At 45.8% G+C, this 286550-nt stretch overlaps 6 protein-coding genes, 3 long non-coding RNA genes and 1 other non-coding gene across 30 annotated transcripts; 2 read left to right on the forward strand and 8 right to left on the reverse strand.

Moving 5' to 3' along the window:
* The first annotated feature begins 43306 nt into the window (after positions 1-43306).
* Positions 43307-136162, forward strand: RNF24 (ring finger protein 24). Of its 2 annotated transcripts, XM_028828216.2 has the most exons (7): positions 43307-43461; positions 87344-87412; positions 98675-98824; positions 115168-115210; positions 117944-117985; positions 132476-132555; positions 133355-136162. In XM_028828216.2, the coding sequence occupies exons 2-7, from the start codon at positions 87357-87359 to the stop codon at positions 133491-133493; spliced, it is 510 nt and encodes a 169-aa protein (XP_028684049.1). In that variant the 5' UTR covers positions 43307-43461; positions 87344-87356; the 3' UTR covers positions 133494-136162. The 2 variants fall into 2 exon arrangements, with proteins under 2 accessions (XP_028684049.1, XP_028684051.1); XM_028828218.2 differs by lacking the exon at positions 87344-87412.
* LOC144332045 (uncharacterized) lies at positions 119785-124953 on the forward strand. Its single transcript, XM_077951269.1, has 2 exons — positions 119785-120026; positions 123649-124953. The coding sequence occupies exons 1-2, from the start codon at positions 119925-119927 to the stop codon at positions 123946-123948; spliced, it is 402 nt and encodes a 133-aa protein (XP_077807395.1). The 5' UTR covers positions 119785-119924; the 3' UTR covers positions 123949-124953.
* On the reverse strand, positions 125197-133693 carry LOC144332047 (uncharacterized). The gene is made up of 2 exons (XR_013399752.1): positions 133499-133693; positions 125197-125498 (listed from the first exon to the last, which is right to left on the reverse strand). It is a non-coding gene; the product is annotated as an uncharacterized LOC144332047 (long non-coding RNA).
* A 1519-nt stretch (positions 136163-137681) lies between the features above and the next one.
* On the reverse strand, positions 137682-178108 carry PANK2 (pantothenate kinase 2). Its single transcript, NM_001435890.1, is given in 7 exon segments — positions 137682-144250; positions 149283-149408; positions 151051-151174; positions 155523-155699; positions 157342-157595; positions 159376-159728; positions 177770-178108. Coding segments are annotated over 7 exon segments (1383 nt in total). The 5' UTR covers positions 178068-178108; the 3' UTR covers positions 137682-144199.
* LOC144332048 (uncharacterized) lies at positions 146947-149242 on the reverse strand. Its single transcript, XR_013399753.1, has 2 exons — positions 149115-149242; positions 146947-147020 (listed from the first exon to the last, which is right to left on the reverse strand). It is a non-coding gene; the product is annotated as an uncharacterized LOC144332048 (long non-coding RNA).
* Positions 150525-150602, reverse strand: MIR103-2 (microRNA mir-103-2). Its single transcript, NR_032393.1, has one exon. It is a non-coding gene; the product is annotated as a microRNA mir-103-2 (primary transcript).
* A 27556-nt stretch (positions 178109-205664) lies between the features above and the next one.
* On the reverse strand, positions 205665-226863 carry MAVS (mitochondrial antiviral signaling protein). Of its 4 annotated transcripts, none has more exons than XM_077948945.1 (7): positions 226372-226863; positions 218578-218761; positions 215201-215375; positions 211791-211963; positions 210568-210727; positions 208198-208733; positions 205665-207311 (listed from the first exon to the last, which is right to left on the reverse strand). In XM_077948945.1, the coding sequence occupies exons 2-7, from the start codon at positions 218692-218694 to the stop codon at positions 206847-206849; spliced, it is 1626 nt and encodes a 541-aa protein (XP_077805071.1). In that variant the 5' UTR covers positions 218695-218761; positions 226372-226863; the 3' UTR covers positions 205665-206846.
* A 20753-nt stretch (positions 226864-247616) lies between these two features.
* Positions 247617-253827, reverse strand: AP5S1 (adaptor related protein complex 5 subunit sigma 1). 6 transcript variants are annotated; one of them, XM_077948984.1, is made up of 4 exons: positions 253737-253804; positions 252051-252111; positions 251784-251975; positions 247617-249043 (listed from the first exon to the last, which is right to left on the reverse strand). In XM_077948984.1, exons 3-4 carry the CDS (start codon positions 251957-251959, stop codon positions 248617-248619), a joined length of 603 nt encoding a protein of 200 aa, XP_077805110.1. In that variant the 5' UTR covers positions 251960-251975; positions 252051-252111; positions 253737-253804; the 3' UTR covers positions 247617-248616.
* A 7690-nt stretch (positions 253828-261517) lies between these two features.
* Positions 261518-266916, reverse strand: LOC144332046 (uncharacterized). Its single transcript, XR_013399751.1, has 3 exons — positions 266145-266916; positions 262809-263018; positions 261518-262128 (listed from the first exon to the last, which is right to left on the reverse strand). It is a non-coding gene; the product is annotated as an uncharacterized LOC144332046 (long non-coding RNA).
* A 1710-nt stretch (positions 266917-268626) lies between these two features.
* Positions 268627-279150, reverse strand: CDC25B (cell division cycle 25B). 12 transcript variants are annotated; one of them, XM_028828229.2, is made up of 17 exons: positions 278845-279150; positions 277992-278193; positions 276999-277084; positions 276291-276342; positions 274426-274467; positions 274253-274289; positions 273887-274009; positions 273659-273781; positions 273374-273508; positions 272960-273040; positions 272663-272839; positions 272387-272482; positions 271795-271857; positions 271535-271633; positions 271204-271337; positions 270060-270171; positions 268627-269924 (listed from the first exon to the last, which is right to left on the reverse strand). In XM_028828229.2, the coding sequence occupies exons 1-17, from the start codon at positions 278867-278869 to the stop codon at positions 269784-269786; spliced, it is 1728 nt and encodes a 575-aa protein (XP_028684062.1). In that variant the 5' UTR covers positions 278870-279150; the 3' UTR covers positions 268627-269783. The 12 variants fall into 12 exon arrangements, with proteins under 12 accessions (XP_028684062.1, XP_015004926.2, XP_077807390.1 ...); XM_015149440.3 differs by having other exon boundaries at positions 278602-279150; XM_077951264.1 differs by having other exon boundaries at positions 276999-277126; positions 278602-279150.
* Positions 279151-286550: the final 7400 nt, after the last annotated feature.

The raw sequence follows: 286550 nt of genomic DNA on the forward strand, positions 1-286550 counted from the left end.
TGACGTCGGTCCAGACCACCCAGGACTTTGCAATTGGAAGACTAGGCAGGGAGACTAATTTTCCCACCACCCGACTCCCAACTGTCTGACCCCAAGGATTGGGCAAGCACAGAGCCACTCATGACTGAATGCCCCCCCCCACTGCTGCTGTCCTGAGCTCCCCATACCTCAAGCTGGAGGAACTCTGTACAAGCCAATCCCTCTCTGTTTCTGGATCCTTCTAGTCCCATGGCCTCCTGACAGTTGCAGCCCCTCCCCCAAACAGAACCCCAGGTCCTCCTCTTCTCCCTTCACATTTCCTCCTAGGTCCCTCATCTGTGTGGCTAATGTCTCTTCAATTTAAAACAAAACCGTAAAACCACTAAAAAGTGTACAGTCTAAAATAGTTTACAAAATGCTTCTACACAGTGAGCCATATCTCACTCCCTCCTGGCCCTGCAAGGTTCGCATTCCTGCCACTACTCTACATAGCAGAACACTCAACGAGTGCAGGAAATGCCAATGGGCTTCACAAGACCTCTCGGCCTGTAGGTAGCAGAGGCCTCAGGACTCAGCTGCACACCTGGGCTGCCATCTGCCAAGGCCTCAAGGCCTTCTCAGTGTAGGACTCCACATCAGGCGGGCCTTGATCCCATCAGCTGCCTGCTGACATCTCCAGTTCTACGAATGGTTACGTTCCTTGCCTGGCTCACAGGCCCCAAATTCAGAGACCTATTTCCTCCCCATCCCCTCTATTGCTCCCCACCTCAGGCCTACCCCATCTTAGAGTCTGGGCAAACATCCTATCCCTATCTTCCCAAACACTACTGTCATTGTTTCCCAACCAGCCCCCCTGTCCCTGGGGCTTTTCTCCTAGTATTTTATGTTCCACAGCTGCCCTCAAACCCTCCAGGATAGACTAATTACAAAAGTGGCCCCAGTCCCCGGAGTTCAAGACCAGCCTGGGCAACATGGCAAGACCCCACTCTACAAAAATAAAAATTAAAAAGTTAGCTGGGGCGTGGTGGCGTGCCTATAGTCCCAGCTACTCTGGAGGCTGAAGTGGGAGGATCACTTGAGCCCAGAAGTTTGAGGCTGCAGTGAGCTATGATTACGCCACTGCGCTTCAGCCTGGGTGACAGAGTGAGACCTTGTTTCTTAAAAAAAATGGAGGGGGGCCACAATGATTCCTCTTCTTGTATCCACACCCTTTGCCAGTGTGACTTTGTATCTTCTCCCTTGAAAAGGCACAGTCTATTCTCCTACTTCTTGAATCTAGGCAGGCCTCATGAATTGCTTTGGTAATTCAAATATGGTAGAAGTGAAGTGGTAGAATTGCCCATTCTGAGCCTAGGCTTCAAGATGCCATCTGCATTTCCTCTTCTCTTGGAAATCTGTCTTGCCACCATGTGAGTAAGCCCAGGCTAGCTTTCTGGAGGATGAGAAACCATGTGGCCCAGGCCCCCCCATTGGCCCAGCCAATAGCCAGCCAAACCAATCATAAGATGAGGCTCTCCTGAATCCACCAGCCCCCTCCACCCCCTGCCAATCAGCTGACAGCAGATGCATGAGGAAATTCCATGATCAGCTAAGCCAGCCCAGACCAGAAGGACCACCCAGCAAGCCCATAGATGAGTAAGAAATAATAAACGGTTGTGGTGTTGAATCACTAGATTTTGAGGGGGCTTGTTACACAGTAAAAGCAAACTGGTACACCCTTTGTCCTCTATTCACAGAAGTCCTTTACACAGAAGTCCTCTAAAGGACTTCTGAGGCAAAATTCTTCATATACAAGCCTTCCTAATGAAGTTGTTTTCTCCGTTTCATTTCCCACAACTTCTCCAAAACCTGGTCGCCACAGTGTCCCCTGAAATTTCTTGTTCTTTCCATCCTCAAACCCTTTGCTTATGTAAGTCTTTCCTCCTTGCATTGCCCCTGCCCCTACCCTGAATACCATCACCCTCCTTTCTCCACCTCTCAAAATCGTGTCTTTTTAATCCCTGACTGTGGGTCTGCTTTACTCTGAAGGGTTTCTTGTTCCAACTCCTTTGGCACACTTAGTCTCAAAGTTTGCTCTAATTTGCTATGCTTGCCAAGGAAGCACTTAATCTTATCTTTATCCTGCCTTGTTTTGTCCTGCATTGGTTCATTATAGACCAGGAAGGGCAACTAAGTTTGACCTCATATGTCTCCACAGACAAATTAGTAGAAAATGCCTAAAGAGCATCTGGCATCTGCTAGAAAGGCTGCCATGATTGATTCATAATGTCTGCCATAAGCACAGGCAGGTCAATACTGGCCATTCCTGATCTAGTGCAGGGATTCTTGCACTTTTTGTATTGTTAACCTTATAGACTCCTTCTAAGAATATTTTTAAATGCATAAAATAAAATATATCAGATTACAAAGGAAACCAATTATATTGAAATAATGTTATCAAAATATTTTTAAATGTGTAATATAAGAATATATATGCTTTAGGCCAGGTGCGGTGGCTCACGTCTGTAATCCCAACACTTTGGGAGGCCAAGGCAGGTGGATCACCTGAGGTTAGGAGTTCAAGACCAGCCTGACCAACATGGTGAAACCTCGTCTCTACTAAAAATACAAAAATTAGGCGGGCAAGGTAGCGGGCACCTGTAATCCCAGCTACTCGGGAGACTGAGGCAGGAAAATCCTAGATAGCGCCATTGTGCTCCAGCCTGGATGACAGAGTAAAACTCAGTCTCAAAAAAAAAAAAGATTTTATTTATGTGCTTCTTCCTTAATACACTACATACCAAGATATCTAGCAGAGGGCCTAATAGCTACTGCAATCTTGAAGTATAAATGAGCTTTCAAAATATCTATAACTGTCTTGTGATGTGAAAATATCTGTGGCTTCTACTGGTGACAAAGACTCAGCTGTGTGGTTTGTTGCCTAAATCCATAACTGAAGGTAGTGCTCAATTTAATTTAGAGCAAAATATAGATGCCATTTTTTTCAACTATGTTTTATTGACCCCTTTACACTGTATCTGCAGGACCCTAAATTAAGAACCCCTAGACCGGACGCAGTGGCTCACGCCTGTAATCCCAGCACTTTGGGAGGCCGAGGTGGGCGGATCACGAGGTCAGGAGATCAAGACCATCCTGGTCAGCACAGTAAAACCCCGTCTCTACCAAACATACAAAAAAATTAGCCAGCTGTGGTGGCGGGTACCTGTAGTCCCAGCTACTCGGGAGGCTGAGGCAAGAGAATGGCGTGAACCCGGGAGGCAGAGCTTGCAGTGAGCAGAGATCGTGCCACTGCACTCCAGCCTGGGTAACAGAGCGAGACTCCATCAAAAAAAAAAAAAAAAAAAAAAAAAAGAACTCCTAGTCTACTAGTCTAGCCTGTAGTATACTTGAAAAGCAAGCATTATTTTATAACCTTGAGAGGGATCAAGGCTGGACCACAGTGGATGAGCAGGGGTGATACAAAATAGTCACTGCTGTGACTATGCAGAGCCTGCAGGGCAGGAGGCGGTAGGGATTTTCATTGCACCTTTTCTGCTCCATTCGGTGGCCTCATCAGTTTCCTTCCTCTCACAGGAACAAGGCCACAGGCACCTATTAGGAACCTCATCCCCGCATTCCAAGCCCAGGGAAATCCCTCCAGGCCCTCTTCCTCCCTGTGTCCTGGAACCTGCTGTCCTTCCCACTGTCTTCCTTGGGCCTCTGCCCAGGCCTGGAGAAGCAACATGGCTGAGCCTCTGCCAGCTCAGCTCCCTTTCCAGCTTCCCTCTCCTTTAGCCCCACACTGGAGTAGGGCGGCCAGGTCTCCTCCACCCCCTATCCTTCCCAAAGCCTCAGAACACCAACCCTGGGTGCCTTGTTACCTAGGTATGGAATTCAGCCCAATCCTTGCAGTGTCCCTTTGAAGTGGAGACACCCTCCTCATGTTAAAGATGAATGTGTTAGACACACTTGGGACACCACCTCAAAAACCTCTTGGACAGATCTCTTCCTCCAGCCAGTGCTGAGCTGACCTGGAGCTTCTCCACTATAGCTGGGTGGGACACCCAAGGGAACGTGTGTGGCCCTCATGCACGAGCAGCCCAGCAATGTGGGAAGAACTAAGAAGCTGTGGGATGGCCGGGCGCGGTGGCTCAAACCTGTAATCCCAGCACTTTGGGAGGCCGAGACGGGCGGATCACGAGGTCAGGAGATGGAGACCATCCTGGCTAACACAGTGAAACCCCGTCTCTACTAAAAAATACAAAAAACTAGCCGGGCGAGGTGGCGGGCGCCTGTAGTCCCAGCTACTCGGGAGGCTGAGGCAGGAGAATGGCGTAGACCCGAGAGGCAGAGCTTGCAGTGAGGTGAGATCCGGCCACTGCACTCCAGCCTGGGCGACAGAGCGAGACTCCGTCTCCAAAAAAAAAAAAAAAAAAAAAAAAAAAAAAAGCTGTGGGATGTCCCTTGACCAACAGGGGTGAGAACCAGTGTATAACGCTTCTGCCTTTGTCCCCCAGCAGGGAGTTCTGAGACATTTCAGAAGGCTCCATGAAAGGCTGTGATGGCTCCCGCCTCCAGACACCCATAGATAGCACTGGCTAACTTGGCCTCACATCTTGTATTGGCTCTCCCTCATTTCTTGATTCAATATCCCTGTCCCTCCCTCCTGCTCCCTAAGATCACATTCTTAAATAAACTGCCTGTTCACAGGTTTTTGTCTCAGGTTCTCCTGGCAGGCAGCAGGAGGGGTGGGGCGAGGACCCAAGCTAAGACAACAGGGAGCTAAGGATCAAAGAAGTGAAGTCGCTTGCTCAAGGCCACATGGCTTGTAAGTGTGATCTATTTGATCTGATATATTTGATCAAATAATAAATACTCATTTATTTTTTGACTGGAACCGCCATCTTCCAATAATTCGCCAAGATGACGAACACAAAGGGAAAGAGGAGAGGCACCCGATATATGTTCTCTAGGCCTTTTAGAAACCATGGAGTTGGCCGGGCGCGGTGGCTCACGCCTGTAATCCCAGCCCTTTGGGAGGCCAAGGCGGGCAGATCACCTGAGGTCGGGAGTTCAAGACCTGCCTGACCAACATGGAGAAGCACTGTCTCTACTAAAAATACAAAATTAGCCGGGCGTGGTGGCACAAGCCTGTAATCCCAGCTACTCAGGAGGCTGAGGCAGGAGAATCACTTGAACCTGGGAGGCAGAGGTTGTGGTGAGCTGAGATCGTGCCACTGCACTCCAGCCTGGGCAACAAGAGCAAAACTTCGTCTCAAAAAAAAAAAAAAAGAAAGAAAGAAACCATGGAGTTGGGCCCGGCGCGGTGTCTCACGCCTGTAATCCCAGCACTTTGGGAGGCCAAGGCGGGCGGATCACAAGGTCAGAAGATCAAGACCATCCTGGCTAACATGGTGAAACCCCGTCTCTACTAAAAATACAAAAAATTTGCCGGGCTTGGTGGCGGGCGCCTGTAGTCCCAGCCACTCAGGAGGCTGAAGCAGGAGAATGGCGTGAACCCGGGAGGCGGAGCTTGCAGTGATCAGAGATCGAGCCACTGCACTCCAGCCTGGGCGGCAGAGCGAGACTCTGTCTCAAAAAAAAAAAAAGAAAAGAAAAAGAAAACATGGAACTGTTCCTTTGGCCACATATATGCAAATCTATAAGAAAGGTGATATTGTAAACATCAAGGGAATAGGAACTGTTCAAAATGGAATGCCCCACAGGTGTTACCATGGCAAAACTGGAAGAGTCTACAATGTTCCCCAACACGCTGTTGGCATTGTTGTAAACAAACAAGGGCAAGATTCTTGCCAAGAGAATTAATGTGCATATTGAGCACATTAAGCACTCTAAGAGCCGAGATGGCTTCCTGAAACGCATGAAGGAAAATGATCAGAAAAAGAAAGAAGTCAAAGAGAAAAGTACCTGGGTTCAACTAAAGCGCCAGCCTGCTCCACCCAGAGAAGTACACTTTGTGAGAACCACTGGGAAGGAGCCTGAGCTGCTGGAACCTCTTCCTGTGAATTCATGGCATAATAGGTGTTAAAAAAAATAAAAGACCTCTGGACTGTAAAAATGTTTCTCTTCATTGAGTAGAGGTGTGGTGTCCTCTCCCCCAAAGAAATATTTAAAGCAAATTTTAATTGTTTCCTAATTCATTATGTAATGTCTTTACTATTCAAATTTAATGTATTTATTGCTGAAAGGCATGAAGTAGTTTATTGTACAACAAATTACTCAATTGGTTAGAAAATGGCCAGGTATTATGTATGAAAGATTTGTACTGGTTTGAAGATAGTCCCTCTAAGTCATCAATGAAGAAATAAAATAATTTACAAGTAAATAAATACATACACTATTTTCTTTTTCTTTTTTTTTTTTTTTTTTTTTTTTGAGGCAGAGTCTCGCTGTCGCCCAGGCTCAAGTGCAGCGGCGTGATCTCGGCAAGCTCCGGCTCACTGTAAGCTCCGCCGCGCCGGCTCACTGTAAGCCCCGCCTCTCCGGTTCACGCCATTCTCCTGCCTCAGCCTCCCAAGTAGCTGGGACGGTCTGGATCTCCTGACCCTCCTGATTCGACCGCCTGGGCCTCCCAAAGTGCTGGAATTACAAGCATGAGCCACCGCGCCTGGCCATAAATATACATTTAATATTGCTTGCTTGGTTGACTGACTGATATTTCTACCAACATAGCCCTGAGGACCCAAATGCACAGAGCATGAGTTTGTGTAAAAAAATTACATTTGATTTTTAATTATCTAAGTTATACTGGAATATAGTTTCCATGTAGAAAATGTAAAACATTATGGATAAGTTTACAGTCCCTTTAGCTGTTTCCTCCCCAATCTCCAGTTCCTCCCAGGCAACCACTTCTCAATGCATTTACAGACATGCTTGGGATTGTTTTGCATGTATATGTTTATGTATTCTAAATGCATTCTGCAACATTTTCATTTGCCAGTTTGTCTTGGAAACACTCGACAACAGTAGAATGGATACATAAATTGTGGTATACACACTCAATGGAATAATACACAGCTGCTAGAATGAACAAACTATAACTACACATATAATTTTGATAAACTTCACAAATATGATGCTGAGCCAAAGAAACTAGACACAAAAGAGAACATACTGTTTGAATCCATTTATACAAAATACAAACACAAGAAAAACTGAAAGCAAAAGAACTAAAACCAGAAAGCAAAAACAACTTAGGTCAGGCACAGTGGCTCATGCCTGTAATCCCAGCACTTTGGGAGGCCAAGGCAGGAGGATCGCTTGAAGCCAGGAGTTCGAGACCAGCCTAAGCAACATAGGAAGACCCCTGTCTCTACAAAAAAAAAAAAAAAAAAGTGTTTAATAGCCGGGCATGGTAACATGCACCTGTGGTCCCAGTTACTCAAGAGGCTGAGGTGGGAGGATCACTTGAGTTCAGGAGGTTGAGGCTGCAGTGAGCCCCACTGCACTCCAGCCTGGGCAACAGAGCAAGACCCTGTTTCAAAACAAACAACTAAAACTCAACAAGGATATCGTGGACCATTTTCTTTAAGGAAGAGAAAGTGGATTTTGGTGGGTGTGGACACATGGGGACTTCTGGGGTGCTAGTAATATTCTGTCGATCTGGGTGCTGGTGACATTAGTAGGTTCAGTTTACAGAGTGCTAGGAAGCTGCACACTTGTGATGTGTGTACTTTTTGCATATCCATTCCCTGTAGATGGCATGTCATCACTGTTCATTCAGCCTCCTCAAAAGTTCACAGCCTAGAAGGGAGAAGGGCAGGGAAACAAATTGGGCAGTAAATTGTGACAAAACTATGCCAAAGGCCTGAACAACGTCAGCAGGAGTGCAAAGGAAAATGCTCACTTGTCTTTTAGGGGATATAAAAGAATTTCCAGAATGAGTGACTGGTAAGAGGAGCCCCCAAAAGATGGCTGGGTGTTCACCAGGTGAAAGGGAGGAGAAAAGAGAGAAGGAAGTAGAAACTGCATTACAGTCAGAGAAACTGAGCAAGGCATGGAGTGCAGGCAGCATGACATGCTAAGGGTCCTGACTGTCTGCATCGCTGACATCTAGGGTGTGCAGTGAGATCCCCGAGAGGAATGATGCTGCCAGGGAGGTTGGCACAGCTGGAATGATGGGAATAGGCCAAGGTGAAAGACTTGGAAATGATCCTAAGGTAATGGGAAGCCATGGAAGAGTTAAGATCAGGGAGGACATGATTGGATTCGAGATCAAGAAAGATAAACCTGACTACAGAATAACATGGGCCACACAGCAGATCGGACAACGAAGACTAGGGATGAGAGGTGGGAGGGGTAAGCTAATGCATTCATCCCGACAGGAGAAATAGATGATGAATGAAGGAAGTGACAGTGGGGTTGGAGAACTGGAGCCAATGCTAGCAGATACTCGGGAGGCTTGCTGATAGGTTGGGCAAAAAGAGTGGAGTAGAGGGAAATTAGTGCCTTAAATTCTAGCTTGGGTGACTGATGCCTGGCCCACATCCTGGGCATGGGAGAGGCTGCTGAATTCTATTGAGTAAAATTCAAAATGTGGTTCCCCCTTTGACCCAGCACTTACGCAACATACTAAGCAGCAGTAAAAAAGAAGGCAAGTCCATACGCGCTAACATGGAAAGACCTCCCTGTCACATTGTACAGGAAAAGAGCAAGTTTCAAGAGAGCATGTACAGTATGCTCCTATTTGCATTTGAGAAAAGACTACACACATACCAGCCAAAGATCTGGTATTTTTTTTAATTTAGAAAAAAGTAGGCCAGGCGCGGTGGCTCATGCCTGTAATCCCAGCACTTTAGGAGGCTACAGCGGGCGGATCACAAGGTCAGGAGATCGAGACCATCCTGGTCAGCACAGTAAAACCCCGTCTCTACCAAAAATACAAAAAAATTAGCCAGCCGTGGTGGCGGGTGCCTGTAGTCCCAGCTACTCAGGAGGCTGAGGCAGGAGAATGGCGTGAACCCAGGAGGCAGAGCTTGCAGTGAGCCGAGATAGTGCCACTGCACTCCAGCCTGGGCAACAGAGCGAGACTCCGTCTCAAAAAAAAGAAAAAAAATCTGATTTTTTCCAAGGCAAATATTTTCAAATATTATATTTGTAATTTGAAACTATATATAGCACACAGATTAACAGGGACTACCACTGAAGAGGGAAGAGGGTTTAGGGGATAAATGAGAGCTGTCTTTATCTATATTGCCTGAATTTCTTACAAACACCAATTACTTCTTGTTTAATTTAAAATGAGTATATTGGCTGGGTGACAGAGCAAGACTCTGTCTCAAAAAAATTTAAAAAAAAACATTTTTTTAAGTAAAAATAAAATAAGTATATTTTACAAATAAGAAATCCAAGCCTGGTGCCCCCTCCAGCCCCACCAGGTACTCAATCTAGCCCCAAAAGACAATAAAGGTAAGAGAAGGTCAAAGGCAGAATTCTGGTTTTTTTGTTTTTGTTTTTGTTTTTGTTTTCTGAGACAGAGTCTCACTCTGTTGCCCAGGCTGGAGGGCAGTGGCATGATCTCGGCTCACTGCAGCCTCTGCCTCCCAGGTTAAAGCGATTCTCCTGCCTCAGCCTCCCGAGTAGCTGGGATTACAGGCGTCCATCACCACACCTGGCTAATTTTTGTATTTTTAGTAGAAACGTGGTTTCACCATGTTGGCCAGGCTGGTCTCAAACTCCTGACCTCAAGTGATCTGCCCGCCTCGGCCTCCTAAAGTGCTGGGATTACAGGCATGAGGCACTGCGTCAGGCCCAAAGGCAGAATTCTTATCCTGATGTCAATAAACTTGGGTGAGAAAAAAAAGTGTCCCCGTTATTTTCACTGCCTCTAACTGAAATATGGTATTTCCTTGCATTATGAATGTAGGTAACAGAAGACAGTAGTATTTAGCAGTGTCTGCAACGTTGTCACCAACAAAAATCACAGCTATTTCCCTAACATATTACAGATATTGCAGATATCTTAAAATATCATTTATGATATTATGAAATTATGATAGATATTAGATCCTGTCTTAATCTGTTTGCTGCTGCTATAACAGAATGCCTGAGACTGGGTAATTTGTCATGAACAGAATTTATTTGGCTCACAGTCCTGTAGACCACAAAGTTCAAGAGCATGGCACCAGTGTCTGGCGAGGGCTTCATGCTGTGTCATCTTGTGGCAAAAGGCAGAAAGGCAAGAGGGGGCAAGAAAGCAAGAGGGGCCAAACTCACTTTTTTTTTTTTTTTTTTTGAGACGGGAGTCTTGCTCTATCGCCCAGGCTGAAGTGCAGTGGCGCCATCTTGGCTCACTGCAACCCCTGCCTCCCAGGCTCAAGTGATTCTCCTGCCACAGCCTCCCAAGTAGCTGGGATTACAGATGCCCGCCACCATGCCCAGCTAATGTTTGTATTTTTAGTAAAGACAGAGTTTCACCATGTTGGCCAGGCTGGTCTTGAACTTCTGATCTTAAATCATCTGCCTGCCTCGACTTCCCAAAGTGCCGGGATTACAGGCATGAGCCACTGCACCTGGCCTAAACTCACTTTTGTAACAACCCACTCTATGATATAATGGCATTAATCCATTCATGAGGTTTTTGCCTAAGGTCCCACCTTCATAAAGATCCCACCTTTCAACAATATTGCAATGGAGATGAAATTTCCAACACATGATTATGGGGGGCACATTTAAACCATAGCAGATCCACTGCTAGATTTTCTTCTTTAATGTGTTAAAAAGATCTGCTAGATTTTCTTTTTTAATGTGTTAAAAAATACATTAGTATATATCACTTTTTAAAAAAATATTTTTTTAAGACAGTCTTTCTGTCTCCCAAGCTGGAGTGCATTGAGTGAGCATGGCTCACTGCAGCCTCAATCTCCCAGGCTCAGGCACTTCTCCTGCCTCAGCCTCCCAAGCAGCTGGGAGTACAGGCACATGCCACCTCTCCCACCTAATTTTTTTTTCTTTTTTCTTAGGGGAATGGAGTTTCACTCTTATTGCCCAGGCTGGAGTGCAATGGCACGATCTCGGCTCACCATAACATCTGCCTCCCAGGTTCAAGCAGGTCTCCTGCCTCAGCCTCTGAGTAGCTGGGATTACAGGCATGCACCACCACGCCCAGCTAATTTTGTGTTTTTAGTAGAGGCAGGGTTTCTCCATGTTAGTCAGGCTAGTCTTGAACTCCCAACCTCAGGTGATCCACCCACCTCGGCCTCCCAAAGTCTTATGATTACAGGCGTGAGCCACCACGCTTGGCCACACCCAGCTAATTTTTTTTATTTTTTGTAGAGACAGGGTCTCACTATGTTGCCTAGGTAGGTTAAATTTGTTTTTTTTAATTGACAGATGACTTCATATGTATTTATCACGTGCAACATGATGTTTTGAAGTATATATATTGTGGAATGGTTAAATGTAGCTAATTAACAAATACACCACCTCATGACATCTTGTGATTACTCATATTTATGGGATACAATTTGATGTTTCAATATATGACCCAATCAGGATATTTAGCATATTCATCACCTCAGGTGTTTATCATTTCTCTGTGGTGAGAATACTCAGAAACCTCTCTTCTAGCTATTTAGTAACATACAATACCTTACTGTTAACCATCATCACCCCAAAATGCAATAAAACACCAGAACTTATTCCTCCATTCTAACTGTCACTGTACACCCATTGACCAACCTCTCCCCATCCTCCCGTCTCTCCTCCTTTCTCAGGTCTCTGGTAACCACTGTTCTACTCTCTGCTTTCATGATATCAACTTTTTCAAAAATTCCACATTAGTGAGATCATGTGGTATTTGTCTTTCTGTGTCTGGTTCATTTTGCTTAGCATAATGTCCTCCAGGTTCATGCATGTTGTCACAAATGACAGAATTTCCTTCTTTTTATGACTGAATAATATTGCATTTTGTATATAAACCACATTTCTTTTATCCATTCATTCGTCGATGGACACTTACATTGGTTCCATAGCTTGGATATTGTGAGTAGTACTGCAATAAACATGGAAGTGCAACTATCTCTTCAACACTGATTTCATTTCCTTTGGATATATACCCAGTAGTGGGATTGCTGGATCTTATAAATATTAAAATATGTTAATATCTGCATTTTAGTGTAATTGGTTTCCTTTGTTATCCGGTGTATTTTACCTTATGCATTTAAGAGCATTATTCTGAAGAGTTCCATGGACTTCACCAGCTTGCTAAAGGAGTCCACAACCTGAACAAAGTTATGGGAAGAGACAGGGGTACTCAGCCCAGCCCAACCCCACATATCCTGGGACAACAGTCCTGGTCTGGGAGAAGACTGAGAAGCCAAACCCTGAGACAGCTTGTCGTCCCCAGTGAGGACCTTCCTTTGAGTGACCCAGAGAGGACTTTGGAAGAGGTCAAGGAGGGTTTAGAGGAAGCCCTGTGAGTTGGGACCCAGCTCTTCTCTAAAGAAAGGGCAGAGACCTTGAGGCTCAGGAAAGCCCAGACCCCAGGCAGGGCAGAATATGGGGTGAGTATAGAGGCCTCTGCAGCCAGCTGCCTGCCTATACCTATCATCCTACCTACCAGGTGTTGAGAAGCCTCTGAGCCACCCTGTGTTGCAGCTGTCATCATTCCCATGACCCCTGTGACAGTTTCTCCCAGACTCATCCCAAGCAAGCCACCCAGTCCAATTTGGGCACTGCACAACAGTGGCAGCCTCTCCCTCTCTCCCTCAGTAACAAAATCTTTGGAGCCACAGTTTGGACTTAAGGAAGAACTTCCCTGCCAAAAACACTGAGCGCAGGGTCTTGGGAGTGGAGGCAGCTGTAATGGGGACAGCCAAGGAGGTTAGGAAGCTCCTCTGGCAGATTTCAAAACCCAGCAAGATGTGTCATTGTCTTAGGCTTGAAATGGTCTGGGTGTGGCCAGGTCCGAGACTGAAGACAGGGGTGGACCCACTGAGTCCCAGAGCACCTTAGCAGCTGTCAGATCTCTCTTTGTTCAGGCAGGGCGGCCTCACTCTTGCCTGTCCAGAAAAACTGCAGGCTTGCTTTAGAAGGAATATGTTTCCCTCCACAGGCTTGCTTCACTGCTAAGGAAAAAACAATCTAAAAATAACTGAAATGCAAACTGGAGCTGATGACAGATATTGGGAGAACAAGAAGAGGTGGGTAGTGCTGGGACCTCTCCCCCAGAACCCAGCCCAGTCAGGACAGGAGAGAGGTGATGGTGTCACTGCTGGGTGCAGCCCTTCAGACACTCTGTTCGAGGTGCCTGTGCCTCGTAACTCATCGAAGCAGCACTACCCTAAGCTAGCCCACACTGTTCTTCTGTCCCCTGCCTACCCAAACTCCACCTACGCTCCCGGGCCTAGCTTGATTTTATCATTTCCTGAAGGCTTCTCCAATTCCCAAGCCTGCACTGAACTCACACAGGCTATGAGACTAGGAGCTTTTGGGGGCTTGGCCTAATGTTACAGGCTTAAGTCTGTTTTCTGTTACTTAGAATACTTGGAAGTGGGTCATTTATAAGGGAGATAAATTTATTTTTTACAGTTATGGAGGCTGAGAATCCAAAGTCGAGGGGATTCATATGGTGAGGGCCTTCTTGCTGGTGGGACTCTGCAGAATCTCAAGGTGGCACAAGGCATTACATGGTTGGGGGCGTTGAATGCGCTTTTTCCGGTCTCCCTTCCTCTTCTTGTAAAGCCACCAGTTCCACTCCCATGATTACTCATTAATCCATTAAGCCATTAATCCTTAAATGGATTAATCCATTCATGAGAGCAGATCCCTCATGACCTAATCCTAGAGGTCCCACCTCTTAATACTGCCACTTTGAGGATTAAGTTTCTTTCCTTTTTTTTTTTTTTTTTTTTTTGAGACAGAGTCTTGCTCTGTTGCCAGGTTGGAGTGCAGTGGCGCGATCTCGGCTCACTGCAACCTCCACCTGTGGGGTTCAAGCGATTCTCCTGCCTCAACCTCCCAAGTAGCTGAGACTAAAGGAGCACACCACCATGCCCAGCTAATTTTTGTATTTTTAGTAGAAACGGGGTTTCACCATGTTGGCCAGGATGGCCTCAATCTCTTGACCTCGTGATTCACCCACCTCAGCCTCCCAAAGTGCTGGGATTACAGGCGTGAGCCACCATGCCCAGCAGAGGATTAAGTTTCAACATGAGTTTTGAAGGAGGTATTCAAATCATAGCAGGCACCTAAATCTCTGAGCAGACTGAGATCCCCAGAGGATCTCTTAGCAGCCTCTTAATACACACAGCACCCAACTAGTGAGCTAAAGCTGGAAGCTGCCAGATTTGGTTCTCCCTTTTAGGTGCTCCTAGGCCCCACCGTGTCTCTTATTTGAGTGCCTATGACAAGGCCCCTGCTGTTCTGGGCACTAGGAATATAAGTGCACACTAAGCAAAGTCTCTGAACTGTGTGCTTGACATGCTGATAAGCAAGGCAAACAGACAGACAGATGACAACATGTAAACCAGTAAATAGAATGTGTCAGACGGTGGTAAGTACTATAGAGACAGATAGAGCTGGTGAAGTTGACAAGCCTGAAGGAAAGTAAAGGAGGGAGCCATATGTATATCAAAGGGAAGAACTTTCCATTCAGGGTGATAGCCAGTGCAAAGGCTGAGAGGCAAGGGCAACTTTAGCATATTAAAGGCACATGCACAGAGTGACCAAAGAGGAGAAAGTAGGGGGATGATAGGAGGGAGGTATGATGGGGGAGATCACCTAGGGCCTCACAGACATTGTAAGGACTGTGGCTTATACTTACAGTGGGCTGAGAGCTATTGCAACATTGGAGGGTTTCCAGCAGAGGAGGAACATGGTCTCAGCCTCTAAAGGATTAATCTGGATGTTGTGTTGAGAATTACATCAGGAGCAGAGTGAGTGGGAAGATAAACAAGGATAGAAGCTGGAGAGGATACTGCAGTAATCCAGGTGACAAGCGATAGTGGCCCAGACCAGACTGGTAGCAGAGGAGGGGATAAAAGTTCAGGTGTTTTGAAAGCACTTAGGATCGGATTGCTGATCGTTTGGTGGAAGAATATGAGCAGAGAAGAGTCCAGGTTTCTAGCCTGAGCAACGAGTCCAGAAACACAGTGAAACAGAGACTGTGGAAGGAGTGAGTTTAGGGATTGACATGGTTTGGCTGTGTCCCCACCCAAATCTCAACATGAATTGTATCTCCTAGAATTCCCCCATGTTGTGGGAGGGGCCTGGGGGAGGCAACTGAATCATGGGAGCTGGTCTTTCCCATTCTATTCTCATGATAGTGAATAAGTCTCACGAGATCTGACGGGTTTATCAGGGGTTTCCACTTTTGCTTTTTCCTCATTTCCCTTGCCACCACCATGTAAGAAGTGCCTTTTGCCTCCCACCATGATTCTGAGGCCTCTCCAGCCATGTGGAACTGTAAGTCCAATTAAACCTCTTTTTCTTCCCAGTCTCAGGTATGTCTTTATCAGCAGTGTGAAAACGAGCTAATACAGGGACATAGATGAGAATTTCAGTTTGAGATTTGAATTGTAGCTTCATGGAGAAACTCAACTCATCCGTCTTGCTAGCTGAGGTCTATCACTAACTTGGCAGGGAAGTTTTCCAGTGGAGCAGGACAGCAAATCAAAACCCTGTATAAAAAGCGATCCTTGATTGCAGAAGGACTTGTACATGAATGTTCATAGCTTGGGTATGAACATTTGGGTACTAGCTAAACATGGTGCAAAAATAAAAAATAATTAGCCCAACATGGCGATGTACACCTATAGTCCCAGCTACTCGGGATGCTGAGGTGGGAGGATCACTTGAGCTCAGGAGGTTGAGGCTATAGTGAGCTATGATTGCACCACTACATTCCAGCCCAAGTGACAGAGCCAGACTCTGTCTCTAAATTAGAAAAAAAGAAAAAAGAAAAGAAAGAAAGAGAGAGAGAGACCCCTCCCTCCTTGAGTCTAGACCATGGGAATAAGCCACTGGGAATCCTGGAGGCCAGTCCTCATCTCTGAGTGGGAACCAGAAGGGAAGATGAGACCAAACATGCCCTTTCTAATGACAGGGACTCACCAGGAGAGAATGAAAAATGGGGCACAATTTTAGTACCTCTCATCTCTCCTCCCTTGCCACCTCCTCCTGGACACCAAGCTCTCATCAACCCCCCTGACTCACATTGCCCAGGGCTCCTTCCTGGCAGGACTCCATGCTCCAAATCCACTCTCCTCCCAGATTACTCCAACTTCTTCCGGCTTTTCCCAGCTCTCTCCCTCCACTCCTGCTCTCTAGTAGCTGCCAGAGAGGAATGAATCTGACAAATTCCATCTCTCTTGGGGTCAGGATAGGTTTGGCCAATAGGTTTTATCTCTAAATAGCAACAGCAGTGCTACCAATAGCTTCCATTTATTGGGCACCTACTGTGTGTCAGGTCTCATGCTAAATGCCCATCAGAGATTATTCTGGGATTATTTCTTTTACATTACAGGGGCTGACTAGAGCACTCACTCTCTTGAGAGGCGGTTATGAGTTCTTGTCTGAAAGAGTCTTGTGATCAATGAGCACTGTCCTCATGGTTGTAGGAGAAGGCAGTGATAGCAGCCATGCTGGGTAAGGACTAGGCCTCCCCCTGAGAGAGGCAGAGTAGGGTAAGGTGAGGCTGCCTACATTTTAAGGAGAGCGCTACATTGGGAAAGGTTAAGCCGCTCTGATTTTCAATGGACAAACTCACTTGAGTTGCTCAGGATTTGTGGGACTACATATGTAGCAGATACTGCTTTGGGCTCTTACCACTTCCAACTACTAGTACCTGGGATTATTTTTGTCAAAGAGCTTTCTCTGACCACCTGACCCTGTTCTGTCCATCTGTAACCAGGACTTAACATCCTACCCCAGAAGTCCTCAACTAACAATCAATGGGAATTGGTATATAAATACCCCAGCTCCCTCACTGCTTTCTTTTCCCAGTCTCACTTCCTCACTCACCTACTGGAGATCCTAGGTTCACTTCACAAATAAGCTACTTGCACTCGAATCCTTGTCTCAGGATCTGCTCCTGGTGAGAGGCAGATAAGAGTCCACCTTTAGTGAGGCCAGCCCTGCCAAGTGAGTGGTCATCCGGAAGGCCCACTCCAAGCCTGGCCTCTTCTCAGTAGCTTAAGCTGCCAGAAAATGATAGAGCCTTTGGGCTGCTCAATCAGAAACCATCTCTATTCCCAGGCACTCAAACTAGAAGACCTAAAAAGCAAACTTACTTTCCCTTAAATCTTCCCTCACCCACCTAGGGACTCCTCCAGGGTGGCTGTCAAGGCCTCTTGACAGAGGGCAGAGATGACACATAAGTTCCATTTTAAGTGCCACCTCTGATCAATTAAGAGAAGCTACCTGGCTTCTCTACCCAGGCTTGGGGTGTGCAGATATAATTAGTAATGTCTGCCTTGAACACTGGAATGGGTGAGCAGTGGCCTTATGTCTGCCCCCATCACCATGGCTCTAGAAGCAAATGAGTTCCTTCATGGTGAAGTTGGCTCAATTTTTCATTCACATTCCAGAGATTGCAAAGCTATCTCTGGCTCTCGCTGAGCTACTTCCTTCATCTACTTGCCCCTTCCCAGACAGCAAGCCTATGCAGTGAGCATGGCCATCCATTTTATGGATGAGAAAACTGAGGCTCTGAGATGTTAAGTGGCCTTCACAGCATCACAGAATTTATAAGAATAAAACAGACGTTTCTGAATCAGATCTATGTGACACCAAAGCCCCCAAACTATATCTTTTCATAGAGAAGGCAGTAGTAGAGGTCTGTAACCAAACGGAACAGCTCGACACTCCTCTTTTTTGTTAAGAGAAGCAGCCTTCTGCTGACTGGCGCAACCTCCCCTCCTCCACCATCCTTCATTGTCTTCTCCAGCCAGGTGGGATGGAAGGCTCTTTGGGGGCCAATGAGGAGCCTTGCCCCATCACGCAGCTGCCCCCAGCACTTTCTCTGCCAGGCCCGGGTGCCACCCTCTCTGCTGCAAACTCTCTCATCCCCACAGGGGGCCCCTTGCTCTCATTCATTCACTGTCCTTGAGCAGCTGTGTCTCAGAGAGGGCTGGAGGTCCCCTTGGAAAGCTGGAAGCGAAATTCTAACTAGAACAGCCAAGACCGGGACACTTATAAACCTCCACATTCTGGAAAAACCCAGCAGAGGCCTTCCCAGGGTGGTGACGCAGCACTCACACAGGCAGAGGCTGCAAATGGAGGCCTCGGAGCACAGCCTAGGCCTGGAGCCCACTGACCAGGCGGCCTGCCCACCAGGATTTGGCTCATGCTGTCTCCCAAGGAGCAGCTCAGGCCTTCGAGCACATTCCCATTGCTGCGAATCTGCACCCCTGCCCCAGAAAGCAGCAACTCCCTGCTCTAAGAAGCCTTGGGGATGGGACTCACAGGCTCAGCCTTTCCCATCCACAAGTATAGCACTCAACCTCCGCTTGCCTTCCCTGGGTAGAGGCTCCTAGCCTGCGGCTGGTGCTGTTCTGCGAAATGAGGCAAGAAAGAAGTGGGCAAGCAAGGGAGGAAGGGGACAAACCCAAGAGACCTTCCGAAAGTGGGGGAGTCTTCCCTCTTTGCAACCAGGAACCCTTCCCCAGGGAGATCCTCACCCCTGTCAGCTATAGACAATGTGAAGATCCTGCGGGCCACCTTTGAAGGCAGCTAGACCTGGGCTTACATTCCTCACTCACAGGTGTCTTAGGTCCCATTCTTTACACTCAGAGCCCGGGATGAGGATTTGTGGAATCCCTATGATTTATGGAGGAAATGATCTCAGGAGAAAGGGATGGAGGGAAGCAGGATGTAGCAGAGGAAGATGTTTAGCAAGGGCATGGCCTCAGCCCAGCCTGGCCTCAGTCCGATCCACAGGGAGCTCTGGGGTGTCCACAGAATTGTCCCCTGAGATAAGCAGGACAGGCTTTTGTACCCTAATGTCGTCAGTCATTGTCCACTCCTGGAGGATAGGAGAAGGGAACGTGAGTCCCTAGGTCCTGGACAAGGACAATCCCACTGCCAGGGGAATCCTCCATGAAAGGTCTCGGACATAAGTTGTTAGCCACTGCACCATCACCAGCTGGGGAGGGGGACACTAACTGGGAAAAGGGATCCAGATAGGGTACCAACATCACCTGTCACATCGGTCATGATTCAGTTGACCCATCTGTAAAACGAGCATGACACTTACCATACAGGCGTGTTGGGAAGGTCCACTTGAATCAGGCCATTGCAGTGCAAAGCACAATGCCCCCAACACAAGGCAGGGCCTCAGGAACTGGGAGCTACCATTCGTATTGCTTGGCGAAGTCATTTTAATAAGGAGGTTAGTTTTACGTATCAGCTTGGCTGGGCCACAGAGCTCAGATATTTGATCAAACATTATTCTGGATTTTTCTCTGAGGCTGTTTTGATGAGATTAGCATTTAAATCAGTAGAATTTGAGTAAGGCAAATTGCCCTCCATAATGTGGGTGGGCCTCATCCAATCAGTTGAAGGCCTGAAAAGAGCAAGGCTGACCTACCCCCCCATCCCCACCCTGAGCAAGACAGAGTTCTACCCACAGAGGGTTTTTCAGACTGGATCTGCAACATTGGCTCTTCCCTGGGTCTCCAGCTTGCCAGTCTACTCTGCAGATTTTGGACTTGCTGGCCTCCATAGTTGCATGAACCAATTCCTTAAAATTAATCTCTCTCTCTCATTATGTATTTATTCTATTGGTTCTGCTTCTCTGGGGAAATCTAATACAGAGGGAAATAACACCAGTAGCCCAGGGCTCATGACATTGGCCCAAGGCCATGTTCCTGCGCACCACACAACTATGCTTATAGGAAGTTCGTGATCCCCTCATTCACTACTTGTTCTAAAGCTGAATTCTTGGGAATCAAAACAGATTCCCACTCTCTCAATGTAGCCTGGCATTTACCTGGGGAGTTTGCTCTCCAAGTAGCCCCTTCAGGAATGTACCTTGTACCCGGGCACTGCTCACCAGTCCCCACCAGCCCTACCGCTCTGCAGCCTTCCTGTCCTAGCCTAAGGTGGTAGGGACATGGAAGGGTGAGTCCCGGGGATGAAGGGGGGACCCAAAAGGGCAGCAGTTGCCAGAGCTCACCACTCCTACCTACTCCTGGTAATCTCACCAGGGTGCTAGGGACTCAGGGCCATCTCAGGGGGACAGAGGGGATGTGAGGACCCTCAGATATCTCCCCCTCAATGAGCTCAGGCTCCGTAATATTCTGTCTTTTTTTCCTGCAGTGAGGGCTCCCAACCCTTCCATCCACCACCAGGACTAACAAATGCACCACTATGCCCCACCCCGGCACTCACAAAGTCAGCACACTAGACAGAGGACAATAGTGACCCCACAGGAAGACACACTTAGAGGGGACTCCAGGTAGCTGGCTGGTGGAGGATTTATTCTTAGGCTGTGAGCTTCCCAGTATCTTTTTAAATAGCTCTGCAGATATAAGTTATTATCTGTTATCTGTGTGACCTGAGAAACAAGGAAGTTCTCAGGAGTGTTTTGTCACCTCTTTTGGCTACCAGCAAAAGGCTCTGCACCCAAAAGGATCCAAAGAAAAATGTCTGAGCCAGTAGCTGCATCCCAGCTCTGTGAAAGGAAAGGGAAACCACATTAGCTGAGTACCTACCTCCTATGAATGGGACTTTAAATACGGTGTTTTGTCAAATGCTTCTCACAACCACCCTGGGAGGGAGGGTAGGTATACGCATTTTAGAGATGAGGAAGCTAGATCACAGGTGGCTGAGTCATTTCCACAAAGACACAGGACACTTCACTGGTGAAGTCAGAACCCAGCTCATTATGTGGCATCCAGTCCAAAGAAGGGGCATAATCAACCAGCAACACCTCAGAAGAGGGTGTCCTGAGTATCTCACTGGACAGTTTGTCTCTGCCACTATCCAGGTGACACAGGCACTGGGCCCCTGGCTCATTAGAGTTCTCATTAGAACTTACCTTGTCAACTTTCCAGTTTATACATCAAGCTCCTAGGACTTTGGCAAATGGGAGTCAAGCCCTGGAAGTACGTCATTGACTTCTGGGCATGCCAAGGACTACAGTTTTTTGATTTTTAAACTTCTTAAATTGAGATATAATTTACATAGCTTAAGTGTATAGCTCAATAAATTTTTATTTATGTATTAGTATGCATATGCAATCCAAACTCCTTTAAAGATATGGAACATTCCCAACTGTACCACATGAAGTTTCCCTCCTGCTCCTTCCCACACTAGTCTGACATCTATCAGACTAGTTTTGCTTCTTCTTGAATTTCATGAAACAGAGTCACATAGTAGGACTACAAATAGCCAGGGCCAAGCAAAGGTAGTCTTTCATTCATACTATTGCTTATATCAGCAATTTGTCCTTTCTATTGCCGAGTAGTATTCCATTGTGTGAATGTACTCTAATCTGTTTTTCAATTCTCCTGTGGATGGATCTTAGAGTTGTGTCCAGTTTGGGACTATTAAAAATAAAGTTGCTAGAAACATTCTAGCACATGCCTTTAAGCTTTCAGTGGACAAACCACTAATTTCTTTAAGTTATATTCCTAGGAGAGGAGTTGATGGAATTGTGAGATGGACAGGAGGGGACTGGGCCTTTCAGTCCTATTGTTCATAGGTAAAGTGGGTGAGATGAGTTGAATGATGTCCCCCAGAAAGATATGTTAAAGACTTAATCCCTGATACCTACATACATGACTTTTCTTGGAAACAGGGTCTTCACAGATGTGATCAAATGAAGAGAAGGTCATTAGGGTGGGCTGTAATCCAATATGATTGGGGTCCTTATAAGAAGGAAATTGGACACAGACGCACACAGAGGAGAGAGCCATGTAAGACAGAGACATGCAAGGAGCACACCACGTGACAACAGAGGCAGAGCTTGGAGTGATGCTGCCGCAAGCCAAGGACTGCCACTCCAGAAAGTCAGAGAAAAGCACAGAATAGGCCAGGTGCAGTGGCTCACACCTGTAATCCCAGCACTTTGGGAGGCTGAGGCAGACAGATCACCTGAGTTCAGGAGTTTGAGACCAGCCTGGCCAACGTGATGAAATCCTGTCTCTACTAAAAATACAAAAAAAAAACTAGCTGGGTGTGGTGACGGGTGCCTGTAATCCCAGCTACTCGGGAGCCTGAGGCAAGAGAACAGCTTGAACCTAGGAGGTGGAGGTTGCAGTGAGCCGAGATCGTGCCATTGCACTCCAACCTGGGCTATAGAGCAAGATTCTGTCTCAAAAAAAAAAAAAAAAAAAGAATGGAATAGATTGTCTCTTAGAGCCTTGGAGGGAGCCTGGGTCTACCAACACCTTGATCTCAGACTTACAGCTTCCAGAACTGCGGGAGGATAAATATCTGTTGTTTCTGTCCACCCAGTGTATGGTACTTTGTCATGGCAGACCTAGAAAATTAATGCAGTGAGTTTATTAGATATCGCCCAACGGTTTGCCAGAGCGCCAACCACTACATTTTTGAGGGAAATCTGAGGATTGGATTCAGAAGGTTGGTGGCCACCCCCACATACTACCCTTCTGGAGATCTGCCTAAGCAGCCACCTTCTCTTTCCCAGGCAAATCCTTCTCTAAACCACCACCATCGCCCTAATGTGGAAATAAAGGATTAGGGAGGGTTAGGAACTTGCCCAGGGTCACACAGCTGGCAAGCAGTGAGGCCAATACTTGAACTCAAGCAGACTGATTCTCAAGCCCAGATGTTTATGACACTTGGGCTCTGAAAAAGGATCCCCACCTGACACCACCCAAGCAGACAGCTGGCGGGCACCTCCTCTGAGCCCCATCCCTGCTGGCTTGACTCCCGCTCCACGGTATGAGTCAGAGCAACCAGAGACTTTATGAGCCCAGGAATGGGCCAACTACCTGATAACCTGATTATGCAAAAAGCCACATGTGAAACTCCCGCCCTCATAACCACGTAATTTACAAGGAAATGAGTCCACCTTCTCCCTAGCCTTTGGCTGCCTGCCCTTCACGAAGGCTCAGTGGAACTCTTCAGGCCAAAGTAGAAAAGCAAAGAAGAGAGGCTGTATTCTGGCCCCCCTCCTGGTCTCTGAGAGCCCCCAACACTCCCTCCCAGACTGGAGTGCAGTGGTGCGATCACAGCTTACTGCAGCCTCACCTCTGGGGCTCAAGCCAGCCTCCCAAGTACAGGCACGTGCCACCACACTAGTTAGTTTTTATATTTTTAGTAGAGACAGGGTTTTGCCATGTTGCGCAGGCTGGTCTTGAACTCCTGGGCTCAAATGATCTGCCTGCCTTGGCCTCCCAAAGTGCTGGGATTACAGGTGTGAGCCTCTGTGCCCAGCCTCCTTCCCGTCTTGTCTTCTGCATATTCCTCCATGCAGTGGGGACCTCAGGAGGGGGAGGCTGGAAGCAGACTTGAAAGGAAGAATCACGGATGGCCAACAGGAAAAGAGAGAGAAGAGGATGCTGAAATTAAGAGATCAACAGGAGAGGACTGGGCCCTTCACCTCCTACTACTCAGAAGCTTGGCCTGAGACAAAACTCACCAAATGAAATAGCAAGTCTGTCCCCTGTGTCCTGGAACACCAGACCCAATAGAGAGCCCGGGTCCAGCTTGGGATGAGGGCCACTGCTGACCAGTCCACCAGGCAGCTGTCCAGCCCTATTTAACGATCTCCTCTGGCTTTTAGGGTGAGAGCTTCTCATTTCTCGGATTCTCTCCAACCTCTGCCTCTATCATCGTTTCTTCTTTCCCTGTGCTCCTTAGGAGCATTTACCATGTGTCAGACATGGTGCTGGGGACACAGAAATGAGTGAGGCCACACACTCCTTGCCTCCTGGAGTCTACAATTAAGTCTTCCATTTTCGTCTTCTTCCTGAATGCCAATGCTCCCTGTGGTTCAGTCTGCAGCATTCCTGTCCTCTTTCTTTCACTCTCGCTCTCTCTTCTGAAAACAAATATTTTCCCTCTTTTTCTTTTTATGATCTTTGTTTTTAAAAAAAGAAATTTAATAGATAAGTTCAATTTCCTCTTTCTCCCAGAGTTCATCATTCTTCTGATTAGTAAAAATATAGCACCTACTATGTGCCAGGCACTTCACATGCATTAACTCATTTAATGCTTCAGACAAAGCAGGTGGGCACTATTGCACCATTATTTGCTCCCAGTACCTCCTTCTCCCGCTGCCCTTGCTCTGGATCACTGTGGGTGGTGTATACTTTCCCTACCCCACTGGAATGTGGGTGGAAGCAATATGCCAGTTCTGGGCCAAAGACTCAAGAAGGCATCATGTGCTTCCAGCAGCCACTCATGCATGTGACCTCTGCCCTGAAAAGAACAAGCCCTGGATAGTTGCTGGTGGAGACACGTGGAGCAGACATGAACCTAAGTTGCTTCCTGGAGGCCAGTCCAACAGAGCCACAGCCAGCCCACAGGCTTGTGGATGGAAAATAACTGCTTGTGGTTGAAAGCCAATGAGCTTAGGGGTTGTTTGTTACACAGCATTAGGGCAGCAATAGCTGACTGATACAATTGGCATTTCCCATTTAACACATAAGCAAGCTGAGACCTGCAGAGGTTAAATAACTTTTCCAAGATTATACAACTAGTAAGAGATGGAACTAGGACGCAAATCCAAGCAATCTGGCTGCAAGTCCCACTACTCTATATTGAATATTAGCATTCCCAAGCATGCTCTTACACTTTTACTATGTATGTGTGTGTTTGAGTATGTGTGTATATATGCTTAATATATATGTTATATACATATATGTTTACTATATATACACAGATATATACATATATAAATGCATATATACATACACATATACATGTAAACATATTGTTTTGCGTGTCTTTAAACTTTATATAAATGGCAACATTAGGCCCAGCTTGGTGGCTCATGCTTGTAATCCAGCACCTTAGGAGGCCAAGGCGGGCTGATCACTCGAGGTCAGGAGTTTGAGACCAGCCTGGCCAACATGGTGAAACCCTGTCTCTACTAAAAATACAAAAATTAGCCAGGCATGGTGGTGCATGCCTGTAATCCTAGCTACTTGGGAGGCTGAAGCAGGATAATCGCTTGAACCTGGGAGGCAAAGTTTGCAGTGAGCCAAGATCATGCCACTGCACTACAGCCTGGGCGATAGAGCAAGACTCAGTCTCAAAAATAAATAAATAAATAATACGTAAATAAATGGCAACATTTTATATATATATATATATATATCATTTGGTAGCATGCTTTTTTCACTCAACATCATGCTTTTAGAGTTATGTCTGATGATGCCCATAACTCTTTTTTATTTTACCTGCTGTATTCCATTATGTGAATATATCCAACTTCCTATAAGAGGCACATTTCATTTATTTCCAGCTTTTGTTTTTTCAAATTATGCTGCAATGAACATTCCTTGTCTCTTCATGCACATGCAAAGTTTCTCTAGGGTATATGGCTGGAAGTAGAATTGCTGGGTCACAGGCCATGTGTGTCTTCCACTCTACACAATATTAGAAGATTGCTTTCCAAAGTTTTATTCCAATCTACAGCAGGGTGTGCGATTATCTGCTACTCCACATTGTTGCTATAGTGGAGGATACTGGTGCCCCACACAGATCCCCTTAACAGGCTGGTCTACCCCTGGCCCAGCTGCTGCGTGTGTCAGCTGCTAATGGCTCCCAGAAATCCCCTTGCTGGATAATTGCCCTTGGTCATGGGAGTCCCCCATCTTGTAACCCCTGCATGATTCCAGGCCCACAGTAGACCTCTATTTATCTGTTTCGAATTGGATCCAAAGGGTAGAAAGAAAAGAGGGAAGCAAGAGAAAGAAGCCACATTCCCTCTCTTCTTACCTGGAGCCTCCCAAGCTCCAAGGCAAAGGAAGACAAGGGGAGAGGAAGAGGAAGAAGGAAGAAATGAAGAAATGGCTCCAAGGAGGAGGGAAGTAGGGAATATATGCTTCGAAGCCACTCCCCTGGGCAGGTAGGCTGGAGAGGGGAAATGGGCAAGCCTCCCTGCGCAGGTGATATCAAAAACCCTATGTCATCCCCTGCCAGGGAAAGCCGATTCTGCCTCCGTCATCCTCTTGCCCACTTACTCCTTCATCTCCTTGCCTTTCTATTCCTGTGACACCTAATTCCCTGAGTCCATTCATTCACCTTGTTTGTTCACTGTATGTATCTCCAGAGAATGTTGTCCCATGCAAAGTAGCAGTTCATTGTTTATTGAGTGAATTAAGTGATGAAATTCACTTGGTACACACAGGATTTTTAATAGGAGACAAAAGGCTTTATAGAAGTTCCAAATTAATAACTTTTCCCCAAGTGTTACCAAAGCCTCCATTTATACTCATTGCCCACAGACACTTCTAATTATGAAACCACAGCCCATTTCCCATCACAAACCTAGTTTCTCTTTCTTTTTCCTCTCCCTGCTCACAGAGACCTGCTCCCTCCTGTTGTTCTCCGGGATGATCCTACTGCCCTGGGACAGGCTCCACCACCCCCGCCCCCGCCCCGCCTCTGGGCTGACTGCAGCTCCAGGCCGCACTCCCTCTTGGCTTCATGTGCACATTCTTGGCAGCCATTAAAACTCCTCTCTGTGAAACCACAGATTCCACCCTCACCCTGCCTCTCTGCGGCCCCACCTCAGCCAAGGACTTCCTCAGAAGTAGACCCACCCCCCTGTCTTCTCCAAGCTGCTGTCACTGTCACCATCATCTCACTTCCTCCACCTCCTTCCCCCAGACACACACGCACATGCACACAAACACATACACACATACACACACCACATGCTATGTAACCACTGAAATATGTCTTCCTCGTATTTCTGCATTTTAGTTTATAGCCCCTTATACCACCTTCCCCTTCTCACAGCACTGGCTTCCTCTGGGCAGAAGTTGCCAACTCAGAGTCTCCTTTATTCTGAACCCTGGACCAGGGGCATGTGGTGGACAGAATAATGATGCCTTTCAAGATGCCCACATCCTAATCTCCAGAACCTGTGAGTAGGTTCCTTACATGGCACCTTACATGGCACAAGGGACTTTATGATATGATGTGTTTAAGAATCTTGGCCGGGCGTGGTGGCTCAAGCCTGTAATCCCAGCACTTTGGGAGGCCGAGGCGGGTGGATCACAAGGTCAGGAGATTGAGACCACGGTGACACCCCGTCTCTACTAAAAAAAATACAAAAGATAACCGGGTGCAGTGGCGGGCACCTGTAGTCCCAGCTACTCGGGAGGCTGAGGCAGGAGAATGGCGTGAACCCGGGAGGCGGAGCTTGCAGTGAGCCGAGATCGCGCCACTGCACTCCAGCCTGGGCGACAGAGCGAGACTCCGTCTCAAAACAAAAAAAAAAAAAAAAAAAAAAAGAATCTTGAGAGCCTGTAATACCAGCCAAGGTGGGCAGATCACTTGAGGTCAGTTCGAGACCAACCTGGGCAACATGGTGAAACCCAGTATCCGCCAAAAAATACAAAAATTAGTCGGGCATTGTGGCACACGCCTGTAGTCGCCAGGAGGCTGAGGCAGGAGAATAGCTTGAACCTGGGAGGCGGAGGTTGCAGTGAGCCAAGATCATGCCACTGCACTCCAGCCTGGGTGACAGAGCAAGACGCTGTCTCAAAAACACACAACAAAAAAGGCCGGGCGCAGTGCATGGCTCACGCCTGTAATCCCAGCACTTTGGGAGGCTGAGGCAGGTGGATCATGAGATCAGGAGATTGAGACCAGCCTGACCAACATAGTGAAACCCTGTCTCTACTAAAAATACAAAAATTAGCCAGGTGTGGTGGCACATGCCTGTAGTACCAGTTACTCCGGAGGCTGAGGCGGGAGAATCACTTGAACCCGGGAGGTGGAGGTTATAGTGAACCGAGATCATGCCACAGAACTCCAGCCTGGGCAGCAGAGTGAGACTCCATCTCAAAAAGAAAAAAAATGAGAATCTTGAGAAGGAGAGATTATCCTGAATTCCCCAGGTTGGTTCAATGTAATCACAAGGGTCCTTATAAAGGAAAGAGGGGACAAGAGAGTCAGAGAAGATGTGATGACATATTTGTATGTATGTGGGTGTGGGGGGAGTTGCAGATGTTACACTGTTGGCTTTGAAGGTGGTGGAAGAGGCCACAAGCTAAAGAATGTAAGAATTAAGAAGCTGGAATAGGCAAGGAAAGAGTTTGCCTCCTAGAGCCTCCAGAAGGAACACAGACCTGCCAACTCCTTGGAAGTCTAGCTCAGTGAAATTCATTTTGGATTTCTGAGCTCCAGGGGTGTAAGATAACAGATTTATATTGTTTAAAGCTAATTTGTTACAGCAGCAATAGGAAACTCCAACAGGCACCAATTGATAAAACCCTACTAGTTGCACAGTGCACAGCCTGGGCAGCTATTCATGGCAGCCCTGTTTAATGCTGTCGCCATCATCTGGCTTCCTCCACCTCCTTCCCCCAGACACCCATGCACAGATGCCTAGATGCCTTTGCCAGTTTCAATTTGTCTATGATTTCCTTCAGGGGTTGTCTTGGTTTACGCTCCCCAAGAAATATACTTTGATACAAGGAATTGGATACAAGTAGTTTAATTGAGAGGTAACACCAGGAAACACTGGTAGGAGAGTGGGGAAGTGAGACAGAGAAGGGAAGAGAAGTCAGCCAATAAAGGGTGTGTTATTTACAAGTCACCACTGTGGGCAACTAGAGCTCAGTCCCACAGAGGAACTCTGAGAGCCAGTGTGAAACATGCCTCAGCATTACCCCACCAGAGGGGAAAGGGAACTGGGCTGTTATGCACTTACTTCCCCCAGTCATTGGCTGAGGCTATGTAAGAGTGTAGGAAGGGGCCGGGCGCGGTGGCTCACGCCTGTAATCCCAGCACTTTGGGAGGCTGAGGAGGGCAGATCACTAGGTCAGGAGTTTGAGACCAGTCTGGCCAACAGAGTGAAATCCCGTCTCTACTAAAAATACAAAAATTAGCTGGGTGTGGTGGCACTCGCCTATAATCCCAGCTACTGGGGAGGCTGAGGCAGGAGAATCTTTTAACCTGTGAGGCGGAGGCTGCAGTGAGCCAAGATCGCGCCACTGCACTCCAGCAGTGAGACAGGGCCTAACTCTGTTGCCCAGTCTGGAGTATAGTGGCATGATTACGGCTCACCGTATCCTTGACCTGCTTGGCTTAAGCAATCTTCCCACCTCAGCCTCCTGAGTAGCTGGGACTACAGGTACACACCACCACATCTGGCTAATTTTGTTTATTTTTTATAGAGATGAGGTCCATTGTGTTACACAGGCTGGCCTCAAACCCCTGAGCTCAAGAGATCTTCATGCCTTGACCTCCAAAAGTGCTTGAATTACAGGTATGAGCCCCCTGCCCAGTGCCAGTGGATTTTTGACAAAGGTGCAAAAGCAATCCAGTGAAGGAAAGATAGCCTTTTCAACAAATGGTACTGTAACAATTGGACATCCAAGGGCAAAACAAAACAATGAACTCCAACCAAAATGTGACATCTTAGACAAAACTTAACTCAAAATGAAGCACAAACTTAAATATAAATGCAAACATTTTAGAGAACAACTTAGGGGAAAATCTTCAAGATCTAGGGCTAAGCAAAGAGTTCTTAGGATTAACACCAAAAGTGCAATCCACAAAAGGAAAATTGGATAATTTAAACTTCATCAAAACTTTTACTCTGTGAAAGACCCTTTAAGCTGATGAAAAGACAAGCCACAGACTGAAAGAAAATATTTGCAAACCACGTGTCTAACAAAGGACTATTATCTAGAATACATACAGAGCTCTCAAAACTCAAGGGAAAAAAAAATCCCACAAATAATCCACTTAGAAAATAGGCAGAAGATATGACCAGCCATTTCACCAAATAGAATATACAGATGGCAAATAGAGATAAGAAAAAAAAACATTGAACATCAGTAATTATGTGAGAAATGCAAAGTAAAACTATAATGAGTTATTACTACACACCTATCAGAATAGCTAAAGTAAAAAGTTATGACAATACCAAATGCTGGTGAAAATGCGGAGAAACCAGATCACTCATATATTGCTGGTGGCAATGTAAAATGGCACAGCCACTCTGACAAACAATTTGGCAGTTTCTTACAAAACTAAACATGCAACTTCCATGTGACTTAGCAATTGCTCTCCTGGACATTTATCCCAGAGAAATTATATTCATACAAAAACCCATATACAAACATTCATCACTATCTTATTGTGTTGACTATTTGTAACTTTTAAAACTGGACACGATCCAGATATCCTTCAAAAGATGAATGGCTAAACAAACTGTGGAACATCCATACCCTGTGATACTACTCAGCAATAAAAAGGAACAAACTACTGACTCATGCAACAATTTGGATGACTCTCCAGGGAAGTATGCTGAGTAAACAAAGCTAATTCTCAAAGGTTGCATACAGCATTATTTCATTTGTATAATATTTTGAAAAGACAAAATTGTACAGATGGAGAACCCTCATTCATAGTTGCCAGTTAGTGAAAAGGCAGGTCGGGAGGGAGGATGCAGGTGTGATTATAAAAGGGCAAGGCTGGGCGCGTTGGCTCACGCCTATAATCCCAGCATTTTGGGAGGCTGAGGTGGGCAGATCACGAGGTCAGGGGTTCGAGACCAGCCTGGCCAACATGGCAAAACCCCGTCTCTACTAAACATACAAAAAATTAGCGGGCTGTGGTGGCCTGTGCCTGTAGTCCCAGATACTTGGGGGACCAAGGCAGGAGAATCACTTGAACCCGGGAGGCAGAGGTTGCAGTGAGCCAAGACCATGCCTCTGCACCCCAGCCTGGGCGACAGAGCTAGACTCTGTCTCAGATAAATAAATAAATAAATATAAAAAGACAGCACAAAAGATCCTTGTGGTGATCGAACTATTTTTTTTTTATCTCAACTATGGTGGTGATTACATGAATCTACACATATGATAATTGCCTAGAATAAAATACATGCATACACACAAGTCCTATAAAACTAGTGAAAATGGAATAAGATTGACGTATCAATATCAATCTCCTGGCTATGATACCATGGTATAGTTACGCAAGATGTTACCGTTGGGGGAACTGGGTGAAAGGTATACAGAATTGTTCTGTGTTATTTCTTAAAACTTCATGTGAATCTACCATCATCTCAAAATTAAAAGTAAATTTTAAAGAAAGTTCATTAGAAAGAAACCTAGAGGAATATAGGTGTAGACAATATAACAGATTTGAGAGAATGCATTTGAGAGCAAGCACTCACCCACATATACAGGATAAATCCCCAAACTCAGTAGCAAGGAGAGTTACATGATGGTTGATATCTGAAAGAAAACAGCTCTGGCTGGGTGTGGTGGCTCATGCCTGTAATCCCAGCAGCACTTTGGGAGGCCGAGGTGGGCAGATCACTTGAGGTCAGGAGTTCAAGACCAGCCTGACTAACATGGTGAAATCCCCGTCTCTACGAAAAAATACAAAAAGTAGCCAGGCGTGGTAGTGGGCACCTGTAATCCCAGCTACTCAGGAGGCTGAGGCAGGAGAATTGCTTGAACCTGGGAGGCAGAGGTTGCAATCAGTCAAGATTGTGCTACTGCACTCCAGCCTGGGCAACTCTGTCTTGAAAAGAAGGAAGGGAGGGAGGCAGGGAGGGAAGGAGGAACGAAGGAAGGGAGGGAGGGAGGGGGGGAAGGGAGGGAGGAAGGGAAAGAGAGGAAAGAGAGAGATGAGAGAGAGAGGGAGAAGGAAGGAAGGAAGGAAGGAAGGAAGGAAGGAAAAGAAAGGAGAGAGAAAGAGAGAGAGATGAGAGAGAAAAGGAGAGAGAGGGAGAAGGAAGGAAGGAAGGAAGGAAGGAAGGAAGGAAGGAAGGAAGGAAGGAAGAAAGGAAGGAAGGAAGGAAAGAAGGAAGGAAGGGGGGAAGGAATGGAGGAAGGAAAGAAACCCATTCAGGTTTGGGGGAATGTAAGTACAGAGAGAACCTTGGGTAGAGCTTAGGGTGGCAGTTAGACCCCCAAATAGAGATAGCTGTGTGCACATGAGGCAAGCTGAGACAGCCTTGCCAGGGCTGCCAAGAATCAGCAAAATGTGGAAGTAAAAGAATGAGTTGTGCACACCTAAGAATAACCCAAAAATAAATAAGTGCCTTAGATAATCTACTAAGTTCCCTTGGCCTAGCATAGGACCTTAGAATACACTGGGCATCAAGAGGTACACAGGAGTGGCAGCCAGCCCCCAAGGAATCACACAATCCAGGATGTGGGTGGAGCCAGCGAGGATTTGTGTGAACTGACTGCCAAAGACAAGATACAAAGAATACATCTCAATGGTAAACGAAAAGCTTTACCGCTATGCAATATATCCATGTAACAAAACTGCACTTGAACATTTTAAATGTATAAAAAATAAGTTAATTGCTGGGTGCAGCGGCTCATGCCTGTAATCCCAACACTTTGGGAAGCCGAGGCAGGCGGATCACCTGAGATCAGGAGTTCGAGACCAGCCTGGCCAAGATGGCGCAACCCCGTCTCTACTGAAAATACAAAAATTAGCCAAGCATGGTGGTATATGCCTGTAATCCAGCTACTCAGGAGGCTGAGGCAGGAGAATTGCTTGAACCCGGGAAGCGAAGGTGGCAGTGAGCCAAGATCACACCACTGCACTCCAGCCTGGGTAACAGAGCAAGACTCCGTCTCAAAAAAAAAAAAAAGTTAATTTAAGTATTAAATTTTCTTTAAAAAAGCAAAGAGACCCAACTGATTACACAGATAAATTTAAAACATAACATTCTGGCTGGGTGCAGTGGCTCACGCATGTAATCCCAACACTTTGGTAGGTGGATTGTGTGAACCCAGGAGTTTGAGACCAGCTTGGGCAACGTGACAAAACCCCATCGCTACAAAAAAATATATCAAAATTAGCCAGGCATGGTGGCGTGTGCCTCTGGTCCCAGCTACACAGGGATTTCTTGAGCCTGGAGGTCAAGGCTGCAGTGAGCCGTAATTGTGCCACTGCACTCCAACTTGGGCTATAGGGCAAGACTCTGCCTCAAAAAAAAAAAAAAAAAAAAAAGACATAATGTTCTGAATAACAGAACCTAAACAAATCAATTATTTTCATTATTCACAAGTTGGGTTTAGCTTCTGTTATATCCTTTGTCTTTGCTTGAATTGAGATTTGTGTTAATAATCGAGGGATTGAATATGGAGCTTGTGCTACTTAAACATTAAGTTTTACATGCAAAGCACCCTTGTAAACCATAAATACAGTGAAAATCTAAGATAAATGTTTCTAAAAGTGCTTTGCCCAGCCTATATATGAAAAGTAGCCTTTAAAATTGGTCTGTTGAGAAGAAATCCAAGGCTTTTCTCTCTTTATCCAGCAGAATGAATTTAAGAATTTATAGTATATATTTGTTTCCCTTCACATACAACAATAAAAATATTTGGGTTGGGTTGGAAGCAGCTGATGCTGCCAGTGTCTTACACATCACCCTTGGCATCCACCCCTGCACATGGAAAGCTGCTTAATGTGAACACCTGTTGCTTTCTGCCTGGGGGCTTTTATTTCTAGCCAAAGGAACATGCTTGGTCTGTGTACAGGGCAAGCCAGAAGTGCTGGAGAGTGAAGGCCCTAAGAAGTAGCCCTCAACCACTGATGGACAAGGAGTTGGTAGATAAATATCCCAGCTTTTTCACTCCTTGGGCTGGATAGAGCTGAGATGTATGCTCCACACTAGATCCCAGAGTCTCCAGCGGGGTGAGCTTGTTTCCCACAGTGGTAGCTTGCTTGCTGACATACCCTGTATTGACTTCTTTCCCTTCCCTGTCTCACTCCACTAACTGGTGCTTCCTGAGATCACCTCCCACATAAACTACTTGCACTTGAATTCTTGTCTTAGCATCTGCTTTGGGGGAGAACTGAAAACAAGATCAGTGGTAATTGCTGGTTAGTACATCAAACTAAATGCACTGTGTTAAATGAAAGAAACCAGATCTGAATGGCTTCATACTGTATGACTGCATTTATCTAACATTCTAGAAAAGGTAAGACTATAGGGAGGGAGAAAAGGCCAGTGGTTGACAGGGTTAAGAGGGAGGCAAGAGGCTGACTGCAAAGGGGAGCATGAGAGATTTTTGGGGGGTGATGCAACTGTTCTGTAGCATGACTGTGGAGGTAGTTACATGACTCTGCATTTTTCAAAAACCATATAACTATATACAGTACCATGGAGAATACATGTCACCAAGGTACAATCGCCTTACAAATACATGGAATTCACTTAGCCTATCCTTGACATTTATAGAGGATAATCCTGAGATCCAGGGAGGAAAAATGACATACCCAGAACTTATACCTACTTCGAGACTAAGCCAGGACTAGAATCCATGCCTCAATAGTATTAGGCCAGTCCTCTTTCCAACAATAAGTGGGGTCTCTGTCTTTTACCTAATTTACCTCAAAAGTCTGTGCTTCTAATGAAAAGTGGCTATAAAGATGACAGTAGTCACTTTGGTGATGACAGTCTTTAACATATCTATCTCTTGAGTCTCTCTGCTCCAATCCTCTGAGGTTCATCATCTCAGCCTCATAGGGATTCCTCATCCCTCTCCCCTGTGTTGGATCCCCCATTTCCCACATCTTGTGTCTTTTTCTTTGGGTTACTCCCTTGGTTTGGTGGAGCACATCCTTAAATTACTTCCCAGAAAAGGAAACATGGGATGTGCATATCTGAAATTGTCTTCATTCCACTCATTTCTTGATTATTTCACTGTATATAGAATTCTAGATTGGAAACAATTTTTCTTCAGAATTTTGAAGATATTACTCTAGTATTCTACCTTCCAGTGTTGCTGGAACAATTCCAGTGAAGAGAAGTCTGGAGCCATTCTGATTCTTAAGACTTAGTGTATGACTTATTCTTTTATTTATTCAAGCTTGTGGAATCTTCTCTTTATCCTCAGGGCTGTGAAATTTCACAATTATGTACCTTGGTTGAACTAGGCAAACGGTGAGCCCTTTTGACCTGGCAATTTATGTTTTTCAATTTGGAAAATTTTTCTTGAATTATCTCATTAATGATTTCCTTCCCTCCTTTTCTGAAACGCTTGTTATTCAGATGTTAAACCTTTTGGACTATTCCCCCTACATTCCTCATCTTTTCTTTCCTGTTTTTCATTGTTCTGTCTTTCAGATCTATTTTCTGTGAGATATTCTAGACATTTTTCTCAAACCATCTATTGAGTTTTTCATTTCTGCTATCGTGTGTGTGTGTGTGTGTGTGTGTGTTTATTTTAAAGCTTATTTTTTGTTTCTTGTCTCAAAATAGCATCTTATCCTTGTTTCATGGGTATAGTGTCACTTCTTATTCTTAAAAATAAGTCTTGGTTTCCTCCAACTTGACTTTTTCTGTTTATTTTAATTATTAGTTTGCTTGCTTGTTTTGACTTGTTTTTATTGTTATTTATTCTCTATCTTCCATGTTAGCAGCTTTCCTCAGATATTTGGTATTCTGGTAATCTATAGTAGATGTTATCAGTGTTCTGCCCATACCTTCAGCTGCTATAAGTCTCGTTCATTAATAGACCAGAGCTGCCACTTTCTCTAAAGAATTGTCCTCGGTCAGGAACTACCTTGCCTGGGAATTCATGGCTTCCTCCCTGGCAGCCCATAGCCAGTGATTGATCAATATATGGATACAAAAGCTGGCCCTCTTGCTTCAAGGTGAAATCAACCCTGTGGTGCAATTCATGCTTCAGGGCTCCCTGTGGGTCAGACTGAGGCTAGACTCCAACCAAGACCAATCCTTGCTCAGTCCTTTCCATGCTCTTTCTGGGGGTGGAAAAAGGAGCTTCTTCTGAGAACCTGCCCGCCATAAATCGCATGCATCTGAATCTGCATCACAGCCTCTGTTTCTAGGGAACCTAAGACATAATCTTTTGCTGTCTGCTCTTGATTAAGAGTAAAGGACTGTGAAAAACCCTGAGTGCAGGAACTGGGCTTGTCAACTCTGATTCACTGTAGGGAGACATGGATGGTTGTTTACTGGAAACCTGAATGCCAGTATCCTTCATTCTTTCCCTTTTGGCTGGTCAGAGTTCTCAGAGAAGAGAGGTGGGGAGTAGCTGCCAGTGATTTGGGAAGTGAGCAGAGAAGAAAGCTGAGGTTCTCAGCACGCAGTGAGGAAATAGTTACTTAACGCCCCTGTTCTCCACACGCCACCTTTGTCCTCAGCTGTGCCTGGTGCCCCAGCACAGAGACCCTCCTTTTTACTCTCTCTGGAGATGAAATCTCCAGCCCTCTGCCTGATGAGAGAGAGAAACCTGCTGCTCGGACAGTGGAAGAGGGGAACTAAGACTTTAACTACTTCCCAATCACCTTTCACCCAGTTATTCTGATTCTTTGGCTTGCTCAGTACCAGAGATATCTAGGACTGCCAATTCCTTTTTTTCCTTTTTCTTTTTCTGTCTTTTCTTTTTTTCTCCCCCTTGGATTTTGCCATGAAAATAGGGCTACTCTTAACTTTCCCTGGGTTTCAGCTTTCTTGGGGCTGCTAAGTCAATTACCACTCATCCATCTGTTTTCTATTTTCCAACTTATTTTTCCCCCCACTATTGTCTATTCTGTTCTCTCTGTCCTCACGAGTTTGTGTCTTTAAAAAAAAAAAAAAATCCTTTTATAATAGTTTTAGTGAGTTTTGGGAGGAGCAAAAGTAGATGGGTGGATTCAATGCCCCATCTTAACTTGGAAAAAAAACTCCAGTGGTATTAGGGAGATATCTCCTCCCTGCATTCCCCTCCTTGTGAGCCTCTTTGGATGACAGACAGGCAAATGAGAAACTCTAAGTAACGGAACCAAAGGCCTGGGATGGAAGCCGTATCTCCCCATGGACAATGCTGTTCCCCTACAGAGTCCAAGCTTCTTCCCTCAGTCATGGCCTGAGTCAGCCTTTGAGGGAATGAAGGGCTGAGTCCAGATTATGATGGTGTAGGCTGGAAGGGTACAAAGCCAAGAAAAACCAAGGGAAGCCTGCCTGGAGGAAGTGCTGCAGCAGCAGGAAAAGCAGAAGATACTGAGTCTCTTTATCTGCATGATGTCCTTATCTCCCAAATGAGAGAATTCATCTCTTCCAACTCTGCATCTATGACTCTGTGGTGACAAAAGTCACTCCAGAAAGCCTGCCTGCTTTCTTGCCCTGTTCCTCTTTCCTATCTGTTGCTTTGGGATGAAGTGATATGACTGAGAGCTATTTGGGTAGATTGGATATGTTGAAATTGAGGAAAAAGAAAACCAGCATAGTTCCTTTCTCCTAGAATGAGTTATGGGCAAAGATACATCATTCCACTTTATTCCTTTCTCTTTCAAGCTCAGGCCTAACAGAACCCAGCAGAGAGAAAAGGCAGTGATATAATTGGCTGGGGGAAATTGGAGGGGCAGAAGCTGTGATGATGGTGGTAGCCAAATGGTGGTCACAGCTGTGGGGGTTGTGTAATCAATAACTGGAGTTGCTTAGCAGAATGCCTTGCTTTGTTCCATAGATGTAACTTGAAAGTACCCTCTGGGAGGCTGAGCTGGGCAGGTCACTTGAGGCCAGGATTTCGAGACCAGCCTGGCCAACATGGCAAAACCCTGTATCTACTAAGAATACAAAATTGCCGGGCGCGGTGGCTCACGCCTGTGATCCCAGCACTTTAGGAGGCTGAGGCGGGCGGATTACTGAGGTCAGGAGTTCAAGACCAGCCTGGCCAACATGGTGAAACCCCGTCTCTACTAAAAATACAAAAAAATTAGCCGGGTATGGTGGCAGGCGCCTGTAATCCCAGTTACTCGGGAGGCTGAAGCAAGAGAATCACTTGAATCCAGGAAGTGGAGGTTGCAGTGAGCCGAGATCGCGCCATTGCACTCCAGCCTGGGGGACAAGAGCGAGACTTCCTCTCAAAAAATAAAATAAAATAAAATAAAATAAAATAAAATAAGAGAATACAAAATTTAGCTGGGCATGGTGGCACACGCCTGTAACCCCAGCTACTCAGGAGGCTGAGGCACAAGAATCGTTTGAACAACCAGGAGGCAGAGGTTGCAATGAGTCTAGATCACGCCACTGCACTCCAGTCTGGGCAACAAGAGTGAGACTCTGTCTCAAAAAAATAGAAGAGAAGAGAAGAGAAGAGAAGAGAAGAGAAGAGAAGAGAAGAGAAGAGAAGAGAAGAGAAGAGAAGCAACCGAGACACTGAAGTCAGTGGAGAAATACTCTAGCCTCCTGGTCATCCAGGCGGACAATGCTGAGGGCTGTTCTACAAGATTTCTCAGTGGACACCCAGCCAGACCGAGCCTCAGTTCCCCATGGCAGTAACTGGCCCATCAACATACCTTACTGTTGGCTTCTCTCCCTTTCACAGCTTGCTTTCCCAATTTCTTCACTCCTATTTCCTGGAATCACCTCCCAAGTAAATTACCTACATCCAAGCCCTTGTCTTAAGATCTGCTCTTAGGAGAATCTACACTGGCATGGGTATCCTCCAATCCAAAAGTGAGTCTGAGCAGGTTGTTCTACCCCTGGGAAATCATGCTTCCATTCTCCTGCATGTGTGGCTGGTCTCAGCTAAAAAGCTCCCACACGAGATCCTGAGAACATTTATATTTTCAGGAGTTCTGGGTGATTGAGCCTGCGTGTGCCAGAAAGGCAACGTGGCTTGTTGGTGGCTGGGTAAACAGAATCCCAGGTTCCCACCTCCTTCGCTGGCTTGTGGGTGCACACAGAGCCAGGCCTAAAGGTACCATGCACACAGAAACCTATGCTTTCTCCCTGACGCTTGCTGTTTCACAGTCGTACACACACATTCTTCTTTAAGAAGCAATTCTGGTGGCTCATGCCTGTAATCCCAGCACTTTGGGAGGATGAGGCGGGTGGATCATCAGGTCAGGAGTTCGAGACCAGCCTGGCCGAGATGGCAAAACCCTGTCTCTACCAAAAATACAAAAATTAGCCGGGCACAGTGGCAGGTGCCTGTAATCCCAGCTACTCGGGAGGCTGAGGCAAGAGAATCACTTGAACCCAGCGGAGGTTACAGTGAGCCAAGATCGCACCATTGCACTCTAGCCTGGGCGACAGAAAAAGACTTCGTCTCAAAAAAAAAAAAAAAAAAAGAAGCAATTCCACCCCTCCGTGGGCAGGGTCATGCCCCAGCAAGAGGTCCCCATGGGCTATGAGGAGGAGAGGGCCATGGGGAGGGAACTAGGCAGGAGGAGTCTCTTTGGAATTCTTGGATGAAGAGGCTCAGGGAACACAGAACACCTCCTCCTCTACTGGCACAGTCCAACGGGCCAAGGCATTATATGGTCAACCCTTAAAAGGGCCATTTAGAACTCTGAATAATTAAGCTTTCAAAGGATTGACCAGTGGGAGGGATGTTTTTCTGAAATCATGCCATTTCAACAGATGGGGCGGATGGACAGAGGGATGGGGCTATAGGCAACCTTTGATTTCTGGCTTCTGTTTGAAAGACTGGTTTTGTCTTGACCAGTCAGGCATTCATTCAACAAACTCGTATTGGGCACCTCATCCAAAGATGACTAAAACCAGCCCCTGCTCTCACCGTTCCAAAATTAGTCAGACATTTGATTTAAAAGTAGATGTGATTTCTTTTCCAGGAGAGTCTTGAAGGACTTCTGACCATATGGGTAGGGACAGTTTTCTGAGATGGATTTGGGGTGAGGACATTGCTTAAAAGGAGGTATAAGGGCTGGGTGCAGTGGCTCACGCCTGTAATCCCAGCACTTTGGGAGGCCGAGATGGGCGGATCACCTGAGGTCAGGAGTTTGAGACCAGCCTGACCAACATGGAGAAACCCCATCTCTACCAAAAATGCAAAATTAGCTGGGCGTGGTAGCACATGCCTGTAATCCCAGCTACTCAGGAGGCTGAGGCAGGAAAATCGCTTGAACCTGGGAGGTGGAGGTTGCAGTGAGCCTAGATCACACCACTGCACTCCAGCCTGGGCAACAAGAGCGAAACTCTGCCTAAAAAAAAAAAAAAAAAAAAAAAAAAAAAAAAAAAGGTATAAGGGAAGAGATGGGAGGGGACTGTGGGGAGGAGAGAGAGAGAGAAAGAGGGGCATCCTCTGAAACCCCAAACCGTGAAGACTTCCCTACCCTACCCCTAACCATCATGTGGAACAAGGAATGTGTTAGCTGCGAAGCCACCACTTCAAGTCCTAGCTGCCTGCTGTTTTGAGGTGCCCACCTGAACCCTCCAGAGAAAGAATTGCCCACCCACACTCTCCCATTATTTGCATTTTGCCTAAAGTAGTAGGGGTGGGAGTGGTGGGGGGAATGAGTAGACTCATGTGCATCACTAAGCAAAGAGGATCAGGGACTAACAGGTGAACCTCCAGCCGGAAGCACTAGGAAGACAAAAACTGTGATTTCTTCCGCAAGGGGGACATGGGTCAACCCGCTACAGGGGACAAAAGAGCAGGATCCTGCCATATGTTGTGGAAACTGTGAGGCCAGATTCTACGTGTCCAGTCCCAAAGGAAAACTTTCTCCTTGACCCTAAAAACCAGTTGGGCCAGCTGATGACTCAGCAAAATTTTAATGAGTCTCCCTGAAAACAGCAACTCCTCCTTATGTTCATTCTCGCATTCTCTTTCCCTCTCACCCCTAATTTTTTCAAGAACAAAATACATGAAATGAGGCACTCCATCCTCTACCCTACAGCCTGATTTGGCTAGTGAATTACTAGCCAAGCTTTCTAAACAAACAAACAAAACAGGTTTCCAAACACAGGGCAGAGGAAGGAAGCCAAAATAAGGAAGAAGAAAGAAAAGAGCTCAGCCCTTCCTTCTCCTGTGGAGCCTCCCCAGCCCACCAGGGAACATCACCTCCACCAATAACCACAGCAGACCTACTGTGTGCCAGTCACATATTTGGTCCTGGGAGATACTGATCCTGCTGATGAAGGACTCACATGCTGGTGGGATACAAAAAGTATGCAAACGAGCAGGGACCTTGAAGGGTGCTGAGAGGGAAGTGGGTACAGGGCACAGGTGGGGATTCCCAAGGAAAGTCTGTCAATAAGTGGGGGCAGAAAAAAAAGACTTTATTAAAAAAATAACTTTGTAAATACTTTATCTTTTTTTTAGAGCAGTTTCAGGTTTGCCACAAAAGTGAGAGGAATGTGCAGAGTTCCCATCTAGCTCTTCCCCCTACACGTACCTAGCCTCCCCCATTATAAACATTCTCCCACGGGAACATTTATTACCACTGTTGGACGTACACTGACACATCATTATCACCTAAAATCCATATTTACATTAGAGTTTGCTGCCGGTATTATACATTCTATGCATTTAGACAAATGTGTCATGACATGTATCAATCATTATGGTATCACACCGAGTATTTTCACTGCCCTAAAAAGCATCTGTGGGTTTTTAGAGAAAAGAGCGACTTTTACACACTAGGTAAGTGTTGCTTTCCTAGTAGGGGAACAGCAGGAAACAGGACTCACCTTGGTGACTACCGAGGTGAAACACCATGGTGCTGTTCTGTAAATGGCTGGAAAATAAGGCTCAAGGAGCCAGATGGGGCAGGGAAAAAAAAAAAGACAGAAACACAGGTAGATTTGAATACTGTGAGATTCGATTTGCATGAGAATGGATTGAGACTTCTGCAACAGCCCAGGGGAGAGATGAGGGGGCTGATTTAGACACAGTGAGAGGTTTGAGCAAAGCAAAATTGAAAAGACCCTCCAGGTAACTGCTACGATTGACAGCTAGGAGGGCAGGGTTCCCCCAGCACAGCCCTGGCACAGGCAGCTCTAGAGGAAGCATGGGTCTTCCACTCTCTTCCTTTTGCCACAGTCTCCCTAGCACATGCCTCCATCCTTCTCTCACTTTGGGGGACTGTGACCATTGAGTGGCAGGTGACTTCTTGAGAAATTCACTAATGTTTCCCTCTTTACTTCCTCCCTGCCTTGGTGGTTAATGGTTTGCCAAAGCAGAAGGAACGTGCCTGTAGGCGCTTGCCTGGATGACTTTTGCTTCCAAAAGTTAAGCTACTGAACTCTTTATAGTTTGTATGATGGGGCCTGAGAGATTAGGAGAAGGAAGGAGAACTTCTGGGAGACACATAGAGACTGAGGAAGAGGGGGCAATCATTTCTGCAAGCCCTGAGCTGCAGTGTACACACACACTCTCAGTTGTGGAGCTTCACAGCCATTCCCTCTGCAGGCTCCTAGCCTCTCCAGAAACTTCCGAAACTTCCGTGCCCCAGAGTGGCAGAGACAAGGCGATGGGAACAAGAGAGTATCTGCAGAATACACTGCCTACTAAAGACGAGAGGACTCCCCAGATCCTTGCATTAGACCCTAGGCCTTGGTATTGCAGGAAGAGCTTAGCCTCCCAAAATCGGAGGTCAATTTATTGCCCGCCCTGTAGAATGGGAGCCGGAAGTTGAGGAGTGGATGTTTCCACTGTTTCTTGCACACACCTCTCTCCACTATCTGGGCAGGGTCTAGGTCTCATCCATCACCAAGGTTCTAGCACTCAGCTGAGAGGCTGCAGCAGGAGGGGCAGATGGAGGAGGGTGCGATGCATACCATCTCCCCATCAAACTAATGGGCACCCCCCCCCCCCCGTGACCTTTCTTGTGTCCCCGGGGGCTGTCAAGCTGCATGCTTGACAGGAGGTGGCGTTCCAAGCTTTCACTTGTTTTGTTTTGTTTTGTTTTTGAGACGGAGTCTTGCTCTGTCGCCCAGGCTGGAGTGCAGTGGTGTGATCTCGGCTCACTGCAACCTCCGCCCCCCGGGTTCAAGTGATTCTCCTGCCTCAGCCTCCCGAGTAGCTGGGATTACAGGCATGCGCCACCACGCCCAGCTAATTTTGTATTTTTAGTAGAGACGGGGGTTTCTCCACGTTGGTCAGGCTGGTCTGGAACTCCTGACCTCAGGTGATCCACCCGACTCGGCCTCCCAAAGTGTTGGGATTACAGGCCTGAGCCACTGCGCCCGGCCCCAAGCTTTCACTTTTAAAAATGCTTGTAGGGCACGCAAAAACACTAAACGGTCGATGGACAAGGTCTGTCTGGCGCAGTTCTAACCGGGAACAGCGCCAGCGGGCGGTGCCGCACCAGGCCTGGCCAGGGGGCGCCGCGCCTGCGCACTGCAGACTCTGAAGTCACCGAACCCTCCGCGGGGTGGGCGGGGGCTGCCCGGGCATCCGGGTCCCTCACCCCGCCCCCGCTGCATGAATGAGAGGCGCGGCGCCCGCCCCTCCCCCGCCGGGCCCGCCCCTCACGAGGGGCCGCAGCGCTCAGTCAGCCGCTGCCACCTCAGCCGCGCTGTGTCCGGACAGACACTCGCCGCCTGCAGCCCGCCGCCCGCCGCCTGCAGCCCGCCACCCGCAACCTGCCGCCCGCCGCAGGGCGCTGACGGTCCCGCAAGTCTGCCGCTGCAGCCGGCGCACCCGAGTAAGTGAGCGAGCGAGGGCGGGGGCGCCGCGGGCCGCCGCCCCCGGGCTGGGGTTTGGGGGACTGAGCCGGTCCGGGTTCGGGATGCTGAGGAGACAGCGGGCCCGCGCCCCTCTCCCACACACACACTCTCGGGGCGTCTGGGCGGGCCGGGCGCGGTGCGCAGGGGTGAGGCGGTGGCTCCAGGCTGAGGAGGGACGCGGAGGAGGGTCCGGCGCGGCCCCGGGACCGGAGGGTGAGTCCCGCACAAAGGGCGGAGCGGGGCTGTCACCCGGAGGTCACGGAGGGAAGGTGCGCGGGCCCCCGCACGTCCTGTTCGCCGAAGCCCTGGCATCGGATCCCCGGGCGTGGGAGGCGGCTGGGATGAGCTGGGAGGCGAAGAGGAGGATGGCGAGGACGCTGTCTCCGCGTTGGTGGTGGGTGCGTGCCTTGGGGGGTGCGGCGTGGCAGTGTTTTCCTGGTCCCCGTCCACTCCTCCCCTTTCTTTGTGGCGCTTGTCTCGTGCCCCGTTGTCACAGTGTGCATGGCAGTGGTCGGGGTGGAGACCTCTCCCCTCGGCTTACTCATTAATGAAAGTCACCATCTGTGGACAGGGGGCCTGTGTGCTTCCACAGGCCGGAAAATTAAGGACCCTCCTTTGTTTCTGGAGACCTAATGGTGTGTGTGTGTGTTTGTGTGTGCGCATGCAAGTGAAAGGGACATCTATGAAATGAGAGAATCAGATTGTCAAAAAGGGTATGAGGAAAAGGGGAGGGGATATAACTTCATCACACCTTTACCCAATTCTCTGATGTTGTTTCAGTTTTTTCTCACTGTAAAACCAGCGGGTTTTATTCATTGGAAATGTGCATCTGAATTCTCATATATCTGTGTTTCTAGAATACTTTGCCTTTTTGAGCTTAGTTAATGGTAAGATTCTCATGTCTGTCTACATAAGAATACTCCAACGTATAGGACACTGCTTTCTGGGTTTAGTTCATTGATAATTTGTCAGAATGCTCGTAACCATGTCTATAGGAATACTCCAATATATCTAGGACACCGTTTTCTCCGCTCCTGAATACAGGCAGATTTTGTTTCTTTCTGCCTGTCTGTGTTAATAAGAAGGTGGTCCAGCAGGTTCTCTCTACCTCCTTGCTTTTTTTTTTTCTTAATGCTCTGGCAGAGGGTTTTATTGCATATTACCCTGGCATGCGCCCTTGCTTTGATGTGAATTTTCCTGTGTTCTGTTGTCTGGTTGTACAGCCCAGCTCAATGGCTCCTCTTACAGGACTACTGGAAAACAGAACACCTTTTTTCATTGTCCTCATCCTCAGAGAGAGAAGGAAGCTCTGTAGGTTCCCACAAACGTTGACTCTGTCAGACTCCCTGCCTGACTTTGTTGTGTTGGTTAAGTTATGAAGAGTTGCAGTTGATGTAGACCAGTTAAAAAGAGGCTATTGGGATAGCACCAGCTCTTCCTTGCTATTTTGTTTTTAAAACAAATTATATGAATTTTGCAAGATAGTTGTTAACTCTGGTTGCATGATGATTTTCAGTTTCTTTTTTACCCATATGCTTTTACAGGGTGTTGGAAAATTAGCCAAACTCAGTTACAAGAAATACACCTCCAAGATATTTTTATTATGGGCCGAATGCAGTGGCTCACACCTGTCATCCCAGCACTTTGGGAGGCCGAGGTGGGTGGATCACCAGAGGTCAGAAGTTTAAGACCAGCCTGGCCAACATGGTGAAACCCTATCTCTACTAAAAAAATACAAAAAATTAGCTGGGCGTGGTGGCAGGCCCCTGTAATTCCAGCTACTCCGGAGGCCGAGGAAGGAGAATCGCTTGAACCCCGGGAGGCGGAGGTTGCAGTGAGCCTAGATCGCACCATTGCATTCCAGCCTGGGCGACAAGAGCGAAACTCCGTCTGAAAAAAAAAAAAAGAAAGAAAGAAAGAAAAAGATATTTTTATTATGATCTTTGGATTCAAAATAGCGGTTTTAAAAAATTAAGAGGCGCTTATATTCGATAATATGAATAATTGTATGAGTTCTGTTTTCTTTAAGTCTCTTTAATATTTTTAAAAATCACATGTATTTTAATTCCTAGTAGTTTTCAGTGAAAATGAAATGTAAACTAAGCAGTCTTCCACAGCATCTGTTTATGTATATTCCCTCTGTTTAAAACATTTGCTTTTAATTTGAAGGGGAAATTTTCCATGGTTGGATCAGGATACATTATTCTTAGCAAAATTCTTACCACGTTCAAATTCTTTTTTTGTAAGAGTGAAAAAAAAATTAATGAAAGTTGATTTTTCATTTGGGGAAGTTTTGGTTTTATGATGCATGATTTAAATAAAATCTCAATATAAATTAATTTAATTCAGATAAGTTAATTTAAAACAAGAGCTTTTATGAAGGAAAAATGAAGCAGGAGAAAAAAGCAAGAGCTTTATTAACTAAAGAAGCAACCCAATGCATTTATAAACTGCCTGTCTTGACTGCATAAGACATTTTCTAGGAGTCTCCTTAAAACAAACCATAAGGGGAAGTCTTAGATAAACAGAGTAGTATAACCGGAATTATCACTGAAATAGGCTTGCACAGTACCGCAATTTCATGGAAGCTTAATTTTGCAAGAGTGACTTAGCTATTTTTAATATCAACAAAGGAACCTAAACACAGCCTGGCCTTGTTATTCAGCATTCTGTTAATCAAAATATTTGCCAACCCATAGTTTAGCATTCTGTAGTATGATGATTGAAGAAAAATTCTAAACAAACTTTTAGATGATTAAAATAGATACAATAATGTTAAATGCTGTTTTAGTAGTAAATGTTTTTTCATTAGAATAGTAATATGTTGGTGATGGTAAGAGCATATATGGTAACACTTTGTTAACTAGGATCTATTTTCTTCCCAATAATGTCTCATCATAAAAAGTAATTTCTTTTTCCATTGAGCATTCTCTATCAATAATTGCTTTTTTGTTTTTTGGGAGTTTTTATTTTTATTTTTTGAGATGGAGTCTTGCCCTGTTCCCCAGGCTGCAGTGCAGTGGTGTGACCTCGGCTCACTGCAACCTCTGTCTCCCAGGTTCAAGCGATTCTCCTGCCTCAGCCTCCCCAGTTGCTGGGATTACAGGCACCTGCCACCATACCTGGCTAATTTTTTTTTGTATTTTTGGTGGAGGCGGAGTTTTGTCATGTTGGCCAGACTGGTCTTGAGCTCCTGGCCTCAAACCATCTGCCTGCCTTGGCCTCCCAAAGTGCTATGATTATAGGTGTGAGCCACCGCGCCTGGCCAATAATTGTTTATTGTTTTAAATGGGAGTTTATTCTAAGATCAGTAATAACGTTATTACAATGTGTTAGCTTGAATCATACGAAATTGCCATGTTTTAGACTGAGAAAAATTCAAAATCAGCAGTCTTACATAGTTCAACCACTCTCAACTCTTACCGGTTTCTTTTGGTATTTACCTTTATACTTATTTCATTTTTAATGTTTATACTGCTATTTCTTAGCTTTTCACTTTTGGATATTATCTGTGGACTTCTATTTTGGAAGTTGAAGACTTAACTGTCTCACACAACTGTCCTTCCATTTCCCACTCATACTTGACAGTTAGGTCGGTATTCAGTATTTGTATGACTGACAGTGTACCTATTATTCACAGATGAGCCACGTAGGGTACTATTACTGTGTTTTCTTCATGAACAACTTTTGTTGCTCCTAAATTAAATAATTGCCTCTTTTGCTTGTTTGGTTTTCATTTGCTGAGTTTTCTTTGTATCGGTCACTAATTCATCCAAACTCTATGACAAAACTGTTTATCTTTGAATATTCTCAGGTAACCACTCACTTTCATTTCTTTTCCCCAGGAGATGGTCCTGCTGGAGCCCCCTCTCTCCTATTCCAGTCTGGACTGGTTTGCTCCCTGGACTACTGCATAGCCATCATCCTGGGACTTCCCTTTGTCATCATCTTGGGAATTCCCTTTGCCTTCCTCCTGTTAGGTCTTCTATTTCCTGGACCCTGTGTCTTCCTTGTTCTTGAGTAGCTTCCTGAGAAAGGGTACATACAAAATCTGAAATTCCTTCCTGAATTCAGAAGTTACATGTCTGGAAATGCCTTCATTTTACCTTCATACTTGAATGGTAGTTTAGCTTGGTGTTAAAATCTGGATTGAAAATTAATGTCACTGTTTTGAAGACATTGTTCCATTAGCTTCCAGTGTCATTATTGAGAAGTCCAATGTCATTTTAATCCCCATTCCCTTTTTCTTCCCACTCTGGAAGATTTTAGGATCTTCAGTTTATCCCTGGTGTTCCTGACATTTCATGATGTACTTTGGAATAGTTATTTTTCTTTCCTTTTGCTTGTGGGGTAGATTGTATTTTCCAAAAATGGCTGTACATGTATGTGTATGCACACTCCCCCCCATCTCACCCAATATGCTATTATTTGTGTTGTTGTTCATGCCTCCATCAAACAGTGGGGTCTTTGTTTCCTCCTCTTAAACCTGTGCAAACATGAATTCTCCCCTGAACGTTTTGGGTCTTGAGCTTTGTGTTTTAAGAGCACAGTTGCAAGATCAAGAGCATGCACCTGGCACTGCTAGGTGCCCAGAGCCATCAGGCCAGCATCTCTGCTCCCATTTGCCTTGTGACCACTGTTCAGGCATTGAGGTTAAGCGCTGTAGATGTGTATGTATTCATTGAGAGAGGGGATTAAGTTTTTTTTACTTTTAAATGAAATCATCAGTGAAAATATCAGTTGACATCAGAGAGAGTTTCTTTCAAGCAGTGAAATGAACGAACATTAAGGCTGTCAGGTGCAGTTTTTAAAAATCCACCTTAGGAAATGACAGAGCTATTCAAGACCAAAAAAGAAACTATCTTGAGCTTCATGATTAAATATGTCATTACTAAATGTAACAAATAATATTGTTTGCAAGAATTTCTGTGATGAGAACATGGAAGCAAAAGGAGCTGCATAGATCACAGCTTGATAGAACATTGTCAGTATTTTTGTGTTTATCTCATGGATGCTTATTATTATTATTATTATTATTTTGAGATAGAGACTCATGCTGTTGCCTAGGCTGGAGTACAGTGGCTCAATCTCGGCTCACTACAACCTCCGCCTCCCAGGTTCAAGCGATTCTCCTGCCTCAGCCTCCAGAGTAGCTGGGACTACAGGCGTGTGCCACCATGTCCAGCTAATTTTTGTATTTCTAGTAGAAACAGGGTTTCACTCTGTTGGTCAGGCTGGTCTTGAACTCCTGACCTCGTGATCCACCCACCCCAGCCTCCCAAAGTGCTGGGATTACAGGCGTGAGCCACCATATCTGGCCTTTTTTGTTTGTTTGTTTGAGACAGGGTCTTACTCTGTCACCCAGGCTGGAGTACAGTGGCATGATCTTGGCTCACTCCAACCTCTGCCTCCCAGGTTCAAGCGATTCTCCTGCCTCAGCCTCCCCAGTTGCTGGGATTACAGGTGCCTGCCACCATGCCTGGCTAATTTGGATACATATTTTTAAAACATCCTTTGTTTACACTTTAAAAATTTTAAAATTAAAAATCCTTTTTCTCTATTTGTAGCTGCTTTATCATTCACTTGGCTTTTCAATGACACCACCCAAGTGGCTGGATATTACAAGAGAACTTCAGATTCATGACCAAAAATCTGAAGTAGGCACTCAGCACTGCCCGACAAAGCTACCATTGATTCCTAATAAGATCTTTTTGCCTATCACTATTTCATAACTTCTCTCCACTCCTTAAACTCATCAGCAACCCAACCCTCCTACTCAGATGAGCTGACCTCATAATTCATTGAGGGTTTAGGAGATATCGGACAGAAACCACTCATCTTGCCCCCAACCAAATCTAGAAGTCTGCCTTCCTTAGACCCATGTTTTCTGTCTCCTATGGGAGGCAAGTTCCCCTCTCTGCTGTTTCCCTCCTCACATCTTCTATACCTCATGCTCCCTCATATCTCACAGCTTCTGCATTTGTGCCCTCTCTCTTGCATCATCAGCAACTCTCCAGGGGGCTATCCATGTCAGCATACACACATGCTGTGATGTTACCCATCTTTAAAATCAGAATAGTAAGCTTCAGCAAAAAGCTTTTCCCTGACCCTCCTCTATCCCTTTCTGTTTACCTACATGGTTAAGTCTCTCAAAAGAGAAGGTTACGTTTCTTCCCTACCTCCTCTATAGTATGTACTACCCTCTGAAATTCTGTTGGTTAGTAATTTTTGTGTGACTTACCCTCAATAGAAGGTCAGCTCCAGGAAGGCAAGGACCTCGTCTGTCCTGTTCACCACTCTGTCCCCTAGGACAGCAGGTGGCACAAGTATCTACTCAATATATGGGCAAAAGAGGCACAACTGACCTGGTAAAATAGCTTTTGATTTTTAAAAATTTCTAACAAGAGAATCCATGTTTTTTTAATTACTCACCATTTTTTGCTACACTTAAGAGTTGAAAAAATTATGAAGAGTATATTAATGATCGAATTTTGCCCTGTGTTACATTTCATTCCTTCATAAGTATGACTTAATATTGGCAGTCTTGGACCGGGCGCGGTGGCTCATGCCTGTAATCCGAGCACTTTGGGAGGCAGAGGTGGGTGGATCATGAGGTCAGGAGTTCAAGACCAGCCTGGCCAAGATGGTGAAACCCCATCTTACTAAAAATACAAAAAATTAACTGGGCATGGTGGCGGGTGCCTGTAATCCCAGTTACTCGGGAGGCTGAGACACAGAATTGCTTGAACCCGGGAGGCGGAGGTTGCAGTGAGCCAAGATCGTGCCATTGCACTCCAACCTGGGCAACAGAGCAAGACTCTGTCTCAAAAAAAAAAATATATATATATATATATGTGTATGCAGTCTTGCACCTGGACTCTGGCATCAGACTGCTTGGAGTTGAATTCCAGCTCTTTCACTTTTTGGTATGTGACCTCCAGCAGGTTTCCTAACCTCTCTCTTTCTTCATTTGTAATGTGGATAATAATAGTTCCTACCTCATGTGTTTGTTTTGTGTTCCAAATGAGATAATACGTAAAATGCTAAACTCAGTACTTGTCTTGGGAGTAAACTCAATGAAAAATAATAGTAATTATAGCCTCCTGCAGTTTATAATATTTGACTCTGACTTGGTCTCTAGTATTTTTGTTCAAAATACTGTATCTCCTCGGGTATATGGGCTATCAGTATGATGATTCAGCTGTTCTTGGTTTTGTGTGGGGGGGGTGTGTGTGTGTGTGTGTGTGTGTGTTGGTTTTTAAGAGAGAGAATCTCATTCTGTCATCCAGGCTGGAGTGCAGTGGTATGATCTCCAACTCACTGCAGCCTTAACCTCTGGGGCTCAAGCAGTCCTCCCACCTCAACCTCCCAAGTAGCGGCAACCACAGGCACACACCAGCATGCCAGACTAATTTTTTTGTTTGTTTTTTTGTAGAGACAGGGTCTTACTATGTTGCCCAGGCTGGTCTCAAACTCCTGGGCTCAAGTGACCCTCCCAGCACCTCCCAAAGTGCTGGGATTACAGGCGGGAGCCACCGTGCCCAGCCAATAAATCATTTTGATCAGCTGATAAAATATTTGTATTTCAAGCCAAGTCCTGTTCTTTGTTTATTTGGTTTTCTCAGAGGTGAGGTTCTTTCTTCATGTTATTCCACGTTAAGTTTTCTTATTTCTGGAAATGAAGCTTTAAAAACACCCAATATATCATCAACAGACTTTTTTTTTTTTGAAGTAACTATAAGTGTTCTTTTTGCCTACTAGCTAGCTGGGAAGGTAAATATATGTAGCAGTACAAAGTATGTTCTGAGGACCACATAAAAAGTACAGATAGGCTCTGTAGGAGTTCAGACTGGGGAGAGTCAGGTACTTCTAACCCTAAGGGATTCCTGCAGCTTTTCTGCATGTTAAGTAGTCTGTTTTAGCTTATTCTCTTATTCTTTGTCTTGGTTTTTATTTTGAAAGTTTGCTTAATAATCATGGGAATATTTCAGATTTAAAAATACAAAATATATAAGTTAAAATTGAGAGCAATTTTTAGATGTAGAAACTGTTTCTTGAAGTAATTGACTTAGCATTTGCTCTGCCTCTTTCTTTTCTTATCTAGGTAGGTAGTGGGGACTCCTTCAATTATCTGAGCAATTCAGACCTCAGAATGTAGTGTTGGGTAAATTGAGAGTTCTAAAAGAATGCCAGATGGTTTGAAAGGAACTGTGAGCATTCCAGCTAGTGTAGTCCTTTGAAAGTCAGTTGGCAGAGCCTCCTCTGCTCTGAAGGTAGGAACCAGACACTTTGTTCCATGCCAGCTGGCCCAGGAGTAGCTGGCCAGTGGCCTGGCTTTTGGCTGGCCACTCTTGGGAAAGCTGGCCTGGGCCCTCCATGTGCCCTAAGGACAGTCTGATACCAGAGAGTTGCTCTAGCCCTCCATAGTACCCCAGGGAGTTGGAGGAAGCTTGCAGTAGCAAGAGAAAGGAAACTGCTTTTTAGATAACGTTACAAGTGAACCTCGTGTTACAAATTTACTCTAGAAAAGTTTAATGTAATTTGAATTTTTATGGATTCACTACTGTTAGGTGTATTAAAGTTGCAATGAACTGTAGTGAATGTTTTTATATTGTAAGTAACTTCCAGGTTACCTGCTTTCAAAGTTCCAGTTTTTATTTGTCGACTTTTCTTAAAGTGAGGTTTGTCTGTTCCTTTTCTTGTCATCTTCTAAAGTTTTAGTCATTTGAATTAGGAAAATTTTTCCATCTTGTCGTAAAGCTTGCTCCTGTATAAACCATAGATTTTTTTTTTTTTTTTTTTTTTTTTTTTTTTTTTGAGACGGAGTCTTTGGAGTCTTGCTCTGTTGCCCAGGCTGGAGTGCAGTGGTGCTCTTTCTGCTCACTGCAACCTCTGCCTCCTGGGTTCAAGCGATTCTCCTGCCTCAGCCTCCTGGGTAGCTAGAATTACAGGCATGCGCCACCACACTCAGCTAATTTTTGTATTTTAGTAGAGACAGGGTTTCACCATGTTGGCCAACCTGTCTTGAACTCCTGACCTCAAGTGATCTACCCTCCTCGGCCTCCTAGAGTGCGGGGATTACAAGCGTGAGCCACTACACCTGGCCATAAACCACAGACTTCTATAGAAGGTTAATTATGTATGTAGTCTTAGCTCGTCTCTCATTTTGATGGTACTTACATTTTCCCAATTAGACAGGTGCTTGTATCAGATAGTTTTTCACTTCCTTTAGCAAATTTAATATCATAATTGTTTAACTGACAACAGAAGAAGTGCAGATATCATACGGCAAGAATAATGAGCATTCTGTTCATTTGATGAGTGTTTATTGAATTCTTAAAATTAATAGCTTCACTGTATCAGTATGCTTTATGTTGCCTTAATTTTTTTTTTTTCACATTTGGAGATTGAATGGTGCTGCAGTATCTGTTAAGTTTATTAAGTTCATCTCAGCAAACCAAAAAAAATTATAGCTACCTGTATCTCTTTATTGTTCCTTCCCAAATCTAAGCATGTGAAATTATGCTCAGTGATATAAATTTGAAATAGAACCTAGATATTATATCTAAATAGTCTCTTTATCTTTGACTGAATGAAAAAAGTTGACAGATAATGAAACATCAAATTATGAGCTAATGTAGTTTGTGGGAAATGGGTGGGAAGGGAAATCAAAGGTGTAGGCTTTCATTCATTTTCTTTAGCATGAAACAAAACTTCTTCAGAAATGTGTTGGACATCTCATGCATGGCTATAATTAAATAAAGGCTTTTGCTCAAACTTGTCGATTATCTCTGTAAACAGGACAGATGGAATTTTTGGGGTAGTAAGATTTTTTTTTTCCTTAAATCACAGAACAGAATATCAATAGCCAGGGGCAATATTATACTTAGAAAATCATCTTTCATATTGGTTAACCTATACTAAAAAGCTTCTATGCCAGTAGCTTTAAATATATTGCCTATTTACTGCTTACAGCAATCCTCAAAGAGTTGTTTATGGATGACAAACTACAGATCAAAGAAGTAACCTGTTCAGGTTTACAAGTTCAGGGTCCAGTTTTGAACCTAGGCCTTCATCTTCTAGAGCCTGTCACAGTTGATGTTACCAACTTTTCACAAGAATACAGTCTCTTTACTGTTCAGATGTTATCCTGTACTGGCACCTCTGGAGGGCTATTGATAAAGGAAGTGCAGAGATCTTTGCAGAGAATAGCTGGAGAATAAGAAGAGATTTGGGGGGGAATCTATATTTTTTAAATCTCTTCTGATGCTCCTGAAGAACTACTGCAGTAAATAAAAATGACTTGTCAGAATCAGATGAAGCAAAGGGGGTTTATTAGTTTCCTAACATTGCTGTAACAATTACTATGAACTTAGTGGCTTAAAACAACAGAAAGTTGTTCTTTCACAGTTCTGGAGGTAGAAGTCCAAAATCAAGGTGTCAGCAGGGATGCTGTGCTCCCTCCAAAGACTCTAGAGGGGAATCCTTCTTTGCCTCCTTCAGGTTTTGGTGATTCCACACATTCCAATCTCTGCTTCTGTCTTCACATGGTCTTCTCTTTGTCTCTTACAAAGACACTTGCCATTGGATCTAGAATCCATCCAAATAATCCAAAATGCTCTCATCTCCAGATCCTTAAATTATATCTGCAAAGATCCCCCTTTTTTTTTTCATAAATGAAGTCAGTTCAAATAAAGTCACGTTCACAGATTCCTTGTGTTAAGAAATGGAAATATCTTTTTGAGGGCCACCTCTCAATCCACTAAAGAGAGTAAGATTTTTCCTTGGTAATAATTTTTACTTTGATTACTGTGTCACATAGAATCCAAGATTAGACAAGTATTCAGCAGACCATGATACAAAGTGTGGAAAGATACTGGCAGTATAGAAAGACAGAAGATTGAAGTTCAGGGGAAGGTTTATGGGCTCAAGGCAGCTTTCATGGAGGTTGTATTGCTTGAGGTACATTATGAAGGATGGACAAAATTTTATCAGATAGTTGGGGATAGCCTGGGATGTGCAGATAGTGGAAGTATCAAGAACAAAGATAGGGAGTCATCTTCAGGGAACCATAACTAATGCATTTGACTGAAGTCTGGTATTTAGAGAAATAGTGGGGAATGAGGATGAAAAGTTCGGGCCAATTCATGGGAGGCCTTTAGCGTTGAGCTGGTGAATTTGTACTTGGTTTAGAGTTGCTTATCCGTAAGAATGCTATATTGTAAGAGTTTCTGGCCAGGCTTGGTGGCTCACGCCTGGAATCCCAACACTTTGGAAGGCCGAGGTGGGCAGATCACCTCGATCAGGAGTTTGAGACCAGCCTGTCCAACATGGCGAAACCCTGACTCTACTAAAAATTACAAAAATTAGCCAGGTGTGGTGGCACATCCCTGTAATCCCAGCTATTTGGGAGGCTGAGTCAGGAGAATCTCTTGAACTCAGGAGGCAGAGGTTGCAGTGAGCCGAGATCGCGCCATTGCACTCCAGCCTGGGCAACAGAGCGAGACTCTGTCTCAGAAAAAAAAAGTTTCTAACAGGGGCCCTCAAAACAATGATAAAACCCTTTGAAATAAATATGTAGATTTTGTTTCAAAATAGATTTTTCAGAAGATTCCATAACCCTAAGAAAAGGTTAAGAACTACTGCTCTAATTTAAAATGAAATGTTTTATGCTTTGAAGATGTTTCTGGAAAACTATTGATTTTCTCTTCTGTTTACTTTGGATTGCTTGGAAGATAATTTGAAAATTGACCTCCAAAGAAACTTAGCGCTGTCTGTGGAATATATTGTAAATTTTATTAAAAGTTAAAATACTATTTCAGAAGGGATGTGAAGGAGGCCCTGGATTCTTAGAAAATGATTACACAAAAAGAAAAATTCTGGGCCGGACGTGGTGGCTCATGCCTGTAATCCCAGCACTTTGGGAGGCCGAGGTGGGTAGATCATGAGGTCAGGAGTTCAAGACCAGCCTGTCCAAGATGGTGAAAACCCGTCTCTACAAAAATTAGCCGGGCGCAGCAGCAGGCACCTGTAATCCCAGTTACTCGGGAGGCTGAGGCAGGAGAATCACTTAAACCCGAGCGGCAGAGGTTGCAGTGAGCTGAGATCATGCCACTGCACCCCAGCTTGGGTGACAGAGTAAGACTGTCTCAAAAAGAAAAAAAAAAAAAGTAGCCGGGCGCGGTGGCTCACGCCTGTAATCCCAGCACTTTGGGAGGCCGAGGCGGGCGGATCACAAGGTCAGGAGATCGAGACCACGGTGAAACCCTGTCTCTACTAAAAATACAAAAAATTAGCCGGGCGCGGTTGTGGGCGCCTGTAGTCCCAGCTACTCGGGAGGCTGAGGCAGGAGAATGGCGTGAACCCGGGAGGCGGAGCTTGCAGTGAGCTGAGATCGCGCCACTGCACTCCAGCCTGGGCGACAGAGCGAGACTCCGTCTCAAAAAAAAAAAAAAAAAGTAAAGAAAAAGAAAAATTCACAGCATTCAGTTCAGAATGCAGCTGTGACTTCTGTTTTCTGTGTCTTCATTTTCTGTATTTCAGTTCATTACCACCATCCATTTAGAACTCCAAAATTATATAAAAGCATGACCCAGTTCTAAGGGGAGTAAATGGACAACTACATTCCTAAAGTTTTTTTTTTTAATGTATTATATAAAACCTTTTTTATCTACTGTTGATTTCCAGTGAAATAACCTACTTAAGGAAACAGTATTTATATTATATAGTTGTCATATTTGAGGAAAAAATAATATTTTCCGTATAACTTATTCTGATTCTAAATAATCAACTGCCATGACTTTTTTTCATTGGTCCTTTTGTTTTCTACCTGAGATTAATATTATTTAATAGGCTTACCTATACCTTTTTTTCAGACTTTTCTGCTAATGAGGTTCTTCTTTTAAATTTTTTTATTATGGAAAAATTGTAAACACATCCAAAAGTAGATACTACAACATACTCCCCTATGCCTATCAGTGGTATTCAACAATTAACAAGATTTTGCCACATTTGTTTCATTTATCCTTTCATCTTTTACCTTTCTTTGCTGAGGTTTTGTTTTTTGTTTCGCTTTTTCTTTTTTTTTTGAGACGGGAGTCTTGCTCTGTTGCCCAGGCTGCTGTGATCTCAGCTCACTGTAAGCCCTGCCTCCCGAGGTCACACCATTCACCTGCCTCAGCCTCCCGAGTAGCTGGGCCTACAGGCGCTCGCCACCACACCTGGCTAATTTTTTTGTATTTTTTGTAGAGACAGTTTCACCATGTTAGCCAGGATGGTCTCGATTTCCTGACCTCGTGATCCGCCCGCCTTGGCCTCCCAAAGTGCTGGGATTACAGGCGTGAGCCACTGCGCCCGGCCACCCTGGCGTACTTCTATATGGACCTCTAAAAAATAAGGACATTGTCTTAGAGAACCAGAATGCCATTCTCACACCTAATAAAATCAAGTTGCTTCTTGGTTTCATCTAATAGCTAGACTTTGTTCAGCTTGCCAGATTGTCTCAAGAATATCTTTTATAGAGACGGTTTGTTCATCCTGGGATTCAGAATCCACAGATCATATTTGGTCATTTTGTCTCTTATGTCTGTGGCAATTCCTCCTCCCCATTTTGTTTTGTTTTGTGTAATAGACTCATTGTAGGAACTGGGTCAGTTATTCTGTGGAATTTCTCACATTTGGGATTTGTCTGCTTCATCATGGTGTCAGTTTGTTGCTCTGTTCTGTGTGTTTCCCATAAATGGAAATTAGTTCTAGAGACTTGATTAAAATCAAATTTAAGGTTTTTGGCAAGAATAAGTTACTAGGTGCGTAATATTGCATCACATCCAAAGGTCCATGGTGTCTGGCTACTCCATTTCTAGTGTTGCTAAAAGACTCCACTGATGGTTATGTCAATGTAAGTTATTTCTTCTGTGGTGGCAAAATGTTGATTTTCTTATTCTGTTATCTCTTGCACATATCAACTAGGACTGTTTGGGGTTACTCTGAAATACAGTTTGTATGAGAGACTGATGAGTAATATTATACTATTGTATATTTCATAAGATAATTATTTTAATCAGAGTAAAAGGAATTGAGTTAATTGAATTGAGGATTTATATTTTGTTTTAATGAGGGTTACAATGAAATTCTGAGTACTGTAGCAAAATGGAAAAGATTGCTCTTCTGTTATAACTGAGATATGTACTCCAGTACCTCTGAAAATTAACAGTAGGGATATATGGAAGGCTTTTATAGACTAGAGTCAAGCAGCGGAGAGGAAAGAGTACTAGATTAGCATAAAAAGTCAGGGGATTACCAGGATTGCCTGGGCCTACCCCCCATTCCATAAATGCAACCGAATGTTTAATCCATTAATTCTTCATAAACTAGTGTCTCTGGAAGGATAAATGCTACTAAGTTCCTGGAGATAGGTTCTGCATCTGGAATCAAAGACAAATGATAAAGAGACACTGCAAACATACATTATTTTTAACTTTATTTCGTTAATAAGATGCAAAGGAAAATAGTAATGATCTTTTCTAGACCTGTTTGCTTAAAATAATATTTTTAGAGAGCTAAACCTTTGATCTAGAGCTATTTAGTTTACAAAGAATACTGTTCCCCTCCTTATCCTGTCTCTGCTAACCCCCCTCCACTTGACTGAAATTAGGAGAATTTGTTTTTTTATAATAGTCAAGAACCTTATTTGCCCATTTTTTATAATTTGTCAGAGAATCACTTAGTGATTCCAAATTCGTAATTACCCTAGGACTTATACTATTGAGGGCGGCTAATTTGAATACAATCAGATCCTTTAGTTTCTCTTTGTTTCTTTCACGCATTTTAATTTGGCTTTAAATCTTTTGAGCAGAAGGAGCTTGACCAGTCAGATCTGTGGTGCACATATCATCTGAACAGGCAGAAATGAAAACCGCAGGACATGCTTTGCCTTGTTTATGTTTTCTAATATAATTATTTCTCTCCAGCAATTACTGGGTTTTTCACGTGTGTATATCTCTAAAATATTTTCAATGTTATTGTGAAATTGCATGTAGACTAAATAAATGAAAGTTGTATATTGTATAATTAATGCCTAAGTATTTTTAAAGGCAGAGAGAATTCTTCATTGAATATCAGTCTTTATTTCAGTTGTACTTTATGGGGGATTGTCCCTTGATCACCATTTCTGATAATACCTTTTGTTTAACTTCATGTCTTCACATTCCTATGCCGTTAAATTACTGAGTATGAAATGCTGAGTAAAGCCTTATTATTAAAATCCCGCTGCATTTTTCCTTAAGTCAGTTTGTTTTTATTCATCTCCTGAACTCATATATCCTGGGGAAAGTTATCTTAGTGTCAGATGAAAAGTAAACAAGTTGGTATTCTTGGCCTAGTAACCATCTCTAGACAACCTCTAATCATATTATTTGAGAAGGCCATTAAAAGTATGTGCTACCAGTCGGGCGTGGTGGCTCACACCTGTAATCCCAGCACTTTGAGAGGCCAAGATGGGCAGATCACCTGAGGTCAGGAGTTCAAGACCAGCCTGACCAACATGGAGAAACCCCGTCTCTACTAAAAATACAAAATTAGCCCGGCTTGATGGTGCCCTGTAATCCCGGCTACTCAGGAGGCTGAGACAGGAGAATAGCTTGAACCTGGGAGATGGAGGTTGTGGTGAGCCGAGATCGCGCCATTGCACTCCAGCGTAGGCAACAAGAACAAAACTCTGTCTCAAAAAAAAAAAAAAAAAAAGTATGTGCTACTGTGATTTCTCTATAAGGGAACCCTTGCTATGTTTACTGATTATGTTGTTTACTTAAAAATGATATCACTGCAGGTCTTCTCTGAAAGGTAAATAACGCCATTATAGGCCAGGCCCAGTGGCTCATGTCTGTAATCCCTGCACTTTGGGAGGCTGAGATGGGTAGAGCACCTGAGGTTAGTAGTTCAAGACCAGCCTGGCCAACATGGTGAAACTCTGTCTCTACTAAAATTACAAAAAATTAGCCGGGCGTGTTGGTGGGTGCCTGTAATCCCAGCTACTTGGGAGGCTGAGGCAAGAGAATTGCTTGAACCCGGGAGGCAGAGGTTGCAGTGAGCTGAGATCACACCATTGCACTCTAGCCTGGGCAATAAAAGCAAAACTCCGTCTCCAAAAAAAAAAAAAAAGAATGCCATTATAAAGGGATGCGTAAAAAGACCGTAGACAATACCAGTATAATTTTTAATCAGTTGAGCTAAGCACGAATGTTGATTATTCTTCAAGGCTCTAAAATTGTTTTAGTGCTGAAAATTACATTTTTCTACCTGTTGAATTAAACAGATGCTTGTAGAACACCTACTATGTGCACGTCTTTGTGCTAGGTGCTGAGCAGTAGGATTGATTTCACCATTCTGATGAAAAAGACAAACTTCCTCTCTTCAAAGATCTCTTCTAGGAAATTTTGTTTCAACTCTGTTGCTTCCTGGCCCTCATTTAATACAACCAGAACCTCACTGCACTTGGGCCCCACCATCAGCCTTTGTCCTGTTTTCTTGTTTGTTAAGTATGTGGAGATGTGGGAACTAGAAAGTGGTAGAGCACAGCTTGTCCTTTTTTTTTTTTTTTTTTGAGACGGAGTCTCTCTCTGTCGCCCAGGCTGGAGTGCAGTGGCGCAATCTCGGCTCACTGCTAGCTCCGCCTTCAGGTTCTTGCCATTCTCCTGCCTCAGCCTCCCGAGTAGCTGGGGCTACAGGCGCCCGCCACCACGCCTGGCTAATTTTTGTATTTTTAGTAGAGACGAGGTTTCATTGTGTTAGCCAGGATGGTCTCGATCTCCTGACCTCATGATCTGCCTGCCTCGGCCTCCCAAAGTGGTGGGATTACAGGTGTGAGCCACCGTGCCCGGCCCTCTTCTTTTTTTGTTTTTAAGAGACAGGGTCTCACTGTCACCCAAGCTAGAGTGCAGTGGTGCAATCTTAGCTTACCACAACCTCAACTTCCATGCTCAAGCAATCTCTCCACCTCAGCCTTCTGAGTAGCTGGGACTACAGGCGCATGCCACCATGCCCAGCTGTTTATTTTTTTTTTGAATTCTTATAGAGACGAGGTCTTACTCTCTTGCCCAGGCTGGTCTTGAACTCCTAGGTTCAAGTGATCCTCCCACCTTGGCCTCCCAAACTGCTGGGCTTACGGGCATGATCCACCATGCTGGCCTGAAACTTTGCTCTTTGGTGACTACAAATCTTACACATTCTCCTTTCTTTCCTGTACCAGAAATAAGGGTGATTTTTGTCTTTTAAGTAATATTTCAATCATTTCATCTAATATGCATTTTGGATTTACAATCTTACCTTTATTCATGTCAGTAACTATTTATTGAGTATCTTTTATGTGCCTCGTGTTCAGCGTGAATTTACAGAAATCTACATTTGTGGTGAGAAACACTTGATGAATAACCCCACTACATTTTATTGTTTTAGTTCACTTCTGAGTTTATTAGATCTGACATCATTTTATTATTTTTTCAGACATTTTACATATGATCTGACTTAAAAGTTCCTGTAATTTGAAAAAAACTGGCTCTTCATGAGGTTTTTTTTTTGAGAAGGAGTCTCGCTCTATCACCTGGGCTGGAGAGCAGTGGCGTGATCTCAGCTCACTGCAGCCTCTGCCTCCCGGGTTCAAGCAATTATCCTGCCTCAAGTCTCCCAAATAGCTGGGACTACAGGCGCACGCCACCATGCCTGGCTAATTTTTTGTATTTTAGTGGAGACGGGGTTTCATTGTGTTGCCCAGGCTGGTCTCGAACTCCTGAGCTCAGGTAACCCGCCTGCCTCGGCCCCCCAAAGTGCTGTGATTACAGGCATGAGCCACTGTGCCTGGCCATGTATATTTTTGCACGGTAAGTTCCAAGTAAATTTCCATAAAGGTAAAAAAGAAGCAAGGTGATATACAGAAAAGCTTGTGGGATTTTTGACCCTATTATTTGTTACGTATTTCGCCTTCGTGAATCACTATTTAGCCTCCAATGGGGGTAATTATCATTGAATATTCTAGTTATTGTCAGTGTAGTTTGTCTCCTTTAATGAAATGCTCTCCTAATGATTATTGTTACTAAGCAAGGTATAACAACAAACAATTTTTGCTACATCTCAGTTCTCCTCTTTTTATAAATATGAGATCAGTTATGCTGCCAGCTTAGCCTGGCTGTTGAACTGTGGCTGGTCAGAAGTTCCATTTTGGTGGATGTCAGATGATGTAAAAATTGTAACTACTTAACTGCGCTACATACTTCTTAACTTTTAAGGAGATTGTATATGCATTAATATCCTTTTTTTTTTTTTTTTTTTGAGACAGAGTTTCCCTCTTGTTGCCCAGGCTGGAGTGCAATGGTTCCATCTCAGCTCACTGCAGCTTCTGCCTCCCAGGTTTAAGCAATTCTCCTGCCTCAGCCTCCCAAGTAGCTGGGATTACAGGCTTGTGCCACCACACCCGGCTAATTTTTTGTATTTTTAGTAGAGACGGAGTTTCACCATGTTGGCCAGGCTGGTTTCGAACTCCTGACCTCAGGTGATCCACCCACCTCGGCCTCCCAAAGTGCCAGGATTACAGGCTTTAGCCACCGTGCCTGGCCATTAAAATATCATTTTTGATGATTGTTTTAGGCAATTCTCTTTTGCCTTTTTTAAACAGCTTTATTGAGACATAATTTATATCCCATATAGTTTGCTCAAAGTGTACAATTCAGTGGCTTTTAGAATATTCAGAGTTGTCTATCTATCACCACAATCAATTTTAGAACATTTTCATTATCATTATTCCAAGAAGAATGGCCTTTGCTCCTCAGTCCCCTCATTCTCCCCACTCCTCCCCCTTCCCTCACTCTAAGCAACTACCAATCTACTTTCTATAGATTTGCCTATTCTGGGCCTCTTATATAAATGGAATTTTAAAAATATATCCTTTATGACTGGCTTCTTTCACTTAATATGATGTTTTGTTTCTTTTTTCTTTTTTTTAATATGATGTTTTCAAAGTTCATCCATGTTCTTTTTTATCTTAAGGTTCTTAGAGGTATACTGACTTATCCCAAAGAAAGAAGAGATGAAGTGACTTTTTTTTTTTGAAACAGAGTTTCGCCTCTTGTTGCCCAGGCTGGAGTACAATGGCACGATCTTGGCTCACTGCAACCTCTGCCTCCTGGGTTCAAGTGATTCTCCTGCCTCAGCCTCCCTAGTAGCTGGGATTACAGGCATGCGCCACCACGCCCAGCTAATTTTGTATTTTTAGTAGAGACGGAGTTTCTCCATGTTGGCCAGGCTCGTCTTGAACTCCTGACTTCAGGTGATCCGCCCGTCTCGGCCTCCCAAAGTGCTGGAATTATAGGCATGAGCCACCATGCCCAGCCGTGACTTTTTTTAAACAAAGAAAATTAACTAGTGTTTCATGAGTCTTCAGTCACAAATGACGAGAAAAGCCCTATAAACAGTTACTGTAGCTATAGACCTAAGAATGGTGTTCTAGTGTAGCATGTGGAAAAGGTTCATGTCCCATCATTTTATCTGCATTTGTATACATGAATAATGTCATGGTTGTTAGTGAATCTTTCAGTACAAAGGATAATAACGTGCAACTCTATGGGACTATTGTAACTAAAACTGTTGTAACACTCTCACTTTTATTTATAAAAGTTATTTTTATTTATAAGGGTTATTCTCTTTATTTTATTTTATTTGTTTATTTATTTATTTTTATTCTCTTTATTTATAAGAGTTATTCTCTTGGCCGGGCGCGGTGGCTCAAGCCTGTAATCCCAGCACTTTGGGAGACCGAGATGGGCGGATCACGAGGTCAGGAGATCGAGACCATCCTGGCTAACACGGTGAAACCCCGTCTCTACTAAGAAATACAAAAAATAGCCGGGCGAGGTGGCAGCGCCTGTAGTCCCAGCTACTCGGGAGGCTGAGGCCGGAGAATGGCGTGAACCCAGGAGGCGGAGCTTGCAGTGAGCTGAGATCCGGCCACTGCACTCCAGCCTGGGCTACAGAGCGAGACTCCGTCTCAAAAAAAAAAAAAAAAAAAAAGAGTTATTCTCTTATAATTAATTTTCCAGCTGACTATCCTGCATAACGGAGACATTCTTATATAATATATATGGTTACATGCTACATTTTTGTTTTTTGTTTTGTTTTGGTTTTTGAGACAGAGTCTTGCTCTGTCACCCAGGCCTGAGTGCAGTGGCCTGATCTCGGCTCACTACAACCCCCACCTTGCGGGTTCAAATGATTCTTCTGCCTCAGCCTCCTGAGTAGCTGGGATTACAGGTGCACGCCACCACAACTGGTTAATTTTTGTATTTTTAGTAGAGATGGAGTTTCACCATGATGACCATGCTGGTCTCGACCTCCTGACCTCAGGTGATCCATCCACCCTGACCCCCAAAGTCCTGGGATTATAGGCATGAGCCACCACATCCAGCCACTTGTTACATTTTTTATTTATTTTTGTTTTATTTTATTTTTTGAGATGGAGTCTCACTCTGTCACCCAGGCTAGAGTACAATGGCGTGATCTCGGCTCACTACAACCACTGCCTCCTGGGTTCAAGCAATTCTCCTGCCTCAGCCTCCTGAGTAGCTGGGATTACAGGCACATGCCACCAGGCCTGGCTAATTTTTTTTTTTCTTTTTGAGATGGAGTCTCCCTCAGTCACCCAGGCTGGAGTGCAGTGGCACAATCTCAGCTCACTGCAACCTCTGCCTCTCGGGTTCAAGCGATTCTCCAGCCTCAGGCTCCCGAGTAGTTGGGACTACAGGCATGTCCCATCATGCCTGGCTAATTTTTGTATTTTCAGTAGAGACGGGGTTTCACCATACTGGTTAGGCTGGTCTCGAACTCCTGATCTCAGGTGATCCACCCACCTCGGCTTCCCAAAGTGCTGGGATTACAGGCGTGAGCCACGACACCTGGCCTAATTTTTGTATTTTTAGTGGAGTCGAGGGTTTCACTATGTTGGTCAGTCTGGTCTCGAACTCCTGACCTTGTAATCTGCCCGCCTCGGCCTCCCAAAGTGCTGGGATTACAAGTGTGAGCCACCATGCCTGGCCACATTTTTTATTCTTATGTGAGCCTGATGGGCTGAATGTTAAGTATTTTATTTCGGGATACCCAATTATTGCATATTAGTATAAATGAGATGTTGGAGACAGGATACATAGAAGTGCAACCCTTAGAGCATATTCCCCCTCAGATTTTTGCATGTGGTTTCATAAATAAAAGCCAGCCTTTTAACTTTGAAAACCCAGCCTCTCTGTGCCTCAATTTCTTCCTCTGAGAAGTGGAGCATTTGGACTGCGATACTTAATTAGTGCTGAATATAGTTCTGTGAAAATAATTGGCAAATGTATTGCTGATGGTCCCCATTACTTCTTACATCATATCAAAAAGATTACATTGTAATGTTAGATTTCCTATATTCTAATTAGTTGCCTCATGTGGTGTCATAAGTATCTGTAGCCTTAGCAAAAGCGTATTTTTCTGTCCATGTGCAGTGGCTTACATCTGTAACCCCAACACTTTGGGATGCCAAAGCAGGAAGATCACTTGAGCCCAGAGGTTTGAGAGCAGCCTGGGAAACATAGGGAGACCCCATCTGTGGGAAAAAAAATTAATTGGCTGGGCATGGTGGCACATGTCTGTGGTTCAAGCTACTCTGGAGGCTGAGGAGGGAGGATTGTTTGGGCGTGGGAGTTTGAGGCTACAGTAAGCCATGATCACACCATTACACTCCAACCTGGGCAACAGAATGAGACCCTGCCTCAAAAAAAAAAAAAATCCTGTATTTTTCTGAACTAGAATTAGAATCCATGATCTGTTATTCTAAATGGTCTGTGAATACAAAATAAAACAGTTCTGACCTACCTAGAACATCAGTATATTAGAAGGGTTCAGCTGTGAGTGACAGAAAACCTGAAACAAGTGGCTTAAAATAAGATTAAAATGTATTTCTTATTCATGTAAAAGTTGGTACAGATCTGGAATGGAGCTTCATGGCATCAGGGACATTTTACCACTTACTCCTAGTTCTCTCTTACCACTCTACCCTCTTCTTGGGTGTAAACCTTATTTTTATTGAGCAAGATGGTAGCACCCATTGCAGGTACAGGATGGAGAAAGGGATGAAGCAGAAGATAGAAGGCACCTGTCAGTGTTCTGTTAAGCATGATTCCCAGAAAACTTCATGTGCATCAGTTACATTGGCCAGAACTGAGACATATGGCCATGTACAGCTGCAAGGAAGGCTAGGAAGTGTAGTCACGTGCTCAGCCAAAAATTATAATTAAGTGGAAGAAAGGGAGAACAGATATTGAGGGTGGGGTAGGACAGAAAACCATCAGTCTCTGCTACAAACTCGTTAATGATAAACAAAGGGAAAAACCAAAGAGCAGCTACCATTATGTCTCTTCCTCTAGATAAGGAGGCTTCTGTTTCTCATAGCTGATATGAATTCTCTCAATGGAAATGTCCATTCAGAGAATATACTAATATACAAGACCTGATCTCTACAAAATATATATATATATATATGTATTTTTAAAATGTCTTTCTCTTTTCTGTAGTTGTGTTAGTGCAGAGAATCTTCCAAAAGAAACCTGCTAAATATATTTTCTGGTTTGAATTTTGGAGTTGATATTATGGTTTATAAGCCAACCTCTTGTGAGTTTGGTTAAGTGTAAATTTTTCCAGTGAGTCTGTGAGCCCCTGGGGAAAATGATGAAGCAGAGAATAGACCCAACCCTTGACATACTGTGACCTTACTGGGAGCATATATCTTGTACAGCTTCATATGACCTGAGGCGCTCATCATTCATTCCTGATCTTGAAGGAAGAGAAAAATTACAAACTTAGATAGTCTTTAATATATCCATCTATAAAACCAGAATAATAGCACTTTGTGTGATGAAGATTAGTAGTAGTCTTGTAAAACATTTTTATAAAGGAAAGAGAGCTTTCAGGGCTAATGAAATTGCAAGTCTTGATTCTTTAAGACTCATTTAGAGGATTATTCGCTGTTCTGAAATGACTGTGATTTTCAGCATTTTTGAAAAAAATAAAATCAGCAGAACCAAATTCACCCCCTAAATATTGGAATAGCATTTGATCTGCCCCGTTGTCTCAGTTGTTCCATTGCCTGCCTAAAATCATTTTAAAGATGAAGTCTTCACTATCTTTCTTAAAAGAACGAGGTGATCCTAGTAGACAAAGGGGAGACTTTCAAGCAGTGCTTAGGAGTATAATATCTAGAAATGCAAGGTAATTATCACCAGTGTCAACCTACCAGGCAGCCTGCACACTTTGCTGGATTCATAACCATTTGAAGAATGCTGAATTTGTCATGAACATCTTAGATGCTGTTTTGTGGCTATAGAATTTTCCTTCTACAGAATTTAGATCTAAAAACAGATAGGCTTTTAATTTAAACAGGTTGGCTATCTGGAAATTGTTGTTGAAGAAAGGTAGCTAAACTGATGTCTGTTTCTCAGTATTCTGTACCCTGTCCCTGTCACTTCAGAAAGGAGTCCCCTTGTGGTTCAGGCTCAAAGATGTAGATCTAACCCAGAGTGGCCCAGGGAGATGTGCTCAGGCCCAAATGATTCTTAACCCCAATGCCAGCCTCACACCAGAGAACAAAAAGAGACCTGATGGTAATGATGAGGACTCACTATATGCCAGGCACACCCCAGAGGTGGATGTGGGTAACTCTCCCTATTTTATAGATGGGACATTGAGACTTGCCTACAGTCGTAGTGGTGGGGTGTGGCTAAACTCAACTCTGCAAGGTTAATGCCTCTGCTATGCCATCTTTCACGGAACCCACTTACTGCCATGCAGCTTTCTCTAATTTGCTCTGAGTTCCTGGCTATGAATTGCTAAACTATCAGTGACATTATCTTCTCTCACTTTTAAGGCTCTACAATGAAAGAATCTTCCATTTTTCATTTGTTAGCTTGTTGCTGTTTTCCCACTCTAGAAGTGCTTGTGGTTTACTAAACTTCTTTATTTCACTTTTAGTGCATACAGTTTATGCTTTCTAGTCTTTTGTCTTCAGGGATTCTAAACTCCTGTGGGAATTCTGGTACCTTTTCGGGTAACTAAGAATTCACCATTAAAGTCCTGGAATTAATGTGCTCAATCTAGAATCCTCAAGAATAAGAAGTGAGCTATCAAGGTTTATAGAGAACCCTGTTGACACTTCTCCCAGAGTAGCTTCAATAGGGTCCAAAGACTCTTCACCTTTCACAGGGGTTTGGGTTTGAATTAGGATCACTGACAGCTCAGCAACTTTTATGCTACCAATTAGAAAAGGAGGTCACTATATAGAGAAAATTTAGTGCCTTCTAATCACCTTTGTATACTAGAATTTAGTTATTAATTTACCCTGTCTGTAGACTGAACAAACTCAACTCCTTTAATTTAAAACAAACTAAATAACTCTTTAATGACTGCTCCATTAAACAGAGTTGTATTGATTTATATCTGTTATACTCCAGAGGTAGATGTTGTAACTCTGTGCTTTTCCAGGGAGTTATAACTGACTGTTGATGGACAGGTGTCTCAAATACAACTGATACATTCAGATTGTCACAGCCAATTCCTGCGTTTAAAGAGTGGCTTTCTTTTTTCTATCTTTAGGGCCACTCTGGCTCTTTATTTCAGGATGTTTTCTTGATTTTTCTTGATTATCACATAGACCTAGCAATTCCCAAAGCAGGTTTTTAATATTCAGTGCTGTTTCGAGAAGCGTCATGACATTTTCAGAATGAAATGAACATTGATTAATTTTAATTTAAAAGACACAGTTCCTTGTCACAGATTGGAGGAGACTAAAGAGGTATAACTAAATGCAACAGTTGGGCGCAGTGGCTCATGCCTGTAATCCCAGCACTTTGGGAGGTCGAGGTGGGCAGATCACGAGGTCAGGATGGGACCATCCCGGCTAACATGGTGAAAGCCCGTCTCTAAAAATACAAAAAAATTAGCTGGGCGTGGTGGCAGACGCCTGTAGTCCCAGCTACTTGGGAGGCTGAGGCAGGAGAATGGCATGAACCCAGGAGGCAGAGCTTGCAGTGAGCAGAGATCACGCCACTGCACTCCAACCTGGGGAACAAAGTGAGACTCCGTCTCAAAAAAAAGATAGAACTAAATGCAATGTGGGATCCTAGAACAGAAAAAGAATATTAATGGGAAAACTGGGGAAAATTGCATAAAGTCTGTATTTTAGTTAATAGGATTATATCTGTTGATTTCCTGTCTTTCTACTATCCTTATGTAAGATTTTAACATTTGGGGAAGCTAGGCGAAGGGTATTTGGGAACTCTTGCAACTTTCCTATAAATCGAAAATTATTTCAAAATAAAAAGTTTAAAAATATATACTTTGTTGCTATTTATTTAGGAATTATGGTGTTGGTCTTTCTGGAGGCCCTCTAAGGCAATGAAGATGATCCAAGATGCATCAGCATACTAACTGCCCACAGGAACCAACCAAGGAAATTGTTTTTACTTGTGTATCCATTCTAACCCTACTACTGCAGTCCAGGCTTATCAAGGTCCATGGAAGGCAGCAGGTTCTCATGGGAAGAGTAAGAGATTCGAATTCAGATATGTGGCCAGGCGTGGTGGTTCGCGCCTGTAATTCCAGCACTTTGGGAGACTGAGTTGGGCGGATCACTTGAGGTCAGGAGTTTGAGACCAGCCTGGCCAACATGGTGAAACTCCGTCTCTACTAAAAATACAAAAATTAGCTGGGTGTGGTGACGGGCTCCTGTAATCCAGCTACTTGGGAGGCTGAGGCAGGAGAATCACTTGAATGTGGGAGGTGGAAGTTGCAGTGAGCCGAGATCAGGCTACTGCACTCCAGCCTGGGTAGTAGAGTGAGACTCCGCCTCAAAAAAAAAAAAAAAAGATGTGAGTTTGTTTCTTCTACCACTCACTAGTGGTTTCAGTTTGGGCAGCCAGCTTGACTTTTCTGAGTCTCAGTTTTTCATCTGAATACTAGGGAGCATAGTATGTATCCCATAGTGATTATAAGGATTAAATAATATATATACATCCTAGTCACAAACTCTAAAGCACAATGTAAAATGTTCATTTTGATTAATATCTGAATTAATCACTTGGAAAAAAAAGGTTCTTCAGTTTCAGGGATTATATATATATCAGGCTAGCTCTTTTAATTTTTCCTAGATTAATTGTATTGCTACATTGGATGTAATCAAAATCCATAGATGATATATTTACAGTTGTGCTTATAGCATTTTTATTATTAACAGTCCATTTGAACGTAAACCAGGATGGCAGAGAAACAAAGTAGTAAGCTGAACACTGTAGTCTATTTAATACAAAGATTTACTTGCATTATTATTTTGACTTATTTAAGCCAATGTCTAACCTTTTTGCTTTGGAAATTATGACACTAGGAAGAGAATTTCAAATATTAAAATCCCAAATCTGTCAGTTTCCATGAAATTTAAAGCCAAAGTCATTAATGGAATCCATGGAGCTATTTTCAAGGGAGACCCTAGAGAGATACAATATCCAGTCTAACAATTGTATGAGACTTACAACATTGTAGTTTGTTTGCAAAAGTAAATTATTCTATAACTAATTGAAAACAAGGAGCTTATTCAAAATACTGAAGTGTACAAAAGAACAACAACAACAACAAAAAAAGACAAAATACTGAAGTGCTACCGGGTAGCTGTGATGAAATTTTATGTTTCCTATTTTACATCCGAGGGATCTAAAGTTTATTCTAAGTCCGTAGTTCATGTGGCTTCATGCTCTGATTCTGCCTGGTAAAGTGCTGCAGTGTGGTTTCAACCAGATTCTAATTATTCTTCTTCCTGTATGTTGATTTAGCTGCTTTACTAAAGCAGCCTCACATAACTCAATCAGGATTTTCTCCAAAAATTTCAATCTAATGCCAAAACCAAAAGAGATCAAAGAAATGGAAGATTTCCTAGTGAAGTCAGAGCTGCTCATCATTAGTGCTTACCTTTGAATAAGGAGAAATACTTTAAAAAGCTAACTGTTATTGAGTGGGTAAAGTAATGAGTAAGATCTCTGTTACCCTCAAGGAGTATTGTATTGCTACACTGGATGTAAACAATGTAGTATTACAGGATTACAATCAATGAAATTCTGGGCTCAAGGAGTACATTTTCCAACTCAGTAAAAAGTAGTGTGTTAGCAGGTATAGATGGAAATTCTGTGTGTGTGTGTGTGTGTGTGTGTGTGTGTAGCCACACATATTCTATTCATGAAACAGCAATCTCATTAGATTAAGACAAGAATGTGCATTATTCATGTTACTTTTACTGTCGTTCTAGAGATATTAGACAACTGAGAAGAAACAATTTATATATAATTATAAAGGAATAATTAAAATGATCATTAAGTGATTACCTTATCTAAGGAAATGCTGATTTAAAACAGATAGCTATAGGATATTTGTGAAGTGTCTAATTATCCTTGTGATAATTTTTCCTCATTACATTTATCCAGAAAAAGCCAGGATTTTCAACTAAGTCTTTTAAATAAGAATCAAGATTTTTAAATTTCTATGAATGTTTACAAACAACTGGGACAATTTTCTTTAAAAATAGCTTCTTAAGGCCTGAAGCAGTGGCTCACGCCTGTAATCCCAGTACTTTGGGAGGCTGAGGCGGGCGGATCACAAGGTCAGGAGATCAAGATCATCCTGGCTAACACGGTGAAACCCCATCTCTACTAAAAGTACAAAAAATTAGCCGGGCGTGGTGGCACATGCCTGTAGTCCCAGCTACTCGGGAGACTGAGGCAGGAGAATCACTTGAATCTGGTAGGCGAAGGTTGCAGTGAGCCAAGATGGCACCACTGCATTCCAGCCTGGGCAACAGAGTGAGACTCCATCTCAAAAAAAAAAAAAAAAAAAAGCTGCTTAAAAAGTAAATAAAAATGGGCCGGGCGCGGTGGCTCAAGCCTGTAATCCCAGCACTTTGGGAGGCCGAGATGGGCGGATCACAAGGTCAGGAGATCGAGACCATCCTGGCTAACACGGCGAAACCCCGTCTCTACTAAAAACACAAAAAAATTAGCCGGGCGAGGTGGCGGCGCCTGTGGTCCCAGCAACTCGGGAGGCTGAGGCAGGAGAATGGCAGGAACCCGGGAGGCGGAGCTTGCAGTGAGCTGAGATCTGGCCACTGCACTCCAGCCTGGGCAACAGAGCGAGACTCCGTCTCAAAAAAAAAAAAAAAAAAAAAAAAGTAAATAAAAATAAAAGTAGCTTCTTCCAATTCCATTAACAATTAAATTTTTTATTCTCTTCAATAAGTAACATTAACATATACTAGCAACAAAATACTAAAGATATTATAAACAGGTATTCAGTGAAGTCATTGTCCTTCTAGCCCTGTCAGAGCCTCAATCACTGATACCAGTTTTTATATATTTTTCTAGAGACCTTTTTAGACATATACAAAGCTAGCTTCTCTTTTCTTTTTATATCAGTGGTAGTATGCCACATGCACGGTCTGTATGTTATTTTGTTTTGTTTTTTATTTAGCAATGTTATGGAACTGTGCCAAATCTACATTTTTTTTTTTTTTTTTTAATTTTTAGAGACAGGATCTTGCTCTGTCATCTTGGCTGGAATGCAGTGATTTGATCATAGCTTGCTGTAGTCTCGAACCTTAGGTCACAGATGATCCTCTAACCTCAGCCTTCTGAGTAGCTAGGACTACAAGCATGTGCCACCATGCCCAGCTAATTAAAAATAATAATATATATATTTTTAATTGTGTTGACCCAGGCTGGTCTCTAACTCCTGGCCTCAAGCAGTCCTCCCACCATGGCCTCCCAAAGTGCTGAGATTACAGGCGTGAGCCACCATGGCTGTCCTGGTATCATTCTTTAACAACTGCAAAATATTAGATTATAGTGATATTCCATGATGTAACCAATTACATATTCAGGTTGCCGCCAACCTTTTGCTTTTATAAACAAGGCTGTGTGAAGAGCCTGGTACAAACGTGTCTTTGCGTATGCGTGCAACTACATCTGAAAGATAAATTCCTAAATGTGGAGTTGCTGGGTCAATAGGTAAGTGCATGTATAATTTTGCTGAGTTGCTTTTGTGGAAGCCAATAATTCTACTCACAGTGCCACTAATAATGTGTGAGAGTACTTTTTTCTCCTAAGCAGAAAGTTTCTGTGGATTTTTTTAGGGGGTGCTTCTGGGTTTTACTTAGAAAGGCCTTCTGCATTTTGAGATTATTTTTTAAATTCTTTGATATCTTTTAATATTTTCATAATTTCATTTTTTATATTTAAACCTTTGGTACAGCTCAGATATATTTTAATACAAAGAATAAGGCTATCTTAATTCCTTTTCTCAACTGGCTACCTAATTGTCCCAATATCATTTGTGAATAATCCATCTCTCTCTCTCACTAATGGGAAATGTCAGCTTTATGATTCCTATATTAATTTGGGCTATTCTTTAACTTTCTTGTATCCACTAGCATAAGCTAGGTTATGTTGTGGTAACAAACAACCTCAAAATCTTAATGGCTTACAACAAGAATTTTCCTTCCTTTTGGTACGTGTTCATCAAGAGTTGGCTGAAAGCTGTACTCCATGTCTTCTCACTCAGAAACTAATGGAGTTGCCACCATCTTGAACATTACCAGCTGTCCTGATTAAGGGAAAGAGGGGCCTGGAGAATCTCACACCATCAATAAGATGTTCAGCCTGAAAGAGACATACATCAGTTCCCTTCACAGCTTGCTGACAAGTTTTAGTCACATGACCCTACCCACAACAAGACAGCCAGGAAGTACAGTCATACATGTGTGCAGAAGGAAGATGGAAAGCTGAAAATATTTGGTAAACAGCAACTATCCTATCTCTATTCTGTCCTGTTCATCCGTCAATTCAAGTGTCAGCAGCACAGGTTTTTCTTTTTTAGAATATTTCTGGCTATGCTTTCATTTTCATTTTTACTTTTAAACTAGAATTAGCTTCTCCAACCACTCTTATCCTCTCAGAAAAGACAAACCCTGTCAGTTTTTTAAAATTGTATCTGCATTAAATTGATGGATTTAAGGAAAATTGACATCTTTATAATATTTAGAATCTTTACAACCAAGAAGAGGATATTTTAGTTACTCACATCTTTTTTTGTGTCTTTTATATTTTCTTAATACAGATTGCATGTATTTATTAGTATTCTTTTTGTTCTTTTAGTAAGATTCTTTATTTTACCATCACCTGCAAATAATCATTTTAATTTCTTCTTTGCAATCAGGTTGGTTTTCTTGAAGGATTAGACAAGATACAGCCATTTTCAAATAATATATATCTATTACCCAAAATATTTTTCAAAAAATTTCATATGTGCCTGGTGCAGTGGCTCACGCTTGTAATCCCAGCACTTTCTGAGGTCATGGCAGGAGAATCCCTTAAGCTCAGGAATTCCAGACCAACCTGGGCAAAATAGCAAGACCCCATCTCTATAAAAATAAAAAAATTAGCTGGGCTTCATGGTGCATGCCTATAGTTGCAGCTCCTGGGGAGGCTAAGGCAGAAAGGTTGCTTGAACCCAGGAGGTTGAGGTGGCAGTGATCTGTGATTGCACCTCTGCATTCCAGCCTGGGCCACAGAGCAAGACCATGTCTCAAAAAAACAAACAACAAAAAAGAGTTTCTTTTCATGATCCATCTCTATATTAATTCCAGTGAATAAGTAGGTTAACATTAATGATAACTGCTGTTTATTTCAGCTACTGGACACACCAATTTTTTTTTTTTTTTTTTTTTTGAGACAGGATCATTCTCTGTCACCCAGGCTGGAGTGCAGTGGCATGATCACGGCTCACTGCAGCATCGACCTCCTGGGCTCAAGCAACCTTCTCACCTCAGCCTCCTGAGTAGTTGGGACCACAGGTGCATACCATCACACTTGGCTAATTTTTAAATTTTTCTGTAGAGACGGGATCTTGCCATGTTGTCCAGTCTGGTCTTGAACTCCTGGGCCTAAGCTATCCTCTCACCTCGGCCTCCCAAAGTGCTGGGATTATAGGCATGAGCCACCACGCCCAACCTGAAACACCAAAAAAAAAAAAAATTTTTTTTTAATTTTAAGCTGCTGCTGCTGCTGAAGATAAAGATGCTTACATATGTGATTAGTTACCTATGCATCTGGAAAATTTTTGTTTAATTTCCCTAATTTACATCATCTCTACCTATGCTTGCTTGTATTTTTCTCGTATATCTAGCTAGCCTCTTAAGAGTGAATACTCTCTAGTTTACTATAAATTACTGCCGGCAGTGAAAACTCTTTAAATTATGTCCCCACTCATCCCCTTCCAAGAGTCCAGTACAATCACAGAAGAAGCTGAGCTGTTTAAATAATATGAGAATCTCAGAACCTCAGTTCACATGGCTCATTGAATCCTCTATTGTGGGATTCTTTTCATGGAAACACCAAATTTTTAAGAATCATATTTGTTTTGTGCTCTGCAGATATCTGTTATGCTGACCTATATGAGAACCAGGAGCTAATGAGTCTTTAATGTAGACTAAAAATTGGCTCTGAGTAAAGAGACTCACAGGCCCATTCATCAGACTTGAGAGAGATTTAAAAGTAAACATCTGCAGATAATCAGAGGATAGTTTTGAGTGCCAAAATGAGGCATTGCTCTCCTGTTGCATTTTGATTTTCCTCGCAGCAGAAAAAAAAATGTTGTTTTCTTGGGAACGAAATCAGCTTTTTTCTAAAATTAAGTAGTTATGGTATTACCCCTAGAGTTTATTTCATGTTGAGATGGGAACCGCTCATTGCTTCGTATTTCTTTTCACACTGCCTTTGTGTAATTAAGATGTAAAGTTCAACCTGAGAGTATTTTCTTCCTTTATAACTTGTCTTCCATTTCATCCTCCTTCTGTCTGCATTACTCTGTGTTGTTTCCCCCTAACTCATATTCCTAAGAGTGCTGCCATCAGTTAATCAAAAAACAATTAATCATGTAGAAGTCAATAGTTAAATGTTGATTAGCAGATTCTTTGTAAAAGTGTAGGGCTGGGAGTTGTGGCTTACGCCTGTAATCCCAACGCTGGGGTAAGAGGATCCCTTGACTCTAGGAGTTTGAGGCTGCACTTAGCTATGATCATGCTACTGCACTCCAGCCTGGGTGATGGAGCAAGACTCTGCCTCTTTTAAAAAAAAGAAAAAAAAGGCCAAGGTGGATGGATCACGAAGTCAGGAGATCGAGACCATCCTGGCTAACACAGTGAAACCCCATCTCTACTAAAAATACAAAAAATTAGCTGAGCATGGTGGCACGCGCCTGTAGTCCCAGCTACTCGGGAGGCTAAGGCAGGAAAATTTGCTTGAACCTGGGAGGCTGGGGCTGCAGTGAGCCAAGATTGTGCCACTGCACTCTAGCCTAGGCAACAGAGCGAGACTCTGTCTCAAAAAAAAAAAAAAAAAAAAAATTACACTGCATGCACACTCATGCCTGGGATACAGATGTCAGAAGGGAATTTGAGTTCTACTGAATCTATGGCACAAAAACAAAAGAAGAAAGGGGCTGGCATGGTGGCTCATGCCTATGATCCCAACACTTTGGGAGGCCAAGGCAGGGAGGATCACTTGAGGCCAGGAGTTCAAGACCAACCTGGGCAACATGGTTAAACCCCGCCTCTACAAAAAATAATTTCAAAAAATAGCTGGGTATGGTGACATGTGCCCATAGTCCCAGCCACTCGGGAAGCTGAGGCAGGAGGATCCCTTGAGCTCAGGAGGTCGAAGCTGCAGTGAGGTATGATTGCACTACTGCACCCAATCCAAGCGACAGAGCAAGGAGGGAGGGAGGAAAGAAGGAAGGAAGGAGGCAAGGAGGAAACAGAAGGAAGGAGGAAAGGGAAGGAAGAAAGAAAATAATTAAATCCATACCTGTGAAAAGGTATGGATTTAATTATTTAAAAAAAAATTGTTTAATTTTTTTTAATTGTTTAAAAAAAAAAAAAGGGAGCATGAGACGTTAAAGTCTTCTTTGCCCTCAAAGTGAAGTCTCATAAAGATCTGATAGAATGATTTACATTGAAAATAGATTTCATCATTACATAAAAATGGAGAAAATGGCCGGGCATGGTGGCTCACGCCTGTAATCCCAGCACTTTGGGAGGCCAGGGCCTGAGGTCGGAAGTTCAAGACCAGTCTCAAACTCTCTTCGAGGAGAAACCAGACCTCTACTAGGAGAAACCCCGTCTCTACTAAAAATACAAAATTAGCTGGCTGTGGTGGCACATGCCTGTAATCTCAGCTACTCAGGAGGCTGAGGCAGGAATTCGCTTGAACCCGGGAGGCAGAGGTTGAAGAGAGCCGAGATCGCGCCATTGCACTCCAGCCTGGGCAACAAGACCGAAACTGCGTCTCAAAAAAAAAAAAAAAAATTACTGGGAATATGGCAGAGTAAAAATAGACTCACCAAAATAACAAACATCTGAAATTTTTAAAAATATTCAAGTAGACAAACTTCAATTATGGTAAACAAATTAAAGATAGCACCTCAGGCTTGATTTTAGAACTGTGGAACAGCAGCAAAGAGAAAAGCTGTGCACAAACCCAGAGAAAACAATGGTAGCAGAAGAAACAGAAAAAATCCAAACTGCGAAGAAATTGGAATTTTCAATAACAGGGCTGGAAAGGATAAAAAAACACAAAGGCTATTAAAAGGAACTGATCAGGGAAAAAAAATAAGTAAATTAAAGGAACTGGTCAGGCATGGTGCCACACATCTGTAGGCCCAGCTACTCTGGAGACTGAAGCAGGAGGATTGCTGGAGCCCAGGAGTTCAAGTCCAGCCAAAGCAACATAGTGAGACCATTTCTCAAACAAACAAATATATACATACATACATACATATATACATCTGGTTAGAATTAGGTGAAAAAAAGCTAAAACACTGCAATGAAACATACTTTAAAATCACAACATCCTTTGATAAAAAAGTAATCAAAATAATGAGGTAGTCAGTAAAATTAAGGCTAAATGGAAAGATCCCGATTAAAACATAGATGGAATAGACAAATTGATTATGGCAATTCCAATAGACATAGTTTTTTGTTGTTGTTCCCCCAACTGTCCTTTAAATAATGGGAAGGGGTGTAAATAAGAGGAAGCCCCAGAAAAGGAAACATTAAAGAAGTTACTGTAGAAAAATAGACTTTTGCCTAAAGACTGAGAGGTTTCGGAGTTACTTCTTTCCAGATTTGGTACTTAAAGACAGAATACCCAGATACCTAATTATCAGTGTCTTAAAACTAGAAAGAAGTCTTCTGGTGTATACTGAGATTTGAAAGAAAGAAAAAAAAAACTTGAAAGAAAGAAGAGTTATCCTCTGAAGAATGAAAAAACAAGGATAACCTCAAACTTTAAACAATAGAGAGAAGATACTCTTAGAAAAATATTTATGGAACGCCAGCCAATTTCTTGCCTAGCTGTCTGCCTTTTGAAGATAAAAGATGTTTGAACCCTGATCTCTTTTTCCCTGGTGGAACCCCGATATCTGTTTCAAATAATTAAGTTTACAGATTATAAAAGATCATAAAAGACTGGGAATACAGAGGGAGACCTTTGAAATATGAGTTGTAGAGACTGGAGCACCTTAAGTGAGGCAGTGATATCATTCAGGAGGGCCAGCTTAGGTGCTGAGGCTCAAAATCTCTCAGTGCAGGGTATCCACCGGAGGTGCTGCATTACAGTATCTGGTCCTCAAATATCCAGAAATGCAGCCTTGCCAGGGATGACTAGGTCCCAGGAAAATCTTGCTAACCAAAGCTCACAAGAGGCCATAAAGGTACTCAATGAAGAAGTGCGTTATTTCTAATTTGCTAAAAGCTTTCTTTCTTTTTTTTGAAGAGATAGGGTCTAGCCCTGTTGCCAAGACTGGAGTACAGTGGTATGATCTGGTCATAGCTCACCACAGACTCCAATTCCTGGGCTCAAGCAATCCTCCCACCTTAGCCTCCTGAGTAGCTAGGACTACAGGTGTACCCCACCTTGCCTGGGTCTTGCTATATTGCTCAGACTGGTATCAAACGCCCAGGCTCAAGTTGTCCTGCTACCCTGCTACCCCAGCCTCCCAAAACACTGGGATTACTGGCATGAGCCACTGTGCCCAGGCTTTTTCACTTTTTTTTTTTTTTCCTTGAGACCAAGTCTTCCTCTGTCACCCAGGCTGGAGTACAGTGGCGCAATCTCGGCTCACTGCAACCTCCACCTCCTGGGTTCAAGTGATTCTCCTGCCTCAGCCTCCCAAGTGTCTGGGACTACAGGTGCACATCACCATGCCCAGCTAATTTTTGTATTTTTAGTAGAGATAGGGTTTCACCATGTTGGCCAGGCTGGTCTCAAACACCTGACCTCAGGTGATCTGCCCGCCTTGGCCTCCCAGAGTGCTGGGATTACAGATGTGAGTCACCACGCCTGGCTGATATGTATTTTTATAATTATTTTAGGTGATATATAAATAAAAAGATTACACAGAAAGTCACTCTGTTTAGTTGTCTTGGTGTATATTTCGCAGCTAGTTTTTCTTGGAGAGCTCACTGCTCCAAGCTGGGTATTCTGTGGGTACTTTATTAAGATTTACTTATATGGCAGTTAGTTGCACTTGCACTAAAATTTTTTCTAGGTTAGGCTGCAAAATAAATATACAAAGAAGTAGCTTCTTTAAATGCTAGGAATAACCAGTTTAGAAAATATAAAGGAAAAAAGATTCCATTTATAATACGTATAGGCAAATGTATATATGGTAACTAGGGATAAACTAAAGTCCAAAACCTGTATGAATAAGCTATACAAATCTACTGAAAGTAGTAAAATAAAACTAGAATAAATGAAAAAACAAATCATGTGCCTGGATGTAAAGACCTCCCTTAGTCCATTTGTGCTGCCATAACAGAATACTACAGACTGAGAAATTTATAATGAACAGGAATTTATTTCTTAGAGTTCTAGAAGCCAAGAAGTTCACAATCAACAAGATACTGGCATCTGGCAAGGTACCTGCTGCATCATAGCATGGTGGAAGGCATCACATTGCAGAAGGTCAGAGATGAGAGAAAGGGAAAGACAGGGAGAAACAAACACAAAAGGGGTCCGAACTCTTCCTTTTATAAGGAACCCACTCCCTTGGTAATGGCATTAATTCATTCATGAAGGCAGATCCCTCGTAGCCTAATCACCTATTAAAGGTCTCACTTTGTTTGTAGAGACAGGGTCTCACTCTGTCACGCAGGCTGGATGGAGTACATCGGCACAATCACAGCTCACTGCAGCCTTGACCTCTTGGGCCTAAGCAGTCCTTCCACCTCAACATCCCAAGTAGCTGGGACCACAGGCATGTGCCGCCACACCTGGCTACTGATTTTTTTAATTTTGTAGAGACAGGGTCTCCCTATGTTGCCCAGGCTAGTCAGGGACTCTTGGGCTCAAGGAATCCTTCTGCCTTGGCCTCCCAAAGTGCTGGGATTATAGGTGTGAGTCACTGCAGCAGGCTCCCACCTCTCTTTTTTTTTTTTTTTGAGATGGAGTCTCACCCTGTTGGCCCAGGCTGGTGCGCAAAATGGCACCATCTAGGCTCACTGCAACTTCTGCCTCCCGGGTTCAAGCAATTCTCTTGCCTCAGGCTCCCGAATAGCTGGGATTACAGGCACGCACCAGCACGCGTGGCTAATTTTTTTGTATCTTTAGTAGAGACGGGGTTTCACCACATTGGCCAGGCTGGTCTCGAACTCCTGACCTCATGATCCACCTGCCTCAGCCTCCCAAAGTGCTGGGATTACAGATGTGAGCCACCGCGCCCAGCCCTCTATCTCTTAATACTGTTAAAATGGTTATTAGGTTTCAAGATGAGTTTGGGAGGGAACAGATATTCAGACTATAGCAAGACCCATTCTCCCCAAAATAAGCAATAAATTTAATGTACTTTCAATTAGCTTCACAATAGCATTGATTGATTGATTGATTGATTGAGAGAGAGAGAGAGACTGACAGGGTCTCACCCTGTTGCCCAGGCTGGAGTGCAGTGGTACGATTAGGGCTCACTGCTCCTGGGCTCAGGTCATCCTCCCACCTCAGCCCGCTAAGTAGCTGGGACCATAGACATGCACCACCATGCCAAGCTAATTTTTATATTTTTCGTAGAGACGGGGTTTTACCTGTCGTCCGGGCTGATCTTGAACGCCTGAGCTCAAGTGATCTGCCCACCTCTGCCTCCCCAAGTGCTGGGATTACAGGCATGAGTTACTGTGCCCGGCCCAATAGAATATTTTAAAGACTTGTTTAGGCCGGGCGCGGTGGCTCAAGCCTGTAATCCCAGCACTTTGGGAGGCTGAGACGGGCGGATCACGAGGTCAGGAGATCGAGACCATCCTGGCTAACACAGTGAAACCCCATCTCTACTAAAAATACAAAAACTTAGCCGGGCGAGGTGGCAGGCGCCTGTAGTCCCAGCTACTCGGGAGGCTGAGGCAGGAGAATGGCGTAAACCCGGGAGGCGGAGCTTGCAGTGAGCTGAGATCTGGCCACTGCACTCCAGCCTGGGTGACAGAGCGAGACTCCGTCTCAAAAAAAAAAAAAAAAAGACTTGTTTAGCTGAAAAAAAGATTTTATAAGAATAGCCTTGAAAATATTAAAGAGGAAGAATAATGATGAAAATATTGCCCTAGCATATATGAATTAGTGGTATGCTAATTTATATGTAATGTATGTATGTAAAAATACAAAAAAATTAGTTGGGTGTGGTGGCACATGCCTGTAGTCCCAGCTACTGGGGAAGCTGGGGCAGGAGAATCAGTTGAACCCGGGAGGTGGAGGTTGCAGTGAGCTGAGATGGCGCCACTGCACTCTAGCCTGAAGACAGAGCAGGACTCTGTCTCAAAAAAAAAAAAAAAAGTGACTCTGAAAAAGGTAGAACTTTAAGACAGTGGAGAAAGAATTTTATAAATGCTGTTGGAATAGTTGACTAAATTGGAAAAACCATTTTAGGTTTTTTTTCCATGCCATAAATTCAAGATGGATTAAACATTTAAATTTAAGGTACAAAACTACGCAAATGAAAGAGAATATAAGTGGGTATTTCTGTCATCTGATGTGGGGAAACCAAAGATAGAAATCGTAAAGCAGGGGCACAAACTCAGTGCCAACAGAAGCCAGGCAAGAAATTGAATCAGCCAAATACACTTGGTAGAAAGCAAAATCATGAATCCATCAATTTATTTTATTTTGTTTTTTTGATAGAGGTAGAAATATTTACATTGAGGAAAATAACAGCCTAAGCACAAATGGCAACCTGCATTTGGTCCAGAATTAGGAAGTGATAAGGAGTGGTAGAAATGGTGACAAATGGCGATTCTGTTGACATAGGGCCAGGCACACTTACACTGTAACCCATGAGCATTCAGCACCGCACACACCCCCAACACACACACACACACACACACACACATTGCGCAACATGGCAGCCTGGGAGCAGAGGCCACTCAGCTCCAGGCTGTTTTTGCGGTGCAAGAATGGAGCCCAGGGTTATTAGATCTGACCTTTTTCTGTATAGAGCTGGAAATTGCTAATTTTATGTTAAATCTCCCAAATCTAAATTATCTTAATCTTTAAAACTTTGTATAGGCCAAAGTACTTTTTCAGGCCAGATTCAGTCCAGAGGCCTTGGGTTTATGAACTGTGCTGTAAAGTTGTGGTTTTAGTTTCCAGATTATGCTTACACCTTTAAATGAGTTGGGATGCTTTCCATCATTTTTTTCTATACTCTGGATCAGTTTACAGTAGTTCCCCCTCATTTTCAGTTTCACTTTCTGCAGTTTCAGTTACCCATGGTCAACTGTAGTCTGAAAATATTAAATGGAAAATTCCCAAAACAATTTGTAAGTTTTAGATTGTTCACCATTCTGAATAGTGTAATGAAATCTCAAGCTGTTGTGCTCACTGCATCTCATCTAGGACGTGGATCATCCTGTGCCCAGTGTCTACATGCTGTGTACACTACCTGCCCATTAGGGTCTTGGTTATCAGTTCAAAAAAACATAGGGCTCAGTACTATCCAGGTTTTCAGGCATCCAGTGGGGGTCTCTGAACATATCCACTGTCGATAAGCAGGGACTACTGTACATAGCAGACTGCTTATCTATGCAAGTTTGGCGAGTTCTACCTTCATTGCCATTAGGGTCTGAAGCCTTTTTTGTGAAGATATTTCTATATTTTCAAGTTTTCTTCTTGAGCCAGTTTTGGTTATATTCCTATAAAGTCTATTCTAGATTTTAAAACTAGTACTCAAATTATCTCATGGATGTTTTTAAATCTCTGCATAAGAATATTTTTTATCTGTCTCATTCTTAGTGTTTTGGTTAGTTGATTTCAATTCCTTTCATTGTTTTGTTTTAATTCATACATTTTTGTTTGACCTTTATTAATTCCTTCTTCTGGCTTATTTTGTTTGATTTGTTCTTTTTCTACTTTCCAGAATTGAATTCTTGTGTCCATTTATTTTCATTATTATTTTTTAGATTGATAATACAATCAGTTACACTTCCACACCTACACAGTAGCCTGTAAGAATACTTTTCCCACGTTGAAGGTTATGGATTTTTCTCTTAGTATGAGACTTTTTTCCCACAATGTGATTAACTTTCAAATGGTCTGTGATTTGTTTTAGTTACTTACTAGACAGAAGTTATTTTATTTTATTTTATTTTTTTGAGGTGGAGTTTCACTCTTGTCACCTAGATTGGACTGCAATGGCACAATCTCTGCTCACTGCAACCTCCGCTTCCTGGATTCAAGGGATTCTCCTGTCTCAGCCTCCTGAGTAGCTGGGATTACAGGCACCCACCACCACACCTGGCTAATTTTTGTATTTTTAGTAGAGACGGGGTTTCACCATGTTGGCCATGCTGCTCTCGAACTCCTGACCTCAGGTGATCTGCCCACCTTGGCCTCCCAAAGTGCTGCACTGAGATTACAGCTATGAGCCACCACACCCGGCCTAAAGTCATTTTAAAGATTATTTTTTAAATTTATAAGTAGTTTCCTTTTGTTTATCTTTTTATTGAGTTAATTTTACACATTGTAGTCACATATTGTGGCCTCTAAGAGCTCTGTTCTTTGGACTGTTCCTATGGCATAATAAATAATTTATCTAAATGTAGATGTTCCAGATTCATTTGAAAAGGTGTTTTCTTTGTTAAGACACAAAGTTATTTATACATACACACACACTCTATATAGATAAAATACAAAAATTAGCTGGGTGTGGTGGCGCACACCTGTAATCCCAGCTACTCAGGATGCTGAGGTTGCAGTGAGCCGAGATGGCACCACTGCACTCTAGCCTGGGTGAGAGAGTGAGACTCCATCTCAAAAAAAAAAAAAAAATCTAGTTTTATTCATTTCATAGTGTTTGGAATACAACAAAGTATTAACTACAGTTTCCCTATTGCACTATAAAATACTAGAACTTATTCTTTGTACCTGACTGTATTTTTGTACCCATTAACCGACTTCTCTTCATCCTAGAGTCTTTCTGGGGTTTTTGTGTGTGTGCCAAATGGTGGGAGCTAGAGCCTTTTTAAATAGGAGGATTTAAACCACTTATTTTTCTCATGATTGAGTTTTCATTTTGTTCCTACCGTTTTATTTTATATTTCTATCATTTGCTTTCTTATGACTCCCCTTCTTCCCCTTTTTACCCTATATTTTGCTGAAATTATCCAGATTTCTTTGCTGCTTTTTCCTCTCTGCTAGTTATGAAAATTACATGTACTATTTGTGGCTCCCTACATTTTAAAATACATATTTAGATTTATACTTCTGTAACAACTTTTTAAATTAAGTAGTTATAACTTTTCAAAATAAAACTATTAGCACAACTTAACTTTCTTCTCCCCATTCATCTTCCATGCTTTGCTGACATAATCTGAAGCCTTAATCTAGATTACTGTGGGGGGTTTTAATTAGTGGAATGATTACATACCTATATAGAGAGAAAGAAGTGTACTTATGTGTCTAAAAATGTCTTTTTCCTTCTTTCTTTCTTTTTTTTTCTATACAAATGAAAGATAGTTTGGCTGGATATACAGTTCTAGCATCATAGTTCTTTTCCATCAGACCTGTATAGATGTTGCTCCATTGTATATTTTTTAATTAAAATTTTTATTTTGAGATAACTGTAGACTCACATACAGCTATAATAAACAGTACAGAAAGATCCTATGTACTCTTTTCACAATTTCCTGTAATGATAACATCTTGTAAAACTATAGTATAATATCATAACCAGGATATTAATTTTGATACAGTCAACATACAGAAGGTTTCCATCACATCAGGGATTTCTTATAGTACATCAAGATAAGTGTACTTATACAGTATGTAACCTTTTGGGATTGGCTTTTTTCATTCACCATAATTATCTGGAAAGTGATTCTGATTATTGCATCTATCCGTAGTTTGTTTCTTTTTATTGCTGAGTGGCATTTGATGATGTGCATACCCAAGTTTGTTTAATCATTCACCCATTGAATGATATTTGGGTTGTTTCTAATTTTAGACCATTACAGATAGAGCTGCCATGAACATTTGTGTTGAGGTTTATATGTGAACATAGGTCTTCACTTTCCTGGAATAAATACCCAGGAGTGCAACTGCTGAGTTGTATGGCAGTTGCATGTTTAATTTTACAAGAAACTGATAAACTATTTTCCAGGGTGGCTATACCATATTATATTACCACCACCAAGATAAAATGCTCTAGTTTCTCTGCATTCTTGCCAGCATTTGGTGGTGTTACAACTTTTTACTTTAGCCATTCTGATAGGTATAATTTAGTAATTTCTCATTGTGGCTTTACATTCTATTTCCCGAATAGCTAATGATTTTGAACATACGTTTGTGTACTTATTTACCATCTGTATATTCCTTTTGGTGAAATATCTCTTTTGCCCATTTTCTAATTGAATTGTTTCCTAGGGCTGCCTTAACAAAGTGCCATAAACTGGGTGGGTTAAAACAACAGAAAATCTATTGTCTCACAATTCTGGGGTTTAGAAGTCTGAAATCAAGATGTTGGTGGCCGGGCACAGTGGCTCACACCTGTGATCCCAACACTTTGGGAAGCCAAGGTAGGCAGATCACTTGAGTCTAGAAGTTCAAGACCAGCCTGACCAACATGGTGAAACCCCGTCTCTACTAAAAATACAAAAATTAACAGAGCATAGTGGTGCGCTCCTGTAGTCCCAGCTACTAGGGAGGCTGAGGCAGGAGAATCACTTGCAAAAAATAAATAAATAAATAAATAAATAAATAAATAAATAAATAGCAAGGTTGTTCTGTCTGAGGGCTCTGAGAAAGGATTTGTTCATGCCTTTCTTCAAACTGCTGATGACAGCCAGCAATCCTTCAGTCTCTGCTTCTTACAATATCACACAGCATTCTCTCCTCCTATATCTCTCTGTCTCTTTTCCTCTTCTTATAAAGACACCAATCATATTGGATTATTCTAGTGTAACTTTAACTTCTTAATTACATCTTCAACACCCCTATTTTCAAATAAAGTCACATTCAAAGGTACTGGGAGTTACACCTTCACCATATCTTTTTGAGAACACAATTCAATCCATAATTGGTTGGTTTTTTACTATTGAGTTTTGTGTTTAGATATTAGCCCTTTGTCAGGTGTATGGTTTGCAAATATATTTTTCCTGGTCTTTTGCTTCTTTCTTCATCCTCTTGACAGAGTCTTTCAAGGCCAAAAAAATTTTCATTTCAATGAAGTCCAATGTATCCATTTTTCCTTTTATACTCTTTGCTTTTGGTGTCAAGTCTGGAACTTTTTGCCTAATCCTAGATTCCAAATATCTTCCCTTAGGTTTTTTGTAACTATATCATTGTTTTGCATTTTAAGTTTAAGTACAGGATCTATTTTGAGTTGTTTTTTGTGTGTGAGGTTAAGATCAAGATTCAGTTTTTTTTGCCTGTGGATGTCCCATTGTTCCAGCACTAATTGTTGAAAAGACTATATAGTCTCTCTATTGAGAAAGGATTGCACATTTCTCAAAAATCATTTGGGCTTATTTGTGTAGGTCTATTTCTGGGTTCTTCATTTTGTTCCATTGACCCATGTGTCTGTCCTTTTGCCAAAACCAATCAGTGTCTTTATTAAGCTATGAGTCCTTATATTGAATAGACTGATTCCTCTCCCTTTAGTCTTCTTTTTTCAAAATTGCTTTAGCTATTTTATTTCCTTGTCTTTCTTTCTGTCTACATTTGTTAAACTTGTCTATGTCTACAAGAAAAATTGCTGGGATTTTGATAGGAATTATGTTAAACCTATATATCAATTTGGAGAGAATATCTTTCCTATGCTGAGTCTTCAGATCCATGAACACAGTATGTCTCTGCATTTATTTAGATCTTACTTGACTCCTTTAATCAGCGTTTTGTCATTTTTAGCATATAAGTCCTGTACATATCTAATGTCTTATTAAATTTAATTCCTTGTATTTTTTTTTGAACAATGGTAAATGTCATTGTATTTATAATTTCAGTGTTCATATGTTCATTGCTAATTTATAAAAATACAGTTGATTTTTATATGTGTATCTGGTATCCTGCAACCTTGCTGAACTCATTTATTAGTTTTAGAAATTTTTTTGAAGATTCTTTGGGATTTTGTTGTTGTAGATGTTGATGTTGGCAAATAGGCGCGGTTTAATTTCTTCCTTTCTGATGTGTATGCCTTTTATTCCCTTTTCTACCTTATTGCACTGGCTAGAACTTCCAGCACTATGTTGAATAAGAGTGGTGAGAGCAGATATCCTGCCTTGTTCCCGGTCTTAGGGGGGTAAGTATTCAGTCTTTCACAATTAAGAATAATATTAGCTGTACAGTTTTTGTTGTTATTGTTTGGTTGGTTTTTGCTGGTTTGTTTTTTGTAGATGGTTTTTAACATGTTGAAGAAGTTCTCTTCCATTTCTATTTCTGGGAGTTTTTTCATTTCTGTTTGCTGATGTTTGTGAAATGTGTTTTTTTTAAATCAGTTAATATGACCATGTGATTTTTCTTCTTTAGCCATTTAATATGGGTAGATTACTTTGAGTTTTTTTTTTTTTTTTTTTTTTTTTTTAATATTAAGCCAGCCCTGAATCTCTTGAATAAACCTTACTTGGTCATGGTGTTGTAAAACTATTTACATATTGCCAAATTCTACTTGCTAATATTTTGTTAAGAATTTTTGTGTCTGTATTTGCCAGATACTGTCTTTATCTGGTTTTGATATCAAGATCACATTGGCTTCAAAAAATGCTTTGAGAAATGTTCCCTCCCATTCTCTGCAAAAGATTGTCAAGGATTTGTGCTCATTCTTACTTCAACCTTTGGTAGAATTCTCTGGTAAAAGCATCTTGGCCTGGAGCTTTCTTTTTTGTGAATTTTTAAATGACTAATTCAGTTTCTTTGATAGTTATAAAACTGTTCACATTATCTATCTTATATCGGGTGAGTTTTTGTAGTTTGTGTTTTTTGAGGAATTGGTCTGTTTTATTTATATTACTAAATTTATGTCTGTATATGTGTGTATACCCTTCTTATCCTTTTGATGTCTGCAGTGTCTATAGTGATCTCTCCTATTTAATTGTTGATATAGGTAATTTGTGTCTTCTCTCTCTCTTTTTTTTTTTTTTTTGGTCATTCTTCCTAGAGATTTGTCAGTGTTATTGATCATTTCAAAGAACAGACTCAGGTTTTTGTTTCATTGATTTTTCTCTGTTGTTTTCCTGTTTCTCAATTTAATTGGTTTCTGTTATTTACTATTTCTTTTTTCCTGATTAACTTGCCCTTTTTCTAGATTCTTGATGTAGGAGTTTAGATTATTGATTTGAGATTTTCTTATTTTCTTATGTGTGCATTTAGTGCTATGAATTACCCACTCAGCACTGCTTTACCTATGTCTCTCAAATTTTGATGTGTTGTATTTTCATTTTCTTTTTTTTTATTTTGAGACGGAGTTTTGTGCATGTCACCCAGGCTGGAGTGCCATGGCATGATCTCAGCTCACTGCAACCTCCACCTCCAGTGTTCAATCAATTCCTCTGCCTCAGCCTTCCAAGTAGCTGGGATTACAGGCACCTGCCACCACACCTAGCTAATTTTTGTGTTTTTAGTAGAGACGGGGTTTCACCATGTTGGCTAGGCTGGTCTCAAACTCCTGACCTCAGGTGAACCACCCGCCTCGACCTCCCAAAGTGCTGGGATTACAGGTGTAAGCCATTGTGCCGGCTCCCCGCCCCCCCCCCTTTTTTTTTTTAACTGAGACGGAGTCTTGCTCTGTTGTCCAGGTTGGAGTACAGCAGTGCAATGTCGGCTCACTGCAATCTCCGCCGCCAGGGTTCAAGCGATCCTCATGCCTCAGCCTCCTGAGTAACTGGAACTACAGGTGCGTGCCACCACGCCCGGCTAATTTTTTTGTATTTTTAGTAGAGATGGGGTTTCACCATGTTGGCCAGTCTGGTCTTTTTTTTTTTTTTTTTTTTTTGAGACGGAGTCTTGCTCTGTCGCCCAGGCTGGAGTGCAGTGGCCAAATCTCAGCTCACTGCAAGCTCCACCTCCTGGGTTTATGCCATTCTCCTGCCTCAGCCTCCCGAGCAGCTGGGACTACAGGCGCACGCCACCTCGCCCGGCTAGATTTTTGTATTTTTTAGTAGAGACGGGGTTTCACTGTGTTAACCAGGATGGTCTCGATCTCCTGACCTTGTGATCCGCCTGTCTCGGCCTCCCAAAGTGCTGGGATTACAGGCTTGAGCCACCGCGCCCGGCCTGGCCAGTCTGGTCTTGAACTCCTGACCTCAGGTGATCTGCCTGCCTCGGCCTCCCAAAATGCTGGGATTACAGGCGTGAGCCACCACACCCAGCCTGTATTTTCACTTTCAATCAATTCAGTGTATTTTTTAAAATTTCTTTTAAGACCTCTTTTTAACTTATAGATTAGTTAAAAGTGTGTTGATTAGTTTCTAAGTGTTTGAATATTTTCTTGCTACCTTTCTGTTATAAATGTCTAGTTTGATTCAACTATGTCCAGTTACACACTCTATATGACTTTGATTTTTGAAAGTTTGTTTGAGATTTGTTTTATGACTAGGGATGTGGTCTGTCCTGGTGTAGGTGCCATGGGTATTTGAAAATAATGTATATTTTGCTGTTGCTCGGTAGAGTGCTCTATAAATTTTGAGTAGATCCTGTTGTCTAATTGTGTTTTTGAATTTTTCTTTATCCTTGCTGGTTTTCTAGTTGTTTCATCAGTTGTTGAGAGATGGTTTTGAAGTCTTTGAGTATAATTATAGATTTGTTTATATCTCCTTTCAGTTCAGTCAGTTTTTACTTCACAAGTTTTGCAGCTCTGTTGTTTTGTGCATGCACATTTAGGATTGCTATGTATTTTTCATGGGTTGACCATTTTATCATTATGTAATGTTTCTTTCTCTCTCTGGTAATTTTATTTGCTCTGAAGTCTGCTTTGATGTTTATATAGCCACTCCTGCTTTCTTTTGATTAATGCTTGCATTACATATCTTTTTCTGTCCTTTTCAATGTGCATGTATCATTATTTTTAAAGTGAGTTTCATGTAGACAGCATATTATTGGGTGATGTTTTTTAATTCATTCTGTCAATCTCTGTGTTTTAATTGGCGTATTTAAACCATTTATACTTAAGCTTGCCATTTTAAACTTTGTTTTCTGTTTGTTTTCATTGTTTTTTGTTTCTGTTACTTGAATAATTTTTTGAAGTTCTTTTTGATTTTTTGTAGTGTTTCGAGTGTATGTCTTTGTATAGTTTTCTTACTGAATGCTGTAGGCATTATATTATATATGCAGTCTACTAGTATACTTTACCAGTTCAGGCTAGAAATCTTACCTCTTTTTATGTCCCTTTATCCTCCCTTATTTTTAATATGCTCATCTTAAATATTTCCTCTGAATACATTTAGAACCGGGTTGGAGAATTATAAGTTTTCTTCAACCATTGAATGTGATTTAGAAAACTCAAGAGAAGGAAGTTTATGGTATTTACCCTTATATTTGTTTACCATGTTGTTTCTTCCTTCTTGATGTTCCAAGGTTCCTTTTCTTATTTCCTTTCTGTTAAGACAGCTTCCTTTAGTCACTCTTTAAGAGTAGATCTGCTAGCAACAAATTCCCTTTGTTTTCCTTCATGCAAGGCTGTCTTGATTTCCTGTTTCATTCCTGAAGGGTATTTTTGCTGGATGTAGGATTTTGGGTTGAAGGCTCTTTTCTTTCAGCACTTGAAAAATGTGTTCCTTCCTTTTGGCCTCCATTGTTTCTGATGAGAAATCTCTGCTTTCATATTATTTCCCCCAATGGTATCTCCTTAGTTGCTTTCAAGATTTTTATTGTTCTTTTAACTCAATTACCTCTGCAAAGAAAAAAAAAGATTTTGTTGTTGTTGTTGTTAGTTTTCAGAAGTTTGACTATGATGTGTCTTGTTGTAGATTTCTTTGGGTTTATTCTCTTTGGAGTTTGTTCAGCTTCTTAAATCTGTACATTTATGTACAGATTCCTCAGCTTCCCGAGTAGCTGGGATTACAGGTGCCCACCACCATGCCTGGATAATTTTTGTATTTTTAGTAGAGACAGAGTTTCACCATGTTTGCCAGGCTGGTCTCAAACTCCTGACCTCAAGTGATCCACACACGTTGGCCTCCCAAAGTGCTGGGATTACAGGCATCAGCCACCATGCCCAGCCCTGGTTCACTTATGCTTTCCCCTTTCTTCTCCGTTCTGCTGTTGGGCCCATCGCTTAGTTTTAGTTTTTTTATTTCAATTGTTGTGTTTTTCAGTTCTATAATTTCTATTGTGTTCCTCTTTATATCTTCTGTTTCTTTGCTGAGATTTTCAGTGTTTTCACTTGTTTCAAGCATGTTCATAAATGCTTGCTTAAACATTTTGATGATGGCTGCTTTAAAATCTTCATCAGATAATTTTAACATTTTTGTCATTGGCATTAACATCTGTTAATTGTCATTTCTCATTTGATTTATGATCTTCCTAGTGTTGATATGATGAGTAATTTTTAGTTGGAACCTGGACATTTTGTGTATTATGTTATGAGACTCTGGATTTTATTTAAACCTTCTGTGTTAACTGGCTTCCTCTGACACCAGTGGGTGTCAGTGAAACGGTGGGTTGTAATGCTGCTTCATTAATGCCAGGTAAAGGTAGAAGTCCAGGTTCCCTACTCAGCCTCTATTGACATGGGGGGCAAGGACAGGGCAGGAATGGAGTTCCAGCTCTCAACTAGGCTTTCACTGATACCTCTTTGGCTGGGACAGGTAGGAGTGCTTGTTGCCAGTTGGTGGTGGTAAAATCCTGATTCTTCACTAGATCTCCTCTGTCATCACCCCAGTGAGGACACTTTGTTACTGCTGGATAGGGGTAGAAGTCAGGGTCCACATGTAGTCTCCACTGATATCACTGAGGTGGAGCCTCATTTTCACCATGTTGGGTAAAAATTCCAGCTGGCCAACATGGTGAAACTCGGTCTCTACTAAAAATATAAAAATTAGCTGAGCGTGGGGGTGGGCGCCTGTAGTCCCAGCTACTCGGGAGGCTGAGGCAGGAGAATCGCTTGAACCCGGGAGGTGGAGGTTGCAGTGAGCCGAGATCACACCACTGCACTCCAGCCTGGCGACAGAGCAAGACTCCGTCTCAAACAAGCAAAAAGAAAACAAACAAACAACAACAACAAAAAAAATCCAGCTTCCTACTTGGCCTTTTCTAACACTATCCCAGCAAAATGGCTGGGGGCATCTTGTTACATCCTGGCAAGAGTGAAAATCTAGGCTCTGCCTTCAGCCTTTGCTGGCATGTCCGTAGGGGTGTGGCCATAGTTTTTTCTGGGTTGTTTAGCTGAAGTAGGGCAATTCTTGTTTAAAAGCTTTCAGTCTTGTTAGACTACTCCTTTTGTGATTCTTTGGCTAGAGAGAACAGGTTCATTGGGGCTTTTTTTTTTTCTGTCTTCACCTGTTGGCATTCTGGTTTGCCAACTTTGCCAGCTCTAAGTCTGGGATACAGGAGACAAATACAAAGCCCAGAGAACTCATTACCATGCTATTCCTTGGGTCCCCAGGCCCCTAGTTAGTGTGCTACCTTCTGTCCAACTTAATGTCCATGTTTTTTAGTTATATTTAGCTGGATAAATAGGGAAATGCATGTGTATGCCATCTTTCTGGAGTCAGAAGTCTACCTGACTGTCTTTTAATGGAGATACAGACAGTGATTCCATTATCTTTTATTGTTGTATTTTAGTTAATAATGAAAACTAACATTTCTCAAGTACCCAGTATGTGCCCAGGTGCTGTTCTAAGTGCTTTTCGTGTGTGGAGTCATTTAATTCCTTTAAAACTTTATGAAATAGTTACTAGTATTATTCTGTCTTATCAGATGAGGAAACTGAGACAGAAAAGATAAGTAACAAGCCCCAAATTACTGGCAAATCCATGGTTAAACCCCTGGCTTTCTGACTCCATAAGCCCACTCTAATACTCATGGCCTAAGATAAATCTCAAATCTATATGCTTTCCATTATAACAACTTTTTTTTTTTTTTTGAAACTTGTCACAGTTTTTCTATCATAGAATTCAGAAATTTTACTAGGATCTGTCTAAATATAGGTCTTATTTTTAAAATAATTCTCTCTAGAACCCAGCATATCCATTAGATCAGAAAGCTTAGGTCTTTCTACTGATCAGTGACATGTTTTTAAAATTTTTAATCTTTCCTCACATCCACCCACTCAAAAAAAGATTTTGCAGAAGGTGTTTCATGTGGTCATAAAGATACTCAATAAAGAACAAAGAAGTTAGTTCCTTCTAATATGCCAAAAGCTTTCTTTTTTAGAGATAGTCTTACTTTGTCACCCAGGCTGGAGCGTAGTGGCAGTATCATAGCTCGCTGTAACCTTGAATTCCTGGGCTCAAGTGATCCTCCCATCTTAGCCTCCAGAGTAACTAGTACTACAGGCATGTGCCACCATGCCCACCTAATTTTTTAATTTTTATTTTTATTTGTAGAGGTGGGGTCTCCCTATGTCTCCCAGGCTGGTCTCAAACCCCTGGCCTCGAGCAGTCCTCCCCCCTCAGCCTCCCAAAGTACTGGGGTTGCAGGCATATACCACTGCACCCAGGCCCCTTTCTGAGCAATTTTTTTTTCCTTTGAGATGGAGTCTCTCTGTGTCCCAGGCTGGAGTGCAATGGCGCCATCTCAGCTCACTGCAACCTCCGCCTCTGGGGTTGAACCTAATCTGCCTCAGTTTACTGAGAAGCTGGGATTACAGGCGCATGCCACCAGGCCCGGCTAATTTTTGTATTTTTAGTAGAGATAGGTTTCACCATATTGGCCAGGCTGGTCTCAAACTCCTGACCTCGTGATCTACCCGCCTGGGCCTCCCAAAGTGCTGTGGTTACAGGCGTGAGCCACCACACGCAGCCACATGTTACATTTTGTATTCTTTCTTTTTTTTTTTTTGTCGCCAGGCTGGAGTGCAGTGGCGTGATCTTGGCTTACTGCAACCTCTGACTCCATGGTTCAAGGGATTCCCCTGCCTCAGCCTCCCGAGTAGCTGAGATTACAGGCATGCGTCACCACGCCCAGCTAATTTTTGTATTTTTATAGAGACAGGGTTTCACCATATTGGCTAGGATGGTCTTGATCTCCTGACCTCGTGATCTGCCCGCCTCAGCCTCCCAACGTGCTGGGATTACAGGCGTGAGCCACCGTGCCTGGCACTTCTGAGAATTTTTGAAGCAAAACTAGAATACTGACTCCTGGGAAGATGATATGGTATTGTCCAGGGAATAGGAACTGATCTAAGAAAAATGTGGCTACCAAGCATGCTTTGAGGAATGCTACTGCAGCCCCATTTAGCTGTGGTGTATTGTGTTAAACTGAGGTCCTGTAGGCATCCAAATCTCAAGTAATCTGTCCCTCTTAGAACTTCTTTGTTCTAAGATTGCTGATAAAATACTCAAATCTTCTTGTCTTTTTTGTTTGTTTGTTTGGGTTTGGTTTTAATAAACTGACTGGGTGATTTGAAATTTAGGCTGAGGCTAGAGATTTCAAGAACTGAATTTACATAAGGGGAAAAAAAGGTTTTCACGTGAATGAAGTTGGAAATGCCAAGTAAGATACAACAGTGTGCTGTATGTTCTATTTCTCCTCTTTACTCCCACGAGGAGCAATTACTAAATAACTTACATGTGTAAGACTTCAATAGCAAAGAATGCATATTACTAAGATGATGAATATGTAGCCTTTTATAAATTAAAAGATTAATACTCCTGCTGAAAATACATTATGATGAAAATTTTGTAAAAACTAATGTATTACTAGATCAGGATTAACATCTTGGAATAATCTACCATCTACTTAAATTGTTGGTCCAACATATCAATTGTAGCAAAGCCATTTTATTTACTAAAACAAAGGGAGAAAAATTCCTAAAATATATGCTGCATCAACGTATCTTCTACCAGCCTAGATCCCTCTGGTAATTGGGGTTTATTAAAAGGCCCTGCTGGGTAGTGAGGACTCACAAAATTCTCAACATCCAGCCGCCAGCAGCACCAAGGCAGATGCCTCTTCCCTCTGATGACAGTGCTACCTCTACTGCTGTGTGTGTCTGAGTCTTTGTTCAGAATGCTACAAGAATTGTACCAATTTCGAGGACCTTGCAGAGCAACATTCCCACACCGCTGGCCTCACTCCTACCCAGCCTGTATTATTGGCTGCCTTTGGCCAGACAAGGTTTCTAGTTCCTGCGTCTGGAGGCCAGGTTGGCAGGCCACCTGATAGAAAGCTTCTCAGTGAGTGCAGAAGAGCTCCCTGTGGAAGGGGTACTTGGTTTGGTGGAATCCTCTCCAGAGACATTATTTTTGTCAAGGCTTCTTTTATGTTATTTACTACTTTATTTATTTATTTATTTTGAGGCAGAGTCTTGCTCTGTCCCCCAGGCTGGAGTGCGATCTCGGCTCACTGCAAGCTCCGCTTCCCAGGTTCACGCCATTCTCCTGCCTCAGCCTCCCGAGCAGCTGGGACTACAGGCGCCCGCCACCACGGCTGGCTAATTTTTTTGTATTTTTAGTAGAGACGGGGTTTCACCGTGTTAGCCAGGATGGTCTGGATCTCCTGACCTCGTGACCCACCCGCCTCGGCCTCCCAAAGTGCTGGGATTACAGGCTTGAGCCACCGCGCCCGGCCACTTTCTTTTCTTTTCTTTTTTTTTTTTTTTTTTTTAGGCAGAGCCTCATTCTTTTGTCCAGGCTGGAGTGCAATGGCGTGATCTCAGCTCACTGCAACTTCTGCCTCCCGGGTTCAAGCTGTTCTCATGTCTCAGCCTCCCAAGTAGCTGGGATTATCGGCGCCCGCCACCGCGCCAAGCTATTCTCATGTCTCAGCCTACCGAGTAGCTGGGATTACAGGCGCCTGCCACCGCGCCCGGCTAATTTTTGTATTTTTAGTAGAGACGGGATTTCTCCATGTTGGTCAGGTTGGTCTCGAACTCCTGACCTCAGGTGATCCGCCCGCATTGGCCTCCCAAACTGCTGGGATTACAGGCGTGAGCCACCACGCCTGGCCGTTATTTACTACTTTGATTTAATGTCATTCCCTTCCCCCCCCCTCCACACACACACTAAAGCCTTAATAGTTTTGTCCTCTTAGAGTTTTCAGACACTTCGTTATCTGCTATCTCATTTTATCCTTTCAGGAATTCCTTAAAGTTGATCGATAGGACAGTCATACCATTTGAAAGATGAGAAAATTGAAGTATAGATGAAGCTCTGACATTTAGACAGTGACATCCCGGGAGCAAGCATCCAGATTTGCTGACTGCAAACCTCTCTATCTTTCTACCATACCATTTTCTGTCACTTGCCTGTTTCCTCTCTCTTAGCTTGCCCAGTACAGATATTTAATCTCTTATTTTCTTTTTTTTTTTTTTTTTTTTAAGATAGAGTCTCACTCTGTTGCCCAGGGTGGAGTGCAGTGGAGCAATCTTGGCTCACTACCACCTCCCTGGTTTGAGCGATTCCCCTGCATTAGCCCCCTGAGTAGCTGGGATTGCAAGTGCGTGCCACCACACCGGGTTAATTTTTGCATCTTTAGTAGAGGTGCATTTTTGCCATGTTGGCCAGGCTGGTCTCAAACTCCTGACCTCAGGTGATCCACCCGCCTCAGCCTCCCAAAGTGCTGGGATTACAGGTGTGAGCCACGGCACCTGGCCTAATGCCTTATTTTCTAAGGTGAGAGATATCTTACCAAGCCAGTCTTGTCTGGGGAGGCATATTTGTAAGGGATTAAAGGACAGTCTTGGCTATAACAAGGGTCATCAAGTGAGGCCCTGTCAGAAATACAAAAGTTAAGAGCTAAGTTTTGTGCCCTGTAATTTTCTAATAGCTCCACAGCGTATGTGCTATGTATATTTGGTAAAGCACTCCTTAACTACATCCTTCCTTCCCTTTCTAAGAAGATCTGAATGTAGGAAAAAGGAAATTAAATATGTATTTGAGTAAAAGCACTTGCTCTGAGCCAACCCAGAAAATGGCCAAAGGTTCAAAATTAAATATTACCCATTATTTATGTTTGGAAGCTCTCAGAGAAGAATTTACATGGGATGAAGTTGTTCTTTGCAGGTACTGACTTCCTGATATATGTTACTAGATACTAGAAACTAATAATAAGATTTAGGTTTCAGGTATAGCCAGTTAACATCTCAGTGGTGTCAACAGTATAAATACACTCTTCTGGGAACCTACAAGAAAACTAAAAATCTGTGAATACATTTTTAATGTACCATGCATAAATAAAAGTAGAAGTTTTCTTTGCTTGGTAGAGTTTTGTTTGGGTTTGGATTTGTTGTATTCATAATTATAATTCCATTATCAGTCTTTGGTCTTAATAAGCAGGCCTGGCAGGAGCTCTTTATTTTGTAAGGAATCAAAATGACAAACTACAGCTTACCACTTACAGGAGAGGCAACTTTTATCTGTGGAATTTTAACTGTAGTGATCAGTAAGTATTCTCAAACAAACTGACAGAAATAGTCCTTTTTTTAATGTTTAAACAACACTTACTGTTTCTGATTATAAAAGTAACACATGAGAAAGGCAGTGGAGCATATGGACTGAGAGTGCTGAGTTTGGAGTTGGAGAGGCTCTGGCTGTGTACATACTTGGTCAGTCATGGCCATGGGACCAGAACTGTCTAAGCTTCAGTTTCCTTGTCTATATAAAATGGGGAGAAATTGGCTGGGCGCGGTGGCTCACACCTGTAATACCAGCACTTTGGGAGGCCAAGTGGGGACGATTGCTTGAGCCCACGAGTTCAAGACCAGCCTGGGCAACATGCTGAGACCCTATCTCTACAAAAAAATTTTTAAAAATTAGCTAGGTATGGTGGCACGTGCCTGTAGTCCTAGCTATTTGGGGGGCTGAAGCGGGAGAATCACTTGAGCCTGGGAGATTAAGGCTGCAGTGAACTGAGATCACACCATTGCACTCTAGCCTGGGGTGACAGAGTAAGACCGTGTCTCAAAAGAAAAAAAAAATTACTTTAAAATGTTTTCATGACCCTTTAATACTGTAACATATGACTATATAATTAATTATTATCTCCTTGTGAGATATCTCAGTTATTTCTAATATTTTAGCATTATAAATATTGCTACTTCAAGGGTTATTAGGTTAAAGGCTAAAGAGTTTGAAGAATCTTAAAACTTTTTTTCTTTTTGCACTTCTCTGAGGTTGAACATTTTCATGTTTATTAATTACTGGCATTATTTCAGTGAAATGCCTTTTAGTGAATAAATGCAACTTGCAAAGCTTTTTATGTAGAATCTCCAGTCTCTGAAATAGTGCCAGGTACATAGTAGTAAATATTTGGCATGGTGAATGAATGAATGGCAAGAATATTAACACTTTGTCTACCATATTTGTTTCAGATGGGGTCATTGTGCTTCTGTACGTGCACAATGATAATGCTGTCTTTGTTCTTAGTCTTTACCTATTTTTTTTTCCATTCTTTTCTTCCCCCACAGTTCATCCATGAGCTCGGATTTCCCACATTACAACTTCAGGATGCCTAATATTGGATTCCAGAATCTGCCTCTCAACATATATATTGTGGTTTTTGGTACTGCTATATTTGTCTTCATCCTTAGTTTACTCTTCTGTTGCTACTTGATTAGGTAACCAATTTTCATTCTATGTTACTTCAAAATATGTTAAACAATCAATAATCAAGTTTCTATCCTCAGATTTTTTTTTAAAAATGAAGTATGAGAATTGGCAAAATTTTAAAAACTTAAGATGGCTTAATACTTTAATCTGTGCATTAGTAATCAGTAAAACACCTTTATATAATCTTCAATCTTATCTACTGATGAAATGTTTTACTCTGTAGGAGAAAATTGTCCTTATTCATTTTTCTGCCTTTCTGCCTTTTTACAAAATACACATATGTCATTGTCTATCTCCAAGATTTAACTACTCTCACAGAGATTTCAAAATTGCTTTTCAAGAAGGTATGGCCTCCTTGTTAGCTAAAGTCCCGACTTTAGGTGATCCGCTCACCTGGGCCTCCCAAAGTGCTAGGATTACAGGCACGAGCCACTGAGCCCGGCCTCCCCTACTTTTCTGATACCTAAAGTTGGGAGTTCTCGACCAGCCTGGCCAACATGGTGGAACCTCGTATCTACCAAAAATACAAAAATTAGCTGGGCATGGTGGCTCATGCCTGTAATCCCAGCTGCCTAGGAGGCTGAGGCAGGAAAATCACCAGAACCCAGAAGGCGGAGGTTGCAATGAACCAAGATCGTGCCATTGTACTCCAGCCTGGGTGACAGAGCAAGACTCCGTCTCAAAAAATAAAATAATAAAGAAACATAAAGGATGCTCCTTATATCTCATAGATATGTTGACTGCTTATGACTTTTATTTTTTCCTCAAATTAATTAAATACTTGAGACAAATATAATTGTAATCTACAGAAAAAACCTTTACAAAACCTGTTTATTTCCAGAAATTCCTTTTTCTAACATTTCTATTAAACTATTACTTAAATAATTAGATCAGCCAGGTGCGGTGACTCACGTCCAAAATCCCAACACTGGGAGGCTGAGGTGGGTGGATCACCTGAGGTCAGGAGTTTGAGACCAGCCTGGCCAACATGGTGAAATCTTGTCTCTACTAAAAATACAAAAATTAGCTAGGTGTGGTGGTGGGCACCTGTAATCCCAGCTACTTGGCAGGAGAATCCCTTGAACCTGGGAGGGAGAGATTGCAGTGAGCCAAGATCATGCCATTGCAGTCCAGCCTGGACAACAAGAACAAAACTCCATCTCAAAAAAAAAAAAAAAAAAAAGTTTGATCACAGTGTTCTAGGACAATGGGATATAAATATCATCCAAAAATGTAATTAAGAGTAAAAAGCTTAGCACTGTGTAAAGTAACCGTTAACTGAAGAAGTCCCAAAAAAAGTACTGCCACTTTTAAGTTCTAGACTTGGGGTATTTGTAATTGTAAACACCGAAGCATTTGTGTTTGTCTATTACAACACCTTCCTTAGTGGAAAGAAAAAAAAAAATATGAGGTACATACATGTAAATACTTGCTGCAGCATTTAATATATTTTTGTGTTACACTTTTTTTTGCATCGTAAACACATTTATTATTACCAATGGACAATGAGTTCTTTATTATTATTATTATTATTTGAGATGTTTCTCACTCTGTTACCTAGGTTGGAGTGCAGTGGCACAGTCTCTGCTCACTACAGCTTTCCTCTCAGGCTCAAGCGATCCTCCCACCTCAGCATCCCAAGTAGCTGAGACTACAGGCGCCTGCCACCACACCTGGCTAATTTTGTTTGTATTTTTGGTAGAGACAGACTTTTGCCATGTTTCCCAGGCTGGGATTGCACTCCTGAGTTCAAGCCATCTACCCGCCTCAACCTCCCAAAGTGCTGGGATTACAGGGGTGAGCCACCACATCTGAACTCACCACATGAGTTCTTTTAAGACTGTTCGACTAGTTCAGATTTTTACATCTCTTTCTAGCAAGAAGAGCAAGGTTTTGTGTGTTTACACAAATGTTAATATTACTGCAATTCCAATATAGTAAAACACTCAAATATAAATTAATAATAGTTTGATAAACATTATATAAATATTCAGCATTTTTTAAAATTAGAGAATTAGCCATAGCATATATAGGACCTCAGAATATAAAAATATGGTTTTTTTTTCAGACTTACTAGTTTTTTTGATAATTCCTCTACAAATGTTGATTTAACTCAGAAATATGTAAATTTAATATTCAAAACCAAATTATTTTTTAAAGAGGCAAAAAATATAAAAATATAACAAAATGTAAAAAAAGTAAATGTTATTAAGGGAGAGTTATATGTAAAATATTTAATTCTAAAATATATAGCTCATAATATATTTTGTATTACTATGTCAAAGAATTAAGTAAGCCTTTAACTTTAAACAAACCAAAAAAACTCCCACTAATGTACCAGTTTGTGATTCTGGGTAAATTCTTTGAAAAGTAAGTTATGAAACACCCTTTTACCTCATTGTATTCCTTTTAATAAGCAAATAAGTAAAGTGATAAAGAAAAAATAATGATATGTACTTAATTTTATCCTTTTGTATCTTTTTTCTTTTTTTCCTCCAAGATAGTGTCTCACTCTGTTGTCCAGGCTGGAGTATAGTGACATGAGGCTCACTGAAGCCTCAACCTTCTAGCACAAGTGATCCTCCCATCTCAGCTTCCTGAGTAGCTGGGACTCTAGACACACACCACCACACCCAGCTAATGTTTGTATTTTTTGTAGAGACAAAGTCTCACTATGTTTTCCAGACTGGTCTTGAACTCCTGAGCTCAAGCAGTCCTCCCAGCTCTGCCTCCCAAAATGCTGAAATTATAGGCATGAGCCACCACACCCAGCCTTATCCTTTTTTATAATCAGCCTAACAGGCCAGGTGCAGTGGCTCACACCTGTAATTTCAGCACTTTGGGAGGCCAAGGCGGGCGGATCACTTGAGGTCAGGAGTTCAAGACCAGCCTGGCCAACAAGTGAAACCCCATCTCTAACTAAAAATACAAAAATTAGTTGGGTGTGGTGGCACAAGCCTGTAGTCCCAGCTAATTGGGAGGCTGAGGCATGAGAATCACTTGAACCCTGGAGGCAGAGGTTGCAGTGAGCCAAGATCGCGCCACTGCACTCTACCCTGGGCAACAGAGTGAGACTGTGTCTCAAAAAAAAAAAAAAAAAAAAAAAATTAAAAGATTAAAAAATAAGCTAGCAAGGCCAGAAATTAGGATCTGTTACACTAAAATTGAATTGTCATGTTTAATCAGAAATGTTCAAACATTTCTAAACTTCATTTACTAGTCATTGGTAAAATCTTTTTTTTTTTTTTTTTTTTTGAGACAGAGTCTTGCTCTGTCACCAGGCTGGAGTGCAGTGGCACAATCTCTGCTCACTGCAAGCTCTGCCTCCTGGGTTCACGCCATTTTCCTGCCTCAGCCTCCCGAGTAGCTGGGACTACAGGTGCCCGCCACCATGCCCAGCTAAATTTTGTATTTTTAGTCAAGACAGGGTTTCACCATGTTGGCCAGGATATTCTAGATCTCTTGACCTTGTGATCCACCCACCTCAGCCTCCCAGAGTGCTGGGATTACAGACATGAGCCACTGCGCCCAGCCAATTTTAAAAATTTAATCATGACGTAAGGAGCTTTCCTTTATGATGATCCTAATTTGTTACCTTTAATGTTTCAAATAGTAAACTGGGATTTAACAAGTCTTTGCAGTTAATCTAGAGATCCGTGGAGTCAGCTCCTCCAGAACTACCCTAGCTCGTTTTTTATGATAACCTAAGCTCTCCAGCACCTTCCCAGGAGGTTCTTCTGTTCTGCAGAGAGCTCCTTCCAGTCACCACCACTGGACTCATCAGAACCATAGGAAGAATATAACTTAGGTCTAAACAAGACGGTCACCACCAACCACAGTCATACACAGGATTGTAGTAGAGAATGTGCTGACTATGATAGGGCTGTGAACAGGGCACTGCTGGAACACAAAAGAAGGGCATCTTACCTTGCAAAGAAAGATCCTATTTTATAATGAATTATATTCTAATTTATGTTTGTTCATTTTTTTCCCTGATGGTTATTCTGTTTGTTTTATCTCAAACACCCAGAATTGTACCTGGCACAATATTAAGCACTTGATAAGTATTTGTTGGGTAAATGAATGAATGGTTCCCTAGTAGGAAGTCATTAGATATGCCTAAGACTAAAAAATCAAGAAGTACCAACACAAGCAAGTTACTTAGAAACTTGGAAGTCAGGATCAAAATAGTGAGCTAAAGGGGGAAAAAATGGGTTATCTCTTGGGAAGAGGGCAGATGACTGCTGATTTTTTTGTTGTTAACCCTGTAGAGCCACATATGACAACATATGTAACTTGGATAAAATTAAAAACAAAATAGAGAGGGGTGATGCATATCCCAGTTACCCTGATTTGATCATTATACATTATGCTTGTATCAAAATATTACATGTACCCCATAAATATGTACAATTATTATGTATTATGTTTTAATAATAATCAAAAATAAATTTTGAAGAATACAGGGAAATTTTGGGGCTACATTTATTATGAGGTCTTGAACCAAGATAATGACAGTAGTTCTAGAAAAGATGTTGTGGTTGTAAGAAATACTTGGGAGGTGAAAATAAACAGAAATTAATGACTGAACATTAAGGACAGAAAAGGGGATAAGTTTAGAATCTTGGACTTCTGGCTTAGGCAGCTGGGTAGATAGCAATCCCTTCAGAGAGATAGAAAATGAAATGGCACGTTTTCAGTGAAAGGATGATAGATTCCATTTCAGAGATGGGGGTCTGAGTTCCCTGAGTAACTGTCAAGATGTTTAATACTTAGTTGGATGTATAGCTCTAAAGCTTGTGAGAAGTCTGATCTGGAAAAAGGAGGTCATGTAATTAATAGGTAGAAGCTGAAGCCAGGAGTGTTGCCTAGAGAGAATGTGTATAGTAAAATAAAATGGGCCCAGGGCAGAATCCTAAGGAAACATTGATATTTAAGAGGAGCCCTTAAAAGAGACTGAGAAGGACTAGCAGGAGATAAGAGGAAAATCGAGGCCGGGCATGGTGGCTCACGCCTATAATCCCAGCGCTTTGGGAGACCAAGATGGGTGGATCACCTGAGGTCAGGAGTTTGAGACCAGCCTGGCCAACATGGTGAAACCCTGTCTCTATTAAAAATATAAAAATTAGCCAGGCGTGGTGGCACATGCCTGTAATCCCAGCTACTCAGGAGGCTGAGACAGGAGAATCACTTGAACCCAGAAGGCGGAGGTTGCCTTGAACTGAGATTGTGCCACTGCACTCCAGCCTGGGCAACAGAGCAGACTCCGTCTCCAAAAAAAAAAAAACCGGGGCAGGGAATATTGTGAGAAAGATGCCTCACAAGTAGTGTTTCAATGGATTGAGTCAATTATGTCAGCTGCTCACAAAGAGGATAAGAATTGAAAAGTTCGTATTACATTTGACAATAAGGTTTGCATCCTTAATCTTTGGTAGAAAAATTTCCATAGTATAGGGTAAGGGATAGTAGAGGCTATAATGGGGCAAGACCTAGCTAGTAGGTGAAAGTGGATACAAGGAATATAACGCTGTCTTTGAAGAACCTTGGCTGAGAAAAGATTAGGTTGAGGGGAGAAGGAGTTGCTATAGAATCAAGGAAGTATTTTAGTGCTGGGTTTTTTTGTAAGATAGAGATTTTGGTATGTTTATGCATACATTAAGGAGAATGAGCCAATTGTGGAAGATTTATGAGAAAGAATAAATCATAGAGGTGAAAAGACACACACATAAGAGAGATAGCAATATTATTCCTAATTAGGAGAACACCTTTTCTTAAGACGGAGATGAGGGTAACTGTGGAAAACAAAACACTCATAGCCATGTGGAGCTGGGAGTGAGAAAGCTTGCATACATGACAGCCCCCTTGATTTATCTGTGTAGTAAAAAATTGACAGTTGAAAATTATAGACCGGGCGCAGTGGCTCACGCCTGTAATCCCAGCACTTTGGGAGGCCGAGGCGGGTGGATCACGAGGTCAGGAGATTGAGACCATCCTGGCGAACACGGTGAAACCCCGTCTCTACTAAAAATACAAAAAATTAGCCGGGCGTGGTGGCGGGCACCTGTAGTCCCAGCTACTCGGGAGGCTGAGGCAGGAGAATGGCGTGAACCCAGAGGCGGAGCTTGCAGTGAGCTGAGATCTGGGCCACCGCACTCCAACCTGGGTGACAGAGCAAGACTCCGTCTCAAAAAAAAAAAGAAAATTATAGGGGAGGGAGTGATAGGGTAACACTTAAAGAGAGTGTCAAGGGTTTGAAAGAACCACTGCATGAAAGCTTAGGATACTGAGCATGAATAGATAGAAGGATTAGAGAACAATGTGGAGAATCAGGCTGAGACTGGAGACCACAAATTTGCAGTGGCCATAAGCTACACAGTTTTATAATTTCTCTAGCACTGTTCAGCATTGTTAATCATGCCTTCTTAAATACTCTTTAGATATCTGTTTAGCAATGCAAAATAAAATAGTGCAGTGTAAAATATTTGATATTTAGTGGGAGTTAGAGTAATGGAGGAATCAAATTAACTTCATAGAATCAAGTTAATTTAAGGGAAAACTTTCTAGAAGGGATGAATTTTGAGCCACAGATAGAAGAAAAAGGTGAGCACAAATTTATCCATGTTGTAGCTGGAAGTAACAAGTTCAGTTTTGGGAAAACGTGCAGATGTAATTAAAATATTCAAATAAGCAAAATGAATTAACGAATCAAGCCTAATTTTAATGACTTCTAATGGAATTCATTTTATTTATTTTTTTATTATTTATTTTATTATTATTAATTTTTTTTTGAGACAGGGTCTCACCCTGTCACCCAGGCTGGAGTACAATGGCATGATCATAGCTTACTGCAGCCTTAACCTCCCAGCCTCAAGCAGTCCTACCTCAGCCTCTCAGGTAGCTGAGACTATAGGCACACACCATCATGCCTGGCTAATTTTTTCTTTTTCTTTTTTTGAGACAGAGTCTCGCTCTGTCACCCAGGCTGGAGTGCAGTGGCACATTCTTGGCTCACTGCAACCTCCGCCTCTCAGGTTCAAGCAATTCTCCTGCCTCAGTCTCCCAAGTAGCTGGGATTACAGCGTGTACCACCATGCTTGGCTAATTCTTATATTTTTAGTAGAGATGGGGTTTCACCGTGTTGGCCAGGCTGGTCTAGAACTCCTGACTTCAAATGATCCACCAGCCTCGGCCTCCCAAAGTGCTAGGATTACAAGCATGAGCCACCGAACCCGGCTAATTTTTAAATTTTTTGTAGAGACAGAGTCCCACTATGTTCCTTAGGCTGGTCTTGAGTTCTTGGGCTCGAGTGATCCTCCCACCTCAGCCTCCCAAAGTGCTGGGATTACAGGGATAAGCCACCATGTCTGGTCCATTTTATTTCTTTACGTGAAAATAGTTTCTTTACGTGAAAATGTTACTGTTTTCACATAAAGAAATAAAATGTAAAACAAGCAAAAACCCCGTAAGGATATAGATTATTTGAACTACATAAAAATTCATATATTAGGCAAGAAAGACAAAAACCAATGAGCTGCATTTTCATGGAGCTAAAAGGCCAGTTAAACCCAAGAAAAAGTAAAAGGAAGAAAGTAAAAAAACTAAGCATGATATCAATGAAATAGAAAATAAATGTATAATAGTAAAAATTATTGAAACCAAAGCTGGTTCTTTGGAAATATTAATAAAATTGATAAATCTCTAGAAAAACTAATCAGGAAAAAGAGGAAAGAAAATATAAATTACTAATATCACTAATGAAAAAGGGATATTATTACAAATCCTATAAACATTAGAAGGTCACAAAGAATATTATGCATTTATGGCAATAAACTTGAAGTTTTGGGTGAATTACATAGATCCCTTAAAAAAAAAAAAGAGGTATATCAAAACTGACACAAGAAAGGGCATTTATTTAAAAAAAAAAAACAAAACAGCTTAACATTGTACTTTCTGGTAATAGATGGAAAGCTTTCCCCTAAGATCAGAACACAATAAGAATGCCCACTTTATCACTACTGTTCAGCATTGTACTGGAAGTTCTAGCCAGAATAATTAGACAAGAAGAAGAAGAAGAAGTAGAAGGCATCTAACTAGAAAGAAGTAAAACTATCTCCATTTGCAGATGATATGATCCTATATAGAGAAAATCCCGTAGGATACATACACACACACACAAACTACTGGAGCAAATAAATTCAGCAAACTTTCAGAGTCCAAGATCAACACACAAAAATCAGTTGTGTTTCTGTACATCAACAATGAACAATCTGAAAAGGAAATAGAGGAAACAATCCCATTTACAATAGCATCCAAAAGAATAAAATTTTAAGGAATAAAGTTAACCAGGGAAGTGAAAGACTTATACCCTGAAAACTACAAAACATTGCTGAAAGAAATTAAAGAAGACCTAAATAAATGTAAAGGCACCCCATGTTCATGGATTTATATAGTCTTTATAATATAGTTAGTGTCAATATTCTCCAAGGCAATCTATAGATTCAGTGCAATCCCTATCAAAATTCCAATGGCCTTTTTTTACAGAAATAGAAAAAGCAATCCTCAAATTCATTTGGAACTGGGGCCCCAAATAGCCAAAGCAGTTTTGAAGAAGAAAAACAAAATAGAAGGAGTCACACTTCCTGATTTCAGAACTTCAAAAAGCTACTGTAATCAAAAAATTGTGGTACTGGTATAAAGATAGACATATAAACCAATAGAATAGAATTGAGAGTCCAGAAATAAATCCAACATCTATGCCAAATTAATATGCAAACAAGGGTGCCAAGATCATTCAATGGGGAAAGAATTGTTTCTTCAACCATTGGTACTGGGAAACTGGATATTAACATGTGAAACATTTGTACATCAAAGGACATCAAGAAAGTGATAAGGCAACCTACAGAATGGGAGAAAAATATTTGCAAGTCATATCTGATAAGGGTTTAATACCCAGAATATATTAAAAGCTCTTACAATTTAACAGCAAAAAGACAACCCAATTTAAAAATGGGCAAAAGATTTAAACAGCTCTCCAAAGAAGATACACAAATGGCCAAAAAGCACACGAAAAGATGTTTGACATTATTGGTCATTAAGGAATTCCAGGCCGGGCACGGTGGCTCACGCCTGTAATCCCAGCACTTTGGGAGGCCGAGGCGGGTGGATCATGAGGTCAGGAGATCGAGACCATCCTGGCTGACACGGTAAAACCCCGTCTCTACTAAAAATATAAAAAATTAGCCGGGCGTGGTGGCAGGCGCCTGTAGTGCCAGCTACTCGGGAGGCTGAGGCAGGAGAATGGCGTGAACCTGGGAAGTGGAGGTTGCAGTGAGCCTTGATCGCTCCACTGCACTCCAGCTTGGGCGACAGAGCAAGACTCCGTCTCAAAAAAAAAAAAAAAAAAAAAAAGGAATTCCAAATTAAAAACACAATGAGATACCACTTCACACCTACTAGGATGCTGTAATCAAAAACAGAAAAATAGTAAGTGTTAATGAGAATGTGGAGAAATAAGAACCTGCATATATTGCTGGTAGGAATGCAAAATGATGCAGCTGCTGTGAAAAAGAATTTGGTAGATCTTAAAAAAAAATTTTTCTTTTCTTTTATTTTTTTTTTTTGAAACAGAGTCTCGCACTGTTGCCCAGGCTGGAGTGTAATGGCGCAATCTCAGCTCACTGCAACCTCTGCCTCCCGGGTTTATGCAGTTCTCCTGCCTCAGCCTCCCAACTTAGTTGGGATTACAGGCTCCCACCACCAAACCCAGCTAATTTTTTGTATTTTTAGTAGAGATGGGGTTTCACCATGTTGGCCAGACTTGAACTCCTGACCTTGTGATCCACCTGCCTCAGCCTCCCAAGGTGCTGGGATTGCAGGCATGAGCCACCGCACCTGGCCGGTTCTTCAAAATATTAAACCATGTGACCCAGATTTTCATTCCTAGGTATACACCCAAGACAAATGAAAATATATGTCCACACAGAAATGTGTACAGAAATGTTTCATAATAGCCAAAAGCTATAAACAACCCAAATGTCCATCAACAGATGAATGGATAATTGTATGTACATACAATGGAATATTATTCAGCCGTAAAAAGGAGTGAAGTACTGATACATACTACAACCAGGATGAACCTCAAAAACATGCTAAGGTGAAAAGCCATACACAAAAGGCTGTATATTGCGTTGTTCCTTTTATATAATATATCCATAATAGGCAAATCTATAGAGTCAAAAAGCAGATTAGAGGTTGCAGGGGATAGAAGTAAGGGGTAATGGGGAGTGATCACTGAATGGGTACTAGGTGTTTTTGGAGTGATGAAAAGTTTTCAAACTAGAGATAGCTGGTAGATGCACAACATTGTGAGTACACTACTTACCACTGAATTGTATACTTTAAGGCGGTTAGTTGTAATATGAATAACAATCAAAGAATAAAAATTTTAAAAAGGAAAAACTGGGGCTGGGCATGGTGGCTCATGCCTGTAATTCCAGCACTTTGGGAGGCCAAGGCAGGCGGATCACCTGAGGTCAGGAGTTCGAGACCAGCCTGGCCAACATGATGAAACCCCATCTCTACTAAAAATATAAAAATTAGCTGGATGTGGTGGCACACACTTGTATTCTCAGCTACTCAGGAAGCTGAAACAAGAGAATCGTCTGAACCCGGGAGGCGGAGGTTGCATTGAACCGAGATTGTGCCACTATACTCCAGCCTGGACGACAAAGCAAGACTCTGTCTCAAAAAGAAAAAGATACAAGAAACTGAAAATATGAATAATTATATATATAATAAGAAATGAGGCAGATCACGAGGTCAGGAGATCGAGACCATCTTGGACAACATGGTGAAACCCCATCCCTGCTAAAACACAAAAATTAGCCGGGCAGGCGTGGTGGCATGTGCCTGTAATTCCAGCTACTTGGGAGGCTGAGGCAGGGAAATCCTTTGAACCCAAGAGGTGGAGGTGGAGGCTGCGGTGAGCTGAGATCACGCCATGGCATTCCAGCCTGGCGACAGAGCAAGACTCCGTCTCAAAAAAAAAAAAAAAAGAATGTATTTTGGGCCAGGTACGGTGGCTCATGATGTAATCCCAGCACTTTGAGAGGCCAAGGCAGATCACGAGGTCAGGAGTTTGAGACCAGCCTGGCCAACTTGGGGAAACCCCATCTCTACTAAAAAATACAAAAATTAGCTGGGCATGTTGGTGCATACCTGTAGCCCCAGCTACTCAGGAGGCTGAGGCAGGAGAATCACTTGAACCTGGGAGGTGGAGGTTGCAGTGAGCGAAGATCACACCACTGCACTCCAGCCTGGGTGACAGAGCAAGACTCCGTCTCAAAAAAAAAAAAACAAGAGAAAAGAAATTGAATGTATTTTTAAAACATTCCCACAGTGATATTTTAAGCCAAGTAACTGATCCAAACATTTAAGGAAAAAAGTACCACTACTATATGACACTTCCGGAGAATAAAAGTGGAACAAATACTTCTCAACTCATTTCATGAGGCCAGCATAATTTTGATTTCAAAGCCTGACAATGATATTATGAGAAAGGAAATTATAGACCGATCTTTTCATCAGCAAAATATTATAAATCAAATCCAGGGATCTACAAAAAAGGTAGAATATTACAACCAAATGAAGTTTGTTCCAAGAATGATTTGAATATCAATCAATACAATATAGCACATTAATAGTATAGTATCATAAAGCATTGATAAAGTTTAATACCTATTCATGATTTTTTTGTAAAATAAACTAGTACTACAAGAGAACTTTCTAAAATTTGAAAGGGTATCTACAAAAAAAACTAAAGAAAACATCATACTTAATAGTGATGTATTTATAGGGACATTCACTATCACTTTTATTTAGCATCATACTGGAGGGCCTAGCTAGTCAGTGCAAAAAAACAGGGAAAAAAAGAATAAAAGAAAAGTGTATTTAGAAAAGAAGTATATAAAGATTATAAAGGCAGGATTTAAATTGTGATTATATGCAGACAACATAATTATGTACATTAAAAAATCCAAAAGTTTTTACAGAAAAACTATTTAGAATTAGCAAGTCACCACATACAGGATCAATATACAAAAATTACTTTTTTCCATATAAGTAGCAAGAAATAATTAGAAAATAAAAGATTTTTAAAATACTATTTACAGTAGCATCAAAAATTACCAAATGTCTAGGAGAAATGTGTGAGAGAGACATGAAAGCTGTAAATAAAGAAATAATGTTCTTAGGTTAGAAACTCAGTCTTGCAAAAATGTCGGTTCTTCCTCAATTGATCTGTAAATTTCATACATTCTCACCCAAAATCCCAAGAGGGTTTTTTTTTTCCTTTCTGGTGGCAATTCAAATCTATATGGAAATGCAGAGAACCAAGAATAGCCAAGCCAGTCATTAAAAAGAATAAAACTTGAGGACTTTTACTACCAGACCCCAAAACTTGTTTTAAATCAACAATATTAAGTGAAAGTGCTATTTACCAGGCACCCATATCTGAAGTTCTAAATACTTTTCTCCAGTAAAAGGAATTAGGGTTCCTTGGAAGAAGTGGCTAACCCCGGGACTGGAACACAGAACATATAAAATGAGCCTGAAACATCTTCTGGTGCCAGTAAATAAGGAAATACATGGGAAAGGATGGGGGCTTGTTGAAAGGACACAAGAATCAGCCTGAAGGACTCAGGCCAGTCAGTTTGAGCAACAAAAAGTAGTGATCATATTGAACTGTAACCCATAGATTAAAACCAATATCCATGAGTCTAGACTGATAGAAATAAATAATTGCACAAATAAATGAGGAAAGCACATCTCTTCCCATAGATTAAAACCAATATCCATGAGTCTAGACTGATAGAAATAAATAATTGCACAAATAAACAAGGAAGCACATCTCTTCCCATAGATTAAAACCAATATCCATGAGTCTAGACTGCTAGAAATAAATAATTGCACAAATAAATAAGGAAGCACATCTCTTCCTTATAGAAGAACTCCAGTTAACAAATGTGCAAGGAATTAGAGAACTACAAAACCACCATTAGAATTTAGGCAAACACTACAGTAATTATTGCAAGCAAGGTGCATGCTAAAATTGGTGGGCAAAAGCTTGAGAAAAAAATAGAGGATGTGTAGAATTTCAGCATATCTCCCTCAAGATATTTATCAGTTACAGAGGAGAAATTAACAACTTTACAGTGGAGAAACCCAGTGGACACTGTCTTAATCTTAAATTGAAATCTTCAAATTCCACCAAGAAAAAGTGATCATACTTAATATGTCAGAATCTTGAAAGACAAGGAAAGACTAAGGAACTCTCAACAAATTAGAGGTGGCTGGCCAGGCACGGTGGCTCACGCCTGTAATCCCAGCATTTTGGGAGGCTGAGGCGGGTGAAGCACGAGGTCAGGAGATCTAGACCATCCTGGCTAACACGGTGAAACCCCCTCTCTACTAAAAATACAAAAAAAATTAGCCGGGTGTGTTGCTGGGCACCTGTAGTCCCAGCTACTCAGGAGGCTGAGGCAGGAGACTGTTGTGAACCCAGGAGGCGGAGCTTGCAGTGAGCTGAGATCATGCCACTGCACTCCAGCCTGGGTGACAGAGCGAGACTGTCTCCAAAACAAAAAAAACAAATTAGAGGTGGCTAAGGAGACATAGCTAGATGCAAGGTGGGATCCTGGATTGGATCATAGAACAGGAAAAGGACATGAGAGAAAAAACTGGTAAAATTCAAATAAGGTCTGTAGTTTAGTTCATAATACATCAGCGTTACATCAATACTAATATATCAATGTTAATTTAATGGTTTTGACAATTGTACTCTGGTTGTATTAAATGTGGACATAGTATATACAACTATGGTTATATAAATGTGAAAGCTGGTAGAAAGGTATATGTGAATTCTATTTTTTGCAACTTTTCCGTCTAAAATTATTTCAAAATAAAAGTTTTTAAAATAGCATGATATTGACATAAGGTACATTGGTTGCTTGGTGTTGATATAACAAAGTGTCACAAATTGGGCAACTTAAAACAGAAATGTAATTTCTCACAATCGTGAAGGCTAGAAAAGTTCAAACTTAAAGTACTGGCAGAGTCATGCTTCCTCTGGAGGCTCTAGGAGAGAGTCTTTCTTGCCTTTTCCTAGCTTGCAGGGAGTACCAGAAAGCCTTGGCATTCCTTGGCTTGTAGCTGCCTCACTTCAGTCTCTGTCTCTGTCTTCACATGGCCTTCTTTTCCGTCTGTCTCTGCGTATCCTCTCCTCTTCTTCTAAGGATAGCAGTCAAATTGAATTTAGGGCTCACCTTAATCCAGTATGACCTCATCTTAACAAACTAATAATCTGAAAATACCCTATTTTCAAATAAGGTTATATTCTGAGGTTCCAGTTTGACATGAATTGGGAGCTGAGGGGGACACATTCACCCCAGTCAGTATACAAGGATAGGCAAATAGACCAATGGAGCATAATAATAGCAGCTCTAGAAATAGACTCACATATTCGATACATCTGATTTACAACAGATGTGCCACTGCAGTGCAGTGGGGAAAGGGGAGAATCTTTTCAATAAATGATGGTGAGGCAAATGAAAATCTACATGAGGATAAAAAGCATCTGGACCCCTACCTCACAGCATACATAAAGACCAATTTCAGATGGATCATAGACCTATATTCTATAGGTAAAACAACAAATTGTTTTCACAACATGGGAGAATATCTTCATAGTCTTGGGATAGGCAAAGATTTCTTTAATGGGACACAAAAAGAACTAACCTAATTGGGAAAAGTTGATAAATTAGACTTACTTAAATTTAAAATTTTTCAAACTTAACCTGCAAAGATGTGAACACCTAGAACTCTCGTGAACTACCCATAGGAGTAAAATTGTTATGAGGTTGTTTTTTCTTTTTCTTTTTGTTTTTTTTGAGACAGGATCTCACTCTGTCCACCCAGGCTGGAATGGGGTGGCACAGTCCCAGCTCACTGCAGCCTTCACCTCCCAGGCTCAAGCAATCCTCCCGCCTCAGCCTCCTGAGTAGCTGGGACTACAGGCCACACGCCACCATGCCCAGATAATTGTATTTTTTGTAGAGGTGAGGTTTCGCTGTGTTGCCCAGGCTGGTCTCGAATTCCTGGGCTCAAGTGATCCTCCTGCCTCAACCTCCCAAAGTGCTGTGATTATAGGCAGGAGCCACTGTGCCCAGCCGGGGTGAGTACTTTGATTTTTTTTGAGACAGAGTCTCACTGTATCACCCAGGCTGGAGTGCAGTGGCATGATCTCGGCTCACTGCAACCTTCACGTCCTGGGTTCAAGTGATTCTCCTGCCTCAGCCCCCCAAGTAGCTGGGATTACAGGCATATGTCACCACGCCTGGCTAATTTTTGTATTTTTAGTAGAGTTGGGGGTTTCTCCATGTTGGCCAGTCTGGTCTCGAACTCCTGACCTCAGGCCATCCGCCTGCCTCGGCCTCCCAAAGTGCTAGGATTACAGGCATGAGCCACAGTGCCCAGCCTTGGTGTGGTACTTTGAACCAGCAGTTCTACTCCTGGGTATATACTTAACAGAAATGAGTGTATATGTCCACTAAAAGACATGTAGAATTTGTGTATCAGCTTTATTAGTAATACCCTCAAACAGGAAGTAGTTAAATATTCATCAGCAGTAAAATGGATAAATAAATGATACTATATTCATACAATGGAATACTGTATGTCAGTCAGAAAGACAATTACTACAACCATATGGAAGAATCACAAGGCATTGTAGACTGAAAGAAACCAAACACAAACGAGTATATACCAAATGATCCATTTACATGAAGTTCAAAAACAGATATAATTAGTCTACAGTATTAGAAATCAGGATAGTGCTACCTCTGGGGCATGGATATTGATTAGGAAGGGTCATTTTAGAGGGCCCAGATGTGCTGGAAATGTACCATGTCTTGATATGAGCAATAGTTATCCTGGTATGTACATTTTTTAAGATTTTGAGCTGTATACTTAAGGTTTTTATACTTCATTGGATGTATGTTATACTGACATTTTTTCTAATTAAGAAAAAATATAAATATTATTGAAATAAGTAGACTGTCAGTATAAAAAGAATTGAGTCATCTTACGTTTGGGTAACATTTCATGGTTCCCTGGTCACTTTCACGTAACATGTTAAGAGATACGTCATTTGGGTGCATTTCAGGGTAAAGGTTCTAATTTATATCATTTGAGCCATAAATGATATAAATTAATACCAAAACCAGCAGCTTTTTATTTTTCTTCAAGTTACTATGTTTGAAATCTCAATATTGCATTGCTAATTTCTGTCTTTTAGGCTAAGACATCAAGCACACAAAGAATTTTATGCCTACAAACAGGTGAGAAATTTAATTCAGTTTGGCTTTGAGTTTTTTTTCTCCAAAAAAACTGAGAACTCTGATTTCCACTCATACTTTAAACTGGGACTGAATTTACTTGTGTTCATTTTAGCATCTCACCGCCAATTTGCAGTATAATATATCAACTTCATTTTCTTAAGTATTATTCTCTTATTTTATAAGCATTACTTGAAGCTATGGAAAGTTCAAATGATATAATTTAGCAGGAAACTTGAGCCAACAGTTTGCTAAAGAGAAATGCTATATAGCTTGTAATTCTTAAAGTTACTGTCAACTTAATGGAGTTCTGAGATACCATTAAGTGAAATTTTTCCTTCCTTCTTTATTAGAAGACATAGTTCCTCGGAGGTGACCAGCTGTGTTACAGTGATCTCATCTACTGCCTTTTGTACTTTAAATGTTAACTCATATTATCCACTAGAAGTCTGCAAACTTGGATCATAGCTGTTAATGACCTAGTCCTTCACTGATTTTGTCTTTAAGTTAATACACTTATCTTTTCTTCAAGGCCAAGTAAAATTATTTTTTTCTTCCATTAATATTTTACCACTAACACCAAACAGGTGGCCTAGACTTTCCTTGGGCTCTAAGCATGAAAATCTTATTTTTTGTTACTCTTAGCGTTCTTCTTGGGTACAGGGGAGCTTCACCTTCTTTGAGTCTTTAACCTTGCTGACACTGATGTTATGGAACTGTAACACTTCAGAACTGCCTATCTTGTTTTTGTTTGTTTTTGAGACGGAGTCTCACTCTGTCGCCAGGCTGGAGTGCAATGGCGAGATCCCAGCTCAATGCAACCCCCACCTCCCGGGTTCAAGTGATCTCCTGCCTCAGCCTCCCAAGTAGCTGGGACGACAGGCACCTGCCACCACGCCCGGCTAATTTTTATATTTTTGGTAGAGACACCATGTCACTATGTTGGCCAGGATGCTCTTGATCTCTTGACCTCATGATCTGCCTGCCTTGGCCTCCCAAAGTGCTGGGATTACAGGTGTGAGCCACCATGCCCAGCCAGGACTGCTTATCTTTCTGTTCATCTTTTGTCCTTGTATCTTTGAAATCTGAGCTCATTGGCACCTTCCCTAGATGGACATACTGATGTCCTTAGGTAACCCCACACTCTCATAGGTCTCATGTGGGATCCATAATCAGAGTTGAGTATTTTAGTTTTCTAAATGAATGAATATTTTCGCCTCAGTCCTATCATAATCTTTTTTTTTTTTTTTCTTTTTTTAAGACAGGGTCTCTGTCACCCAGACTGGACTGCAGTGACATGATCACAGCCCACTGCAGCCTTGACTTCCCTGGGCTCAGGTGATTCTCCCACCTTAGCTGAGTGTGGTGGCATGCATAGTTGGGGCTACAGGCGCACACCACCACCCCCGGCTAATTTTTGTACTTTTTGTAGAGATGGGGTCTCACCATGTTTCTCAGGCTTCTATCATAATCTGTTTTGTTTTGTTTTGTTTTGAGATAGGGTCTCATTTCTGTCACACAGGCTGGAGTGCAGTGGTGCAATCTCAGCTCACTGCAACCTCTGCCTCCTGGGCTCAAGTGAGCCTCCCAAGTAGCAGGGATTACAGGCGTGCACCACCACACCTCGCTAATTTTTGTATTTTTTGTAGAGACAGGGTTTCGCTGTGTTGCCTAGACTGGTCTTAAAGTCCTGGGCTCGAGCAATCCGCCCGCCTCATCCTCCCCAAGTGCTGGGATTACAGGTGTGAGCTACTGTGCCGGGCCACCTATTATGATCTTGACAACTTACAAGATATTTGTATGTAGGCTAACTAGAAAGTAAAATTGGCCTTTGCAGTCACTTAAGTGAAACTGACTGATAAAACTAGTCAAGTCACAAGACATACAGTAAATTTGATCTTTAAAATATACTGGATAGGAAATATAGTATATCCCTATGAGACCTGATAGTAGCTTCTAGTGTGATTTCTGAAAACAGGATTTACCCTCAAATCCATTTTTAGTTCAGGAATGTAAGACACCAACATTTAGAAGTTTTCCCCTGAAATTTTACTTGCCTATTTTCTTCACTTTAAGATGAAATATACTCTAATAAGCTATATTTAGTCTCAGAGTTTTTTCTTAAATAGCAAACTTCCTTCTTATCACTTGGCATTCATTTTAACTACTGTCTGGTCACCATGGAGTCAAAACTTTCAAAATTAAGATTGACTTACTTTTTTTTTTTTTTTTTTTTTTTTTTGAGACGGAGTTTGACTCTTGTTGCCCAGGCTGAAGTGCAATGGAGCAATCTTGGCTCACTGCAACTTCCGCCTCCCGGGTTCAGGTGAATCTCCTGCGTTAGCCTGCCGAGTAGCTGGGATTACAGCCAGGCGCCACCACGTCCAGCTAATTTTTGTATTTTTAGTAGAGACAGGGTTTCACTATGTTGACCAGGCTGGTCTCAAACTCCTGACCTCAGGCTATCTATCTGCCTCGGCCTCCCAAAGTGCTAGGATTACAGGTGTGAGCCACTGTGCTCGGCCAAAATTCCTTTTTTAGGAGAATATTGCATCATTGCTCAGGTTAAAAAAATGGGGCTAAAATGATCTGTCTCAAACTGTAAAAGAAATTCTCTCCAATATTGAGTATGAGGGAAATGAGCCATATATACAAAATAAAAATATGTGTGCATATGAAAACTATTTAAAATTACAGATTTAAATGGGCATAAGAACATACTTTTTTGTCTTACAGGTTATATTAAAAGAGAAAGTAAAAGAATTGAATTTACATGAGGTAAGTTGATGATAAGTAAATCTTGTTCCATTTTCTAGTAGCAGTGGTATGCTGTGGTATGTTTAAACACTTTTATTTTCAGTAGTTGAAAAAAATAGGCTTATTTTGATTGGGGTAATAGAATATTTCAGGATGAGGTCACATAAAAATCAATTGTGTGAAGGCTTTACGAGAGTAGTATAACTGATACTTTTAATAGTGATGACACCATTATAAAGTTTCATAGCAGTAGGGATGCTGCTTGCTGCCATGCTGTATGAATAGGAAACAGATATGTTAGTTTTTCTACTCAAGATGAGTATATACTAATTTCCCCACTGAAAATGTTCCCAATATTTCTTTATTACCAGTGGTACAAAAAAAGGGAGCAATTATCTCATGGGGGTAGGGATTTAAGAAGGTAAGACATACGGAATAGGGGAAGAACACATATGTAGAGAGATGAATTCTTGGGATTGTTTAGCTATTCAGTTGCATGGTTGGGTCATAGGTGCTTTGTAACTTAAGTACAAACTTGGGTGTGTATATCCTGCTGTATACATTAAGATACATAGCCTGTAAGAATTCTTTTTAATTCTATTTCTTGTATTGCCTCTGACTACAAATATTCAGAATTTTTATTTTTTGTCACCCTTTCCTTCTCCCTTTCTGGGTTTTCTAATTGGTATTTAAAGCAAGGACTTGAAAAGCTGTGCGTTGCAACAGCTGTGTCATATATAGCCTAACTGTGGTGAAGCTAAATTGCCAGTCTCTTCAAAGAAAGTTAATGTGTTAGGTTATTTGAATAATAATAAAAATAATCATATTATTGTTAAATATTTGAAATCATCTATTGGTCCTTTGCTCTTTCTGCATATTTTTCATCAAAGAGTTTATATATTTCTGTTTAATAGCATTTTAGACCTAACTTTGGATTAAACTGAAGCATTAATTACTGTTCGATTTTTTTTTTTTTTTTTTTTTTTTGAGACAGGGTCTCACTCTGTCGTCCAGGCTGGAGTGCAATGGCGTAATCTTGGCTCACTGCAAACTCCACCTCCTGGGCTCAAGCAGTTCTCCTGCCTCAGCCTCCCAAGTAGCTGGGATTATAGACATGCGCCACCGCACCCAGTTAAATTTTGTATTTTTAGTAGGGATGGGGTTTCACCATGTTGGCCAGGCTGGTCTTGAACTCCTGACTTCAAGTTATCCACCGCCTCGGCCTCCCAAAGTGCTGGGATTACAGGCGTGAGCCTCGGCGCCTGGCCACTGTTTGATTTTTTACTTTTCCCAGAAGTTAATTTTGACACATGGCCAAAATTAACATGAAGTAATAGAAGGTGGTCTGTTTCTCATTTGGAGTCTTTTTGATGACCATAAATGAAAAGATTAAATTTTTAACAGGTTAATCCAGAACAAGTCTTCCTTGTTTGTTTGACCTATTAGTTTAGAAACTTTGTCCTGAATACGTACATTGTGTGTTGCATCAGTATGTATCAGAGTTAGTAACCAACTACACCCACCAATTCCTATTTTGCTGGTCATTTGTATATAGTCTTGGATTTTTTTCACCATAGTATCCCCAGCTTTGGTTATGGTGAGTTGCTTTCTCCATTGAAATTCTTTTGCACCTTTTTCAAAAATCAAATAGCCATATTTTTTGTGACTGTATTTCTGGATTCTCCATTATATTCTCTGGATTTGTGTGTGTCTGTTTCTTCATCAGTACCACACTGTCTTGATTATTAATAGCTTTATAGTAAATCTTAAAATCAGGTAGTGTGATTCTTCCAACTTCATTCTTTTCCAAAATTGTTTTAGCTAGTCTGGTTCCTTTACCCTTCCATGTAAATTGTAGCATCAGCTCATCTGTATCTTTTTAAAAAAAAAAAAAAAAATCCTGCTGGGATTTATATTGCATTAAATCTATAAATGTGTTTGGAGAGAGCTGACCTTTACCATGGTGAGTATTTTGACCTGTGAATATATTATGTCTATTTATTTATTTATTTATTCATTTGAAGCTCTGTTGTTAGGTGTATACACATTAAATATCTTCTTGGTGAACTGACCCTTTTGTCAAAGTCTCTCGCTGGGCAGGGTGGCTCATGCCTGTAATCCCAGCACTTTGGGAGGCCAAGGCAGACGGATCACCTATGGTCAGGAGTTCAAGACCAGCCTGTCCAACATGGTGAAACCCCATCTCTACCAAAAATACAAAAATGAGCCAGGCATGGTGACAGACATCTGTAATCCCAGCTACTCGGGAGGCTAACGTAGGAGAATCGCTTGAACCTGGAGGTGAAAGTTGCAGTGAGCTGTGATCATGCCATTGCACACCAGCCTGGGCAACAAGAACAAAACTCCATCTCAAAAAAAAAAAAAAAGATCGGCTGGGCGCGGTGGCTCACGCCTGTAATCCCAGCACTTTGGGAGGCCAAGGCGGGCAGATCACGAGGTCAGGAGATTGAGACCATCCTGGCTAAAATGGTGAAACCCTGTCTCTACTAAAAAAAAATACAAAAAAATTAGCCAGGCATAGTGGCGGGTGCCTGTAGTCCCAGCTACTCGGGAGGCTGAGGCAGAAGAATGTAGTGAACCTGGGAGGTGGAGCTTGCAGTGAGCTGAGATCACACCACTGCACTCCAGCCTGGGCGACAGAGTGAGACTCCAGCTCAAAAAAAAAAGAAAAAAAAAAAATCTCCATCCCAGGTAAATTCCTTTGCTTTGAAATATTTATCCAGGCCAGGCGTGGTGGCTCACACCTGTAATCGCAGCACTTTGGGAGGCCGAGGCGGGTGGATCACAAGGTCAAGAGATCAAGACCATCCTGGCTAACATGGTGAAACCCCATCTCTACTAAAAATACAAAAAAATTAGCCAGGCAAGGTGGCGGGCACCTGTAGTCCCAGCTAGGGAGGCTGAGGCAGGAGAATGGCATGAACCTGGGAGGCAGAGCTTGCAGTGAGCTGAGATTGCGTCACTCCACTCCAGCCTGGGCAACAGAGTGAGTGAGACTCTGTCTCGAAAAATATATTGGCCAGGCGCAGTGGCTCACGCCTGTAATCCCAGCACTTTGGGAGGCCGAGGCAGGCAGATCACGAGGTCAGGAGATCGAGACCATCCTGGCTAACATGGTGAAACCCCATCTCTACTAAAAATACAAAAAATTAGCCGGGTGTGGCGGCAGGCACCTGTAGTCCCAGCTACTCGGGAGGCTGAGGCAGGAGAATGGCATGAACCCGGGAAGCGGAGCTTGCAGTGAGCCGACATCACGCCACTGCATTCCAGCCTGGGGAACAGAGCGAGACTCTGTCTCAAAAACAACAACAACAACAACAAATATATATATATATATATATATATATATATATATATATATATATATATATATGTGTCCAGGCCGGACACGGTGGTTCACACTTGTAATCCCAACTCTTTGGGAGGCTGAGGTGGGAGGATTGCTTGAGCCCAGGAGTCCAGTATCAGCCTGGGCAACACAGTGAGATCTCATCTCTATGAAAAAAAAAAAATTAACTGGGCCTGGTGGCACACATGTATAGTCCCAGCTACTTGGGAGGCTGAGGTGGGAGGATTGCTTGAGCCCAAGAGGTTTAGGCTGCAGTGAGCCAAGATTGTGCCACTGTACTCCAGCCTGGGTGACAGAGCAAGACCCTACCTCAAAAAAAAAAAAAAAAAAATGGAAATATTTTTCTGATGTTAATATAGCCACTCCAGCTTCCTTTTGATTGTTTGCATGGTATGTGTATTTCCACCTTTTTCTTTTCTTTTTTGAGATGGAGTCTCACTCTGCTGCCCAGGCTGGAGTGCAGTGGTACAATCTTGGCTCACTGCAACCTCCACCTCCTGGGTTCAAGCAGTTCTCCTGCCTCAGCCTCCTGAGTAGCTGGGATTACAGGCACCCACCACCACGCCCAGCTAATTTTTGTATTTTTAGTAGAGACGGGGTTTCACCTTATTGGCCAGGCTGGTCTTGAATTCCTGACCTTGTGATCCACCCGCCTTGACCTCCCAAAATGCTGGGATTATAGGCATGAGCCACCGTGCCTGGCCTCCTTTAGTAATTTTCTTAAAGCAGGTCTTCTGGCTATGAATTTTGTTAGTTTGCCTTCATCTGAGAATGTTTTTATTTCACCTTCATTCCTGAAGAATATTCTTGTATATGAACTCCAGGTTGACAGTTCTTATGCCTCTTCCTTCTGGCCCTCCATGATTTCTGATGAGAAATCAGGTCACTTGAATCATTCATCCCTTATCAGTAATGTATCACTTTCTCTGGCTGCTTTTAAGACTTTTTTCTTTTTCTTTAGTTTTCAGCAATTTATGATATGTCTGGGCATGGATTTATTTGGATTTATCCTATTTGCAGTTTACTCAGCTTCATGAATATATAGGTTTGACTTTTGCCAAGCATGGGAAGTTTTCAGCTATTATTTCTTTAAATGTTTTTTCTGCATTTCACTCTTTCTCTCTCCCAGAACTCCAGTGACACAAATGTTAGACCCTTTGTTGTTGTTACACAAGTCCTTGAGAATTTCTTTTCAGTAATTTTTCTCTGTTGTTTAGACTAATTTCCAATGTTCTGTCTTCTAGTTCACTGATTCTTTCCTCTATCCCCTCCATTCTGCTGTTGAGCCCATCCTTTAAGTTTTTTTATTGTGATTATTCTGTTTTAGTTCTAAAATTTTCATTTAGCTGCACATGATGGCTCTCGGCTGTAATCTTAACACTTTGGGAGACCAAGGCGGAAGGATTGCATGAGCTCAGGAGTTCAAGACCAGCCTGGGCAACATGGCGAAACCCCATCTCTACAAAAGAAAATACAAAAATTAGCCAGGTGTGGTGGTGTGCGCATGTAGTCTCAGCTACTCATGAGATGGGAGGATCATTTGAGCCTGGGAAGTCGAGGGTGTAATGAGCCAAGATTGTGCCACTGCAGTCTAGCCAGGGTGACAGAGCAAGACTCTGTCTCAAAAATACATATAAAATAAAATTTTCATTCACTTTGTCCTTATATCCTCTATACCTTTGCTAATAATATCTGTTTTAGCATTTATTTCAAGAGCATTCATGATTGCTCATTTGAGCATTGTTATAAAGACCTTAAACAAAAGACCTTTGTTGTATAATTCTGACATATGTGTCATCTCATTATTGGAGATGATTCATGTGGCAACACCCTGTGGCCCTGCTCTGCCCTGCTTTCTGTAGAAAAAGACTACACAAAGTAACTCTATTGGAGTGCCCCTTGTGTGGAGTGGCATTAAAGACATTGCTTCCTTATTCTTCTTTCTCCTCACCTCCTCATAGGCTCATCCCCTTCCTTTTGCTGCAGTGAGAAAGTGGCTCTGGCTATGTGAGTTCTGTTTTGTCCCTTTCTTATATAGGAGATTCAATCCACTTGGTCTTTCTAGGATTATTGATCAGTCTTCTTATAAATCACATTCCTACATTTATTTATTTATTTTGAGACAAGGGTCTTACTCTGTCACCCAGGCTGTAGTGCAGTGGCACAATCTCGGCTTACTGCAACCTCCGCCTCCGGGGTTCAAACGATTCTCCTGCCTCAACCTCCCAAGTAGCTGGGATTACAGGCATATACCACCATGCTTGGCTCATTTTTTATATTTTTAATGGAGACAGGGTTTCACCATGTTAGCCAGGCTGGTCACGAACTCCTGACCTCAGGCGATCCACCCACCTCAGCCTTCCAAAGTGCTGGGATTATAGGCATGAACCACCATGCCTGGCTCCTAAATTTATTTTTGAATCAGTATACAAATACCTGGAGTTCAGCTGAAGTTGGTCACAGATTAAAATTGTTAAAACATCTTTTAAAAATCCAAAGCATTTATAGGGAGCCAACAGTGTGCCAGACCCTCGAGATTGATTTGTCAGAGTATAGTCCCTCCCTTCCCTCCAGGAGCACAGATACCACAGGAGAGAAAGTCATTAGTCAGTGAGACAAGTACAGTCAGTAATGGGGCAAGCACGTGAGCACAGAAGGGCCACAGAAGCTGCCTGCTGTACTTCAGTTTGGAACAAGAAAGCCAAATTTATCCTGAGTGGCAAAACCATCTTTAAGTTGCTATACTAACTCTCAAGGATTCTAGCCTTAAATGACATCTCTGAACCAGAATTGCTGCCTCTGCAGACGATGTGATATCCTTATAAGTATTCAAGGAAAGGTACAATAATGAATGCCCACCACCACTGTCACAGAATGATTATCTAAAAAGAAAACTGGACGTGTGCAGTGGCCTCACAGCTGTAATCCCAGCACTTTAGGAGGCTCAGACAGGAGGATCGTTTGAGCCCAGGAGTTCAAGACCAGACTGCAACATAGTGAGACCTCTTCTCTACAAAAAATTTTAAAAATTAGCCAGGTGTGGTGGTGCATGCCTGTAGTCCCAACTACTCAGGAGGCTGAGGCAGGAGGATCGCTTGAGCTCAGAGGTCAAGGTTTCAGTGAGCCATGATCATGCCACTGCACTCCAGCCTGGGCAACAGTGTGAGAGGCTGTCTCTAAGATAGATAGATAGATAGATAGATAGATAGATAGATAGATAGATAGATAGATAAGAACCTGTCTCTAAGATAGATAGATAGATAGATAGATAGATAGATAGATAGATAGATAGATGAAAAAAGGCCGGGTGTGGTGGCTCATACCTATAATCCCAGCACTTTGGGAGGCTGAGGTGGGCGGATCACGAGGTCAAGAGATTGAGACCATCCTGGCCAACATGGGGAAACCCCGTCTCTACTAAAAATACAAAAAATTAGCTGGGCTTGGTGGTGGGCACCTGTAGTCCCAGCTACTCAGGAGGCTGAGGCAGGAGAATCGGTTGAACCTGGGAGGCAGAGGTTTCAGTGAGCCAAGATTGCGCCACTGCACTCCAGCCTGGCGACAGAGCAAGACTCCATCTCAATAAATGAATGAATGAATGAATGAATAGGGAAAAAAAAGAAAAGGAAAAGAACCATTTTGGCTGAATCACCTGAGCTATAGATCATTTTCATTGTGTGACACTGTCTTCCTCTCACCCTGACTCTCCACTCCTTAGTCTGTATCTGAGGTAAATTTATAGACTATGTCAACCACTTGGAAGTTATTAAATCCTTCCTACTTGGGCATTTTAGAGATCATACACTCTGTGAGTACTAGAAAATTGTGCCTGTTTCCAACACACATGCTGTAGTTAAAGTCATTTTTACCTAGGACTTGTTTTATTTATGGGTATAATAGTGTGATATACATGGAATCATGTACAAAAGGTGACAAGATTATCAAGATGTCTGCTTCTTCATATAATTAGGAGCAAGGGAACTAACACTTTGACAAATTTAGACAAGGTAAGTATTATTCCCTATTTTGCATTTGCAGATATTGAGGTTTAAGAAAGTTTACTAGCCAGGCACAGTGGTTTGTGCCTATAGTCCTAGTTATTCAGTAGGCTGAAGCAGGAGGATCACTTGCACCCTGGAGTCCAGCCCGGCAACATAGCAAGACCTGTCTCAAAAAAAAAAAAAAAAAAAAGTTAGAGAAAAAAAGAGAAGTTGAATAGAATGGGCAAGTCATCTAGCTTCTGTGTGTAGAATGGGGATGTTTGCATCTGGAACCATTACATCAGGATACCTCTACTGCCCCCACAGATGTGAAGCTTCTACTGTTCTCCAAGTTGCAAAAAATTACTTTTGAGTGACTTGACCCAGCTTTCTTCTGCCTTCTGGAGATCCCATTAAGTACCTTTCTGACTTTCAATATGTAAAACAAACTCAAGTATCTATAAACTGACCAATCAGTAAATGTCTGTTCTTAGCCTAGCTTCCAACAGGCCTGACATTATCATAGGACTCATTCTTTCACTTAAAAAAAAAAAAAAAAAGACAAGATAGGCTGGGCACAGTGGCTCACACCCGTAATCCCAGCACTTTGGAAGGCCAAAAGTGGGCAGATTGCCTGAGCCCAGGAGTTCAAGACCAGCCTTGGTAACATGGTGAAACCCCATCTCTACAAAAAATACAAAAATTAACCAGGAATGGCAGTGCCTGTCATCCCATCTATTCAGGAGGCTGAACTGGGAGGATCACCTGAGCCTGAGGAGGTCATGGCTGCAGTGAGCCATGATTGCACCACTGTACTCCAGCCTTGGCAACAGAGTGAGATTATTAAAAAAAAAAAAAAAAAAAAGACAAGAGTGTTGGGGAACACTTCCCAACTCATTTTTAAGAGGTTAGTATTACCCTGATAACAAACCCAGACAAAGATATTACAAAGAAAGAAAATGCCAAACCAGTATCTCTTATGAATATAAGTGTAAAAATCCTCAACAGAATATTAGCAAAGCAAATCCTACAGTATATAAAAAAAGATTATATACCATAATCAAATGGAACTTATCCCAGGAATGCAAGGTTGGTTCAACATAAGTAGATCAGTCAATGTGATACACCTTATTAATAGAATAAATGGGGGAAGAAAAGACATGGTCATCTCAGTAGATACAGTATAAGCCTTTGACAAAACCCAGCTTTCTTTCACGATAAAAGCATTCAATAATTCAATAAACCTAAAAATAGAGGGAACTTCCTCAGCCTGATAAAGGGCATCTGTAAAAAGCCCACAGCTAATATTATACTTAATGGTTGAAGACAAAGTTTTCCTTCTTAGACAAGGAAGAAGACAGGACTCCTGCTCTTATCAATTTTATCAACTTGTTACTCAAGGGTCTAGCCAGGGCAGTTAAGAAAAAATAATAAAAGGCATTCAGATGGGAAAGAAGTAAAACTGTCTATTTGCAGATGACATGACTTTATAAATATTATAGAATACTAAATTAAAAAAAAACTGAGAGGCTGAGTACGGTGGCTCATGCCTGTAATCCCAGCACTTTGGGAGGCCAAGGCGGGCAGATCACCTGAGGTCAAGAGTTCAAGACTAGCCTGGCCAACGTGGTGAAACCCCGACTTTACTAAAACACAAAAATTAGCCAGGCATGATGGTGGGTGCCTGTAATCCCAGCTACTCAGGAGGCTGAGATGGGAGAATCGCTTGAACCCAGGAGGCAGCGGTTGCAGTGAGCAGAGATCATGCCATTGCACTCCAGCCTGAGTGAGACTCTGTCTCAAAAAAAAAAAAAAAAGAAAAAGAAAAGAACAAAACAAAAAACTGTGAGAGCTAATAATGAGTTCAATAGGTTTCCTAGATATAAGATCAATATACAAAAACTAGTTAAACCTACACACTAGCAATTAAGAAAATTTCATTTGTGGCCAGGCATGGTGGCTCACACTTATAATCCCAGCACTTTGGGAGGCCGAGGAGAGCGGATCACCTGAGGTCGGGAGTTCGAGACCAACCTGACCAACATGGAGAAACCCTGTCTCTACTAAAAATACAAAATTAGCTCAGCATTGTGGTACATGCCTGTAATCCCAGCTACTCAGGAGGCTGAGGCAGGAGAATCGCTTGAACCCAGGAGGCAGAGGTTGCGGTGAGCTGGGATCACACCATTGCACTCCAGCATGGGCAACGAGCAAAACTCCATCTCAAAAAAAAAAAAAATTCATTTGTAATAGCATCAAAAATAATAAGATACCTAGGAATAAATTTAACAACAGAAGCTCAGATTTATATGCTGAAAACTATAAAACATTGAAAACACAATAAAACCTAAATAAATGGGATGACATCCCATGTTCATTGGTTAGAAAATTTAATATTGGTAAGCTGGCAGTAGTATCCAAAGTATTTACCAAATATCATCTTTTTCAAAATCCCATCTGCCCTTTTTAAGCACAAATTGACAAGCATATGAATTCTAAAATTCACATGGAAATGTAAAAGATCCAGAATAGCCAAAAGAATCTTGAAAAAGAAGAACAGAGTTAGAGAACTCACACCTCCCAATTTCAAAACTTACTATACAAAGCTACAGTATTTAATACAGCGTGACATAGGTATATTGATAGCTATATAGATCAGTGGAATAGAACTGCAAGTCCAAAAATAAATTCAAACATTTATGGTCAGTTGATTTTCAACAAGGGTGCCAAGACAATTCAGTGGGAAAAAAATAGTCTTTTCAATCAGTGGTGCTGGGACAACTGGATATCTACATGCAAAAGAATAAATTTAGACATCTACTTTATACTATATACAAAGATTGCTCAAAAGTTAAAGAACTAAATGTATCAGCTAATATTATAAAACACTCAGACATAAACATAGGTGAGCCCAGTGTCATGGCACATGCCTGTAATCCCAGCTCCTTGGGAGGCTGAGGGGGAAGCTCCCTTGAGTCCAGGAATTTGAGACCAGCCTGGGCAACATAGCAAGACTCTGTCTCTAAAAAACAAAAAGAAGAAATAAACATAGATGTATAAATCTTCATAGCTGTGGATTGGGCAGTGGTTCTTAGATATGACATCTAAAGCACAAGCAAGCTAAGAAAAAATAGTTAAACTTCATCAGGCCAGCCATGGCTCACTCCTATAATCCCAACATGTTGGGAGGCCAAGACGAGAAGATTGCTTGAGTGCAGGAGTTCGAGACCAGCCTGGGCAACATAGTGAGGAGACCTTGTCTGTACTTAAAAAAAAAAAAAAGTTATCTGGGTGTGGTGGTGTGTGCCTGTAGTCCCAGCTATTTGGGAGGTTGAGGCTTGAGGAGCTGGAGGATTGCTTGAGATCAGGAGATTGAGGCTGCAGTGAGCTATGATGGCACCACTGCACTCCAGCCTGGGTGACAGAGCAAGACTGTCTCAAAAAAAAAAAATTAAAAACTTTTGTGCTTCAAAGGACATTATCCTGAAAGTGAAGGCAACCCACAGGGAGAAACTATTCACAAGTCTTATATCTGATAAGGGTCTGGTATTTAAAATGTATAAAGAACTCTTAGAACTCAGTAATAAGCCTGCAAAATAAAAAGGTCTGCAAATATTTTCTCCCAGTCTTTTCATCCTAACGGGTCCTTTGCAGAAAGAAAGTTTTTTAATTTGATCAAGTCCAGTTTATCCATTTTTTCCTTTGATTGCTTTGCTTAGGTTGTGCTTTGGTTGTGTTTCTGCTTAGGTTGCCTATGTTTTTAATGTCTATGAATGTGCAGTGCTCTAACATCATTTGTTGAAAAGGCTTTCTTTCTGCCATTGAAATGCTTTTTGCACCTTTGTCAAAATTAGTTGGCTCTCTGATACGGGAGTTCAGTCTAAAATATATAAAGAACTCTTACCACTTAATAATAAAAAGAAAAATAAGCCAACTAATAAATTGACAAAGGACTTAATAGGCATTTCTCCATCGAAGATATGTGGTGGTCAATAAGCATGGCATCATTAGTCATTAAGGAAATGACCCATTTACACCCATTAAGATAACTATAGTAAAAAAAGACAAGAATAAGTATTGGTGATGATATGGAGAAATTACAACCCACACGTACTGCTGATAGGAATGAAATGGTACAGCTACTTTGGAAATCAGTTTTGTAGCTCCTCAAAAAGGTAAACATAGAGTTACTATATGACCCAGCAATTCCACTTCTTGATACATACCCAAAAGAATGTAAACAAGTACTCAGCCAGATAGTTATACACCAGTGTTTATAGCAGCATTGTCCACAATAGCCAAAAGGTAGAAACAACCCAAGTGGCAATCAACACTTTTTTTTTATTGTTTACCCAATAAATGGGTAAACAAAATGCATTACATACATACAATGGAATATTATTCAGCCACGAAAATGAATGAAGTACTGATATATGTTACAATGTAGATGAACCTTGAAGACATTATGCTAAGGGAAAGAAGCCAGACACGAAAGATTACATATTGTATGGTTCCATTTATATGAAATGTCCAGAGTAGACAAATCCATCAATAAAGAAAGTAGATTAGCGGTTGGTTGCCAGAGATTGGAGAAAGGGGAGAATGGGGAGTGACTGCCTATGAATATGGGCTTTTTTGGGGGGTGGGGGTGGCATTTGATGCAAATGTTCTGGAATTAGATTGTAAAGATGGCTGCACAAATCTATACCTAAAACCTGCGAATTGTAATATTACTTAAAGGAGTGAATATTATAGTACATTAATTGTATCTCAATTTTTTAATGGTGATGGGAAGTCACACTGGAGAAACAATCTCATTGAATACTGGAAATGAAAGTTTATTTGCAAAATATCTGTAAAGGAAAGTTGTAAAATGAGTTTGGCTCTCAGGGAACTTCTAGGAAGTCATCTGAGGCTTTTCTCTTTTTGTGATTGCCATTGACTTTGGCCACCTTTAGCATTTAACGTGTCGGAGTTTATCTTGTTTTTTCTCAGGTGGCTATAGTTTTAGGATTTGTTTATTCAGAACATAATAGCACATTATACCATTAATAGTAACTCCATTTTAGGGCTGGGCATGGTGGCTCATGACGGTAATCCCAGCACTTTGGGAGGCTGAGGCAGGCAGATCACAAGGTCAAGAGATCAAGACCATCCTGACCAACATGGTGAAACCCCGTCTCTACTAAAAATATAAAAAATTAGCTGTGTATGGTTGGCGTGCGCCTGTAGTCCCAGCTACTCAGGAGTCTGAGGCAGAAGAATCACTTGAACTCAGGAGGCGGAGGTTGCAGTGAGCTGAGATCACACCACTGCACTCCAGCCTGGCGACAGAGCAAGACTCCATTTCCAAAAGAAAAAAAAAAAGAAAAGAAACAAACTCCATTTTGGAAAGACTACTAATCTAATTTTGGGTCCTGGAAAAATAAGTAAATAAAAATAAGCAACTCATCCAACCTGTGCGTCAATAGGATCAGTGCTAAATCTCCAGAGGACAGTCCTGACCCTGTTTCGGAAGGTGGGGCTGAGAGGAAAACTGGCTGTTGAAGGCCAGAGGGCCAATCACACAGTCTAGGAGATGGGAGCATCATTCCCTCTTTACAGGTGGGAAGCTGAGGCCCAAAAAGATACCACTAGGCTGAAACTGCTGGATTCTTACCTTTACCAAAGCACAGCTTATTCTCAACCTCCCTTCAGAAAACAAAAATGGGCTTGAAAACAGTACTTCCATTATAAAATGTAGACATCAATAAAAACAACTGGCATTGGTAGACCGCCTTACTGTATGTATCCTTAGCCCTGCCCTCCAAGCTGAGCTGATGACAGCCCTGTGTGGGGTGGGGCAGGTCATGTCCTTATTGTACAAATGAAGGAACAGAGCTCTGTGAGGAATCTTGAGGGCAGAGGCCACACAGCTAGTGTGTCTGAGCCAAGGCCAGCCACCTATCCTGCTCTCCTCCCTGCTCCCCTGCCATCTTGGTAGGGATGCTGAGTCCAACAGAGCACAGTTATCCATTCTCCTCCTCCTGTGAAGATCCTGTCTGTCGTACACACAAGGCCCTGAAAGCTACCTCAGCAAGGATGTTTAAAAACCAACATGGCACTGTTCACTGGGCACCAAGAGCCACATGTCCTGCCTAGATGATGTTATATAACCTAAGAAGACTGGGTTACGTGTTATAGGTTAAGAAACCAGTGACAGCAAAGCCATCAACAGTCCAGGCTAGAAATGGTGATGGCCTGAACTGGGATCCTTGGGAATGGACAGGGAAGCAAGTAGGGAGGAAGGAGTTCAACCACTGGGCAGGAGAAAGAAATGGCACAGTAGCACATTAGTGCAACAGAGCTGGGTCCCCAGCCAGGCCTGGCCACTCTCCAACTAAATGGCCTCAAGCAACATTATTTTCCTGAGCTTCTGTTTACTCATCTGTAAAATGGGTCAGTGTGGTGACACGTGGTATCCACGGGCCCTGGTGAATGCCCAGGAAACAGTGTTGGAACCCAGCCCCTGGGTACGAAGGCAAAGGCCTCTCTCCAAGCCATGGAGACTAATCATCGCCTGAGAGCAGTCCTGGTCCCATCTGCACATGTTCAAGAGTTAACTGAGTCTTCAGTAACTTTTTATATGACAAAGACACTGACAGAGGGACAATGCCAAAGTGGGAGGCCCCAGGAACTATAAATAGCGTGTTACTGCAAGCTGTACCACAAAAACAGGAGAAAAGATTGCCAGGCCTTGAGCAGTCCCTTTCAGTGAGTGCTTGGGAGCCAGGCTGTGCTGCTGACAAGGTGGAGAACCCAGGGAGCCTCAGTCCTTTGGCACACCAGGAAAGGGACAGCAGGTTAAGCTGGCAGATGTGAGAGTAACCCTCCCTCAGTCCCACACTTCTGATGCACTGAAGTAAAGGCAGCTGCCTCTTGCTTTCTGTCTTCTCCCATCTGCCCACCTCCTTGAAGATGTGGGACAGGAAGAGCAGGAGACTCATCTATTTGGGCCTGTTTCTTTTCATTCATTTATTCATTCCTTTTTTTTTTTTTTTTTTTAAGATAAGAGTCTCATGAGTCCCTTCAAATGGTTGAGCCTTAGGAGCCTGCACTCTACTTTGTACCTGGGAGGGTACTTAACAGACACTTGGCTTCATTTGTGCATTTGTCTTTCAGCTCTGTGCAGTGTGCCTAGAAGACTTCAAGCCTCGAGATGAGTTGGGGATTTGCCCATGTAAGCACGCCTTCCACAGAAAGTGAGTATTGGTATGGAATTGTTTAATGGGACCCGAGTTTGAGGCACATCGACCAACTTCTTTTGGGTTTTAGGGCAGTGCCAGACAAGCTTGATGGCTTCATGATTGGTCTGTAATGCAGAAAGCTGACAGCACCCTACAGGCGGAATGTGTGTGTGTGTGCGTGACATTAGGAGACAGCAGAGTGGTGGAACGTGACCACCACGTCAGAACTATGGGCAGAGAGCCAAATGGGTCTACAGTTGGAGCCCAAGCAATAAACAGCTATTTAGCTGGAACTTTCCAGTGAGAGCCTCCATCTCCTAAAAACTTACTTAAATCAAAACCATAGTTATTTACAATCAAAATAAATGAAGTCTGGATATAAATGGTAGTGTGGGGCCCTCTCCTCCCACTTCCTGCAGACATATTAATATTTCTCATTCTCTTACAACTTTTTGTTTTGTATTTCTGTTAGAAAATTTTATTTTCCTACTTCTTATGTCCCTCCTCAGTGTACTTTGTTCTTGTAAGGAGTCATGGGCAACTGAGGGTATCACATACTATCTGTGGCTTCACACGTGGAAGATGGGAGGCTCTAGAAGGAGGAGGGGATTGCTGACCCCTTGGCCTCTCCCCTCTCCTTCCCTCTGTCTCTTCCCCCTCTCCAGGGGGTGACATCCATTCACCACCTAGTAGGGGAGCTCCTTGGACCATACAGTAGACATTGTCCGGGTGACAGATATGGAGATGTTCAGCAAAACAGCCGTGCCATGAGCATAGGACTGATGTCTTCCCCCTGTGGTGTCTCCTTCTGCAGGTGCCTTATTAAGTGGCTGGAGGTTCGTAAAGTATGTCCCTTGTGCAACATGCCAGTTCTACAGCTGGCCCAATTGCATAGTAAGCAGGACCGTGGACCCCCTCAGGGGCCCCTTCCTGGGGCAGAGAACATTGTATAGCTTACCACAAGGATCAGACTGTTGCTGGACACGACATCCGTGTGGAGCCAGGAGGAACACAAGCGGTGTCTGTATTGGCTGCTCTCTACCTAGGACACCAGCTGCCACTTCTTTTGCCTCATGAAGAACTCTTGGGCCAGCCAAGCTGGGAACCTGGGTGTCTGGGTCTTGTGACAACCAAAGCACTTTGACACTACCCCCTGCCGAGAGAAGAGGAGTGGATGAGCCTGCGGGTTTGCCTCAAGAAACTTCATGAGGGTCTCTTACTAACTCCATTACACTCTCTCTCCTGGAGTCTCATCTCCATGTCAAGCAGGAGGGTAAAGAAGGGAACTAAGAGCAGGTCTTTAAAGCCACACCCCCACCTGCGGATGGATGGGTTTCTATATGGGCCATGCAGGCCTTTGTAGCAGCAAATCCTTCCAGCAGCCCTTGAGCCAAGTAAAACCAGCACAACCAGCCGCCAGTGGTCGGTGAGGCAGTGCCCACAAGGCTCATATTATATTCCTTTGATAAGGCCATCTTGGAATCCAAGGGCTTTGAGTAGCAGTGTCCCTCACCACCCATTTCCCCCTCAGGATTACAACACCTGCTATCAAATCATCTAAGCTGAAAACATTAGATGCACTTGGAAAGGCCTAGTCAGAAGCCATTTCCTCTTATCATTTCCCTCTCCTATGCACCAGTGAGGCCCATCCAGAGCCCCAGCAGGGGGTGGGCCCTGAGTCCACACTGTCCCTGAGTGATCCAGGAGGCTGCCCACATCCCCACATGTGCACTGTGGTTCCAGTGTAGCTGCTGTGGGCCCACTGCCACCGCCTCAGGAGGGAGCCACTGGGAACCCCTTGAGTGGCTCCAAAGAGCAGTGGCTTTTTGAGAATGGCCCATACTACTGGCCAAGCTGGATGAAGGGGATGCCGACCCCTTGGCCTCTCCCACTCCTCCTTCCATCTCTTCCGTCTCTTGCCCTCTCTCTCTTTCTACTTCAGGAAAAAAAAAAAAAAAAAAAAAAATGCTTGTCATTCACTTTTTAACACTTTATCCCAAATAAGGTCCCTGTGTAATTCTGCAGCTGGTGATCCATTTGGAATTGTAAATAATTTCAGGAAGCTCCTGCAGGCTGTCCACCGTTGGTGTGTGCCTCAGTATTTGGACTTGCGAAAGTGAAAGTGTCTTTACAGGAGAGAAACGCATGCTGCTCTTTAGCTCTTTCTGTCCAACTTTTCTAGAACTGACTCAGAGTCCATTAGGATTTGTGAATATTGTATAAATTAGCTATGGAAAGCAGCAGGTCAGATGGAAAATTCTTTTCCACAGCCCTGCTCTCCACCTCCCTCCATCTTAGGAGCGCCTGCCTCAATTCCTCATCAACTGCTTTGTTCCACTCCATCCCATAGATGTGAGTAGGGGAAGTTTTTCATTAGGAATACAGTCTGCGTGACATGGAGAATGGATGGAGGGAGCTTCGCTACTCTGCTCTTGGCATGACTCCAGGATTTTTTTCTGGAATCCAACCTGTGTCCTCTTAGGAGAGGGAACCTGTCTTTGGCTCAGATGGCTGGGGTCAGATGAGGAGGAAAATTTCCATTAGTCTAGAAAAGTGCTGGACAGAATCCAGTTTGGAAAATTACAAATCCAGTTGGTCAAAATAGGCCATTTCCTATGTGTGACCTATTCGTGGTATGCCAACTGGACTGCTTCCTAAACAGGACAAGGAAAGTGAGGAATATTTTTATATGAAAGCCTTAGCCTGTCTGGCACCCATGAAAAGAACTATGTATGCACTCCTACTTTCACCGTCTTTTTGCATTCTCTATTTGTAGCACGATAGAATTGAATGCTGCAAGACACCCCGTTTATAGTGAGCTGTTTTCAGTGACCAATGTCAGAAGGAGGCTTGCTTCTGGACTAGCCTCACTAATTACCAGCAGCTACCATTTTCCATGGAATGGCCTTGGGACAGATGTCACTTCTCCGTTATGTTGCTCTAATAGGAAAGAGAATTTTTTTCCCCCAAAGGAGGAATTTCCTATGATCAGTACTGCAAATTATTGCTGCTCACAGCTTTTGCAGGATTCTAGTCTTTCAGTTGCAGCCTTTTTCTGTCCCTGTGCATCAGTACTAACAAAAGACAGCCTCACCAAGTCCGTGTATTTGAACAGAGGCAAGTTAATTCAGCCCCCTGTGTCAGAGCCACAGGCATGTTGAGGGGGCTGACACGTAGCACTGGACCAGGGCGCAAAGCCCAGATAGTTCCAGCCGTAAGAGGAAAGCACAAGAATGTCTGCAGTCTGCACTCGGCACCATCTTGGGTCTGCTTTGCCTGGATGAGGGACCACTAACAACCTTCTCAGCACATGTGAATGTGGAGTGATTTCAAAATGCATTCATTCTGCTAGGACTGGGCTGGAAGCTGGAACAGTGAGAGTACTTTTTCTGCTCGTAGTCACCTCCCTTTCTCAGCGTGACATCCTCCTGCAGCAAGCCTAGTATCACTAACAGTAGTTCCTGCGACTCTTAGCCACATAACCTGAATATTTGCTCCCTGCATCTGGGTCCTCCACCAGGGCGGGCCTGTGCATCTGCATTGCTGTACATGCAAATAGAAGGCCTTTTAATTTACATCCTCCTTTAATTCTGATTAAAATCGCAGGGTTTTTTGTTTGAAAGACAATCCTTTTTTTTTTTTTTTTAAAGAATGAGTTAGGGACCCCTTTATACTCTCTTAGCTAAACACTCTAACCCCATGGTAAAGTCACCCTTTCCACATCTATCTTCAGGAGTTGCTGGGACTTGTTACTGCGTAGATGCGTGGGGATTCTGGTCTGCTCTTGGACCACTGGCTGGTATCCTTTGTGTGTTTCTTAAGCAGCTCAAAGATAGAATGTTGCTGGTCTGCTGTGGGTTAGTGGAGCATAACTCAGCCCCAACTGGACTCCATGGGTGGCTGAATCAGTAGTAGTTGCTAGGGAGACATTTGAATTCAGCTGGCTTCAGAAACGGAACAAAACCAGCCTGACTTGATTCCTGGTTGGGTCGGTATCAGACACTAGGAAGTTGACATCTGCTTTTCTTTGCCACTTGTGATTTGGTTAGGCCTGTCCCTGGCAGATGAGGTCCTTGGAGCCTGTGCTTGCCTAGCCAGGGAAGGCAGGACAGAAATGGCCAAATAGGGGCAGGTGACCTCTGGGAAGGTCTGAGCTGAGGGATACAGGGGACCTCCCACCATTACCGGATACCCTGTTCTTGACAAGAAGATCCTTTTCCCCAGTGCCAAGCCCCTTGGATCCATCAGAGGAATAGCCTTGGGCCTTGTCCTTTTCACAACCCCACTTCAAAATCATGTCATCTCCATGGCCTGATCCTGCTCTAAGCTACTTTGAACAAGTAGGAATTATTTTTCTGAGAGGCTTTTTGGGAATTATGAAATCCATTCTGGGCGGTATCCCCAGAGCTCTAGGCAGAGTGCTGAGAGTGATGGAATTGCCTCTTGCCACTCACTAGCCTCAGGCCTTTCTGCAGGTTAGCCTCTGAGTCTCTTTTTCCTTATCTACCACCCAGGTATTGTAATAACACCCCTGGCACCTCTTGTGAGGGTTAGCTGGTGCCCAGAGCCTGGTGGGCAGCAGGTCTGGTGTCATGGGGGCTGCTGATGCCACATAACATTATCTGGGTCACATGGGCTCCTCTGCTGTCATGATAGGAATAGAACCTCAGCCAAAAAGCCTCCTGAGCTGTAGGGGCTTTCCCTGAGGCCCAGGTTCACCTGGCCCCTTTCTTCCTTGGTCATCTCTGCCTTTGCCCACAGTGAACTCTGACTTGGTTGTTCAGTGCTGTGTATTCCTTTCTTAATGTTTTGAATAGGTAGTCCATTCACGTGGTTCACAAATCATAAAGTAGTTAAAAGCCTTTCTTGAGTTCCTGATGCCCAGCAAGCTCAGCTTCTCACTCCATGAGTACTTACTCTTAGTTTGTTCCTTGGGTATCCTTCCAGAGATCATTTATGCATGTACACACATGTGTATATGTGTGTGTATATAATTTTTCTCCTTTTCTGCTCATGCGATACCAGACAAGTGTATTCAAGGAACATTCCTACTAATGTGGGAAGAGCCATCCCAGAAATCAGAATACAAAATGTGAACCCAGAATTGGGGGATATTTTTGCAATCACATTCCTGTTGAATAAGACATACTTTCATTTTATTGCAACATACTGAACTTTAGTTTTCTATACAAATCAGAATCTGCAGTCCCTCCCTTACCCCAAATGCCCAGCTAATCCAAGAGCACAACCAGATTTTTCTGATTGACTTTCTGTGACAGGATGCTCAAGATCAGGCTCTAGCTGACAGCAGTGGCACAGGCCTCTCCCAGCTCTGAGCAGCCTCTGCAGGTGCCTGGACAGCTGCTGGTCCCTCCCCGACCTTGGCCAGTTCCAAGTGAGGACCAGTGGTGATGTGTGGCTACAACTGTGGTGGTCTCTTAGGCAAACTCTTGTGTCTTTGATGCAGGAGTCTGAGCAGCAGCAACTGAAGGCTTCTATTTTGTGGGGCAGACATCTACTGAGCAAGCACACAGTGAGTCTCATGTTTAACTGTGGATATGCCTGAATGTCCAGTGTCAGTTCATGAAGCTGCTCCCTTTCCCTCCCAGCTTTTTGTTGTTGAGACAGGGTCTTGTCACCCAGGCTGTAGTGCAGTGGCACCACTGTAGCTCACTGCAGCCTCAACTTCCTGGGTTCAAGTGATCCTCCTGCCTCAGTCTGTAGCTGGGCCTACAGGTGTACACCCTGGCTAATTTTCGTATTTTTTGTAGAGACAGGTCCTAACTCACTATGTTGCCCAGGCTGGCCTCCCGACTCTATGCACACACTTTGAAAAGAAAATGCTTCTGGTCAGGCATGGTGGCTCACGTCTGTAATCCCAACATCCCAGCACTTTGGGAGGCTGAGGCAGGCAGATCATCTGAGGTCAGGAGTTCAAGACCAGTCTGGACAATATGGTGAAACCTCCTCTCTACTAAAAACACAAAAATTTGCCCAGCATGGTGACGCATGCCTGTAATCCCAGCCACTCAAGAGGCTAAGACAGGAGAATTCCTTGAACCTGGGAGGCAGAGGTTGCAGTGAGCCGAGATCACACCACCGCACTCCAGCCTGGGCGACAGAGTTTTTTGAGACTAGCTCAAAAAAAAAAAACAAAACAAAACAAAAAAATGCTTCCTCCAGAATTTTCCCCTTATCCCTTGTTTTCCATTTGACAACAGAAATTACCCCACCAACTTTTTTTTTTTTTTTGAGACGGAGTCTCGTTCTGTTGCCCAGGCTGGAGTGCAGTGGCACGATCTCAGCTCACTACAAGTTCCGCCTCCCGGGTTCACGCCATTCTCCTGCCTCAGCCTCTCGAGCAGCTGGGACTACAGGCACTCACCAACACGTCCGACTTTTTTTAGTAGAGACGGGGTTTCACCGTGTTAGCCAGGATGGTTTTGATCTCCTGACCTCGTGATCCGCCCGTCTTGGCCTCCCAAAGTGCTGGGCCACCATGCCCGGCCAGTAATTCTTTTAGTTTAAGTTCATTTTTGTCCCCGCTGATGAAAAGAGCTGCTTCCTCCAGGCAGCCCTGGTGGTAGGGGCACAGACTTGTGCCTTGCTTCCCAGCAGCTGCCCAGTGCCTCTCTGTCCACACCCACCTCCCTGGTGTACCTGCCCCCTACAGCAGCAGCTCAGATCCTCCTCTGGATTAAAACTGCAACTGGTGCCCTAACCCAAAACTTGTGAAAAAATTCTTATCACCTCCACCCTTCTGGCACTTGTAGAATCTCTGGCCCTGGGTGTTTTTTCCTGTAGCTGTTACAGATTTCTTAAGGAGATGGACGTGTCCAGATTCATGCCTAAATATCCAGTTGATAACTGGAAAATGCTGGGTCATGGTTCTTTAGTAAAGATTAGTAAGGGATCCCCATGTGCTGTGGAATGTGCTTCCATTTGAGTGGGGATATCAGAAGAAGAGGGGCTTGCTCAGTAAACCTTACTTTGCCAATTCAGCTACAGAGCCCAAATTGTTACAAGATGCAAAGATGTACTCCACTTTTTGATCAAGCGTCAGCACCTTTGGCTTACCATCCAGTCCCTGCTTCTGTGACTGTAAGGGCCCCACCAGTATCAGCGGACTTGTTTGTGCTTTGAGGGAGCTCTTCTCAGCTCCCTGTGCCAGCCCCAGGCCTGGTGGATCTGTGTCTCAGGCCCACTGCACACCGTTCCTCTCCATCTGCCCTTCCCTCCCAGGCCCCCACTAGGGCGGGGGAGTCGGGGGAGCAGGTGTGGCAAGTGTTAGGAAGTCCCTTCTGGTGACAGCTGGTCTTCCTAGAGTGTTGCTGGTAACTGTCGCCTCTTGGTCTTTTGACATCATTGCCAGGAAAGGGGGCACCTTCGTCTTGTAGTTTGGTCCTCGGGTTTCCTCACTAGGTATTGTGTAACTCCCTCAAAAAAAGGTTTATGAAATGCTGAGCCTCAGGTTTCATAGACGTGTTTGTACACTAAAAATTCTGCAGCAGAATATTTTTAAACATTCGCAGTTTTTTGTAAGCTATATTTTTGTATATTTAATTGCTATTTTAAAATTTTAATGCATTTTGCTAATCACTCTTTAAAAAATAAAACATGCATGTAATTGACTCAAACGTGTAAATAAAAACAAATTCTGAAAAATACTTAAGTGTTGTGTGTATGCCTTTGAACAGGGGGAACATCCATGTGCCACTTAAGCACCTTCAGCAAGACTTGGAAACTCAAGGTGAGTGATTCTATCAGAGCTGGTAACTAGTACTGAGTGATTGTGATGGAAGCTCCTGTCCCTGCCTATGGCATGGTGTGCAAGCGGGGGTGGGGTCAGTGGTGAAGAGAGTGCTAGGCCACCACAGCCAGAGAAGAGAGAATCCTGGAATGCAGAGTACAGTGGAGGCTGAAGCCCCCTGGCGTCCCTGAGCTCTGCAAACAGCTAGATACAGATAAGCCGTCTTCCACGTGAACACCAGCACCAGGGTGACCTGAAATAGAACTTTTTTTTTTTGAGACAGTCTTGCTGTCACCCGGGCTGGAGTGCAGTGGAGCAATCTCGGCTCACTGCAGCAACCTCCGCCTCCTGGGTTCGAGCAATTCTCTGCCTCAGCCTCTTGAGTGCCTGGGATTACAGGCGCGCACCACCATTCCCGGCTAATTTTTGTATTTTTAGTTGAGATGGGGTTTCGCCATGTTGTCCAGGCTGGTCTTGAACTCCTGACCTCAGGTGATCCACCCGCCTTCACCTCCCAAAGTGCTGGGATTACAGACGTGAGCCATCGCACCTGGCCGAAGTAGCGTTAACTGAGTCTGTTTCCTCCACACGCTACACCACCGTGAAGAAGTGCCCCCACCCCAAGCTCCTAGTTATATCCCAGGCCTGGAAATAACTAGTGTCAGGAGAAAAAAACTCTTCATCCAAAGCCTTCCTGTGACTGTTGCTGCTCTCACCACCCCTCACTAGCACCTCTCCAAGTCAGCTTCTGCCCTGTGGCTTCCTGGCTTTCATCAAGGCCAGCCAGGATCTTGCAAACAAATGTGGGCAACCTCAATTCAGATGCCCAGAGAGCTCCTCTTCCTTCAGTCCCCTGAGCCACAGGCCCCTGGCCGGCCTCTCCCTGAGCAGTCGTTTTCTTTGCAGCTTCTTCCTTCACTGCTCAACTCGCCATTATTTTTCTCACCCTACCTTAGAACTCATGAAATCCCCTTGCTTTGCCCACCTACATGCAGATCATTCTCAGCTCTGTATCTCCAATCCAAATACCCAGTGCTTATTTGGAGTCTCAAAATCAGGTAGTCCACAAATGAGCCCAGGTGCCCTCTTGGTATCTCCCCTCCCTCCCCTGTATCCAGTCACTACTTCCCAACACAAGCCCTCTAAGCATCTTTCCATTCTGGCCATCCACTTCTCCCATCTTAGTTCAGGCCTTCCTTTCTCACCTGGACCATGGTCACAGCCCCCTTCACGGCCACTAGTGGAGGGCAGACTGAAAGGGACAGCTGCTGAGAGAAGACAGGGAAGTGGCAATGGTAACAGCAGAGTTTATGGGCACCTCACAACCTGGAGGTGGTGAGACAGCAGTAAGCTGGGATGAGGGTGTGGACAATGCTGCATAGAGATCTACAAATGTAGAGAGAAGGCAGTGCCTTGGGGCAGTGCCTCAGAGGCAAGGGGCGGCTGAAGTGTTCCCTGGAAATCAGTCAAGGTGCTGCTGATGACTGCTTGGGGAGACCCCGGACTGCGGCTGAGGACAGCCACAGCTAACTGTCAGCAGAGAATGAGCCAGAACATTAGTAAACTGGGTGGCAGGACAGGCAAGAGGGCTGTGCTGAGTGAGAACGGAGACAAAGCTGTGAAATGAATGCCAGATTCAGTGCCATGGGATTAACTGGTGGCCTACCAAGAATCCTGCTGTGGGCCGGGCACAGGGGCTCACACCTGTATTCCCAGCACTTTGGGAGGTCAAGGCAGGCGGATCACCTGAGGTCTGGAGTTCGAGGCCAGCCTGGCCAACATGGTGAAACCCCATCTCTACTAAAAATATAAAAATCAGCCAGACACGGTGGTGCACGCCTGTAGTCTCAGCTACTCGGGAGGCTGAGGCAGGAGTAAGGCAGAGGTTGCCGTGAGCCAAGATCGCGCCACTGCACTCCAGCCTGGGTGACAGAGTGAGACTCCATCTCAAAAAACAAAAAAAAACCTGCTGTGGAGTGACAGAATGTGCTAAGCACAAGGTGGAACATGAGGAAATGGACTGGTTTCTCTAGAGGAGGGGGAGGGCCCATGGAGGAGGAAGCTCAAAGCGAGGCAGAAGGGGACATCAACAGCATCTTCCCAACTCAGGCACCAGAGACAGAGAGTCCTGGGTTTGCGTCCAGCTCTGCTCTTTTCCAGTTGAGTGGCCTTGGGCAGGCTTACTCATCTGGGTTTCAGTTTCCTTCTCTGTTAAAATTGTGGGAACAGCAAGGGCTGCATGATGCCCCACGTCGAGCAATGGACAACCTCCTGAACAGTCAGCACAGCAGAGGCAGCAGGACCACAGCACAGGGACCCCAGAGGGGCAGGCCCTGGCCTGGGTCTCCATGGGAAGTGAGCAAGTTCACAGAAGTTGGCCCAGGGAGCAGCACCCTGTGGTACAAACAGGAGGATGGTGGTGCCATCTTTGGTGGCTGGGTACTGGAGAAGGGTGAGACCACCAAGAGCGCCGCTGGGAGCAGAGGAGGGCAGAGGAACTCACGATTAGGACATCAGAGGTAGTTATAGGCCAGGAGCCTGCAAAGAGCAGCAGCAGGGAGGAGGATCACCAATCACTGTCCAGGGGACAAAATTACCCTCCATGCAGCAGCCATCCTGCTCTGCACCCAAGGTCCCAATGCAGCAGCACCATATTTCCTAAGTGCCAAGGCCCAAGTGCAGAGGTGGCCATGCCTAGTGGAACAACCCACACACCAGTTCCCCTAGCCCCAGCTGGAGCGCAGATGCCTCTGCTGCCCCCATGCGGCTGGCTGGCACCCTGCCCATCCCTCCCTGACCGCAGCCTTAAACTGCGGGGAGGCTGCAGAGCCTTGGGGTTTTCCTTCCTGGACCAAGGCTGCTTCGTACAGGCCCGTCCTTGCCTTCAACAGCAATATGGGCACCACTTAAGACCTCAGATATGAAAGGTGCATTCTCTCCTTGGGAAAGGCTTTTGAAATTATTCTGCACAGCAGAAAGAAAAGCTTCAGCCCCTACCAAGAGCACCTGCAGCCTGGCACTCAGGCAGTCTTCTGAGCCTCACCTCCCAGTGCCACAGTGCCCTGAAGGACCCCCAACTCCCCATGAGTTCTTTGACCGACACCTCAGTTCTTCCGTTTCTACTTAGCCTGAAAGAAAAACCAGATTCTCCCTGATCCCCTGAGGAGGTGTTGATTCTAGTGGCCCTTCTGACTCATATTAGTCTTCCAGATTGTGCTGGTTCTGCCAGTGTACCCACTTTCATCAGAACAGTCCTCCCACTACCCAAGGAAATTCTGCCAAGAAAAGAAGTCCTGTCTTTCCAGACATTCATTCCCAGGATTTAGTGTAAAGTACGTGGAACTGCCCTTCCAAAAACTGCTTGTTAAGTTTCAGGTACACAATTAACCTGCCCAATTAAGTTTGCAGAACCTTGAAATAAAACATGTTTTACAGTTAAGTTCACACACAGGCTTAATGCAAACCAGAGTAATGCACAGATGATTGCCAAGACCATACTGACAAATTGTGATTAGATTTTAACATATCGTAGCCTGCCTTACATTCAGCAAGTTCAAACAGGACACAAAACCACAGTCAACTGAACACAGAGCAGCTCTCTTCTAAAGCATCTCCAGTGAGTGATGCAGAGATTTCAAAAATACAAAGCAGGCAACTTATATACAGCAAATCCTCACACTGCTTGGACATGGGCCACTTTTTTGTTGTTTTTAATATATCTTTCCTTCCTGGTTGCTAGTTTAGACTGAATTCTTAAGGATTTATCTTGATGACTTAGAAAAATACACGCATCCTTTCTCACTTTGTTTCAGGTAGTGCACAGTCATGAAATTGAGTAAGTCTCTTAAAGAAATGAAAGTCCACAGATCCCATGGTGGAAGGTTTCAGGAACCCCTCCCCAGGTAACGATCAGGGGATCTTCAACAGCTCAAGGAGTGCTCCAACAGCTCCAAAATAACCCTGAAAGAAAATACACCAAAAATAAGTGCAATTTTCCTTAGACTTATTCAGCTCACCTTACATGTGATGACTAGTGTTAAAGCCAACACTGCCCTTCACACAGCATACCCATTTCCTGAGCACCCCAGAAGGGCCAAGGCCAGCCTGGGAGCACAGATGCCCTAAGGAGTCCCTGTCTGGGGAGGGGGCTGGATGTCCTAGACTATCCAAGCACTTCAGACCACTGTGATAAGAGCAAAACCAAACCCGCAGAGGGGCCGATAGGAGCTATGAGGCTAGCAGCAGCTCAGTTACCTCTGGTAAGAGACAGAAACTGACTTGTATTTCTGGGGAATGAGGTGAGAAGCAGCAGAGGCCTGGAGCATTTCTAGACAACTAAGGAATGAAGGCGAGGTGGGATGTGAAGTGCAATGAAGCAGGTGCAGTTGGGGGGTGGGTCACAGACGGTGAGAGCCCGACTGGGCTGGGGGAGGGAGGGAGAGTAAGAGATAAGATGGATTCAAGATTCACCCCTAACAGAGGACAGGACAGCAGAAGGGGGGGCAGTATCTCCGAGAATGGGGACACAGGAGTAAGAGACATGGAGAGCAAGGCTGGTGGGTGAGTTCCCTACAGGACATGAGACGCTAAGGTGCCCACAGCAGCCAAGCAGCTGTGCCCGGGTGGTCACCAGATACCTGGATCACTGGCCCAGAAGCCAGAGGGGACAAGGATGGCGGGGGGGGGCCAACATCCCTGAGAATGGGGACACAGGAGTAAGAGATGTGGAGAGCAAGGCCAGTGGGTGAGTTCCCTACAGGACATGAGAAGCTGAGGTGCCCACAGCAGCCAAGCAGCTGTGCCCAGGTGGTCACCAGACACCTGGATCACTGGCCCAGAAGCAGGGAGCATAGGAAGGAACACCACCACCCAGAGGCAACGTGGAGAGGCACAGAACAAAGAGCAAACTCTGAGGAAGCACGGAGGTTCCTGAGGGAGGGCAGCCCTCAGCCCTCCTGAGACACAGAAGCAGCAGCTGAGAGAGGACAAGCACTGTGCTGTCTCCAGAAGCAAGCAGTCTGGTCACATGCAACCAAGAACTCACAACCAAAACACAGGAATAGCACATTAGAGAAAACGAGGCAAACCCCATAATGACAGAAAAGAGAATGGTAGCAAGAAACAGAGGTAAATCCTAAAACGATGCAGAATCCATCAGGGTCTCCAACCCGTAAGGTAAGGTATCAGACTACTTTTTAAAATAAATAACCAAATAAGGAATGAGAAGATCCTGAAAGACTTGTGTATGGATTTTTAAAAAATAAACAGGCCGGGCGCAGTGGCTCAAGCCTGTAATCCCAGCACTTTGGGAGGCCGAGACGGGTGGATCAAGAGGTCAGGAGATCGAGACCATCCTGGCTAACACGGTGAAACCCCGTCTCTACTAAAAATACAAAAAACTAGCCGGGTGAGGTGGCGGGCGCCTGTAGTCCCAGCTACTCGGGAGGCTGAGGCAGGAGAATGGCGTAAACCCGGGAGGCAGAGCTTGCAGTGAGCTGAGATCATGCCACTGCACTCCAGCCTGGGCGACAGAGGGAGACTCCATCATAAAAAAATAAAAATAAAAATAAAAAAATAAAATAAACAAGTCTCTGAAACATCATAAATAACCACTCTATCTTTCACGAAAAGCTTCTTCAAGAAACGTGATCAAACAAAAGAGGCCAAAGCCTTTCTTGTCACACCCTAGTTGGCAATTTAAAAGAAAGGCATACTGGCCGGGCACAGTGGCCCACAGCTGTAACCCAGCACTTTGGGAGACTAAGGCAGGTGGATCACTTGAGGTCTGGAGTTCAACACCAGCCTGGCCAATATGGCAAACCCCGTGTCTCTACTAAAAATACAAAAATTAGCCAGGTGCTGTGGTATGTGCCTGTAGTCCCAGCTACTCAGGAGGCTTAGACAAGAGAATCACCTGAACCCAGGAGGCAGAAGTTAAAGTGAGCCAAGACTGTGCCACTGTACTCTGGCCTGGCTGACAGAGTGAGACCCCATCTCAAAAAACAAAAACAAACAAATAAAAGAAAGGCATATTGACCATCTTTGGTTTTGGTGTGTATAAATAAAATAAAGGCAGCCACACCAATCTGTGATGTGAGGCAGCCAGCAGCTACAGGACAAAGCACAACGGAAATACAGAGGCAAGGGTATTTGTCTTAAGAGTTCACTATACAGTCTGTTTTAGGTAGCTTTCTGTACCTTTTATAATAAAATACAGAAGATAAAGTCAACCATTGTATATACATATATACACAGAGAGAGAGAGAGAGAGGGGTCCACTGAAGACTGGGATGCTACTATCGAGACAGAAACAGGTGGTTATAAACTATAACATGCTAAGATGAGAGTAAAGGAAGAAAAGAGGAAAGGCTTGAGAGAATCTATAGGAAGCTTTCACAAGAAAAGTTAAAGTGACTTCAATGTGAGGGCAAGAAAATATTTCAAGGCTCAGAGAGGCTCAAGTAATCAAAGTTCCACAAGTACAGAGATCAACAAAAGAGTCAAAGGCCTGAATGCAAATGGAAAACACAGGGACAAATGGACCAGCAAAGCTAACCAGTGGGAAAAACAAAGTCAGCGAGCAATAAGGACAAAATGCAACCAAGAATTTCACAAAGGGCTTATAACTATTATGACATGACGGTATCGGTCTGGTGTTTTGTTTTTGAGATGGAGTTTCGCTCTTGTTGCCCAGGCTGGAGTGCAGTAGCGCGTCTCGGCTCACTGCAACCTCTGCCTCCCGGGTTCAAGCGATTCTCCCACCTCAGCCTCTCAAGTAGCTGAGATTACAGGCATGTGCTACCACGCCCAGCTAATTTGTGTGTGTGTGTGTGTTTTTTTTTTTTTTTTTTTTTTTGAGACGAAGTCTCGCTCTGTCGCCCAGGCTGGAGTGCAGTGGCCGGATCTCAGCTCACTGCAAGCTCCGCCTCCCGGGTTTACACCATTCTCCTGCCTCAGCCTCCCGAGTAGCTGGGACTACAGGCGCCCACCATCTTGCCCGGCTAGTTTTTTGTATTTTTTAGTAGAGACGGGGTTTCACTGTGTTAGCCAGGATGGTCTCGATCTCCTGACCTCATGATCTGCCCGCCTCGGCCTCCCAAAGTGCTGGGATTACAGGCTTGAGCCACCATGCCCGGCCTAATTTTTGTATTTTTTGTAGTGACAGGGCTTCTCCATGTTGGTCAGGCTGGTCTCAAACTCCTGACCTGGTGATCCGCCCACCTCAGCCTCCCAAAGTGCTGGGATTACAGGCGTGAGCCACTGCGCCTGGCCTGTTTGGTGTTTTTGTCTGTTTTGTTGTTTTATTTTTGTTTTTGAGACAGAGTCTCGTTCTGTTGCCCAGGCTGGAGTACAGTGGTGTGATCTCAACTCACTGCAACCTCCGCCTCCCAAGTTCAAGAGATTCTCCTGTCTCAGCCTCCCGAGTAGCTGGGATTACAGGCACCCGCCATTGCACCCGGCTAATTTTTGTATTTTTAGTAGAGATGGGGTTTTGCCATGTTGGCCAGGCTGGTCTCAAACTCCTGACCTCAGGTGATCTGCCCATCTCAGCCTCCCAAAATGCTGGGATTACAGATATGAGCCACCGCACCCAGCCTGTTTTTTGTGGTTTTTTTAAGGTTAACTTAAAAAACTAGTCTCCATGTTCTACCTAGGAAAAGGTTAAACAAGAGGCAGAAATAAAGCAGAAAAAGATCTAACATTCGAGTTTTTAAAATTCTAATATAAAGCAAAATAAAATAAATCTGAGATCACAAAAAAAAGATGTATACAGAAACACTATGAACTGTAAGAAACTTAATGGCAATTCAGTGCTGGTTTACAAATACAGTAATGCTAGAATTTTAAAACTAAGTTAGATGACTTCAATTTTAAGCTTTTTGATAAGGGGATTTGTGTACTTTGGACTTCAACTATGAACTAAAGCAATTTAAAGAGAAAAAGTAATCTAGCACTTCAAATCTGTGCTACTATCTGGACTTTGATTTCCTTTAATTGATATAGACTATTTAACTAAATATGCAATACAATTCTGAAAAATGTTCATCATAACAATATCTAAAATCCAAGAACAGTTGAAATAATAGTTCAATTGACCCACAACCAAGAAGGGAAGAACGAACCCTATCCTCTTTCCACACCTCTGCTTCTTTTCCCCAACAGGAAAAGTAAGAGTGCTTTCCAAGACAGGCTATGAGGTTGAACAATCTGATTCTTTTCCATTCCATCATTTCCAGCCTGTCTACAATTGTACTTAAGTTCTTATGATAGTGTGGTTCTAGTCTGACAGGTTTACTGATCTATTCATTTTTACAACATGCATCTTAAATAACTGGCACAAGAATTACAATATATAAAAATTGGCATTGAAAAAAATGAAAAAAACCAGAACCCAGAGTAATGGCACAGTCAGTGCAATAGAAAAAATATAAAGGACAGTTCAGACAAAAATGTGGCATCAGAAATATAGGGGAATGTTCATCAAGGGTTTTTCTCTAAAATTCCTAAGCTTACGATTAAATTAACCCAAAATCTACCTTGCATTAGTATCAGGGAAGAAACAGCTTTCGAATGTTACAAAGTTAAACTACCAAAAAAGGTGGGCACAGTGGCTCACACCTGTAATCCTGGAACTTTGGGAGGCCAAGGAGGGCAGATCACTTAAGGTCAGGAGTTTGAGATCAGTCCAGCTTGGCCAACTAAAAGTACAAAAATTAGCAGGGTGTGGTGGCGCACGCTTGTAATCCTAGCTACTTAAGAGACTGAGGTGGGAGGATTGCTTGAACCCAGGAGGCAGAGGCTGCAGTGAGCCCCAAGATTGCACCACTGCACTCCAGTCTGGGTGACAGAGCGAGACTCCATCTCGAAAAAACAAAAAACAAAAGAAACACTGCAGCCCATCTCACCTCCACCCTCTACCTCAAGTTCCATGACAGTGTGACCCGCAAGCCCTCTGTGTACATAATATATCACAAAGAACAAGTCAGCTTACCTCGTGTTCCGAAAAAAGTGCTTTCAACTGCCCCTTGGACCAATAATCCAAAGCATATGCCAAAAGCCGCATGGCGATCGTATTAATTCTCAAGAAATTTCCAACAAATACCACCTGGTTAATGTTCTGAGCACACCAAAAAAAGGCAATTAGTTGTCATCTTAATTCCTATTTTCTCATAAAAGCTACCCCAAATAGAGCACCATGTGCATAGCTCTTAGCAACAATTTGACTGCTGATCAAATTTAGTCCAGTTGGTCTAGGGCTACTTAAACCTGATCCCCAGACAACTCTGGACCCACTGCAAAGCATGCTAGATAATGTCACAGGAGAGGAAAACAGATTAGGAAAAACATTTGTATTAAATATGACCAGTAATAACTAGTTTTAAATACAATGTTTTATACAGAGAAGTTAAAAAAACAAACAAACAAAAACCAGTATGACCCCAATCCAAAAGGACAGTGACACAAACAGGCAAAGTATACAAGCAATATAACACACAGGGAAAAAATCAAACCACTTGTTATCAAAGTAAAATTTTAGACCTATTAAGCTAGCAAAAAAAAGCAACTGAAATTCCACCACCAATGTCAGTAAAGTTGTAGTAAAATTAATCCACTCATTCACTGCTAAAGATGATCTAAACTGGTGCAGCCCTTGTGCAAAGCATCATGACGATAAATGTCAAAATTCATGAGCATGATCATTTCTGTAGACCAGAAATCTCACTCCTAAGTAAGCCCCATATCAAGAATAAAATTCAACCAAAGAATAACTTCATGCTTAAAAATGCTTACTGCCAAGTTATCAGCAAGCAACCGAATGCCAAGCTCTATGTTGTTTAATATAAAATAACTCGATCAAATAAATATACAGCCATGAAATGTGTAATATTTAAGTACAAAATACAAATTGTGGTATGCACACCAACTAAAATTTCTGAAAATACATAAGCACAGGAAAGGGAACATACAATAAAGAAAAAAAGTAGTTATGATATTCAAACAAAGAAATGTTTAATTACTTGATGTTGATACAGTATTTTTTCACTTAAAATGAGACAAATCCTTTGTGCCTTTTGAGGTTTCCTTTTAAGCTCCATGCCTGTATCATCTATTTAAAGGATAACTTTTTAAAAATAAAAATAAAAGAATAATTTAACAACTGTACACACAGGGACAAGCCATAAGCTGCACCAACTGGATCCTAGATCCTCTTTCCCCAAGGGCAGCCCATTCTTGGTTCTTTCATAGCCCTGTACAATGCTGCTTGACCTGAATGCTACAAGGCAGCACTGTAAAGAAGCTGAAAGCACAAAGACACAGCTCTGCTGAGGTGGGGGAGCCAAGGAGGGCACTCCTCGGCCTGCTCAGTCTTCTCCCAGCTTCAGTGACTTCCTCTGGATTCCTCCCTAGGGCCTCTAGAGCTCAGCGGTGAGTGTGGAGTCTACATTCAGCATCGTTATCCATCATCACCCCCAACAGTCCCCAGTATCTGGAACACTGGCTACCTTCTACTCTTCCTCTACTTTGTCCTCAAAATATGTCATTTTACCTCTAGACAAGTAGCAATGTTTATCTTCAGTTAAAAAAAAAAAAGATGATGATGATTAATCTCTATTTGAAGAGTTTTAACTTCGTGCTAAAACAAACCCCACCCCAAATGACTACATTTAGGCACTGTTCTGAGAAGACAGACATATGGTGGGGCCCACTTAAGTTCAGTTTTTTCCTTAGAGCAATTAAAGAAACCCATGTCCCCTTACTTCATTAAGGGCACACATTCTTGCTATTGAGCCAATGTTGTTGGTGATGGTGATCAAAGTCGCTCTGGCAAGGTCCTCTTTACTAACCGCCTCTCGCTTCTCCTTGCTCATCATGTTTCCAAAGCTGTGATGGGGGGAAAAAAAAATTCCCATTGCTAAACCAAAAGCAACAAAGCCCAACAGAACTTGAATGTTACTTTATTGAAATAACATTAGCTTTTAGGGCAACATTGTTGAAATCTTCAAACTTTCTATTTTGCAATAATAGAGCATCTGCTCAAAGAGAAATGCAGCTTCAAATAGAGCCCTCAAACAATCTAAATGAGCAGACAGCTTTCCCTGCGGTTTCTACTAAAGTCGAGCTTTGATACCAGATATTCACACATTCAGTTAGAATCTCATCAGATGCACTGGAAGGCACCATTGCTCCTGCAACCAGACAGTTCCAGGACAACACCTCTAACAGCCATTCATCTCAACTGCACAGCTGTTCCACTCAGATGGTCACATGCACATCCAGTAAACTGTTCCATCAGAGCAGAGCAAAGCACAGACAGCTGAGTCCCAGAGTGAGCTACTTAAGAGTTTCAGGTTTCCCTACAAGATAAAAGTACTTCAATGTACATGCCGAGCAGAACTGCTACAATAATTTGCCAATCAGAAAAGGAAGTGATGACCAATGAGCAAATGTTACAAACACAGAAAATGAAATCAAAGCATTTACCAAGTGTCTAAACTTAGTAAACAAGCATGTATATAAGTGATTTTTCTATTAGTAAAAGCCATGTGCCCCAACATACGAAAAACAATTATACTTCTAAACGATCTCAAAATGGAGACAACGATTTCATTTATAATAGCATCAGAGAATAAAACGCTTACAGATATATCTAACAAAAGTGTAACACCTGCACAATAAAATCTACAAAACACCGTTGAAAGAAAGCAAAGATCTAAATAAATGCAAAGGCATTCCATCTTTTTGGATCAGAAGACTCTGTATTAGGATGGCAATACCCTCCAAATTGGCCAAAAGATTCAACGCAATCTCTATTAAAATCCCAATTGTCTTATTTATAGACCTTGCCAAGTTAACCCTAAAATTCATACCCTCAAGGTACCCAGAATAGCCAAAATAATCTTGAAAAAAGAACAAGTTGGATGACTCACACTTTCTTACTTCAGAACTTAATACAAAGCTACAGTATCAAAGCAATGCGGTAATGGCATAAAAACAGATATATATATCAATGGCACAGAACTTATCGAGTCCAGGAATAAACCCAAACATCTATGGTCAACTGATTTTTGACAAAGGGGGCAAGAGAATTTAACAGGGAAAGAATCATCTTTTCAACAAATGGTACTAGGATAACTGGACATCCACACACAAAAGAAATGAACTTGGACCTCCACCTCACACCATACACAAAAGTTATTCAAAATGGATCAAATATAAGAGCTAGATATCAGAGCTAAAACCACCGGGCGCAGTGGCTCACGCCTGTAATCCCAGCACTTTGGGAGGTCGAGGTGGACGGATCACGAGGTCAAGAGATGAGACCATCCTGGACAATATGGTGAAACCCTGCCTCTACTAAAAATACAAAAATTAGCTGGGCATGGTGGTATGCACTGTAGTCCCAGTTACTCGGGAGGCTGAGGCAGGAGAATCGCTTGAACCTGGGAGGCGGAGGTCGCAATGAGCTGAGATCGCGCCACCGCACTCTAGCCTGGTGACAGAGCAAGATTCTATCTCAAAATAAAATAAAATAAAATAATAATAATAATAATATGGCCGGGCGCGGTGGCTCAAGCCTGTAATCCCAGCACTTTGGGAGGCCGAGACGGGCAGATCACGAGGTCAGGAGATCGAGACCATCCTGGCTAACACAGTGAAACCCCGTCTCTACTAAAAATACAAAAAAACTTAGCCGGGCGAGGTGGCAGGCGCCTGTAGTCCCAGCTACTCGGGAGGCTGAGGCAGGAGAATGGCGTGAACCCGGGAGGCGGAGCTTGCAGTGAGCTGAGATCCAGCCACTGCACTCCAGCCTGGGTGACAGAGCATGAGACTCCGTCTCAAAAAAAAAAAAAAAAAAATAATAATAATAATAAAATAAAAGAGCTAAAACTATAAAACACTCAGAAGAAAAAAAAATTCTTCATGATCTTAAATTAGGCAATTCTTCATTATCTTAGATTTCTTACATATAACACCAAAAGCACAAGTGATAGATGATAGATAAGATTAACTTCATCAAAATTTAAAATTTCCATGCTGCAAAGGATACCGTCAAGGAACTGAAAAGACAACTAACAAAATGGGACAAAATATTTGCAAATTATGTATCTAATAAGGGACTTGTATCCAGAACTCAATAATAAAAAGACAATCCAACTAAAAACTTAGCAATAGACTTGAGCAGATATTTCTCCAAAGACTACAGAGCGATGGCCAGTAAACACGTGAAAAGATGTTCGGGCTGGGCACGGTGGCTCACACCTGTAATCCCAGCACTTTGGGAGGCCGAGATGGGTGGATCACTTGAGGTCAGGAGTTCGAGACCAGCCTGGCCAACATGGCGAAACCGCACCTCTACTAAAAATACAGAAATTAGCCAGGCATGTTGGCATAATTTGCAGGTGTGCCTGTAATCCCAGCTACCTGGGAGGTGAAGCAGGAGAATCGCTTGAACCCAGGAGGTAGAGGTTTCAGTGAGGCAAGATGGTGTCACTGCACTCCAGCCTGCGCAACAGAGTGAGACTTTGCCACACACACAAAAAAGGTGTTCAGTCAGGCGTGATGGCTCACACCTGTAATCCCAACATGTTGGGAAGCCAAGGTGGGAGTGGGAGGATCACTTGAGACCAGGACAGCCTAGGCAACATAGAAAGACCCTATCTCTACAAAAAATAAATTAGGCAAGGCAGTGCACAGCTATAGTCCTAGTGACTCAGGAGGCTGAGGCAGGAGAAACACGAGCCCAGGAGATCAAGGCTGTAATGAGCTATGATCGCAACACTGCACTCTCACTCACGTGGGCAACAGGGCGAGACCCTGCCTCTTAAAAAATAAAAACACTACAAGATATTACTTCACTCCTATTAAGACAACTAAAACCAAGAAGACAGACAGTAAGTGTTGACAAGAAATTTAAACATTCATAACCTGCCAAGACTGTAAAATGGGACTGCCACTTTGGAAAACAGTGTAGCAGTTCCTCAAAAGATTAAACATTAAGTTATCATATGACTCAGCAATTCTCCTCTCAGGTATATACCCAAAAGAATTAAAAATATATGTGCATACATACAAAGACTTACACATAAATGTCCAACATTATAACCAAAAAAAGGAAACAACCCAAATGTTCATCAACCAATAAATGGATAAAATGTAGTATTATCCACATAATGAAATATCATGTGGCAGCAGGGCACGGTGGCTCACGCTTGTAATCCCAGCACTTCGGGAGGCTGAGGCAGGCGGATCACCTGAGGTCAGGAGTTGGAGACCAGCCTGGCCAACATGGAGAAATCCCTTCTCTACTTAAAAAAAAAACAAAATTAGCCAGGCTTGGTGGCGCATGCCTGTAATCCCAGCTACTCAGGAGGCTGAGGCAGGAGAATTGCTTGAACCCGGGAGGCGGGGGTTGCAGTGAGCCGAGATCACACCATTGCACTCCAGCCTGGGCAAAAAGAGCAAAACTCCGTCTCAGAAAAAAAAAAAAAGAAAGAAAAAAGAAATATTATTTGGCAATAAAAAGGAATAAAGTACTGATTCACACTGTAATGTGAATGTTTGAAAACATTATGCTAAACGAAGAAGTAATCACAAAAGATCACATACTGTATGATACCACTTAAATGTTCAGAAGAGGCAAACCTACAGAGACACAAAATAAATTACTGTTTGACAGGGGCTATGGGGGGAATGGAGAGTGGCAGCTAATGAATATAAGGTTTCTTTCTAGGATGATAAAAATGTCCTAAAATTGGGATTACAGTGATGGTTGCGCAATCCTGTAAATATACTAGAAATCACGAAATTGTACACTTTAAACAGGTGACTTTATAGTACGTAAATTATATCTCAATAGAGCTTTTTTAAAAAATATGCCCATTATTTTATCTCTGTATTTCTTTTGTTTGTTTTTGGGACGGAGTCTCACTGTGTCACCCAGGCTGGAGTGCAGTGGCGTGATCTCAGCTCACCGCAACCTCTGCCTCCAGGGTTCAAGTGATTCTCCTGCCTCAGCCTCCCAAGTAGCTGGGTCTACAGGTGCAAACCACCATGCCCGACTAATTTTTGTATTTTTAGTAGGGACGAGGTTACGCTATGTTGACCAGGCTGGTCTCGAACTCTTGACCTCATGATCTGCCCGCCTCGGCCTCCCAAAGTGCTGGGATTACAGGCATGAGCCCCTGCGCCCGGCCCTCCTGTATTTCTTAGAACACACATGCCCCCTTACCTTGAAGCCACAGCCCAGCCTGGCAGTCCAAACCTCTCATAGTCCCCTCCATAAATATCTCGTACTAGTTTATCCACTTTGGTGCTATCTCCACGAGATGCCATTTCAAGAGCTTCTTCAAAAGTGGTACAGCCAGTAAGAAGACAACAGAGACCAAAAAAAGTTCCTCCTCCAAGACTATGATTTAAAAAAGTAACACAATATTGTAACATTTTAAAAAATAAGAACAGGAAGTTAACATTTATGAACCCAAAACCATATTCACATATCCAACCCAATCATGCAAATGTCACTGGTAGGAAACAAGTCTGTGAAAAGATAAGGTGCCTGATATATACCTTTAAGACACATATGCATGTGAGCCAACATGCAAAGTCCAAACTACAGGGCCCATGTCCCCAGAGCAGTCTGGCTGGCTGCCAAGTATGAAGAGCCTCAAGTGCAAATTAGCCCTACAAGCCTGGGGTCATGCTAACACCTCCTCCCCTTCCCTCTCCAAGTACATTCCCTGAGTCATTCTCATCTGAGCACCTTGTCACCCTGGCTTATCAGTGCACCCCCCATCATACTCCTCCTGCAATGTGTTTTGTCACAAAAAAATTACTCCTCTATTTAAATCACAACTGCTTTTTAAAAAATTTGTTTATCCCAACCCCAGATCCCTGTTTTTGTTTTTCCTGAAGTGACTTCTGACCCTTAAGCCGAAACATTTTCTTTCATCTAATCCTTTTTTTTTTTTTTGAGATGGAGTTTAGCTCTTGTTGCCCAGGCTGGAGTACAATGGCACGATCTTGGCTCACCGCAATCTCTGCCTCCTCGTTCAAGTGATTCTCCTGCTTTGGCCTCCCAAGTAGCTGGGATTACAGGAATGTGCCACCATGCCCGGCTAATTTTGTATTTTTAGTAGAGACGGGGTTTCTCCATGTTGGCCAGGTTGGTCTTTAACACCCTACCTCAATGCGCCCGCCTCGGCCTCCCAAAGTGCTGGGATTACAGGTGTGAGCCACTGTGCCCAGCCCTAATTCTCTCTTTTCTTTTCTTTTTTTTTTCCTGAGACGGAGTCTCACTCTGTCACCCAGGCTCGAGTGCAGTGGCACAATCTCAGCTCATTGCAACCTCCACCCTCTGAGTTCAAGCAATTCTCCCGCCTCAGCCTCCTGAGTAGCTGGGATTATAGGCGCCTGCCACTGCGTCCGGCTAATTTTTGTATTTTTACTAGAGATGGGGTTTCACCATGTTGGCCAGGCTGATCTTGAACTTCTGACCTAGTCATCCACCTGCCTCGGCCTCCCAAAGCACTGGGATTACAGGCATGAGCCACCACGCCTGGCTAATCCTCTCTTTTCATACTACCTTCCTTCAATAATTTTTCTACTGATTAGTACATATCAACTTCTGAATCACATACCTAGAATAAATCATTATTCTACACACACATATATGTGTGTAGAAGCATGAAATTTACACAGGTTTCAAAGCTAGGTCCTTTCCCATGCCTTCTCCTTACAGATGCTGCCTAATAACTTTAGCTACTTTGTGTATGCACACCATAAACTATCTGAGGGCAAGGGCTACAACGAGTCTGCTGGCGCGACCGTTTAGGAAACACCTAGGATAGTGAGTCTTGAACAGTAGAGATTAAAGAAAACTGGGTCATAAAATCAGAATTTTCAAAGAGAAACATTTGTTTGCATAATCTAGAAACACTTAAATCTTTCACCTAGCAGGTTCTCGAAGGTATAGTTAGTTACATGTAATACCTGAAAACTCAGCCCGTTATGATACTAAGAATAAACAATGAGTTTTATATACAACTTACCTAGTACCTGTGACCCGTTTGTAATTATCTTTGGAATATACTGCTAAGATGCTAACCCCTGAGCCAATGTTCACCAGAAGCAGAGGATATGGATTTTTCAAATCAAATGGTAACTTCTGACACTTTTCAGAATCAGCAGGGTTTTCAAAGTAATAGCACTGTGACCGTCCATTGAATCCAACTGAGTCAATGTATAAAATTCCTTTTATCAAGCAATCTAGTTCATCCAGTTTGCAAAGCTGAAGATCACCTATCTGTAATGAAATAAGAATGTACTCAGACTTTTTAATAACCCAAGAGAAACAAAAATTCCATTCAGTAAGACATCCCCACTACGTGAAACAAACCATAAAAGTGCACTCACAGATGTGTATTATTTGTGCATGCTTTAAGAACAGATTTAGGAGCAAACATAGGGATAGAATGCTGAGACAGACTCCTGCTACCACAGAGCCAAATACACTCTACATAGAAACTACTGCAGCAGCTGAATAAGTGTGACCAAAAAAAACCCCACAGTATTTATCAACCTTCAAGCAGAAATCCAGATCTCTGCTTACAGGGACAATGGGGCTGAAGCGCAGCTCAGGCTACAGCACTATCAGAAACCACCTGGTGACACAGGGCAGGAGCCACAAGGACTGTGACAGAGGACCATCTCAAGACTTTGGAGCAGTATCAAAAGAGGCCATACATTATTCAACAATCTGAAGCCAAAAGGCTGAAAGTATCCAGTTAGAAGGTAAGATTTTTTTTTTCACTATCTAAACCAGCTACAGCTTCTTGGGAGGGAGGGGAATTTTAGCAGTCAAAATTTGAGCTGTTTTATAATCAATTAATTCCATTTAAATAATAGAGGAATGACTAAGTTATTATTTGTATTACGGAGCACTGTATAGCAACTAAAAATGAAGAGGATTGGCCGGGCGTGGTGGCTCACGCCTGTAATCCCAGCACTTTGGGAGGCTGAGGCGGGCAGATCACCTGAGATCAGGAGTTCGAGACCAGCCTGACCAACACAGAGAAACCCTGTCTCTACTAAAAATACAAAATTAGCCGGGCGTGGTGGCACATGCCTGTAATCCCAGCTACTTGGGAGGCTGAGGCAGGAGAATTGCTTGAACCCAGGAGGTGGAAGCTGTGTTGAGCCGATATCGTGCCATTGCACTCCAGCCTGGGAACAAGAGTGAAACTCCATCTCAAGAAAAAAAAAAGGCAGAATCTCTTTTGGACTAATGTTCTCTCATTAAGCGACAGAAAAACACAGTCAGTCACTGAAGACATTTTCAATCTGTATTGCACCCTGAAGGTCAGGATCTTGGCCAATTCATTTGTCAGTTCTCTGGCCTACCCCCACCATCCACCCTGAAAGGACCTAGCCTCAAGGCCTTGCTCATAATGTTCACCAGTGTTCACTCAAAAAAAGCAAGATAGAGCGCCTGGCAGCACGCCCCAGGGGCCAGACATGGTGGCAAGACTCCAGTTAAGTGTGCAGCACAGAACACATCAGAAAGCATTCTGGGAGAGAAGGGCTCTGCAGTTACCCATCTCAGACCAGCCCTGAGCCTGAAAACACCACTTTTGACCAGAGTTCCTTATTTTTTCAGTTGGTGAACATGCATGGAAACAACTGAGGGAGACAAGAGAAATTATGTGGTAGACAAGATTGAAAACAATTTCATGACATGAAATGATTTTTTAAAATTATATTTCAATCTCATTGTTCATGATCTAATGATGTTCCTTGTAGGTAGTTTCTTCCTCAACATACAGCAGATGCCCTAATTTTTCATAGTAAAGGAACAACAAAATGCTACCCTTTTAGTGGCTCTGATTGTCATCCATATCCGTATATCTGAACTATACAACCACCTCTAGACGGCTACATTCTATCACTAGTGTACCCTTTAATCTTCATTTGACTCAAGAAAATTCAAGTTCTACTAGAGATGGAAATTATTTCACCACTTGCTACTGGCATTATTTTTAACAATCAAATTACCATAAATTGTATATAAGCTAAAAAATGCATACTGTGAGAAAATCCTGCTCAAATTTGTACGCTCCACCTCCAGTGGCACAAAAGACAGTGTGGAGACTCGAGAAGTTTTTATCTCTGCCCATTTGAATAAAAGCAGGCATGTCATGAGTGGGAAAGCGTATAAAGTGCAGATTGCCTTTGCGTCCACACAGAGTCAGGTCCTTCAGCTCGAGGTGCACGTCCCGAATGCCTGTGGACCCATAAGCCACATTGGAGGTCAGGTACTTCCGAATGCTTTTAAGACTTTCCACTTCTTCCTCTTCTTCTTCAGCAGTGATGTCTTTGGGTTCAAAATAAACCAGCTTGACCAGAGTTCCACCGATATCCAAGCCAAACCATGGAAAAACTAAACGGGGAAGAAAAATAAGTCAGCACAGCTTTTTTCTGAAAACTAAATTTACACTTACCACAGTACCAACTTATTTCAAACCCTAGGGTTTCCAAAGAACATAATTCTACACAAAAAGGTTTTGGGGCAAAGAATTGTGATTCTGTCTTGATTTAGATGCACAACTTAAAAAAAATACTACAGCAAAGATGAAAAATAAAAATATCAAAGTATTGAGCCAACCCAATCATCCTGACAAGCCCAAACTGCATTATGAAATACTTTAACAATAACAAGCTGACTACTCATAAGCCTCAACTGTGAAAAACAAAGATTCAGAATGAAAAGCTATATTTCCTATTAGTTTAAAAAAAAAAAAAATTGAGACTTCAGAGTTTTGGTTTAGCAGCAAACTAGAAACAGGAAATTCCCAACCCTATGTAACATATAACCTCCAATGGTCAATTTATCTTTCAAAATCTGATATCCCAAAAATAAAAGGTTTCAATAGACGTTATGTTAACATCGGTTCCCAAAATGTCCTTTAAGCCAAGCACAGTGGCTCATGCCTGTAATCTTAGCACTTTGGGAGGCCAAGATGGGTGGATCACCTGAGGTCAAAAGTTTGAGACCAGCCTGATCAATATGGTAAAACCCCATCTCTACTAAAAATACAAAAATTAGCCAGGCACAGTGACGTGCACCTGTAGTATCAGCTACTCGGGAATTCGAAACAGAACTGCTTCAACCTGGGAGATGGAGACTGCAGTGAGCTGAGATGGCACCACTGCACTCCAGCCTGGGCAACAGAGTTGAGGCTCTGTCTCCAAAAAAAAAAAAAAAAAAAAAAAGGAGAAGGGGGCCAGGCGCGGTGGCTCACGACTGCAATTCCAACACTTTGGGAGGCTGAGGCGGACGAATCACCTGAGGTCAGGAATTCGAGACCAGCCTGGCCAACATGGTGAAACCTTGTCTCTACTAAAAATACAAAAATTAGCCAGGCATGTTGGTGGGCACCTATAATCCTAGCACTCCGGAGGCTAAGGAAGGATGAGAAAGAAGAATCACTTGAACCCGGGAGGCGGAGGCTGCAGTGAGCCGAGATCATACCACTGCGCTCCAGCCTGGGTGACAGAGCGAGACTCCATCCCCAAAAAAATAAAAATAAAAATAAAAAAAGGCCAGGCATGGAGGCTCACGCCTGTAATCCCAGCACTTGGGGAGGCCAAGGCAGGTGGATCACAAGGTCAAGAGACCGAGATCATCCTGGCCAACATGGTGAAACCATCTCTACTAAAAATACAAAAATCAGTTGGCCATGGTGGTGTGCGCTTGTAGTCCCTGCTACTCCGGAGGCTGAGGCAGGAGAATCGCTTGAACCCGCGAGGCAGAAGTTGCAGTGAGCCGAGATCGCACCACTGCACTCCAGCCTGGCGACAGAACGAGACTCCATCCCAAAGAAAAAAAAAAGAAAAAGAAGGCCCGAAGAGATTGGATCAAAATGGACTACACAGACATATGGAAGGTCCCAATTTAATGAGGGCTCAAATTTAATGTGAGCCACTGCGCCCCACCTGATTTACAGTATTTTCAACTTCTGATGGATTTATGGAATGTAGCATAAACATCATACATCAAAGAGCATCTGTAAATGCTTCCCCTCCCAACCTAAATCCTAGAAATTACTAAAGATGTGGGTTTAGGCCAGGCGCGGTGGCTCACACCTGTAATCCCAGCACTTTGGGAGGTCGAGGAGGGCATATCACCTGAGGTCAGGAGTTTGAGACCAGCCTGGCCAACATGGTGAAACCCTATCTCTACTAAAAATACAAAATTAGCCCGGCGTGGTGGCGGGCACCTGTAATCCTAGCTACTCAGGAGACTGAGGCAGGAGAATTGCTTGAACCTGGGAGGTGGAGGTTTCAGTGAGCTGAGATTGCACTACTGCACTCCAGCCTGGGTGACACAGCAAAACTCCACCTCAGAAAAAAAAAAAAAAGATTTGGGTTTATTGATATATTATTTTTTTAAATAATTCTGGGAACCAAGAAGAGATAGGAGCAGAACTAGGTTTACAGAGGCAATAACCATGCATAAGCCTCAAAAGAGGAATGCTATTAAAACTGGGATCAGCTATGAAGGTGAGACAGAGAACGTAGGGGTGTTCTATCCAAGATGTAGGTTTAGGGTGGCTACCATGGGGAAACAAAAGCAGGTCTGGTGCAGTCACAAGTGATAGTGGGGAAATGTGCCTGGCACAAGTGGAAAGGTCACTCCCTCTACTAATAACCATGTTCTATCCCCAACACCAACAGAAGCAGTATTCACTGGAAACAGGTACAGAGGCCCAGAATCAGGATGGCACTCAGGTGGCTGCTATTTCCCAGAATAAGTAAGGAGACATTTTGCCCCATATTTTGCCACACATCTCATAACTCCCCTACAATCAATTCTGACCAACTGGTAAACAGACACTGAATCCACTGGCAGAAGAACAGCAATTCTCACAACAGCAATTCTCAAACCAGTGATTATCACTTTTACAAACTAGAAAAACTAAAACCATGAAAATGAGAAACTAAGTATCTGAAGAACGAGTTGCAGGAATAAACAAGAGAATCAAAAATATTCTCAGAAGTAAAATTATATCTCATCCATTAAAAAAAGCTACCATACAATCAAAAATTAAAAAACAATTGCCAGATGTGTGTGGTTGCAAAAATTAACACATGATAAAATTATATACAACTGAATACACAATGTACAAAAGAGTCTATGCAAAACTGTTTCTATTTATTTTTCACCTTTTATTTTTATTTTTAGAGACAGCATGTCACTCTGCTGCCCAGGCTGGAGTGCAATGGCTCAATCACAACTGACTGTTAACCTTGAACTCCTGGGCTCAAGCAATCCTCCTGCCTCAGCATCCCAAGTAACTATGACTACAGGAACACAACCATTCCAGCTAATTTTTTAATTTTTTGTAGAGACAAGGTCTCACTGTGCTGTCCAGGCTAGTCTCCAACTCCTGGCCTCAAACAGTTCTCCCACTTTGGCCTCCCAAAGTGCTGGGATTACAGGCCTGAGTCATCACGCCCAGCCAAAATCAGCAAAATTTACATACGGTTTGTCCATGTTAACTTCCTAACTGTGGGAAAAAATGCTCTCAAAACCAAAAAAAAGGACAAACTACTACATACTTAATATTCATGAATCTCAAAAATAGGCTGAGTTAATAAAACAAACCTTGCACAAAAGGCTACACGCTATATTATTCCATTTATATGAAACTTTTGAATATGCAAACTGGCCAGGCACGGTGGCTCAAGCCTGTAATCCCAGCCCTTTGGAGGCCAAGGCAGACAGATCACCTGAGGTCAGGAGTTCAAGAGCAGCCTGGCCAATATGGTTAAATCATACTGTACTAAGCATATGTACTAAAAATACAAAACTTAGGCCGGGCACAGTGGCTCACGCCTGTAATCCCAGCACTATGGGAGTCTGAGGGAGGTGGATCACAAAGTCAGGAGTTCAAGATCAGCCTGACCAACATGGTGAAACCCCGTCTCTACTAAAAATACAAAAAATTAGCCAGGCATGGTGGCACACGCCTCTAATCCCAGCTACTCAGGAAGCTGAGGCACAAGAATCACTTGAACCCGGGAGATGGAGGTTGTAGTGAGCCGAGATCACGCCACTGCACTCCAGCCTGGGTGACAAGCGAGACTCCATCTCAAAAAAAAAAAAAAAAAAAAATTAGCTGGGCATGGTGCAGTGCGCCTGTAATCCCAGCTACTCCGGAGGCTGAGGCAGGAGAATCGCTTGAACCGGGAGGCAGAGGTTGCAGTGAGCTGAAATCATGCCATTGCACTCCAGCCTGGGCAATAAAAGCAAAACCTGGTCTCAAAAAAGAAAAAAAAAAGAAAAAAAAAAAAGAAAAAAGAAAAAAAAAAAAAAAGCAGGCATGGTGGCTCATGCCTGTAATCCCAGCACTTTGGAAGGCCAAGGCGGGCGGATCACCTGAGGTCAGGAGTTCAAGACCAGCCTGGCCAACATGGCGAGACCTCGTCTCTACTAAAAATACAAAAATTAGCCGGGTGTGGTGGTGCATGCCTGTAATCCCAGCTACTCGGGAGGCTGAGGCAGGAGAATCACTTGAACCCAGGAGGAGGAGGTTTCAATGAGCCAAGATTGCACCACTGTACTCCAGCCTGGGCAACAGAGGGGAGACTCCATCTCAAAAAGTAAAAATAAATGTAAAAAGGCAAGCTAATCATTTTTACATCTGAAAGCAAGCAAATCATGGGCTTGAGAGCTGGGGTTGGACTGCACAGGGGCAGGGGAAAACTCTGTGGTAACCCAACTCTTGTTTAGGGGTAAAAGGGTTGTGTGTGTGTGTGGCTATATATATCTGTCAAAACTCATGGAATTATACATTTTAAATGCATGCAGTTTATTCTATGTAAATTATAACATTAAAAGACACTGTTATAAAAGAGAGAAAACAATTGCTAAAATAAAGCCTGACAGATATATTTAACAGCAAAATGGACACAGAAAAATGGAAAACAAAACTAAAGATTATCCCCAAATGCTTCTCAAGTATGAAGGAAAGGTCAATATAGAGAAAATGGAACCTGGCTGGGTGCAGTGGCTCACACCTGTAATCCTAACATTTTGGGAGGCCAAGATGGGAGGATCACTTGAAGCCAGGAGTCCAAGACAACCCAGGACAACACAGCCAGACCCCATCTCTACTATCAAAAAAAAAAAAACTAGGCCAGATGTAGTGGCTCATGCTTATAAACCTAGCACTTTAGGAGGCCGAGATGGACGGATCACTGGAGCTCAGGAGTTCAAGACCAGCCTGGCCAACATGATGAAACCCCATCTCTACTAAAAATACAAAAATTGGCGGGAAATCGCTTGAACCCAGGAGGCGGAAGTTGCAGTGAGCTGAGATTGCCCCACTGTACTCCAGTCTGGGCCACAGAGCGAGATTCCATCTCAAAAATAAAAAATAAAAAAATTTTAAAAATTAGTCAGGTGCACACCTGTAGTCACAGTTACTTGAAAGAGTAAAGTGAGAGGACAGCTTGAGCCCAGGAGGTCAAGGCTGTAGCGAGCTATGACCATGCCACTGCACTCCAGCCTGGGTGACAGAGTGAGATCCTGTCTCTAATAAAAAATATATATATATCTCTCTAAATATATATATATATAGAACTAAAAAGACCAACATCTTATGTGACTTCTAGAAATTTCCTTGGGGAGAGGGAAGACACCAATCATCAGGTTACTCTAAGTGTTAAACAGTGTTTATCAGTCAGGAGAGAAGGGAAAGACAACTTAGATACATCCTATTGAAATTTCAAGATATTACAAGAAAAAAACTGAATTCCTATAAAGATACATAAATCACATAATAGTCAGTATTAGACTTTTCATCAGCAGCACAGATGCCAGAAGACAATGGAGCACTGGCTTCAAAGTTATAAGGAAAATGATTTTGAAACTTGTATCCAGCCAACCAAATAAGCTTTGAAGTGGGAGTGCAAAAACAATTTTTACACATGTAAGGCATCAACTTTACTATTCAAAGACCTTCTCTAACATAATTGGTAGATGAATGCCATCATAATTTGAAAACATCCAAGAGCTTTAAGAAACTCTTTTGTTATCCAAGAGCTTTAAGAAATAAACAAAAGTACTGACTTTTACAAAAATAAGCAATCTGAAACTAAAATACTTACATGATTTCGACATAGGAAGTCGAAGAGGGAAGAGAAGGGAGAAGGAAATGAAAGCAAGCAGCAGTTCTGTCTTGTTGGAAAAGGGAAGAAAAGATAGATTCTGATTAATTCTACACAAGAATGGAGAAGTTATAGTTTAAATTTGTCAAAATTCAGAGGTAACTCCAGAGGAGGGAAAAAAAAAAAAACCATGATTTTTACGTTAGGAAAAAAAAAGCTATCAGTTAAAAAAAACTGATTGACAAGAAAAGGGGAAAAGTACAGTAAATAGAAAACAGCCAGGTGTGGTGGCTCATGCCTGTAATTCCAACACTTTGAGAGGCCAAGGTGGGTGGATCACTTGAGGCCAGGATTTGGGAGACTAGTCTGGACAACATAGCAAGACCACATCTCTAAAAAAAAATTTAGGCATGATGACATGCACCTGTAGTCCCAGCTACTCCAGGGGCTGAGGCAGGAGGATCACTTGAGCCCAGGAGTTTGAGGCTACAGTGAGCTGTGATAGAGCCACTGTACTCCAGCCTGGCAGCAGAGCAAGATCCTGTCTCTTAAATAAATAAATAAAGTAAGTAAGTAAATAATAAAGCCTGTAATCCCAGCACTTTGGGAGGCCAAGGCAGGTGGATCACTTGAGGTCAGGAGTTCGAGACCAGCATGGCCAACATCGTGAAACCCCATCTCTACTAAAAATACAAAAATTAGCTGAGTGTGGTGGTGCACACCTGTAACCCCAGCTACTCAGTAGGCTGAGGCAGGAGAATTACTTGAACCCAGGAGGCAGAGGTTGCAGTGAGCCAAGATCGTGCCATTGCATTCCAGTCTAAGCGACAGAGTAAGACTTCATCTCAAAAAAAGTAAAAAATAATTTAAAAAATAAATAACGATGGGAATGAATGCACTTATCAGTGCATTCATCACAAATACGTAAAATTTCTCTTCTAGACTGAAGAGGAAATTCTGTGAGCTTAACCAGGAATTAGGAGAAAAAGGGAGAAATTCAAGTATATGTTGATGTAAAAAGACATTTCAAACAAGATTATACAAGTAAACTGAAAGAAAAACCATAAATCATCCACAATGGAGTCACATCATGAGGAGGAGTTGAATGCTTTGAAAGATGAAAATGGCATTTAGTCAAAAGTATTACACATTATAAAAATTTTAAGCACTCCTAAGCACCTCACTAGAGATGAATACTAGATAGAGCAGTTGATTTACATTTAAGAGACATAGTAAGTAAAGGTCATACCTTGTTTCAAGACCAACATTTCATTTGGCAAAGAGCTATGCTCACATTATAAGTGATGCCCCTCCAGACAGTCACTGCCCCTTCCTTTCCCTACAGGGGAAAAGAGATTCACCATTCTCATCCCCATACTCACTCATAATCATATAGTTACTGACGCAAACACTGGGTAGAATCACTGGCACCATTCACTTAACTCACTTGCTGAATTTATACAATTGAATTTAAATGACTAAAATAAATGCCTGGAGAATGCTACTCCACTATATTAAGCAAATGTTAACAGCAAGCAGATACAATACTAGCGGATCAAACAACACAAACAAAAACGCATTAAAAGAGGACAAAAAAGAACTGTCTCATGTGCATAAAAAGTACAACTGATGAATGTAATAGCCATGCTCCTTATGCACATAACACATACTTAAAACACTAACAGAGAAAGTGACACATCTACAAGTTAGTATGAGAATGACACAGATCTCAGAAATTTGTAGATTGCACACACACCCACAAAACCATGGTAGAAAGAGAATTTTAATATCATGGCTAATAAGGTGGATCTAGTAAACACAAACAGAACTCTGGAGAAAAAAAAACCGGCCAGATGCAATGGCTCACATCTGTAATCTCAGCACTTTGGGAGGCCGAGGTGGGTGGATCACCTGAGGTTAGGAGTTCAAGACCAGCCTGACTAACATGGCGAAGCCCAGTCTTCAATAAATACACAAAATTAGCTGGGCATGGTGGCATGTGCCTGTAGTCCCAGCTACTTGGGAGTCTGAGGCAGGAGAATCAATTGAACCCAGGAGGTGGAGGTTGCAGTGAGCCAACACTGCATCACTGCACTCCAGTCTGGGTGACAGAGTGAGACCCTGTCTCAAAAAAAAAAAAAAAAAAAAAAAACCTGCTGGGCACGGTGACCCACGTCTGTAATCCCAGCACTTTGGGAGGCCGAGACGGGTGGATCATGAGGTCAGGAGTTCAAGACCAGCCTAGCCAAAATGGTGAAACCCCATCTCTACTAAAAATATAAAAATCAGCCAAGTGCGGTGGTGGACAACTATAATCCCAGCTACTAGGGAGGCTGAGGCAAAAGAGTCACTTGAACCCAGGAAGGAGAGGTTGCAGTGAGCCAAGATTGCACCACTGCACTCCAGCCTGGGCAACAGAGCAAGACTCCAACTCAAAAAAAAAAAAAGTCAGGCGGGATGGCTCATGCCTGTAATCCCAGAACTTTGGGAGGCCAACGTAGGTGGATCCTTTGAAGTCAGGAGTTCGAGACGAGCCTAGACAACATGATGAAACCCCATCTCTACTAAGAAAAAAAATTCAGAAACTATTAGCCAGATGTGGTGGCGCATGCCTACAGTCCCAAGCCACTCAGGAGGCTGAGCTAGGAGAATCGCTTGAACAGGGGAGGCAGAGGTTGAACTGAGTGAAGATCATGCCACTGCACTCCAGCCTGGGCAACACCAACACTTTCCCAAAACAAACAAACAAAAAAAACAGGCAAACATTCCTTTAAAAACCCATGAAGCATTCACAAAAATTAACTGCACTAGCTTAAAGAACTTCAAATTCCAAAAAACAAGTCACATTCACTTACTGCAAAACTTCAAAATTAGAAATTAATCCAACAGACAAAGAGATAAATATATCTACTTGGAAATCTTTAAACTATTAACTCTGGAATTAAAAAGGAAATCAAAACAAAATTTATTTTTAAATGAATGACAATGAGAATACAATATATAGAAACCAATAGAATATACCCAAAGTAGTACTTAAACGGAAACATCTAGCCTTACATATTTATTAAATATACTCAACAGAGCCTAAGGGTGAGGTAGCTCACGTCTGTAATCCCAGCATTTTGGGAGGCTGCGGCGAGTGGATGACCTGAGGTCAGGAGTTCGAGACCAGTCTGGCCAACATGGTAAAAACCTATCTCTACTAAAAATACAAAAACTAGTCAGGTGTGGTGGTGGGCCGCTGTAATCCCAGATACTTGGGAGGCTGGGGCAGGAGAATTGCTTGAACCCGGGAGGCGGAGGTTGCAGTTAGCCAAGATAGTGCCACTGCACTCCAGCCTGGGCAACAGAAAGAGACTCATCTCAAAATAAATAAACAAATAATAAAATAAAAAATGGAATCTAGTTGTACAGCAAGATTAATAGGCCATGGCCAAAAGAGATTCTTCTCAGTAGTGCAACGATGGCTTTTACATTAGAAATTCCAAGTAGTAAGATGAAGGAAAAAAAAACCATGGTTATCTCAACAGATTCCAAAAAATAAAATCCAATATAACCAATTAAAACCAAGAGGAATTTTTTTTTTTTGAGACGGAGTCTTGCTCTGTCACCCAGGCTGGAGTGCAGTGGCACGGTCTCAGTTCACTGCAAGCTCCGCCTCTCGGGTTCACGCCATTCTCCTGCCTCAGCCTCCCAAGTAGCTGGGACTACAGTCTCGCTCTGCTGCCCAGGTGGAGTGCAGTGGCAGACCTCAGCTCACTGCAACATCCGCCTCCCAGTTGTTGAAGCGATTCTCCTGCCTCAGCCTCCCGAGAAGATGGGATTACAGGCTCGTGCCACCACACTCAGCTAGTTTTTATGGTTTTAGTAGAGACAGAGGTTTCGCCATGTTGGCCAATCTGGTCTTGAATTCATAACCTCAACTAATCCGCCCACCTCGGCCTCCCAAAATGCTGGGATTATAGGAATGAGCCACCGTACCCAGGTTTTGTTTTTGTTTTTTTGTTGTTTTATTTTTTTGAGAGACACAGTTTCACTCTGTCATCCAGGCTAAAGTACAGTGGTACAATCACCAGGCTCAGGCTCACTGCAGCCTCAACCTCCCTGGCTGAAGAGATCCTTCCACCTCAGCCTCCCAAGTAGCTGGACTACAGGTGCATGCCACCACAACCAGTTAATTTTTGTAGAGACGAGGTTTCACCATGTTGCCCAGGCTGGTCTCAAACTCCTGAGCTCAAGCGATCCACCTGCCTCAGTCTCCCAAAGTGCTGAGATTACAGACAGGAGCTAATGCACCCAGCCTAGAGCTTTTATTATATCATCCCATTCCTCATATCTCACTAATAAGAGAAGGCCCCCGCCTTCTAGTTAGTGAGTTCTGGCCATTAATTTTCAGATATTTCAGTCTATTCACAGCCCTTAACATATTTCCTGATATTAAGACCTCCAAGGTACTCAGTCTAGACAATCTATACTTGACTTAAGCTATATTTCCCAACTTATGCAAAGCACAAGGTCCCACTATAGGTCTCAACGACTGAAATGCTTTAAGAGTGTGGAAAAACAAACTTTTTCCTCTGCTGTCACATCACAACAACGATCAACACAGAAGACTTTTGTGAGCCCACACACAAAGCAAGCAACTAATTTTGCAACAGACACCAGCTGGGTGCCCTCCAATGCAATTCCAACACTATCTACCTTGAGATAGCATCATATCCCACAGGTTGAGGGCTAAGTCCCTCTAAACTGCTCCTCCACCACACCTCTGCCAGACACCAGTCACCAGTCTGGGCCTCCAGAACTTCTGATCAACTGGCTTCAAGTTGGAGTTCCCGTGACCCCTCTATGGTTTGGATTAATTTGCTAGACCAGCTCACAGAACCCAAGAAACACATTTACTGGTTTATTATAAAGATATTTCAAAAGATTCAGAGGAAGAGACGCATAGTACACGGCATGGGGGAGGCATACCGAACTTCCATGCTCTCAGGCACTGCACCCTCCAGAAACCTCTTGTATGGCTATTCAGAAGCTCTCCAAACCCTGTTCTCTTGGGTTTTTAACGAAGGCTTCATTAGTAGGTATAACTGATTAAATCACTGGCCACTGGTGATCAACTTAGAGGCTAGGGAGGAGTCAAAGTCCCAACCCTCTAATTCTGTCTTGTTCTTTCCACAACCAAGTCCCAGAGGCTTCCAGCCATCATTTAACTCCTTAGCACACAAAAGGACATCACTGTGGAGTTTCTAAGGATTTTAGGAGTTGTATGCCAGGAAATGGGCAGAAGACCAATACATATATATACTTCACAACATCACACTTTCCAATGGGAAATACACAGTTCAGCAGGCTGGGCACTGTGGCTCATGCCTGTAATCCCAGCACTTTGGGAGGTCAAGGCGGGCAGATCACGAGGTCAGCAGATCGAGACCATCCTGGCTAACATGGTGGAACCCCGACTCTACTAAAAATACAAAAAAAATTAGCCTAACATGGGTAGTGGCGGGCGAATGTAGTCCCAGGTACTTGGGAGGCTGAGGCAGGAGAATGGGGTGAACCCAGGAGGCGGCGCTTGCAGTTGGCCGAGATTGCGCCACTGCACTCCAGCCTGAGTGACAGAGCGAGACTCCATCTCAAAAAAAAAAAAAAGCGGGGGGCCAGGAGCAGTGGCTCATGCCTGTAATCCTACCACTTTGGGGAGGCTGAGGCAGGCGGATCACGAGGTCAGGAATCGATACCATCCTGGCTAACATGGTGAAACCCCGTCTCTACTAAAAATACAAAAATACAAAAAAAAAAAAAAAATTGGCCAGGCGTGGTGGCAGGCACCTGTAGTCCCAGCTACTCGGGAGGCTGAGGAAGGAGAATGAGCGTGAACCCAGGAAGTGGAGCTTGCAGTGAGCCCAGATCACACCACTGCACTCCAGCCTGGGCGACAGAGCAAGACTCCATCTCAGAAAAAAAGAAAAAAAAGGAAATACATAGTTCACAAAAGAGTGCTCAATTTTCCAATATTATGAACTACACTTTTACCAGACCACACATGGTTAATAACACCACAAATCCATGTCTAGGCTGTTACAGGAAGCAATATCTTGGCCTAACATTAAAAGATGTACTTTAATAATCATTCTTATTCCCAAAATAGTTTTGAACTCAGGGACTAGATATTTACAAAAGACCACACATTGTAAAATCAGCAGATTCAACAACAAATTCTACATTCAGGAAATATAAACACACAAAATGTAACAGACTACTAAAAAACTGAGACGGGTTTCACTTTTAGAAAGCAAACTTTAAGCCACAATTCAGAAGTTTTCATATCCCAGTCAGTCTGACCTGAACAGTGCCTGAAGATAAAGATACCCCAAATTATGAACCTGAGAAAAGCTCAGAAGGCTACAAACTTAAGTTCAAAAAACATCACTGCTCTTTTAAATAATCAAAATAGCCATTCTTTTCACTGCCTGACGCTCTACAATAGCCTAGTCTATCTTCCTCCTCCCCTTTTTTGAAATGTTTTAAGCAAAAAAAAAAAAAAAAAGGGAGACAGGGTCTCCCTCTGGCACAGTGGCATGATCATAGCTCAGTGCAACCTCAATCTTCTGGGCTCAAGCAATCCTCCTGTCTCAGCCTCCCAAGTAGCTGGGACTACAACCATGTGCCACCACACTTGGCTAATTTGTTTTTTATTATTTATTTATTTATTTGAGATGGTATCTCACCATCTCCCAGGCTGGAGTACGGTGGCATTATCTCGGCTCACTGCAACTTCCACCTCCTGGGTTCAAGTGTTTCTCCTGCCTCAGCCTCCCAAGTAGCTGGGATTACAGGTATGCACTACCACACCCGGCTAATTTTTGTATTTTTAGTAGAGATAGGGTTTCACCATGTTGGCCAGACTGGTCTCAAACTCCTGACTTCAAGTGATCCGCCACCTCTATCTACCTCCCAAAGTGCTGGGATTACAGGTGTGAGCCACCATGCATGGCCTTTTTATTTCTGGACAGACAAGGTCTGGCTATGTTGCCCAAGCTGGTCTTGAATTCGTGTCTCAAGTGATCTTCTCACCTCAGCCTCCTACAGTGCTAGGATTACAGGAATGAGCCAACACACACAGCCAGCAAAATATTTTTAACAACCTACATCTCTTCTTGCTATGGTCTCCCCAGACAGCAGGCAGGGACACCAACACTGAACAACCGTATTTATCCAACTGCATGATTCTTACACATGGCCCCTAAAGCAATATACTGTACCATTTTACACAGCTGCATAATTGGACTATTTTTAGTCCCTGCTTATTGCTTAGTATTTATTATATATCTAAGAAGACAAACCATATTTACTTCAGTTCCATTTAAAGTTGACAAACTGGCCAGGCATGGTGACACACACCTGTAGTCCCAGCTACTCAGGAGGCTGAGGCAGGAGAATCACTTGAACCAGGGAGACAGAGGTTGCAGTGAGCTGAAACCCTGCCACTGCCCTCCAGCCTGGGCAACAGAGTGAGACTCTGTCTCAGTAAATAAATAAATAAATAAATAAATAAATAAATAAATAAATAAATATTCGATAAATCAATATGTTAAAAAACATCTTCAGGCTGGGCACAGTGGCTCACGCCTGTAATCCCAGCACTTGAGGAGGCTGAGGTGGGCGGATAACAGGAGGTCCGGAGCTCGAAACCAGCCTGACCAACATGGAGAAACTTTGTCTCTACTAAAAATACAAAATTAGCCAGGCGTGGTAGCGCATGCCTGTAATCCCAGCTACTCAGGAGGCTGAGGTAGGAGAATCACTTGAACCTGGGAGGTGGAGGTTGTGGTGAGCTGAGATCACGCCACTGCACTCCAGCACTCCAGCCTGGGCAACAAGAGCGAAACTCCATCTCACAAAAAAAAGAAAAAAAAAAAAAAAAAAACCTTTTCAGCCGGGCACAGTGGCTCACACCTGTAACCCCAGCTCTTTGGGAGGCCGAGGCAGATGAATCACCTGAGGTCAGGAGTTCAAGACCAGCCTGACCAACATGGTGAAATCCCATCTCTACTAAATACAAAAAATTAGGCATGGTGGCACATGCCTGTAATTCCAGCTACTTGGGAAGCTGAGGCAGGAGAATTGCTTAAACCTGGGAGGCGGAGGTTGCAGTGAGCCAAGATTGCGCTATTACACTCCAGCCTGGGCAACAAGAGCAAAACTCTGTCTTAAAAAAAAAAAAAAAAGGCCGGGCGCGGTGGCTCAAGCCTGTAATCCCAGCACTTTGGGAGGCCGAGATGGGCGGATCACAAGGTTAGGAGATCGAGACCATCCTGGCTAACACAGTGAAACCCCGTCTCTACTAAAAAATACAAAAAAAAAAACTACCTGGGCGAGGTGGCGGGCGCCTGTAGTCCCAGCTACTCGGGAGGCTGAGGCAGGAGAATGGCGTAAACCCGGGAGGCGGAGCTTGCAGTGAGCTGAGATCTGGCCACTGCACTCCAGCCTAGGCGACAGAGAGAGACTCCGTCTCAAAAAAAAAAAAAAAAAAAAAAAAATTTGCCTCTCCAAATGGGCCACAAAGCTATAGCAATCTAACATTTTTCCTGAGCTCCCAGGGGTCAATTCGTCCTAATTCCCTGAAGCTGAAATGCTGAGCCTAATAAAGGCATTCTAACAGGGCCCCGGCACCATTTCCAGACTGTCGATGCTCCTCCAAAAGCCAAGAAAAAGTAATCCATTTTCTAGGCTAGTATTGTCAAGCTACAAACGAAAGCTGTATTATGAAGGTTAAGTATAATCCATGATTTGTAGCAGTCCAAAATCAGCAAGCCCCAAAGGTCTCCCTGGCGTGCTACAACATGCCTTGCGAGTCATCTTCAAGGAACCAGTTCGTCCTCCACACTACTGTGGAGCACTCTGATCACAGGGCTTTCACACCTTCTGCACATACACTGAACACCTGGAGCCTTTGATAAAAATGTATGTTCTCTTGTTACGTGTCTACATTTGCCAAAATTGTACATTTTACTCTATTTAATTATGCCTCAATAAAATTTAAAATATAATTTTAGACCCCTTTGCAGACCTATAGCATGCAATGGTAGGTTGGGGGAAGTTTTAAAAGTTTGAGAACCACAGCTCTGGATTACATCACGTGTACCTTCCCCCACCTCAAAATGTGGACCAAGAACACTGGATCTGAAGTCAAGAGACCAGGAATCAAAACCCAACTCCATCACTAACTCACTATATGGCCTTGGACAAAAGGACAATTTCACTGAGCCTGTTTTCTCATCTGGAAATTGGGGATAAAAAACACCTACCTCACAGGATAACTATGAGACTTAACTAAGATGTTTATAAAATACTCGGCATAGTGTCTAAGACAAGTAAGTGCTCAGAAAATGGTAGCTACATTACCATCAACAGCGTCTTTGGTTTCCATCATTTTAAAATCAATCTTTATTTGGTATTTCTCTCAGCCCTGTGAGACATACCCCCCTCCCCACCTGATGCAAAACTTTTGAAGAACTGAAATATACAAATGCCTAGCTTCATCGCTAGGGATTCTGATGCAGTAAGTCTGGGACGAGGGCAAGTTTGGGAACTACACTGCTCTAGGAAATGCGTGACAGAACAAACTATAACCAGGACCACAAGAATGCCTAAGATAACCTGAATAGCTCCTTCGAGTTTCAAATGGCAACTAGTATCTATCTGCACCTTTAGACAAGTAGTGCAGTATCAGAGTAAGGCTTTCTTTTTTTTTTGAGACAGAGTCTTGCTCTGTCGCCCAGGCTGGAGTGCAGTGGCGCGATCTTGGCTCACTGCAACCTCTGCCTCCCAGGCTCAAGCAATTCTCTGCCTCAGCCTCCCAGCTAATTTTTGTATTTTTAGTAGAGACAGGGTTTCACCGTGCTGGCCAGTCTGGTTTCTGGTCTCGAACTCCTGACCTCAGGTGATCCACCCGCCTTGGCCTCCCAAAGTGCTGGGATTACAGGCGTAAACCACTGCGCCCAGCCTGCTTCTCCATCTAACAGGGGCACCCCTAGATAGTACAGAAGAAACAAATGGAAGGAAGAACAATCAGTATCCTGTTTATTCCTTTAGCAGGTCTCATACCGGAAAGATGGGTTTTCATGATTTATCAGTCAGAGAAGGCAATGAAGGGAATGACAAACATCAAACACCAGAACAAAATAGAAATCCTATAGCATGAATATGTGTCTACTTAGTTCCCTAAAAGAAGTTTCAAAACTACCTTAATTCTCCACACCAGTTTTTCTGAGTGTGGTCTTTAAGTCACCTGTATCTGAATATGAGGAGCTTAACCGGGCCCACTGAATCTGCACTTTTACCAGGTCATTCTCATGCTCAATATTTGGAAGTACTTCCACAGTAGCTAAAAATTTTCACCTCAAGTCAGTCAGTCTTGAAAAGATCAAACTTATGCTTGGTCTTAGAGCAATGAAGAAACAACTAATAGAACACAGATAATTCAGAAAAACACAGTGGTCCACAGCAAAAGCTATGAAGCCAGCAATTCTGAGTTTACACTTCTATTTCACAATGCACTAGCCCTTTGACACTGGGCAATCGTGCCCCAGTTTTCTCATCTGTAAAATGGAATACTACCACCTACCTCAGAGCCACGAGGCTAATGAGTTACCAAAGCTCTTAGAAGACTGCCAGGCCGGACACAACGGCTCACGTCTGTAATCCCAGCACTTTGGGAGGCCGAAGTGGGAAGGTCGCTTGGGACCAGGAGGAATTCAAGACCAGCCTGGGCAACACACGAGATCCCATCTCTATTTAAAAAAAAAAAAAATTAAAAATTAGCCTGGCATAGTGGCACGTGCCTTTAGTCACAGCAATGCAGGAGGCTGAAGCAGGAGGATCGCTTCAGCCCAGGAGGTTAAGGCCACAATGAGCCATGATCATGTCACTGCACTCCAGCCTGGGCAACAGAACAAGACACTGTCTCAAAAAAACAAAAAACAAACCAAAAAAACCCTTGTGGCTAATGGCTGTATTCTTATTTGCTGAATATTTGGAATTTACATCTATTTCCAATAATGTAATACAAAACCATGAAGGATCTCATATTTTGCATTGCTTCAAACTCAGGTGCTTCTCAAATAAAACTAGGTGACTGACTCTGAAAATGGCACCGGTTAAGAATCTGTTTTCCAAATCTGTTGCAAGAAGATGGAAAAAGACAAAAGAACTGAAAACTCCCAAACTTTTCACAGCATCATAGAACTACATTTAATCATCCAAATCAGAGAAGATTCAAAAAAGCAGCTGGGTGACTGGGCTAAGGTACAAGACTATCCAATAAAGATCTCACACACATCTTGCCATTCTCCCTCCCTCTCACAATCCGCATTTAAACAAGTCAATTTCCTGAAATAGGAATCTGGCAACACCCACCAAAAAGTCCAACCATATGTAAAACGGCATCATACTGTAAAGCTCCTATTACAGTATCAGGACAATTGATACTTTTAACAGCAGCAATGGCTGCCAGGCAGCGGTCCTGAATTGAAGACTTGTAAAGGGGAGAAAATACACAACACAGAAAAAGAAACCTGATAATAAAATGGGGAAACCGATTCTTTGGGAAGAGCGTATGCAACTTCCAAGGCAAAATTCAGAGAGATGGAGTTTCTCCTCAAAACAAAGAACCTTACTGCCCAGAATGCCATGGTTCTGAATCGTGAGTACCTGCAAACAGACGGAAGGAAAACGGAGGGGATATGTGGGTGAGAGATGACCTGGATTCTCATGGGAAGAAGGGCAGCCACCTTAGAGGTGCACGGAATACAGTTTTAGGCCTGTTGCAACTCAAGAGGCAGCGACCCATTTTCCAGTAAGCCCGAAATTGACGAATAAAAGGGACTTAAATATTAGACAGCAGCTCTTTGGAAGCCCACGGAAAACAAGCATTGGGGATTCAAAGGATATGGGGGGAGAGGAGGTGGAAATGAGTCAAAAGAAGCCTTCACGAGGATAAAATCATGTGACCCTCCGGAAAAGAATGCCCAAGGAGCTAAGAAAAGGGAAGACGGGACCTGGGGAAAAGCCCTCCACTTCAACAAGCGGGAAGTGCATACCAATGGGTGCGGGGGGGCCCCCGCAGGTATCGCTTTCGGAGCACACGAGGCCTCCAGACGGATGTCAGCCAAGCACCAACGACGGACCACCGTGCGGGAGCAGTGTTCGCGCGCGGGAAAAACAGCTGCGGGGCCGGAAGGGGACAGGGTGGGCCGGAAGGGGGGCAGGGCGGACCGGGAGGGCGCCCCACGGGACACTTACGCGGCCGCTTTTTCCTCAGGCTTTCGACGCGCTGGCGGGAGACCGAGGTGGGGCCGCTGTAGGAGCCCAGTCGGTCCCGCCTCGCGCCCTCCACTGAGGCCCCCACCGCGGGTACCGACGCGCTGCTCGCCCGGCGCCGCAGTGGCTCCTGCCGCCGCCCTTCGGGGCCTCCGGCCGCCTGCTCCCCACCCGACGAGACGGAGGTGGCGGAGGCCCTGCCGTGGCGCTCCATAGGCGCGCCGAGCCGGCCCGCTCCCATCCGCAGCAGCCACCGCTGCCGCCCGAGCAAGCCCCCCAGCGTCGAACTCCTCCCCTCCTCCGCGGCAGTCCAGCCGGAGCAGAGGCGCGCCCTCGGCCGGCCGCCTCTTCCGTTGCGCCAACGCGCAGGAAGCCAATCCGACGAGGCTGGGGGCGGCCCGAAGGCCTCGCGTCCAATAGACTCCCCAACTCGAGGAGGATTGACCATGCCCCCGCCCAATGAGAGGCTCCCGTGACAGGGGCGGGGAGAGGGTGGTGGAGGAGGGGATCCTGGTTCCGCGGAGGAGGAGAAGGCGGTGTAGTCCAGAAGAGAGTGATGGCGGCGCCGCCCAATGGACGCGTGGGTGGAAGGGCCCGTGCCTCCTCATCCACCCCAGCCGTCTGCCCCCACGGTGCATGCCTCTGCCCGCCCCGGGCCGCGGAACTCTCCTGAGGCGACCCCAAGTCCCACCCCGCTGCTCCGTGCAGTCCTAGTAGCTCGAGCCCTCCTCCAGCCCAGCAATGCTCCCGCAGCGTCTGGCCGCTGGTCGTCGGCAGATGAAAGGGCTTGACGCAGCTGACCTTAGCCTTTGTCCCTCGGCCTGGTTCCGCAGCTGCCGTCGAGGTCGCCAGCCCCTCCCCCAGCATGTTTGGGCTAAGCCGCCTCCTTTCCGCCTGCGTTGGAGAGAGAGGTACCAGAAGGAATGAAAGGACTGGGGCTTGTCTCCATGGCAACTGAAAGAAAGAGGTGGGTTATAAATCCTTCGCCACCCTCCTGTGGGGAAGGAGGGGAAGTGGGAGCCGGGAAGTAGAGTTGGCCTTTTGCAGGAGAGTCTGGAGCCCCTTTCTGGGTGATGCATTGGGGGACATAGGATTTGGCTGCCGCTTTGGAGCATGGAATTTTTTTTTTTTAATCATCTTCCTTTCTCTTTCGGAGAGAAAAATTGGTCACCTCCAGGCCTGAGACCCTGACCCTTCCAAGCATGCCCACTACCAAAGGCTGCCCAAGTCCGGAAGGATCCCATCCTGTTCTGTACTCCCAGGTCACTTCCTCATTCCGTCAAGTTTAACTGGACTGTGGGCTAATGAAAAGTGCCTCCCTATTAGCGGGGCGTGGTGGCCCATGCCTATAATCCCAGCTACTTGGGAAGCTGAGGCAGGAAAATCGCTTGAACTCGGGAGGCGGAGGTTTGAGTGACCTGAGATTTCGCAGCAAGAACGAAACTCCGTCTCAAAAAAAAAAAAAAAAAAAAAAAAGAGTGCCTCCCTGGGGAGACTGTAATGCCCCTTGGGCAGTGATCCTTATTCCCCTCTCCTATAATAATTGGTTGTAGCAGGATGAACAAAAAGGTTGAGCTTCACTTGTGCTTGTTGAATAGAATTCTCATGCCCACTCCACGTTAGCTCCCCTCGCTGTAGGACTAGCTCTGGAAATTTTAGCTCCTGCAGGAAGCCAACACAGGTAGATCCACAAGAGCCAAAAACAGCTGTAGCTACTCTTCTAAATCTCAGTGGCTAACATTGCCTCTCTTTCTGCCTCCTCCCCCCACCCCTCAAAAAATGTGGTCCTCCTTGACCTGAGGGAGCTTCCATCCAAGTCTGTGAGCTCTGATCATCCTGAAGAATCAAAGTATCATCATCCCTTGGCTGGCAAGATGAACTCCAACATCAAAACACTTGAAACAGTAGTATTTTTACACAATTTGCCCACTGCCTCAGCATCTCACTTAGTCCTTGCAGTAACATTTGGATGATGAGGCAACTTATCCAGAAACACAAAGCCTAGAGAATGACAGAGCCTGGATTCCTGAGAAATTCAGCTGCTGCCGGGCGCGGTGGCTCAAGCCTGTAATCCCAGCACTTTGGGAGGCCGAGACGGGCGGATCACGAGGTCAGGAGTTCGAGACCATCCTGGCTAACACGGTGAAACCCCGTCTCTACTAAAAAAAATACAAAAAACTAGTCGGGCGAGGTGGCGGGCGCCTGTAGTCCCGGCTACTCGGGAGGCTGAGGCAGGAGAATGGCGTAAAAACCCGGGAGGCAGAGCTTGCAGTGAGCTGAGATACGGCCACTGCACTCCAGCCTGGGCGACACAGCAAGACTCCGTCTCAAAAAAAAAAAAAAAAAAAAAAGAAATTCAGCTACTGCCCGCCTTATGATAACTAAAAGAAGGTGGCCAGGTGTGGTGGCTCATGCCTGTAATCCCAGCACTTTGGGAGGCCAAGGCGTGTGGATCACAAGGTAGGAGTTTGAGACCAGCCTGGCCAACACAGTGAAACCCCGTCTCTACCAAAAAAAAAAAAAAAAACCACACACACACAAAAATTAGTTGGGCGTGGTGGTGGGCACCTGTAATCCCAGCTACTTAGGAGGCTGAGGCAGGAGAATCACTTGAATCCGGGAGGTGGAGGTTGCAGTGAGCCGAGATTGTGCCACTGCACTCCATCCTGGGAGACAGAGTGGGACTCCGTCTCTAAAATAAATAAATAAGAAGGCACATCATGAGTTGGAGACCACTTCTACAAAAAAAATTTAAAAATTAGGCCAGGTGCAGTGACTTACGCCTGTAATCCAATCACTTTGGGAGGCTGAGGCGGGCGGATCACTGCAGGTCAGGAGTTTGAGACCAGCCCGGCCCAACATGGTGAAACCCTATCTCTACTAAAAATACAAAACTTAGCTGGGCCTGGTGGTGCATGCCTGTAATCCCACTTACTCCAGAGGCTGAGGCAGGAGAATTGCTTGAACCTGGGAGGCAGAGGTTGCAGTGAGCCAAGACTGCACTACTACACTCCAGCCTGGGCAACAGAGTGAGACGCTGCCTCAAAAAAAAAAAAAAAAAAGGAAAAGAAAATGAAGATGACCAGATAGGCTTCTAGAAGGCTAATGATATTCTGTTTCTTTGATCTGGGTAGGGATTACATGGGTGTTGTAATATGTTATCAAGACATTTTGTGTACTTTTCTGGGTATTATACTTAAGAAAACATTTATTTTTTAAAAAATTGAAAAATTGCCTTGGAGCAGAGTAAGGTAAACCTATGATTAAACTTAGATTTTTTTTTTTCCCCCAAAAAGTAAAATGAGGCCAGGCACAGTGGCTCACTCCTGTAATCCCAGCACTTTGGGAGGCCAAGGCGGGCAGATCACGAGGTCAGCAGATCGAGACCATCCTAGCTAACATGGTGAAACCCCATCTCTACTAAAAATACAAAAAATTAGCCATGCATGGTGGCGGGCGCCTGTAGTCCCAGGTACTTGGGAGGCTGAGGCAGGAGAATGGCGTGAACCCAGAGGTGGAGCTTGCAGTGAGCCGAGATCGCGCCACTGCACTCCACCCTGGGAGACGGAGCAAGACTCCGTCTTAAAAAAAAAAGTAAAATGAACGTAACAAGAAGCATCCTTTCTCTGTGGTTATTATAGTGAGAACTTACTAAGTTCTTTATCACTCTCTGGTTGTTTACCCCTAGAGAGAAGCCACCTTTCTGGTTGTGTATGCCAGAATAAGTACAAGAGCTTCAGAGAAACAGCCAGATTCTAAAGGAATGACTTGAAAATCAAGAGCCATTTCAATGACAAAACATCATACAAAATACTCATCTACCACATTAGAGGCCTATTGCTAGGTATTTCAGCTTAAACAGTAATAAGTATGTATGTATTATCCCAGTTTCTGTGAGTCAGGAATTCAGGATTGATTAGCTGGGGGGTTCTGGCTCAGAATCTTTCAAGAGGTTGCAGTCCTCTGAAAGTGTAGTGGGCTGAGGTATCCAGTTCCAAGGTGGCTTGCTCATATGGCTGGAAAGTTGGTGCTGGCTGTGGGCAGGAGGCCTCAGCTCACAATGCAGGCCTTCATAGGACTATGTTAGTATCCTTTCAACATGACAGCAGGCTTTCCCTAGAGCTAGTGACGGATGAGAAAACAAGACAGAAATCGCAATGTCTTTTACGGCCTAGGCTGGGAAGTTATACTCCATCATTTATGCAATATCCTGTTATCACACAGGTCAGCCCTATTCAGTGTGGGTTGGTACTACACAAGGACATGAATATCAGGAGGAAGAGAATCTCTGGAGGCCATCTTGGAGCCCATAGTCCGCCCTCTGCCCCCTAATGATTCACATCTTCATCTGTTCCTACTCTCTAGGAGCCAGGTGACCGACTTCTATTGAGCTTTCTTGCAGCTAAAATAGAGCATCATTAGGAGTAAAAATTAAGATGCCATCACAAAGGCCAGGCATGGTGGCTAACGCCTGTAATCCCAACACTTTGGGAGGCCAAGGTGGGCAGATCACCTGAGGTCAGGAGTTCGAGACATGCCTGGACAACATGGTGAAACGCCGTCTCCACTAAAAATACAAAAATTAGCCGGGTGTGTTGGCGGGCACCTGTAATCCCAGCTACTCAGGAGGCTGAGGCAGGAGAATCACTTGAAACCGGAGGCGGAGGATGCAGTGAGCCAAGACGGCACCACTGAACTTCAGCCTGGGTGACAGAGCAAGACCCTGTCTCAAAAAAAAAAAAAAGATATCACAAGATTGCCAGGCACAGAGGCTTAAAGACCAAGTTTTTTCTCCTGTCATTGTGCTTCATTGGTGCCGAGGACATGAGGGGTGTAGATCAGGCCTCTTTCAAACACAAGGCCTTTTGTCCAGAGTGTAATGTATGAGGACTTGGGAAGACCTTACCTACTTAACTGTCTCTCTCAAAGGACAAAGGTATGAGGGGGTTAAAAAAAAAAAAAAAAAAAAGACAAAGCTATGAAGAACATGAAGTTCTTAAGCCCCTAGACACTCTTCCAAGGTCTGGCCTGTATCACAGACTCCACTGCTGAAAAGGGGCAGAGATGTGTGTTATATGCGCACATACATACGCATAGTATAGCTAGCATATGGCATTCTGGTGGCCTCGATGGAGCTCACAGGCAATATGAAAGCGTTGACTGCTTTCACAAAGTCTCCACTTGTCTCAGAAAATAGAGAAAATTCAAGATGAAATACAATGAGTTTAGGACAACTCAGTTTCCTAAATATGGAAGATCCTATCCCTTCCCAAGTATTGAAAAAGATGAAAATTTTCCCTTAGTTTTCAAGCTCAAGGTCTAACTTATCTTTGACTAAATATCCCTGGTTTGGACTGTTAACTTGCTGGTAACTACTAATAGTCTAGTGCTTTTATTTATTTATTTATTTTTATTTTTTTTTTTTTTTTGAGATGGAGTCTCTTGCCCAGGCTGGGGTGCAATGGCACGATCTTGGCTCACTGCAACCTCCGCCTCCCAGGTTCAAGCGATTCTCCTGACTGAGCCTCCCGAGTAGCTGGGATTACAGGCGCTCACCACCATGCCTGGCTAATTTTTGTACTTTTAGTAGAGGTGGGGTTTTGCTATGTTGGTCAGGGTGGTCTCGAACTCCAACTCAGGTGATCCACTCACCTTGGCCTCCCAAAGTGCTGGGACTACAGGGATGAGCCACTGCACCCAGCCTATTTTTTTCTTTTTAAGAGACATGATCTTGGGACCAGGCATGATGGCCCTTGCTTGTAATCCCAGCACTTTGGGAGGCCAAGGCAGGCGGATCACATGAGTTCAGGAGTTAGAGACCAGCCTGGGCAACGTGGCAAAACCCCATCTCTACAAAAATACAAAAATTAGGCATGATGGCACATGCCTGTGGTCCCAGCTCCTCAGAAGGCTGAGGTGGGAGGATCGCCTGAACCAGGGAGGAGGAGGTTGCAGTGAACCAAGATGGCACCACTGCACTCCAGCCTAAACCACAGAGCGAGACCCTGTCTTAAAAAAAAAAAAAAAAAAAAAGCCAGGCGCGGTGGCTCAAGCCTGTAATCCCAGCACTTTGGGAGGCCGAGGCAGGTGGATCACGAGGTCAGGAGATCGAGACCATCCCTGGCTAACATGGTGAAACCCCGTCTCTACTAAAAATACAAAAAACTAGCTGGGCGTGGTGGCGGGCGCCTGTAGTCCCAGCTACTCGGAGGCTGAGGCAGGAGAATGGCGTGAACCCGGGAGGCGGAGCTTGCAGTGAGCCGAGATCGCGCCACTGCACTCCAGCCTGGGAGACACAGCGAGACTCCGTCTCAAAAAAAAAAAAAAGGATCTCACTCTCACCCAGACTGGAGTGCAGTGGCATGATCATAGCTCCTGGCAGCCTCCAACTCCTGTGCTCAAGCGAACTCATGGCTTCAGTCTCCCAAGTAGCCGAGACTATAGGCATAAGTCAGCTCGTCTGACTCAAGTCTAGTGCTTTAATAGTTGTTACTCAGAAAAGCAAATACATTTGAGAAATACAGGTAAAGTTAAGTGCTACTTAAAGCTTTTAATATATTAACGGGCATAATGAATCTCCAAGGGGAGCCTGGGTATGTAGCCATCTTCTAAATGTAGTTGACCATGGAACCCTTTTTTCACAGAGCGGCTTATTCCTCAGAACATAGAAATTCATCTCAGCAGAAATTATTTGCAACTCTGTTATATTGAAGGCAATGAAGATCTGGTTCTTTCTACTTTGAAAGCTTGATGGCTAGTATTATTTTCACTCCCAAACAAACCTATTTGTAAAAGCATGTCTCTCCCAAAAACAAGTGTCTTCATTTCTCTTAAACAGTTTCACTTCCCCATTTTCCTTAATTCTCCTAACTGTACTGCCATTTTCTATTGCTGAGTAACTTGATTCTTCCCCCTCATTTGCCCCTTTCCTTGAATCCAGCACTGTTCAAGAAAAACATAATGCAAACCACATGTGTAACTTAAAATTTTCCAGCAGCCACATTTTAAAAAGTAAAAAAGAACCATCCTGGCTAACACAATGAAACCCCGTCTCCACTAAAAATACAAAAAAATTAGCCGGGCGTGGTGGTGGCGCCTGTAGTCCCAGCTACTCGGGAGGCTGAGGCAGGAGAATGGCGGGAACCCGGGAGGCGGAGCTTGCAGTGAGCCGAGATCGCGCCACTGCACTCCAGCCTGGGCGACAGAGCGAGACTCCGCCTCAAAAAAATAAATAAATAAATAAAAATAAAAAAAATAAAATGTAAAAAAGAAACAATTTTAATATATTTTATTTAACCCAATATATCCAAAATATTATCATTTCTACATGTGGCACTAGTCACATTTCAAGTAGTCAATAAATAGCCACAAGTGTCTAGTGGCTATCACAAACAGAAAGCTCTAATTAGTAATTTATTTCAATGGCTTCCTAAATGTTCTGCCTCTAGTCTCTACTCTCCAGGCCCACAGCTCCCAGGGTAATCTTATTAAAGTATTCTTCTGTTTATAATCTTGCCTATGTTGAAAAGGTTTTGGTGGCTTCTTTGCCTACAGAATGAAGTTCAAACAACTTGACATCCAAGGAGCTCCACCATTTGGTATCTTCCCACTTTTTCTCATTATTTTGCTTGCATAACTGTTCTAAAAAAACAAATCTCACAATTCTTTAGATAAGCCTTATTCTTACCCAGCTTTGGCTCATCCTTCATCTCTACATCTTTTTTTTTTTTTTTTTTTTTTAATCCGGAATTTTGCTCTTGTTGCCCAGGCTGGAGTGCAATGGCACAATCTCAGCTCATCGCAACCTCTGCCTCCTGGGTTCAAACAATTCTCCTGCCTTAGCCTCCCGAGTAGCTGAGATTACAGGCATGCACCACCACACCCAGCTAATTTTAGTATTTTTAGTAGAGATGGGGTTTCTCCATGTTGGTCAGATTGGGCTCGAACTCCCGACCTCAGGTGATCTGCCTGCCTCAGCCTCCCAAAGTGCATCTCCTACATCTCTACATAAAATTCCTTCCCGCCACATTTTTGCTTATCAAAATCCAATCCAACTTCTATGACATGGCCCAAATGATACCTCCTCCTTAAAGTCTTCATTGATTACCAAAGTTCAATGTAAGCCTGATCTTTTTTTTTTTTTGAGACAGTCTCTCTCTCCATCACCTAGGCTGGAGTGCAGTGGCGCGATCTCAGCTCACTGCAACCTCCACTTCCTGGGTTCACGCCCATTCTCCTTCCTCAGCCCCCCGAGTAGCAGAGACTACAGGTGCGTGCCACCACATCCAGCTAATTTTTGTATTTTTTAGTAAAAACAGGGTTTCACCAGTCTGGTCTTTAACTCCTAACTCAGGTGATCCACCCACCTCAGCCTTCCACAGTGTTGGGATTACAGGCGTGAGCCTCTGCACCCAGCCAAACCTGATCTTTTATGGTTTTCTGTTTTGTTTTGTTGTTTTGTTTTTTGAGACAGGGTCTGGCTCAGTTACCCAAGCTGGAGTGCAGTGACGCAATCATGGCTCACTGCAACCTCCACCTCCCTGGCTCAAGTAGTCCTCCCACCTCAGCCACTCGAGTAGCTGGGCCTACAGGTCTATACCACTATACCTGGCTAATTTTGTATTTTTTGAAGAGGCAGGGTTTTACAACATTGCTCAAGGTGGTCTGAAACTCCTGAACTCAAGTGATCTGCCCCAATCAGCCTAAAGTGCTGGGATTATGGTGTGAGCCACCTTGCCCAGCCTTATGTCACTCTCAATGACATTTATCTCATACTTCCTGGTCTTAAGATTCTTGGTGTACACATTGTATAATACCAACTAGGTATGAGAGCTATCAGATTAAGACTTTGCGTCTTTGCGTCCCCCAGTGCTTTTCAGAGTGTGAGTGCATATGTGCACACACACCATGTGCTAAGGAATGATTACACTGACAGTACCAAGTTTAGGATCCCTTAAAATACCTACATCAAAATACCTACATCTTAGACAGAGATTGCATTGAGCTGAGATCATGCCACTGCACTCCAGCCTGGGTGAAAGAGCAAAACTCCATCTTCAAAAAAAAAAAAAGGCCAAGTGTGGTGGCTCACACCTGTAATCCCAGCACATTGGAAGGCCGAGACAGGTGGATCACAAGGTCAGGAGTTCAAGACCAGCCTAGCCAACTTGGTGAAACCCTGTCTCTACTAAAAATACAAAAAAATTAGCTGGGCATGGTGGCAGGCATGTGTAATCCCAGCTACTTGGGAGGCTGAGGCAGAGAATTGCTTGAACCTGGGAGGCAGAGGTTGCAGTGAGCTGAGATCACGCCACTGCACTCCAGCCTGGGTGATAGAGCGAGACTCTGTCTCAAAAAACAAACAAACAAAAAAAAACTATGTCTGTGTAGTGGACATATTTGACATCTACCCAGTGTACAACTATTCCTCCTATAGATCGTAGATTAGGCCACCACCCTGGAATAGATAGTCACTTCTCAAAGTGTGATGCCACATTCCTCATGGGGGCAAAGAAGCAGGAAAAGTTGGTTTGCGGCCAGGCTTGGTGGCTTACGCCTGTAATCCTAGCGCTTTGGGAAGCCGAGGCAGACGGATCACCTGAGGTCAGGAGTTCGAAACTAGCCTGGCCAACATGGCAAAACCCCGTCTCTACTAAAAATACAAAAATTAGCCAGGTGTGGTGGCTCAAAAAAAAAAAAAAAAGTTGGTTTGCACAGAGATCCAAGAGTGAACAGATGAACAGAACAGAAAAAGCGCTTTGCTAGCTCTCCCAGTCCTGCCTGTTTCTATCCTTTCCTAGGCTGAATACTTTCCTGTCTGGGTTCCATATGTTTCCCCCTGCAACATTAAAATAAGTTTATTAAGTTTCCCACCCCATATTTTAATCTAGCTTACATTGTCTTCTGTTACTTGGAAACAAGAGGGTTTTTTTTTTGGTTTTTTTTTTTGAGATTGAGTCTCGCTCTTTCACCCAGGCTGGAGTGCAGTGGCACAATCTCGGCTCACTACAAGCTCCGTCTCCTGGGTTCACACCATTCTTCTGCCTCAGCCTCCCAAGTAGCTGGACTACAGGTACCCGCCACCATGCCCGGCTAATTTTTTTTTTTTTTTTTTGTATTTTTTTAGTAGAGACGGAGTTTCACCATGTTAGCCAGGGTAGTCTCGATCTCCTGACCTTGTGATCCGCCCATCTCGGCCTCCCAAAGTGCTGGGATTACTGGCGTGAGCCACCATGCCCAGCCGGAACCAAGAGTCTTAATTAAATAATCATGATGGAGACCAAGCCTACATTTTTAAAGCCACCTAATCCTGGCCTCTCCATGATCCAATACCCTGAGTTACAGCTTTCCTACCGTAAGGACTCAGAGCTAGTTTCTTTTTTTTTTTTTTTTTTTTTTTTTTTTTTTGAGACGGAGTCTCGCTCTGTCCCCCAGGCTGGAGTGCAGTGGCCGGATCTCAGCTCACTGCAAGCTCCGCCTCCCGGGTTCACGCCATTCTCCGGCCTCAGCCTCCCGAGTAGCTGGGACTACAGGCGCTGCCACCTCGCCCGGCTATTTTTTGTATTTCTTAGTAGAGACGGGGTTTCACCGTGTTAGCCAGGATGATCTCGATCTCCTGACCTCGTGATCCGCCCATCTCGGCCTCCCAAAGTGCTGGGATTACAGGCTTGAGCCACCGCGCCCGGCCTAGAGCTAATTTCTTAAAGCCTGTAGTGGAGGCTGAGGCTAGAGGATTGATTGAGACAAGGGGTTTGAGTCCAGCCTAGGCAACATAGCAAGACCCAGTCTGTTAAGTAAAGTTTTTAGAAAATCAATTTAGTTTCCAAATGCAATCAATATATTAACATATTATATTTGATTGCTTTGCCTTTTTTTTTTTTTTTTTAGGTGGAGTTTCACTCTTGTGTCCCAGGCTGAAGTACAATGGTGCAATCTCGGCTCACCGCAGCTTCTGCCTCCCAGGTTCAAGCGATTCTCCTGCCTCAGCCTCCTGAATAGCTGGGATTACAGGCATGCACTACCACACCCGACTAATTTTGTATTTTTATTAGAGATGGGGTTTCTCCATGTTGGTCAGGCTGATCTCGAACTCCCAACCTCAGGTGATCCGCCTGCCTCAGCCTTCCAAAGTGCTGAGATTATAGGCGTGAGCCACTGTGCCTGGCCCAGGTTTGATTTCTTTAAAAGAATTCTTCACAGATGCTATTTACCTTTTTAAACATTATTTTTCTATTTTTGTTTTGTTTTTGAGATGGGGTCTCACCCTGTCACCCAAGCAAGAGCACAATGGCACAGTCACAGCTTACTGCAGCCTCAAACCCCTGGGCTCAAGCGATTCTCCCATTTCAGCCTCCCAGGTACTTGAGGGTACAGGGTACGGGTGTGCACCACCACACCCAACTAATTTTTTTTTTTTTTTAAGAGACAGGTGTCTCACTATGTTGCCCGGGCTGATCTCAAACTCCTGGCCTCAAGCGATCCTCCCACCTTGGCCTCCCAAAGTGGCTCCCACTTATAAGTGAAAACATTGCAGGTGTGAGTCACTGTGTCGGCTATTTACTTTTTATTCATCTCATCAAGAGAAGAGAAATTCATAACATTAACTACTTACATTAGGAGCTACAGCCCCTAATGTAATTTTCTTATCAGGTAGTTTCCTCTATGCTTGGTTAACTGGAATTTTTTTTTGAGGTGGAGTTTTGCTGTTGTTGCCCAAGCTGGAGTGCAGTGACAGGACCTCGGCTCACCGCAGCTTCCACCTCCTGGGTTCAGGCAATTCTCCTGCCCCACCCTCCCGAGTAGCTGGGATTGCGGCTGTGCACCACGACACCCGGCTACTTTTCTTTTGTATTTTTAGTAGAGACGGGGTTTCAACATGTTGGCCAGTCTAGTCTGTAACTCCTGACCTCAAGTGATCCGCCTGCCTTGGCCTCCAAAAGTGCTGAGATTATAGGCGTGAGCCACCGCACCTGGCCTAACTGGAATATTTCTTTCTTTTTTTTTTTTTTTTTGAGACGGAGTCTCGCTCTGTCGCCCAGGCTGGAGTGCAGTGGCCGGATCTCAGCTCACTGCAAGCTCCGCCTCCTGGGTTTACGCCATTCTCCTGCCTTAGCCTCCCGAGTAGCTGGGACTACAGGTGCCCGCCACCTCGCCCGGCTAGTTTTTTGTATTTTTTTTAGTAGAGACGGGGTTTCACCGTGTTAGCCAGGATGGTCTCAATCTCCTGACCTCGTGATCCGCCCGTCTCGGCCTCCCAAAGTGCTGGGATTACAGGCTTGAGCCACCGCGCCCGGCCCCTAACTGGAATATTTCTATAAAGAATCTTCCCTCATCAACTCTTTGTTATCCTGAAGTACCTCAACCTCAGCCTCCAGAGGAGCTGGAACTACTCAAATAGAAAAGGCAGGATCAATTCTTTCCCTTTACTGACCAGTTTTCAGAATGAGTTGGTTTCCTGGGGCATCCTCTAGAGGTCAGCAACGAATTCTGTTCTTTTTAGTATTACCATGAACTCATGGAATTTTTTTTTTTTTTTTTTTTTTGAGACGGAGTCTCGCTTTGTCGCCCAGGCTGGAGTGCAGTGGCCGGATCTCAGCTCACTGCAAGCTCCGCCTCCCGGGTTTATGCCATTCTCCTGCCTCAGCCTCCCGAGTAGCTGGGACTACAGGCGCCCACCACCTCGCCCGGCTAGTTTTTTGTATTTTTAGTAGAGACGGGGTTTCACCATATTAGCCAGGATGGTCTCGATCTCCTGACCTCGTGATCCGCCCGTCTCGGCCTCCCAAAGTGCTGGGATTACAGGCTTGAGCCACCGCGCCCGGCCGGAATTTTTTTTTTTTTTTTGGAGACAGGGTCTTGCTCTGTCGCCCAGGCTGGAATGCAATGGTGCAATCTTGGCTCACTGCAACCTCCACCTTCTGGATTCAAGCGATTTTCCTGCCTCAGCCTCTTGAGTAGCTGGGACTACAGGCGTGCGCCACTACGCCCAGCTAATTTTTTCTGTTTTAGTAGAGGGGAGGTTTCATCATGTTGCCCAGGGTGGTCTTGAACACCTGAGCTCATACAGTCTGCCCGCCTTGGCCTCCCAAAGTGCTGGGATTACAGGCATGCACCACCATGCCCGGCTTCTTTTTTTTTTGAGACAGAGTCTCACACTCGCAGGGGCTGGTGTGCATTGGCAGATCTCGGCTTGCTGCAACCTCCGCCTCTCAGGTTCAAGCGATTCTCCTTCCTCGGCCTCCTGAATAGCTGGGACTACGGGCGCATGCCCATCCAGCTAATTTTTGTTGTGTGTTTTTTTTTTTTTTTTTTGAGACGGAGTCTCTATCACCCAGGCTAGAGTGCGGTGACGCAATCTCGGCTCACTGCAAGCTCCGCCTCCCAGGTTCACACCATTCTCCTGCCTCAGCCTCCCGAGTACCTGGGACTACAGGCACCCACCACCACACCTGGCTAATTTTTTTGTATTTTTTTTTTTTTTTTTAGTAGAGACGGGGTTTTACCATGTTAGCCAGGATGGTCTCCATCTCCTGACCTCGTGATCCGCCCGCCTCAGCCTCCTGAAGTACTGGGATCACAGGCGTGACCAACCGCACCTGGCCTGTATTTTGTTTTTTAGTAGAGACGGGGGTTTCACTTTGTTGGCCAGGCTGGTCTCGAACTCCTGACCTCGTGATCTGCCCACCTCGGCCTCCCAAAGCACGGATTACAGGCGTGAGCCACCACGCCCAGCCAACTCATGGATTTTTAAAACCTATTTGGTGAGTTTCAGTCCACTGGAGTCAAGGTCTTTTTTTTTGAAGTGGTGCAATCTCAGCTCACTGAATCTCTGCCTTCCAGGTTCAAGCGATTCTCCTGCCTCAACCTCTCGAGTAGCTGGGATTACAGGCATGCTCCACCAAGCCCAGCCAATTTTTGTATTTTTAGTAGAGAAGGGATTTCACTATGTTGGCCAGGATAGTCTCGATCTCCTGACCTTGTGATCCACCTGTCTTGGCCTCACAAAGTGCTGGGATTACAGGCATGAGCCACCACACCCAGCTCTCTCTTTTTTTTTTTTTTTTTTTTTTTTTTTTTTGAGATGGAGTCTTGCTCTGTCACCAGGCTGGAATGCAGTGGCGCGATCTCAGCTCACTGCAACTTCTGCCTCCCAGGTTCAACATGGCAAAACCCTATCTCTACAAAAAGTACAAAAAATTAGCCAGGCATGGTGGTACGCTCCTCTAGTCTCAGCTACCTGGAAGGCTAAGGCAGGAGGATCAATTGAGCCCAGGAGGTCGAGGTGGAGGTTGCAGTGAGCAGTGATTGTGTCACTGCCTCTCGAGCTTCACTTGTTCAGAACTCAGTTCTGGAGTTCCTTCTGAGCTACTGATCCTCTCGCCTCAGCCTCCCAAGTAGCTAGGACGACAAGCATATACCATGGGGTCTTTTTTATTTTTTTATTTATTTTTTTATTTTTTTGAGGCGGAGCCTAGCTCTGTATCCCAGGCTGGAGTGCAGTGGGTCAATCTTGGCTTATGGCACGCTCCGCCTCCCGGGTTCTCGCCATTCTCCTGCCTCGGCCTCCCGAGTAGCTGGGACTACAGACACCCACCACCACGCCCGGCTAGTTTTTTGTATTTTTTTAGTAGAGACGGGGTTTCACCGTGTTAGCCAGGATGGTCTCGATCTCCTGACCTCGTGATCCGCCTGTCTCGGCCTCCCAAAGTGCTGGGATTACAGGCTTGAGCCACCGCACCCGGCCTGTTTTTTTTTTTAAACGGTCAGGAGTTCAAGACTAGCCTGGGCAACATGGTGAAACCGTGTCTCTACAAAAAATACAAAAAATTAGCCGGGTGTGGTGGCGGGTGCCTGTAGTCCCAGCTACTCGGGAGGCTGAGGCAGGAGAATGGCATGAACCCGGGAGGCAGAGCTTGCAGTGAGCCGAGATCGCGCCACTGCACTCCAGCCTGGGCGACAGAGCGAGACTCCGTCTCAAAAAAAAAAAAAAAAAAAAAAGAAAAAAAAAAAAGCCGGGCATGGTAGCTCATGCCTGTAATCCCAGCACTTTGGGAGGCCAAGGCGGGCGGATCACGAGGTCAGGAGTTTGAGACCAGCCTGACCAACATGGTGAAACCCTGTCTTTACTAAAAATACAAAAATTAACCAGGCGTGGTGGCGTGAACCTGTAATCCCAGCTACTTGGGAGGCTGAGGCAGGAGCATTGCTTGAACCAGGCAGGCGGAGGTTGTGGTGAGCCGAGATTGCGCCACTGCACTCCAGCCTAGGCAACAAGAGCGAAACTCTGTCTCAAAAACAAACAAACAGAAAAATTAGTCAGGCATGATGGTGTGTACCTGTAGTCCCAGCTACTTGGCAGGGCTGAGAGGCAGGAGGATCACCTGAGCCCAGGAGGTAGAGGCTGCAGTGAGCTGTGTTCAAGCCACTGCACTCCAGCCTGGGCGACAGAGTGAGACCCTATCTCAAAAAAAATAAAAGAAAATGCAAGTTCTGACAACATTAACTACTTATTGGCTTTATCATTAAATAAACAGATAACAGTTTCAGGATAAATATATCAATATTATTACTAACAATGTGATTGCTGAATACTGTTTAAGATTTTCTTTGCAGTTCTTTTTATCCTTGGGATATATTGCACTGGGATGAAAGACCAAAACTGTTGTGTTTTATTATTTTTTTAAACTTTTATTTTAGGTTCAGGGGTACGTGTGCAGGTTTGTTATACAGATAAATTGCATGTCACAGGGGTTTGGTTTACAGATTTGATCACCCAGCTATTAAGCATATTACCAGATAGGTCATTTTTTAATCCTTCCCTCCTCACACCCTCCACCCTGAAGCAGGCCCTGGTGTCTGTTGTTCCTTTCTTTGTGTCCATGTGTACTCAATGTTTAGCTCTCCTTATAAGTGAGAACATTTGGTATTTGGTTTTTGGTTCCTGCATTAGTTCCCTTAGGATAATGGCCTCCAGCTGCATCCATGTTGCTGCAAAGGACAAGATCTCATTGCTGTTTATAGTTGTGTAGTATTCCATGGTGTATATGTACCATATTTTCTTTATCCAGTCTACTGTTGATGGGCATTTAGGTTGATTCCATGTCTTTGCTATTGTGAATAGTGCTGTGATGAACATACAACTGTATCTTTACGGCAGAATGATTTATATTCCTTTGGGTCTATACCCAGCAGTGAGGTTGCTGGGTCGAACTGTAATTCTGTTTTAAGTTCTCTGAGAAATCACAGCACTGCTCTCCACAATGGCTGAACTAATTTATATTCACACCAGTAGTGTATAAGTGTTCCATTTTCTCTGCAACCTCACCAGGATGTTATTTTTTGACTTTTTAATCTTAATAGCCACAAAATTGTTGTGTTTTAAAGTCATTTGGGCCAGGCGCAGTGGCTCCTACCTATAATCCCAGCACTTTGGGAGGCCAAGGTGGGCAGGATCACTTGGAGTCAGGAGTTCGAGACCAGCTTGGCCAACATGGGGAAATCCCATCTCTACTAAAAATACAAAAATTAGTCAGGCGTGGTGGTGGGCGCCTGTAATCCCAGATACTCGGGAGGCTGAGGCAGGAGAATTGCTTGAACCAGGAAGGCGGAGGTTGCAGTGAGCCAAGATCACACCACTGCACTCCAGCCTGGGCGACAGAGCAAGACTCTGTGTCAGAAAAAATATATATAATAAATCATTTGAAATAATTCCTCTTAGGCTGGGCATAGTGGCTCATACCTGTAATCCCAGCACTTCAGGAGGCCAAGGTGGGCAGATCACCTAAGGTCAGGAGTTCGAGACCAGCCTGGCCAACATGGTGAAACCCCGTCTCTACTAAAAATACAAAAAAAAAAAAAAAAATTGGCCGGGTGTGGTGGCACGCGCCTGTAATCCCAGCTACTCAGGAGGCTGAGGCAGGAGAATTGCTTCAACCTGGAAGACGGAGCTTGCAGTGAGCCGAGATCACGCCACTGAACTACAGCCTGGGTGACAGAGCAAGACTCCGTCTCAAAAAAAAAAAAAAAAAAGAAAGAATTCCCCTTTATGAAGGTCAGCCATCAACTCAATATGCAGCTGAGTCCTATTTTGTTTTTCATTTTGATTCAATTTTTAATGATTTTTTTATTTGTCATATAATTAGGTAAAATACCATGGTCCAATGTCAAATCTACAAAACAAGTTAGGTTCAGAGAAGTGTAGCTTTCATCCTTGAACCCTCCACTCTGCACCTTCCCTCTTCTTTTCTACAGGTGATTATTTTTTAAACCAGTTTTTGGTTTACCCTCCCATAAAACAGACTTCAGTCTCAACTCTTTTAAGTGGTACTCCTGGCCGGGCGTGGTGGCTCAAGCCTGTAATCCCAGCACTTTGGGAGGCCGAGACGGGCGGATCACGAGGTCAGGAGATCGAGACCATCCTGGTGAACACGGTGAAACCCCGTCTCTATTAAAAAGTACAAAAAAACTAGCTGGGCGAGGTGGCGGGCGCCTGTAGTCCCAGCTACTTGGGAGGCTGAGGCAGGAGAATGGCGTAAACCCGGGAGGCGGAGCTTGCAGTGAGCTGAGATCCGGCCACTGCACTCTAGCCTGGGCGCCAGAGCGAGACTCCGTCTCAAAAAAAAAAAAAAAAAAAAAAGTGGTACTCCTGGCTAAGATTTATTACAAGAAAAAGATACAACACAAAATCAGCAAAGGGAAAAGCTACGCTGGGGACTCCAGAGGAAACCAGTCCCAACTTCCAAGAATCCTCTCCCATAGAGTCACATAGGACACCAAGCACCAACTCAAATAAAAGATTTATTCGTTCTGAAGTAAAAGACTATATATACATACACACACACACGGTTTTTTTTTTGTTTGTTTTTGTTTTTTGTTTTTTGTTTTTTTTGAGACAGAGTCTTGCTTTGTTGCCCAGGCTGGAGTACAGTGGCACGATCTCGGCTCACTGCAACCTCCACCTTCCAGGTTCAAGTGATTTTCAAGCGATTCTCCTGCCCCAGCCTCCCGAGTAACTGGGACTACAGGTGTGTACTACCATGCCCAGCTACTTTTTTGTATTTTTAGTAGAGACAGGGTTTCCCCATGTTGGCCAGGATGGTCTCGATCTCCTGACCTTGTAATCTGCCCACCCTGGCCTCCCAAAGTGCTGGGATTACAGGCATGAACCACTGCCCAGCCCAAAGATTCTATATTATATATACAGTTTTCCACTTTTTTTCCTCTTATCTAAACATCATGGAGTTCATGCCATAGCAGTATAGAGATACTCATTTCTATTCACAGCTGCGTAGCACGCCAATGTAGATATGCCTTGGTTTATTGCCAGTGTCCTGTAGATGGACACCTGAGTTATTTCCAGGCTTTTGCTATTTACAAAGTATGCTATAATGACTAGTCTTGTACATACATCTTTATTTTTGCCAGTGTTATCTCTTTGGCTTAGACTACTAGAAATGGAATTGCTGGGTCAAAAAACACATGCATATGTCATTTTGTAGGACAGAGTCATAATCTCCTCCTGAAGAAGACAGCTGCTATAATGGTGCCTCCAGTGGTTCCTACTTCTGGGTAAATTGCCCCTTGACTGCAATTTACAGAAGTGATGGGGCTGGATGCGGAGGCTCATGCCGGTAATCCTAGCACTTTGGGAGGCCGAGGCAGGAGGATCACTTGAGCCCAGCAGTCTGAGACTAACCTAGGCAACACAGCGAGACCTCATCTCTACTAAAAATCATTAAAGTTAGCCAGGCATGGTAGCGTGTGCCTCTGGTCCCAGCGACTCAGGAGGCTGAGGTAGGAGGATTGCTTGAGCCCAGCAGTTTGAGGCTGCAGTGAGCCATTCTACTCCACTCTACTCCAACCTGGGCGATAGAGCACGCCCTTGTCTTAGAAAAAAATTGTTAGGATGTCACTTTCAAGATTAAGTACCAACGGACTGTGACTTCTGTTTTGCTCTCACACATTATCTGTCTGAGAGCTGGGAGCTTGTCTTTAAGTAGAAACCCACCCATCCCCAGGGAGAAGGCAGGAGGGAAAATGGGGAGAGGTCACAGGTAAGCCCCCAATTCTGTTGATCTTCACTGCAGTAGCTTCTCATTACAAGCAGGCATCTGGCCACTAAAGACCATTATAACTAGTTCTAGAAGTAATAATAGCAGATTTACTGTACAGAAGTGTCCATGGGCTCACAATTCTGAGGACATCATCGTGACAGCAAGTAGGAAAAAAAAGTAATTATTTCACCAAGTACCAGTTTCTCTCTTCTCCAATTCCTTTGGATACGCCTCCTGCAAGAGGCCGATTTCCAGCTGTACGTGGTAATGAAAGGGTTTTTCTTTCTTATGTTAAATACAAGCGAAGTGATTAACTAGAAGATAGCGTCTGATTGTGAGGAAATCAGTGATTCAGATTGTGTGGGAATGGCACCTGGGGATGGAGGAGGAGGGACAGAGGTGGAGGAAGCTGGTGCAGCCTAGCCTGCCTTGTTCCAAGGACACCCAAGGGCAGAAGGACTGAGCTCTGGGGGAGGACGGATTTGACATAACTGGTCCAGCTTCACAGTTTGCAGGTGCTGGAGGATGAGGAAAGTGGGAGCTAGCTGCAGACGCAGGACAAGAACCCAGGGCTTCCCTTCTTCATTTTGCCTGCCCTGCCGCTTCCACCCTTCCTACCCCTCCACCTCCCTTGTGTCTGTCACTGCCTTTTACAGCATTTACATTACACTTCAGCAAAAAGTTGTGGTTTTGTTTTTTAAAAATAAAAACAGCACTGAAGAAGTAGAAGGAAGATATTCAGGGTTTTTATTTTTATTTTTTGAGTCTGGGTCTCGCTCTGTCACCCAGGCTGGAGTACAGTGGTGAGATCATAGCTAACTGTAGCCTCGACTTCCTGGGCTCAGAGATCCTCACACCTCAGCCTTCCAAGTATTTGGGACTACAGGCACATAGCATCATGCCTGGCTGAATTATTTATTTTAAGAGATGTGGTCTAGCTGTGTTACCCAGGCTGGTCTCAAACTCCTGGCTTCTAGCAATCCTCCCACTTCAGTCTCCTGAATCACTGGGATTACAGGCTGGGCATGATGGCCATCATGCCAGCTCTAGGTTTTTAAAATGTAGGCAAGGAGGTCAGCATTTACACAAAAGCAGGGTTTGAAGTAAGCCATAGAAATTTAGGAAGCTTAATAAAGAGAGGGGTCTAATCAAGGTTTCCTGTAGGATAGGGGCTTTAAATTAGGCCTTAAAGAACAAAGAATGTTTGTGGGTGTGGTAAGCAATGACTTGGAGCAGAGCTCTCTAGCCATTGGGCTCACCCTAACAGGCAGGCACAACTGACCCCAGGGGGGTGTAGGCAGCTGGAGGAAGTGCTGTGTGTCCCCCATTCCGGTGATGGCGGCCCCTCTCAGAGTCAATACCCTTCCTTTCAAGAGACTGAACATACAACTGGACAATGGCCAGGCCACATATGACAATAGACCCTGACCAGAAACCCATAACCTGCCTAGGAAGCCAAACCACAGCCTCAGCAGCAATCGGATCCAGAACAGTCTGAATTTAGTGGCTGCCAGCTGCTTCTCAATCCCCAGCCACCACACCCCCTCTTCCAACTCCAGACCAACCAGAGAAAGCCAAATATACCCCCCCAACCAACTAAAGCTGCCCCTCCACAGTTAGTCCGCTCTGTCCCTATGCCTAGTCCACTCTGTCCTCATGCCAACAATCTCCAATCACAGCACACCCAAAGCCTTCCCTTTTTTTCCACTATTAACATTTCCCAGTCCCTGCCTGCCTTTCACCCCTGCCAAATGCAAGCAATCATGGCTGACTCCTTTGCAGACTTGGGCTAAATAGCCTCTCTGCTCTTGTTTAGGTGATCTTTATTTCCACATCTCCAACAGGGAGTCTGGACACAAACTGACAATACTCATGAAATCAACACCCAGATGAGGAGGTAGACCAGCACTCCAGGATGCCCTCCGCAGTATCCCTCCTGTTAACTGTTTTCCCGGCTTTTAATGCCATGGATCAGTTTTGCTGATTTCTGTACATTTTGTAGGAACAGAATCATACAATGAATACTTTCTTGATGGTGAGGAATCTGACCTCTTTTGCTTGACCTCATGTCTGTTAAATTTATCCATGTTGCTGTGCATAGCAGTATTTTCATTCATATTCATTGCTGTACAGTAGTAGTCAACCCTGTGACTTCACTGCAACTTCAACTGTGGATGGACATTTGGGTTGGTAGATGGACATTTGGGTTGCTTGGAGTTTGGGGCTACAGTCAGTGTGGTGGTTGGAAACATTCTTGCCAATGTCTCAGTGGACTTAGCTCTTGTTTGTGTGGTGTACACACCCAGGAGTGGAACTGCTGGATCACAGTTTATATGTATGTTTGGCTTTTGGTAGATACTGCCAGTTTTCCAACAGGGTCACACCAACTTGGTCCATTCAGGCTACAGTGAAACAGCCTGGATAATTTGTAAACAACAAAAAATTATTTCTCACGGTTCTAGAGTCTGGGAAGTCCAAGATCAAGGTGCCAGCAGATCCAGTGTCCAGGGCGGGCTCTCTGCTTCAGAGATACAGCACCTTCTGACTGCATCCTCACATGGTAGAAGTGACAGAGGACTCCCTCACGCCTCTTTTATAAGGTGCTAACCCCATTCATGATCTCCACCCTCATGACCTAACCACCTCCCAAAGGCCCCACATCTTTATTTTATTTTATTATTTTTTTGAGATGGAGTCTTGCTCTGTCACCCATGCTGGAGTGCAGTGGTGCGATCTCGGCTCACTGCAAACTCCACCTCCTGGGTTCAAGCGATTATCCTGCCTCAGCCTCCGAGTGGCTGGGATTACAGAGGTACACCGCCACACCTGGCTAATTTTTGTATTTTTAGTAGAGACGGGGTTTTACCATGTTGGCCAGACTGATCTCAGACTCCTGGCTTCAAGTGATCTGCCCCCCGCCAGCTTCCCAAAGTGCTAGGATTATAGTCACAAGCCACCATGCCCAGTCCCAAAGGCCCACCTCTTAATGCCATCACTTTGGGGGTTAGGTTTCGACATATGAATTCAAAGGGGACACATACATTCAGACCACAGCACTGACTCAGATTCCCTGCAAAACCCTTGAGAGTTTCATTTTTGTCAGATTTACTCTCTATAGGCTCTAAGTATTATTCCTCCTCCCCTGATTTAGTTATTATAAACAGTACATAACTGATCAGATTAACACCTGTCCCCTTGCCACCCCTAATGCCTGCCCCCGTTCATGTTCCCGGAACACTCCATTAGACCACCCCCTACTGTATTGGTGGGTGGTGGGAGGGGGCCCATCGGGTGGGGTCTTTGCTGTATTATTCCGTGTCACTGAGGCCTATCCCAGTGCTCTGCACACGCAGATGCAAATATCTGTTGTATGATTATATAAAAGGAATGATGTGAAAGCCTATTTGTCTGCACCACACCTTATGAACGTCCCCAACCACTTGAAGGCACTCATAGTGTCTTAATCATCTTAGGCCTTCAATCTGGCATAGGGAACTCCTTTAATAAACAATGTCTGCCAAGCCAAATGGCTTCCTGAGGCCTGGCATTTTAGGCTGTGTCCCCTGCCCCACCTCACCCAGCCTCGGGGCATTGAGCCTGGCTGGGCACACACGTGATAGTTGTAATCATATTGTCACAACATCCCTGAGACTACATTAATTACATATTGAGTGTTATAGTACTATTATAGCAGGTGGCAGATCTTGGCATACTGGGCAGGGATGTGTTGGTGTGAAAATCTCTGTATTTTAGAGACAGGGTCTCCTTCTGTTGCCCAGGCTGAAGTGCAGTGGTGCTATCATAGCTCACTGTAACTTCAAACTCTTGTGCTCAAGTGATCCTCCCACCTCAGCCTCCTGAGTAGCTGGAACTATAGGCACATACCACCACACCCAGCTAATTTTTAAATTTTTTGTAGAGATAGGGTCTAGCTCTTACCCACACTGGTTTTGAACTCCTGAACTCAAGCAGTCCTTCTGCCTTGGTCTCCTAAAGTGCTGGGATTACAGGTGTGATCCACCACGTCCAGCCAAAATCTCACTTTAAGTGGGGTCCCTGACTCCAGACAGGTGATAGGCTGTGGTTCACAGGCATAAAGAGCATCCAGCCTGGGGCCCCGGAGCCAGAGTTTTCCCTCACATTGTCCCCCGGGTCCTTCATCCCTCCTAATCTTGCAAACCAGCTGTGAATTGGGTTGAGATGGTATATCTTTCATAGGGTCATTGTGGGGATTAAATGAGTTAATATATGTAAAGCACTTAGCGTAATGCCTGGCAGACAGTGAGGTATGGAGTACCTTGTAACCCTTATTATTGCTGTTGCTGTTAGCAACAGAGTGAGGAATGCTGGGAGTGACCATGCCCAGCACCAAATGAGGCCTTCATAGCCTTGGGCTAAAGGAAAAAGAGTAGAAAGGTGAACACAGAGAGAGGACTCAATTTCAACACAGATGCATTAGACCAAGAACTCTGGACTCACTTTCCCTGGAGGTGGGGGTGCTATCTGCTGCTTAATGGAGCATCATGGAAAATGTGGGTCTCAAGGCCTGAAGGACTCCATTCCTAAGAGATGGAAGCAGGAGACATGCTACAGAGTTTGAATCTTGCCCAACACGGGGATTTCTGCCTGCTGGAAGGGCTCTGTCAGGGCCTAGTGGAAGCCCTTGCCTCAGTGGGGCAGACTGCTGCTGGACACACCTATCATTCATCATCACCTCTCTGGGACAGTAGTAGCAGCCAGGCACCTCCAAAGAGCTTGACAACAGAGGAACCCACTTCAGCCCCTCCTCCTAAGACAGGATCCAGCGCTACTCCAGCTCTGAATTGGTTCAAGGAGAGAGACATCATCCACAGAGGCCACAAAACCAAGAGGTGGATGCCTCATTGTTACTTCATGCTGCCTGGGAGCAAAGAGAGGGCCTTAGGCACAAAATCTTCCAGACCGACGTCTGCCCCTTGGCTTTCTCAACCCTTCACTCTCCAACTTCTATAAAGAACCTGTACAGTGGCGAGGCACCGTGGCTCACACCTGTAATCCCAGCATTTTGGGAGGCTGAGGCGGGCGGATCACTTGAGGTCAGGAGTTTGAGACCAGCCTGGCCAACATGGTGAAACCCCATCTCTAACATAAATACGAAAATTAGCCAGGTGTGGTGGCGGGCACCTCTAATTCCAGCTACTTGGGAGGCTGAAGCAGGAGAATCACTTGAACCCAGGAGACGGAGGTTACAGTGAGCCAAAGTTGTGCCACTGCACTCCATCCAGCCTGGGCAACAGAGTAACACTCCGTCTCAAAAAAAAGAAAAAAAAAAAAGTAAAAAAAAAAAGAACCTGTGCAGAATGAGGGCAAGCAGGCAGGGGTGAACAAGATGGCCATGAATTGATAATTACTGAAGTTGGGTGATGGGCTCATGGAGATTTGTTATTCTACTCTCTCTACTTTTTTGGGTTTGAAAGTTCACAATAAATAATGTTGCTCAAAGGAACTATTAATAATTTGAGGCCACTCAGGGTAAAGAGCATCTCCTAGATTTTTTTTTTTTTTTGGTAGAGATAAGGTCTTGCTTTATTGCCCAGGCTTGTCTCAAACTCCTGGCTTCAAAGGATCCTCCCACCTTGACTTCCCAAAGTGCTGGGATTACAGGCATGAGCCACCACATCCAGCCTCCCTCATCTTTGACTAAAGTCTCATAAATCTGAGAATATCTAGCAAGGAATTAAGGTGAGGGTGTGGCACTGTTCTGGCTTCAGTCTGTCACCAGGCAGAGTCCACGCATTCTTCCCAGGGGGAGAGAAGCAGTGACAGGTCTTGGGCTTTGAGGGAAATGATTCAGCAGGAGAAAAAGGGTGGAGAGGGGCTAATATGAAGATACCATTGCTGCAGGTGGCTCTGCCCCTAAGCACTGAGGAGGGCACCGGTCCCTCTGGCCCCACCCAGCCTTCACCCCAAGGTGAAGTATGCTTTCTCAGGTCCCCCACTGGGGGTGGAGGTCTCACTCCCTCCCTTGGGTTCTGACCTCCACATTATCTGGCTGTGAGGGTGACCTGCCTGGCTTTCCCCACTAAGTGCAGCTCCCCGCAGCTGAAAGCTACACTCCCAACACAGGCCTCCTGAGATTTGACACTGGCCAGTTCACACCCTGCTTGAAGCTGGCATTTGAGAGGCCTTCGGGTTGACAACAGCAGCAAGGTCGCTGTTCAAAGTAGGCCAAGTCACGGCTTTTGGGCGGCATCATTTGAAAGGTGCTGGGGTTGGCCAGGCGCAGTGGCTCATGCCTGTAATCCCAGCACTTTGGGAGGCCAAAGCGGGTGGAGCACTTGAGGTCAGGAGTTCAAGAACAGCCTGGCCAACATGGAGAAACCCCATCTCTACTAAAAATACAAAAATTAGTCAGGTGTGGTGGCAGGCCTCTGTAATCCCAGCTACTCAGGAGGCTGAGGCAGGAGAATTGCTTGAACCCGGGAGGCAGAGGTTGCAGTGAGCCGAGATCATCCCACTGCACTCCAGCAGCCTGGGCAACGGAGTAAGACTGTCTCAAAAAAAGAAAAAAGAAAAAAAGAAGTGGTGGGGGTCGGGTGCAGTGTCTCACATCTGTAATCCCAGCACTTTGGGAGGCTAAGGCAAGATCTCATGTGAGGCCAACCTGGGCAACATAACAGCATGACCTGATCTCTACAAAAAAATTAATTTGGCTCGGCACAGTGGCTCACACCTGTAATCCCAGCACTCTGGGAGGCCAAGGCAGGTGGATCGCAAGGTCAGGAGATCGAGACCATCCTGGCTAACACGGTGAAACCCCGTCTCTACTACAAATACAAAAAAATTAGCCGGGCGTGATGGCTGGCACCTGTAGTCCCAGCTACTCAGGAGGCTGAGGCAGGAAAATGGCATGAACCCGGGAGGCAGAGGTCGCAGTGAGCCGAGATCGCACCACTGCACTCCAGCCTGGGCGATGGAGTGAGACTCCATCTCAAAAAAAAGAAAAAAAAATTTAATTAGCCAGACATGGTGGCATGCACCTGAAGTCCTAGTTACTCAGAAGACTGAGGCAGGAGGATCGCTCAAGCCCAGGAGTTTGAGGATGCAGTGAGTTATGATTGCACCACTTCGCCCTAGGCTGGGTGATTCTCTAAAAACACAAACAAAAACAAAAACATGGGAGGCAGGGCTGGGAAGGTCCCTCAACCCTTCTACATGCCTTACCCAGGGTATCTCCCATAATGGCTGGTTACTGTGCTAAAACTCTTTTTTTTTTTTTTTTTTTTTTTTTGAGACAGAGTCTCACTCTATCACCCAGGCTGGAGTGCAGTGCTGCAATCTCAGCTCACTGCAACCTCCGCCTCCTGACGGGCTCAAGTGATCTTCCCACCTTAGCCTCCCACGTAGCTAGGACTATAGATGAGTGCCACCATGCCCTGTTACTTTTTGTATTTTTTACCTAGGCTCCTACTGTGCTAAAATTCTACCACTTGGGCAACAGTCTTCACGGCTACATATTGCCTTTTTTTTTTTTTTTTGAAAGAGTACCACTCTGTCACCCAGGCTGGAGTGCAGTGGCACAATTTCGGCTCAGTGCAACCTCTGCCTCCTGAGATCATGCAATTCTCGTGGCTCAGCCTCCCTAGTAGCTGGGATTACAGACGCGTGCTACCACACCTGGCTAATTTTCATATTTTTAGTAGAGATGGGGTTTCACCATGTTGGGCAGGCTAGTCTTGAATTCCCAACCTCAGGCAATCCGCCCACCTCGGCCTCCCAAAGTGCTGGGATTACAGGCGTGAGCCACCGTGCTCAGCCCATGTTGCCTTTTCGAAATGCTTTTTTCAAAGCTACGCTGTGATGGTAATACACTAAAACTAGTACTTGTACATAAATTGTTAACTGACCTGCCCAGCATGGGTACATAACTGGGGTTTAGGGTGGGGGGACAGAGGGCTTTTTAAGATTGGTGGTGAGGGATGGGGAGTAGTACAGACAGCTTGGGTAGGGTCCACTCCTGGTTTCATGGTGTAGGTTGCTGGACTTGGAGCATGGGACGAAGAGATGTTCAGAGATAGAGGTCATTAGGTTGCTGAACTCTCCTAGGGCAGTGGAGTGAAAAGGATGTAGCAGCCAAGGCAGAGTGTAGATGCCTGGAGGCTGACAGCTTGGGGAGGGGCCAGAGTGAGCCCCACCCCCGATGGCTCTAGTTCTTGTCCCTTGCAGAGCTCAGAAATGGAGGTGGCTCCTGTGCCTTGTCCAGCAATGGCTGCCTGAAAATAACCCACAAGGATACCTTCAATCTACTCCAATGTGTTTCTGGTGTTATTGTAGCTAATCTCCCCACCAGTGGGTGAACTTGGGATGGGGGAACCTGGCTGCTGGGAGTGGAAACACCCTAGAGCCTCCACCCTGTACGGCTGCCCAGTGGACACACCTCTCTCCCCAGCAATTTCTCAAGGCACAAGATAAAGTAAGGGGCAAATGCAAAGATAAAGCTGTGAGGCAGGAGGGTCTGAGTCTGCCTCTAAAGGAGTAGCCAAGGCTCCTGTTTCTCTGCATTTTTTTTTTTTTTCTTGAGACAGGGTCTCACTCTGTCACCCAGGTTGGAGTGCGGTGGCACGATCCTAGCTCACTGCAGCTTCAAGCTTCTGGGCTCAAGTGATCCTCCCACCTCAGCCTCCCAAGTAGCTAAGACGACAGATGCACCAGCACACCTGGCTAATTTTTTAAACTTTTTTGTAGAGATGGGGCCCTGTTGCCCACCACGCCTGGCCCCTCAACACTTAATAGTGATAATAAGACAATTCTAACCCTTGGTAAATGCCAGGACTTATCCTAAAATCTACATCGATAAACTCCTTTAATCCTCACAACACTGGGAAATACATATATATTCTCATCCTCCTTTTACAGGTGAGAAAACTAAGGCACAGACAGATAAATCCCTTGCCCAAGGTCACAGAGCTGGTGAGAGGCAGGGCAGGATGCAGGCCTAGGCTGCCTGTGCTGCAGAGCTGCACCCTGGACCACTGTGCACTCTGCCTCTCATGCCCTCAGCTCTACTAGGTTGGGCAGGAGAGAGGTGGGAGAAGCAGTTAGTGGCTACTTGCTCTGGGCCAGGCACTTGGCAAACACCTGTAGGTTCAATCTCAGAACCACCCAGTGAAGAATGAGCCAGATACTCACTGTCCATGTGGAGAAGCAAAACCAGAAGTCTGACATCCGCCAAAGCCACACAGCCCAGGAAGTGAGGGAGCTGAAATCCAAACCTCTGCCTGAGCTCTGCCCGCCAGGTGTCTCCTCCCCAGCCCACGTAGGGAGCTGAAGAGAATGAAGACCAGAGGGGAGGGAAAGAGGAGGCTAGAGAGGAGCTCCAGAGGTCTTCCTCAGGCCTGGCACCTGCCCCTGGCTTCTCTGAGGTCCACAGGAACCTCCAGACCTTCCCAGGATTGCCCAGCAGGGGAGGGGACCCAGTGGGGCAGGAACCCAAGGCAGTTGGGCTCCTGGAGAGCAGCCACCCTGCCGCTCCTGCCTGCCTCAGTGCAACGGTCTCAGGCTGGGCTGCCAGGGTGGGAGCCAGGTCTTGTGGAGTCGCCCACACACCACACACCTGCCCTGAGGCCTTCGGGGACCAATGCAACAGGAGAAGCATTCCCGAGCACCGTGTGCTCCAGTGATCCCTCCTGATCCACCTGGGCCAACGGGGCTGAGGCCTGGAGGAGGAAGCTCCTCTGGAGGACATGGATGATAACCTGGATTGCCAGTGGGGAAGGTCTGGAGCACTGGGGGCAGCCCAGGACCCAGAAAGCCAAGGACGGGGACCCACACAGGGCACAGTGGGAACAGAGATGCTGCTCTAAGGACTTGGTTCAGCCAAAGCACGTCCTGCAGGCAGGCCTGCAGTCCCTTAGCTCCCTCTGACCCAGCCTCCACCATCCCCAAGAAAGGGACAAGGGGCTTTGGAGAGGGGCAAGTTGTACTGCAGGAATGGAGCAGATGAGTGGTGGGAAGGGCCCAGGGCTTCACTAGTGCAGGCGCCGCCGGTACATCGCCACCAGGAGTGTGACTACCAGCACCCCTGCCACAGCCGCCTGGAGCCACAGAGCCCCAGGTGAGGGCCTGTGGCATGGCCCCTCCCTCTCCTGGAACTTCTGGTCGATGTGTGGCCTGGGGCCACCCTGCGGGTCCGCAGGTGGCCCAGGGTTGCCCTCCATGAGCTGGATGCTGGGGTTCTCAGCCACGTGGATCCCAAAGGTGCCCTCGGACTTGTACTCATTCTCTTCTGGGCCACGGCAGGGCCCCATACCCAGGGAGGTGCTGGCACTGATGGCAAGATCCTCAGAGCAGCCTGAGAACTGGCTGTCTGCCTGGGATACCAGTATGCCAGGCTTACTCAGCTCCGACTCAAAGCCCCCATTCTCAGAGCTGCTGTCTAGCCAGGCTGAGCGGCCTCCAGCGGCGCCTGCAGGTGTTGGAGCTGCTGAGGTCTCCTGGGAAAGAAAGGAGAGCACTGGAAGGGACTGGGGTTGGCAGGGAGACGAGCCTAGTGGGGCGGTGCCATTCCCAGGCCAGGGCATGAAATAGCACTCCAATCCCTCAATTCCCAGTCCATAATGCCCCTAGGCCACCTTTTCTTGGAGCAGTGGGGGAAGAGGGGACCAAGGACCTGCATCAATGGTGGACTCCTCCAGGGCAGGCTTTCCCTATTCCCTGGCCTGCCTGTGAGCTCATGCCCACCTGGAAGCCCTTGGTAGGGCAGGGCCCCATCCTGCACTGACATCCTGCCTGGGCCTGAGAACTAGAGAGCAGCCACAGGGTCAGAGGCCTGGCCATGTGCCCATAGGGCCATATGGACTTGGCTCCTCCCAGCAGACAGCCACAGCTAGAGTCAGATGTGAGGCTTGGAGCAGGCAACAATGGGGGGCTGCTGGGTCATAGTGGCTGCTCAGGTGGGACTGCGTTCTGTAAAGCCTGGCCATGGAGGGGCACACCGGGCATCCTAGTGGCGAAGAGCAAGGCAAGAGGCAGATGGGCCACTGTGCTGTCCCCCTCACTGCTTCCTTATATTCTAAATGGCACTGTTCGGCTTCACTAGGAGCTACGAGCCTTAAATGAACTTATGCACCTGACCAGTGGGTGCCCCCTGTGGCTGACCCTCCTGAGATGTCCAGACTTAGGAGCTCTAATGACTGTTCCTCCTGGAGAACATGGTGTGGGGCCTACATGAGGCTGGTTCTGTATACCTGCAAGGAGAGGCCATAGAGCAGCCCAGGCTGGAGACAATGCAGACTGGAAAGGGGCCAAGGCTGGGGCCAGGTGGGCAAGCTCTCCCAGGGGAAGGGGCGTGGATCCCTGCCAGGAGGTGCAAGGACTTACCTCAGTTCTGCTGCTCCTGTCAGTGGGGACTGTGCTGGCAGACACCTTGGTGCGCACCATGCTAGCAGGCACTTTGGATGGCACCATGCCAGCACGGGTTGAGTTGATGGGCAATTTGGATGGTGCTGGATTGGTGAACACAGAAGGCACTGTACCAGGGGGCTTTGAGCTAGTTGGCAACTTGGAGGGCACTGTGCTGGCAGATGCTGGGTTGGCAGGCACTTTCGGGGCCACTGTGTTCACAGGCATCAAGGTGGTAGGCACTTTGGAGGGCAGAGAGTTGGCAGGTGCCTCTGCCCCACTGGAGCAGATGATAGGCTCAGCCTGGTCACTCTCTGCACCCTGTTCACCCTCTGCAGCCCCTGCAGAGGCCAAGCCAGGGGATGAGGAGGAGGAGGAGGAGGAGGTGCCAGTAGATACAACTGACCCTGCAGGTCCAGGCAAGCGGCTTGCCCTGGGGGTGGAACGGGCCAGGGGCTGGAAGGAGACAGATGGAGACACAGGCCCACGGGATGGTATGAGGCTGGAGGTTGCACCTGCAGGTGGCAAAACACAAGTGGAAACACAGACCCAAAGACCGTTACCTTGAGGCCTGGAGAAGGGTCCCTCTGCCCCAGGTTTCATGGTCCCTACTGTGTCTAGGCCTCCAAATCTCCTGCCCTTGAAGGAGATGCCACAGTCCCTTTAGTCACTGTTTCCTGGCCTGAAAGCCCAACAGCTGCCCTCAGTCCTTGACCTGTAGCCCCAGGTCTGTCCTGGCACACAGTGAAATGGTACCTAGGAACTTGAAGATCATTATTAATTATTCTCTCCGCTTTTTCCTCTCCCACCTAGGAAACCTCCCCTCTCCTGTGTCCACTTTTTCTACCTTGACCTTAGCCTCATGGAATCCTGAACACTTCCCCCATTGCTGTCCCTCTCCGACCACCACGAGTGGAAGCAGTCGTGGATCAGGGTGAGGGGTGGCAGGACGGCGCATGCAGAATGGCTCATACCAGCCAAGAGGGCTGGCCATCCCAGAGGCTTGGGAAGAGAGGCAACAGGGACAAAGCCACCCCTGGGAGGCTGCCTGACCTGGGTCGGGGAAGCAGGGGATAGCAGGTAGTGATGGTCTATAAAGGCAGTTGCAGCAGGACTCTCCACGGAACTCGGAATGCACATGCCAAGCCCCACAGCTGGCAAAAGTCAGGGTGATTCTGATGTACACCTCCCCCACGGCAATCTAATACCACAGAATCTCATGGGACCTGTGTCTACAAACATACTGAAACCTAAGTGCCCTCTGCCTGCATGGTCTACAGCAACTCCTGAAAGGCATCCCATGGCCAGATGACACTACAAAGCATAGACAGGTGCTTGGAGCAGTTTGGGGATGACAAAAGTACTAAGATGACGTCTCCCAGCCTTTAACTGCTCATTGTCTTGTGGCTGTCCCAGGGCACTGAGGGCTGACTGGGCACCAGCATCATGTGGAACAGTTTGGGAAGTAGGAAAGAGACATGCTAGCCTGAGAGGTCCAGATGGACAACTATATATTTCTGAGGGGGAGCACTGAGGTCTGGAGTTGGGTCCAGGCCACTGGATGATGAAGAAGTCTGGGAACTGAGAAGTTTTCATGATTCACTGGGAACTGGAGATCTCTGCGGTAAGGCAGTGCCTAAAGGCTCCCCTGCCAACAGCTGATGCAGCCCTGCACTGTCCCTTGCCCACCGCCCTCCAGGCCCTGGCTGATCCCCACAGTCCCTTTGGCAGAGGGCAGAAATGGCCCGACTTATCTCACTTACCTCCACCTAGCCTCTTTGCACTGTGCCTGTCAGTCCTCCCCTCTAGGGAGGGAGTCTATTTCCCTACTCCTTGAATCTAGGCTGGCCTTATCACTTGCTTTTGCCTACAGAATGGGGCATGGGGGACACTGTGCCAGTTTTGAGCTCTCTCTCTCTGGGAACTCTGCCCAGCTGCCATGATGGATTTGTGTGCTGGAGGATGAGAGACCACATAGAAGAGAACCAAGGTGCAAGGCCAACAGCCAGAGGCAGAACTTATGTATATATCAGTGAGTACTTGAGAGGAAATTCAGTCAAGACCAGAAGAAGTGCCCAGGTAGGTAGCCCAAATGCCTGACCCACAGGATCATATGCTAAATAAATGGCTATATTTTAAGCTACTGAAAAAAAACAAAATTGGAAAACCGTATTTGTTACACAGCAAATGCTAACTGATACACCCGCTAAGGAACTGGTTTGCTTCCTGGGTTGAACTCCCTTTATTCCCACCTTGTCTCCTGTTCAAGGAAGCCAGAGGGGCAACTCTTAATTCTCACCTTCACTTGAGAGATCAGAAGGACCCTATAATTCCAGATTCCATGCATACCTGCTGTGTGGGTACTGCCCAGTTCTGTGTCCTGCTCCTGATGCCCGCTGGAGGTCAGAGGGCTGAGGGCTGCCAGGTCAGAGGAGGGCTCCAGGGGGCCACCATCTGGACTCCTTGGGATGACTCTGGGGTTGAGTGTCTGTGGGGCTTGCTCTGAACTCTGCAAGAGGGAAAATATGATTAAGGCAGTTGCCTCTCCCAAGAGCTTTCAAAGGGCAGCTTGTGCTCTTGGGGCATCTCCTATAGGTCTCAGCCCACACCATGGAGCACAGGAGCCAAGGGAGCCCTTGTCTGGGTTCTGGTAATTCCCAGACCCTCTGTCCACAGGTGTCCTTGCATCTACCTCACAGAAAACACAGCATCGCCGGGCGCAGTGGCTTACGCCTCTAATCCCAGCACTTTGGGAGGCAAAGGTGGGCAGATCACCTGAGGTCAGGAGTTCGAGACCAGTCTGGCTGACATGGCAAAACGCCATCTCTACAAAAACTACAAAAATTAGCTGGGCATGGTGGTGGATGCCTGTAATCCCAGCTACTCCGGAGGCTGAGGCAGGAGAATGACCTGAACCCAGGAGGCAGAGGTAGCAGTGAGCCAAGATCGCTCCACTGCACTCCCGCCTGGGCGACAGAATGAGACGCTGTCTCAAAAAAGATAAAATAGGCCGGGCGCGGTGGCTCAAGCCTGTAATCCCAGCACTTTGGGAGGCCGAGGCGGGTGGATCACGAGGTCAGGAGATCGAGACCATCCTGGCTAACATGGTGAAACCCCGTCTCTACTAAAAATACAAAAAACTAGCCGGGCGTGGCGGCGGGCGCCTGTAGTCCCAGCTACTCGGGAGGCTGAGGCAGGAGAATGGCGTGAACCTGGGAGACGGAGCTTGCAGTGAGCCGAGATCGCGCCACTGCACTCCAGCCTGGGTGACACAGCGCGAGACTCCGTCTCAAAAAAAAAAAAAAAAAAAAAGATAAAATAAAATAAAATAAAAACTGTGCTCTCCCAGCTGGTTGGTGACAGAGGATTAGGGCTGCCACAGGGTAAAGACGTGGTCAGCAGTCTGGAAGCTGGTCTGGGGCAGATTGCCACTAAGGAAGCCCTGGGATTCTGAGCAGAGATTAGGCGTGAATTATAGGGGACAGGAGAGGGTTTCTGGAAGGCTCAGTGGGCAGAAGTAGGCAGATAGGAACACAAAAGCAGGTGGCTCAAGGTGTCCTGTGAGGACAGACCTCTCCTGGGGAGTCTGGCGCCTGGGTCTCCTGGACAGGCATGGGGTAACTTGGCTCCTTCTCTCTGTAGCCGTTGTAGGGGATACTGTGGGCCGCAGCAGGTGTGGGGGGCCCTGGCCCCTCAGCAGGAAGTGACGGTGGCTCCAGTGGGTCTGGGGGACGGTCCGAGGTCCCTGGAGGACAAAGATGTAGTGATATCAAGAAGGAATCTGGGCTAGGCATGGTGGCTCATGCCTGTAATCCCAGCACTTTGGGAGGCCAAGGCGGGCGGATCACAAGGTCAGGAGATCGAGACCATCCTGGCTAACATGGTGAAACCCAGTCTCTACTAAAAATACAAAATTATTAGCCAGGTGTGGTGGCGGGCACCTGCAGTCCCAGCTACTCAGGCTGAGGCAGGAGAATGGCATGAACCCGGGAGGCGGAGCTTGCAGTGAGCCCAGATCGCACCACTACACTCCAGCCTGGGCGACAGAGTGAGACTCCGACTCAAAAAAAAAAAAAAGGAATCAGGGGCTGGGCATAGTGGCTCATGCCTGTAATCCCAGGATTTGGGGAGGCCAAGGCAGGTGGATTAGGAGGTCAGGAGTTCAAGACCAGCCTGGCCAATATAGTGAAACCCCATCTCTACTAAAAATACAAAAATTAGCAAGGCATGGTGGCATGCATCTGTAATCCCAGCTACTCGGGAGGCTGAGGCAGGAGAATTGCTTGAACCTGGGAGGCGGAGGTTGCAGTGAGCTGAGATCGCACCACTGCACTCCAGCCTGGGCAACAGAGCAAGACTCCGTCTTGGGAGAAAAAAAAAAAAAACCAGATGCGGTGGCTCATGCCTGTAATCCCAGCACTTTGGGAGGTCAAGGTTGGCGGATCACCTGAGGTCGGGAGTTCGAGACCAGCCTGACCAACATGGAGAAACCCCATCTCTACTAAAAATAACAAAATTAGCCAGGCGTGGAGGCGCATGCCTGTAATCCCAGCTACTCGGGAGGCTGAGGCAGGAAAATTGCTTGAACCCAGGAGGTGAAGGTTGCCATGAGCCGAGATTGCACCATTGCACTCCAGCCTGGGCAACAAGAGCGAGACTCTATCTCAAAAGAAAAAAAAAAAAAAAAGAAAGGAATCAGGGACTACAGCGAGGCTGAGGAAGGAGAACCACTTGAACCCAGGAGGCAGAGGTTGCAGTGAGCCAAAGTCACGCCACTGCACTCCAGCCTGGGCAACTGAGCAAGACTCTGTCTCAAAAAAAAAAGAAAAAAGAAGGAATTGAGGGTTCTCCTCATGATGAAAGAGGCTTGGGTGCTCTTGGGTATACCCCCCGCCCCAGCCATAGGTCCAAAAGCTGTTCTGATGTGGGTCCACTCCTCAAGAGTGACAAGCATCACTTGGCAAGGGGGCAAGAGTGGGAGGGAGACAGCAGTTGGAGGACAAGGTAGCAAGGAAGGAGGGGGAGTGTGGAGGAGGCCTCGTAGGCCTCTAGCCACCCACACCATGTCAGCAGTCACTCTTCTCTGTCCCCAGGCATCCTGGGACCCAGTGGCTTTCTCCTCCCCATGACTGTCATTGCTCACTGACCCCTGCCCTGATGCTGCTGCCTCAGCCCCTCCCCTTTGCCACCACCCCTCATCAGGCCCTACCACAGCCATTGTATTGTATTCAGGGGGTCACTATTTTTTTCTCTTTTTTTTTTTTTTTTTGAGGCGGAGTCTCACTGTTGTCCAGGCTGGAGTACAATGACACAATCTCAGTTCACTGCAACCTCCACCTCCCCAGTTTAAGCAATTCTCCTGCCTCAGCCTCCCAAGTAGCTGGGATTACAGGCTTGCACCACCACGCCCAGCTAATTTTTTTGTATTTTTAGTAGAGATGGGGTTTCACCATATTGGCCAGGCTGGTCTCGAACTCCTGACCTTGTGATCTGCCTGCCTTGGCCTCCCAAAGTGCTGGGATTACAGGTGTGAGCCACTGCACCCAGCGAGGGGAAGAACTATTAATCTCCACACATGAAGAGTCACATTTAAAAAGAAGGAAGGAAAAACAGGAAGAGAGGAGGGGAGGAAGGGAGGGAGGGAGGGAGGAAAAGCGAGGAAGAGAAAAAGGAAAGAAAAGTAAGCATGAGAGCCAGACGCGGTGGCTCACACCTATGATCCCAGCACTCTGGGAGGCCGATCGCTTCAGCCCAGGAGTTCGAGACCAGCCTGGGCAACATAGTGAGACCTCATCTCTAAAAAAAATTTAAAAATTAGCCAGGTATAGTTGCCCATGCCTGTAGTCCCAGCTACTCTGGAGGCTGAGGTAGAAGGATCACTTGAGCCCAGGAGGTCAAGGCTGCGGTGAGCTATGATTATACCACTGCACTCCAGCCTGGGTGACAGAGCAAGACTCTGTCTCTAAAAGGGGGGAAAAAAAAAAGGAGAAAGAGAAAGAAAAGATAAACATGGATGTCCCACAGCTATAAATGTGACCAGGGTCTCGGGGGTTACCTCTAGTTTGAAATATAAATAGGGCTGGCTTGATTTTTCTTCCCAAGTCTTTTCTTTTTTTTTTTTTTTTTTGAGATGGAGTCTCGCTGTCGCCCAGGCTGGAGTGCAGTGGTGCGATCTTGGCTTACTGCAACCTCTGCCTCCCTGGTTCAAGCAATTCTCCTGCCTCAGCCTCCCGAGTAGCTGGGACAACACGCCCGGCTAATTTTTTGTATTTTTAGTAGAGACAGGGTTTCATCGTTTTAGCCAGGATGGTCTCCATCTCCTGACCTCATGACCTGCCTGCTTCAGCCTCCCAAAGTTCTGGATTACAGGCGTGACACCCCGCGCCCAGCCTCTTCCCATGTCTTGATCTCACTCAGGATCAAACTCAATCTCACCAGATCCCCTCCAAGCACTCAGAGTGGCAGGGACACTGAGAGGGACTTAAGGAATAACTGGGTAGTTGGTAGAGGGCGTTGAAGGCTCTCAAGGTAAACCAGGGGACGGGAAGAGAAGGTGGAGAGAGGGAGGATGAATGAGTAGGTGGGGGAGAAGAAATGAGGAAGGGTGGGAGGCGAACGCTACAGCCATGAAAGTTAGAGGAGACCCCATGTGCTGGGCATACAGGAAGTGCCTAGCCCAGCTCAGTACTCAACACGCATCGTCCTGCGGTATCACCCACTGCAGCCCCCCGCGGCAGATGCTGCCATGAACTTCATTTTACAGAGGAGAGGCCTGAGGCTCAGGGAAATTAAGGGACTTGGCCAAAAGGACACAGCTGGTAAGTGGCTCAGCCTGGATCTACACCCAGGTTTATCCATCGCTTCACAGTGATGAAAAAGAGGATGACAGAGAAAGGCAGGAGGTACAGGGAGAGGGGAAGGGAGAGCAGAGGCCAGGGAGCAGGCCAGGGGTCCAGGAGGAGGGCCAGGGCAGGACACTTACGAGGCTGGTAGCTCTGGTAGACACAGGCCACTTCGTCCGCGAGATCAGCTAGCTCACAGTCCCTCAGCGCCGCAATGAAGGACTCAACCCAGCCGGGCCGCCGCTGAAGGGTACTGAAGAGATGCCAGAGGGTGTCCCGGTTCCCTGAGAGTGTGCAGGTGGCCCGCAGTCGATCCTGGAAGACACAATGCCACTGTCCGGCTCAAGCCAGGCGGCCCCAGCCACTTACCCACCCAGAATGAAGCCACAGCAGGGGGGTGGGGCGCCAAGAAAGCCAGAAGAGCAAGGTGGCCACATGAAACTGAATCAGAGCCCAGGACAGGGCCAGGTATGGAGTGAGGAAGAGCAATTAGCAGCCACATCAATAAAGGCAGCTGCTGGAAACTGACAATTAAGTATGTCCTGGACTCTCCATTAAGGGCTTTGCATGTATCATCTTATTTAATGCCATTATTATCCCCACTATACTAATAAGGAAACTGAGGCTTAGCAGAAGCAAAGTACTATAGCAAAGATCCTACAACAGTGGGGCAGGAATCCAAACCCAGTTAATCTGATACAAAAGCCTTGGATTTATATGGCCCCCAGGGCAAAAAGAAAGGTTTGGATTAGGAGAGAAGGAAAAGGTAAATAGCAAAAGTATGATGAAAGGGGCAAAAGAAGGAAAGGGAGGGGGCCGACAATAAGAAACAAGGAAGCTGAGAGTGCTGGGGAGATTCTGGGCAGATGACAGTGGCTGCAGTTTTTTTTCTTTTTTCGAGACTGAGTCCCGCTCCGTCGCCCAGGCTGGAGTGCAGTGGCACGATCTCACCTTACTGCAACCTCTGCCTCCTGGGTTCAAGCTATTCTCCTGCCTCGGTCTCCCAAGTAGCTGGGATTATAGGTGCCCACCACCACACCCGGCTAATTTTTTTGTATTTTTAGTAGGGACGTGGTTTCCCCATGTTAGACAGGCTGGTCTCAAACTCCTGACCTCAGGTGATCCGCCCACCTTGGCCTCCCAAAGTGCTGGGATTACAGGCGTGAGCCACTGTGCCCAGCCCTAGAGTTTTTATGTCTATCTGAATTCCCACATTAAAAACAAGCAACCAGATAGCAGAAACAAAAACCCACAGAATCCTGCAGGAGCTAGATTTTTAGAAAAAGGAAAATAGCCAGGCGCGGTAGCTCACACCTGTAATCCCAGCACTTTGGAAGGCCAAGGATCACGAGGTCAGGAGTTCGAGACCAGCCTGACCAACATGGTGAAACCCCGTCTCTACTAAAAATACAAAAATTAGCTGGGCATGGTGGCACGTGCCTGTAATCCCAGCTACTCAGGAGGCTAAAGCAGGAGAATCGCTTGAACCCAGAAGGCAGAGGTTGCGGTAACCCGAGATGGCACCACTGCACTCCAGCCCAGAAGACAGAGCGAGACTCTATCTCAAAAAAAAAAAAAAAGGCCGGGCACGGTGGCTCAAGCCTGTAATCCCAGCACTTTGGGAGGCCGAGACGGGCGGATCACGAGGTCAGGAGATCGAGACCATCCTGGCTAACACGGTGAAACCCCGTCTCTACTAAAAAATACAAAAAAAAACTAGCCGGGCGAGGTGGCGGGCGCCTGTAGTCCCAGCTACTCGGGAGGCTGAGGCAGGAGAATGGCGTAAACCCGGGAGGCGGAGCTTACAGTGAGCTGAGATCCGGCCACTGCACTCCAGCCTGGGCCACAGAGCGAGACTCCGTCTCAAAAAAAAAACAAAAACAAAAACAGAAACAAAACAAAACAAAACAAAATATTGTACCACTGCACTCCAGCCTGAGTGACAAGAGCAAGACTCGGTCTCAAAAATAAAAATAAAGACCAGCCTGGCCAACATGGTGAAACTGTCTCTACTAAAAATACAAAACTAGCTGGGCGTGGTGGCTTATGCCTGTAATCCCAGCACTTTGGGAGGCCAGGCGGGCGGATCATGAGGTCAGGAGATCGAGACCATCCTGGCTAACACGGTGAAACCCAGTCTCTACTAAAAGTACAAAAAATTAGTCGGGCATGGTGGCAGGCGCCTGTAGTCCCAGCTACTCGGGAGGCTGAGGCAGGAGAATGTTGTGAACCCGGGAGGCAGAGCTCGCAGTGAGCCGAGACTGCGCCACTGCACTCTAGCCTGGAACAGAGTGAGACTCCGTCTCAAAAAAAAAAAAAAAAAATACAAAACTAGCCAGGTGTGGTGCCATGCGCCTGTAACCCCAGCTACTCAGGAGGCTGAGGCGCGAGAATCACTTGAACCCGGGAGGCGGAGGTTGCAGTGAACTGAGATCACACCACTGCACTCCAACCTGGGCAACTGAGTGAGACTCTGTCTCAAAAAAAATTTTTTTAAAGAAAATAAAACCCACAGAAAATATTTACTACAAAACAAGATATCCCTATAAACCCCAAAATACAAGAGGGAGGGGCAAACCCCAAACAGACCTGCATACTAACACGATCTGTGTGGGAGGACACCAGAGACAGCAATGGGGCTCCTGAGAAATCTGAGGACAGGAGGCCCCAAAAGAGCCAACAGGTACCCTCTGGAGCACAGGGGTCCAATCTGAGAATAGCAGCTACAACGGGGAGGGGTTGTGCCCGTTTCACCAGCTAGTGAGTGCCAGGGGCCTGCAGCAAGTTCTGTTGGGGCTAGAGCGACCTGGCTCCTGCCTGCTCTCAAACCTGAGTCCCAGCGCTGTGCCTGGACAGGGCCCCATGACAAGGAGAATGGAGTCAAAACTGAGCAGGACAAGGAAGGGCAAGAGAGATGAAGGAAATAGGAGGTTCCAAAAAAAGTGGGCAAGTGGACCAGAGCCAGGAAATCTCAGAGAGCCAGTGCCATGTTTTTGAGCAGTGTACAAAAACAACACAACGGGAAGTTCGGCGAAGTCAGCAATGCCACCCCGAGCCACACTTCATCCAAAAGTTAGAAAAGCAGCAACGGCGCTCACGCCTGTAATCCCAGCACTTTCGGAGGCTGAGGCAGGTGGATCACGAGGTCAAGAGATCGAGACCATCCTGGCCAACATGGGGAAACCCCGTCTCTATTAAAAACACAAAAATTAGCTGGGCGTGGTGGCACACACCTGTAATCCCAGCTACTCGGGAAGCTGAGGCAGGAGAATCACTTGAACCTGGGAGGCGGAGGTTGCAGTGAGCCAAGATCATGCCACTGCACTCCAGCCTGGCGACAGAGTGAGGCTCTGTCTCAAAAAAAAATGAAAAGCAGCAAGGACAAGGAGCAAGACACAGCAAGAGGCAGAAGGAAGGAGCCAGCCCTGGCTTGGGTGAGGAACTAGGATAGGGCTGAGCTTTGAATTCCACAGTCCTGCCCCCAGGCCAGTATCCGGTTGTCACTTCCCTTGCTCACCTGGTCTCTTGCTGTGAGGCAGGGCAGGTAAGGCAGAATCTCTACAACATCCACATTGCAAAAATTGCTGAAATTGCGGCAGATATACTTATAGGTCTTGTCTTCAGCAAACGGCATTGCTGCTCAGATTCTAGAGAGAGGGCTCTGGCCCCGTGAAGGGTGGATGGACTGAGAGGAAACGAGACTGGAAGAAAACAGAATCACACATGACAACAGGGTTGGGAGTGGGGCTGGACAAAAGGCAATTCTTTCTCAACTTTTTGGAATTTTTGTTTTCTTTCATCTTGAATTTCTTCTTCTTTTTCTTCTTTTTTTTTTTTTTTTTTTTTTGAGACTGAGTCTCACTCTGTCACCCAGGCTGGAGTGCAGTGGCGCGATGTTGGCTCACTGCAACCTCTGCCTCCTGGGTTCAATTGACTCTTACCTCAGCCTCCTTCCCCAGTAGCTGGGATTACAGGTGCCCACCACCATGCCCAGCTAATATTTGTATTTTTAGTAGAGATGGGGTTTCACCATGTTGGCAGGCTGGTCACGGACTCCTGACCTCAAGTGATCCACCCGCCTCAGCCTCCCAAGTTTGGAGATTACAGGCGTGAGCCACCACACCTGGCTTTTTTTTCTTTTTCTTTTTCTTTTTTAAGAGACGGGGTCTCAGGCTGGGCACAATGGTTCATGCCTATAATCCCAGCACTTTGGGAGGCCAAGTTGGGGGATTACCTGAGGTTGGGAGTTGGAGACCAGCCTGACCAACATGGAGAAACCCCGTCTCTACTAAAAATACAACAACAACAACAAATTAGCTGGGCATGGTGGTGCATGCCTGTAGTCCCAGCTACTCGGGAGGTTGAGGCAGGAGAATTGCTTGAACCTGGGAGGCAGAGGTTGAGGTGAGCCGAGACCATGCCATTGCACTCCAGCCTGGGCAACAAGAGCGAAACTCCATCTCAAAAACAAACCAACCAACCAAAAAAGAGATGGGGTCTCACTCTGTCACCCAGGTTGGGTGCAGTGGTGCAATCATACTTCACTGCAGCCTCAAATTTCTGGGCTCAAGCAATCCTCCTGCCTCAGCGTCCCAGGTAGCTGGAACTACAAACTTGCGCCACTATGCCCAGCTAATTTTTATATTATTTCTAGAGACAGGGTCTCATGATGTTGCCCAGGCCTCAAGCGATCCTCCTGCCTCAGCCTGTCAAGTAGGTCAGATTACAAGTGCCAGCCAATGTGCCCAGCCATCTTTAATTTATTTTTTTGAGACGGAGTCTTGCACTGTTGCCCAGGCTGGAGTGCAGTGGTGCAATCTCGGCTCACTGCAAGCTCAGCCTCCCGGGTTCACGCCATTCTCCTGCCTCAGCCTCCCCAGGAGCTGGGACTACACGCGCTTGCCAACATGCCCAGCTAATTTTTTTTTTTTTTTTTTTTTTTGAGACGGAGTCTTGCTCTGTCACCCAGGCTGGAGTGCAGAGGCGCGGTGTCGGCTTACTGCAAGCTCCGCCTCCCGGGTTCACTCCATTCTCCCGTCTCAGCCTCCCCAGTAGCTGGGACTACAGGCACCCGCCACTACGCCCGGCTAATTTTTTTATATTTTTAGTAGAGACGGGGTTTCACCTGTGTAGCCAGGATGGTCTCGATCTCCTGACCTCGTGATCCACCCACCTCGGCCTCCCAAAGTGCTGGGATTACAGGCGTGAGCCACCGCGCCCGGCCACGCCCAGCTAATTTTTTTGTATTTTTATTGGAGACGGGGTTTCACCGTTTTAGCCAGGATGGTCTCGATCTCCTGACCTCATGATCCGCCCACCTCGACCTCCCAAAATGCTGGGATTACAGGCGTAAGCCACTGCGCCCAGCCGCCATCTTTAATTTCTTTAAACATCCTATTTTATTACTGCCTGGGTCTCTCCAAAATTCCTGCAGAAGCCGGGCGCGGTGGCTCACGCCTGTAACCCCAAGACTTTGGGAGGCCGAAGCGGGTGGATTACGAGGTCAGGAGTTTAATTCCAACCTGGCCAAGATGGTGAAACGCCGTCTCTACTAAAAATACAAAAAAATTAGCCGGGCATGGTGGCGGGTGCCTGCAATCCCAGCTATTGAGGAGGCTGAGGCAGAGAATTGCTTGAACCCAAGAGGTGGAGGTTGCAGTGAGCCAAGATCATGCCACTACACTCCAGCCTGGGTCACAGAGTGAGACTCCATCTCAAAAAAAAATTCCTGCAGAATTTGCTAAAAATGAATTGATGACCACCAGCTACTCAAGAAGCTAGGGCAGGAGGATCGCTTGAGTCCAGGTGTTCAAGGCCAGCCTGGGCAACACAGCGAGACCCTGTCTCTAAAAAAATAAAAATAAAAATAATTGATGACCAAAAAGAATCAGATCCAGAATACCTAGGGCTCATTTCTTCCCTGCAGGGTGGTCAGCACTGGGGAGGTCTGCATGTACCCCTAGCACATGTGGTGGAGGATCTGTATGTGACCCTAGTTTCTGTGCCTATAAATGTCCTGACTCTAAGGCCCTCAAGCTGATAGCAAGAGGGCTATACCTAAACGTGCTGCTGCTTTGGGACACACTGAAAAAATAAAAAGCGAACCCCAAGATGATAATACTAGGATCATCCTACTTTGAAGAAGAAATTGAGGTACGCTTGCTAGTTAGTAGAAGAGGAAAGAACTGAGATCTTCAGGTCAGCTTCTTTCCATGACGTGGCTGCAGGCCCACCATTAAAGCCTGCTACACATACATTCTGTTTTTTCTTTTTTGAGACAGAGTTCCACTCTTGTTGCCAAGGCTGGTGTACAATGGCTCAATCTCGGCTCACAGCAACCTCCACCTTCCGGGTTCAAGCGATTCTCCTGCCTCGGCCTCCTGAGTAGCTGGAATTACAGGCATGCACCACCACACCTGGTTAATTTTGTGTTTTTAGTAGAGACAGGGTTTCTCCATGTTGGTCACGCTAATCTTAAACTCCTGACCTCAGATGATCTGCCTGCTTTGGCCTCCCAAAGTGCTGGGATTACAGGCATGAGCCACCATGCCCGGCCCACATACATTCTTAAGATAGGAGACTAAGTTCCATGCCTTGAACTCACTGTGTGTCCTGGGCAAGTTAACAGTTTCCAGACTTCCTCACCCTTAAAATGGCTCAGATACCTTGTTTTGACAATACAGTAATTCAGCCTTATAAGCTTTCTTTTTTTTTTTTTTTTTTTTTTTTTGAGATAGAGTCTCCCTGTCACCCAGGCTGGAGTGCAGTGGTGTGATCTCAGCTCACTGCAGCCTCCATCGCCCATTTTCAAGCAATTCTCCTGCCTCAGCCTCCAGAGTAGCTGGGATTACACGCACCCACGATCATGCCTGGCTAATTTGTTTGTTTGTTTGTTTGTTGTTGTTGTTTTTGAGACAGAGTCTCGCTCTGTTGCCCAGGCTGGAGTGCAGTGGCATAATCTCAGCTCACTGCAACCTCTGCTTCTCGGGTTCAAGCAATTCTCCTACCTCAGCCTCCCGAGTAGCTGGGATTATGGGTACACGCCACCATGCCTGGATAATTTTTATATTTTTAGTAGAGATGGGGTTTTGTATGTTTTAATGTTGGCCAGGCCAGTCCTGAATTCCTGACCTCAGGTGATCTGCCCGCCTTGGTCTCCCAAGGTGCTAGGATTACAGGCGCAAGCCAACGCGCCTGGCCAATTTTTGTATTTTTTAATAGAGACAGGGTTTCACCAACGTTGGCCAGGCTGGTCTCAAACTCCTGACCTCAAGTGATCCTCTTGCCTTGGCCTCCCACATTGCTGAGCCACTGTGGAAGCTTAATTTTTTTTTCTTTTTTTTTTTTTTTTTTTTTGAGATGGAGTTTCACTCTTGTTTCCCAGGCTGGAGTGCAATGGTGCGATCTCAGCTCACTGCAACCTCCGCCTCCCGGGTTCAAGTGGTTCTCCTGCCTCAGCCTCCCGAGTAGCTAGGATTACAGGCATGCGCCATCATACCCAGCTAATTTTGTATTTTTAGTAGAGACAGGGTTTCACCATGTTGTTCAGGCTGGTCTCAAACTCCCCACCTCAGGTGATCCGCTCACCTCGGCCTCCCAAAGTGCTGAGATTACAGGCGTGAGCCACCGCGCCTAGCAGCTTAAAAATTTTTAAGTGCCTCAAATATAAGCAATTGCTGCCAGTTGTTTATGTAGGAGTTACCACAATTTGCAATTATAGATGTATTTGCTTGTTACTTTTTTGCCTCCCCCATCAGGGAGTGTTGCAGGGAATAAAAGAGACAAGGTCTATGCCACATCCAATTTATATTCTAATAGGTTGGGACAAATAACAGATCAGTAAATCAACACCCAAATAAGAATTCCAGATAGCAATAAAGGTTCTAAAGAAAATAAAGCAGGTGATGAGACAGAGCCCCTGGAGACAGGCATGCTACTTGAACTAGGGGGTCAAAGAAGCCTTTTTGAACTAGCATTCAGAACACAGTTGAGCCGTTCTCAGGCTCTGAGAAGATTGGTGCTTTAGGCAAAGGGTATGGTAAATGCAAAAATCCTAAAATGGGAATGAGCTTGGCATGTTTGAAGAACAGAAAGCAGGTCAGTGTGGTCTAGGTTAAGAAAGCTAGGGATGGCTGGGTGCAGTGGCTCACGCCTGTAATCTCAGCACTTTGCGAGGCCTAGGTGGGTGGATCACCTGAGCTCAGGAGTTCGAGACCAGCCTTGCCAACATGGTGAAACCCTTTCTTTACTAAAAATACAAAAATTGGCTGGGCGCAGTGGCTCACGCCTGTAATCCCAGCACTTTGGGAGGCCGAGGCGGGCAGATCACGAGGTCAGGAGATCGAGACCATCCTGGCTAACACGGTGAAACCCCATCTCTACTAAAAACTTCAAAAAATTAGCCAGGTGCGGTGGTGGGCGCCTGTAGTCCCAGCTACTCGGGAGGCTGAGGCAGGAGAATGGTGTGAACCCAGGAGGTGGAACTTGCAGTGAGCTGAGATCACGCCACTGCACTCCAGCCCCGGGACAGAGCGAGACTCCGTCTCAAAAAATAAATAAATAAATAAATAAAAATAAAAATAAAAAAAAATAAAATAAAAATACAAAAATTAGCATAGTGGTGGGTGCCTGTAATCCCAGCTACTCAGGAGGCTGAGGCAGGAGAACTGCTTGAACCCAGGAGGCAGAGGTTGCAGTGAGCCGAAATCGTGCCCATTGCACTCCAGCCTGGGTGACAAGAGCAAAACTCCATCAAAAAAAAAAAGCAAGCAAGCAAGCTAGGGAAAGGGGCAGAGATTGTCAAGGTCAAGGAGGTGGCAGGGGCCACTCATGTAGAGTGCTATAAGAAAGGACTCTGGGTTTTAGTTGGTGTGAAACAGGGAACCACTGGAAGGTTCTGGCAGGGAAAGAAGAGGATCTGATTTGCGTTAAAGACTTCTCTGGTGGTTGTGAGGACTTTGGAGGGGCCAGGATGAAAACTGGGAGACCAGTCAGGAGGCCACAGCCCAGGAGACAGGATGATTATGGTCAGGATGGGAACCACAGAGATGGAAGGAGGCAGCCAGATTCCTGGTGTTTTGAGGGTGTAGGAGATAAGGGAGAGAAAAGAAGGATGACTCCTTGGGCACTGGATGGATGGAAGGTGCCCTTTTACCAAGCCAAAGAAGCCAGGGGAGGAGCAGTGGCTCAGAAGGAACTCCAGAACTCAGGTCTGAACAAGTGAAGCTTGAGATGCTATTGGATTCCAAGTGGGTTGTCAGGGAGGGAAGGAGACAGGAGAGGACCAAATGGGCATCAGGCAGGCATGAAACCTCTCTCAGGAGGCAGTGCTGCAAGCAGACAGCATCTAAAAGCTGCTGGGCCACCAGACCCTCCTCACAGGGGAAACAGTCTTGTCACTGGCCTCAGAACCTCACATGCACGACTTGCTTTGCCAACCACCAGGCGCTGCTGCATTCCTCCTGGGGCAAGTACTAATGACAGGTCGGGAGAGTCAGGAAGGTGAGGTGGGGGTCCTCTGAGCCTTCAAGAAATAAGCAAAGAACAACTCTGTGGGAGTTAACAGACTCCTTTCTCGGCCAGGCATGGTGGCTCATGCCTGCAATTCCAGCATTTTGGGAGGCCAAGGCGGGCAGATCACTTGAGGTCAGGAGTTTGAGACCAGCCTGGCCAACATGGTGAAACCCAGTCTCTACTAAAAATGCAAAAATTAGCCAGGCATGGTATCAGACACCTGTAATCCCTGCTACTTGGGAAGCTAAGGCATGAGAATCTCTAAACCCAGGAGGCGGAGGTTGCAGTGAGCCCAGATTGGGCCGCTGCGCTCCAGCCTGGGCAAGAGAGTGAGACTCCATTTCAAAAAAAAAAAAAAAAAAGACTCCTTTCTCCTTCCTTTCTCATGGCATCAGCCAGGTACCAGGAGGCAGTCAGATGAAGCACTCTTCTGCATTCCAGCCTAAGCCACAGATGGAGGAGAAGGGACGATGTGGCCCAACCAAAAGGAAAGGAAGCCCACATTTGTTCACATTTATGGAGGGCGCACTGCAGACAGGCACATCCTAAGGTTCTTTCAGTTAAACCTTCCCCAATCCCGTGACAGGGAAAGTGATGCCAAGGTGCACAGCTGGCCAAAGGCTAGCACAGGATTTGAACCCAGAAACTGCTGCCTCACTGTAGCCAGTCATAAACCTTGCAGGGCACAGAGACCCCTGCAGCAAGAGAGACCCACACAGTCACCTGCCTTCAAGCCCAAAGAGGACCCAAGGTCACTTGGTGGAGGGGAGGCTGAGGGTGCACTTGGGAGGAAGCAACATTTAGTACAAACATTAACCCTGCCCTCACATGGCTGCCACAGGCCCCAGGTCGCTGGCTGTCCTCCTAGATATTTTTGAGGCTTCACGGCTTCCATACAGAGAATGCCTTTTTCGTGTTTTTGGTTTGTTTCATTGTTTTCCTGGCACCTCCTTCCCATCTGAGAAGGAAGGAGGTGACAGAGTGTTCCCGATGCAGCAAAGTTTCCGACCTGATTGTCCAGAGGCTCTGAGTGCATCCCGGAAATAAATACCCACCCCCACCAAAGGCACAGGCCTCACAGCCTCGGATCGGATTCCTGGGCGAGACCCAGGTCCGCTGAGGGCGGGGAGGCTGTTCTGAGCTGGTGTCGCCGCCAAGAACTGTCCAGACCCAGGGGAGGGCAGCAGCACTCGACCTCAAGGCGCAACTAGTCGAGGCTCCGCCCCAACTTAGCGTCACCCTGGGCCCGCGGGCGGCAGGAAGAGGTCAGCGGCCGCTGCCCGTCCCCTTCTAGCCCTACTTTTCCCCTAGCCGGAGCAGACGCCCAGCGCCACCCACCCCCTTTTCCCTGGATGCTGGATGCGGCGCCTGGAGCCCTCAATGTTCCCGAACCCCGTGCGCCACAGGGCCGACTCTTCCGGAGCCCCGCGCGCCCTGTCCCCTCCTGGGCCCCCGCGGCCCCAGACCCAGGGCGTCCCGGCGGACTCGGTACTGCCGCTGCAGCCACCTTCCCTAAAGGCGTCCGTGCGTGCTGAGCCGAGAGGACCCATCGCCCGGGCAGCGATCTTACCTCGAGTAGCCCCGACCCTGAGACCTGGCGACCGCCGCCCGGGGCCCAAGACCCCTCCCTCGGCGAGGGGGCGGGGCGGGCAGGGCGCGCGGCTATTGGTCACGTGGAGGGGCAGGGCTACTCGGCCGCGCGTGGTTGGCTGGCGGCGCAGGCCGCGGCGCGGCGGGGGCGGGCACTGGGCCTTGGTTTGCTGGTCGAGAAGCGCTAGGCTGGGCACCGAGAACCGACCTGATTTTCTGCTGAGGGCGCGTAGTCTCGAGCAACTTCCAGGGGAAGTCCAGTGTCCGGCCAGAAACCAGGCAGGCGGCCGGCCTCGAAGTCCTCAGGGGGCTGAGAATTCCATCCCCACGCTTCCCAAGTGAAACAGCCCCTCCTTCCGCCGGTAGTTTTGATGGGTGAGGGTCTTCGTGTCTTTCTCTCCTGCATCCCCATGGCCAGGCATACAGTTAGTGCCCAATAAACGTTGGGTGACGCTGAAGTCACAGGGGCAAGGATGCATAGCCTAGAGACGCGCATGCTGGGCCTGTGGGAGTGGGAGCGGGCGGGGGACTGCCGGGCAGGCAGTTGCAAGGCAGGGACGCCGAGGTTGGCTGGCTGGCAGGCTGGGTATGGGTTGGGTCCTGCGTGGGAGAGGCCTCTTACGCCCAAGGGCCTGGGACAGGTACCTCCCGCAGTTCCTGCCATCTGTCTCGCCCTTCCTCTTCTGGGGCAGAGGCCAACACTTATTGAGCACTTACTGCCTTCCAGGCACAGGGCCTTCTATTTTTTTTTTTTTTTTTTTTTTGAGACAGAGTCTCCCTCTGTCGCCACCACGCCCGGCCTCAAGTGAGATTTTATTACTGTACTTTATATCCCTGTGAATATTTCACAACCTTCAGCATTTACAAAGTATGCTTAATCACACCTGAACTGTAATAAAACCAGCTCTGCCTAGTTTAGCCAAGAGGGCATAAATGTGGATTAGTTCAAGAATCAAGCCTGCCTGCTCCCCACCGGGCTCTAGCAGCTTCATATCTAATACTTCCCCCCTCCCCACCCTCGAGACGGGGTCTCTTTCTGTCTCCCAGGCGGGAGTGCAGTGGCGCGATCTCAGCTCACTGCAAGCTCCGCCTGCCGGGTTCTCCTGCCTCAGCACCCCCCCCTCAATAGCTGGGACTACAGGCGCCCACCACCACGCCCGGCTACTTTTTTTGTATTTTTAGTAGAGACAGGGTTTCACCGTGTTAGCTAGGATGGTCTTGATCTGCTGACCTCGTGATCCGCCCGTCTCGGCCTCCCAAAGTGGTGGGATTACTACAGGCTTGAGCCACCACGCCCGGCCAATATCTAATTCTTTTGGGAAGAACATTGAAAGTGTGGGTGCGGGCTTCCAAATGCAGCTATCACTCCTGTCTTTGCTGGACCTCAAAGAGCATTAAAACAATCCCACTGCCTGACTAGGTGGTTCCCTGCCACCTGTCAACAGTTTTTATAAAAATTTAGACAAAGAAGAACACAACATGCTTCTAGTATTCTGATCAAAAGCTCATGATCTAAAACTAATCATAGGGAAACAGTAAGCAAACCCAAAACGAGGGACATTTAACAGCTGTCCTGTCCAATACAGCAGCTACTAGCCACATGTAGCTATTTTAATTAAAATTAAATAATACTTAGAAGCCAGTTCCTGAGACCCAGGAGCCACATTTCTTTTTTTTTTTCTTTTGAGACAGAATCTCACTTTTTCACCCAGGCTAGAGTGCAGTGGCCCAATCTCAGCTCACTGCAACCTCTGCCTCCCGGGTTCAGGTGATTCTCCAACCTCAGCCTCCCGAGTAGCTGGGACTTGACAGGCGCCTGTTACCACGCCCGGCCAATTTTTGTATTTTTAGTAGAGACGGGGTTTCACCATATCAGCCAGGCTGGTCTCGAACTCCTGACCTCATGATCAGGCTGCCTCGGCCTCCAAAAGTGCTGGGATTACGGGCATGAGCCACTGGCCCTGGCCCCACGAGCCACATTTCAAATGCTACTTTCATGTAGCTAATGGCTTCATACTGGGTGGCACAGAGCATTTCTATTTTTTTGTTTGTTTTGTTTTGGGACAGAGTTTCGCTGTTGTTGCTGAGGCTGGAGTACAACGGCGTGATCTCGGCTCACGGCAACCTCCACCTCCCAGGTTCAAGCAATTCTCCTGCCTCAGCCTCCCGAGTAGCTGGGATTATAGGCATGCGCCACCATGCCCAGCTAATTTTGTGTTTTTAGTAGAGATGGGGTTTCTCCATGTTGGCCAGGTTGGTCTTGAACTTCCGACCTCAGGTGATCTGCCCGCCTCGGCCTCCCAAAGTTCTGGGATTACAAGCGTGAGCTATAGCACCAGGCCCAAACAGAGTATTTCTATCATTGCTGAAAGTTCTATTGGATAACACTGCTCTGCAGAATAACTCTTCAAAAATTTCAAGGTCAGGAAAGACAAGGAGACTGAGGGACTGCTCCAGAGAAAACGACTTTGGTAGTGACATGACAACTGAATGCAGTATGGGAATCTGGGCTGGATCCTGAAACAGAAAAAGGACATCAGGTGAAATCCAAATAAGGCTTTCGGATCAGTTAACAATTCTCTGGCGGGGTGTGGTGGCTCATGCCTGTAATCCCAGCACTTTGGGACGCCGAGATGGGTGGATCACCTGAGGTCAGGAGTTCGAAACCAGCCTGGCCAACATGGTGAAACCCTGTCTCTACTAAAAATACAAAAATCAGCCAGGCATGGTGGCTGCTGGGATTGGGTGCCTGCAATCCCAGCTACTCAGGAGTCTGAGGCAGGAGAATTGCTTGAACCGGGAGGCAGAGGTGGCAGTGAGCCGAGATCACGCCATTGCACTCCAACTTGGGCAACTAGAGTAAAACACCGTTTAAAAAAAAAAAAAAAGGCTGGGCGCGGTGGCTCAAGCCTGTAATCCCAGCACTTTGGGAGGCCAAGACAGGCGGATCACGAGGTCAGGAGATCGAGACCATCCTGGCTAACACGATGAAACCCCGTCTCTACTAAAAAATACAAAAAACTACCCAGGCGTGGTGGCAGGTGTCTGTAGTCCCAGCTACTCGGGAGGCTGAGGCAGAAGAATGGCGTAAACCCGGGAGGCGGAGCTTGCAGTGAGCTGAGATCTGGCCACTGCACTCCAGCCTGGGCGACAGAGAGAGACTCCGTCTCAAAAAATAATAATCTGTCAGTTTTAGGATCATTGGGGGGTTATGTAAGATGTAAATGTTTGCATTATTTTTGCAACTATGTTGTAAATCTGAAATTACTTAAAAAATATAAAGTAAAATAAATCATCTTTTGACCCTATCTGGCTATTTACATTATCTTTTATTGCATTCCACCCTATTTCATGGGTGTAATTCATTGATCACTGTCCATTTATTAGGAGAAGAGCAAGTCCAGAGAGCGATCTATGCCCTAGGCTGCCCCCCAGTGAGGGCCTTGGAGCTGCCTCCCTGCCCAGTAAAGCTCAGCACAGATGGGCCCGTCTCCAGGCCTCCAAGGGAGGCTGTGACCCACACATGATGACTCAGCAACCACCAGCTCATGTTTCCCCCTAGAGAGCAGAGGTCAGGCCCAAAGATAGTGCCAGAGGGCCCCAAAAACGGCCACCTTCTCTGGTCTGAGTCCTTAAGGGAGCTAAGACTGAAAAACATAATCCCCTCCTTTATGACTTCATTTTGAATAATATTTTAAAGTTATTCTTTATTTATTTATTTTTAAAATAAAAGAGACAGGGTCTTACTACATTGCTCAGGTTGGTCTTGAACTCCTGGGCTCAAGCAATCCTTCCGTCTAAGTCTCCCAAGTAGCTAAGACCACAGGCACACTCCACTAAACTTAAACAGCTGGCCGGGCGCGGTGGCTCAAGCCTGTAATCTCAGCACTTTGGGAGGCCGAGACGGGCGGATCACGAGGCCAGGAGATCGAGACCATCCTGGCTAACACGGTGAAACCCCGTCTCTACTAAAAAATACAAAAAACTAGCCGGGCGCGGTGGCGGGCGCCTGTAGTCCCAACTACTCGGGAGGCTGAGGCAGGAGAATGGCGTGAACCTGGGAGGCGGAGCTTGCAGTGAGCTGAGATCCGGCCACTGCACTCCAGCCTGGGCGGCAGAGCGAGACTCCGTCTCAAAAAATAAAAAAATAAAAAATAAATAAAAAAATAAACTTAAACAGCTGTTCTTTACACTATTTTAATTTTTTCATTCTGTCAATTTACCAAAAAAATATACTTTTTCCAGCTAATATGGGGAAAACAGAAATATTTGATGAAGAAAACCAAAATCATATTCATAATGCCACCATCTACAAAAATTAGCCAGTCATGGTGGCACACATCTGTAATCTCAGCTACTCAGGAGGCTGAGGCAGGAAAATTGCCTGAACCCAGGAGACGGAGGTTACAGTGAGCCAAGATCATGCCACTGCACTCCAGCCTGGGGGACAGAGTGAGACTCCATCTCAAAAAAAAAAACAAAAAACAAACAAAAAAAAACACATAATGCCACCATCCAGGGGTGACTGCTGCTGACGTTCCAGTGTCTTTTCTAGTATATTTTTTTTCCTACAATACACAGTCTCCAAGACCTCTGACCTCATGGGATTATCCTTGCCTTGACCAGCCATGTAAGATGGTTCCAGCCATGATGTGGGACAAAATAGGGTCTGGCATGAGACTGCCTTACCTCTCAGGGGTCTCAGGAGGAGGGGGCTTGGCTCACTTCGGCTCCTGGGTCAGTCCCTGCTACAGCCAGCTCCTCCTCTGGGACTGTGGATGACATAGCCCTCTCATCAGACCTCAGGACACTGTGTGGCTGATCGCCTGCCACTGACACAATACAGTGTGCATAATCACACCTCAACTGTAATAAAACCAATTCTGCCTAGTTGAGCCAAGAGGGCATAAATGTTGATTAATTCAAGAATCAATCCTGCCTACTCCCCTCTGGGCTCTAGCAGCTTCATATCGAATTATTTCAAGAAGAACAATTAAAAGTGCGGGAGCCATAAGATTAGGCACGCTTAATTGTATTGCTGCTTGGCAAGGACATGCCTTGAGAGTTAGATATCAGAGTTCCTAAAATTCACAGGCCTCTCCCAACACTGGAGATTTCTCCCTAGTCATGTCCTTCCATGCTCCCAGCTTCTTGCCACATTGCTGGTGCCCTGCTTGCTCTCAGTCCCTCTTCCTGTCTCTCGTCCTAGGGCTCCTCTCCCAAAATCAGGTATTCAGTGCAGGAAACAGATGTCACCCTAGGTATTTCATGCATGGAAGGGTTTTGTTTCTTGAAGCATAATTTACATTTGGTGAAATATATCAAGCTTAAGTGTATGACTTGATTCTTTTTTTATTTTTTTATTTTTTGAGACAGAGTCTCACTCTATCGCCAGGCTGGAGTACACTGGTGCGATCTCAGCTCACTGCAGCCTCCAACTCCCTGGTTCAAGCAATTCTCCTGCCTCAACCTCCCGAGTAGCTGGGATTACAGGCATGCTCCACCAAGCCCAGCTAATTTTTGTATTTTTAGTAGAGAAGGGATTTCACCATGTTGGCCAGGATGGTCTCGATCTCCTGACCTTGTGATCCACCTGTCTTGGCCTCACAAAGTGCTGGGATTACAAGCGTAAGCCACCACACCCAGCTCTCCCTTTCTTTTTTTTTTTTTTTTTTTTTTTTTGAGATGGAGTCTTGTTCTGTCACCAGGCTGGAATGCAGTGGCGTGATCTCGGCTCACTGCAACTTCTGCCTCCCAGGTTCAACATGGCAAAACCCTATCTCTACAAAAAGTACAAAAAATTAGCCAGGCATGGCGGTACGCTCCTCTAGTCTCAGCTACCTGGAAGGCTAAGGCAGGAGGATCAATTGAGCCCAGGAGGTCGAGGTGGAGGTTGCAGTGAGCAGTGATCGTGTCACTGCCTCTCAAGCTTCACTTGTTCAGAACTCAGTTCTGGAGTTCCTTCTGAGCTACTGATCCTCTCGCCTCAGCCTCCCAAGTAGCTAGGACCACAAGCATGTACCACTGGCTCTTTTTTTTTTTTTTTTTTTTGAGGCAGAGCCTAGCTCTGTAGCCCAGGCTGGAGTGCAGTGTGGCTCAATCTTGGCTCATGGTATGCTCCGCCTCCCGGGTTCTCGCCATTCTCCTGCCTCAGCCTCCCGAGTAGCTGAGACTACAGGTGCCCGCCACCACGCCCGGCTAATTTTTTGTATTTTTAGTAGAGACTGGGTTTCACCGTGTTAGCCAGGATGGTCTCAATCTCCCGACCTCATGATCCGCCCACCTCAGCCTTCCAAAGTACTGGGATTACGGGCGTGAGCCACTGTGCCCAGCCACCACTGGCTCTTTTTTTATTTAATTTTTGTAGAGACAGGGTCTTGCTATGTTGCACGGGCTGATCCCAAACTCCTGGGCTCCAGCAGTCCTCCCACTTTGGATTCCCAAAGTGCTGGAACTACAGTTGTGAAGCACATTAGACCTCTGACTGCTTTGACTGCTTTTTTTTTTTTGAGACTCTTTTAGCCCAGGCTGGAGTGCAATGGCATGATCTCGTCTAACTGCAACTTCCACCTCCAACCTCCACTTCCCAGATTCAAGTGATTTTCCTGCCTCAGGATCCCCAGTAGCTGGGATTACAACTGTGCACCACCAAGTCCGGCTAATTTTGTATTTTTAGGAGAGACAGGGTTTCACCATGTTGGCCAGGCTGGTCTGGAACTCCTGACCTCAAGTGATCCTCCCGCCTTAGCCTCCCAAAGTGCTGGGATTACAGGCATGAGCCACCATGCCAGCCTCTGACTGCTTTTTAACTCATCTTCCCTCAGAGCAGGAACCAGAGCCTGTGGTAATAATCATATTTATTTCTGTTTTTGTTTTTGTTTTTTGGCTGGGCTGCAGAAGCTGGAGTGCAGTGGTACGACTGTGGCTCACTGCAACCTCCGCCTCCTGGGTTCAAGCAATTCTTGTGTTTCAGCCTCCCAGTTAGCTGGAATTACAGGTATGCGCCACTACACCCAGCTAATTTTTGATTTTTAGTAGAAATGGGGTTTCACCATGTTGGCCAGGCTGGTCTCGAACTCCTGACCTCAGGTGATCTGCCTGCCTTAGCCTCCAAAAGTGCTGAGATTACAGGTGTGAGCTCCCATGCCCGACCCCTAATCATACATATATCTCTCTCTCTATATATATATATTTTTTTTTTTTTTTGAGATGGAGTTTTCCTCTGTCGCCCAAACTGGAGTGTAGTGGATCGATCTCTGCTCACTGCAACCTCTGCCTCGCGGGTTCAACTGATTCTCCTGCCTCAGCCTTCTGAGTAGCTGGGATTACAGGTGTATGCCATCACACCCAGCTAATCTTTTTTATATTTTTAGTAGAGACAGGGTTTCAGCATGTTGGTCAGGCTGGTCTCGAACTCCTGACCTCGTGATCCGCCCACCTCGGCCTCCCAAAGGGGCCAATCATATTTTTTTTTTTTTTTGAGACAGAGTCTCACTGTGTCGCCCAGGCTGGAGTGCAGTGGAGTGATCTTGTCTCACTGCAAGCTCTGCCTCCCGGGTTCACGCCATTCCCCTGCCTCAGCCTCCCGAGTAGCTGGGACTACAGGTGCCCACCACCATGCCTAGCTAATTTTTTGTATTTTTTAGTAGAAACAGGGTTTCACCATGTTAGCCAGGATGGTCTCGATCTCCTGACCTTGTGATCCATCCGCCTCGGCCTCCCAAAGTGCTGGGATTACAGGCGTGAGCGACCACGCCCAGCCGAAAGCATAGTCTTTTTTTTTTTGAGACAGCGTTTCACTCTTGTTGCCCAGGCTGAAGTACAATGGCACGATCTCAGCTCATTGCAACCTCCACCTCCCGGGTTCAAGCGATTCTCCTGTCTCAGCCTCCTGAGTAGCTAGAATTACATGCACCCGCCACCACGCCGGGCTAGTTTTTGTATTTTTAGTAGAGATGGGGTTTCACCATGTTGGTCAGGTTGGTCTTGAACTCCTGACCTTAGGCGATCCACCTGCCTCGGCCTCCCAAAGTGCTGGGATCACAGGTGTGAGCCACGGTTCCTAGCCCCTCATTCATATTTGTAAACTCTTCCAGAACACTGAGGGAGAACACTGAGGGGAAAGATAATTTTCTATTCATTAACAGCAGTGTAAAAGTCAGGGTAACTTCTTTTTCTTTCTGTCTCTCTCTCTTTTTCTTCTCTTTTTTTTTTTTTTTTTTTTTTTTTGAGACAGGGTCTCGCTCTGGTTGCCCAGGCTGGAGTGCAGTGGTGTGATCTTGGTTCACTACAGCCTCGACCTCCTGGGCTCAGGTGATTCTTCCACCTCAGCCTCCCAAGTAGCCGGGACTACAGGCACATGCCACCATGTACAGCTAATTTTTTGTATAGATGGAGTTTCTCCATGTTGTCCAGGCTGGTCTCAAACTCCTGGACTCAAGCAATCCGCCCGCCTCAGCATCCCCAGAGTGCTGGGATTACAGGCGTGAGCCACCATGCCTGGCCCAGCCAGGGTAACTTCTGAACATAGGGTGACTTGCAGCAGGAAACTTGCAGGCCCTACACAGCTGCTTCCTTTCTGTAACTTGTGGCTTATCTTCTGGGAAATTGCGAGCAGTCCTGGGAGTAGCATCCTTGAGAGATTAAGAGATACCGTCTGTTGTTTCTCTCTGCTTCCCAGGAGAAAGAAACATTACATGGTGATGTTGCAGAGTCCCTGGCCCCAGGGGTTTCCTATAAGCCACCTATTCATTCATTCCTTCATTCGTTCGTTAGTTTGTTCAGTGTATATTGGGTACTCGTTATGTGCTAGTTGTTGGTTATAATGTAGAAAACAAAAGAGACACAACTTGTGGAGGTTACAACCAGATGGAAAAAAGAAATGGTAAACTAAGTAACGCAAAACGAAGACTATCTAATGGGGGAAAGTTGTTGAAAAAATTGGTAAAGCTCTATCTGCCTCTTAAGGAAAATGCATAATTCATCTCCAGTAGAGTATGTCTTTCGGTGGCCCCCTTCAGCAGACAGACATCAGTGGGGAAGGAGGTCTTGTCCATGAGTTTCATCGTGTTCCTCTCACTTTGTTGCCCAGGCTGCTCTCAAACTCCTGGCTTCAAACGATCCTCTCGCTTTGGCCTCTTAAAGTGCTGGGATTATAGGCAGGTGCCACTGTACCCAGCCTGAAAACAGTTTAAAAATAAGGAGTAGCATGAAAGCTGATGAGAAGCTGAGGCCCCAGGAAGGGACTAGGAGTGGGGAACCCCACTGGGTGCAATGGGCAAGAGACTCAGGGGAAAGGGAGCATGCAACAATCAATTTTAAGTTTTTTGCTCTGTCATTCTGTAAGATGACTCTCCTCTGTCCCCCTAAACTTTTCTAACAGTTGGCTATAGCCAAATTTCTGTTTCTTTAGGGATATCAAGGAAAAGAGCTTCCTTTAGACAGACAGCGGGGCAGGGAGAAGAGCTGTATGTCCTGACCCTGAGTGAGACTGACAATGCCATAGAAGCAGAAAACTAAAGTACATAATGCCTAGGAGACATACGTCCTCATGAGAAGCCCAGTAATGCTGGAGTACTAGGCACCCCACTGCAGGTAGGATGAGGGCTCAGGAACTTACATCTGCATACAAAGGGATGGAGCAATTCTATAATGGTGGAGGACCTGGAACTAAGCAGAAGGCAGAGAGGTGAGTCACACAAGTGAACCTCCTGAATTTCACAGCCTGCAGCCTCTCTCCTTGGTTAAAACTAAACTGGGTCTTCCCTACAGAGCTACATTGTAGTCCCTACTTTACTGCAAGTAAGAGATACATCTTCAGGAAGCAATTTTTCTTTTCTAGTGCTTTCCAAGATCTGCCAAATTAAAAGGATTAAGGGGGTGGGGAGAATATAGCTACAACTGATAGGCAAAGAAGAGCCAACTAGTGCATAACTGGAATTCCTACACGAAACAGAAACAATGGAATACAATACCTACTTAAAGATATATATAGGGAGGCTGAGGCAGGCGAATCACGAGGTCAAGAGATCGAGACCATCCTGGCCAACATGGTGAAACCTCATCTCTACCAAAAATACAAAAATTAGCTGAGATTGGTGGAATGTGCCTGTAGTCCCAGCTACTAAGGAGGCTGAGGCAGGAGAATCGCTCGAACTCGGAAGGCGGAGGCTGCAGTGAGCTGAGATTGCACCAATGCACTCCAGTCTGGTAACAGAGCAAGACTCCATCTCAAAAAATAATAATAATAATAAAAAGATATAATTCTGGAAAATATTTCTGAACTAAAAAAGGACTTCAATCTACTTCTGAAAAAACACACTATGATCCCAGCACTTTGGGAGGCCGAGGCAGTGGATCACCTGAGGTCAGGAGTTCGAGACTAGCCTCAACATGGAGAAACTCCGTCTCTACTAAAAATACAAAATTAAATGGGCGTGGTGGCACATGCCTGTAATTCCAGCTACTCAGGAGGCGGAGGCAGGAGAATTGCTTGAACCTGGGAGGCGGAGGTTGAGGTGAGCCAAGATTGAGCCATTGCACACTTCAACCGAGGCAACAAGAGTGAAACTCTGTCCCAAAACAAAAACGAAAACAAAAAACAAAAAAAAAACATACTATGTTTGCACTATGAGATATATTCTAGAAATGTTACTGAAATGTAAAGATAATGAATATTTGGGGCACCCAGGCAAAAAAATCAAGTACAGAGGCTCTAAAAAGATGATGATGATGATGATGATTATTATTATTATAATCCCAAAGTGCTGGGATTACAGGAGTGAGCCACTGTACCCGGCCAAGAATAATTTTTTTTTTTTTTTTTTTTTTTTTTTTGGAGACGGAGTCTTGCTCTGTCACCCAGGCTGGAGTGCAGTGGCCGGATCTCAGCTCACTGCAAGCTCCGCCTCCCGGGTTCACGCCATTCTCCTGCCTCAGCCTCCCAAGTAGCTGGGACTACAGACGCCCGCCACCTCGCCCGGCTAGTTTTTTTGTATTTTTAGTAGAGACGGGGTTTCACCGTGTTAGCCAGGATGGTCTCGATCTCCTGACCTCGTGATCCGCCCGTCTCGGCCTCCCAAAGTGCTGGGATTACAGGCTTGAGCCACCGCGCCCGGGCAAGAGTAATTTTTTAACATACAAGAACTCAAAAATATTGTTCTCACGAAGTCATGTAAAAATAAGGAATTAAGAAGGAAAAAAGTGAAACTACAGATTTCTAGAAAATGTCAACAGTGAAAACACCACATCAGAACCTATGGGACACAACTAAAGCTGTGTCATAGGAATATTCATAACTTAAAGACTAACGTTATTTTCTAAGACTGCAAACAAACGACTTAAACACCCCTAAAGAGGTATGGATATACTAAGGTATGGATATGAAAACAGAAGGAGGCCGGGCGCGGTGGCTCACGCCTGTAATCCCAGCACTTGGGGAGGCCGAGGCAGGCGGATCACAAGGTCAGGAGATCGAGACCACGGTGAAACCCCGTCTCTACTAAAAATACAAAAAATTAGCCGGGCGCGGTTGTGGGCACCTGTAGTCCCAGCTACTCGGGAGGCTGAGGCAGGAGAATGGCGTGAACCCGGGAGGCGGAGCTTGCAGTGAGCCGAGATCGCGCCACTGCACTCCAGCCTGGGCGACAGAGCGAGACTCCGTCTCAAAAAAAAAAAAAAAAAAAAAGAAAACAGAAGGAAACAGTTCATGAAAATAAAAGCAGAAAATAATGAGGTAATGCTGGTTTTTATTTCTTTTTTGTTTTAGTTTTTTGAGACGTAGTTTCACTCTTGTTGCCCAAGCTGGAGTGCAATGGCGCGATCTCGGCTCACCGCAACCTCTGCCTCCTGCGTTCAAGCGATTCTCCCGCCTCAGCTTCCCAAGTAGCTGGGATTACAGGCATGCGCCACCACACCCAGCTAATTTTGTATTTTTAGTAGAGACAGGGTTTCTCCATGTTGGTCAGGCTGGTCTCAAACTCCCGACCTCAGGTGATCCGCCAGCCTCAGCCTCCCAAAGTCTTGGGATTACAGGCGTAAGCCACGGCACCCAGCCGGTTTTTATTTCTTAAATGAAATGACAGGTACTTGGATGCTCATTATATAATTCTAAGCACCTTTTTGTAAATGTGAAATACTGTAGTTCACAATAATTTTTCGGTTTGCTAAATGAACTATAATCTAGCCACACGATGGATAAGAGTTTAAAAGAATACAGATGCTGTCTCTGTAGTGCTATGAAAAAAATATCCAGAATACACTGGTGAGTGAAAAAAGCAAGTGCTGGTCAGGCGTGGTGGCTCACGTTTGTAATCTCAGCACTTTGGGAGGCTGAGGTGGGTGGATCACTTGAGGTCAGGAGTTCAAGACCAACCTGGCTAACATGGTGAAACCCCATCTCTACTAAAAATACAAAAATTAGCTGGGCATGGTGGCGTGCGCCTGTCAGCCCAGCTACTCGGGAGGCTGAGGCAGGAGAATCACCTGGGAGGTGGAGATTATAGTGAGCCAAGATCGCGCCCCTGCACTCCAGCCTGGGTGCAAGTACACGCCTGTAATCCCAGCCTCCCAAGTAGTTGGGATTACAGGCATGTACCACCACTCCTGGCTAATTTTTGTATTTTAAGAGAGACAGGGTTTCTGCCATGTTGGCCAGGCTGGTCTCTGACTACTGACAGAGCGAGACTCTGTCTCAAAAAAAAAAAAAAAAAAGAAGAAAGAAAGAAAACTACAGACCAATATCTCTTGTGAACATAGATGCAAAAATCCTCAACAAAATAGCTGCAAATCAAATCCAGTAATGTATAAAAAGAATTACTCAAAATGACCAAGCGGGATTTATTCCAGGTATATGAGGCTAGTTCAACATTTGCAAATCAACTAAGGTAATCCATTGCATTGACAGGCTAACAATGTAAAATTGCATTATCATACCAATAAATGCAGAAAAAGCATGTGGCAAAGTCCAACCACCATTTTCAATAAAAACTCTCAACAAACTAGGAAAGAAGATAACTTCATAAATTGATACAGAACATTTACAAAAATCATACGTAGTGGTGAGAAACGAGAAGCTTTCCCACTAAGATCAGGAACAAGGCAAGAATGTCCTAACAACTCATTTTCAATGTTGTACCAAAAGTCCTGGCTAATGTAGAAAATCTGAAGGAATCAACAAAAACAAACGAACAAAAACTCCTGGAACAAATAAGCATTACAGCAAGGTTGCAAGATACAACGTTAATATACAAAAGTCAATTGCTAGGCTGGACAAAGTGGCTCATGCCTGTAATTCCTGCACTTTGAGAGGTCCAGGCAGGCAGATCTACTGAATCCAGGAGTTTGAGATCAGCCTTGGCAACATCCCTATAGGGAGACCTTATCTCTATTAAAAAAAAGAAAAAGTCAGCCAGGTGAGGTGGCTCACGCCTATAATCCCAGCATTTTGGGAGGCCGAGGTGGGTGGATCATGAGGTCAAGAGACTGGCCAACATGGTGAAACCCTGTCTCTACTAAAAATACAAAAATTAGGCCGGGCACGGTGGCTCATGCCTGTAATCCCAGCACTTTGGGAGGCTGAGGCAGGCGGATCACGAGGTCAGGAGATCGAGACCATCCTGGCGAACACGGTGAAACCCCGTCTCCACTAAAAATACAAAAAAATTAGCCGGGCGTGGTGGGGGGCACCTGTAGTCCCAGCTACTCGGGCGGCTGAGGCAGGAGAATCGCTTGAACCCGGGAGGCAGAGGTTGCAGTGAGCTGAGACCGCACCACTGTACTCCAGCCTGGGCAACAGAGTGAGACTCCGTCTCAAAAAAAAAAAAAAAAAAGGTGCCCAGGCACAGTGGCTCACACCTGTAATTCCAGCACTTTGGGAGGCCAAGGTGGGTGGATCACTTGAGGTCAGGAGTTTGAGACCAGCCTGGCCAACATAGTGAAACCTTATCTCCACTAAAAATACAAAACTTTAGCCGGGCATGGTGGCGCACGTCTGTAATCTCAGCTACTTGGGAGGCTGAGGTGGGGGGATCACTTGAGCCCAAAAGGCAGAGGTTGCAGTGAGCCAAGACTGCATCACTGCACGCCAGCCTGGGCAATAGAGTGAGACTGTCTCAAAAAAGAAAAGAAAAAAAAAAAAGTCAATTGCTTTCTCTTATACAAACAATAAGCAAGTGCAATTTTTTTTTTTTTTTTTTTTTTTTTTGAGACAGAGTTTCACTCTGTCACCCAGGCTGAAGCGCAGTGGCATGATCTCAGCTCATGGGACCTCCACCTCCCAGGTTCAAATGATTCTCCTGCCTCAGCCTCCCAAGTAGCTGGGATTACAGGAATGTACCACCACTCCTGGCTAATTTTTGTATTTTTAGTTGAGACAGGGTTTCTGCCATATTGGCCAGGCTAATCTCCGATTCCTGACCTCATATGATCCACCCGCCTCGGCCTCCCAAAGTGCTAGGATTATAGGCATGAGCCACTGTGCCCAGCCCAGTGCAATTTGATATTAAAACCACATTACTCACTTTGGAAGGCCAAGGTGGGAGGATTGCTGGAGCTCAGGAGTTCAAGGCCAGCCTGGACAACATAGCAAGACCCTGTCTCTACTAAATATTTAAAATGTAGCTGGGTGTGGTGGTGCATGCCTGTGGCAGGAGGATCGCTTAGCCAGGGAGGTCCAGGCTGCAGTAAGCCGTGAACACACTACTGTACTGTAGCTTGGGTGGCAGAGTAAAGGCCTTGTCTCCAAAAAAAAAAATATATATATATATATATACACACACACACACACACACATATATTTTTATATATATATGAAGAAAAAAGTTGGAGACTGACACTGCCTGACTTCAAGACTTACTATAAAGTTACAGTAATCAAGATAGTGGGCCAGGTGCAGTGGCTCACACCCGTAATCCCAGCACTTTGGGAGGCCAAGACGGGCGGATCACGAGGTCAGGAGATTGAGACCATCCTGGCTAACACAGTGAAACCCCATCTCTACTAAAAATACAAAAAATTAGCCAGGCGTGGTGGCAGGCCACTGTAGTCCCAGCTACTCAGGAGGCTGAAGCGGGAGAATGGCGTAAACCTGGGAGGCGGAGCTTGCAGTGAGCCGAGATTGCACCACTGCACTCCAGCCTGGGTGACAGAGCGAGACTCCGTCTCAAAAAAAAAAAAAAAAAAAAAAAACCTTGAAGAAAGATAGGGCGGTTGCCAGACACAGTGGCTTATGCCTGTAATCCCAGCATTTTGTGAGGCTGAGGCGGGCAGATCACCTGAAGTCAGGAGTTTGAGACCAGCCTGGCCAACATGGTGAAATCCCATCTCTACTAAAAATAGAAAAACTAGCAGGGCATGGTGGTGCACGCCTGTAGTCCCAGTTACTAGGGAGGCTAAGGCAGGAGGGTGGCTTGAACTTGGAAGGTGGAGGTTGCAGTGAGCCAGGATTGCACCACTGCACTCCAGGCTGGGTAAGAGTGAGACTCCATCTCAAAAAACAAACAAAACAAAACAAAACAAAAAACACAGATAGTGTAGTATTGGCAAAAAAAAAAATAGACAAACAGATTAATGGAACAGAATAAAGAACCCAGGAGAGACCCATATTAATACAGTAAACTGGTCTCTGACAAAGGAGTAAAAGCAATACAATGGAACAAAGATAGAAAGATTGTCTTTTCAAGAGATTATATTGGAACAACTGAACATCCATATGCAAAAACATGAATCTAGACATAGACCTTACACCCTTCACAAAAATTAACTCAAAATGGATCATAGACCTAAATGTAAAACACAAAACAGGACGGGCACAGTGGCTCACGCCCGTAATCCCAGCACTTTGGGAAGACAAGGTGGGTGGATCACCTGAGGTCAGGAGTTCGAGACCAGCCTGGCCAACATGGTGAAACCACATTTCTACTAAAAATACAAAAATTAGCCAGGCATGGTGGGGGGCACCTGTAACCCCAGCTACTTGGGAGGCTGAGGCAGGAGAATCGCTTGAACCTGGGAGGCGGAGGTTGCAGTGAGCCGAGATCGCACCATTGCACTCCAGCCTGGGTGACAGAGCAAGACTCCGTCTCAAAAAAAAAAAAGACCAAAAAACCCCACAAAACTGTAAAAATTCTAGTAGATAACATAGGAGAAAATCTAGATGATCTTGGATAGGTGACAACTTTTTAAATACAACAGTAAAGGCAGGATCCATTAAAAAAAATTGATGAACGGCTGGGCACGGTGGCTCACGCCTGTAATCTCAGCACTTTGGGAGGCCGAGGTGGGCAGATCACCTGAGGTTGGGAGTTCAAGACCAGCCTGACCCACATGGTGAAACCCTGTCTCTACTAAAAATACAAAATTAGCCAGGCATGGTGGCGCATGCCTGTAATCCCAGCTACTTGGGAAGCTGAGGCAGGAGAATTGCTTGAACCCAGGAGGCAACGTTGCAGTGAGCTGAGAGTGCACCATTGCACTCCAGCCTGGGCAACAAGAGAGAAACTCCAGCTCAAAAAAAAACAAAAAGAAAGAAATTGATAAGCTTCATTAATTATTTATTTATTTTTTTGAAACAAGGTCTTGCTCTGTCACCCAGGCTGAAGTGCGGCGGCATAGTCACAGCTCAGTGCAGCCTTGACTTCCTGGGCTTAAGCAATCCTTCGACCTCAGCCTCCCAAGTAGCTGGGACCACAGGTGTGCACCACAGTCAGCCAATTTTTGTATTTTTTTGTAGAGATGAAGTCTCTATGTTGCACAGGCTGGTTTTGAACTCCTGGGCTCAAGCAATCCTCCTGCCTTGGCCTCCCAAAGCGCTGGGATTATAGGACTCATGAGCTACCTCACCCGGCCCACTTCATTAAATTATATGAAACTGGACTTCACTGAAATTAAAAAGCTCTGCTTTGTGAAAGACACTGTCAAGAGAATGAGAAGACAAGCCACAGACTGGGAGAAAATATTTGCAAAAGGTACATCTGATAAAGAGCTGTTATCCAAAATACACAAAGAACTCTTAAAACTCAACAAAAAGAAATCACCCAAACAAGTTGCCTGTTTTAAAATGGGCAAAAGACTTGAATGGACAGCTCACTAAAGATTTACAGATAGTAAATAAGCATAGGAAAGATACTCTACATCATATGTTATCAGGGAACTGCAAATTAAAACAAGATTTCTCTACATACCTACTAGAATGGCCAAAAGCCAGCCGGGTGCAGACGCTCACTCCTGTAATCCCAGCACTTTGGGAGGCCGAAGCAGGTAGATCACTTCAGGTCAGGAGTTCGAGACCAGCCTGGCCATATGGTGAAACGCTGTCTCTTCTAAAAACACAAAAATCAACTAGGCGCAGTGGTGTGTGCCTGTAGTCCCAGCTACTCAGGAGGCTGAGGCAGAAGAATCGTTTGAACCAAGGAGGCGGAGGTTGCAGTGAGTGGAGATTGCGCCACTGCACTCCAGCCTGGGTGACAGAGCAAGACTCCATCTCAAAAAAAAAAAAAAAAATTAGCCAGGTGTGGTGGCACGTGCCTGTAGTCCTAGCTACTCCGGAAGCTGAGGCAGGAGAATCGCTTGAACCCGGGCAGTCAAGGTTGCAGTGAGGTGAGATAGTGCCCCTGCACTACAGCCTGGATGACAAAGGACACTCCATCTCAGGAAAAAAAAATAAAAGAGAATGGGCCAAGCCCAGTGACAAAACCAAATGCCTCAGAGGATGTGGAGCAACAGAAACCCTCATTAACTGCCAAGAGGAATGCAAAATGGTACAGCCACTTTTGAAGACAGTTTGGCAGTTTCTTACAAAACGAAACACTCTTATCACAGGATCCAGGAGTCATACTCCTTGGTATTTATATTTCTACTCCCAAAGGAGTTGAAGACTTATGTTCACACAAAAACCTGTACACAAATGTTTGTAGCAGCTGTATTCATAACTGCCAAAACCTGGAAGCAACCAAGATGTCCTTCCGTAGGTGAACAGATAATGCACATCTGCATAATGGAATACTATTCAGCAGCACTTCTAAAATGAGCTGTCAAGCTCATGATTCTGCCATGAAAAGACTTGGAGGAATCTTAAATGCACATTACTAAGTGAAAGAAGCCAATCTGAAAAGGCTACATACACGGTATGAATCCAACTATACAACATTCTGAAAAAGGCAAAACTGTGGAAGCAGTAAAAGATCAATGGTTGCTAAGGGTTGAGGGGAGGGAAGGATGAATAGGTGGAGCAGAGGACTGTTAGGGCAGTGAAACTCTTCTGTATGATACTATCATGGTAGATGCATATCACTGAAAATACATCCAAACCTATAGAACGTACAACCCCAAGAGTGAACCCTAATGTAAACCATGGACTCTGGGGATAGTGACCTGTCATTCACTGTCATTCAATTTAAACAAATGACCACTCTGGTGCCCAGTGTTGGTGATAGGGGAGGCTGTGCATGTGTGGGGATAGGGAGTAAACGAGAACTCTCTGTACCCTCTGCTCAGTTTTACTGTGAACCTAAAATTGCACTAAACAAATAAAGTCTATTTAAGAAACGGTCACAGCCACTTCAATCATGGTAATAAATATACAGAGACTTGGTCAATGGGTCACAGAGTATTGCATCTGACAAACACAGTTAACTGCATTACAATAAAATATAGGAATAAAAAACTAAAATAATAAAATAAAATATAGGAATAATTGTTTAAAAGATTGAGGCCAGGCGTGGTGGCTCACACCTGTAATCTCAGCACTTTAGGAGGCCAACATGGGTGGATCACTTGAGGTCAGGAGTTCAAGACCAGCCTGACCAACACAGTGAAGCCCTGTCTCTACTAAATATACAAAAATTAGCCAGGCATGGTGGCACATGCTTGTAATCCCAGCTACTTGGGAGGCTGAGGCGGGAGAATTGCTCGAACCCAGGAGGCGGAGGTTGCAGTGAGCCAAGATTGCACTACTGCACTCCAGCCTGAGTGACAGAGTGAGACTCCATCTCAAAAAAAAAGAAAAAGAAAATATTGAGCTCTGGGGGATGCTGTACAGTGAGTAGTGCCACAGGGCTAGAAAAAAACCACCCTGCCCTAGAGGAGACATGATGATCCAATCCTATCCCAGGGCTCACCACCCTCCCAATCAGTGATCCACATACATGCAGGCCAGTTCCTGCTTAAAACCTGTGACTTCTTCCTCCCTCCAGGTAAGCTCTCTTCTCTGGGCTCTACCGTCCTCTTGTCATCACCTGTTGTCCCAGGAGTGTTTGTGGAGGTACACTGGTAACACTACCAGCTGCTCAAAGTCTCTAGTTCTCTCAGGAAGCTGAGGGATGTGTGGTTTGGCCAGGGTTCCTGGGGCAGAGAGAAGAAAGGGAGGAGGCTTGGAGATGGAGGCAAGTTTGCTTCCGTAGCCATCTCACTGTTGGTTCCAAATCCTGGCTCCTTCACTTGGCCTTCCTCACTAAAGTGCCCCTTCTTCCTTTGGGTGTTTAAAGCACTTGTGAGCAGCAATTCAGGGATGCTCAAACCATTGCTGCCTTGCAGTCATCTGCAGTCACCTGGCCTTAGCTCTGCCTCTCCTGGAACCTTGGGGACATTCTGTATGCTGCATTGCACCCAGCAGAGCATTAGGCCCAAGGGAGGCTCAATGAATATATGGTGAGCATAAGTTGTGGTGGAAACCCAGCCCAAGGTGCTAGGGCAGAAGTGTGAAGTATGAGAAGGGTGCTGGGCAAGCTCATCCAGTTAAGAAAACCCTGGTCCAACTGGGCATCTGGAACAGGAACTGGAGCTCAGCAGCCCTAGGGTGTGGTCTCAGTCTCTACTATTCTCTTGTGCATCAGTTTGCCCCACATCATGGGAACCAAGACACCAGCCATGCCTAACCTCAACTTCCCACGGCTCCCAGGGGAGCAGGGTCTCAAACTCTTCCTTAAGTTCAGTTTGAAAAAAAGGCAGAGGCCGGGCGCGGTGGCTCAAGCCTGTAATCCCAGCACTTTGGGAGGCCGAGACGGGCGGATCACGAGGTCACGAGATCGAGACCATCCTGGCTAACACGGTGAAACCCCGTCTCTATTAAGAAATACAAAAAAAAAAAACTAGCCGGGCGAGGTGGCGGGCGCCTGTAGTCCCAGCTACTCGGGAGGCTGAGGCCGGAGAATGGCGTGAACCCGGGAGGCGGAGCTTGCAGTGAGCTGAGATCCGGCCACTGCACTCCAGCCTGGGTGACAGAGCGAGACTCCGTCTAAAAAAAAAAAAAGAAAAGAAAAAAAGGCAGAAAGAATTCAGATCAGTAAGCTTCAGCTCTTCCATAGAGCACAAAATGGCCTGTTCCCTGAGAACACAGCCAATCCACCAGGACCACCAGCCTGGGGTGAGGGGTGGCCAGGAGAACAGAATGTATAGGGAAGGGGTGTCCCTATTAGAGGCCTGTGGGACATTTCCACGGGTGGGACTTGGTCACACACACAGAGTAACATCCCTTTAAGTCTTCAAGGTCAAGGTGGTTTGTGGTACCATAAAATGGAAGAGGTGGCCTCATCCCAATTATGTTGACAGTGGTGGTAGAAGGTCTGGCATGGCTGGTAGCCTTGGCCATGGACTTGGAAGGGCTAATCATCAGTGCTGCCTCCAAAGTGGGTGTAGGTGGGTCCATCCTGGGTGCTAAAGGGCAACTGATGGATGGTAAGCATGAGACGGAGCTGAGCACCTAGGATGCTCATTCTGCCAAGAAAGCCTCACCTTCCTTGATAACAGGAAGATCATGAAAATCAATGTAAACTGAGGTGTTTTTTCCCCCCAACTGAGTAAGTTTAAACCTTCACTAGAAGCTGCTGATTAAAGACCTCCTAACTACCAGCTTTTGGTACCCCACCCATATCCCTTTGGGACTCAACATGGTACAGGCAGGCCCAGCTCCACATTGTCTGAGGGCTTTTTCCCAGGGGCAGAAAGAGCCAGGGAATGTATGCACCCTGGGATCAACCTGTAACCACTGACTAAAGGCAGCAGGCAAACACCCACAGCTGCCACCCCTCGGGCGAGGTAATTCAGAGGCAACTGCTGTGTGCAGGCCCCTAGAGGCACTCAGCTCCCTACCACAGTCCCAATAGGCTTGACAAGCATTCACAAGGACTGTCTCCCCTTCCTGCTTCCCGGGATCACCGCCCGCCCCACATAAACCACTCGCACCAATTCTTGGCTCAGGCGCTGCTTCTCAGGTGGCTCTGCCACAGCCACCTGCCACTTGTGATATATACTTTGGTGGAGAAAGTGTGTGCCACCATCTAAAGGAAGCCCCTAAGGAGACAGAGGTGAGGTGGGGATGAGAGATGGAGGCCTCCCAAGAAGCCTCCTTGGGGGATCCTTGACCATGAAGGCTCAGACGCCCAGCTTGGGGGCCATCCAGAGAGGCACTCACTCGTAGGAGCAGGATGCACGCATCAAACTCACAAAGAGAGGGCGAAATCACACAGCCAGTGCTTTTAATTCAAAATGAGAAATACATCATCCAGGCTAGACTGCTCACATTCACCTGACAGCACCTTCTCTCCCTGCAGATGAGGGAAGGCTGTGATGATTTTATCTAGAGCCTGCCTGGTGGGCATGGGATTGGCATAAAAGGAGCTGCAGAATCCTGCTGCTGATTGACAGACGCATTTCTGAACTCTTTGGGGGCCAGACACTGAGCAGGACCTTGTTGATAATAGTGCCTAAGTGGGCACAAAGCCAGGGGCTGGGGCCTGCCAGCATGCAGGCACAGCTCCTCCACTCTCAGGGGAGTCTGAGGCCCCTTGTCTTTCAATGATTGTGGGTTGGTTTTTTTTTTTTTTTTTTTGAGACGGAGTCTCACTCTGTTGCCCAGGCTGGAGTGAAGTGGCACACTCTCAGCTCACTGCAACCTCTGCCTCCCAGGTTCAAGTGATTCTCGTGTCTCACCCTCCTGAGTAGCTGGGATTACAGGTGGGTGCCATACACCCAGCTAATTTTTGTATTTTTAGTGGAGACAGGGTTTCACTATGTTGGCCAGGCTGGTCTCGAACTCCCGACCTGAGGTGATCCACCCACCTCGGCCTCCCAAAGTGCTGGGATTACAGGCGTGAGCCACCACGCCCGGCCTGGACTGTGGGTTTGGAAGGAAAAGAGTGGGCTGAGTTCCAGTCAGCTCCTTACCCTAGCACTAGGGCTGGCAGGGATGGAGGAAGGTGGGGTCAAGGACAAGCGTGGCTGCCGCACTGCAATGGTCTAAGTTACACAGCAGCTCTAGGCTCAGGATATTCTGTGGTTCCACTAACCTGAGGATAGGCAGGACCTCCTCCACCCTCTGCCCCCTTTCTGCAGGCTTGTGTCGCCCACTTGTCCTGGTACAGCAGTCCATCAGAACTAGGAGCAGGCAGTAGATGCCAAGCTTCATCTGGCTGTGTGTCCACCCTCTGCTTGCCCTCAGAAGCACCATCCCAAAGAGGAATCAGCGGGGCCAAGCAGCACTGAGTTCCTTCTCCAGGCCTTGGACAAACTGGTCATTGAGGAAAAGCAGCTGACCATGGGGCAGAAAGCGGGTGAGGATGCCCTCAATGCGGTCAGCCCGCAGCAGGAGGTTGGTACCGGGCGCCAGCAGCCGGAGGTGGTCAAGGAGGAGGCGTGCCAGCAGCCGGAGGGTGCCCTCAGCCAGCAGCAGGTTCTCGTGGGCGTCCAGCACCAGGGCAAAGCCTAATGAGAGCACGCCCAGCCACACCACCGTCCGTGGCTCCTGGAAAGGGTTCTCTGCCGCCAGGCGGAAAGCCCCACGTGGGGCCTCATGCAGCGGCACTTGCTCATCTGAGGACTGCGGCTGCAGGTCCATGGGGGGCCGGCCGGACGCCTGCTGCTGCAGCCGGCACATTGACTCCACCTGCCTGGAGAGAGTGGGCAGGTCAGGATGGTGGGCTCACACACCAACTTTGTCATCCTCATGATCCCCATATCTCAAGTGAGAAAACTGAGGACTAGAGAGACTAAGTGATCTGCCCAGGGCCACAGAATCAGGAAGTGTGAGCTTCCAGGTCCTGAACCACTTTATTCCATGTGGCCAAGAGGGCAGGTTTTCAACCCAGCTCCTTGGGCTGAAAAAGGGCACCAGAGGAAGAAGATCCTGCCCTCACCTGCTTCACAGAGGCCTTCTCCACATAAAGGAAAGGGATGAGGCAGAAAATAAACGCCATAGGGGGGAGGGGGGAGGGATTGCATTGGGAGTTATACCTGATGTAAATGACGAGTTGATGGGTGCTGACGAGTTAATGGGTGCAGCACACCAACATGGCTCAAGTATACATATGTAACAAACCTGCACGTTATGCACATGTACCCTAGAACTTAAAGTATAATAATAATAAAAAATAAATAAATTTAAAAAAATAAATTAAAAAAAAAAAAAAGAAAGAAAATAAATGCCATTGCCCAACATGGGCTGTCCAATCTCCACCCTATTCTGCAACCCTCTCCAAGTATGAAAGAAAGACCTTCCTTTGGACCAACAAGGCTTCTTAGACGCTCCCTTTGATCTTTCCTGAATTACCTTCCAGTCTGAGCCATGCACAGGCTGGTTTCAAAGGCATGTATTTGGTTTTCTGAGCTACAGGGAGGGGAAGGAGAATGAGAAGAACAAGGGGAAGGCAGGAGTTGGCAGACGGTTGCCCCAGAGTGGTGCCACCCCACCCAGAATGCAGAGGTCCAGGAGGCTCTAGCACCTGCCAGCTCTGGCTGGGTCTGAGAGGGAAGAGCCAAGGCTAGCCACCCTAGTCTGGAACAGTATATTCCAAACTGTGATCTGGATCCCTGGCTTTCTGGAGTCCTCATGTACCACACCCTCTCTCTTCCTTAGAGATTCATAAAGTAGGGGCTGGACGCAGTGGCTCACGCCTGTAATCCCAGCACTTTGGGAGGCCAAGGTGGGTGGATCACAAGGTCAGGAGTTCAGGACCAGCCTGGCCAAAATGGTGAAACCCCATCTCTACTAAAAATACAAAAATTAGCCGGGCATGGTGGCAGACATCTGTAATCCCAGCTATTTGGGAGGCTGAGGCAAGAGAGTTGCTTGAACCTGGGAGGTGGAGGTTGCAATGAGCCCAAACTGCCACCACACTCCAGCCTGGGCGACAGAGCAAGACTCCGTCGCAAAAAAAAAAAAAAAGAGATTCATAAAGTCTACAGGCATACTAAAGGCCCTGTTAAGTACTGCACTGAAAAGCATGTTTAAACTGTTGGCCGGGCGCAGTAGCTCATGCCTGTAATCCCAGCACTTTTGGAGGGCAAGGCGGGCGGATCACGAGGTCAGGAGATCAAGACCATCCTGGCTAACATGGTGAAATCCCGTCCCTACTAAAAATACAGAAAATTAGCTGGGCGTGGTGGTGGGCACCTGTAGTCCCAGCTACTCGGGACGCTGAAGCAGGAGAATGGCATGAACCCGGGAGGTGGAGCTTGCAGTGAGCCAAGATCACGCCACTGCACTCCAGCCTGGGCAACAGAGCGAGACTCAGTCAGCCTAGGTGACAGAGCGAGACTCCATCTCAAAAAAAACAAAAAACAAGGCCGGGCACGGTGGCTCAAGCCTGTAATCCCAGCACTTTGAGAGGCCGAGACGGGCGGATCACGAGGTCAGGAGATCGAGACCATCCTGGCTAACACGGTGAAACCCCGTTTCTACTAAAAAAAATACAAAAAAAAAAAAAACTAGCCGGGCGAGGTGGTGGGCGCCTGTAGTCCCAGCTACTTGGGAGGCTGAGGCAGGAGAATGGCGTAAACCCAGGAGGTGGAGCTTGCAGTGAGCTGAGATCCGGCCACTGCACTCCAGCCTGGGCGACAGAGCGAGACTCCGTCTCAAAAAAACAAAACAAAACAAAATCTGTACCGTCTGCTTGCCTACTCTCAAACCTTTTTTTTTTTTTTTTGACACCGAGTTTCACTCTTGTCGCCCAGGCTGGAGTGCAATGGCACAATCTTGGCTCACCGCAACCTCCTCCTCCAGGGTTCAAGTGATTCTCCTACCTCAGCCTTCCCAAGTAGCTGAAATTATAGGCATGCGCCACCACGCCCAGCTAATTTTGTATTTTTAGTAGATATAGGGTTTCTCCATGTTAGTCAGGCTGGTCTCGAACTCCTGACCTCAGGTGATCCGCCCACCTCAGCCTCCCAAAGTGCTGGGATTATAGGCATAAGCCACCGCACCCGGCCTACTCTCAAATGTTAGTTCTGCTACTTTCTGGCTGTGTAACCTTGGACAGGTTAAATTCCTTAAACACTCTGTACCTCAGTTTACTCATCTGTAAGGTGGAGATAATAACTATACTTATCTCGAAAGACTATTATGAGGGTTAAATGAGTTAATACACATAAGATACTCAGAATATAAATGCTTAGCACTTACAGGCTGAACAAATGCTAATTATACTAATAATGATGATAACAGAATTATTTATTTAACTGTTTTCACATAACACTTATGAAAAGCTGTGGAAGATTCCCTGGGAAATGCCACTCTAAAACTTCCTCTCTGCTTCTTAGTCCTCCTATTTATCTGCGTCCCCACTCCCTGAGAATACCTATTACACTCAGGCACGTGTTCAATGAAGGCCTGGGGCTGGGCTGTGTGGTTACCTGGCCACAGCTAAAATCTGTTCCTTCCGGAGAAGCCTGTCCCTTTCGGCACCATGCGGCCGTGGGTCATCAGGCGACTTCTCAGCACCGAAGACGCAGGAGTAGAGCACTCGGCACAGTCCCGTGTCCTCAGTATTCGGGGCTCTCAAGGTGTGAATGAGGAAGGCGTGGACCATGGCTCCAGGGTGGGTGCTACAGTGAAGCCAGAGACCTTGGTAAGGTGAGAGTGAACACCAGCAGGAGAGGCAACCATAGGAAGGGACTGACCTGGCAGTGTCTGGGAGTGTATCCAGAGGCTGGTGAGGCTGGACACTTTGAACAACAGCATCTGAACAGTATCACATAACAGAATCCAGTGGTTAAAAAAAAAAAGGCCAGGCGCAGTGGCTCAAGCCTGTAATCCCAGCACTTTGGGAGGCCGAGACGGGCGGATCACGAGGTCAGGAGATCGAGACCATCCTGGCTAACACGGTGAAACCCCGTCTCTACTAAAAAATACAAAAAACTAGCCGGGCGAGGTGGCGGGCGCCTGTAGTCCCAGCTACTCGGGAGGCTGAGGCAGGAGAATGGCGTGAACCCGGGAGGCGGAGCTTGCAGTGAGCTGAGATCCGGCCACTGCACTCCGGCCTGGGCGACAGAGCGAGATTCCGTCTCAAAAAAAAAAAAACAAAAACAAAACACCTCAGACATACACAAGCAGAATAGGCATAAACTGAAAAAACAAACAAAAACCTCAGACAACCCTAAACCTAGTTCTACAAAACAACAGGAATCTTCAAAAGCGTCAAGGTCATGAGGTCATGGAAAACCTGAGAAGCTGCGCCAGACTGAAGGAAACTGAAGAGACCATATAGCTGAATGCAACGTGTGCTCCTGGATCGGGTCCTGAACCAAGAAAAGGGTAATTTGGGCCAGGTGTGGTGACTCACGCCTGTAATCCCAGCATCTTGGGAGGCCTAGGTGGGCGGATCACTTGAGGTCAGGTGTCTGAGACCAGCCTGCCCATCTCTACTAAAAATAAACTAGCCAGGAATGGTGGCGCATAGTTGTAACCCCAGCTACTTGAGAGGCTGAAGCCAGAGAACCGCTTGAACCCGGGAGGGGAGGCTGCAGTGAGCCGAGATCGCACCACTGCACTTCAGCCTGGGCGACAGAGCGAGACTGTCTCAAAAAAAAAAAAAAAAAAAAAAAGAAAAATAAAAGGATAATTTCCATAAAGGGCATTATTAGGACACTAATAAAAACATTTAAAAACATTTAAATATGGCCTATGGGTCAGAAAAAGTCTTGATCAATGTTACCCGATTTTGAATGCAGGCGCTTGTCCTTGTTTTTAGAAAACAAACACGGATGTGCCTCTAAATATGGAGGCAAAGGGATTTCATATCTGCAACTAACTCACATGGTCCAGGGAAGAAAAAAGGCAGAGAGAAAAACAGAGGAAATCATAAGGTAAATACGGTAAAAGAGGTTACAACTCGTGAATCTCATCAAAGTGCATACAGGAGTTACTTGAAACTGTCTCAAAATAAAAACTAAATAATAGTAATGGTTATCTGGCTGGCTCAGTGGCCGGCCCGGGAGTTGAAAGACGGCAGGTACAGTCAGTGGATATCTGTAACTAAGGCTAAATAGACCGTCAGTTTAAACTAGTCAAAGAGCAGGTTCGCAAAGGCACTTCGACAACCGGAGCCCAGCACCTGGACGCTGACCTCCGCGACCCTCCAGCCGCAGGAAGAGCGCGTCATCACTCCGCGCCGCCGCGTCCCCCCTTCTACCAGAGAAATGGTAGCGGTCAAGATAGCTTACGACACTGCCTCCGTAACCCTGCGGCGCAATGCACTTCGGGGGTTGTAGTTTCTTATTCCGGTCAGCCAGGCCTAAATGGGGCACCCCGCCCTGAGTGTGTTGCCCCTGCAGCTCCGGTCCGCTGTCGTCGAGGCGTCGCCTCACCCTTCCTTCCGGGCCCGCGGACTGCCAACAAGCACTCCCTTCGGTGGCAGGAGAGCAATGGCGGCTGCGCGGCCTGTAGGCGCCTGCGCACGTCGGTCGCGGGCGCGCCCGCCAGCTGACGCCATCGGGTTGGGCGGAGCGCTCACGTCCAGGGCGGTGCTGTGGGAGCCAGGTGCCGGCTGCATCTTCCGATGCTTGGACCCTCGGAGTGGGCTGGCCTCGCAGAGGGACAGAAACCCTCTTTCCCCAAGCTGCCGGCAGAAATCATGCTCGTCACTCCTGTTGCGGGCTCAAAGCGTTCCCGCTCGAAGCCCTAGACCAGCCGAGCCCCAGGCTGCCGACCCCAGCGACCGCGAGGGGGCGCTGCGGCCCGGAGCGCGGAGTCCGCGGAAAAGGCCGGGGCCTGGTTGTCCCCGGAGGGAGGGGCGCGTGGCCTGCGGCCTTAGGAGGCTCGGGGGCGGGCGGCGGGTGGACCTAGGCCGAGCCGCACAGCTACGGGCTGCGTCTGAGTTCTTACCTGGCCAACATGCGTGAGAATTACTGAGGCATCAGTTCAAATGTACATTCCTGGGCTGTACCCCCGGAAATTATGACTTTGGAGGTAAATATGTATATTTAGGTACATGTGTATTTTGCGCGGATTTTTAATACAAATATGTGTATTTTGCGCGGATTCTGAATGTATGGGTTCCTGCAGCGGGTTAATGCTGGCACTCGGTTCGGCGCAGAACGATTCGAACGCTGCTTCCGAACTCTCACTGTCTCTCTGGCAGATCTGTCCATTTCATTGGGCCCCAGTGAAACTTTGTAGAGTGTCACCCAGGGCGAACGCTTAGTAGGGCTGATCAGCAAGCCCCCTTCTTGACTGGAGGCCATCAAAACAACAGGGAAGAGGTTTATATCTTAAACCTGAAAGGGGCACTCTGGCACTAACCCGTAGAGCCTTACAATGGGGTAAAAGCCCCAACTTGGAGGCTTGGCCTGTTGGTGTTAGGGGGCCCCACAAGGCCTGCCTGGGCCTCGCTGACTGACTTGCATGTTCCCCCAGCCACCACCACCACCACCACCCACTCCCACAGCGACCATGAAGGTGCACCTCCTTTATCTCTTGGCATGTGAATGGCTTCAGCCTTGTCCCCCAGATGTGCCTCGGAGCCTCCCCCACTGACTGTTCCCCCAGCCTAGAATTCCCTTTCCTGGCTTTTTGTCTTTTTTTTTCTTTCTTTCTTTCTTTTTTTTTTTTTTTGCAGCCTCCCTGCCCCTTCCCACCAGCAGTGCTCCTGCCTCAGCCCACCAAGTAGCTGGGACTACAGGCAGGCAACACACCCAGCTAATTTAAATTTTTTTGTAGAGATAGGGTCTCACTGTATTGCCCAGGCTGGTCTCGAACTCCTAGGCTCAAGTGATCCTCCTGCTTCTCCCCCACAAAGTGTTAGGATTGCAGGCATGAGTCTCAGTGCCTGGCCTTTCCTGTCCTTTTAATTGCCCTTGCAGATATATACTCAGACCAAATGGGAGGAAGGCTTCCTGCTCAGGCTGCCCATTGGCATTCAACTGCGGCCTGTGCACCCCTGTGAAGGTCTCACCAGTACTGCTGATGGCTTCCATCTTCGCTCCCCAGGGCCATGCACAATGCAGGACTGGAGCCAACTTGAACGAGCTCTTTGCTGACAAGAAAGGAGTACAGGGCAGGGTGGCCCAGGCAGGGATCCTAGAGCAGCACCCCCTGAGAAAGTGCACTCTGGGCCCCTTCAGCCATAGGAGCCAGGGTAGGTTAGGAGGTGGCCGAAGGGAAGCTGCAGGTGGCCAGGGCCTGGCCAAAGCCTGTGACAACACATAAATATGTGTGTGGGTGTTGCGGCAAGCCCAGAGACTGTGGGGCCTCAGCTACAAAGCTGGGGAGTGATGTTGGCACAGCTCCTGGTCCCCAGTCCTTATCGCTCTCAGCCAGGGCTTGTGTCTGCCAGCTGATTACAGCAGAGAGCTAGCAAGGAGAGGGCTCTGGTTGCTGGGGGCCACCTGGCATCTGGAACACAGTTTCCCAGCCTCTGTCCACTCCTTAGGCAGTGAGTCAACACCAAGTTTCTCACCACTAGAGGGCTGGCCTCGTGAGGTGTGTGGAGGAGACAGCTGTGAGAGGCTGGCTTGAGCTAGTACTCCAGAGGACAATGGGAGACCCAGATGGAGGTGGTGGCATGGAGGGCTTCCTCAGCCTGGCGGGAGTGGGGGTTTCACTTGATGGTTTTGCTGGAGGGTGCTTGTGGGTGTGCCCTGGGAGATCCCTTTTCCTTAGCCGCTGGGCTCTCCTGGGTCCAACCCATGCTTCTGAGAGTCTGTTCTGGGTACAGTGGGAATGTCTATGCCTGCTAGCTCAGACATCATCTAAAACAGCAAGCCCATCAGTGGCTACTGATGGTGACCTCACTGCTCCATGACCCAGCTGCACCACTCTTTTTTTTTTTTTTTGAGATGGAGTCTTGCTCATCGCCCAGGCTGGAGTGCAGTGGCGTGATCTCGGCTCACTGCAAGCTCCGCCTCCTGGGTTCACACCATTCTCCTGTCTCAGCCTCCTGAGTAGCTGGGACTACAGGCGCCCACCACCACGCCTAGCTAATTTTTTGTATTTTTAGCAGAGACAGGGTTTCACCGTGTTAGTCAGGATGGTCTCAATCTCCTGACCTGGTGATCCGCCCGCCTCGGCCTCCCAAAGTGCTGGGATTACAGGCGTGAGCCACCACACCCGGCCTGAATATTCATAGTATCTTTACTCTTTTTTTTTTTTTTTGAGATGGAGTCTTGCTCTTGTTGCCCAGGTTGTAGTGCAGTGGCACGATCTTGGCTCACTGCAACCGCCGCCTCCCAGATTCAAGTGATTCTTCTGCCTTAGCCTCCTGAGTAGCTGGGGTTACAGGTGCCCGCCACCACACCCGGCTAATTTTTGTATTTTCAATAGAGACGGGGTTTCGCCATGTTGGCCAGGCCGGTCTCGAACTCCTGGCCTCGTGATCTGCCCGCTTTGGCCTCCCAAAGTGCTGGGATTACAGGCATGAGCCACCATGCCCGGCCAGTATCTTTACTCTTAATTGTCCCAAAGTGGAAAATACTCAAATATCCATAAGTTATGGAATGATGGATAAATTGTGGTATACTCGTACAGTGGAATAGTATAGGGCAATGGAAAAGAACAACTAATAATACACAACATGAGTGACTCTCACAGACACAATGTTGGGTGAAAGAAGCCAGTCACAGAAGTGTACATGCCATGTGATTCCATTAACATAAAGGCCCAAATCTAGGCAAGCCATGCTGCACTGTTAAAGTCAGAATGGTGGTTATCCTGGGGAGGCAGTGACTGGAGAGGCATGGAGCTTTAGGAGATGGTCACATTCTGAGTCTTGATCTGGGTGGTGATTACATGGGTATATTCTCTTTGTAAGTATTAACCAAGCTGGACACTTAAGATATATGCACTTTTCTATATATTAGATTCAATAAAAACTTTAATAATGGCTGTGACAATCCCACTAAAATGGTATTACTTTGAAGTCTGCCTTTAAACTGGAAGATAAGAATGTGATAGAATCCTTCCCCTGCCCCAAGGCTTGAATTCCAGCAGGGTTGAGGTTTTTAGCATGAGAAGAAATTTAGAGCATAGCCTTTCATTTGACAGATAACTAAGTGAGCTCAGAGATGCTCCCTTATGTGGCCAGTGTCACACAGCACAGTGCCAAGTGGAAGGCATCAGGGACATGAGCTCTGGTCCGTGGAGCAGCCACCATGGAAGTAAGAGAGGTTGGGGGAGGACTGTAGGTGTGGGGAGGACTTGAACAAGATTGCAAAGGATGGAGATTGCCTAAAAGCGAGAATGCACCATTCATTCGTGTGCTCATCCACTCATTCTGCTGGGAAAATCCTCTGGGTGCTTAGAGTTCCCATCAGGCTCTGTGCAGACAGATGCAATGGCCGAGGCAGGTAGGAGTCAAGATGACCAACAGATTCAGAAGTGGGGAGGACTCTGGAGGAGCAATCTGGGAAGACTGTGCAGAGGAGGGAGCATCTGAACTGGGCTTTCTAGAGAGGTAGGAATTCAGTAGCTGCAGCTTGCAGGAAAGGCATTCTGGATATAAGGACTAGATCAGAGCAAATACAAAGGGTGAAAAGAAGCCAGCCTTCCTGGACTCAGGGTACCCTGGCCCTCCTTTATTTAGAGGACATGGGTCCAATCAGAAATGCCTCTGTATCCTCCCCAGCCAGTGGGGCACTGTAGGAGCCACCTAGGTGAGGCCTCAGGAAAGCCATTGTTTTCCAAATAAGGGAGGCAGACTCAGTGCCATTCTCTGACTTCTTGTGGCCCTAGGACCAAAAGCTGTGTGCTGAGAACAGTGAGGCAGGAAGGAGCCTCGGCCCCGGAGATGCTGCAGAGTCTACTTGTTGAGTGAGGTGTACAGACATTTATGTGGTTAAACTGCTCAGTGGGGTTTCTGTTACATGCAACTTAATGCACTCCTAATTAATGCAGCATATGAAGTGGACAGGGTGGAGCCTGGCACCTAGTTGGCACTCAATACGTCAATAAATGTTGACAACCATTAATCCAGCAGCAGACATGGGAAGGTATCAGAGAGGACTTGATCAGCACCAGAAAAACAGGTGGGGCAGCTCAGAGGGCAGGGGGAACCAGGAGGACATCCTGTGGTTGCCAGCCCTGAAGACGAAACAGAAGAGTCTGAGTGTGTTGCGGCCATGTGTGCATGTTCATGTGTGTGACGCTTTTTTATATTATTTTTTTAGACAGTCTTGCTCTTCACCCAAGCTGGAGTGCACTGGTGTGATCTTGGCTCACTGCAACCTCTATCTCCCAGGTTCAAGCGATTCTCCTGCCTCAGCCTCCTGAGTAGCTGGGATTACAGGCACCTACCACCACGCCCAGCTAATTTTTATAATTTTAGTACAGACAGGGTTTCACCATGTTGGCCAGGCTGGTCTCGAACTCCTCATCTCAAGTGATCCACCTGCCTTGGCCTCCCAAAGTGCTGGGATTACAGGCGTGAGCCACCGTGCCCAGCCGTGTGTGAGGCTTTTACAGGGGTTAGCCCAGGGCTTGTGGCAGAGGTGGGCACCCAGTGGGTGGAGATGTGGGATTGTGTGTTTGTGTGTGACAGAGAAAGTGAAAAGAAAGAAAAGTAAAATAAAGCACTACAAAAAAAAAAAAAAAAGAGCTTGAAGGCAACAGGTGGCTGGTTGCCCACCTACCTAGAGGGGCCACGCCTCCCTCGTTCTTTCCCTTCCCCTCCCTCTGACTGTGGGGAAAGGCGCCCATCACCACACCCCACCAACCCTGCTTTTCTCAGTGGTCCTCCAAGTTAGGGGGTTGCCCACAGCCACTCCCTGCCCCCTCACATTGGCCCCCTTCCCACCTTCCCACCCGCCGGCCTTCCACTTTCTATCCACATAGGGTGGGGCCTGCCCCCACAATAGAGGCAGCCTGGCTTGCCTTTTTATTTGTTTGTTTTTTGAGGCAGGGTCTTTTTCTGACCCCTAGGCTGGAGTGCAATGGCGCAGTCTCAGCTCACTGCAGCCTCAACTTCTTGGACTCAAGCAGTCCTCCTGCCTCAGCCTCCTTAGTAGCCGGGACTACAGTTGCACCCCACTGCACCTGGCTAATATTTAAAATTTTTTTTTTTTTTTTTTTTTTTTTGAGACGGAGTCTCGCTCTGTCGCCCAGGCTGGCGTGCAGTGGCGCGATCTCAGCTCACTGCAAGCTCTGCCTCCCGGGTTTACGCCATTCTCCTGCCTCAGCCTCCTGAGTAGCTGGGACTACAGGCACCCGCCACCTCGCCCGGCTAGTTTTTGTATTTTTTTTAGTAGCGACGGGGTTTCACCGTGTTAGCCAGGATGGTCTCGATCTCCTGACCTCGTGATCCGCCCGTCTCGGCCTCCCAAAGTGCTGGGATTACAGGCTTGAGCCCCCACGCCCGGCCAAAAATTTTTTATAGAGACAAGGTCTCACTGTGTTACCCAGGCTGGTCTCAAACTCCTGACCCCAAGTAATCCTTCAGCCTTGGCCTCCGAAAGTGCTGGGATTACAGGTGTGTGAGCCACCATGCCCAGCCAGGGCTTGCCTTTTGGAGCTCCGCTGGTGCTCAGCTGGAAACTCATTGATGTGAATTTTTTTTTTTTTTTTTTTTTTCGGGATGGAGTCTCGTTATGTTGCCCAAGGTGGAGTGTAGTGGCTATTCACAAACACGATGATAGCTTCCTACGGCTTTCAACACCTAGGCTCAAGCTATCCTCCCACCTCAGTTTCTCCAGTAGCTGGGACTATAGGCACTTACCACCATGCCCAGCCACATTGATGATCTTTACAGAAACTGAGACCTCAAGCTAGACCAGCAACCACCTATTTCTGGATGTGGGGAGAGCAGTTAGGTAGAATCTGCTAGTTCCAGGCAGTGGATTTTTTTTTTTCTTTTTTTGAGACAGGGTCTTGCTCTGTCACCCAGGCTGGAGTGCAATGGCATGATTTTGGCTCACTGCAACCTCTGCCTCCTGGGCTTCAGCCAACTTTGCACCTCAGCCTTTAGAATAGTTGGGATCACAGGCACATGCCACTACGTCTGGCTAATTTTTGTATTTTTTGTAGAGATGGGGTTTCACCATGTTGCTCAGGCTGGTCTCCTGAGCTAAAGGGATCTGTCCGCCTTGGTCTCCCAAAGTGCTGGGATTATAGGCATGAGTCACTATGCCCAGCCAAAGGTGGATTTCTTAATGCCTCCCTGATAAGAGTGTTTAGTCATTTCTCAAATATCAAAGCAGGAAACTAAGAAAAGGGAATATGCTTTTCTGCAGATCAAGGTGGACTGAAATTGGGTGGATTATGGCTGCCCCAGAATAAAGGAGGCCAAAGTCGGGCAATCTCTGTCCCTTCCTTTACTCTACCTCCCTGGACCCTCTCAGACACGGCAGCACTCTGTGTGGGGAGCCTCCCATTGGGCACTCCTACAGCTCCCCCATCTTCTGTCTCCACCAAACCCCTTCTGCAGCTTCCTAACTGCTACCTGTACTGCTGCATAGGCTGCTGCTTCCTACACACCACAGCTGAGCTTTGCTTATTTTGTTACAGACAGGGTCTTTTTTTTTTTTTTAGATGGAGTCTCGCTCTGTCGCCCAGCCTGGAGTGCAGTGGCGCAATCTTGGCTCACTGCAAGCTCTGCCTGCCGGGTTCACGCCATTTGCCATTCTCCTGCCTCAGCCTCCCGAGTAGCTGGGACTACAGGTGCCTGCCACCATGCCTGGCTAATTTTTTGTATTTTTAGTAGAGATGGGGTTTCACTGTGTTAGCCAGGATGGTCTCGATCTCCTGACCTCGTGATCTGCCCGCCTCAGCCTCCCAAAGTGCTGGGATTACAGGTGTGAGCCACCACGCCCAGCCTACAGACAGGGTCTTGCTCTATTGCCCAGCCTGGAGCAAGCAAAGTGGTGCAATCCTAGCTCAGCAGCCTGAACTCCTGGGCTCCAGTGATCCTCCCACCTCAGCCTCCCAAGTAGCTGGGACTACAGGCACGTGCTACACCCAGCTAATTTTTAAATTACAGTTTGGTACAGACAGGGTGTTGCTTTGTTGCCCAGGCTGGTCTTGCACTCCTGGGCTCAAGCAGTCCACCCGCCTCAGCCTCCCTGTTACAGGTGGGAGCCACTGCGACCTGCCAGACTGGGCTTTTCTCCTGTTACCCATCACCCAGAATCTTGTCCATGTGCATAAAGAAAAGGAAACCTTCAGACTGGCTCCTTTAATTAAATGTTTTCAGGCATGTCCTTTTTTTTTTTTGAGATGGAGTCTCGCTCTGTCGCCCAAACTGGAGTGTAGTGGCCGGATCTCAGCTCACTGCAAGCTCCGCCTTTCAGGTTTACGCCATTCTCCTGCCTCAGCCTCCCGAGTAGCTGGGACTACAGACGCCCGCCACCTCGCCCGACTAGTTTTTTGTATTTTTTAGTAGAGACAGGGTTTCACCATGTTAGTCAGGATGGTCTCGATGTGATCCGCCCGTCTCGGCCTCCCAAAGTGCTGGGATTACAGGCTTGAGCCACCGCGCCCGGCCTAGGCATGTCCTTTTAACCTTTCTGATCCCCTGTCAATCTCTACACTGGCCCTAAGCAATAATGGCCAGAGCAGCCTCTTGTATGGCACTTGCTGTAGATGTCCTTGTTCTTTTTTGAAACAGAATCTTCCTATGTTGCCCAGGCTGGTCTCCAACTCCTGGCTTTAAGTGGTCCTCTCAGCTTGGCCTCCCAAAGCGCTGGGATTACAGGCATGAGCCACTGCACCCGATCAGCAGGCCCTGTTCTGAGTGCTTTGCACACATCAGCTCATTTGATCCAATCCACAGCCCTGTGAAGTAGGAACTTTATTATTCCCATTTTACACATGAGGAAATAGAGGCCCAGTGGGATTCGCAACTATTCTGATGTGAGACATGTGTCCTTGGAGGTGTACATATCAGTAGATTTCAGCCTCTACTGAAATCTTCTACTGAAGCCTTCTACTCCCCTTTTGTTTCCCTGTCTCCCCCCTGTCCTCTCATGGTCATCCCAAGGGCTGGCTCGGCCCTTTTCCCCTGGAGCTCTGGAAGGCCATAGCATCCCTGCAACCCCATCCCTGATCATCCTCTATGACCCAACCCTGAGAGCTCCCTCCCCGCCCTATGCTTGGATGACCTCCTTCCCCAGTGCTCCCAATCCCAACCCAGGAGGCACCCTCCCTTCCGCCATCCTTCAAGAACATAGTCTTGGCTGGGCCCCAGGAGAACTAGGCCATGTGTGATTTGTCCTTTCAAACAGCCGCACTGCCTGCAGGGCTGAGAGCCAGGAGGCCCCACGAGGCAGAGGAGGCCCAGCCACGTGAGGCCCCTTCCCCTCCTGCTGCCCCAGGCCCAGCTGACTCAGAGCCTGGCACTCCTCCCAGGGTTGTGCGTGCCAGTGTGGTCTGGGTGGGGCCGAGGCAACCCTCGCTGCGCCCCTTGGCACCCACACAGACTCCTCCTGTGTGGAGAGGGTGGGAATGCTCCTTACCTTCTGTCCCATAATCAACTGTCTTCTTTGAATAATAGATTGTGAATAATTTCACGTCCCCGAACATTCTGTCTCCAGGCATGATTTTCGTGACTGCAAAACAGCGGCTTCTCCATCATTACGCAACTGGCCTCTGATCGTTTCCAGATTGCTTGTGGCCATGCACCTCCTTGTCTAAACTTCGTTCTGCACCACCAGCAGTATCATGGCCTGGGGAGACCAAGGGCTGTGTGCTCCATTCCAGGATCAAGACTTTGTAGAAATCATAAGTTTTCTAGATGGTTGTGGGCTGTTGTCAGCAGAAGGACTCAAGGCAATTAACATACAGCTAATGAACTCCAAAGAGGCTCTTTGATTTTTGAAGAATCTGACTTGAGAACAAATCAAGACTAAGACTAATATAGCCTCATCTTTCAACATAGGAGAGTCAGAAAACTGGCTGAGTCTGTGACGCCCAAATGCCTGCCACCACCACATCCCGATATGTGGGTTCAGCACTTGACAGCTAACAGATCTCTTTGCTAGATACAGCAATCACATTTTCTGGTTAAGGGAGTGAAATTAACATTTACCAATTTTTTTTTTTTTTTTTTTTTGAGACCGAGTCTTGCTCTGTGTCTCGGGCTAGAGTGCAGTGGCGCAATCTCGGCTCACTGCAAGCTCCGCCTCCTGGGTCCAAGTAGTTGGGACTACAGGCGCCCACCACCACGCCTGGCTAATTTTTTTGTGTGTGTATTTTCAGTAGAGGTGGATTTTCACTGTGTTAGCCAGGATGGTCTCGATCTCCTGACCTCGTGATCTGCCCACCTTGGCCTCCCAAAGTGCTGGGATTATAGTCGTGAGCCACCATGCCCAGCAACATTTACCAATTTTATCTAGACTGTGGAACACTAGAACTCTGGTAGGTAGGAAGGTAAGTTGGTGCAAGGACCTTGGACAACTGTGTGGAAAATACTAAAGTTAAATGTACACACAGTAACCCAGCACTCCACTCCTGGGTATATTTCCAGCACAGTTCGTAACAGGCCCAAATAATACATCAAGGGTAGGATGAATATATTCTGTATCACAATTGTAGTGGGGGTTACACAACTGTATATATTTGTCAAAACTCACAGAACTGTACACGCAAAAGGGGAAATTTTAGCACTAACTTTGGCAGCACATATGCTAAAAAAAAGGAAGACTTGGCCAGGCGCAGTGGCTCAAGCCTGTAATCCCAGCACTTTGGGAGGCCGAGACGGGCGGATCACGAGCTCAGGAGATCGAGACCATCCTGGCTAACACGGTGAAACCCTATCTCTACTAAAAAATACAAAAAACTAGCCGGGCGAGGTGGTGGGTGCCTGTAGTCCCAGCTACTTGGGAGGGTGAGGCAGGAGAATGGCGTAAACCCAGAAGGTGGAGCTTGCAGTGAGCTGAGATCCGGCCACTGCACTCCAGCCTGGGCGACAGAGTGAGACTGTGTCTCAAAAAAAAAAAAAAAAAAAAAAAAAAAGGAAGACTTAATGTTACGCATGTAAGTTTTTCATTTTAATTTTGAAACAAGCCAGGAGTGGTGGCTCATGCCTGTAATCCCAGCACTTTGGGAGGCCATGGCAGGAGGATTGCTTGAGCTCAGGAATTCAAGTACAGCCTGGACAACACGGCAAGATACTGTCTCTACAAAAAAAGGAAAATTAGTTGAGTGTGGTGGCACGCACCTGTGGTCCCAGCTACTCGTGAGGCCAAGATGGGAGGATCACTTGAGCCCAGAATGTCAAGGCTGCAGTGAGCCACGTTTGTGCCACCGCACCCTAGCCTCAGCAACAAAATGAGACCTTGTCTCAAAAAAAAAGAAAAAAGAAAGAGAAAAGAAAAGAAAAAAAAATCAGCCTGGGCAACATGGTGAAACCTCATCTTTGTTAAAAAATACAAAAAATATTAGCTGTGGTGGCATGCACTGATAGTCCTAGGTCCTGGGGAGGCTGAGGTGGGAGAATCGCTTGAGCCTAGAAGGTAGAGGTTGCAGTGAGCTGACATCACATCACCACACTCCAGCCTAGGCAATAGAGCAAGACCTTATCTCAAAAGAAATAACAATAAGTAAATAAATTGTGTGTGTGTGTGTGTGTGTGTGTGTATAATAGAGACAGGGATTCACCATGTTGGTCAGGCTGGTCTCGAACTCCTGACTTTAGGTGATCTGCCTGCCTTGGCCTCCCAAAGTGCTGGGAGGAGCCACCATGCCCGGCCATAAATAAGTATTTTTTAGGCCGGGCGCGGTGGCTCAAGCCTGTAATCCCAGCACTTTGGGAGGCCGAGACGGGCGGATCACGAGCTCAGGAGATCGAGACCATCCTGGCTAACACGGTGAAACCCCGTCTCTACTAAAAAATACAAAAAACTAGCCGGGCGCGGTGGCGGGCGCCTGTAGTCCCAACTACTCGGGAGGCTGAGGCAGGAGAATGGTGTGAACCCGGGAGGCGGAGCTTGCAGTGAGCTGAGATCCGGCCACTGCACTCCAGCCTGGGCGGCAGAGCGAGACTCCGTCTCAAAAAAAAAAAAAAAAAAAAAAAAAGTATTTTTTAAAAGATAAGAGAAAGAGAGCAGGCACAGTGACTCACACCTGTAATCCCAACACTTTGGGTGGCCAAGGTGAGTGGATCATGAGGTCAGGAGTTCAAGACCAGCCTGGCCAACATTGTGAAACCCCATCTCTAGTAAAAATACAAAAAATTAGCTGGGTGTGGTGGCAGGCACCTGTAATCTCAGCTACTTGGGAGGCTGAGGCAGGAGAATCGCTTGAACCCGGGAGTCAGAGGTTGCAGTGAGCCAAGATCATGCCATTGCACTCCAGCCCGGGTGACAGTGTGAGACTCTGTCTCAAAAAAAAAAATAAAAAATAAAAATAAAAATAAAAAAATTAGCTGGGTGTGGTGGCAGGGGCCTGTAATCCCAGCTAATCAGGAGGCTGAGGCAGGAGAATCGCTTGAACCTGGAAGGCGGAGGTTGCAGTGAGTTGAGATCATGCCGTTGCACTCCAGCCTGGGCAACAAGAGTGAAACTCCATCTCAAAAAAAAAAAAAAAAAAAAAAAAGAGAGAGAGAGAGTAGGGGTATATTCATCAATGAAGCAATGAAGAAGAAACACACTCCTGCTATACAGGACAAAATAATGAATGCAGCAATGAAGAAGAAACAGACTCCTGCTATACAGGACAAAATAATGAATCTCAAAATCATTGTGCTGGGTGAAAGAAGCCAGACAAACGAGTACTCACTGTATAATTTCATTTATAGGAAGCTCGTGAACAGATAAAACTAAATTACTGACAGAGGTCAAAATAGTAGTTACCTCTGGAGTGAGGGTAACTGGGAGGGAGCCTCCCGAATTGATGGAAATGTCCTACATAATGAGCTTCGTGGTGGTCCTTTGGGTCTATGCTCCATGCTGAAGATCTGTGCCCTTGATGAAATGTCGATTATTCCTCAATTTTAAAAGAAAACCTTAATTTGTAAAATTGTCATGGCAAAAGTTACCAGGTGAACAATTCAGACATTGAAGTGGATGAAGATTCTTCCCCATTCCCTCCAGACACCACTGTTCCCCCCACTGGCTGTCTGTGCTTATGCCAGCCCCATGCAGCTCTCTAACCATGTGAGCTGGCAGCACGTGGCTGCTCGGAACTCCTGCAGGCTGGAATTCCTGCCCCACCCGGGCCAAAGCTAAACAACTTTTAAAGCTGGCTGGCAGCCTGGGATTTTAAACTGCCTTCCTGCCTGATCCACTTCCCTTTAGCACATCCAGGAAGAAAGTTATAGCTTCTCTTGCTGAGGGGGAAGGGAGACAAGACACCCCTGCCCCTATCTCCCTGAACTTTCCAGAGCAGAGGGGGTCCCGAGTCAGAAACTGAGAGGCAAGCCCATAGAACCCCCTTTCCCAGGCCCAGGCTCCTGCCTCCTCAGCAGAGATGTCAGCACCAGGGCCTTCTCTTAGGGAAGAGCTGTCTCCTGGCTTGACCAATCCCCCCATCTCTCCTGCAAAAGGAGCTGAATACCTGCTGGGTGGGCTTAGGAGACATTATATCTAAAAGTGTCTAGAGCATACTAAGTATCCCATGGCTACAGCTAAGACTCCGATGGTGAGTTACAATGGGAACAGATGTGGCCAAGGACGTCAGCACTTGGCACAAGGCCTGGGCATTGTAGACACTCAGCCCATGTTTCCTTCTCACCACGTGGCCTGATCCCGGAGTAGGAAGAGGATGCTCACAGCAGAAGTGAGGCTGCCCAGCCCCACCTGCCTGGCTGTTCTGGGATTAAGGTGGGAGGTAAGGAGGGATGGGATACTCCTGGGAAGGCTGAAATGGCTGCTTCTGTGTGACCTGGGGCAAATGAGTGCCTTCTCTGAGCTTCTGAAGCCGCTTTCCTCTGTGAAACCAGGAGGAAGGGTGGCTTCACAAGACCCCCTAAGCACTTAGGGTGGAGCAGGCATGCCAGCATGATGGTGCCTGGGGCCCATCCTCTCCCCTCCTCCATCTCCCTTTCTCAGGGGTCTGCACAACTATTTCCCCTTTTCTGGGGCAAATCCTCTCACCAAATAAACGTTCGCCTTTCTATCGCTGCCTGCTAGGTGGGGGGGACTTCTGAAGCCTTGAGGTCCCTTCCCTCCCTGAGCACAGCCCAGCCCCAAGACCAAAACCACACCCCAATAACTCCCACCTATTGTGTTCTTGCAGAGGGCTCTGAACCAGGAGTGAAGACCAAGCTCTTGGGCATAAGAAATTTGGGAGAACAAGTTAGAGATAGGGTAGGTGTCCTTTAGACTCAGCATGGGGATCTGGAGTCCCCTTTTTCTGCTCTGATAGGAAATAGCCTCCATTTTCCCATCTGCAAAATGGGGTGAATAATCATTGCATCACCTACTTCACAACATAGATGAACTGTCCCAGAAAGTGGTAAGCACGCCTGACATGTATGCACTCTGTATCAGACAAAGACAGCATCTTATATACACAGATGCAAAGGAGTCCCTCCCATCGCACAGGTCCCATTTGTGTGGGTGGTACTGGGGGGAGGGTCACCTGCAGTGGTATTCAGGGAGAATTTCCTCAGAAATCTGGGTTTGGTCTGTGCTCCCAGATTGGCTCTTTCCCACTTTCTTGAGGGAATGAGGCTGGCAAGGGCCCAAATCTTAAAAGGCCATGCCAGGAGTTATTTTGTTTTTGAGATGGAATCTCGGTCTGTTGCCCAGGCTGGAGTGCAGTGGCACGATCTCAGCTCACTGCAACCTCTGCCTCCCAGGTTCAAGAGATTCTTCTGCCTCAGCCTCCCAAGTAGCTGGGACTACAGGCACGTGCCACCACACCTTGCTAATCTTTGTATTTTTAGTAGAGATGGGGTTTCACCATATTGGCCAGGCTGGTCTCGAACTCATGACTTTGTGATCCGCCCACCTCAGCCTCCCAAAGTGCTGGGATTACAGGCGTGAGTCACTACGCCTGGCTGCCAGGAGTTCTTTAAATTTATCCTGAGGACAATGGGAAGGCATTAATGATCCTTGAGTGATGAGGTCACTCTTGCCTTTCGGTGCCAAGTTTAGGAAGGGCAAGCCTAGAAGTGCTTGGGAGGCCAGGTGAGGGGAAGGAGGGATTGAATCCAAAGTCCTGGCAGGAGCATCACCCGAGAGATGGAAGACATTGGAAGAAGAGGGGACAAGAGTATGAGGGCACCTCTCCAGCAACTCTTCCAGCCTCTGCTGACCTGTCCCCTACCCCAATCCTGCCATCGGCAGGGTGCTAGGGTCTTGCCCAGGGCCCCACAGGACACAATGCTGGTTTCTCAACTTGCTCAGTGCTTTATTGAACCAAGGCCCTAACAGATGACTCAGCAGGGCCTTCAAGCACAGCCCTGCCCCCATCTTGAGATTCAGAATCCAGAGGGTGCTGAGTCCTTGGTTTAGCTGCTTCTGACTTGAATAGTTCCTCTTGAATAGATCCAAACCCTAAGTGTAAATATTTCTGTCCACACAAATAGACACACATATATTCCTGCTGCAGGCTGTCATGCTCACCAAAATGCTTCCACCTGGTTTGGGTGTGCAAGGCACTGTGCATCCACAGCCATCTACGGCCATCCACCCATCCATCCAACCTTCCATCCATCCGCAACAAGACAGCAGCAAGTTCTGACCAGTCAGGCCCCAGGGTTCACAGCAGTAGGGGCTGGGCTTCCAGCAGGCTCACGATTCAGGCCTTAGCCCTTGCCCTGGGAGCCCCCAAGGATAATAACATCCCTTTCTGGGGCAACAAAACTGGGACTGAGTGGGTAACTGATATTTGACAGGGGAACCTAAACAGTCTACGGAAATGTCCTGAGATGGGTATAAAGTCAAACAGACCAAGCACACAGGTAACACTGAAATAGGAAAGAGTAAGAGCTTCTGTTCAGGCTGGAGGTGCTTGTATGGTGGGACAGGAAAGAGGAAAAGAGAAAGGGGCAACATGGCAGACATACCACGGTTCCTACAGAGGTTAGGGGCAGTCCTGGCCCGGGAAGTACACAGGGCAGAGAGCTGACTCCCAGGCCAGGAAGGAGGTTAGCTCTGACCCATCCTCAGGGACCATAGCTCTCCCCCAGCCTCCGCTGACACACACACAAAGGAGCTTTTCAGGACACAGGAAGATGAGGGGTTAACCCTAACAAGGAAACAAGAAGCTCCTTGAGGACACAAAATACTGCCTTTAGGCTGGTATTAACCCAACTTAACTAACTCAACAGACTGGGCTCTTCCAGGGGTGGGGGGCACCAGGATATGGAAAATGATGGGATGACACAAGGGAATCGGGGCTGGGGCAGACAGGCAGGACACCCACACCATCCTTCCCATGGACAGCACCTGAGGCCTCCAGCAGGCCCTCAGCCTGGCAGGCCCATAGGGCAGCTGGCTTCAGGCCTGGAAAGGCAAGGGAGGTAGCAGGACTGATGCAGGCCCTCACTGGTCCTGCAGCCGGCTACAGAGCTCCCGCCGGCTCCGCTCCCCAGCCCAGCTGCGAGTCTTGAGGCGGAAGGTCTTCAGCTCATCCTTGAAGGCCTCATGGTTCATGGGCCGGTAGTCCTGGGGTTCACAGAAGTTCTAGGGCAGGATAGGAGGGTTCAATGCAGTGGAATGGGTAAGTTTGACAGGGACCCAATCCTCCCACCCCCCTCCCATGGCTCCAGCCTGGCCAAGCCAACCCTCACAGATTGTGGCCTTCCCCACCCACGCTACCGGGTGCTGAGGGAAGAACTCCTTGTAGCCGCCTTTCAAGATATACATCTCGGGGTAGTAGAGGCTGGGGTAGTCGTTAACAGCACGGTCTCGTTCCCTGATGAAACGGCACCTGGGGCGTCATGGGCAAGGTGTGGTCAGAATGGGACATGCAGTGGCTTGTACATCATGGGACCTATTCCCCACGTCCCCTCCTTTGAGGGCCTTGGGGAGCCACAGAAGGCTTTGAGCACAGGAATGTAACCAAAAGAACACTTTTTAGATTAGTCTGGCTACAGAAGAGGGTGGGGAGGTAGAACGAAGAAGGTAAAATCAAGGGGATGAGCTCTCTGTTTCTAGAAAGCAGTTGCACCATCTTTGTTAGAGATATCTGTGCCTGGACCAGGAAAGGAGAAGCAGGAGAGGAGACAAGTGGGCCAAATTCAAGGGACCCATTCGGGCCACTCCTGGACAAGACCCAGTGAGGATCAGCGGTGGGAAGAAGGGAGGAGGAGGACCCAAGACTGAAGCCAGTGCCCAGGCCTGGTGCCCGGGTGGAGGTGGGTGCCACATGCTGGGATGCCTGGAGAAGATGGGAGGGCCACAGGGATGTGACTCTGTAAGGGGCATCTGGGTACAGATTCCCACCACATGGGTGAGGCCAGACTGGGGAGTCACTAGCAGTCTGATGGACCAGTGGCAACCCAGAAGGAGGCAGGGGTGGGAGGACAGATGGCCAGGCAGAACAGGAATAGGGACAGAAGGAGCTTAGCCAGGGAGGGCCCAGGTGCTGTGGATGCCAGTGGAGGAGGTTCCAATGGAGACCTAACAGCACTGAACATGGGGAGGGTCAGTGTCACTGGGGACTGACATGGGGCCCTTAGATTTCGAGAAAGACACTGCTAGAGACTTGGAACTAGATTTTCTGAGGGTGGCAGCAATGGATGGGGGGTGGACATGAGGTTTGATAGGCAGGACAGTGAGGGAGATGGGAGGTGGGTACCATGCGCAGTGAAGCGGGGCTGAGGTCAGCTCTAGGCCATCAGATGGGACAGAGTAGAACCCGGATTTGCACCCATGGCCATCGCAATGGTGCCAGCACCTGCGAGCCTGGGCAGGGAAGGCCGGGGCAGACACTAGCTGGCTGGGCGGAGCTGGGACTCACATGCGGGGCCCACGCTCAGATGAGAATTCACAGTGGAAAATGAGGATGACTCTCTTGTCCAGGCTACAGGGTGTGATGGGGCTCTGCAGCAGGAAGCTCTCGGCGTCGCGTTCCAGGGGCAAGTTCACCGCAGTCTGTCAGAGGAGCCAGAGGTCAGGCACAGCCCTGGGCCCAGGAGGCAGGCCCCTCCCCCTGCAGTCCCTGTCCTTCTCTTGGTAGGAACCCTCCCCACAAGAGGGGGCACCCGTCCTCCACCCATTCTTGCTCTTGGCAGAGCAAGGACCTAAACCAGGTGGGATCTTCAGGGCCTCTGCCCATTGCCCCACCTTACCTTGATGTGCCCGCCTTCATACTCATAGGGGTATCTGCAGTCCACAATCACAAACTTATCCACGATGTTGCTGAACTTGCCCATCAACAGAGCCACCATCTGTAGGAGGTCATGGGGGTTGGTTCCAGAAGGTCAGGCTGGCAGCCAGCAGGTGGCCCTAGCCTGTCCTCTGGCATAGCCCATACAGCCTGTCCCCAGGGAAGGTCAACAACGGAGCTACAGTCCCAAATATGCCTAGAAAATGGCGCAACGCTGTTTACCGTTTCTGGTGAGATGTACTTGAGGTCTTGGTGCTTTCCATCTACCGTCTGTAGGAGGAAGGCCTGAACGGAAGGGAAGAGATGCGGGAGAGAGGAAAAAGTTAAACTGGTAAGACCAGGAGCCTGGAAAGAATGAAGTTTCATTCCCAAACTCAGAGGCCACACCTGCTTTGGCCTTCAAATTCAGCTCTGGGTCCCATAGCAACTGAGAGGGCCTCTTGGGTCTGACACCCAGGGAACAACCTTCCAAGGGGAAAGGGAAATGAAAAAGGGAAGTGGAAGAGATGAACTCCACACTCTGCTCCCTACCCTCTGCCAAGCCCGAACGTGAGGCATGACGGGGTTCCAAGCTAGGTATGAGCTTGGAAATAAGATGGAGACACAACAGATGCCTGGACTGACTTGAGGTGGAGTCAGGAGACAAGGAGGGCCAGAGGGAGGAGTCTATATGAGAACAAAGGATGAAAAGATACAAAGGACAAAGAAAAGGGGAGCTCTGGGGAAAGGGAGAAACCCAAGCAGCTCCTAGGCTAGAGGACCCTTAGTCAGTAAGAGGTCAAGCCCCCAAAGGGCCCTTTGCTGCTGCAGGTACCTTAGAGTAATCTCCAATCAGCTGTCGGTGGTCACTGTCCAGGAGGTTCTCAATCTCATCGTGACACAGTGATTTTGAGCGGAGGACGCGGACTTTCTAGAAAGTGAGTCAGGTGGAGGCCAGGGTCAGGGTGGGGCTGCCCCTCAATGCCCTGTCTAGCTGGTACCCCCTTTCTCTGCTATGCCCAGGCTGCCACCTGCCCTCTGCCACAAACTTAGCCAAGGGGGTGGCTGCCCAGGTTCATGCAAAAGTGGGCTCCAGGAGGAAGGCACTCACAGGTTCCTCAGGCTCCTGCTGCTCCTCAGGAGGGGTCACGCTCCGCCTCCGCTTATTCTGCACGGGCGTGTCCCTGTCCTGGGGCCGCTCCAGCCTCTTAAGGATGGGCCGGATCACGCTGCAGGGCATGGACGGAGAGCGGAAGAGCCGCTGGCACTTGCTGTACATGACCAGGTCCTGGTGGAGATAGCAGGTTAGGGATCAGAGTGCCCAGGCCCCACCCCATCCCTCAAATCCACTGGAGGGTAGGATGGACCCCATGCCTCCAAATTCGGAGGGGCCACCCCAGAGGCCCACCTGTTCCTCTTCCTTTTGCAAGGTCTTGACCAGTGGGGCGCTAATGAGACTCTCCATGCCTGGGGGAACTGCATCATCATCCTGAGGCCGGATTAGCAAGGATAGGGTCACACCCACAGGCATAGGCCAAACCCCTCCAGTCCCGGAATCCTCCAGCACAGCCTTCCCTGTTTCCCTGGCAAACCCCAGGTTGGGGTGAGACGCTCCCCCACCTCCGCAACCTCCCCTCCACTGTGGCACCAGCCACCTGCTCTTCTCTGATTGGCCAGAGGTTAGGCTGTTACTCGGTTACCTCAAATTCTTCTTCTGACACTGGAACGAGGTCACGGTCCTGCCACAGGGGCTCAGAGCTCTCTTTTTTTGGGTGAACCCAGAGATGGGGAGGTAGGGGCCTGGCGGGACAAGTCTGTTTACCTTTAAGTCACTCTCTAGGATGTCCACAAATCCATCATCTTCCTCGGTATCCCCCTCTGCAGGGGTGAGAGAGAAGCGACCTCGGGCCAGGGGGCTGAGCTCCTCCACTTCCATCTTCCGCTCAGGACTGAGACACTGTCCACATGACAGGCAGACACAGACTTAGAGAGGTGGGGACAGTTCCCACCCCCATGATCCTGAGGAAAGTGGGGGCTCAGGGCCACCCTCCTCTTCCCTCAGGCTGCCTCCCCAGGCCCCTGCCAGGGGTCAGCTCTCTGGATGTACCATCAGGTCGGGGGCCGAGCTGGGCCTCTGGGCAAAGGCTTCCCTGCGGCTGGCCCACTCTGCCAGAGCATGGGTGGAGCTGGGATGTGTGGGCTTCCATGGCATCTTGAAGACAAACCCATCCTGCAGCCAAGATGGGAGAGGAGGGTCCTCACGTGCCAGGAAACCACCCCAGCATGCCCCCTCCTCTCCCCGGAGAGCTCCCATCCAGGTCTTCCGGAAGCGCACGTTCTCCTTGTCTTCCCCAGAGCTGCTGGCAGCTCCACCGCCCGCCTCGCTCTTCCTCTGGCCGTCGGGCGCCTGAGAGTTGGTGATGTTCCGAAGCACAGGGCTTTGACCCAGCAGCCTCACCTAGAGAGCCAGGCAGGGCGGCAGGCAGAGGAATGAAGGCTGCATTACTCCGGCACCAGCCCAGGCCCTACCTTCTCCACCTCTCCTCCAGCTCCTCCCACTTACCTATCTACCTCTGAAACCCCATCTCCCACAGCCTGCCTGGGACACCCAGCTGGGAGGTGATCCCTGGATGCCTCCTGCTTATCTACCCCATGCCTGGCCAGCATGTCTAAGCCTCAGTCAGGCCTCAAAGACACTCACCGGCATAGACTGGAAGCGTCTGATGGCAAACTGCTCTCTACAGGAGGAAATGGGGACAGGTGAGAGCTGGGAGAGGCAGGGCAGGGACCAAGAGCATGTAGCATGCCCTTCCGGAGCCCTATACATCCTAGGGGAAAGCCCGTGGTAGATGGAAGAGGTCCGGGAACACTTACTTTCGAATGACCCGGCTGGCTGCCTGGATGGCCTGTTCAAACCTAGGACAGAGAAGGGTCCCATGCAACCTATCCTCCCTTCGCACCCATCACCCACCCCAGCACCAGGCCCCCAGTCCCCCAGTTCCCAGCACCAGGTCTCCAGTCCAGGGGGGAATAAGGGCAAAGACAAGGGCCAGGGCTCAAGCCAGTGGAAGGGGTTGGGTAGGAGGAACGCCCAACCATCAGGGGGCCCAGGTATTGGGGAGGGGGGAGATAAGAGGCAGCCTAGAATTTTAAAGGCTGCCCTGAATGAAAGAAAGCCCAGAGAATGGCAGTGATAGAGACAGCTGGGGCAGGTCACAGGGTCAGGGAGGCGTCACCAAGGCAACAGTCTCGCCAGCCTGCACCAGGCCTTCCACCTGTATGCAAATCACCTCAGCGGGGCCATATGGCTGCCAGGAAAGGCATCCATCCATCCTATGGTGATAGGCCAGGGGCACCCAGCAATGTGGGTGTCTCCAGGGCCTGGACAACAAGGCGAGGCTTCCTCTCCCCTGTGAGGAGCTGGCCTGGCTCCCGGTCCTCCCAGGACTGGGGCCTGCTTTAGGGGTCCCCCAATCAGCTCCAGTCTGATACAGCAGACCCCCTAGTGACAAACGTGCAGGGCCACATCCTCTCCTCCCTCTTATGGAATTTTCCAGGACCAGCCTCTGTCCCACCCCCTCCTTCTGCCTTAGAAGAGGCCAGCAGGCAAGGGATTCCAACACATGTTCCCTCTGAGGCCCCACCCCCCAGCCGTGTTACAGGAGACCACCTGCCACGCAGAGCTTTTGTGCATCTACACACACACACAGAGCTTCTTTCTGAGAAACTGTATAACTGTCAAAGCAGGTGTGAGGCAGGGAACCACTCAGGGATAAAGTATGAGGGGGATCCCCCCCTGGGGGGGCTGCTGTGCCTAGCCGACCCAGCATCAGGGATGACCAATTTCATTGGCTTGCACATGGGCCTTGGGGGTAGGGCAAGACTGCTCTGTGCTGCCACCAAAACCAACCTGCAGTCCCCCGACCCCACCCAATCCTCTCCCCATTTCCTGTTTGTGAACCAATCTGCAGCCCAGCGTAGTCTGATCAAAGGCAATGGGAGGTAAGACAAGTCACTACCCTAAACCCAAAACCACAGTCCCCAGCACAGGCTAGGGATGCCCAGCTGTCCCTACTAATGGCTGGCAGCTGCCCAGCTGCTTGGGCTTTAACAACTGGACAGGAACAGCTGTGCTCTGCAAGACACCACCCATGCCCACAGCCAAGGGGAAGGTGTCTGTCCAGGCCAGAGCCCACCAACTCTCTCTCCATTCCCTTGCACAAAGAGCCTAGGCCAGGGCTGGCCAGAGGGTCAAGTGTCATCGAAGTCAAAGGTTGCTCATTGGCCAAGAGCCAAATCAATCTGCAGGCAACTGTGTTTTGTTTGGCCTAGAGTGAGTTAAAGTTCTGAATTAACTGGATCATATTTTTTTAATTGTAATATTTCACAGAAAAAAAAAGGGTATAGGCAAGAAAGAAAAACGGGACATACGCTGGGCTTGTATTCCTGCAAGACATGGGCTGTAGCCTAGTATCTGCTCTCCCAATGGCCACTGTCCCCACCACCCCTGGCCCTGAGCCCACTCTTGGTTGGCTCCCATGAGAGCAGATCCTTCTCTGAGACAGGGAGCAGAATCCCAAGGCCTGAGAAGGTTAGTGAGCCCCCCGGCCATGGGGATCCTGAAGCCACCTCATGGTCTGCCTGTTTCCCCAGGCCTCCTCAGTGAGTTTATGCTAGAACCAGGATTCTTAAAGGCAGGTGCTGATTGCTTGGTAGTAGACATTCCCTTCTCTACTCACGTCTGCTCCGCCATCTGGGGGTCCACAGGGCTGGGGGAATCCATGCAGAGACCTGAGGGGACAGAGCACCTTGGTTTGAAAGTAGTGGCACTTTCTGTATACTTTCCCCAACCATGTCCCAATAAGAAAAAAAAAAGAAAAAGAAAAGTTTCTAGTTTGGACTTTGGCACATTAGAAAATGAAACAAAACCCAATCATGGACCCTGAGAGCTGACACATCGTCTCCCAAATGGTACAGGATGCCACTCCCTGTTTACTATGGAAATTTCTTTATATGTGTCTTTAAACCACAATGCTCGCTAAGCATTTTTCTTGAACTGATTTCAAACAATTTGTTCTAGAAGAGACAACAGATTTTTAAAGAAGAGTTTATAGACTAAGAATGTTCTCAAGACCAACTCAGCCCTGGGTGCTTCCCAGGTAGGGCTGTGGTTTAGAACTTTGGTGTGTGGTTTTACACAGGTAAGATCTCATCTAGCGTAGAGGGCCCCACCCTCTCATCCACTCAGCCAGTCCACATTGGGTGTGGTGAGCCCCACATGAGGTGTGTCTTCCTCCCATCTCTGTGGAGGGTGGGGGAAAGGCTCCTGGGCCCACCAGGTTGTGGGGAGGATGTTAGTTTGATCCGCAGGGAAATCGAGAGGCCCAGGCAGCCCCCACAAACTCTCCTGGCACTGGCAGATCTCCCCAGGCTCCCCTGGGCCTCACCTGCATCAGAAGATTCGGAGGAATCTGACGACAGGGAGGATTCAGATGCCCGTCGAGACAGGGATAGGCGCGTCAGGCGGCTGTGGCTGCGGAAGAGCAGGGTCCCTACCTGACTCTTTGGGGTTTCGCTGGGAAAGGAGCAGGGACCCGGGAAAGGAGAAAGGTGGGGTTCAAAGCCTCGCTAGCCCACGTTCCCACTCCCTCACTGAGAAAAGAACTGAGCGAAATGCTACAGCGGGAAAGCAATGGCCCTGAGGGCCGGCCCTCTTCTCAGCTCAAGGCAGGTTCATTCTACAGAGGTCCTAAAGGGGCTTCTCTTTGTTGACTGGTTTAGGAAAGGTCCTCCCAGGTGCAGGGGAAGGTGAGCCCAGGGTGTGAGCAAGGTGGCCTGGATGGAGACCAGCCTAGGGGTTGGTGGTCTAGCCGAGACGCCCCGGAGAGCCTTCCCCTAAACTGTCAGACCCCCACCTTTCCAGGATTCTTCCTGAAGGATGGACCAAGACCAGGTTCTCCTACTGGAACAACCCAGCTCTCCCCTTGCACTTAGGGAGCAGGATCAGTGTTTAATTAATTGCCTTAATTCTGGGGGCAGAATTGGGGTGGAGGGAGCGGGGGTATGGATGTGTGAGTGCCCTACGGCTCTGCCACCCTCAAGTTCCCTCTCCAGGCTTGGGAATCCCATCCTGGAGCAAAATGGTGGCTATCTGGGCAGAGATTAGGGAGGCAGCGTGGTGGAGGCACAATGAGGGAGGAGGGAGTGAGGGGAAAGACTTGGAGAGGCTTGTGTAGACTGAGAGCAGGTCACCTGGAGGTCACCTGTGTGGGGGACACAGCCCAGGTCTCACCTCCCATGTCCTGTACCTCTCCACTGCCCAGGATGCCTCCCCCGGACTCCACCTCCTGGATTCGAATACCATGCCCGGTTCTCCAGGAGGCCCAGGACTCCAGACCGGGCCTCTCACCCCCATATCCAGCCTCCTTGGGGTGTCCTACCTGCCGAGCCCGGCGAGGTCATGCATGGTCTGGGTGAGGGTGGTGACCGGCGAGGAAGCGGTCGCGCGCACAGGAGACACCAGGAGGCCATGAGATCCCAGCAGGAGGCCCGGGAGGTGGCCGGGACGCTGGGCGCCACCGCGCACGCATGCTGGACTGAGAGCCGAGCCTGGCGCGGGCTCCGGCTGGGGCACCTCCATCGCTGCGGGGCCGGCAGAAAGCTGGCTGGAGGGCCGGGCGCAAGGCAGCCAACAAACGCCGGCACAGCTGGCTGGGCCGAGGGAGGCAGCGGGCGCGGAGGGGGTGAGGGGGGGAAGGGAGGGAGGGAGGAAGAGCCACAGGGCTAGGCGCGAGGGAGGAGAGGGATGCGGGGAGGGCGGGGGCGAGGGACGCAGGGCTCAGGCACCAGCCTGGGAAGCCTCTAGTTGCAGCTGCCACTTCCACCTCCTTATATATTCGAAAAATAACAGCGGCCGCGCCGCCGGACGCCACCAATGGGGTAGCGGGTTAGAGGAGGGCGGGATTGAGGGCGGGGCCCTCAGGGCGAGAGGCGCGGAGGCTGGATATCTAGGCTTTGGGTGGGCCGGAGGAATTAGGAATCATCCCATACCCTCGCACATCCCCCTGGCGCGAGGATCCAGGCCTCCCGAAATCCTCCTGTCGCGACATGGTTTGGAGCTCCATACTCCCAAAGGCAGCAGCAACGCCCTAGGGTGGCCTCCGCTGGACCCCCCGCGGCATATCGTCACCTGGTATCACCGCTAGGGACGGGGAGAGGCTCCAACCGGCTCCCGGAAGTTTGCTAAACACAGCTGGGCTGTGCGGTCTGCGTTAGATACCCCATTTTACAGACCTGGACGTTGAGGCGTGAAGTTCATTAATTCGTTCAAGGTCACGCGGTTGGGCAGGCGGTGGGCCAGGATTCGCTCCCTCCAGGCGCCTCTGACCCCGCAGCCTCCCCGCCCCCGCAAGTGGCTGCGCTGAGCAGCAGCAAAACGTCATTCGCAGGCGGAGCGCCCAGCTTAGGAGGTGGGAGGGCAGTGGGGCCCCCAAGCGGAATTGACGGGCGCTTTCGGGGGACCCCAGGTTAGATGTTACCCCAACCAGTCCAATTTTCGCGGCAGCCCCAGTAGAGGCTCTGAATGGTGGAACTAGGCATGGATTTCCGCGGCTGGGGGTCGAGGAGGGTGTCAGCAACCAGAGAAGTTAATTAAGTATCACGCCCATTGATGACTTAGCTAACTTGGTGGCAATGGCACCATATTATTTAATTGGTGTTTCTTTGATGACCAGACCAGAGAGGCTGAATTTGTCATTCATTTAAGCCAAGCATCTTCCAATTATCTTTTTCTTTTTCCTTTTTTTTTTTTTTTTTTTTTTTTTTTGAGATGGAGTCTCGCTCTGTCAACCCGGCTGGAGTGACTCGGTGATCTCTGCTCACTGCAAGCTCCGCCTCCCGGGTTCAAGCGATTCTTCTGCCTCAGCCTCCCGAATAGCTGGGACTACAGGCGCACGCCACCACACCTGATTTTGTATTTTTAGTAAAGACGGGGTTTCACCATATTGGTCAGGCTGGTCTCGAACTCCTGACGTCGTGATCCACCTGCCTAGGCCTCCCAAAGTGCTGGGATTGCAGGCATGAGCCACAGCGCCAGGCCCATCTTCCAATTATCTAAATGCCTTCCAGCCCCGCCCGTTTTCCAGGCCTCCTGGAACAAGAGGGCTGAAGGCTGCACTGAAAAGCCAGTGGGTAGTAAGCAGCTTTCATATAGCATACGGTATCTCCAGGTTAGAAGTGGCCTCTGGCTGGGCGGGCAGTTGGGGGGCGGGCTGCAGTTCAGCAAGGCAGGAGCGCCCCTTCTAGTGAAGTCCCAGCCACCCGGACCCAAATTTTTGGGGGTGGCAAAAGGGACGGCCTGGTGATGGGGGGCTTGGTGGGCCAATGCACGTGAAGGGGAGGGGAAGACCCCAGCCCCACCTGAGAGGGGTGGCCAACGTGGGAACCATGACCTTTCCTTTTCTCCACATTTTGCCCAGTTCCTGTGCTGTGCAGAGGGCTCTGCAAGACTGAATTTCCGGTTCATCCTCCCTGGGTCAGGGGTCATGCCCTGGACCTCCAGCCACTACTTCCAGTGAGGATGTGACTGCCCTTAGTGCCAGGAGGGAAGGGGGAAGTGCCCTTGTGAGGCTACCCAGCCCCAAAACCAGAAATAAAACCCCCAAGATTTGCGTTTTCAAAATAAACACAGCAGGTATCCCCCCTACCCCTCACCCAGCCAACATACAGGGCAACAATGCAGGGTGGGCATTATACTGTTGAATCCCTTGAAATCCCAGTCAGGTCACCTCTGGGCCGGTGAGTGGGGAGGTGGGCAAGACCATAGAGGGGTTCTGGGTTTTTTTGTTTGTTTGTTTGTTTGAGATGGAGTCTCACCGTGTCACCTAGGCTTAAGGGCAGTGGCATGATCTCGGCTCACTGCAACCTCCGCCTCCTGGGTTCAAGCGATTTTCCTGCCTCAGCCTCCCGAGTAGCTGGAATTACAGGTGCCCGCCACCATTCCCGGCCAATTTTTTATTTTCAGTAGAGACAGGGTTTTGCCATGTTGGCCAGTCTGGTCTTGAACTCCTGACCTCAGGTGATCCACCCATCTCGGCCTCCCAAAGTGCTGGGATTACAGGCGAGCCACTGTGCCTGGCCCACATACATAATTTAAAATATGCTAGTAGCCACATTTAAAACAATAAAAAAGAAACATGAAATTACTGTAATATTTTATTCAATGTAATGTATTCAAAATATTATTTGACATGTTATCAATATATAATTATTGAGATATTTTACATACTTTTTCGGATACCAAGTCTTCAAACTCTAATATGCATTTTACACCCCCAGCACATCTCAGTTTGTACTTGCAACATTTAAAGGGCTCAATAGTGCTGGAACTGTGGCTCACACCTGTAATCCCAGCAACTCCAGAGCCTGATGCAGGGGAATTGCCTGAGGCTAGTAATTCAAGACCAGCCTGAGCAATATGGTGAAACCCTGTCTTTACAAAACATTTTTTAAAAACTTAGCCGGGTGTGGTGGCCCCTGCCTATAATCCAAGCAACTCACCTGGCGCAGTGGCTCACACCTGTAATCCCAGCACTTGGGGAGGCCGAGGCAGGTGGATCACAAGGTCAGGAGCTCGAGACCAGCCTGGCCGACATGGTGAAAACCCATCTCTACTAAAAACACAAACATTAGCTGGGCCTGGTGGCAGGCACCCATAATCCCAGCTCCTCAGGAGGCTGAGGCAGGATAATTGCTTGAACCTGGGGGGTAGGGGTTGCAGTGAGCCAAGATCGCGCCATTGCACTCCAGCCTGGGTGAAAAGAGCAAGACTCCGTCTCAAAAACAAACAAACAAACAAACAAACAAACAATCCAAGTGACTCTGGAGGTTAGCTTGAACCCAGGAGTTTGAGTCTGCAGTGAGCTATAATTCCACCACTGCACTCCATCCTGGGCAACTGAGTGAGACTTTGACTCTAAACATAAAAATAAATTAATTTAATAGTTCAGTGGCCACTTAGGGCTAGTGGCTGCAGGTCTATATCTTTACAAGCGTAAATCCATCTGTATTTTAAAGAATATACAAACAGCATATGAACATTGTTCTAGGCTGGCATGCTGGCTCACACCTGTAATCCCAGTACTTTGGGAGGCCAAGGTAGGTGGATCACCTGAGGTCAGTAGTTCGAGATCAGCCTGGCCAATATGGTGAAACCCTGTCTCTACTAAAAATGAAAATTAGCCAGGCATGGTGGCGTGCGCCTGTAATCCCAGCTACTTGGGAGTCTGAGGAAGGAGAATCGCTTGAACCCGGGAGGTGGAGGTTGCAGTGAGCCAAGATCGTGCCACTGCACTCCAGCCTGGGTGATAAAGTGAGATTCTGTCTCAAAAATAAATAAATAAATAAAAATAAAAACCATTGCTCTATACCTTTCTTCATCTTACTTGGAGATGGATCCATATTAGTACCATAACAATATATATTTACTCAAGCCCCTAATGCTGAATATTTAGGATATTAGCTTTTACAATGATGCAATAAGTATGCCCTTATGTGTCTGTGTGCTATCTACAAGATGAATTCCTAGGGAGGAACTGATGGGAGGCACAGCATTAAGTTTGTTTTCTGTTTTTGTTTTGAGTCTAAGTCTCTCTCTGTCACCTAGGCTGGGGTGCAGTGTTACAATCTCGGCTCACTGCAACCGCTGTCTCCTGAGTTCAAGCAACCCTCCCACCTCAGCCTCCCGAGTAGCTGTGACTATAGGCGCATGCCACCATACTTGGCAAAGTTTTGTATTTTTCGGAGAGACTGGGTTTCATCATGTTGCCCAAGCTGGTCCTGAACTCCTGGGCTTAAGCGATCCACCCGCGTCAGTCTCCAAACGTGCTGGGATTTCAGGCATGAACCACCATGCCCAGTAGCATTAAGTATTGAAATCTCCTTTTCCCTTTCTTGAATCCCATCTCCTCAAGCTGACTGGGCTATTTAAGGACAAGGACCAATTTACCTCTCTCCCAGGCTCCCAGAACCTTGCATAGGTTCAAGACCAAAGTTGGCCTCTGACCGTAATATCCCACTTCTCAGCATTTCTCTTAAGGAGATGATAAAAGTACACAGAGATGTATGTTCATTGAGTTATTGTCTTCAATAGGGGAGTTGATTCCTCTGTATTGTGCAATACCTGCAACCTTTAAGGAGAATTTGCAGTCGGGTGGGGATGCCTGCTTGGTAGGGGCTCAATAATTGTTCATTATTGAAAGACTACATATTGAGATCATAGCAAATGGACTTTTGAACAAAAGGTTCCTACAGTAAAAGAAGTGTGGGCGGTGGCTCATTGCCTATAATCTCAGCACTCTGGGAGGCCAAGGAGGAAGAATCACTTGAGCTCATTAGTTCGAGACCAGCCTGGGCAACATGGTGAAACTGTCTCTACAAAAGAATACAAAACTTAGGCCGGGTGCAGTAGCTCACGCCTGTAATCCCAGCACTTTGGGAGGCCCAGGCAGGTGGATCACCTGAGGTCAGGAATTCGAGACTGGCCTGGCCAACATGGTGAAACCCTGTCACTACTAAAAATACAAAAATTAGCCAGGTGTAGTGGTTGGCGCCTATAATCCTAGCTACTTGGGAGGTTGAGGCAGGAGAATTGACTGAACCCATGAGGCAGGGGTTGCAGTTAGCTGACATTGCGCCATCGCACTCTAGCCTGGGTGACAAGAGTGAAACTCTGTCTCAAAAAAAGCAAAGAAAACACACACACAAAAATTAGCCTGCAATGGTGATGGGCGCCCATAGTCCCAGCTACTCTGGAGGCTGAGGTGGGAAAATTGCTTGAGCCTGGGAGGCTGAGGCAGCAGTGAAGCAGTGAGCAGTAACTGAGCCACTGACTCCAGGTTGGGTGACAGAGCAAGACCCTGTCTCAAAAAGAAAAAAAAAAAGTGTGAAATTCACTGATGTAGCTATTTATTGACATGAAAAGATGTTCACAATATGGGCTACGAAATATTATGCCAAGTGTAGTCCCATTAAACACAATATGCATGGCCGGGTGCGGTGGCTCACGCCTGTAATCCCAGCACTTTGGGAGGCCGAGGCGGGTGGATCACGAGGTCAGGAGATCAAGACCATCCTGGCTAACATAGTGAAACCCCATCTCTACTAAAAATACAAAAAATTAGCCGGGCATGGTGGCGGGCATCCGTAGTCCCAGCTACTCGGGAGGCTGAGGCAGGAGAATGGCATGAACCAGGGAGGTGGAGCTTGCAGTGAGCCAAGATTGCGCCACTGCACTACAGCCTGGGCAACAGCGTGAGACGCCGTCTCAAAAATAAATAAAAAAATAAAAATAAAAAATAAAATAAAATTTAAAAAAATAATATGCATGTGAAAATATCCTACAAGGATATTCTTTGAGTGGTGGAAATAAAGTTGATTAAATGTTTTTATCTTCAAAATGTTCTGTATTGTAAAATATTTTTCAAAGAACAGGTATAATTTTTTTGATTATCATTATTATTATTTTTTGAGACAAAGTCTTGCTCTGTCAGCCAGGCTGGAATGCAGTGACACGATCTCAGCTTACTGCAACCTCCACCTCTCGGGTTCAAGCGATTCTCCTGCCTCAGCCTCCTGAGTAGCTGGGACTACAGGCGCCCGCCACCACACCTGGCTAATTTTTATATATCTAGTAGAGACCGGGGTTTCGCCATGTTGGCCAGGCTGGTCTGAAACTCCTGACCTCAGGTGATCCACCTGCCTCGGCCTCCCAAAGTGCTGGGATTACAGGCGTGAGTCACTGCACCTGGCTGTCTGGTCTTTTTTGATTAATTAAAACTGCATGTTTCAATACCTGTGAAAAGAAGGGAAAAACATTTTTTTAAAAATGTAAGTGCATGTTCTTTCTGACAGTTCCTCAAATGATTAAACATAGAGATCCCATATGATCCATCAATTCCACTCCTAGGTATATACCCCAGAGAAATGAAAACATACAGCCACACAAAAACATGCAAATAAATGTATGTATATAGCAGCATTATTCATAATAGCCAAAAGGTGGAAAGAACCCCAATGTCCACCAACTGAGGAATGGATAAACAAAATGTCATAAAGCCATACGATGGAGCACTACTGGGCCATAAAAATGAATGAAGTACTGATACATGCTGAATCGCAGGTAAACCTTGAAAACATGACGCTAAGTGAAACAAGCCAGCCATAAAAGACACATGATTCCATCCATATAAAATGTTCAGAACAGGGAAACAAACTTATAGGCAGAATGTAGGTTAGTGGGTGCTGAGGGCGGGGCGGAGGGGATAGGGAGATGATAGCTAAAGTGTATGGGGTTTCTTTCCAAGGTGATAAAAATGTTGTCCAGGCACAGTAACTCATGCCTGTAATCCCAATACTTTGGGAGGCCCAGGCGGGTGGGTCACTTGAGACCAGGAGTTCGAGACCAACCAGGACAACATGGCGAAACCCCGTCTCTATTAAAAACACAAAAATTTAGCCAGGCGTGGTGGCATGTGCCTGTAATCCCAGCTACTGGGGAGGTTGAGACAGGAGAATCACTTGAACCTGGGAGGCGGAGGTTGAAGTGAGCTAAGATCGAGCCACTGCACTCCAGCCTGGGCAACAGAGACTTGGTCTCAAAAAAAAAAAAAGATATTCCAAAATGGACTGTGGTGACAGTTGTGCATATTGGTGAATTGTACAATTTAAATGGTGAATTGTATGCTTTGTGAAATATATCTTAATAAAGTTTTTTTTTTTTTTTGAGATGGAGTCTCACTCTGTCACCCAGGTTAGAGTACAGTGCCATAATCTCGGCTCACTGCAATCTCTGCCTTTCCTTTCCTTCCTTCTTTCCTTCTTTCTTTCTTTTCTTCCTTTATTTCAAAACAAAGTTTGTTACCCAAGCTGTAATGCAGTGGTGCAGTCACAGCTCATTGCGGCCTCATGCTCCTGGGCTCAGGTGATCCTCCCGCCCACCCCAGCCTCCCTAGGAGCTAGGACTACAGGCACAAGCCACTATGCCTAGCTAATTTTTTTTTTTTTTTTTTTGAGACGGAGTCTCGCTCTGTTGCCCAGGCTGGAGTGCAATGGCGTGATCTCAGTTCACTGCAAGCTCCACCTCCTGGGTTCACACCATTCGCCTGCCTCAGCCTCCCGAGTAGCTGGGACTACAGGTGCCCGCCACCACGCCCGGATAATTTTTTGTGTTTTTAGTAGAGACGGGGTTTCACCATGTTAGTCAGGATGGTCTTGATCTCCTGACCTCGTGATCCGCCCGCCTCGGCCTCCCAAAGTGCTGGGATTACAGGCATGAGCCACTGCGCCCAGCCAATTTTTTTTCTTTATTTTTATTATTTATTATTCATTTAGTTTTTGGCTGGGTGAGGTGGCTCACAGCTGTAATCCCAGCACTTTGGGAGGCCAAGGCAGACGGATCACTTGAGGTCAGGAGTTTGAGACTAGCCTGGCCAACATGGTGAAACCCTGTCTCTACTAAAAATACAAAACTAAGCCGGGTGTGGTGGTACATGCCTGTGATCCCAGCTACTCAGGAGGCTGAAGCAGGAGAATCACTTGAACCAGGGAGGTGGAGGTTGCAGTGAGCTGAGATCGCGCCACTGCACTCCAGCCTAGGCAACAGTGAGACTCCATCTCAAAAAAAAAAAAAAAAAAAGAAAATTAAAACTTAGCCAGGCATGGTGCCTCATGCCTGTAGTCCTAGCTACTGAGGAGTCTGAGGCTGCAATGAACTATGACTGTGGAACTGTACTCCATCCTGGGTGACAGAATCAGACCCTGTCTCAAATAAACAAACAAAGGAGAATGGAAAGCTTGCTGAGGGGCCTGAAGGGCAGCCTGGACCAAAAGAAGAGAAGGTGAGTTATGGATTTCCCAAACAGTCCTAACAGCAGAAAGCTGGGACTTACAGAAAGAGGTGGGGGATCCCAGGGCCTCAGATGGATTGCTGGGGGAAATGGTCA

Source organism: Macaca mulatta, chromosome 10 (genome assembly GCF_049350105.2).
Source record: "Macaca mulatta isolate MMU2019108-1 chromosome 10, T2T-MMU8v2.0, whole genome shotgun sequence".
Lineage (NCBI taxonomy): Eukaryota > Metazoa > Chordata > Mammalia > Primates > Cercopithecidae > Macaca > Macaca mulatta.

What these genes read in the sequence shown, in the direction of transcription:
- RNF24 (XM_028828216.2), top strand. Translation starts at nt 87,357, where the DNA reads ATGTTGAATAAGAGTGGTGAGAGCAGATATCCTGCCTTGTTCCCGGTC. An exon ending in TTCTGTTGCTACTTGATTAG is followed by an intron (nt 98,825 to 115,167) that starts GTAACCAATTTT and finishes TCTGTCTTTTAG; the next exon opens with GCTAAGACATCAAGCACACA. An exon ending in AATTTTATGCCTACAAACAG is followed by an intron (nt 115,211 to 117,943) that starts GTGAGAAATTTA and finishes TTTGTCTTACAG; the next exon opens with GTTATATTAAAAGAGAAAGT.
- LOC144332045 (XM_077951269.1), top strand. Translation starts at nt 119,925, where the DNA reads ATGGTGAGTATTTTGACCTGTGAATATATTATGTCTATTTATTTATTT. An exon ending in ACACATTAAATATCTTCTTG is followed by an intron (nt 120,027 to 123,648) that starts GTGAACTGACCC and finishes CATGTTAGCCAG; the next exon opens with GCTGGTCACGAACTCCTGAC.
- MAVS (XM_077948945.1), bottom strand. Translation starts at nt 218,694, where the DNA reads ATGCCGTTTGCTGAAGACAAGACCTATAAGTATATCTGCCGCAATTTC. An exon ending in CGCCAGACTCCCCAGGAGAG is followed by an intron (nt 210,728 to 211,790) that starts GTCTGTCCTCAC and finishes TCCCTCTTGCAG; the next exon opens with AGTTCAGAGCAAGCCCCACA. An exon ending in GGGCAGTACCCACACAGCAG is followed by an intron (nt 208,734 to 210,567) that starts GTATGCATGGAA and finishes TGCCACCTGCAG; the next exon opens with GTGCAACCTCCAGCCTCATA.
- AP5S1 (XM_015149381.3), bottom strand. Translation starts at nt 251,959, where the DNA reads ATGGTCCACGCCTTCCTCATTCACACCTTGAGAGCCCCGAATACTGAG. An exon ending in CAGATTTTAGCTGTGGCCAG is followed by an intron (nt 249,044 to 251,783) that starts GTAACCACACAG and finishes CACTCTCTCCAG; the next exon opens with GCAGGTGGAGTCAATGTGCC.
- CDC25B (XM_028828224.2), bottom strand. Translation starts at nt 278,869, where the DNA reads ATGAACTTCACGCCTCAACGTCCAG. An exon ending in CCCCAGATGGCGGAGCAGAC is followed by an intron (nt 274,468 to 276,290) that starts GTGAGTAGAGAA and finishes TCTCTGTCCTAG; the next exon opens with GTTTGAACAGGCCATCCAGG. An exon ending in TGATTGGAGATTACTCTAAG is followed by an intron (nt 271,858 to 272,386) that starts GTACCTGCAGCA and finishes CCTTCCGTTCAG; the next exon opens with GCCTTCCTCCTACAGACGGT.